This window comes from Macaca mulatta, chromosome 19 (genome assembly GCF_049350105.2).
Source record: "Macaca mulatta isolate MMU2019108-1 chromosome 19, T2T-MMU8v2.0, whole genome shotgun sequence".
Classification (NCBI taxonomy): domain Eukaryota; kingdom Metazoa; phylum Chordata; class Mammalia; order Primates; family Cercopithecidae; genus Macaca; species Macaca mulatta.
In genome coordinates this window covers 9,063,985-9,341,904 of record NC_133424.1, presented here as the reverse complement: position 1 = coordinate 9,341,904, position 277,920 = coordinate 9,063,985, and the positions used below count along the sequence as shown (strand labels likewise).

Below are 277,920 nucleotides of genomic sequence, written 5' to 3'. Positions count from 1 at the left end.
AGACCCCCTGGAAAACCAGCCACTTCCCCTGGGACGGTAAGGCCGGTAGGCATGGGGCAAGGACAGCCGGCCAGCCCAGCGCCCGCTCACCCAGGAGCCCTGGAACCCGGCGCGGGAGAGTCACAGAGCTTGTGCCTGGCCACATAAAGTCCGTTTAAAGCAGTCCCTGCTTCTTGTCTTTTCCTTCCCTCCTGATTGGCTGAGTGGAGCAAAGGCACGGGAACCCCCTGACCAAACACAAAAGGGGGTGTGTCTGGGGTCACCCTGCCACAGTCTCACACCTCAGGGATAAAAGGGAGAAAAGGGTGGCAAGAAGCTGGTGAGCAAGGGGGGCTCCTGGTGATCAGAACCCCATGTGCTGCCAGCCAGGGCAGCCAGGCAGGACGTGTCCCTCCACAGGCAGCAGACGAGCAGCAGGAAGGCCTCCTTGCTGGGGACGCACACCTGCTTGGCCTGAGCGGATCCTGAGGGCGCTTCACGGGGGTAAAGGGTGGGGCCTACACCCAATTCTGACAGAGCCCAGATATCAGATTTGGCCTGAGCCTCTGGTAGGACTGAACATGGGTGGAAGGTGGCACACAGTTTGGTCTGTTTCAGCAGGGGAAAAAATGCCAGAGAACAAGCCCGACTGAGGCAGGGTCTGTGCCCCAGGGTGTTAACCTCATAACAGGGAGACAGGATGGCTTTCGGGAGGCTTTTCTTCATTTTTGAGACAGAGTCTCACTCTTGCCCAGGCTGGAGTGCAGTGGCGACATCTCGCTCACTGCAACCTCCGCCTCCTGGGTTCAAGCAATTCTCCTGCCTCAGCCTCCTGAGTAGCTGGGACTACAGGTGCCCTCCTCCCAGATTACAGGCACGAACCACTGCGCCTGGCCTCGGGGCGCTCTAAACAGCCAAATGCTCCATTATCAGCCCAGGGATTACAGCCCACAGGAAGGCAGTTTCCAGGGAAGAGTCTCCCCCAGTCTGTGGGCAGGCACTCACCCCTGGGGCCTCAGACAAGCAGGAGAGGGGATGAGATCCCTGTTCCTTGGACTGGAACCTCGAGTGACCCCAGCTCCCCACACCTCGGGTGGTTGCCCACACAGCACACACAAGCAGGCTGTTTTCAGGAACCGGTATTTATTATCAAAGTCATATTCGATGTCAACAAGATGCCACAACTACAAAAAAAATTGCGCACATTGCAATCTCAATGCAAACAGTCAAATGGAACCCCAGTCATTAAAAAAGTAATTCAAATTACCCCAAAAAGCAACTGAATTTTTTAAACATCTTTATACATCCAGCCAACAAATTAAAATGGTTAACAAGAAAAAATACAAATTCAGAGGTCTCGTATCGATGTTTAAAAAAGGCAACTGCTTAAGCGTTTCTATCAATTCGAACGTCAATCTCTCGGCCACTCAGCTTCATGCCGTTCATCATCCGGCAGGCTCTCTCGGCCACCTCTGGCGACTCGAACTTAACCACACCACACCCCTTGGACTTCCCATTCTCCATCTTGATGTCGGCGTACAGCACGTGGCCTGGGACAGGGAGGGAACAGACCACACTTGTCAGGCAAACCCAGAGCTCAGCCTGTCTGGGCTCCATTCAGTCCCGATTGTTAGATTTTGGTGGACAGAGTAAAAAATCCGCCTCAACGGCTTGCCCCCAAGAACCAGAGACAACCTGATATCTGGAGCACAAAGGCTCAGAATACAATGGTGGGAACCAGTGACTAGGCCCTTGGCCACACTGCCATTCTTCTGCTAACAGAGCCTGCCCCTGCCCCATGAAAAGCCTTCCTAGAGGATTCAATGCACGCCTTGACGCTTCACAAAGTTCAAAGAAGAGGGCGCCGAGTAAAGCCAGCTTTCTAGGCAGAAAGTTGGCTATATATTTTACAAAGTGTTCATTTCTGATACGCCACTGCCCCTGGTTACAAAGCCATCCGCAATCCAATGGACACGTCTGTACTGTCCAAATGAAAGCCAGCCGGTTTCACTTATTCATCTGAGCACCTGTTAAGCATCCAGATATGTGTCAACTCTGCGGAAACAGGTCAGAGCCCTAGAGGACAAAGGCTCTACTCCAGGAGTGCCAAAGGTGCTAGGGCCACAATGCCAGAGGCAGGAACTCTGCCTGAGAGGGCCCAGGGCAGGTAGGGTGGAGGGGTCCTCAGGGGAAAGTTCTTACACAGAAATTCACCAGAAAGACTTGCCAGTAATGCCTCACACAAGAGCACTGTGGGACACGTGCAGCACTTGCCGCTCAGGTTCTGGGACAGGAGGGAGATGGAGGAGGATGGGACCAAATCTTCAAGAGGCTTGTGAGTCTGGACTTCCTCTTGAAGGTACAGGGCCCCTCCAGGCATTGCAAAAGTGGGGGTTGGGGATGCTGTGATCCCACTGGCCTTTTCAGAATATCTAGCTACAACGTGGAAACTCAGGAGTGGGGAAAGAGGTAAAGAACGGGGGAAAGAGGTAAAGAACGGGGCAAAGAGGCACGTCATGACTCAACGGCTTGCCCCAAGAACCATGGAGAAGCAGCAATGGTGGTGAAATCAGAGCCACTGCTGAAACAGGAAGCGGGAGGGCAGTGCGGAAGCAGCCGCCCTGTCCTCTAGCTCAGGCCCCTCTAGCTAAAAAGAACAGAGGTGGTGCATGAGGGGTGGAGGCTCACCCTGGAGGGCAGGGAAGGAAGACAACTTGCTTTCAGCCACAGAGGGAGCCCTCCAGAAGAGTAGCAGGATGTGCCAGGAAACCAGGAGACCTTAGCCTCATCCTCACAGGAGCTGCTGTGTGCCCAGAGCCTGCAGCGCCTCCCCATGGCACCTGCTGGGCTAGGTGTTCTCTCCGAGGCCCTGAACCAGCTGTGCTAAGGGGAAAGCTACCTCCCTCGTCTGGGATGTTTTTATTTAGCGTTGCCACCTAGAAGCCAGGTGACCTGAGAAGACTGACTCATCTGTGAAATGGGGACACTACTACCTTGTTTCAAAAGCCTCAAAAAGGAAGAAAAAAGGAAATTAGGATGAAATGAGAACACAGGTGAAAAACGTGCGACACATCACAGGACACTCAACAACCTGCCTGAGCACTGGCGTGGGCAGAACAATGGCAAGGCCATGGGTCCTGAGCTGATGGAGGGGGCTGGGAGGGAGGCTTTGCTGCTGACTTGGCTGCATCACCAGTAAGCATGAGGGAGGCACCTAGAAAGCCGTTCCCAACACTTACCACACTCGTTGAATTTGTCCTTCAGCATCTTCCATGTGAAATCGAATGGGAGCTAAGGAGGAAGGAAAAAAGGGAGACTGATGTGTGATTAAACCAAATCCTAAGGCACGCCTTGCAGCTGACTCTGAGGGCTACACTAGATTTCTTACTATACCAAGAAGCTGGCTGCTCTTCAGACTGAGGCGATCAGCAGGGAACTAATAGGTCCACGTGGGACAAGACTGTGAAGTGGCACAGCCAGCTCCCTCCCTGGGGCTCAGACTGTGGGAGCACTGTGCAGGATGGGACGCTTGGGCCTGTGGTGCGCAGCCCACAGTCACTAAATAGTGGCTAAGAGTGGCTGAGCTGGGGAAAATAATTCCGTTACAGCCACTTCTTTCCCTGGATCATTGTGCAAGACACAGTGCCTCTTCAAGCCAAGCAATCAGAAACTGCAGTCTGAGCTCAGAGTCTGCTCCATATTCTAGCGCAGTGGAGAAGCCCAGGCTCTTCCAGAACCCACAGTTCTCACATTCCTTACCTGTCCCACTAGCATAAAACGTTTGGGACAGGAGCAAGGAGATGTGGTCCTCTTTGGAGGGCGCCACCTCTGACTTCATCCTGCTGATCTTTGTCTCCCCTGTCCCCTCATGCTCACCACCACCAAGAAGTTCCCCAAGAGCCACTTACATTTCTCACAAATATCTGGCAGGCCTTCCTGGCCACCCCAGGAGCATGGCCTCCAGCTCCACCAAAGGAGCCTGCAAAACTTCCTCCAAAGTTGCCACGCTCCATCTCGATGGCACGGTCAAAGCTGGCACCGCCACCGCCACCCATGGCCAGGCCCATGCGCTCAATGCCAGCGCCCAGGGCCGGGCCCATGGCGGGGCCCATGCGCTCGAGGCTGTTGGCACCCATGCGCTCCAGGCCCATGCGCTCGAGGCTGTTGGCGCCCATGCGCTCCAGGCCCATCCGCTCCAGGTTGTTGGCGCCCATGCGCTCCAGGCCGGTGGCCATGCGATCCATCACGGGGCCCATGCGCTCCAGGCCAGCCCCCATACCTGCGGGCACCATGCGCTCCATGCTCAGGCCCATGCGCTCAATGGCAGGGCCCATGCGCTCCACGCCAGAGCCCATGCGCTCAATGGTCTGGCCCACACGGTCGATGGGAGCGGCCATGCGCTCAAGGCCGAAGCCCATGCCGGCACCCATGCGCTCCACGCCTGAGCCTATGCGCTCCATCGTCTGGCCCATGCGCTCGATGCTAGATGCCATGTGGTCAAGGCCCAGCGGGCCCATGCGCTCAATGCCGGAGCCCATGCGCTCCACGGAGCCCATGCGGTCCATGACCAGGCCCATGCGCTCGATCTCGGAGCCCACGCGATCCATGCCGTGGCCCAGGCCTGCGCCCATGCGCTCCATGCCGGCACCCCCGAGGCGGTCAATGCCAGGACCCATCCTCTCAATCCCAGGGACGCTTCCTCCACCTCCACCTGAAACAGGGACACAAAACACAGGTTGGTGTCAAGAACTTAAGTATGCGTGTGTACAACACGCCAGACCACTTCAGCTCATGGGCATGGATCGGGGTAAAGGCCCACCATAATTTACCGTTAAGACACCCCTCAAATGTTGACAACAGCTACAGCTGGGTGATGGACTCATGAGGGCCTCCCAGCATTCTCTCTGCTCTATGCCACAGCTGAGATTTCCATAACACAACTTCTAAAGAACACCCCTGTATGTGTGTCTGTGAGGTGCTAGTGTCTGTGACAAGCTTTGTGAACCATGGATGTCAATTCCTGAGACCTCTGAGGTTTCTCCATCAGCAGACACTGAGAAATGCTCCAGGGGGAGGCAAGGACACCCCCCACTCAGAAGGCCACCCAGGGTAATGAACAGGAGTTACGTGGAGACAAGTCCAAGTTACTCCCACCTTCCCCTCCCACCCTATCCCTCTCGGATGCTCTGCTGGGGGCCACTCTGGCTGCGTTTCCTCAGCGCTTCCAGGGAACAGAGAAGGATTTTCGGCCACACCATCAAGCAGAGGTCAAAAAACACACACCGAGAGATCCTCTGTGTACAAATGCACACAACTGGCCACTTCTGGGGACCTTATTATTACGGAAACCAAATGATCTGCTGGCTTTGGAAAGAAGATGTTGATGGAACTGCAGAGTGGGCTCTGGTGGCAGCTGGGGGTCAGCCAGCAGAACAAAGGGACTCCCCACCCGTAGTGCTTGCAACTCTGGAAAGCAAGGGTCTGGCTCCATCAGCAAGGCCACCCCTTTCCACATGCCGAGCTTGGGGCTCCTCCCCGAAACCCTGTCGTTTGCCTCTGAGAGTGGCCATCAGCCCAGAGCCAGCCTGTGACTGACCCAAGCAGCCTAGTCAAAAATTCCAATTCAAGAGGAAACTCAGCAGTTTCTCTAATTGGCTCTACAACTGACCACAGACAAGTCTCTCTGTTGCTCCGTGCCTGCTTCCTTAGCTGCAGAGCAGCACACTGAGAGACAAAAAGCAGGCCCAACTTTAAGAATGTGTGACTTTCAGAGGGGAGACGTCTCAGAACTTCCCCACAGTATAAGGAACCTAGCGAGAATGGGCACTTTGCCCAAAGGCATCAGAAATGAGGTGGGGCGGCTGGATGTGGTGGCTCATGCCTGTAATCCCAGCACTTTGGGAGGCTGAGGCGGGCGGAACAAGGTGAGGAGTTCGAGACCAGCCTGGCCAACATGGTGAAACCCAATCTCTACTAAAACTGCAAAAATTAGCTGGGCATGGTGGCGAGCGCCTTAGTCCCAGCTAGTCAGAAGGCTGAGGCAGGAGAATCACTTGAACCCGGGAGACGGAGGTTAGAGTGAGCTGAGATCGTGCCACTGCACTCTAGCCTGGGCGACAGGGTGAGACTCCGTCTCCAAAAAAAAAAAAAAAAAAAAAAAAAAGAAATGAGGCAGGGCAACTCCCAATGCCAACAGAAGCAAAAGACTGGGAAGAAATGGTGTCGGTGTGGAGCTCCAGAGCCAGCCCAACACAGATGTCAGGAGGTGAGATGCCAAGACACTCAGAGGGAAAATCAGGCTGAAAAAGTACATTCGGGCCGGGTGTGGCGGCTCACATCTGTCATCCCAGCACTCTGGAGGTGTGCAGTTCAACTGAGGCCAGGAGTTTGAGATAAGCCTGGATAACATGTCAAAATGCCATCTCTACAAAAAATCAAAAAATCAGCCAAGCCAAGTGGCATGCGCCTGTAGTCCCAGCTACTTGGGAGGCTAAAGTGGGAGAATCGCTTAGGCCTGGGAAGTCAAGGCTGCAGTGAGCCGAGATTGCGCCACGGCACTCCAGCCTGGGCGACAGAGCGAAACTCTGTCTCCAAAAATACTCAAAAAGTACATTTTGTTCTCAGTATTCATAAAACTGTGTATGAAAGAAAGATTCAGAACAAAATGTTTCCAGCAGTCATCACTGGGCGATGGGGCTTCAGACCATACTTTCTTCATATTTTCCTATTGAGTACCTGTATCTATTTCCTGTTGAGTACATTATATGTTGGGTGGTGTACTTTCAGTCTTATCAAGTCTAAGGAAAAAATACTTACTTTCAGGAATTTATAATGTGGAAAACAAAACCCCCAAATGAGAGGTACTCTAACAGTGAGGATGGCCGGCCTGTACACAGCACATGTGGAAGCACTCTCACATGCATTCGCTCTCCACGGCATCCCCGAGGAATCCCCCATTTTACAAATGAGTGCTACGAGAAACAGAGAGGTTCGGTGACTTGCCAAAAGTCACACAGCTAGAAAGAAGCAGAGCTGCTCCCACCCCGGGCAGTCTGTGTCAGAGCCCGCACTTCTCACCACTAAGCTCTACGGTCCCCCGTGATAACGGCCTGTTCTAAAATAACAAAACATCAAACTAAGCGGTTCCTACCTCCTCCCTGCTTTGCAATGATCTCTCCTCTCTTCAGTGCATTACTTAGGATTTCTAAGGAAATCAGGAAGAAAAAAAAATTAGCCAAATTTCTCTATGGCAATACAAATGTGCTCATTACAGATTCCAGAGTAGAAATACTAATAACAATGACAAGAAAAAGAAAAAGGGAAAGGGGTTTGAGAAACACACGCACAGACAAGATCATTTTACAGAGAACTAGGAGAGTCCTTGATGCTGGGTTCCGATGCCAAGACCCCATGCAGCTCCAGAGTCTGAGGCCCAGCGTGCGGGGTCACCTGCGAATGCGCCCACCAGAGACAGGAGCCAGTGCATTCATGAACCGAGAGCCAGAGCAAGAAGGGGGCCATCGGGTCTTGCTCAGCGGCAGTTTTCTACAGTTGGTCCAGGTTCTCAGAACTGAGGCTTCCTTGCCTCAACTGAGCTGGAAACTAAGCCCCCACCCCCACCCCAGCCAACTTCTTGTTCCGAAGACCGCCCAGCAGCACCCACTTGGAGCCCACATTTATCCACCCAGAGGCACCTCTCGTTATCATAGAGCAAATTAAAGCTGCAGCTCCACGGACAGCCTCGATGCTAACGAATGAGCTCTGCGTGAAAATCCTTGAACATGCCAGTCCTGCCTGAAATGAGCTGGGTGTGCTGTGACTAGGCAACAGATAAGGTTTCAGGAAAATACCTAAATGCACCCCCCGCCAAGTGTCCCAAACACAGTGCTGCTGCTCACTTGCCCACGGCTCACCCACACCTCCTTAAGGTTTGTCTGATGCTATCATAGCATTACCTTTCCAAGCTTCTGGTCCGTCTTTTGCTATGTAGAAGACACTTGTACCCACCCACTCTGGTCTCAAAGTATATGCTCAGCAACTCGGACATGAGCCACGAGGCACATTTCACTTTATGACCATGGCCACAAAGCCATTAAAACCTGTCCCCCCGCCGGGCGCGGTGGCTCAAGCCTGTAATCCCAGCACTTTGGGAGGCCGAGGCGGGTGGATCACGAGGTCAGGAGATCGAGACTATCCTGGCTAACATGGTGAAACCCCGTCTCTACTAAAAATACAAAAAACTAGCCGGGCGTGGTGGCGGGCGCCTGTAGTCTCAGCTACTTGGGAGGCTGAGGCGGGAGAATGGCGTGAACCCGGGAGGCGGAGCTTGCAGTGAGCCGAGATCACGCCACTGCACTCCAGCCTGGGAGACACAGCGAGACTCCGTCTCAAAAAAAAAAAAAAAAAAAAAAAAACCTGTCCCCCCACCGTGCAGTGGCTGATGCCTGTAATCCCAGCACTTTGGGAGGCCAAAGCGGGTGGATCACCTGAGGTCAGGATCAGCCTGGCCAACATGGTGACACCACGTCTCTATTAAAAATACAAAAATTAGCCAGGCATCATGGCGGGTGCCTGTAATCCCAGCTACTCAGGAGGCTGAGGTGGGAGAATTACTTGAACCCCTGTGGTGGAGGTTGCATGAGCTGAGATCGCACCACTGCACTCCAGCATGGGCAACAGAGTGAGACTCTGTCTCAAGAAAAAAACAAACAAACAAAAAACCCAAACAACAACAGAAAAAGCGCCTGTCCCCCACACAGCTGCTTCTTATATCCCAACTAACTGCCGTGGGACGAGGCGGGAAAGTTCACCAAGAGACACAGACTTCAGTCTACCAGCAGGTACAGCTCATTCTCCCGGGATGCCTGCGATCCTGCCCAGACTGCCTAAGCCGAGGCTGGCTTTACAGCACCTAGACCAAACTTGTCCAACATGTCTTACTTTGCTGTTGTTCTGTTTTGGGGTTTTTGGCAGCCTGAAACCATGGTTTTTAAGTTTCTGTCTCTAGTGATAAGCGGAAAAGAGGGATGAGGAAGGGGCTTTACTGACCCAAACAGAAACCAACTGAGAAACCATGACTGTATTCTCCCATGCACATCCCTGACCTAGATCAAGCTTTCAACTAACACACCTGCAAGACACCTGCAAAAGCTTTCAACCAGCACGCCACTGATTTGAAGAGAATGGCGGAATTCTCCCATCGGCATTCACAGGCCTCCCTGCACTGACCACAGCTGCAGCCTGTTCTGCCCATGCTCCTCCCCTGCCTCACATAGACCTGCACCTTCAACCTCTGCACCCGATGCCACCAGCCGCTCTATCTGCATACACTTGCTGCCTGTGCCAAGCCTGCTCGGCCCCCTAGCAGAACCAGTGCTCTGAGCAGCAGCAGCTAGAGTAGCGTCTGGCAACCCATGTCTCCACCAGCGTCCTCACTAGGCCACTTGGATGCACAGACCTCTGGCGCTGTCCGAAGCCACCCTTAGTATCGCCTCAGCTGCACCTCATCCTTGAAGGTCAAAGACCACAGACCCATCCAATTTTTTTTTTTTTTTTTTTTTTTTTTGAGACAGAGTCTCGCTCTGTCACCCAGGCTGGAGTGCAGTGGCCGCATCTCAGCTCACTGCAAGCTCCGCCTCTCGGGTCTATGCCATTCTCCTGCCTCAGCCTCCCGAGTAGCTGGGACTATAGGCGCCCGCCACCTCACCCGGCTAGTTTTTTGTATTTTTTTAGTAGAGACGGGGTTTCACCGTATTAGCCAGGCTGGTCTCGATCTCCTGACCTTGTGATCCGCCCGTCTCGGCCTCCCAAAGTGCTGGGATTACAGGCTTGAGCCACCGCGCCCGGCCCCCATCCAAATTTTTTGAAGCAAAAAGCCCATCCTCTAATACAGAAGTGCGTGTGCACGGCGAGAGGTATGTCTGCACAGAAAGACTTCTCTGCTGACAACAGCAGTGGCTGCATCTACATAATGGGGTTTGGGTCACAACCTTCTCATCTTTTACAAGGTTCTTTTTTTTTTTTTTTTTTGAGACAGGGTCTCACTCTCAACCCAAGCTCCTAAGCTGGATGCAGTGGTGTGATCATGCTTCACTGCAGTCTTGACCTCCTGGGCTCAAGTCATCCTCCCACCTCAGTTTCCCAGGCAACTAGGACAGGTGTGCGGCACCATGCCCGGCTAATTTTGTTTATTTTTTGTAGAAAGGAGGTCTCACTATGTTGCCCTGGCTGGTCTTGAACCCCTGAGCTCAAGTGATCCTCCTGCCTCAGCCTCCCAATGTGTTGGGATAACAGGTGTGAGCCACTACACCCAGCCTTACAATGTCTTTTAAAACAAAGGTCCTAGCTTCTCTGGGGAAAGGCCCACCACAGTGGTCACTTGCTTGAGAAGGCCTTTCATGATTCCTACCGCTGGCCACTTCTTTCCTTGTGTGTTCATCTCATACAGGCTGAAATGGGGATCACACTTTTCATGCTGCGAGGTCCTTGAAGAATCTTTCCCTCCCATGCTGAGAGGGCCTTGAAGAATCTAGTTATTATTAATCTCACTCCTGAGAAATGTCAGGTGCGATGTAATGAACACCTTGAGTCCCTATCTTTCAATAAAATAAGCAACTCCATTAGAGATGTGGCAGTAGGAGCACATTATGAATTAACAAGGACTGGCTGCCAATGGTGGGCTTAACATTCCCAGTCTGAATTAACCCAAGTGACCTCATGGTTCAGCATGGTCCTCACGGGTGCTATCTGCTGGACAGCAGAGCCCAGGAGTCAGTGGCGGGGGTGGGAGGGCAGGGCGACAGAACCCTGCAGCCCTGCAGTGGCATCCTCATGGAGCTCTGCTGCTCTCCTTCCATCCTGCCACCTCTCTGCAAGAAGGCAGCACCCCACTCCAGATGAGCATGCCACAGGCTGGCATCAGCATGTTGGCAAGGGCCTCACAACTCATCTTGTTGGCTGTCAACAGGGCCCCAGAGCTCAGGGAGCACTGTGAACTCCAATTTACACCCACAAAGGGTAGCATTTTTATTGTCAAATACTGCCTCACAACAGTCAGTTTTTGACATTTAACAATCTCTCTCTTTTTTTTTTTTTTTTTGAGACGGAGTCTTGCTCTGTCGCCCAGGCTGGAGTGCAGTGGCCGGATCTCAGCTCACTGCAAGCTCCGCCTCCCGGGTTCATGCCATTCTCCTGCCTCAGCCTCCGGAGTAGCTGGGAGTACAGGCGCCCGCCACCTCACCCGGCTAGTTTTTTTGTATTTTTTAGTAGAGACGGGGTCTCACCGTGTTAGCCAGGATGGTCTCGATCTCCTGACCTCGTGATCCACCCATCTCGGCCTCCCAAAGTGCTGGGATTACAGGTTTGAGCCACTGCGCCCGGCCCTCTTTTTTTTTTTTTTCAACGTTAATCTCAAAGTGCTGGGATTACAGGCGTGAGCCACCGTGCTTGGCCAACATTTAACGATCTTTTGATTTACATTTTTATAGCCACTCTATCAAGATTTGACTCATGCTGAGTGTGGGCCCTGGGAACCTGCATGACCAGCAGTCTGATGGGAGCACCCATGACCATAATGGCTACACTCTAGTCATGAACTAACATTTCATTAAACCCAAACGTCTGCTTCAATTCTTCCTCCAGTGTGATGAACAGTTTCCTTGCAGTGCCCAAGGGCTCTAGAGCTCATCCCACCCAAACCGAAGAACGCCAATCAAGTGGGAGGGAGTCTCTGTTCTCAGCTGCAGAGGGCACGGGGAGCACTCTGAGTGCCATATCTCAGAACATCTAAGAACAGTCTAGGAACACACACTCCATTTGTGGTTCTCCAGAGAATCGGCACTTGGAATCCTTTGCCACTGCCTACCCCAGGCTCTGAATCCTGATTGCGAGATTACACCTGCCAGTTCACCACCAACTGTGTTACACAGCTCAGCACAGCTCCCAGGCCAACCCATCCTGGTTTCCATCTACTTCTAAACTGCACCACTCTGCTCCTCACAGCAACAACTCAAAATTCCCTTTTAATGACTAATCTGTTCTTTTTTAAAAAAAAAAAAAAGAGAGAGAGAGAAATGCAGTTTTGCCATGTTGCCTAGGCTGATCTTGAACTCCTGAGCTCAAGCAATCTTCTTACCCCGACCTCCCAAAGTGTTGGGATTATAGGCGTCAGCCAGCACACCCAGACTAATCTGCTCTGAGTAACATTTTACCAAGCCAGATGTATGAAACTTTTTTTAAAAATTAAAATTCCAGCTGGCCGCGGTGGTTCACGCCTGTAATCCCAACACTTTGGGAGGCCAAGGCGGGCGGATCACGAGGTCAGGAGATCGAGACCATCCTGGCTAACACAGTGAAACCCCGTCTCTACTAAAAATACAAAACATTAGCCGGGCGTGGTGGCGGGGGCCTGTAGTCCCAGCTACTCGGGAGGCTGAAGCAGGAGTATGGCGTGAACCCAGGAGGCAGAGCTTGCATTGAGCCGAGATAATGCCACTGCACTCCAGCCTGGAAGACAAGAGTGAGACTCCGTCTCAAAGAAAAAAAAACAAACAACAACAAAAAAAATAAATAAAATAAATAAATAAATAAAATCCCAAGCACACACAAGTTACAGGCAAGCTTGAATGTACGCTGGAAACAGAGACCTTTGTTGCTTTATTACTAACTAATGGTGACGACTTTCCTACATCCTTTTACTAGCTTCTAGAACAAGGCACCCATGAAGAGGGCAACACACATCATGCCCCACTGCTCCCTGTGCACTGGAAGGGCCTGATCACCGGGGACAGCCGCCTTTCAAGCCTGACAGTGATGTCTGTCCTTGTACCATTTTCACATTCTCTGTTATGACAGACCCGCAAAGGAAGGTTTATACCCAAATTCCTAATGACTTCCCATTCCAAGAAAGTTTCTGTGTAAAAAAGCAGCAGCTTTCCTGTGGTGAAGGGGAAGGTCAAAGAGTCACCAACACATAGAGGATTTCAAAAAGGAAGATTTCCAATTTATCATGCACACTCTGTAGCCCTGCTGGTGCCGTGGGCTAAGTGCTGTGCTGGAGGCACTTCTAGAAGGCAGGATTCCCACGTGATGAAGTGCCAGGCTCTGGAGCCAGACAGCCTGGGTTCACATGCAGGCACCACCGTTTACCAGTCACGTGACTTAGGCATGTCACTCTCTGTGCCTCAGTTTTGGATGAAACGGGGATACCAGTATGTACGTATCATGTGGTTCTCACAAGGAATAAATGCAATACTACATTGTTATTATATTATCATTATATTTCTGTCAAAAAGTTGGGGGTGGGGGCCGAGCATGGTGGCTCACGCCTGTAATCCCACCACTTTGGGAGGCTGAGGTGGGCGGATCACCTGAAGTCAGGAGTTCGAGGCCAGCCTGGCCAACATGGTGAAACTCCGTTTCTACTAAACATATAAAAATTAGCCAGGCGTGGTGGCGTACACCTGTAACCCCAGCTACTCAGGAGGCTGGGGCAGGAGAATCACTTGAACCTGGGAGGTGGAGCTTGCAGTGTAAGCCAAGATCGCACCATTGCACTCTAGTCTGGGCAAAAGAGTGAGACCCTGTCTCATTAAAAATAAAAGAAAAAAAAAAGAAAAGAAAAGTTGGTGAAGGATTTGAATTACACTAAACCAGAATTTGCATAATGCAAATACTAAATTAAAAGAGCCTGTAGACAAGGCTCTTTTTTTATTAACACCTCTATGGACAACTTGCAGCTGGGACAGATGACCAAGAACTACCCCTTCCAGCGCTCCTAGAGACAGACAAACTTGATCACAAACTTTAAAGAATCCCTCATACTCAAGAGACCATAACCACAAACATGTACATGCTTTTTAACACTGTACTCGAATATTACTGCAGAGCTTGGGAACACAGGACAGCTCAAAGACTAGCGACCAAGTGAAGTAAGTCGACTATTATGTCTAGTTCTTGAAATATTTAAGGCAATTCAAAAGACATTTGATTCGGCTGAAAAGCAGAAGTGAGAAATCACTTATTCAGTGGGTCTGTAGCCTAAGGTCACCTGAGAGGCAACAGCCGACAAAGGGTGGGTGAAAGCAGGAAGAAAACACGATGCTTACCATTTATCCTGCCCATGTTCATCCCAGATCCAAATCGACCCATGTTTTCCATACCACCACCAAAGGGCCCCTCCATTCCTGCAAGAGATGTTCACATTTCAGCATCACCCAACAAGACTGCTTAGACTGAGCAGGGAAAGAAAAATTCTATCACGTTTCAACTGGGGTATCTTCTGCCAAGAACTTATCTATCAAGTTTAAGGGCTTCTGAAAAACAAAAAAATGCTAGCACCCTTGTTTAAAAATCACCACCTTCAAAAAGCTGCTCTGATCCAACCCCCTCAATGAACAGACAAGCAAAAAGAGGCACAGAGATGGAGTGGTCTGCCCAAGGTCACAGAGCTAGTTAGTGAGACAGCCAGAACCAAAAGCCAAGACACCCGCTGGAAGGATGGACAGGCAGGAGGAAGTCATTTCTAGACTCAAACTGAAACCAAAGAGAATTTCATGCAGGGTTTAAACAAGAAAGAAAAGAGGAAAGAGAGAAAACCATGCCTAAAAGTGATTATGCTTGTACTTCATTTTAAATTTCTTACCTCCCATCTTATTTATTCCAAATCCTATGCCTTCCATTCCCATTCCTTAAAAAGAAAAAGTCAATGCAAACTAAAATTATGTCAAAGCAGTAAATAACATTTGAACTTAAAAAGCATAATTCCAAACCAGCAAAAGAACTCAAAAGAAAATCCCTGATGACAAGTATATTTTATATATTTTAATTAGCAAGAAAAAAAGCCCCTACCATTTCAACTGTCAAGTATCATATAGCTGGGCCGGGCGCAGTGGCTCAAGCCTATAATCCCAGCACTTTGGGAGGCCAAGATGGGCGGATCACGAGGTCAGGAGATCGAGACCATCCTGGCTAACACGGTGAACCCCGTCTCTACTAAAAAAAAAAAAATACAAAAAACTAGCCGGGCGAGGTGGCAGGCACCTGTAGTCCCAGCTACTCGGGAGGCTGAGGCAGGAGAATGGCGTAAACCCGGGAGGCGGAGCTTGCAGTGAGCTGAGATCCAGCCACTGCACTCCAGCCTGGGCGACAGAGCGAGACTCCCACTCAAAAAAATATATATATAGCTAAAAAAAAAAAATTTTTTTTTTTTTAGACACAGTATTGCCACCCAGGCTGGAATGCAATGGCACAATCTTGGCTCACTGCAACCTCCACCTCCCAGGTTCAAGCAATTCTTCTGCCTCACCCTCCCGACTAGCTGAGATTACAGGCGCCTGCCACCACGCCTAGCTAATTTTTTTCTATGGGATCTACACAGTTTAATGACCCAGTCGGGCAGGGTTTTTTTTTTTTTTTTTTTTGAGACAGGGTCTCCTGTCACTGAGGCTGGAATGTAGTGGCATGGTCATAGCTCCCTGCAGCCTCATGTGATCCTCTTGCCTAAGCCTCCCAAGTAGCTGGAACTACAGGTGTACGCCACCACATCTGGCTATTTTTTTTTTTTTTTTTTTTGAGACGGAGTCTCGCTCTGTCGCCCAGGCTGGAGTGCTGTGGCTGGATCTCAGCTCACTGCAAGCTCCGCCTCCCGGGTTCACGCCATTCTCCTGCCTCAGCCTCCCGTGTAGCTGGGACTACAAGCGCCCGCCACCTCGCCCGGCTAGTTTTTTGTATTTTTTAGTAGAGACGGGGTTTCACCGGGTTAGCCAGGATGGTCTCGATCTCCTGACCTTGTGATCCGCCCGTCTCGGCCTCCCAAAGTGCTGGAATTACAGGCTTGAGCCACCGCGCCCGGCCGCTAATTTTTTTTATATTTTGTAGAGGTTGAGTCTCACTATGTTGCCTAGACTAGTCTCAAACTCTTGGCCTCCAAATTGCTGGGATTACAGGCGTGAGCCACCACACCACACCACACACACACACAGGCCTCAAGCTAGGCAGTATTAAACATGAAATGGAAACAATTGTAAGACACATTCTACGGAACATAAACTTTTTAGAAAATTTTAGGGAACAGAAATAGATTTTTAAAAAGTCCCTGTTAAAGGTAAAATCTTCAAAATAAAAACCAGTTCCTAAAAACACCAAGACTTCCTCCCCAACCCCCAGTCTTTCTGTTTAGATGTCAGACGTGGGGTGTGTGTGTTTTGGGTCAGGGGGAAACGTTAGAGCCATTTGAAGTCGTGGCCCAGAACTTAAGTCAGCCCCAGGGTGACCCTGGAAGAATCTAGCGATATGCAACACTGACAATGGTGGGATAGAGGGGCTTCCAAATTCCAATTTCAAAGGATTCTAACAAAGACCAAAGTCTGAAGTCATTAAAATGAAATACTCCTTAATAGAATCAAAATACATCATTATACAGAAATGAAAATGCTAAACAGCAAAGCCTGAGTTTATTCTACACATTGAAGCTTTCATGCAGTTGCTTTTTTTTTTCTGAGACAGAGTCTCGCTCTGTTGCCAGGCTGAATTGCAGTCATGTCATCTCAGCTCACTGCAATCTCCACCTCCCGGGTTCAAGTGATTCTCCTGCCTCAGCCTCCCGAGTAGCTGGGATTACAGGTGCAAGCCACCACGCCCGGCTAATTTTTGTATTTTTAGTAGAGATGGAGTTTTGCCATGTGGGCCAAGCTGGTCTCAAATTCCTGACCTCGGGTGCTGGGATCCCTGTCTTCTTTTTTTTTTTTTTTGAGACGGAGTCTCGCTCTGTCACCCAGGCTGCAGTGCAGTGGCCGGATCTCAGCTCACTGCAAGCTCCGCCTCCCGGGTTCACGCCATTCTCCTGCCTCAGCCTCCCGAGTAGCTGGGACTACAGGCGCCCGCCACCTCGCCCGGCTAGTTTTTTGTATTTTTTAATAGAGACGGGGTTTCACCGTGTTAGCCAGGATGGTCTCCATCTCCTGACGTCGTGATCCACCCGTCTCGGCCTCCCAAAGTGCTGGGATTACAGGCTTGAGCCACCGCGCCCGGCGGATCCCTGTCTTCTTAAAGACAACACTGTCCACCATGTTTCCTGTGACGGCCACATTGTCACAGAGTGAGGCCCTCTCCACCGTTTTTCTTTGAGACGGAGTCTCGCTCTGTCACCCAGGCTGGAGTGCAGTGGCGCGATTTTGGCTCACTGCAGCCTCCGCCTCCTGGGTTCAAGCAATTCTCCTGCCTCAGCCTCTCAAGTAGCTGGGACTACAGGCGTATGCCATCACACCCAGCTAATTTTTGTATTTGTAGTAGATGGGGTTTCACCATGTTGGCCAGGATGGTCTCAAATCCTGACCTTGTGATCTGCCTACCTCGGCCTCCCAAAGTGCTGGGATTACAGGCATGAGCCAGCGCGCCTGGCCTCTCCACCTTTTTTGCATCTATCAATGCCCCTAGCTCTCTAGCAGCAGCTGTGCAAACACCAGGAGGGCCCACGGGGTCTTGGTAAGACACTTTTCAGGGTACTGCAGCAGTGCTATGGTCTTGTGGTCAGGAGACCTGCAGCCTGTCACTAACTGACAGTGTGACCTTGAGCAAGAGCAACTCTCTGGCTTGCCTCCTCTTATCAAATGGCACAACTATTTCAGCTTAGAAGGTTGTCGTGAGGTTACAATGAAAAAGTATAATGACTTTAAACAAGGATTCAACTTGATAAAAATACAAAATACTGCCTTTATTAAAAATGAGGCAGAGATGAATAGGAGGGAATTTTGTCCCAGTTAACTATTTATTCCATTTAAACTACTCAAAGTCCAGTTGCCCCAATAATTAATAATTTTCACTTCCCCAAAACCCCAAGCAAGGTGCACTATCATTCTCACCTGCGGGACCTATGTTTCCCATTCCGATGCCTTTATTCAGGTGATTGGCATCAATGGGTTGCCCTCCTGGTCCTAACCCCATGCCAATACCACCAAGGCCATCTGGAAGGAAAAGAGAAAGAAGTTTAGTTTTCCCCTATTTAGCAAACCTTGACCCTCAAAGGAAAAGAGTCTTTGTTTAGTGAGTTGCAGCTATCCACTCCAGCCTACCCACCCCCACCCACCAGTGACCCCAGGGCCCAATGCAAAATTCAACATCAGCACATTTGGAAACAGAACCTTGTTCTGGCGTTTGGGATATGTGTGTATACAACAAAGGCGGCTGAAAACCAACACAGGGGAAAGTTAACAACCCCCACACTAAGATTCTTGAGAGCCTATTTGTTTCACTAACCCATGGACTGAGAACTGATCAAAAAAGGTGACTCAAGACATCAGGTGGCAAGCAGCACAAATGTGCCCAATCCCTAGTAGCCCAAAGGACGTTTCTCATGAAAAAACACGTTACAAACCAGCCAATCAACATCCTGGATGTACGCTACTCTCTGAATCTGGGTGGTTTTAGTAACAATGAACCTAATGTATGTATTCAAAGAACCTATCTTCCTTCCCCCAAAGCTTCCTAACCCACAACTGGATACCCAGCCCACACTCAACTCCATGCTCTACCAACACAAACAGGGACACAGAAATACAGGCTGGTCTCTGGAAACAGCCAAAAGAGCTGACACTTGCAATATTTGGGGTAACCACCATCTGAGGCTTAAACTACAACCAGGTAAGGTTTCAAAAATTATAACAAGGCCAGGCGCGATGGCTCACGAGGCCTGAAATCCCAGCACCTTGGGAGGCCAAGGCAGGTGGATCACCTGAGGTCAGGAGTTCGAGACCATCCTGGCCAACATGGCGAAACCCCATCTCTACTAAAAATACAAAAATTAGCCTGGCATGGTGGCGCACACCCATAATCGCAGCTACTCGGGAGGCTGACAGGAGAATCACTAGAACCCAGGAAATGGAGGTTGCAGCGAGCCAAGACCACGCCACTGCACTCCAGCCTGGGTGACAGAGTGAAACTCCATCAAAAAGAAAGAAAGAAAAAGAAAAAGGAAGGAAGGAAGGAAAGAAAGGAAAGAAAGAAAACAAAATTCATTTAAAAAGTAAATAAAACCTGCCACTACTTCCCAGGCGTTTAACCTGATTAACATTCCATCTTTAACTGCACAGCAACAGCAGCAAGAGATCACCAAGGTTACTTACTCCTCAAAACACTGAAGGCTTTGAAGTCAAGCCTCTGAAATGGCTGGGAGACCAAGAGCCATGGCTCCCTGGAGCAGTGTGCTCCACCTCCTGATCCAAAACAAGAGTCAACAACAGCCACTACCACGGTCCAGGGTGACCGCTGCTCAGATGAGCACACAGACAATTTATTTGGGAAATGAGTATGTTATGTCCAGGAAATGTAATCCTTCTCTAACTAATGTTGACTTTCAACAAACGAGCCTTCTCATGAAGCCACAGATTTCCCTTCAAGATACATCTGTCATGCTGCCTTAATGCTACGCTGCAAAGGTGCTCTGGCCTGGGCTCCCATCCAACTCAGTAAGTGAGTAGGGCCCTCAGCTTGAGCTGCTGCTCCAGACCAGGCCCCCTCAACCCACCTGGTGGAGGTCCCCGCAGCACAGCACACACAGGCCTCTCACCCTCACCCATCTTCCTTCTCCAGGAGGGCTTTACCTGTGCCAGTGACTCCCTGAAATGTCCCACTGCTGTCTGCACTCAGGTTCTGGCTTCCCGTCTCCGGCTTACGTAGGACTCTGCACTAATATTTGCCACTTCTACCTACGTGGTGGCCCATCAACTAGCCTTCCCTGTCACAAGACAGATTTTTCACCTGGGTGTCACAAATAGCCGATCCCTTTCCCCTCTGCATAGAAATTATTTGTTCAAGACCCTTCACATACCATAAAACTCACTCAAAGTATTCAGTGGTTTTTAGTATATTGAGATAGGCAACTATCACTACCATTTAATTCCAGAATATTTTCATCACCCAAAAAAGAAATCCAACCTTATTAGCAGTCCCGTCCCCACTTACTCCTTCCTGGCCACAGGCAACCACTAATCTACTTTCTGCCTTTATGCATTTATCTATGTGGAGCATTTCCTGTAGATGAAATCAAGGTTCATCCACACCGCAGCATGTGTCTGTCATCCTGCTGCAAACAACTGTGTACGAATTTCTGTGTAGATGTCTAGTGTGCACTGCTAGTGCACATGGGACTAACCAATATCTTCTGAATTAGAGTGCAGCCTGGTTTTTATTCCCTTCACAGGTTCTGATTCTTCCCTCCCCAGGACACTTTCAAAATGCCTAACCACATCCTCTACATTTTGGTATTACAATCCTAGGATTAACACGAGGTAATCCTAACAATATCCTCAAATTGTGAATCTCTGCTCATTTCTCGCCCTGAAAAATCTATAGAAAAGAATTGGCCAAGAGAACTGAGGGCTAACCTGGCACAGGTTCAAGTGAAACTTTATGGTAATTTTCTGTTTCTTAGTATAACTCAAATTCAAACTCTCAGCCCTAATCACTGAAACACTTACGGGGAAGTTGTTGTGGACGCTCAGGAGGGAAGAAATCTCCTTTTGGTAAGGCCCTCTCATCCTGAAAGAGAAAGAAAACGAATAAATCTCAGTATCCAGTGCAGCAGTGTTTGCCACAGCCGAAGACTGAAATGGCCCCCCATCAAGAGAGGACTGGCTAAACACATTATCCACACCATGGAGTAATATGCAAGGGTGGAAAGGTATGTGCAGCGTGCTTCCTATTTTATGTCAAGGTGAAGGATCAAAAGACATATGGATATTATCGTGGGGGATAATGGGGACCTGGGCAAGAAGTCCAAGTAGGACTCACACTATCTTCACGCTATCTTTTCATATTTTTTGACTTTTGAGTCATATGAATCTATCATCTATTCAAAAAACTTAACTATTCTATTTACAGTAATGAAAAAATTGCTTTATAGTTTCTTTTATCTTTTTCCTGAATTTGAGCCCCGACTAGATTGCCCCCAGCATGTTCCAGTCATGCCTGTAGTAATTATTATCTTTGGCACAGCCACGGCAGAGCAAATGTTTATTAAGACTGAAATGCTCCAACAGACCTTTAAGAGCTGTCTGAATCAATGACTTAATTATGTTCACAAAAGATTTGATGCTAACCAAACATTATACTGTAATACTCTGAAAAACTGGAACCCCACATATGTAACTATTCTTTGAAACAGATCACTTGCTCAACCAGGATACCCAGGTGACTACCTGTATGTGCCATGAACAGTCAACTGTGCAAAAGGAAAAATATCTAATGCAGTCAAGAGTTGCCATGAGCAAAATGTTTTGTTTTTTTTTTTTTTGAGACTGAATCTCACTCTGTTGCCCAGGCTGGAGTGCAGTGGCACGATCTTGGCTCACTGCAACCTCCTCCTCCCAGATTCAAGTTGATTCTCCTGCCTCAGCCTCCCAAGTAGCTGGGACTACAGGTGCGTGCCACCACGCCCAGCTAATTTTTGTATTTTCAGTAGAGACGGAGTTCCACCATGTTAGTCAGGCTGGTCTCAAACTCCTGACCTCATGATCCGCCCGCCTCAGCCTCCCAAAGTGCTGGGATTACAGGCATGAACCACCATGCCCGACCAGCAAAATGTTATTTCTCTCACAAATTCACTCAACATACTGCACCTTATTTAACTTAGACTAATCCATAAATATTTTATAGTGGATATGTGTACATTCTTATTAATTCCATGTTTTTGCTAGCCTTGAGTATATCACACAGAAAGATCCTACTGACTTACCATCTTGACGTGCATTGGTCTATCAAATAGCAGTTGGCCATTGAACATAGCTGGTATTACAATTAAGGCTATTTCTTGCAATTCTAAAAATGTGCACAAGAGAAATACAAAAAAAAAAAAAAGAGAGAGAGAAAGAAAGAAAAATACTCCAACTGCTACCAGTTCCTCTAAGTGATGAATTTATGAGCAATTTCAATTCTTCATTATACTTTCAACAATAAACATAAAAGGAACAATAAATAAAGACGGCGGGAGGACAAGACAACTTCTGCTTATTCCTCAGGTGTGAAGCTTCATTTGTAACCTTATAATTTCACCAAACCATCCTCTTAAGCAGTGGCATCAAGGTTCTCTGAATGTGGCCAATGGGCCAGGCATCTACCACTATCTAAACTGAAGGACCATGCTTTCTGGGTAAGACATGCCAAGACGGTCTCGTCTGAGTTGCATGAATGTGCTCCTGTGGGGTACTCTCCATGGGATTAAAACTCTAGGCTAAGCCTAGGGTCAAGGAGAAGTGTCCTCTTCCAAAATGATGTCTACTCACTGGAGAGAGTGAGTAATCCTATAGGGATGTATTACACATGAAATAACAACCCAGTTTCTCTCTAGTGGTGCATTCTTTGGGCTTCCTCCTTCAAACCTAGACTCTTCTGAAAACAGTAGAAAGACCACTCATGGGCATACGCCCATGTTCTAACCATCCCCTCTATCCACACTGTATTGAATCAACTCCACCCCCAAAGAACCTTTTTTTTTTTTTTTTTTTTTTTTGAGACTGAGTCTCACTCTATCACCCAGGCTGGTGGTGTGCAGTGGCCCGATCTTGGCTCACTGCAACCTCCACCTCCCGGGTTCAAGCGATTCTTGTGCCTCAGCCTCCTGAGTAGCTGGGATTACAGGCATCCACCACTGCACCCAGCTAATTTTTGTATTTTTAGTAGAGGTAGGGTTTCACCATGTTGGCCAGGCTGGTCTCGAACTCCTGACCTCAAGTGATCTGCCCGCCTCGGTCTCCCAAAGTGCTGGGATTACAGGTTTGAGCCACCATGCCCGGTCCGGCCCAGAGAACCTTTTAATTCCACAGTAATGCATTCTCCCTAGTCACATAAAAAACATTAATACACAGTCACCTCTTCCTCACACAAACCTACATTACTAACACAGCAATTTAGGTCAAATTGTTCACAAGTTGAATTCCTGCAGAAGGATACATATAGCTTGCACAGCTTCAATGGACTGTTCAAAAGTTACAGTGCCTATTCCACGACTTTTTCCATCTTTATCTTCAAGAATGTCTGCTCGGACCACCACACCAGCCATACTAAATACTTCCTTCAGTTTCTTCCAGCCAACTTTATAATCCAGCTAATCGAGAAAGAACGGGGTAAAAACCTCAATGTAAACGTCTTAAGAAACACATTTTTACTATGTGAATGAGACATGCTTTGGTTGGAAAAAGTATTAGGAAATAATGTCACAAAAACTAATCAACTGCAATGGAAATTTTAAAATAGGATTATAAAGCCTGGCCTTCACTGTAAATAAACTGTACTTAAATATATGGTTTCTTTTCTCAGAAACTTAAGTCACCTCATACTTCAAATTAATACTCATTTTCTGAACATTTTTAAAAAATTGTTTCCCTGATAAGCTTTACCATACCCCACCCCACCCAAGCTACTTTCTGCTAAAAATATCTCCCCTTGCAATGGTGGAGGTATCATTCACCCCAGACACAATAAGAGGAAGGTGTCAGTGCACTTCTGCTCGTACACTCTTACTCTGCACCAAAACTGCACAAATAAACCAACGGAGAATGCAGACTCGGTTACTGCTTGTGGAAACACCTGCAAAACTCAGGAATCACAGCCCCAATGAGACCATGGTCAAGCTTGTGACTTAGGAATGCAGACAAAGTCTACCTATACGGCTGATTTTTAAAGAAATCAAGAACACAACCCTTCTTTATATTTTTCTTCTCAAATGTCAGAATTACTTTTATAACATACTGACAAGGTCATTTCATAAAGTTATTTTCTACTTTAGATGATGGTTCTGTTTACTTACATTTGCTACAAATACTGTGCTTCCAAGTCTTCCAGCCTGTAATGCATGGATAATCTCATTTGGGATGTTGGGATTATTTAGGATACTGGGTGGGATAGTAATCATTCCTGGGCCACCTGGTCCCATACCCATCCCACCAGTCGTAGCCATCACCTTTTGCATTGCTCTCCTGGCATGTTCACCATCAGGATCCTAAAACAAGCACAAATGGTGTTACGTTTGACCCAGTGACAACGCAAACCATGCTTGCACAGTAAATGATATTCTCAAGACTTAGAAACTGAAAGGTTGTTTGGAAAGCATCTCTCAAATCTATTAACAAGAAAGTCAAATGAACTCAACTACCAGCTTAGAAGAGTCCAGCTAAAGGAACAGGAAAGGAAGAAAAGGCATGAAATATAGCACTAAAAACATAGCTCTCAACTGAACTAAGTAAAAAAGAAAAGCAGGGTAGGGAAGGAAACATGATTAGCTGATATATGTAGAACTGCCAGACTGAAATTAGAGCTTCGTGGGCTTGGTATAGCTGAATCTTACTAATTCATCAGTGGGGCTTTGTAATTTCTGCAAACCCCGTCAATGGCTTCCAGAAGTTTGAGAAACAGTTCTAGACCACACAAGCGCCCCCATCCTTCAAGTCCTTCAGGTGTTGGAGGCATGTGTGTGAGGGCTGCACAGTGAAACAACATCTGGGAAGGTCTGTGAAGCTCTGTACTGACTCTCTTCTTCAACTCTCTGTCCTGTCATTTACCACCATCAGCACTAAAAAAGACACCATAACATGTGAGAGACCTTAGACCCTACGACGCTTCACTCTCAATCTACTCATCTTCCTCCCCAAGAGAAGAGGTGAAAAGAAATCAAGAGGGATGTTTTTTTTGAGGCGGAGCTTTGCTCTTGTTGCCCAGGCTGGAGTTCAATGGCGCAATCTCGGCTCACTGCAACCTCCGCCTCCTGGGTTCCAGCGATTCTCCTGCCTCAGCCTCCCAAGTAGATGGATTACAGGCACCCACCACCACGCCCAGCTAATTTTTTGTATTTTTAGTAGAGACAGTGTTTCACCATGTTGGTCAGACTGGTCTCGAACTCATGACCTCAGATGATCCACCCAGCTCGGTCTCCCAAAGTGCTGGGGATTACAGGCGTGAGCCACTGCGCCCGGCCAAGAGGAATTTAATCAACAAAAAACCTTCTTCCTCGAGGAATATATTTGATTCAGATGAGATGTGAAAGCAGGTTTGAGGAATAACAAACTCACTTTATTTTTTATTTTTTAGACAGGGTCTCACTCTGTCACCCAGGCTGGAGTGCAATGGTGTGATTTCAGCTCACTGCAACCTCCATATCCTGGGCTCAAACGATCCTCCTGCCTCAGCCTCCCAAGTAGCTAGGACTACAGGCATGCGCCACCATGCCTGGCGAATTTTTGTATCTTTTGTAGAGATGAGGTTTCACCATGTTGCCCAGGCTGGAACAAACTCACTTTAAAAAAAAGAAACAAGATGGGCCAACAAGAAGGTTTAGACGGAGTAAAACTTAATGGCACAAACCCACGGGCTCACAGTTTAAGAGTCCCTGAGACAACGAGGCCTCAGACAAATCACAGATGTTAGACAGCGGTCAGCAGCCACCCAGGATCTGCTTGGCCACCACCCCAAAGTCCTTGCAGGGAATGGCCGCTGTAGGCTGTGACCAACACTCTTCATTAGAAACAACAGGCTGGCACTTGCTTTGTAAAATGCCGTCTGGAACCATGACCGTCTTTCCCTGTTCCAAAGTGGGATCACTCAACAATTACACACAGTATTCACAGTGTTAAGAGCTTACTTCTTTGACTTTCAGTGGTCTTCCACTCAGACTATGCTTGTTTAGGACTTCCGCAGCTTTTTTCATGCTCTCTTCCATCTTGAATTCAACAACACTATAGAGTTAAAAGGAAACGAGTCGAGTGAAACCAGTCCTACAAGTTAGAAGGCTCAAATACCAGTAAGTAACTAGACGATACTTACGCACATCCCTTTGGAGGAAGCCAGAGACCAGTCAGAAGAGCAAGGAAGGGGAAAAAGAAGAGAAAAAACAGTAAATACCAATGACAGTTACAAACCAATTAAAAATATGATTTATGTCACAAAGTCTTTTAAAATGAACCCTTCTAAGGGGAAGCTGACAGAAGTGCCTCGCCTCGCCTTCCTTGTTAAAAGCTGGGCTCCTTAATATCTCCTTCTCCTACGCATTACCAGCATTGCACTAGAGCTGCTGACGTTTAATAAGCAGACCTAAATTCAGGGTCTCCAAGAAATCACACCAACTTTAGATCTGCTTTCCTCTGTACTCAATCGAGTCCTTACCATATTCCTCCTAAATCCATCCCTTCCATAAGTTAAGCTCAACCTTTTGATTATTCTAAGCCATTCTATTGCACGACAGAAAATAGTTTATGTTCTCTTTAAACTAGGCCAATTTTGAACATTCAGGTTTTTAATATTTGGTTTACAATTTACTGGCACAAAGGCAACTTTTCGGAATCTTTGGTTCACACAACTTTCAAATTCAGCAAACAACCAAGAGTAACATTTTCTAGACAAGAACACACGTTTTACATTAATTATACCACCGCTAAAATTCCATGCATAATTCACACACAGCCAATTCCTCTGTTAACAAAGAGACAATGCTGCTATTGGTCCCCAGTTATCCAAATTGGGCATCCAAACAGAATACCAAAAAGCTCTTTGGCCAGCCATTTGGAAAAGCGGGACTCCCGTTTGCAAATCCCCTCCCACCCCACTCAAATGTTTGGCAAAATCAAACATAGCTACTGTAACATGAGCACTCACTGCCTTCCTGATTTCATTCGATTCCACGCCACCATACAGTTACATTTTTCATGTAGTAAATCCACAGAAGAAATTCTCTCAGACACTTACCCTTGACTTTCCTTCAGCGTCCATTAAGAGCTCCACGTATGTTACCTCACCAACTACAAATCAGTTTCCAGACGACACATAAACCAAGGGAGAAAAGCCAAGAAAACAATGGGAATTTAGAACAATCATCAGCAACCTTGTATGGAGCCTCTGCCTTATAAGAAAGCCCAGAAACACTCCATATTCTCTAAACCACCGAACTAGGCATTACAAGTGTGCAGTAAAAGTAGGTGAAAACACGTTAACAATATGTCCTTGATTTTCCTCCCACCACAAACAAGCTATTCCACAGATTTCCATATCAATTTCCCTGTCTGGAAGACTCATTCATGACTAGAGGCAATCCAAATCTATAGGAAAGAAGTCTGCATGATTTACTTTTCTGGGGAAGGGAGGAAGTTTTACACATACACTCTCATTGGTGGCAAGTAGGTGAAATGCATACAAATTGCGATGCCATCGGGCTGAGCTCACATGCTATAAATACAAGGACGCACGTATGCGAAGGTATAAGCTCACAGGCACACACGGACGCAGGGCCAGCTTCACGGGTGAGCAACCCGTGCAATCGTACAGAGCCCCGCACTCGGGCCCCCTGAGCTTGGTTCAAGGCTGTTATTGCTGCTATGACATTCTTAGTTTTTTTAACAAGACGGCCCTTGTTTTCGTTTTGTGTTGGGCCCCACAAATTTTATAGCTGGTCCTGCACACAACAGTAGGCTCCGCATCTGTAGAGGCAGAATGTTTGAATATAATAAGATCACAAAACCAGAGCAGCATCTGGATTCTCTTCAGTGAATTAGGCCAGGCTTCATTCTTGCTGCTTTCTAAACCTCCCCATTAAAGGACACAAATAAATTCAAATTTAGGGCTCAGATTTTGTATTTAAACAGTTAAATAGACTCACATGATTCTAATCTACACAAAAGGGAAAACAAAGCATTTCGAAAGTTTCTGCAGATTTTCCTCAAGGTTTGGATTGCCAATTCATGACCACCATGACCAGATGTTAGAATCCATCAAGACAACCACCAAAATGGCTGCTGAACTTGAAGATGGCACACAGAAAACAAATGTGAAGTGTTACCCTGGAGAAAACTATCTCTAACCAGACTCTCCAAAGTCAAAAAATGGGCTTTTGTTGTCCTCTGGATCGGTTTGGTTTAGCAGTAAAAGGGTAAAAATAACCTGCTTAACGGCCTCAACAAGTCCTGCCTATTCCAACTCTTTTGTTCAAAGGACATTAAAATTATGAGGCTACAGGAAGAAAAAATTTTAATGAAAAACAAGATAAAACTACTTTACAAAAAATTTAAAGATCTGAAGGACATATTTATTAATGGCTCTGCACACTGGTTGAATGCAAGAAAGCCAAGTGTTCAAAGTTTACATGTAGAGCCTCACCCTCTTTGTCCTCTCCTGAAATGTTTCAGAACTAAACACACACTTTGCACAAAACAGGAGAGAGAATCATCAGTGCAAAGAAATGAAGAAGGAAATAGGAGGGATCAGTACAATTTACTTTTGGAGTATGCACTCCTGTGGGGCAAACTGAAAAATGATCACAGCCAAGGGACAGCTGTACAAGGCAGCTTTATTTAACCCTTAAAAACCAAAGCAGTTCCAAAAATGCGGCCGCCCTGAGGCCATGTTAAAAGCCATTTGTTTCAAGAGCAGCAGCCATTCAAGGACCACCAACCCTTGTCTCCACTTTGATGAAAATGCCACATAATGTCAAAATAGTGACTGAAGAGGCCCCAAGTTTATTCCCTACCAGCTATGACTACCACCTAGTAACCTTTAAAAAAATAAAAGACTCACAATAATTAATTCAAGAGAGCTGCAACCATGTGGTCGAAATTCAAATCCTGTTGCATGGGAAGTTTCTAGTCTGTGTCCATAAGACATGTGATCAAAAAGCTGTAAGTGCAACCCAGAAACCAAGCAAATCCAAACCAAACTTTTTCCCATGGCCATAACCACTTTAACAAAAAGAGAGGTTTAGAAATTAGGACTTTTTCCACGTAACAGTCTAGTCTAGTAATAACACACCTGACTTCAATCCTTTGTATTAAAAATTTGCTTAAAACGTTCTCCCTCTTTTTACCTCAAATGGTATCATTGTTTAGCAGTCACCCAAGGGTCCAGCATGAGTAGTGCTGTTCCCGAGATCATCAGTAATGATTATGCTCCTCACAAACTCATAAAATTCCAACCTCTACTCTGAGAGACCACCAATTAAGTGTTAAGGGATCTGCAACAGCTGCTAATTCATACTTTCCTACAGGAAAATGGAGCCTTTAAAAGACCACCTCCCTTCTGGTTCTACAATAGCAAAGCAAAGATTTGTCTCATGTAGTCAGCGCAACTATCAACAAGAATGGGAGGGCAAAATTTGCCAAGTAAACACAGTCTGGTCACATTCCATGAAGTGAAGTTTAACGAGCAAACCATCCAGAGCAGATCACACAGTCAGGACTCAGGGGCAGAGGTGACAGCTTGGCAGTAGCAGTAGTCTTACAGAAACGGCACTCGCAGTTATTAATAAAAAATATGGTTGCTCCTCTCCCTGCGTAAACAGGGATGGATTTCACGGAATCCTAAGAGTAGGCTGCTAAGACAAATTCTACTGCAGCCCAAAACATCAAAATATCGAAATGAAAAAACACATTAAAAAATCTAACACCAAATGTTATCTACCTCTATTTAATATGCTCTAAGAAATCATTTTTGACCAACATTTAAGTGAATTATTAAAAACACTGCCTCATTCTTAAAACACAGTAGGAGGATAAGCAGATAAGCAACCCAAAAAGAACTGAGGTGGTCCGTTGCAGCTACTGTGACCTCACTCTCCTGCACAAACCTTTAGCAAAGTGAGTATTTGTTTTTGTGTTCCCATTTACTGTTCAAGTCTGAAAAAAAAAAAAAAAGAGGGAATGCAGAGGCCGAAGCTTCACTGAAGAGAATTCATATGTGATAAGGCCTATAATTTTTTTTTTTCTTTTTAAACAGGGGTTGGCAGGGCTTGCAAGTCAGGCATGTTGTCAAACATTCTTCCGTTCATAACGGTCAATTCTCAGGCTGCCACTCTATCGGGGGAGCGGAGTGCACAGAACACATGCACACTCTTTAATACAAAGACACCTTGAAACATGTCAAAATAATTATTCTACACAACGACTTGGCTTACGGACATGTTAGGAAATGACAGAGCCCATGCTCCTCCTTAATTGCGTGGCAACAACAGAACGGTATTGCTTCCCTAACACTAGAGACCACACAGGGTAAGCCAGACAGGCTGCACTGCTGGGGCTCAACGTAAGTATTCACACATATGAATGCTTTAGCATAACAGGCCTTTCTAAAATCCAGGCTGTGGCCGGGCCTGTAATCCTAGCACTTTGGGAGGCCAAGGCAAGAGGATTACCTGGGGTCAGGAGTTCAAGACCAGCCTGGCCAACATGGTGAAACCCAGTCTCTACTAAAAATACAAAAATTAATTAAAAATACAAAAAAAATACAAAAATTGTGGTGGTAGGTGCCTATAATCCCAGCTACTTGGCAGGCTGGCACAGGAGAATCGCTTGAACCCAGGGGACGGAGGTTGCAGTGAGCCGAGATCACGCCACTTCATTCCATCCTGGGAGAAAGAGCAAGACTCCATCTCAAAAACAAAATAAATAAAATGCAGGCTGCATTTCCAACAAAGGAAAATATGAAGGAGCAAGTAGACTGGGTAGGGATTTCATTTAAACTGAAAATACGGGTCTGCCTAATAGACCCACAACGCAAATTATCTCCAGGAGCCAAGATGGAGGCTTTCTACTGGACTACACTTGCCCTCCGGGCCTTAGTTTTCTGTCAGCTGCAATTTGAAATTTACTTAACGTGGTGCATTAAATACTAACAGAAGGATTAAGTGCTTAAAAGAAATCTTTGCTTACACAAGTTAAACTGACTGCTGCTAAACTTGGGATTGACTGAGGGTAAACTACATCCCCGACCTTCCTTCCTCAACCTGGGCTCTGTTTACTCATTGCAGGTGCAGCTCAGTCCTGCTCTGGTGGCACTGCCCCACCTGGGTGCTGCTGGCTGCCTGGTGAGGCCAGGAGAAGCAGCCCAGCAAGGAGCTTCCACCACTCACACAGGACTTGATGGTCTCAAACAAATGTAGCACAACACTAAGTTTAAAAGCCTAAGATCGCCTTTTCTCACAGAAATCTTATTTTTTCCACCCAGTCCTTATGGTCAATCACTTTAAGTGCATATCCCTGGCCGGGCGCGGTGGCTCAAGCCTGTAATCCCAGCACTTTGAGAGGCCGAGGCGGGCGGATCACAAGGTCAGGAGATCGAGACCACAGTGAAACCCCGTCTCTACTAAAAATACAAAAAAAAATTAGCCGGGCGCGGTGGCGGGCGCCTGTAGTCCCAGCTACTCAGGAGGCTGAGGCAGGAGAATGGCGGGAACCCGGGAGGTGGAGCTTGCAGTGAGCCGAGATCGCGCCACTGCACTCCAGCCTGGGCAACAGCATGAGACTCCGTCTCAAAAAAAAAAAAAAAAAAAAAAAAAAAAAAAAAAAAAAAAAGCCTGTACTCTCAGCACTTTGGGAGGCCGAGGCGGGTGGATCACGAGGTCAGGAGATCGAGACCATCCTGGCTAACATGGTGAAACCCCGTCTCTACTAAAAATACAAAAAACTAGCCGGGCGAGGTGGCGGGCGCCTGTAGTCCCAGCTACTCGGAGGCTGAGGCAGGAGAATGGCGTGAACCCGTGAGGCGGAGCTTGCAGTGAGCCGAGATCGCGCCACTGCGCTCCAGCCTGGGTGACACAGGGAGACTCCCTCTCAAAAAAAAAAAAAAAAAAAAAAGTGCATATCCCTTTACCTGTCAGGATACAAACTGGGGAGCTGTAGCCTGTTAAGTCACTTTCAAAGGCATAAATGACCAGTTCACTTCCTATGTGGATTTTTAATAGGAAATCCTAGAATGCTGCTAAATGCTAAAACTAAAGCTGGAGAATATGCAGCTGGTATGAAAGATGGCAAAAGGATCAAGAGGGAGGGAGGAACATGTGAGACAATCTCCCCCAGGAGTATCCTTAGAAAAAAAAGCTCCCCTCTTGGCCTCTCAAAGCTAGCTACTTTAGTTCCGAGAGGCTGCAATTAGACAGTGCTACAACAACAGAAAATTTCAGTTGAGGACAACTAATTCTAGTTCTGTTCTACTCATTTCCTGAAACAAGGCTAAGATTCATCAGACCTTAAAATGTAGACTGATAAAGAGTACTTAGATTACGACAGCCCAAATCTCTGTGTTTTGGAATTATTTTGAGACTAATACTTTTAGGGTTGTAAGTGCCTCTATCTGCTAGTTCTTCCTGAGTATAGTCTTCAAAACACTTAGAACTTATCGGCAACAGATTTCAAGTAAATATTTCAGATGTAAACTAACCACTTAAACATTTTTTGTATACCAAAACGGGAATAAAAATGTCTTTTTAAAAGCACATAAGAAGAAGAGTATTTCTTAAGGACTCATATGTATGTAAACACAGTAAATTTCTTTAGACCTCACATACTGAATATAAACATTACCATAAAAAGATTACCTTTCTCTTATGAGTCACTTTACCCACAATCCTATACTGCTAATAATTTAATTAAACAGCAAAGTAATTAATTTAACCACTACAGGGGAGCTCTAAACAAGAACATTTTAAGGCTCATTAAAAATAACTGATTTACTGCACACCTGTAATTCTAAATTACACCACCAAAAATACACTGAGAGGGCTGAGCCCGGGCATTCGTAGCAGTATGCCAGGGGAATATGAGAACCAGTTTGGAAGTATCCAAATCAACCACCAGGCTGGCTCCACACTTAAGAGTGCAAAATAGTGAATTGAGGTGAACTGCTTCTACATCCAGAAACACCATGGCTGCTGCTGCTACTACCAGCTTGAAGGTTTCCCAAACCGAATTACTGAATGGTAAAGCAGTAAAAATGTCACCTACTTTATCCAGCATGTCCCAAAACTGGTTCACACACTCCTAAAAATGAAAAAATAATTTGGCCTGCAATCTCTTACAAAATTCTAACAATTACATTTTCAAAGCCACATTCCTGGTTCTTGGAACTACTATACCTTATTATCAATGGAAATAGCAATTCAGCGGTTCAACCAAATCACGAGAACACAAATTTGGAGGTTATTCCAAAAGCTAATTCGAATGAGGCCCAACTGTACTGTACAGAAATTCTAAGCTTCTATTGAAGCAGCAGTCCCAAAAACCAAGAACACTGCATCTGGGATGCAGCATGACACGCCCTCAGACAAAAAGAAGAAACTGCACTCTTGCCCTAGGAGCAATGGCAGGAATGATTTGGCCGATCAAGGCAGGCACATCAATCTCACACCAAAACATTTTTCCATCTGTGTTATCTGGAGAAATACCACGTGGGAGCAGCACGCGTGACTGTCTGGAGAGGTTCACAGTGCCTAGTGCTTCTTGCATGTCATGGTCAAAATAAGTGATGGGACAATGATGGCAGTGCCATTCATAATTTCAAAACCCAATGCAGGGAGCACCAGTACACATACCAAAATGGCCTATCCACGGGGCATCTCTGTCACTGAAATGTTAAATCATTTGACAAATCAAGCTCACATCTCTTTTCATAATGAATGCTCCAGAAAACCAATACCTTTCAGTCATGCAAAGACTCCATGAAGGGTTGTTTGAGTCTAGGTCGGGGTGGGGGCCTCAAGGCAATATACAAATTGTTCTCTATCACGGTGTTGTCTAAACCAGGGCTGAGCAGTCTCTTTAGTCCTAAGTGCCACCAGCAGGGCCAAGAATCAGTAAAGAAAGGAAGACGACAGCAGCACAGGAGGGAAGGAGGAGAGAGAGAGAGGACACCGCAGTGTGCACGGGGGTGAGGATCACAGAGGCAGGCCTCCTCGGGCCTCCTGGTGGCAACAGAGCTTGGTTGCTTCCTCTGCCCTCGGCTGGAAGGTGGATACCTAGGCTATGACAATCCACATCCTAAGGCACCGCGTTACAAAGCAGATACCTTATTTTGAGCTCTCCAATGGCCAACCTACTCTTTTTTTCCCAGAGGGGAAAAAGCCTAATAGTTAAAATACAGGCTAATGTTTTATAGTTTGGAATCTGAGGAGCAAAAGGTCCAGCTACCAAATTTTGATCCCAGGAAGACATCCACAAAATTTTAAACAAGCTATCTTCCCGTGAAACTTAAAAAGCTTAAAAAAAAGAAAGAAAAAAGAAAAAAAAAAAAGAAAAAAGAAAAAAATAAAGAAAAGGAAAGAAAGGAAAAATCTCTCCCACCTAATGTGCAAAATTCAAAAAATTTCAACACAAAAAGGCTCCCCGGAAGCCTAATCGAAGCCTTATTAACCATACTAAACCAGTAAAATCAACTGTAGGCCAAAGGACCATATAAACCATCCTGTTTGACACACAGGGGCATGACCACAAAACAAAACAAACAAAAAAAAAAAACACAAAACAAAACAAAAAAAACTGAGGTGGGGTAAGGGGGCTTCACGCTTAAGCCTGGAAAGAACATGCTCTACCCAGAGCCGCTTCCACTGACCAAAAATAACCAAGGAATTAGCCACAGAAAAGATGACACACCAACCTTCTCACCCTACTCAATCACCAGTACCATTACCTTTTTCTTTAACCAGGTCTTTAAGTGACTGCCATTTCACGTCAAAAGGTATGTTTGTAATGAAGGCTCTGTATCTTTTAGTTGGATTGGCATATGGCTCAAAGCGATTGCCTCCTCTTTTTATGTTTTTCTCCTTCCTCTTCTCATTCTGAGCAGGTCGTTCTCCTTCACTGAATTCAAAAGAGAGAAAAAAAGGTAAAGGGTTTATATGTCAGCACAATGTGAAAGACAATTATTTGATTTGCCAGGTTTACAATTCCACACAAAGTTACATATGACACAAGACTAGTACTGGACAGATGGGGTGGTTCACACCTGCAATCCTAGCACTTTGGGAGCCAAGAACGGGGGATCATTTAAGGCCAGGAGTTCAAGACTAGCCTGGGCAACACAGCAAGACCCTGTCTCTACACAAAATACATATATATAAAACTTAGCCAGGTGTGGTGGCGCATTTGCACTCCCGGCTAGTAGGGAGGGTGAGATGGGTGGATCACTTAAACTCAGGAGTTCCAGGCACCAGCAAGCTATGATCATCCTACTGTACTCCAGCCTAGGGCAACAGAGCGAGACCCTGTCTCAAAAAAAGCAAAGACAAGACTAATGTTGATTTTGAATTAAGACATTCAAACTAAAGGCTCCATGGGGCAAAAAGCATTCCCAAGGAAAAGTACACTTTCCTGGGCTTACGAAATACTCCTATGGAGAGTAACAGAGACAACGCTGAGGCCAACTCCCTGACCAAAGTGTGTTAATTCCAAGACAGAAACAGGAAAAGAGAAGGATGATTTCCAAGACTTCATGGAATGGAAATATGAGGTAGTACACACAGGCCCAACCAATTTTAGCTTCACAAATAAGTGTCTCTCATGGTGTTTAAAAAAAAAAAAAGAGGGGAAAGCATAAAATGATGCAGCCACCATGGAAAACAGTTAGGTGGTCACTCAAAATTAAACACAGAATTACTGTGACCCAGCAATTCCACTGCTAGGTATATACCCAAAAGAATTAAAAGTAGGGACTCATACACGTATGCCAATGTTCATAGCAGCACTATTCATACAAGCCAAAAGGTAGAAACCCAAGGGTCTACCAAAAGATGAATGGAATAAACATGGAATATCCATGCAACGGGATGGATTTTTCAGCCACAAAAAGGAAGGCAATCCTAACAAAGGCTACAACATGCATGAACCTTGAGAGCATTATGCTCAGTGAAATAAGCCAGTCACTGAAGGCCAAATATTGTACAATTCCACTTATTAGATACCTATGATAAGCAAATCCGTACACAGAAAGTAGAACAGAGGTTACCCGGGCCTAGGGGGAGGTAGAAATGGGAAGTTATTCAACACTGAGCACAGAATTTCATTTGGGATGAGAATAAAAGTTCTAGGAATGGGCAGAGGTGAATGCTGCAAAACACCATACTTCACTGCACACTTAAGATGGTTAAAATGGTCTATTTTATGTATATTTTAAGCACTTTTTAAAAATCCAAAAAGGTGGGAAAGAAACCACTCCCTATACAACCCTACTACTTTGAAGCGGGAAACTCGAGTCGGAGCAACTCTGGGAGGAGGAAGACAGCATGCAAACAATCCTGCCTCTGGCAAAGAAGGGTGGCTCCTTTTCTGGCAAGGCCTTCCCCCGTCGCACTCTTTACCTTTGTGTGTTAGGAGCCACCACACTGTAACACCAACCATCTCTAGGTAGCAGCCATCAGACTTGGAAGCCCGGGCACTGGTTGCCAGGGCTCTTCCCTCAGCTGCCAGCTCAAGCGCAATCCCTCTGACTACAGGGAGGCACAGATTAGAGCTGACCAGGAACAAGGGAGGAGCTAGAAGCCACCTCAAGTTTCTTAAGCAACTGAGCCTTGCACTTTTCTGCTTCCTGAGCCCTGTGTCCCGCCAGTGAGAATCCAGTGACTACCAGACCACAGGCTCTACTACAGAATTTGTGATCCATGATAAAACTGGAAACAAAAAAAAGCCAAGACTACAGCATTAACGATTTAAAAAAGTATCTTTAACTGAAGGACCGATCTTTATTCTGGGATATAAATTTCTTCCATGGCAGAAAGTTAGTGTTTAAACACCAGATAGTAGCTGGAGAAGCTACTATTTTAAAATGTTATTTACTTGAGGCCAGCCACGGTGGTTCCCACCTATAATCCCAGCACTCTGGAAGGCTGAGGTAGGCGGATCACTCAAGGTCAGGAGTTCAAGACCAGCCTGGCCAACATGATGAAACCCCATCTCTACTAAAAATACAAAAATTAGCTGGGCGTGGTAGTACATGTCTGCAGTCCCGGCTCTCAGGAGGCTGAGGCAAGAGAATCGCTTGAACCTGGGGGACGGAGGTTGCAGTGAGCCGAGATCGCGCCATTGCACTCCAGCCTGAGTGACAGACAGAATGAGACTCCGTCTCAAAACAAACAAACAAAAAAAAGGATTCACTGGAGACCAGGTGTGGTGGTTCACACCTATAATCCCAGCACTTTGGGAGGTCAAAGCAGGAGAATCTTACTTAAGCCCAGGAGTTCGACACAGTAAGACCCTGTCTTTATTTTTTAAAATAATAATAATTAATCTGAGTGTGGTGTCGTGTACCTGCAGTCCCAGCTACTCAGGAGGCTGAGCTGGGAGGATGGCTCGAGTCCAGGGGGTCAAGGTTGCAGTGAACTATGACTGCACCACTGCACTCCAGCCTCGTTGACAAAGCAAGACTCTGTCTCAAAATTAGTAATGTATTTACTTGGAAAAACTTTAAAAGTCAGAAACTTTGTGTAGTCCCCAAACACAAGAGTGCCAAGCGGTATCCCAGCAAACGTATCACTGGTGTGAGCTACACCCAACTTGACACAAGGTAAAACCAAGGAAAGCAGCTTTCTCTGTGATCTCAACTACACCAGTACACAATCAATAGGTTTCCCTTCCCACGGGCTGGCAGATAAGGTGATGTTATGGCAGCTCCAATCCCTAGATGCCTAGAACGCAACCTACCTGAGTACACAAAACTGGCTTCACACCACAAAGCAGGCCCCACAGGAGAACTACAACTGTTACCCAGGCCACTTGTCTACTCCAAAAGAAAAGTCCTTCACCAAAGTCTGCCAAACAAACTATCTGCCAAATCATCTCCTACTCTTTCCTGGAAAATGATGATGAAAGTGTTAGAAAAACTCATAAAACATAACACAATCTACACATCATGGTCCACCAGAGGATTCACAGATGGAAATGAATTTTAATATTGTTACTTTTGAAGTCCCAAATACTTTAAGATTTACAATAAAAAAACATTCTGACACAGAGTCCATGATGAATATTTCCAGTCTGTTTTCACCAGACTGCTTAAACTCACCTATAAGCTACCAAATGTATAAATAACTAATTATAGCCAAAGCAGGTAACAAAGTGTCTAACCTATATTCCACAGGTGCATACTATGGCTACCAATCAACTACCCAATGTAACCACAGAAGCTAAGCATTTGGTTTGGGGTTAATCCACGTCACATGACTCACCATTGAGAAAGCGGCTCTCACAATGCTTAATGGGCACAGCACCTCTGCAAACAAATCCTTCCCTGGCTAATCATTCCCTCTGAGAGGTTTCCTCAGTAAAGAGGTTAGAACTATCTCTTGTCATTTCCAGCTTTTAAAAAATTGACCCTTTTGGAAATCTACCACCACCAACTCAATTCTTGATAGACTCGTAGAAAATGACCCTCAAAGAAATATCATTCAAGACACATATTCAAGCAGACTGGCCACGGTGGCTCATGCCTGTAGTCCCAGCAGTTTGGGAGGCTGAGGTGAGTTGAGTGCTTGAATCCAGGAGTCTGAAACCAGCCTGGGTAACATGGCAAAACCGTGTCCCTACAAAAAAATACAAAAAATTAGCCAGGCATGTTGATGCACGACTGTGCCCAGCAATGCAGAAAGAAGACAGCCTGGCTCCAGGAGGTCAAGGGTACAGTGAGCCAAGACTGCACCACTCACTACACTCCAGCCTGGGTAACAGAGGGAGACCCTGTCTCAGCAAGGAAAGGGGAAGAGAAGGGGAGGGGAGGGGAGAGACATATTCAAGTTTAGATTATGTCATGGTATAAAAGTGATGTCCTGAAAAGCTCTTTTTTTAACATGTCCAATCCTATTTTCTCATTATCTTCAGGATAAAATTAGGGGAATATTCTTCTCTAGTCCATGTATATGTATACATAAAAACTTAACTCTGCAAGTCTTTTTAACTTTTGGCTGGGCGCGGTGGCTCCCACCTGTAATCCCAGCACTTTGGGAGGCTGAGGCGGGCAGACCACCTGAGGTCAGAAGTTCAAGACCAGCCTGGCCAACATGGTAGAAACCTGTCTCTACTAAAAATACAAAAATTAGGCCAGGCATGGTGGCTCACGTCTGTAATCCCAGCAATTTGGGAGACCGAGGCAGATGGATTATCTTAGGTCAGGAGTTTGAGACCAGCCTGGCCAACATGATCAAACCCTGTCTCTACTAAAAATACAAAAATTAGCTGGGCGTGGTAGCAGGCGCCTGTAATCCCAGCTACTCGGGAGGCTGAGGCAGGAGAATCACTTGAACCCAGGAAGCGGAGAGTGAAATGAGCTGAGATTGTGCCAATGGACTCCAGCCTAGGCGACAAGAGTGAAACTCCGTCTCAAAAACAAAACAAAAACAAAAATTAGCCGGGCATGGTGGTAGGCGCCTGTAATCCCAGCTACTCGCTACTTGGGAGGCCAAGGCAGGAGAATCACTTGAAAGGGAGGCAGAGGTTGCAGTGAGCCAAGATCACGCCACTGCACTCCAGCCTGGGCAACAAGAACAAAACTCCATCTCAAAAAATAAAAAATATATTAAAAATACAGTTAATGCCTGTAATCCCAGCACTTTGGGAGGCCAAGGTGGGTGGATTGCTTGAGCTCAGGAGTTCAAGAACAGCCTGGGCAACATGGTATAACCCCATCTCTACAAAATATTAGCTAGGCATGGTACCATCTGCCTGTAGTCCTATTTACTCAGAAGGCTGAGGTGGAAGGATCGCTTGAGCCCAGGAGCTGAAGTACACTGGCTCTGGCTGGCTTGTTTTAAAGCCTGAACAGCAGAGGGCTAGGAGTGAATCAGTGATCAGTACACTGCACTCCAGCCTGAGGGACAAGAGTGAAACTCCATCTCAAAAAAAAAACCAAACAACTAATAAAAAGATTGTGCCTCTAACCTGCAAAAGACTACCAAGTAGTGACTGCCTACACTCTCTTAACGTCTTCATGCCGTTCCCATGCATAACACTCACTACTTTTGAAGTTTCTAAATCAAGGGTCGAGTGCAGTTTGAAACGGCAATCCCAATACCCTGAAATTGTGATCACATCTCCTGAGGGACAAGGATCCCTCTGCCCGCGTGAGAACCATCCCTTATATAAAGTGACTCATCACAGAAATCCCATTAGTCCTGTGCTGCTCTAATGCATGTAAGGTGTGGAGAGCACTATTCACAGCACCATCCCAGCTCCAAGGCCACCACTGAGCTACCCACATGACTCAAGCTCTTTCCGTCTCTAGTGCTTTACCAGCAAAACCAGCACAACCTGTATGCATGGTAGCTCAGAGGGACACTGTGACAATCAACAAAGAATGGCATTACAAAAAGCAGCTTATCTAGGGAAGTAGTACTGCATGTCGCTAAGAGCTAGGGTCACCCTGTCGTCACTAGGCCTCGGTCCTATGGAGGTTACCACCTACATGCTTACAGCTTTAAAAGAGACTCTTGGCCGGGCACGGTGGCTCAAGCCTGTAATCCCAGCACTTTGGGAGGCCGAGACGGGCGGATCACAAGGTCAGGAGATGAGACCACCCTGGCTGACACGGTGAAACCCCGTCTCTACTTTAAAAAAATACAAAAAACTAGCCGGGCGAGGTGGCAGGCGCCTGTAGTCCCAGCTACTCGGGAGGCTGAAGCAGGAGAATGGCGTGAACCCGGGAGGCGGAGCTTGCAGTGAGCTGAGATCCGGCCACTGCACTCCAGCCTGGGCGGCAGAGCGAGACTCCGTCTCAAAAAAAAAAAAAAAAAAAAAAGAGACTCTTGGCACACAGTAACTGAGGCAATGATGTATTTTTCTACCAATAATTTTATCGAGAAGGGTAGAGAGGCGGACTGATTTACTCCTAGCCTTCTACTGTTCAGCTTTTAAAACAAGCCAACCAGAGCCAAAGCTGAGAAAACCTAGGCATTACAATCATTATAAACTACCAAAGGGACAATTTAGCTTTTAACCCTAGGACTGCAAAATATGGTAATGGGGAAGCCCACTGGAGAACCACCCCTCCCAAAAAAACAAGCAAGCTAATCTTCGCAGGCTAGTATCTCTTTCCCTAACCAGAAAAAAATCAAAGAGCAGAGTGAAAGCAAAGACCTGGCAGCATGCATTCAAATAATCCAAAACCCTGTCTTCTAATCTTGAGCTCACAATCTGACATGCCTCCAAAGTCCTTTTCACCGAATAAACAATCACTTTTTTAAGTACAGCAAACACTCAAATGCATTGTATAGAGAATCTGATTTAAATAAAACAATTCAAATGACTGTTTACTGAGTGGTTACCAAGGTAGTATTATGAAAGCAGCAAGCTGCCTGGGAGTCAGGATGGCCTCCCCTGGAGTCTTTAGATCAAGTTCCTGAACCTGGATTTAACTGTTTAAAACAAAGTTTTCTTGATTGTAAAAACAGAGTCAACCCTAACAGTACCTCCTCGGGAATCTAACCCTAAATACATATTTTTATTTTTAAAAATAACCAATCCATCTGTGTCTGATTCACCCACAAAACTGCTCAGGAAGGGGCTGGACATGGTGGCTCACGCCTGTAATCCCAGCACTTTGGGAGGCCAAGGTGGGCGGATCACGAAGTTAGGAGATCAAGACCATCCTGGCTAACAGGGTGGAATTCTGTCTCTACTAAAAAAATACAAAAAAATTAGCCAGGCGTGGTGGTGGGCACCTGTAGTCCCAGCTACTCGGGAGGCTGAGGCAGGAGAATGGTGTGAACCCAGGAGGTGGAGCTTGCAGTGAACTGAAATAGCGCCACTGCACTCCAGCCCGGGCGACAGAGCGAGACTCTGTCTCAAAAAAAAATAATAATAATAATAATAATAAATAAAATAAAATAATAAAAATAAAAATTAAGAAGGGGAGCAAGCTAAGTCACTGAATTTATTTATGATACAACATTTAAATTTTTTTAAAAAACCTATACATTCCCCTAAAATGAACTTTTTTTTTTCCTGACTATACCCTAACGCTGAATCTTGACTGACTTTAAATGCAACAGATTTCTCATCAAAATTAAGCAAATCCTCTTCTCACACCCAGGAGAGAAGGAACTGCAAAACAAGATTTCCAACCTGGGTTCCCAGATGGAGCTTGCTAGCTCACTGCATTTTTGGTGCATACTCCACTCCTGGTAGAGACTGAAGTCCAAAGAATCAAGTTTCTATTTTCCTCCTGTCTCTCAAAGGCTTTCAAGATAAAAATCTAAATTCACTGCCCATTAGCTGGCCACCAGTGCTCCAACCTTAAAACGCTACAGCAACTTCAGTGTTTCGTTTTGTTTTGGTAGAGACAGGGTTTCACCATGTTGCCCAGGCTGGTCTTGAACTCCTGAGCTCAAATAGTCCTCTCACCTCAGCCTCCCAAAGTGCTGGGATTACAGGTGTGAGTGTGAGCCACTACACGCAGCACAACTTCAGTTCTTAATAAAGCATATACTCAAATCTCTGCTCTTTGGATACTCTCTTCTCTGCCTCTCCCCAACCATCTTCTACACCACTTTCACACGTCTTCCTGTCATGGAGGAACAGGTCCCTGCCGCCAGCAGGTGGCAGGGGTCACCTCCTCCATTCTTTCTACCAAGCAACTCCACTAACTTCTATCACAGCATAATTACCTTACTACAGATACGTTAATGGCCTCTCCACTCTGCATGGAGTGCAGACGTATAGGCTTCTAAAGAGCTTTCCTTGTTAAGACTTGTAATGAAAAAAAAAAAAAAAAGTTTTCCACAGGCTCTATCAAAAATATCCAAGTGTTGCCAGCTTCCTAAACTATCCTCTGTGAAGCCAGTACTACACTTTGAGACTATGAGGCTCTTTCTCACAAGGGCTATTTTATTCTACAACTTGCAGGTTCCAATAGTCCACATGTATTTGTAAAATGACTCAGTCACAAAATGACTATTTGAAAATGGAAGGGGAAAATGGAAAATTTGAAATGCACCCCAGATGCTATAATCTATTAATTTACCCTCTCACCTAGCAAGGTTCTACCAGCAATCCTTCCTGCATACGGTAAATTTATCTTAAAGCCCTCCAAATATCACCCTCAGAAACCCCACCAGCTTCCGTAGATAGATGCTGAAAAAGTCAAAATTAACACATTCCTTCCCAGAGTTTTAAATAGTAAAATGCTGAGAACAGAGGAAGCTTTTCTCTTCATTTCTAAGAGCCAGTAACCATGGTATTTTACTTCTTCCTACCTAAGGAGGGAAAGAATCTAGAATTTTCTCCAGATTTATTATCTAACAATATAGCTAGCACTTAGGGAACGCACTTAACGTAAACGCTCAACTACGCAGGGCACAGCAGCTCACGCCTGTAATTTCAGCACTTTGGAAGGCCTAGGCAGGAGGATGGCTTGAGCTCAGGGGTTTCAGACCAGCCTGGGCAACACCCGGAGACTCCGACTCTTCAAAAAATAAAAAAATTAGCCGGGCATAGTGGTGCTGAGCCTGTGATCCCAGCTACTTGGGAGGCTGAGATGGAAAGATCGCTTGAGCCCAGGAGTTCGAGGCTGCAGTGACCTGTGATCGTGCCACTGCATCCCAGCTTGGGCAACAGAGGGAGACTCTTTCTCAAAGAAAAAAATTAAATATATAAGTGCTCAACCACATTCACTTTTAATCTCCATAAACTAAGTTTCACACATTACAATATGAGGAGAGCAAAATCACAGACAGAAAGGAAAAACGGAGGGAGTATTTAATGGCCACACTTTGTTTCCGATGATGAAAAAGTTCTTGACATCAAGTAGTAACTGTTACAGCATACTGGGTCAGTGCACCCATTATCCCTGAATTGTAAGCTTAAAAATGGTTAAAATGGCAAACTCTACGTTATGTCTATTTTATTACAATGAAATAAATGTCTGGGAAATTCAATGTGTACCCAGGCTTCTCCCTTCCCGGCCGCTGATCTTGGAGCCAAAACCTCTCTCTCTCGCTCGTGTCTGTAATCAGAATGAATGAGTTTCACCGGGGCACAGGTCGATGCTTCCCCCCTTTAAAGAAACTTTTAAAAGCCAAGAAGTGAAACAGCACCGAGCAGGACTCGAAAAGCTGATGGAGCCTGGAAGGAAATGAACCCGCCTCATGACAGAACAGCTTCCCCAGAAACACGGGAAAAAGGGGATTCCTTCCTCGACTTCGTGTCTGCTTCTGAGGGTGAAGGTTGAGCAGCAGATCCCATCTCTCCACTAATACCTGCGGCGCACCCGGGGAAGAGCGGGAAACAGCGAGGGACTTGAGCCAGGGCCAGAGCGTGGGGCGAGGGGGCTGTGCCGAGGAAGGCACTTCCCGCGGAGCGGGATCGGCGCGCGGGGACTGAGGGGCGGGGCAGGAGGGGAGCCCCCCGACCCGGCCTCGCGGCCCTTCCTGACGCCTCCCCCGCTCGGTTACCGTTGACTGGGGGTGACTGCGCGCGAGACCCCGGGTGCGCACCCCCTCTTCTCCCCCCACGTTACGGATCGGAAAACAGACCCCGGGAGGAGAGGGGATTGGGGGGTGAAACCCAGCTTCCGAGGTTACCCTCCCAGGGAGCGGTCGGGCCGGCCTCGGAGGCTCTCCCGTCCGGGCCCGCGCCATCAACCACCATGCGCAGCGGCTGGGCCTGAGGCCTCGGCGACGGGGTTGGCCCCGGCCTGGAGGGACTGAAGGAGCCGAGGCTCAAGGCCCGGGATAGGGGACGATTCTGGAGGCTCCCCCGGCTCCCCGCTCACGGCCCGAGACGCCGCCACCCTGGGCAAGCGGTATGGGAACAGCCGGGACCGAGGCCGCGCCGGGGCTAGGCCGCCAACAGACCTAACGGAGCCGCCGGCCGCGGAGAGGAACCCTTACTCCGGGCAAGGGACCATGAGATACTTACCCCTTAGGGCCCGGAGCCCCGTTGCCGCTCGGCACGCCGGGCGCGCCGCTCTCTTCCTCCATTTTGATCTCCGTCGCCGCCACCTCGGCCGCCGCTTCGACCCCTGCCGCCATTTTCTCCGCGTCTGGGCTTTGTGTGAGCGAACGGGCTGCACCGCGCTGCGCCTGCGCGCCCACGTGACCCAACGCGACCAGTAGCACTTGCGCGCGCCGCTGCCGGCTGCCTCCTTGGGCCCACCCGCCCCGGGCCACGCCCCCGCCGCGCGCAGGCGCAGACAGGCAGCTGTTGATCCCTTCACTCTCAAGATACACTCGCGTTAGGCATTGACGGGTTGTGCCGGGCGCGCGTCCTCGGAGTCCGATAGAGGAAACATCTCCCCACGCCACCGCCCACACACACACCTAGACCTAGTCACAACCAGAGCTGGAGCAGAGGGGAAGCAATGATCCTGTCTAGGGATTCCTGGAAGTTTTAGATCAAGCTTGTCCAACCCGCGGTCCGGCACACGATTCGTAAACTTTCTTAAAACATTGTGTCCAGCCGGGCGCGGTGGCTCAAGCCTGTAATCCCAGCACTTTGGGAGGCCGAGACGGGCGGATCACGAGGTCAGGAGTTCGAGACCATCCTGGCTAACACGGTGAAACCCCGTCTCTACTAAAAAATACAAAAAACTAGCCGGGCGAGGTGGCGGGCGCCTGTAGTCCCGGCTACTCGGGAGGCTGAGGCAGGAGAATGGCGTAAAAACCCGGGAGGCAGAGCTTGCAGTGAGCTGAGATCCGGCCACTGCACTCCAGCCTGGGCGACACAGCGAGACTCCGTCTCAAAAAAAAAAAAAAAAAAAAAAAAAAAAAAAAAAAAAAAAAAAAAAAAAAAAAAAAAAACATTGTGTCTTTTGTGTGATTTATTTTATTTTATTTTTGTAACGCAATTGCGCGGTTTTCCAGCGCGAGCTTTGTAGGCAACAACGGAACGGCATGGAATAATATCAGAGTATTATCCGTAATTCGCATTATAATTGTAAACAGTTCGGCCAGAAGAAATGGAAAACTGTTAAAATTCACTAATAATGGGGCCAGGCGCGGTGGCTCACGCCTGTTATCCCAGCACTTTGGGATTGGGAGGCCCAGGCGGCGGATCACCTGAGGTCAGGAGTTCCACACCAGCCTGGCCAACATGGTGAAACCCTGTCTCTACTAAAAATACAAAAATTAGCTGGACGTGGTGGCGGGCGCCTGTAATCTCAGCTACTCGGGAGGCTGAAGCAGGAGAATCGCTTGAACCCAGGAGGCGGAGGTCGCAGTGAGCTGAGATCATGCCACTGCACTGCAGCCTGGCAGATAGACTGAGACTCCATCTCAAAAAACAAAAAGATAACTACTGAGTACTGGGCTTAATACCCAGTACTAAGTGATGAAATAATGTGTACAACAAACCCCCATGACAAGTGTTTACCTATTTAACAAACCTTCACATTTACCCCCAAACCTAAAAGTCAGAAACACAAAATTTAAAAAAACATTAATGGCCGGGCGTGTCGGCTCACGCCTGTAATCCTACCACTTTGGGAGGCCAAGGTGGGCAGATCACTAGGTCAGGTGATCAAGACAATCCTGGCCAACATGGTGAAACCCTGTCTCTACTAAAAATGCAAAAATTAGCTGGGCGTGGTGGCGGGCGCCCGTAATCCCAGCTGCTGGGGAGCCTGAGGCAGGAGAATCGCTTGAACCCATGAGGAAGAGGTTGCAGTGAGTCGAGATCACACCACTGAACTCCAGCCTGGTAACAGAGCAAGACTCCATCTCAAAAAAAAATAAAAATAAAAAATAAGCATAAAGAGCAAGAGGATTCTGTTGCAATGTTGCATACAATGAATTGTGACAGAATTCAGGGTGTATTCTGTACTAGGCATAATGCCGTATGGTCTTATTTTTGTGTGCATGTGTGGTTTCAGTTTTGTGGTGCTGTGCAGCCTCCAATGTGCCATCTTCCAAGTGCAGACAGTTGAATTGGCGCCATCAGATGTTATGTGTGCTTGTGGCAACTCGGGCAGTAAGATGCAGCGATTATCTTTTTTTTTTTTTGAGACGGAGTTTCGTACTTGTTGCCCAGGCTGGAGTGCAATGGCGCAATCTCGGCTCACTGCAACCTCTGCCTACTGGGTTCAAGCGATTCTCCTGTCTCAGCCTCCTGAGTAGCTGGGATTACAGGTTCATGCCACCACGCCCGGCTAACTTTTGTATTTTTAGTAGAGACAAGGTTTCATCATATTGGTCAGGCTGGTCTCAAACCCCTGACCTCATGATCCACCCACCTCAGCCTCCCAAAGTGCTGGGATTATAGGCGTAAGCCACCGCGCCCAGCCTTCAATGCAGCGATTATCAATAATACTTTTTTTTTTTTTTTTTGGATACAGTCTTGCTCGGCTCACTGCAACCTCCACCTCCTGGTTTCAGGCGATTCTTCTGCATCAGCCTTCCAAGTAGCTGGGATTACAGGCGCACACTATGACGCCTAAGTTTTGTATTTTTTAGTAGAGATGGGGTTTCGCCATGTTGGCTAAGCTAGCCTCGAACTCCTGACCTCAGGTGATCTGCCCACCTCAGCCTCCCAAAGTGCTGGGATTACAGACATGAGTCACTGCACCTGGCCTACCAATAATATTTCAATCTACCTTTGTAAATGATAGCTGACTGCAACCTTGAACTCCTGAGCTCAAGCGATCCTCCCCTGTTTAGCCTGTCAAGTAACTGGGACTGCAAGTGCACGCCACTGCATTTGGCTAATTTTTTATTTTTATTTTTTGGTACAGATAGGATCTTGCCGTTTTGCCCAGGATGGTCTTGAACTCCTGAGCTCGAGCGATCCTACAGCCTTGGCCTCCCACAGTGCTGGGATTACAAGCGTGAGCCACTGTGCTGGTCCTTAAAGGATTATTAAAGACAGGTTAACAGCAAACTAAAACTCTTCTCTATGAAAGTATTGGAATAGATTTGCAAAGAAAACAGTTTTCCTTCTCTCTCTGATTCTCTCTCTTTTTGTAGAGACAGGGTCTCGCTATGTTGGCCAGGCTGGTCTCTAACTCCCTGCCTTCAAGCAATCCTTTTGCCTTGGCCTCCCAAAGTGCTGGGATTTCAGCCATGAGTCACCCCACTGGTCTCTCTTCTTCCTAGCATGTCCTGAGGCATCTGTACATCAACTCCTGGGGCAACAAACACCAAAGTTGGCCTGAGGAAGGATGGGTGTCAGGCTGTACGGAGTTTAGTTGCAGGGGCAGGGAAGGCCCCCTAAGGGGCAGCAGCGCTCATGCGCACAGGTGTGATGCTCTGTTTTTGCAGACCACTGGCACATCAGTCACCCCATGCGTAGCAGGCTCTGCCCATTTCTCTGGCCACCTGCCCCTCAATCACACTGCTCCAGCCCTGGGGTTCCTCCCTGCTGCTCTTCCTACAGGCTAAGCAGTTTCCAGCCTCTGAGCCTTTGTGCTTAGCTGTTTCCTCCACTCCCATGGCCACACAGCCTTCTCCTTGCCCTTCCAGTCTGGGCAGAAAGTTTTTCTTCCTTTGTGAGCAAGCTACATACCAGGCAGGGATTCATATGGAAAACTGACTTTGAGCAATCAGCCCCTCCACTCTGAGGCTCAGTTTGCCTAACTGCAAATATGGATAATAAGAAATGCACCAGGCTGGGCACGGTGGCTCACGCCTGTAATCCTAGCAGTTTGAGAGTCAGGTGGATCATTTGAGGTCAGGAGTTCAATACCAGCCTGGTCAATATGGTGAAACCCCATCTCTACTAAAAATACAGAAATTAGCCAGGCATGATGGTGGGTGCCTGTAGTCCCAGCTACTCAGGAGACTGAGACAGGAGAATTGCTTGAACCCGGGAAGCGGAGGTTGCAGAGAGTAGAGATAGCGCCACTGTGCTCTAGCCTGGGCAACAGAGTGAGACTCCATCAGAAAGAAAGAGAGAGAGAGAGAGGGAGGGAGGGAGGGAGGGAGGGGGAGAGAGGGAGAGAGAGAGAGGGAGGGAGGGAGGGAGGGAGGGGGAGAGAGGGAGGGAGAGGGGGAGAGAGAGAGAGAGAGAGAGAGAGAGAGAGACACCAGAACTCACCTTTCAGGACTGCCCTGAGCTTTGAAAGCAGACAGATGCCAAGTGCCTTTAAATGTAGAAGAATCAGCAGGCAGAAAGCACTCAAGAAGTAGGTGCTGTTATTAGAATAACTGCATTCTGGGCCAGGCACCGTGGCTCACTGTAATCCCAGCACTTTAGGGAGGCGAGGTGGGTGGATCACCTGAGGTCAGGAGTTTGAGACCAGCCTGGCCAACAGGATGAGACCTCATCTCTACTAAAAATACAAAACTTAGTTGCCTGTGGTCCCAGCTACTTGGGAGGCTGAGGCAGGAGACAATCGCTTGAACCCGGGAGGCGGAGGTGCAGTGAGCCAAGATTACACCACTGCACTCCAGCCTGGGTGATAGAGTTAAGACTCTATCTCAAAAAAAAAAAAAAAAAAAAAAAAACAAGGCTGGGCGCGGTGGCTCAAGCCTGTAATCCCAGCACTTTGGGAGGCCGAGACGGGCGGATCACAAGGTCAGGAGATCGAGACCATCCTGGCTAACACGGTGAAACCCTGTCTCTACTAAAAAATAGAAAAAACTAGCCAGGTGAGGTGGTGGGCGCCTGTAGTCCCAGCTACTCGGGAGGCTGAGGCAGGAGAATGGTGGGAACCCGTGAGGCGGAGCTTGCAGTGAGCCAAGATTGCGCCACTGCACTCCAGCCTGGGTGACAGAGCGAGACTCCGTCTCAAAAAAAAAAAACAAAAAACAAAAAACACACACATTCTGCATCTTTCCTGAGTCTTCCTCCAAAAGGAGTCCTGGGGTCACCCCAGCTCCACTTCCTACAGCTCTGGGACCTTACATTAAGGCTTCCCTGCCCTGTGCCTCAGTCTTCTCACCTATAAAATGGAGGTAATAGCCAGGCGCGGTGGCTCAAGCCTGTAATCCCAGCACTTTGGGAGGCCGAGACAGGCGGATCTCAAGGTCAGGAGATCGAGACCATCCTGGCTAACACGGTGAAACCCCATCTCCACTAAAAAAATACAAAAAACTAGCCGGGCGAAGTGGCGGGCGCCTGTAGTCCCAGCTACTCGGGAGGCTGAGGCAGTGGAATGGCGTAAACCCAGGAGGCGGAGCTTGCAGTGAGCTGAGATCCGGCCACTGCACTCCAGCCTAGGCGACAGAGCAAGACTCCGTCTCAAAAAAAATAAAAAAAATAAAAAATAAATAAAATGGAGGTAATAACTACTTCTTCCCTAACAAGTGACAGTCAGAGGAGGGAAAGACTCAGAACTATGCCTCATCTATAGTGACCCTAAGTCAGTGTGGATATTGTCACCATTTAAACACAAATTGTTTGTTTGCCTTAGAGACAGGGTCTTGCTCTGTTGCCCAGGCTGGAGAGCAGAGGCATAATCATAGCTCACTGCAGCCTGGAACTCCTGGATTCAAGGGACCCTCCCACCTCAGCCTCCTGAGTAACTGTGACCACAGGTGCATGCCACCATGCGCAGTTAATTATTTATTTATTTAGTCAAGACAGGATCTCACTATGTTGCCCAGGCTGGTCTCAAACTCCTAGACTCAACTGATCCTCCTGCTGAAGCCTCCCAAAATGCTGGGGTTACAGGCATCGGCCACCAGGCCTGGCCCATGCTGGGCTCTCTACACTTACTAAAAACTAATAGTGGCTAGGCACAGTGGTGCATGCCTGTCGTCCCAGCTGCTGGGGAGGCTGAGACAGGAAGATTGCCCGACCCCAGGAGGTTGAGGCTGGAGTGAGCCATGATTGTGCCACTGCACTCCAATCTGGGCGGCAGAGCAAGACCCCATCTCAAAAAAAGAAAAAAAGAGGCCAGCATGGTCTCTGGACTGGTAGAGGCAAAGTAAGAGGAAATTGTTCTTATGTCTACTTTATTTTTCTATTTTTTATTTTTTGAGACAGAGTTTCACAACGTCACCCAGTCTGAAATACAGTGGTGCAACTGATCTCAGCTCACTGCCACCTCTGCCTCCAGGTTCAAGCGATTCTCCAGTCTCAGCCTCCAGAGTAGCTGGGATTTCAGGCACCTGCCACCACACCCTGATAATTTTTTTTTGTATTTTTAGTAGAGACAGGGTTTTGCCATGTTGGCCAGGCTGGTCTCGAACTCCTAATCTCAGGTGATCCACCCATCTCGGCCTCTCAAAGTGTGATTACAGGTGTGAGCCACCATGCCCAGCCGTTATGTATATTTTAAAAATCATTTCTTTTTTTTTTTTTTTTTTTTTTTTTGAGACGGAGTCTTGCTCTGTGCCCCAGGCTGGAGTGCAGTGGCGCGATCTCGGCTCACTGAAAGCTCCGCCTCCCGGGTTCACGCCATTCTCCTGCCTCAGCCTCCCGAGTAGCTGGGACTACAGGCGCCCGCCACCTCGCCCGGCTAATTTTCTTGTATTTTTTAGTAGAGACGGGGTTTCACCGTGTTAGCCAGGATGGTCTCGATCTCCTGACCTCGTGATCCGCCCGTCTCGGCCTCCCAAAGTGCTGGGATTACAGGCTTGAGCCACCGCGCCCGGCCAAAAATCATTTCTTTTATAACCCTGCTACCTGATTTTCACTTGAAGACCGAGACTTTGCTTCTTCCCATGGGCTTCAGGACAGATCCCTCAAAACAAGCCAGTGGTTTTTTTTGTTTCTGTTTTTTTTGAGACAGAGTCTTGCTCTCTTACCCAGGCTAGAGTGCAATGACGATCTTGGTTCACTGTAACCTCTGCTTCCCAGGTTCAAGCAATTCTCCTGCCTCAGCCTCCCGAGTAGCTGGGACTACAGGCATCTGCCATCACGCCTGGCTAATTTTTGTATTTTTAGTAGAGACGAGATTTCACCATATTGGCCAGGCTGGTCTCGAACTCCTGACCTTGTGATCTGCCCGCCTCAGCCTCCCAAAGTGCTGAGATTACAGGTGTGAGCCACTGCGCCTGGCCAACCAGTGTTTTTGGTTTTTTTGGGTTTTTTTTTTTGGTTTTGTTTTGTTTTTGTTTTTGAGATAGAGTCTCTCTCCGTCACCAGGCTGGAGTGCAGTGGTGCCATCTCGGCCCACTGTCACCTCTACCTCCTAGATGCAAGCAATTCTCCTGCCTCAGCTTCCTGAGTAGCTGGGATTTCAGGCACGCACCACCACGCCCAGGTAGTTTTTATATTTTTAGTAGAGACAGGGTTTCACCATGTTGGCCAGGATGGTCTCAATCTTTTGACTTCGTGATCCACCCGCCTCAGCCTCCCAAAGTGCTGGGATTACAGGTGTTAGCCACCGCGCCCAGCCGGCCACCAACGTTACTTTTTTACCTCTACATGGTCCCTCCCTGGGAGGTCTCCTTTGAGAAACGTAACTGACAAGTCCATTTTGTCCAGCCAGGGCTCCTTTTATTCATTCAGGGGTGGGTTTTTGAAACGCAGTGCAACTTTTATATAAAGTCGAGGGTGCCAGGAAAGTGGGCCTGCCAGGTGCAGAGAAGCGCAAGAAGCTTGCTGGAATGTTCCAGCTTTAAGGGCGCCCTTGATACACCGGCCACAGCTGCTGGCCCAGAAGGTGCCATGTGGGCCTCAGAATGAGATCAGTGTGCCTGCTCCGTCCAGAGCTCAGGACCGTGTCCACCTGTCCTCGATATGAACAACAGTGTGCAAAAAAAAAAAAAACAAACAACCCTGATAATATCTTCACACAGGATCACAGACTAGGCTCCGCATGGTGTCTCTTGGCCTAAGAAGCGTTCAGGCCGTGCGGGAAGTGTTAGGCAGTTTCCATCCTTCCACAGGACAGGGTATTGCCAGCTACCTCTGGCCTCTCTGCTGCAGGGCCCGGACAGCCCAGCGTTCATACTGGCGTCTCCTCTGCCACCTTCTTCAGGAGTCCAGCCGCCAGCGGAGAATGCTGGGGGCCCTCGGAGCTGTCCGCTTCCCGGATCTTCAGGCGAACTTTCTGGTTGGTCTTTCTCCACTCGGAGTACAGCTGGCAGTGGTAGCGGAAGGAGACCTGCGGGGCAGTCCTGCAGTGAGCGGGGGCGCTGAGAAGGACTCCACCCGCAAAGGAGGCAAAGCAAGTTGCCGTGGCACCCGCGTTGGCCCAAACCACGGCTGGGGCTCATGCTTCCAGAAGCAGAGCTGGCTTACGAACATTCCTCCCGCAAAGTGCACACACACAGACCCATTCACCATCCTGGTGACACCCACCAGCTTTCAGAGTCCTGCAAAGACAAGATACACCGCACACACACCAGCAGGAAGCAAAGGGGAGCTCCTTCCCTGCCTCTCAGTGGGAAGGAAGTGAAACAGCCTCTTGGGAGGCATTAAATGTCAATCGGTCAGGCCCGGCGCGGTGGCTCACGCCTGTAATCCCAGTAGTTTGGAAGACGGGGCGCGGGGGAAGATCACTTGAGCTCACGAGTTCAAGATCAGCCTGGGCAACATGGAGAAACCCTGTCTCTACTAAAAACTCTGACTCTACTAAAAATACAAAAATTGGCCGGGCGCGGTGGCTCAAGCCTGTAATCCCAGCACTTTGGGAGGCCGAGGCGGGTGGATCACGAGGTCAGGAGATCGAGACCATCCCTGGCTAACATGGTGAAAGCCCGTCTCTACTAAAAATACAAAAAACTAGCCGGGCGTGGTGGCGGACGCCTGTAGTCCCAGCTACTCGGAGGCTGAGGCAGGAGAATGGCGTGAACCCGGGAGGCGGAGCTTGCAGTGAGCCGAGATCACGCCACTGCACCCCAGCCTGGGCGACACAGCGAGACTCCGTCTCAAAAAACAAACAAACAAACAAAAACAAACAAACAAAAAAAACAAAAATTAGCTCGGCGAGGTGGCCTGTAGTCCCAGCTACTTGGGAGGATGAGGCAGGAGAATCGCTTGAGCCTGGGAGATACGGGCTGCAGTGAGCCGAAATCGCGCCACTGCACTCCAGCCTGGGTGACAGAGTGAGACCCTGTCTCAAAAAAAAATTGTTTTAATGTAAATCAGTCACATAATTGCCAAAACATGCAAGCAAAAAAGATGTCACTCAATAGGTGAATGAATAAATAATCAGTGGTGCTTCCAGATAATGAGATATTATTCAGTGCTAAAAAGAAACTAAGCTGGGAAAGGTAGCTCATGCCTGTAATCCCAGCACTTTGGGAAGTCAAGGCCAGGGGATAACTTGAGCCCAGGAGTTCGAGGTCAGCCTAGGCAACATAGCAAGACCTTGTTTCTAAAAAATATTTTAGAATCAGCCAGATGTGGTGGCCCAGGTCTATGGTCCCAGTTACTTAGGGGGCTGAGGTAGGAGAATCATTTGAGCCCTAGTGGTTGACACTGCAGTGAGCTGTGCTCACGCCACTGCAATCCAACAGAGTGAGATCCTGTCTCAAAAAGAAAAAAAAAAAAAATGCTGGGCACCCTGGCTCAAGCCTATAATCCCAGCACTTTGGGAGGCCAAGGTGGGTAGATCACCTGAGGTCGAGAATTCGAGACCAGCCTGACCAATATGGATAAATTCCATATCTACTAAAAATACAAAGTTAGCTGGGCGTGGTGGCGGGTGCCTGTAATTCCAGCTACTCAGGAGGCTGAGGCAAGAGAATAGCTTGAACCCGGCAGGGAGGGGTACGAAGGCTGCAGTAAGCTGAGATCAGGCCACTTCACTCTAGTCTGGGTGAAAGAGTGAGACTCTGCCTCAGAAAAAAAGCCCTTAAGTCACAAAAATAATTTTAACTGCATATCACTAAATGAAATAAACCAACCTGAAGATGCTACATACTGAATGACTCCAACTATAGGACATTCTGGAAAAGGCTAAACTATGGAGACAGTAAAAAGATCAGCAGTGAACAGGGGTTGGGGAAAAGGAGAATGGCATGAATAGAGAGAGCACAGAGGATTTTTAGGGCCATGAAACTACTCTGTCTGATATTATAATGGTGAATATGGCCAGGCGCAGTGGCTCACGCCTGTTATCCCAGCACTTGGGAGGGCCAAGGTGGGCAGATCACGAGGTCAAGAGATCGAGACCATCCTGGCCAGCACGGTGAAACCCCATCTCTACTAAGAATGCAAAAATTAGCTGGGCGTGATGGCACATGTCTGTAGTCTCAGCTACTTGGGAGGCTGAGGCAGGAGAATCACTTGAACCCAGGAGGCGGAAGTTGCAGTGAGCCGAGATCGCACCACTGCACTCCAGCCTGGCATAGAGTGAGACTCTGTCTCAAAAAAACAAAACAAAACAAAAAAATAGTGAATACATGTCATTATACATTCATTAAAACGTATAAATGTCCAACAATAAGAGTCAGCTCCCAGCCTGGGCAACATGGCAAAACTCTGTCTCCACCAAAAAAATACAAAAATTAGTCAGGCGTGATGCACACACCTGCAATACTAGCTACTCAGGAAGCTGAGGTGGGAGGATCAATTGAGCCTGGGAGGTTGAGGCTGCAGTGAGCCATGACCACACCACACTGCACTGCAGTCTGGGTGACAAAGCACGATCCTATCCCCTCCCCGCCACACACACACACACACACACAAAGGCCAGGTGCGATGGCTCACACCTGTAATCCCAAAACTTTGGGAAGCCAAGGTTTGAGCCTGGGAGTTTAAGACCAGCTTCGACAACATAGCAAAATCCTGTCTCTACAAAAAATACAAAAATTAGCCAGGTGTGGTAGTGGACACCTGTGGTCTTGGTTACTCGGGGGGCTGAGGTGGGAGGATCGCTTGAGCCCAGGAGGCAGAGGTTGCAGTGAGCGGAGATCACACCACTGCACTCCAGTCTGGGAGACAGGGCGAGATAACCACTGCAAAACAAACAAATGAAAAAAGTGAATCCTAATGTGAACTATGGTTTTAAAGGGATAATGAAGGTTCACTGATTCTAACAAATGCCCTACTTGGGTACACGATGTTAACAGTGAGGGAGGCTGTGCAGGTTGTGTGTGTATGGAGCAGGGTGATATACAGGAACTCTCTGTACTTTCTGCTAGATTTTGCTGTGAACTGAAAATTACTCTAAAAATTAGTCTATTAAAAAATTTAAAAGTGGCCAGGCACGGTGGCTCACACCTGTAATCCCAGCATTTTGGGAGGCAGAGGCAGGCCGATCACGAGGTCAAGAGATCAAGACCATCCCGGCCAACATGGTGAAACCCTGTCTCTACTAAAAATTTAAAAATTATCTGGGCGTGGTGGCGCACAACTGTAGTCCCAGCTACTCAGGAGGCTGAGACAGGAGACTTGCTTGAACCTGAGAGCCAGAGGTTGCAGTAAGCCAAGATCGCGTCACTGCCCTCCAGCCTGGTGACAGAGTGAGACTTCGTCTCAAAAAAAAAAAAAAAAAAAAAAAAGTTACCTGGTGCAATGGCTCATGCCTATAATCCCAGCACTTTGGGAGACTAAGGTGGGCAGATCACCTGAGTCCAGGAGTTCGAGACCAGCCTGGCCAACGTGGTGAAAACTCATCTCTACTAAAAATACAAAAATTAGCCAGATATGGTGGCAAATGCCTTAATCCCAGCTACTCAGGAGGCTGAGGCACGAGGATTGCTTGAACCGGGGAGTCGGAGGTTGCAGTAAGCCAAGATCGTGCCATTGCACTCCAGCCTGGGCAACAGAGTGAGATTCCGGCTCAATCAATCAATCGATCAATCAATAAATGTCAGTGGTTCACATCCTTTGACCAAGCAAGTTCCCAAGAAAGATTTGCATGGACAGTGCCCAAAGCACTGTTCATAATGGAAAAAAAAAAGGAAGAAGTAGAAATAAAACCACATACACATTGGAAAAAATCCCAGTGCCTGTCAAAAGTGATTGGTTAAATAAATATGGTACACCCATACAATGAATATCTGCTGGGTGGCTGCCTCGTTGTGTGTGTGTGTGTGTGTGTGTGTGTTTTTTTTTTTTTTTTTTGAGACGGAGTCTCGCTCTGTCGCCCAGGCTGGAGTGCAGTGGCCAGATCTCAGCTCACTGCGAGCTCCGCCTCCCGGGTTCACGCCATTCTCCTGCCTCAGCCTCCCGAGTAGCTGGGACTACAGGCGCCCACCACCTCGCCCGGCTATTTTTTTGTATTTTTTTTAGTAGAGACGGGGTTTCACCGTGTTAGCCAGGATGGTCTCGATCTCCTGACCTCGTGATCCACCCGTCTCGGCCTCCCAAAGTGCTGGGATTACAGGCTTGAGCCACCGCGCCCGGCAGTGTGTGTGTGTTTTTGTTTTTTGAGATGGAGTCTCACTCTGTCACCCAGGCTGGAGTGCAGTGGCCGGATCTCGGCTCACTGCAAGCTCCGCCTCCCGGGTTTACGCCATTCTCCTGCCTCAGTCTCCCGAGTAGCTGGGACTACAGGTACCCACCACCACGCCCAGCTAATTTTTTTGTATTTTTTAGTAGAGACGGGGTTTCACCGTGTTAGCCAGGATGGTCTTGATCTCCTGACCTCGTGATCTGCCCGTCTCGGCCTCTCAAAGTGCTGGGATTACAGGCTTGAGCCACCATACCCAGCCTGTTTTTTTTTTTTAAAGAACACCAGCAAAATGAAAACAAGCAGATACTAAAACAGTAGCTGTGATTTCATCCAGTTTACATATTTTAAAATATGCTGGTAGGGGCCGGGCACGGTGGCTCATGCCTGTAATCTCAGCACTTTGGGAGGCCAAGGTAGGCGGATCACCTGAGGTCAAGAGTTCAAGACCAGCCTGGCCAACATGGCGAAACCCCGTCTCTTTACTAAAAATACAAAAATTGGCCGGGCGTGGTGGCATGTGCCTGTAATCCTAGCTACTCAGGAGGCTGAGACAGGAGAATCGCTTGAGCCGAGGAGGCGGAGGTGGCAGTGAGCCAGGATTGCGCCACTGCACTCGGCACTCTAGCCTGCATGACAGAGCAAGACCCCGTCTCAAAAAAAAAAAAAAAGAAAATGCTGGTAGGTGCACTGAAAAATACTTTGTGAGGCAGAGACTCCCCTACAGCTGGACAATAGTGGTTATGTCTGAGGGGTGAGACTGTGGGAAACTTCTGCCTCTAAGCAATGGTTCTGCTGCCTACCAGAGGCCTAGAACAACACCTCACACCCCCGTCATTCTGTCTGTCTCTGTCTCTCATTCAGGCTTTTTTTCTCTTTTTTTTTTTTGTCTTTTTCTGTGAGACAGAATCTTATTCTGTCACTCAGGCACCCAGGCTGGAGTGCAGTGGCGTGATCTTGGCTCACTGTAACCTCTACCTCCCGAATTCAAGTGATTCTTGTGCCTCAGCCTCCCGAGAAGCTAGGATTACTGGCATGTGCCACCACACCTGGCTAATTTTTTATTTATTTATTTTTTTGAGATGGAGTCTTGCTCTGTTGCCCAGGCTGGAGTGCAACGGTGCAATTTCAGCTCACTGCAACCTCTCCCTCCCAGGTTCAAGCCATTCTCCTGCCTCAGCCTCTTGAGTAGCTGAGATTATAGGTGCGTGCCACCACACCCAGTTAATTTTGTATTTTTAGTAGAGACAGGGTTTCACCACGTTGGTCAGGCTGGTCTCGAACTCCTGACCTCGTGATCCACCCACCTCAGCCTCCCAAAGTGCTGGGATTACAGGTGTGAGCCACCACACCTGGCCAATTTTTTGTATTTTTAGTAGAAACGGGGTTTCACCATGTTGCTCAGGCTAGTCTTGAACTCCTGACCTCAAGTGATATGCCCGCCTCAGCCTCCCAAAGTGCTGGGATTACGGTGTAAACCACTGCATCCAGCCTTTTTTTTCCTTTTTCTTTTACTAATATTATTATTTTCTTTGAGACAAGGTCTGGCTGTATCACTCAGGCTGAAGTTCAGTGGTACAATCTCAGCTCACTGCATCCTCTGCCTCCAGTGCTCAAGCGATCCTACCACCTCAGCCTCCAGAGTAGCTGAGACTGCAGGCATGCACCACCATGGCCGACAAACTTTTGTATTTTTTGTAGAGATGGGGTTTTGTCACTTTGCCCAGGCTGGTCTCGAACTCGTGAGCTCAAGCAATCTGCCTGCCTCAGCCTCCCAAAGTGCTGGGATTACAGGTGTGAGCCTCCGCACTTGACTCTATTATTATTATTTTATTATTTATTTATTTATTTTTAAACGGAGTCTAACTCTGTCACCAGGCTGGCGTGCAGTGGCTTGATCTCAGCTCACCACAACCTCTGCCTCCTGGGTTCAAGCGATTCTCCTGCCTCAGCCTCCTGAACAGCTGGGACTACAGGCGCGCGCCACCACACCCAGCTAATTTTTATATTTTTAGTGGACATGGGGTTTCACCACGTTGGCCAGGATGGTCTCGATCTCCTGACCTCATGATCCGCCCGCCTCGGCCTCCCAAAGTGCTGGGATTACAGGCGTGAGCCACTGCGCCTGGCCTACCACTAATTTTTACATTTTTTGTAGAGATGGACATCTTGCTTTGTCGCCTCATCCTGGTCTTGAACCTCCTTGCTTCAAGCAATCTTCCTGCCTCGGCCTCCCAGTGTGCTAGGATTGCAGGTGTTAACAGCCACTGGGCCTGGTTTCACTCAATGTTTTCATTTCAGTTCCTCTCTCTCTTCCCCTTCAATTTCTTTTTCTTTTCTTTCCTTTTTTTTTTTTTTTTTTTTTTTTTAAAGACAGAATCTCACTCTGTTGCCCAGGCTGGAGTACAGTGGCACAATCTCGGCTCATTGCAACCTCTGGCTTCTGGGTTCAAGCAGTGCTCCTATCTCAGCCTCCCTAGTGGCTGGGATGACAGGTGCATGCCACCACACCAGACTAATTTTTTGTATTCTTAGTAGAGATGGGGTTTCACCATTGTTGGCCAGGATGGTCTCAAACTCCTGACCTCAAGGAATACGCCCACCTCAGCCTCCCAAAGCATGGGGATTACAGGCATGAGCCACTGCACCAGGCTTTCCCCTTTCAATTTCTTTGTTTTTTTTTTTTGTTTGTTTGTTTGTTTTGAGACAGAGTCTTGCTCTGTCGCACAGGCTGGAGTACACTGGCGCAATCTCAGCTCGCTGCAACCTCTGCCACTCAGGTTCAAGTGATTCTCCTGACTTAGCCTCCCGACTAGCTGGGATTACAGGCACCCACCACCACGCACAGCTAAATTTGTGTACTTTTAGCAGAGGCAAGATTTCACCATGTTGGCCAGGCTGGTCTGGAACTCCTCGGCTCAGGTAATCCACCTGCCTTGGCCTCCCAAAGTGCTGGGATTATAGGAGTGAGCCACTGTGCCTGGGATTTCCCTTTCAATTTCTTTCTTTCTTTTCTTTTCTTTTTTTTTTTTTTTTTTTTTTTGAGACGAAGTTTCGCTCATTACACAGGCTAGAGTGCAATGGCACGATCTCGCCTTACAGCAACTTCCGCCTCCTGGGTTCAAACAATTATCCTGCCTCAGCCTCCCGAGTAGCTGGGATTACAGGCATGCACCACCACACCTGGCTAATTTTGTATTTTTAGTAGAGACGGGGTTTCTCCATGTTGGTCAGGCTGGTCTCGAACTCCTGACCTCAGGTGATCCACCTGCCTTGGCCTCCCAAAGTGCTGGGATTAGAGGGGTGAGCCACTGTGCCCAGCCTCAATTTCTTAATCTACATCTATTTTCCCATTTATTTGTTCTCCCCCAATCTCTCTCTCAGGCATTTGCTCCTCTCTGCCCCGCTCCTAATCTTGGGGGTTCATGGATGGGGGTTCCTGCACTCAGGTCAAGGTTTACACCTAGCTCAGGGATTCCCTAGACCTTTGTCACATTTGGAATCTGAAGCTCCCAGAGAGGCAGGGTGACCTCAGAAGCACTCTTCCACCCAGGGCCATAGACAGAGGCAGCCAGGGAGCCCCGTACCCCACAAGCCAGGGGTCAAATCCCTGGCCCTGCTGCTCCCAGCGGCAGAGCTCCAGATGCACGCTGCAAAGCCGCGGCCACTCACCAGCGTCCAGAGGACATAGATGGTGAAAAGGGCGATGGTGAGGGCAATGAGACCCACGGCCTCCAGCTGGCTGTGGAGCCGGAGGTGGTCCTGGGCCCCGCGCAGACACAACCAGCCCGAGATGGCGGCCAGCGGCGTGATGAACAGGAAACACACCATGTCGCAGCACAGCGTCCGCTTCTCGGTCCGCGGCCCCGGGTCCTTCAGCCACTGCAGGGGAGAGGACGGGGAAAAGGGGGCAGAGGAGGGGCTGCTGAGGGGGAGGGGTCAGGACCTCCAGGTCTAGGCCTCCCTCTCTCCTTTCCTTCTTTCTTTTATTTTTTTGAGACGGATTCTTGCTCTGTCGCCCAGGATGGAGTGCAGTGGCGCGATCTCGGCTCACTGCAACCTCCACCTTCCGGGGTTAAGCAATTCTCCTGTCTCAGCTGCCGGAGTAGCTGGGATTACAGGCAAGAGCCACCATGCACGGCTAATTTTGTATGTATATATATATTTTTGAGACAGAGTCTCGCTCTGTCGGCCAGGCTGGAGTGCAGTGGCATGATCTCGGCTCACTGCAACCTCGACATCCCAGGTTCAAGGGATTCTCCCACCTCAGCCTCCGGAGTAGCTGGGATTATAGGCAAGCACCACCACGCCCGGCTAATTTTGTATTTTTAGTAGAGATGGGGTTTCACCATATTGGTCAGGCCGATCTCGAACTTGTGTCCTTGTGATTTGCCCACCTCAGCCTTCTAAAATTCTGGGACTACAGGTGTGAGCCACCACGCCTGGCCCTTTCCTTCTTTCAAACATTTATTGAGCTCATGAGGAGCCAGGGCCTGCCAGGTGCTGGGCACTTTTACTCCCATTTTACAGATGGGGAAACTGAGGCACAGAGGAATTAACTCAAGTGACCAAACTCACACAGCTACATAGTCCACAAAGCTGGGGCTGCAACCTGGGAAGTCTTGCTCCAGGACTGAAGCGTCCTTGGCTACTAATCTACTATGCTTGGCCTTCCCCAGATGACGGGCCAAAAGAAATGGGCTTTAAAGAAAAAAAAAAAGCCCTGGCACAGTGGCTCATATGTCTGTAATCCCAGCACTTTGGGAGGCCAAAGTGGGCAGATCACTTGAGGCCAGGAGTTCGAGACCAGCCTGGCCAATATGGAGAAACCCCGTCTCTACTAAAAATACAAAATTAGCCGGGAATGGTGGCACGCACCTATAATCCTAGCTACTCGGGAGGCTGAGGCAGAAGAATCGTTTGAACCTGGGAGGTGGAGGTTGCAGTGAGCCGAGATCACATGCTGTACTCCAGCCTGGGTGACAGAGTAAGACTATGTCTCAAAATAATAATAATAAATTCTTTAATTTTTTTATAGAGACAGGGTCTCACTGTGTTGCCCAGGCTGGTCTTGAACTCCTGGCCTCAAGTGATCTTCCCACCTTGGCTTCCCAAAGTGCTGGGATTACAGGCGTGAGTCACCGCACCCAGCCAAGAAATGGGCTTAATTCATGAAATTCTGGTGGATGAGACAGAAGGGGCCCCTGCCCTCCCATGCTGGCAGTGGAGGTATGAAATGGGTGAATGGTCACACAGGGCAAGACCTTGCCAAGGAAGTGACATTGAAGAGAACGAAATGAACAGAAGGAACCATGTGAAGAATGGGGGAGATGGGCCTCTAGGCTGCAGGGGCGGCAGATGCAAAGGCCCTGGGGTAGGGGGAGGCGGCCTAGACAAGATGTGTGGGGAGTGGGCCGTGTGGCTGTAGCATGAAGACCAAAGTGGGTGTGGGCGGGTGTGTGAAGGGACTGGACCTCCCTCCCACTTTTCTCCCTATACCCTGACTCCCAGGTGGGCCAGGGGTTTTCTAGGTTTTTTTTTTTGAGACAGAGTTTGCTCTTCTTGCCCAGGCTGGAGTGCAGTGGCCGGATCTCAGCTCACTGCAAGCTCCGCCTCCTGGGTTTACGCCATTCTCCTGCCTCAGCCTCCCGAGTAGCTGGGATTACAGGTGCCCGCCAACTCACCCGGCTAGTTTTTTGTATTTGCAATCTTGGCTCACTGCCACCTCCGCCTCCTGGGTTCGAGCTGGGATGACAGGTCCCCACTACCACGCCGAGTAATTTTTGTATTTTTAGTAGAGACGGTGTTTTACCACATTGGCCAGGCTGGTCTCGAACTCCTGACCTCAGGTGATCTACCCTCCTCTACCTCCCAAAGTGCTGGGATTGTGAGCTACCATGTCCAGCTTTGGGTTTTTTTTTTTGTTTTGTTTTGTTTGAGATAGAATCTCACGCTGTTGCCCAGGCTGGAGTGCAGTGGCGCTATCTCAACTCACTGCAAACTCTGCCTACCAGGTTGAAGTGATTCTCCTGCCTCAGCCTCCCGAGTAGCTGGGATTACAGGCATGCACCCCCCCACCCAGCTTTTTTCTTGTTGTTTGAGACAGAGTTTTGCTCTGTCACTCAGGCTGGAGTGCAGTGGCTTAGCCTCAGCTCACTGCAACCTCCACCTCCCGGGTTCAAGTAATTCTCCTGCCACAGCCTCCCTAGTAGATAGGATTACAGGCTCCCACTACCACACCTGGCTAATTTTGTATATTTAGTAGAGACAGGGTTTTGCCATGTTGGCCAGGCTGGTCTTGAACTCCTGACCTCAGGTGATCCACCCACCTTGGCCTCCCAAAGTGCTAGGATTACAGGTGTGAGCCACTGTGCCTGGACTTTTTCCTTTTTTTCTTTTTTTTTCTTTTTTTGTATTTTTAGTGGAGACGGGGTTTCACCATGTTGGTGAGGCTGGTCTCGAACTCCTGACCTCAAGTGATCTGCCTGCCTTGGCCTCCCAAAGTGCTGGGATTACAGGCATGAGCCACTGCATCCAGCAGCTTGTTACTTTTCATCTCTCAGGCCTCAGCTAGTGGGGTTCACCTCCTGCTGAGGCCTTGCTTGACACCCCAAGTTGCCCCACCCACTGTGACATGTTTTTCCCTTATCGCACTATTGCTCCCAGAAACCAGTTGCTTCGTTGATTTTTTTTTTTTTTTTCCTGTAACCTCATATCAGAAGCGATGCTTCAAAGTCCAAATTAAAGTTACTGGACTTTAATCTCCATGAGTGCCCGGCCCTATGTGTCTGGCTGGTGGCTGGGTCCCCAGTGCCTAACAGAGTGCTGGGCATGCTGGAGGTGCTCGGGAAATCTCTGCTAATGAAGGACATACGCTGGGCACAGTGGCTCATGCCTGTAATCCCAGCACTTTGGGAGGCCGCGGTGGGTGGATCACATGAGGTCAGGAGTTTGAGACCAGCCTGGCTAACATGGTGAACTCCATCCCTACTAAAAATACAAAAAATTAGCTGGGCGGTGGCACACGCCTGTAATCCCAGCTACTCGGGAGGCTGAAGCAGAAGAATCGCTTGAACCTGGGAGGCGGAGGTTGCAGTGAGCCGAGATCGTGCCACGGCACTCTAGCCTGGACAACAAGAGTGACGCTCTGCCTCAAAAAAAAAAAAAAAAAAAAAAAAAAAGGTAGAGGAAGGAGAAGAAGGAAGAGAAAGACTGACTCCCAAACCCCGGGCCTCGTTTCCGACACACCGTCAGCAGACCCACCCGGTGGACAGAAATGGTAAGGGGGTCTGCCCTGGGGAGACCACCAGATTGCCCAGGGCAGCTCCTGCCTTTGCCCCCATGTCTGCCCTCTCCCCGCTGCCCACCACAGTCTCACACTCTCAAGGGTACCTCTGTGAGCGGTCGAGGCCGTTTCTCCACTGCAAACTCCGTGTGGCACAGCTCGCAGTAGCTGGTGTTAGATGAGGAAAGCCACTTCTCCAGACAGCTCTTGTGCACAGCACCCAGAGTGCCGGTGCAGCCACACGGGGACAGCAAGCACTCCCCATTTGCTCCCTCGTGGCAGATCCGGCAGAAGGGACCGTCACTGGACACGGAGATAGGACCCGTGAGCAATGATTGCGCTTTCTGTCTATACCTGCTTCACTACCCACTGGATCACAAGCTCACCCTTACCCCATGCTGCCCCTTGGTGAACTCCTACTCATCCTTCAATGCCCAGCTCCAAATGTCCTTCCCTTTGGGGAGGAGATGCAGAGAAGGTAACCTTGCGAAGCCTTCCCAGACTCCCACAGGTGCAGTGATGTGTTCCCTTCCCAGGACACCTGTAGCACCCTCTCAGACCCAACATGGGCATCTGTTATACCCGCCCCCCAATGTCCTCTCCAAATTTTCCTAAAATACCCACCCTGATTATCCTGCACAACTTCCCCACCCTCAACTCTTTTTTTTTTTTTTTGAGATGGAGGCTCGCTCTGTTGCCCAGGCTGGAGTGCAGTGGCACAATCTCGGCTCACTGCAAGCTCTGCCTCCCGGGTTCATGCCATTTTCCTGCCTCAGTCTCCCGAGTAGCTGGGACTACAGGCGCCTGCCACCATGCCTGGCTAATTGTGTTTTTGTATTTTAAGTAGAGACAGGGTTTCACCATGTTAGCCAGGATGGTCTCCATCTCCTGACCTTGTGATCCGCCTGCCTTGGCCTCCCAAAGTGCTGGGATTATAGGCGTGAGCCACCACACCCGGTCCCCCACCCTCAACTCTTAATCCTCAAAGACCGGCTGGGTGAGGTGGCTCATTCCTGTAATCCCAGTACTTTGGGAGGCCAAGGCGGGCGGATCACGATGTCAGGAGTTCAAGACCAGCCTGTCCAACACTGTGAAATCCCATCTCGACTAAAAATACAAAAATTAGCCAGGCATGGTGGTAGGTGCCTGTAATCCCAGCTACTGGGGAGAATGAGGCAGGAGAATCACTTCAGCCTGTAAGGCAGAGGTTGCAGTGAGCCAAGAATACGCCACTGCACTCCAGCCTGGGCGACAGAGCAAGGCTCCGCCTCAAAAAAAAAAAAAAAAAAAAATTCCTCAAGAACTAGTGCAGAGCAGACAACACTCCTGATGACCTCGGGCCTCAGGCTGGACCGGTCAGAACACCAGGCCAGGCGCAGTAGCTTATGCCTGTAATTCTAGCACTTTGGAAGGCTGAAGCAGGAGGATCACTTGAGCCGAGGAGTTCAAGGCCAGTGTGGGCAACATAGTGAGATCTCAACTGTATAAAAAAAACATTTTTTTTTTTTTTTGAAATGGAGTGTCTCTCTGTCACCAGGCTGGAGTGCAATGGTGTGATATCAGCTCACTGCAACCTCCCCCTCCCAGGTTCAAGTGATTCTCCTGCCTCAGACTCCCAAGTAGCTGAGACTACAGGTACGTGCCACCACGCCCAGCTAATTTTTTTTTTTTTTTTTTTTTTTATTTGATAGAGACAGGGTTTCACCATGTTGGCCAGGCTGGTCTCAATCTCCTGACTTTGTGATCTGTCCGCCTCGGCCTCCCAAAGTGCTGGGATTATAGGTGTGAGCCACCGCGCCGGGCCCCAAAATTTTTTTTAAAGACTGAGCTTGGCTGGCCGGGCGCGGTGGCTCACGCCTGTAATCCCAGCACTTTGGGAGGCCGAGGCGGGCGGATCACAAGGTCAGGAGATCGAGACCACGGTGAAACCCTGTCTCTACTAAAAATACAAAAAAAAAAATTAGCCGGGCGCGGTGGCGGGCGCCTGTAGTCCCAGCTACTCAGGAGGCTGAGGCAGGAGAATGGCGTAAACCCAGGAGGCGGAGCTTGCAGTGAGCCGAGATCGCGCCACTGCACTCCAGCCTGGGCGACAGAGCGAGACTCGGTCTCAAAAAAAAAAAAAAAAAAAGGCCGGGCGCGGTGGCTCAAGCCTGTAATCCCAGCACTTTGGGAGGCCGAGGCGGGCGGATCACAAGGTCAGGAGATCGAGACCACAGTGAAACCCCGTCTCTACTAAAAATACAAAAAAAAAAAAATTAGCCGGGCGCGGTGGCGGGCGCCTGTAGTCCCAGCTACTCAGGAGGCTGAGGCAGGAGAATGGCGGGAACCCGGGAGGCGGAGCTTGCAGTGAGCCGAGATCGCGCCACTGCACTCCAGCCTGGGCAACAGCGTGAGACTCCGTCTCAAAAAAAAAAAAAAAAAAAAAGACTGAGCTTGGCAAGATGGTGCATGTCTGTGGTCCCAGCTACCTGGGAGGATGAGGCGGGAAGATTACTTGTGCCCAGGAGTTCAAAGCTCCAATGACCCATGATTGTACCACTGCGCTCCAGCTTGGACAACAGAGTGAGAACATTTGAATAAAAGCAAAAGAAAATAGAACAGCACGCACCCCTGCTCACGGCGACCAACTCAGGCTTGTGTGATACCATCAGAGTCACCAACAATCTATTCCTAAAATTCTTTGTTTCCCTGTAAACTCCAGAACTGTAGGCCACAAGGCTGACGTAAGCCTGGAGCTCCTGGCAGCTGCCTAGTCTCTGTGTGGAACCTGTGAGCGATGCCAGCACAGAGGAGAGCAGAGCCGAGAGACAGGGAAAGGTAGATTCAAAAGGACATCTTTGGAGGCTCCCGGATCTAACCATACCTGAAGCCCATGCTACCTGAGAAACCTGTGTGTCCAGAAAGAAGTGCTCACCTGCTCCTCTGCCCTTGTGAGGGGGAAACAGAAATAAAAAGCATCTGCGGAAAGCTGCCTCGGAAAAGTCTCCAGCCCTGGCCCAATCTCTGGGGATGCTGGGTCCTTCCCAGGGCAGCTCAGGAGGCAGGAGGCGTGGCCCAGAGGCCATCCAGCCATGAGTCACTGTTTCCCAAACATTTCTGGCCAGAAGGCAGACTGTGAGGTCGCACCAAGAAGAGCTATTTTCCAGACAATGCTGATTTCCTCTCGGAGAGACTGTATTCTTTTCTTTTCTTTTTTTTTTTTTTTTTTTGAGTCACCCAGGCTAGAGTACAATGGTGCGATCTCAGCTCACTACAACCTCTGCCTCCAGGGTTCAAGCTATCCTCCTGCCTCAGCCTCCTGAGTACCTGGGACAACTGGCATGTGCCACCATGCTTGGCTAATGTTTGTATTTTTAATAGAGACGGGGTTTCACCATGTTGGTCACACTGGTCTTGAACCCCTGACCTCAAATGATCCACCTGCCTCAGCCTCCCAAAGTGTTGGGATTACAGGCGTAAGCCACCACGCCAGGCCTTCTTTTCTTTTTTGAGAAAAGGTCTGGCTCTGTTGCCCAGGTTGGAGTGCAGTGGTGCGATCACAGCTCACTGCAGCCTCGAACTCCATGGCTCAAGCAATCCTCCTGCCTCAGTCTCTCAAGTAGCTGGGACTACAGGCGGCACCACCCCACACAGCTAACATTTTTTAACTTTTTCTACAGAGGGGGGGTCTCACTATGTTGACCAGGCTGGTCTTGAACTCCTGGGCTCAAGCGATCCTTCAGCCTTGGACTTCCAAAGTGCTGGAACTACAGGCGTAAGCTACTGTGCCTGCCTGGAAATGACTGTTTTCTATCCTTTTCTCAGATTCTCATGCTGCCGGGTGGGGTCGGGCTGCTTCAAAAAGAGCCCAACAGGCTGTTCATGGCTGCTTTCTCAACAGTTCTGTCCCTGGACTGCTATTTCCTCCTGCAATGGCAAAAGGGCATGCCTGCCTCCCTCCTTTCTGAACCTATACCCTGATCCCACCCTCCCCCCATACACACACAAACAAAGTTAACAAAAAAGGAACCCCTCCTCCGGAAACCAACTCAGGGAAACACAAGGGACGAGAATCTTGAGGAAGAACCACGTCAGTTTGGAGCTCGTTCTGGGAAACCCTGAAAAAGTGTGGGAGAGCCAATTCAGAGAAGAGGCCAGGCACAGTGGCTCACGCCTGTAATCGCAGCACTTTGGGAGGCTGAGGCAGGTGGATCATCTGAGGTCAGGAGACCAGCCTGACCGACATGGTGAAATCCTGTCTCTACTAAAAAAAAAAATACAAAAATTAGTCAGGCTTGGTTGCGGGGGGCCTGTAATCCCAGCTACTTGGGAGGCTGAGGCAGGAGAATCGCTTGAACCCAGGAGGCAGAGATTGCAGTGAGCTGAGATCACGTCACTGCACTCCAGCATGGGTGACAAAGTGAGACACTGTCTCCAAAAAAACAAAACAAAACAAATTCAGAGAAGAGAGGAAAAAAGCCTCAATATTTGTTGAGCGCTTACTATGTACCAGGTACTATTCTAAGAGCAACATCTGGATTTATCTGTCTCATTCTGTAAGGAAGGTGCTTTTTTTTTTTTTGAGATGGAGTTTCGCTCTGTCGCCCAGGCTGGAGTGCAGTGGCGCAATCTCGGCTCACTGCAAGCTCCGCCTCTCAGGTTCACGCCACTCTCCCGCCTTAGCCTCCCGAGTATCTTGGACTACAGGCGCCCGCCACCACGCCCGTCTGATCTTTTGTATTTTTAGTAGAGACAGGGTTTCACCGTGTTAGCCAGGATGGTCTCGATCTCCTGACCTTGTGATCTGCCCACCTTGACCTCCCAAAGTGCTGGGATTACAGGCGTGAGCCACTGTGCCCAGCCCTTTTTTTTTTTTCTGAGCTAGAGTCTCACCCTGTCACCCAGGCTGGAGTGCAGTGATGTGATCACGGTTCACTGCAGCCCCGACCTCCCAGGCTCAAGTAATTCTCCAACCTCAGCCTCCTGAGTAGCTGGGACTATAGGTGTGTGCCACCACTCTTGGCTAATTTTTTGTATTTTTTTGGTAGAGATGGGGTCTCCCTATATTGCCCAGGCTGATCTCAAACTCCTGGGCTCAAGTGATCCATCTGCCTCAGCCTCCCAGAGTGCTGGGATTTTGCAGGCAGGAGCCACCATGCCTGGCCATCAGGTGCTATTTTTGCCTCCATATGAGAAAATGGAGGCTGAGAGGAGTGAACTCATTTCTGCAAACTTGCACAGTCAGGAATCCATGCAGCTGGGACTGGGACCCAGGAAGTCTGACTCCAGGGCAGAGTACCCTAGGTGGCTGTGCTGTGTGCACTGCCCGCCTCAGATGCTGCGCTAAGAAAATGGGCTTTGCTCATGACATTTTGGCAGGGATATAATGCAAAAGATACAGATTAGAAGGAAATGGGGGCCGGGTACAGTGGCTCACCATGTCTACTAAAAATACAAAAAGTAGCAGTGGCTCACTCCTGTAATCCCAGCTACACAGGAGACTGAGGCAGGAGAATCCCTTGAACCCGGGAGGCAGAGGTTGCAGTGATCTGAGGTTGTGCCACTGCATTCCAGCCTGGGTGACAGAGTGAGACTCTGCCTTAAAAAAAACAAAAAAAAAAAAAAAGAAGGGGCCAGGTACAGTGGCTCACACCTGTAATCCAAGCACTTTGGGAGGCTGAGGTGGGTGGATCACAAGGTCAAAAGATCGAGATCAGCCTGGCCAACATGGTGAAACCCCATCTCTACTAAAAATACAAAAATTAGCTGGGTGCTGGATGTGGTGGCATGTACCTGTAGAACCAGCTACTCAGGAGGCTGAGGCAGGAGAATTGCTTGAACCCGGGAGGCGGAGGTTGCAGGGAGCCAAGATCACGCCACTGTACTCCAGCCTGAGTGACAGAGCGAGACTCTTTCTCAAAAAAAAAAAAAAAAGCTGGGCGTGGTGGCTCACGCCTGTAATCCCAGCACTTTGGGAGGCCGAGGTGGGTGGATCACCTGAGGCCAGGAGTTCGAGATCAGCCTGACCAACATGGAGAAACCCCGTCTCTACTAAAAATACAAAAAAATTAGCCGGGCGTGGTAGCACATGCCTATAATCCCAGCTACTACGGAGGCTGAGGCAGGAGAATTGTTTGAACCTGGGAGGCAGAGGTTGCGGTGAGCCGAGATCGTGCCATTGCACTCCAGCCTGGGCAACAAGAGTGAAACTCCGTCTCAAAAAAAAAAAAAAAAAAAAAAAAATTTTAAAAAGAAGTTGGGCACAGTGGCTCATACCTGTAATCCCAGCACTTTGGGAGGCTGAGGCGGGCAGATCACCTGAGGTCAGGAGTTTGCGATCAGCCTGGCCAACATGGTGAAACCCCGTCTCTGCTAGAAGTACAAAAATTAGCCAGGCGTGGTGGTGGGTGCCTGTAATCCCAGCTACTCAGGTGGCTGAGGCAGGAGAATGGCTTGAACCTGGGAGGCAGAGGTTGCAGTGAGCTAAGATTGCGCCACTGCATTCCAGCCTGGGCAACAAAATGAGACTCTATTTCAAAAAAGAAGAGAGAGATACAGTGGTGAACTAACTTGTCCCAGGTCACTCTGGGAGAGACGGAGGTGTCCACTCAGTGTCGGGGCCCAGGCACTGAGCCCACAGCCTACACTCCTGACCACCCCCTAGACTGCCTCCCAAAAGTGTGTTACTTGCCAACATTTGACCTTCAGATTTCACATAATAATCTGGAATTTCAGCTTTTCCTAAAGAACCAGACCTGGCCAAAGCTAGGCCTCTGTTTCCACAAGGCAATAACTGTTCGTGTCTCTTTCTCTGTTTACCCACTTGGCCCTCTGTCGATGGTTGGACTTCTGACCGCAGGCTGGGAGAAGGTCACTGGGCCCAGAGAGAAGAGGCAGTAAAGGCCAGGACATCCACGCGGTCGCCACTCACCTCGGTGTGTCCAAGGCACGGATGACGGTGGAGAGGAGCCGGCCATCCCTCGAAGTCACCTGTGCCACATACTGGGGCGGTCCGAGGCCCGTAGCCTCCACGACCTTGGAGAAGGCAGGGCTGCCAGAGCAGTCACACAGGGAGCCAGGGAGGTGGCAGCAGTCACCCGTCGTCATGGCCACAGGGAGCCTTGTATCCTCAGGGCCTGAGGCCCATGGTCCCAGGAGCCTGGGAACAGACCAGTGCGGAGGTTAGGGGCAAGGTTAGTGAGCCTGATGGACTAAGGTTTGAGTCTCTTGTCAAGGCTGTAGGGACCACTAGAAAATTTACGTCTCTGAGCCTTAGTTTGCATGATCTGTAAAGTGGGCCTCTGTGGGGCCAGTAAGGATTTAAGGAGACGATGAGTGTAACTCAGCACAAGGCTGGTGTACAGCAGGAGCTTGGGTTGTGTTATTTCTCGCACTCCTAAGAAAAGCTAGGCTTCCCTGGCCAGGCGCGGTGGCTGGTGCCTCTAATCCCCGCACTTTGGGAGGCTGAGGAGGATGGATCACAAGGTCAAGAGATCGAGACCATCATGGCCAACATGGTGAAACCCCGTCTCTACTAAAAATACCAAAAAAAAAAAAAAAAAAAAGAAAAAAGAAAAAGAAAAGCTAGGCTTCCCATTCTGGCTAACACGGTGAAACCCCGTTTCTACTAAAAATACAAAAAATTGGCCGGGTGCGGTGGCTCAAACCTGTAATCTCAGCACTTTGGGAGGGCGAGACGGGCGGATCACGAGGTCAGGAGATCGAGACCATCCTGGCTAACACGGTGAAACCCCGTCTCTACTAAAAAATACAAAAAACTAGCCGGGCGAGGTGGTGGGCGCCTGTAGTCCCAGCTACTCGGGAGGCTGAGGCAGGAGAATCGCTTGAAACCAGGAGGGAGAAGTTGCAGTGAGCCAAGATCGTGCCACTGCACTCCAGCCTGGGCGACAGAGCAAGACTCTGTCTCAAAAAAAAAAAACAAACAAACAGGAAAGCTAGGCCTGGCCAGGTGTGGTGGCTCACGTCTATAATCCCAGTGCTTTGGAAGCCAAGGCAGGAGGATTTTTTGAGCCCCAGGAGTTTGAGACCAGCCTTGGCAACACATCAAGACTCTACCTCTGTAAAAACAAGAAAATTAGGCCAGGAGCAGTGGTTCACACCTGCAATCCCAGCACTTTGGATTCAAGACAATCTGCCTGCCTGGGATTGCCTGAGCTCAGGAGTTTGAGACCAGCCTAGGTGACATGGTGAAACCCTGGCTCTACAAAACAAAACCAAAAATATTGGCCAGGCGTGGTAGCACAGGCCTATAGTCCCAGCCACTTGTGAGGCTGAGGTGGGAAGATGACCTGAGCCAGGAGTTTGAGGCTGCAGTGAGCTATGATGGTGCCCACTGCACTCCAGCCTGTGCCACAGAGTGAGACCCTGTCTCTAAAAAAGAGAAGACAAGAAAAGCTAGGCCTGCTCTTACCCTCAAAGCCTCCAGGGCCAGGACTACCTTTCAACTAATACCACCTTTCCACCTTTCCAGATACGGTATCAGAACCAGTTCTTTTTTTTTTTTTTTTGAGACGGAGTCTCGCTGTGTTGCCCAGGCTGGAGTACAGTGGCACGATCTCAGCTCACTGCAACCGCCACTTCTTGGGTTCAAGCGATTCTCCTGCCTCAGCCCCCGAAGTAGCTGGGATTACAGACGTGCACCACTACGCCTGGCTAATTTTTGTATTTTTATTTATATTTGTTTTTTTTGGTTTTTTTTTTTGAGATGGAGTTTCCCTCGTCGCCCAGGCTGGAGTACAATGGTGCGATCTCCGCTCACTGCAACCTCCACCTTCCGGATTCAAGCGATTCTCCTGCCTCAGCCTTCCAAGTACCTGGGATTACAGGGGCCCACCACCACGCCCAGCTAATTATTTTTATTTTTATTGTATTTTATTTATTTTTTTTGAGATAGAGTCCAGCTCTGTCGCCCAGGCTGAAGTGCAATGGTACGATCTTGGCTCACTGCAACCTCCGCCTCCCAGACTCAAACGATTCTCCTACTTCAGCATCCTGAGTAGCTGAGACTACAGGCACACGCCACCGCGCCCAGCTAATTTTTGTATTTTTAGTAGAGATGGGGTTTCACCATTTTGGCCAGGGTGGTTTTGATCTCTTGACCTTGTGATCCCCCTGCCTCGGCCTCCTAAAGTGCTGGGATTACATGCGTGAGCCACCATGCCCGGCCTATTTTTTTGTATTTTTAGTAGAGAGAGGGTTTCACCATGTTGGCCAGGCTGGGCTCGAACTCCTAACCTCAGGTGATCCACCTGCCTCAGCCTCCCAGACTGCTGGGATTACAGGCATGAGCCACCACGTCCAGCTAATTTTTGTAGTTTTAGTAGAGATGGGGTTTCACCATGTTGGCCAGACTGGTCTCAAACTCCTGACCACCGGTGATCCATCTGCCTCGGCCTCCTAAAGTGCTGGGATTACAGGTGTCAGCCACTGTCCCCAGCCCAGCCGAGAATGCCACTGAAGGAACAAGAGCCCTTTCTGGAGACCTCCTTGAAGCCAATACAGGTGCCCTGGAGCCAAGGATCTCTGTCCCTAGCTTGTCCAAACCCCAAGAGTTACAATGTTCAGAGCCCCTGCATCTCCTAAAGTGTTCAGAAAGTCCAAGCAAGAGAGGCAATCAGGTACTCACTGAAGTACTCCCACCCCCACCCCAAGTCAGCTTTTAAACTGTCAATCAAAATCCAAGCCCCAGAGCAGGGGAAGTTGTTCATACCTGTAATCCCAGCACTTTGGAAGGTCCAAGCAGGACGATCACTTGAGGCCAGGAGTTTGAGACGAGCTAGGGCAACATAGAGAGACCCTGTCTCTCTGAAGGTTTTTTTTTTTTAATTAGCCAGCCATGGTGGTGAAAGCCTGTAGTCCCAGCTACTTGGGAGGCTGAGGAGGGAGCCTCAACTTCTTGAGCCCAGGAGTTCAAGACTGTAGTGAGCTATGATCACACCACTGTACTCCAGCCGGGTGACAGAGCGAGACCCAGTCTCCAGTCTCTAAAACAAAAGCAAGCAAAAAAAAAAAAAAAAAAAAAAATCTGAGCCCCAAAGTGGGAAGGTGAAGGAATGGGGGAGCAATTACTAACTCTTGGGCTAGGACAGTTCACCGCTGGATAAATGCCCTCTAAAAAGCTCAGCCCGCAGCCTTCCTGGCCTCACATGTTCTCCAGAGCATCACAGTCCGGCCTCTGCAGGCCAGATAAGCAAGTATTACCCAAAGGCAGGGGCCCAAGAGGAAGACTGCACGCCTGAGATAACACCCATAGGGCAGTGGCCGGGCCTGACACAGGGTGCCTGCTTCTGTCCCTCCCAAGTCCCTGCAACCAGAACCTTCAGCTCAGAGGCCAAAGGGGAAGCGGCTGGGCTCTTTACGGGAAGGCGGGCAGAGGCGTCCTTTCCTCCAGCCCAGCCCCTCTGAGGATAGGTCTTTACAATTTCCTTTTTTTTCTTTTTTTTTTTTTTTTTTTTTTTTTGAGACGGAGTCTCGCTCTGTCGCCCAGGCTGGAGTGCAGTGGCGCGATCTTGGCTCACTGCAAGCTCCGCCTCCCGGGTTCACGCCATTCTCCTGCCTCAGCCTCCCGAGTAGCTGGGACTACAGGCGCCCACAACCGCGCCCGGCTAATTTTTTGTATTTTTAGTAGAGACGGGGTTTCACCGTGGTCTCGATCTCCTGACCTTGTGATCCGCCCGCCTCGGCCTCCCAAAGTGCTGGGATTACAGGCGTGAGCCACCGCGCCCGGCCTCCTTTTTTTTCTTTTAAGACAGGGTCTTGGCCGGGCGCGGTGGCTCACACATGTAATCCCAGCACTTTGGGACACCGAGGTGGGCGGGTCACCTGAGGTCAGGAGTTCAAGACGAGCCTGACCACGTGGAGAAAACCCGTCTCTATTAAAAATACAAAAATATTAGCCAGGCATATTGGCGCATGCCTGTAATTCCAGCTACTTGGGAGGCTGAGGCTGGAGAATCGCTTGAACCTGGGAGGCATAGGTTGCGGTGAGCCAAGATCGCGCCATTGCACTCCAGCCTGGGCAACAAGAATGAAACTCCATCTCAAAAAAAAAAAAAAGACAGGGTCTTGGCCGGGCGTGGTGGCTTACGCCTGTAATCCCAGCACTTTGGGAGGTCAAGGTGGGTGGATCACCTAAGTCAGGAGCTCGAGACCAGCCTGGCTAACATGGCAAAACCCCGTCTCTACTAGAAGTACAAAAATTACTCAGGCACGGTGGCGGGCGCCTGCAATCCCAGCTACCTGGGAGACTGAGGCAGGAGAATCGCTTAAACCTCAGAGACGGAGTTTGCAGTGAGCTGAGATCATGCCACTGCACTCCAGCGTGGGTGACAGCGAGACTTCATCCCAAAAAAAAAAAAAAAAAAAAAAGACAGGGTCTCACTCTGTTACCCAGGCTAGAATGCAGCGGTGTGATCTCAGCTTACTGCAACCTCAGCCTCCTGGGTTCAAGCAATTCTCCTGCTTCAGCCTCTCGAGTAGCTGGGGCTACAGCTGTGTGTCACCACACCTAGCTAATTTTTGTATTTTTAGTAGAGACAGGGTTTCACCATGTTGGCCAAGCTGGTCTCTAACTGCTGACCTCAAGTGATCTCTCTGCCTCGGCCTCTCAAAGTGCTGGGATTACAGGCTTGAGCCACCACCCCTGGCCTGGTCTTTACATTTCTGTAGATAACCATATATCACAGGAACTATCCCAGCTCCTGTATAGGATGTTCTAATGTTTCTTCTATCAGGGAGAAAACAAAACAAAACAAACAAACAAAACAGGTAAATCTGCTAATGCAAGGCCTGCGAACCACCAAAATTATACCAGCAGCTTCTATCTATCAAGAACTGGAGGCCAGGCGCAGTGGCTCAAGCCTGTAATCCCAGCACTTTGGAAGGCCGAGGCGGGCGGATCACGAGGTCAGGAGATCGAGACCATCCTGGCTAACACAGTGAAACCCCGTCTCTACTACAAAATACAAAAAAAAACCTAGCCGGGTGAGGTGGTGGGCGCCTGTAGTCCCAGCTACTCAGGAGGCTGAAGCAGGAGAATGGCGTAAGCCCAGGAGGCGGAGCTTGCAGTGAGCTGAGATCCAGCCACTGCACTCCAGCCTGGGCTACAGAGCGAGACTCCGTCTCAAAAAAAAAAAAAAAAAGAACTGGATACTGTGCCAAGCAAGCTCCATACATAGTCATCATCTCACTGAACTCGAAACAGTTGTTATAAGTGTCTCCTTCAAAGGTCACCTTCCTGGAGAAGCCTTCTCGACTATGCTGTCTGGGGCCGGACGCATTGGCTCATGCTTGTAATTCCCACACTTTGGGAGGCTGAGGTGGGAGGATAGTATGAGCCCAGGAGTTTGAGAGAAGCCTGGGCAACATAACAAGACCTCGCCTCTACAAGAAATACAAAAATGAGCCGGGTGTGGTGGTGTGCGCCTGTAATCCCAGCTACTCAGGAGGCTGAGGTGGGAGAATCATTTGAGCCCAGAAGGTTGAGGCTGCGGTGAGCCATGATTGCACGACTGCACTCCAGCCTGGGCCACAGAGCAAGACCCTGTCTCAATCAATCAAGCGCCACTGGGGTCCACTTGATTCCCCTCCTGGCATGTGTCCCTGTCTGAAACATTCTACTTATTCATCTACGTATTTAGCCATGTCTGTTGTTCCACCCTGCAGTGAATTCTATAAAAAAGGGACCTTGTCAGATTGCCTCCTGCTGTCCCCAGCATGTGGCCCTGGCCCTGTGTCTAGCCCAGAGCTGCTGCATTTCTAGTTGCTACTGCAGTCATTTCTCTTTTTCTTTTTTTATTTTTTGAGACAGAGTCTCGCTCTGTCGCCTAGGCTGGAGTATAGTGGCCGATCTCAGCTCACTGCAATCTCCATCTCCTGGATTCAAGGGATTCTCCTGCCTCAGCCTCCCGAGTAGCTGGGATTACATGCACCCACCACCATACCTGGCTAACTTTTGTATTTTCAGTAGAGACGGGGTTTCACCATGTTGGCCACGTTAGTCTCAAACTCCTGACCTCGTGATCCACCCACTTCAGCCTCCTAAAGTGCTGGGATTACAGGTATGAGTCACCGCGCCTGGCCTATTTCTTTTCTCTCTTCTGTTGTTTGTTTGTTTGTTTGTTTTGAGGCAGGGTCTCACTCTGTCACCCAAAAGGCTGGAAGGCAGTGTAGTAATCCTCCCACCTCAGCCTCCTAAGTAGCTCTGCACACCACCACATCCAGTTAATTTTTGTATTTTTTTGTAGAGATGGTGTTTTGCCAAGTTGCCTAGGCTGGTCCTGAACTCCTGGCCTCCAGTGATCTGCCCGCCTTGGCCTCTCAAAGTGTTGGGATTACAGGCATGAGCCACCATGCACGGCCTGGATATAGATCTCATTGAGTCTTCACAACAAACCAATAACTACACCCTGTGATGGGGGAAGAGGCCGATGCTCAGAGAGAGGCATCTACCTTTCCAAGGTCACACAGCTGGGAAGGGGTGGTGTCAGAACTTGAACTTAAAACAGTCCAGGGAGTGGGTCTGGACCTCAAGAGACCTGGGTTCTTTAACTCCTGGCCCTCCTGGCTCTGCCACCAATGCTGAGTGTCCTGGTTCAAGTCATTTTGCTTCTCTGGGCTTCATTCTAATGATGGAGCTGGTGGAATCTGTCTGTGGAGGGGGTCTCCTGAGAAGGAGCCTCCAGGCTGAATTCATCAAGTAAAGCTCACCCTTAGCTAGGCTTGTTTAGGGTGGCACTGAGGCCCCCCAGTCTTTTCCATACCTGCCCAGGCTCCTTTTCCTAAAGGTAGGAAACAGAGAGCAGAGGAATCAGAGGGCCCTAAAACTCCCTACAGTGTGATCTCAGGCAGCTGTTTTACTCTCTCAGCCTCAGTATTCTCATCCACAAAATGAGTGTTATAGGCCGGGCGAAGGGCTCATGCCTATAATCCCAGCACTTTGCGCACTTTGGGAGCTCAAGGATGGTGGATCACTTGAGGCCAGGAGTTCAAGACCAGCCCAGTCAACATGGTGAAACCACCTCATTTCTGCTAAAACGACAAAAACTGGCCAGGCATGGTGGCGGGCGCCTGTAATCCCAACTACTCGAGAGGCTGAGGTGAGAGAATCGCTTGAACCTGGGAGGCAGAGATTGCAATGAGCCGAGATCGTGTCACTGCATTCCAGTCTGGGCAAGAGAGGGAGACTCCATCTAAAAAAAAAAAGAAGGGGTGTCATAATATATAGTTCATAAATTAGTAAAAATTAAGAAATTAATTATTAGCTCCTATTATAATTACTATCATCAGCTTACAGAGCTGTTGATGAGAGGCCACACAGTCAACCCCTGGCACACACAGTAAGTGCTCAATAAAAGCTCACTATTGGCCGGGCACGGTGGCTCATGCCTGTAATCCCAGCACTTTGGGAAGCCGAGGCGGGTGGATCACGAGGTCAGGATATCGAGACCATCCTGGTTAACACTATCTCTACTAAATATATATATATATAATATATATATATATAAAATTAGCTGGGCATGGTGGCGGGCGCCTGTAGTCCCAGCTACTCGGGAGGCTGAGGCACGAGAATGGCGTGAACCCGGGAGGCATGAACCCGGGAGGCAGAGCTTGCAGTGAGTGGGAGATCACGCCACTGCACTCCAGCCTGGACGACAGAGTGAGACTCCGTCTCAAAAAAAAAAAAAAATTAATATTTTTTAGGGTAAATGTGGAGGTTGTCATTGCATTCATTCCTCTTCCCTTACCATAGAGAGGCTCCTGTGTGTCCTTCAGTTCCTTTAGGCACTGCATGAGAAACGAGGTTCCAATCCCACCTCTACTCCTTATGTGCTGTGTGGCCCTGGGCAAGACACTTAACCTGTCTAAGCCTGGACTCTCTCATCTGTATAACAGGGGACATTTCTAGTGCTTCCATCTACTCAGTATGGTTTCAAAAGAACTGAATGAGCTCAATATGCCCATTTGATTACGCTGTTTTGAGTACCCATATAGCACAGGGTATCCTGTTTGAGCATCTTTGTGCAAAGTGGCTGGCTCATTATATTATAACTTACTATTTTGCAAGTAGAGAGGCTCTGAGAAGGAGGTTGGGGAAGGGCATTGGCCACTTCGTAGTTACCTACTGTGTGTCAGGCGCTTTCTGCACCAGCCACCTCCTGAGTCCTCCCAGAAGCCCCATCAGGTTGGCAATGGGATGACCCAGTTTCACAGGTGGGGAAACCGAGGCTCGGAGAGGCGCCTACTGTGTACCGGACCCCGGGGACCTCCCACCGGCCTTGACACGGGAACTGGGGTCCCCGCGTCCCTGAGAAGGCTGTGGTCAAGGGATCGAGCCCAGCCGTCCCGCCCGGGTGCCGAGCTCCGGCCTCGAACCCGGGGCTGGCCCGCGGACTGGCGTCCTCTGACCCCACCTGCAGGCCCATGCCTACCTGATACGCGGCCGGGCCGGGCGGCCGCGCAGGCCCCTCCGTTCGCCCCGGCCCGGGTCCCGGCCCGGCCCGGCCCGTCGGCGCCACTAGCTCCGCTCCGGCCGGCACCTGCGTCCGGGCACCGCCCGCCGAGCCGACAGCGCCGCGGGCCAATAGCGACCGCCTCTCGCTCTCACTCGCCAATCGCCACGCACGTCCCGCCCTGAGAGGCGGGGCCGGAGGCGACAGGGACGCCGTGGGCCGCACAGGCCCCGCTGCGCCGCAGCTGCTGACTCCGCCCCTGCCGAGTCTTGGCTCCGCCCCCCAGCTCCGGCTCCGCCCCCAGCACTGGTCCCGCCCTAGCCCAGCCCAGGCACCAGGGGTGCTGCTGCGCCACCTGCAGACCGCCATCGTCGTCTAATAAAACCGCTGCAGAATTCAACTTTTTTTTTTTTTTTTTTTTGAGACTAGCCGGTCGCAGTGGCTCAAGCTTGTAATCCCAGCACTTTGGGAGGCCGAGACGGAAGGATCGCTTGAGCCCAGAAGTTGGGGACCAGCCTGGGCAACATAGTGAGATCCTGTCTCTACAAAAAATTTAAAAGTTAGACGAGCGTGGTGGTGCGGGCCTGTAGTCCCAGATGCTCTGGAGGCTGAGGCAAGAGGTTCACTTGAGCCCAGGAGTTCGAGGCCAGCGTGGGCAACATAGTAAACTCACCCACCCCCATCTCTAAGACAGATCCATTTTTTTAAAAATACTGCACTATGTCCGGGAGCGGTGGCTCACGCCTGTAATCCCAGCACTTGGATCATTTGAGGTCAGGAGTTTGAGACCAGCCCGGCCAACATGGTGAAACCCCATCTGTACTAAAAATACAAATAATTGGCTGGGTTTGGTTGTGGGCACCAGTAATACCAGCTACTCAGGAGGCTGAGGCAGGAGAATTGCTTGAATCTGCAAGGCGGAGGTTGCAGTGAGCAGAGATCTTGCCACTGCATTCTAGCCTGGGTGACACAGCCAGACTCTGTCTCCAAAAAAAAAAAAAGTTTCCAATAAAGTCCCTTAAAAATCCAAAATCCAGGCCAGGCACAGTGACTCATGTCTGTAATCCCAGCTCTTCGGGAGCCCAAGGCAGAAAGGTCTCTTGGGTCCAGGAGTCTGAGACCTCATCTCTACAAAATAAAAGAAAAATATTGGCCGGGCGCGGTGGCTCAAGCCTGTAATCCCAGCACTTTGGGAGGCCGAGACGGGCGGATCACGAGGTCAGGAGATCGAGACCATCCTGGTTAACACGGTGAAACCCCGTCTCTACTAAAAATACAAGAAAATTAGCTGGGCGAGGTGGCGGGCGCCTGTAGTCCCAGCTACTCGGGAGGCTGAGGCAGGAGAATGGCGTGAACCCGGGGAGGCGGAGCTTGCAGTGAGCCGAGATCACGCCACTGCACTCCAGCCTGGGCAACAGCGTGAGACTCCGTCTCAAAAAAAAAAAAAAAAAAAAAAAAAAAAAAAAAAATATTAGCCAGGCGTGGTGGCATCCTCCTGTGGTCCCAGCTACTTGGGAGGCTGAGGTGAGAGGATCAGTTGAGCCCAGGAGTTCCGGGCTGCAGTGAGCCATTACCTCACCACTGCATTCCAGCCTGGGCAACAGAGCAAGATCCTGTGTCAAAAAAACAAAAAAATCCCTAATCCATCCCGGGATCAAGTGTTGTATTTTGTTGTTATGACTCTAATTTAGTCTCTCTTTCTGGAACATTTTATCAATCTTACCTTCTCTCCATGACGTCAATATTTTTCAAAAATTCCAGGCTAGTAATTTTGAAGAAAGTCCTTCCATTGCTATTTGTCTAACACTTCCTCATGATTTTGCATTTGTGGCAGGAAACAGACGTGACATTGCGTTTTCAGGATGCATACAATGTTGATTTTGTCCACTACCGATTATGCTAACTTGGTTCAAATGGTGTCTGCCAGTTTCTCCAGTGTGAGTTAGTGTGTTACACTTTGGTTTTTTGTTGTTGTTTTTAATATTTTATTTAATTTTAATTTTTTTTTTTTTTTTTTTGAGACAGGGTCTCACTCTGTCACCCAGGCTGGAGTGCAATGGCATGGTCTCAGCTCACTGCAACCTCTGCCTCCCCAGTTTAAGCCATTCTCCTGTCTCAGCCTCCCCAGTAGCTGGGATTACAGGCACACGCCATCACGCCCAGCTAATTTTTGTGTTTTTAGTAGAGACAGGTTTCACTAGGTTGATCAGGCTGGTCTCGAACTCCTGACTTCAAATGATCTGCCTGCCTTGGCCTCCCAAAGTGCTGGGATTACAGGCGTGAGCCACTGTGCCCGACCAGGTTTTTTCTTTTTTTTTTTGCGATGGAGTCTCACTCTGTGGCCCAGGATGGAGTGTAGTGACCCAATCTTGGCTCACTGCAACCTCCGCCACCGGTTCAAGTGATTTTCCTACCTCAGCCTCCTGAGTAGCAGTGATTACAGGCCCGCGCCACCATGTCCGGCTAATTTGTGTATTTTTAGTAAAGATGGGGTTTCACCATGTTGGCCAGGCTAGTCTCAAATTCCTATCTCAGGCAATCCACCCGCCTCAGCCTCCCAGAGTGCTGGGATTACAGGCATGAGCCACTTTCCACTTTTGTTAATAAGTGCTTTCTGGGGAGATACTTCAAAAGTAATTAAATAGCCTGTTCCTCAACACATTCAGTTCCCAAGAACTTAATATCAGTTGATGACCCTTGCCTGAGTCAGTTATTACCATAATGGCAACCAAATGGTGATTTTCTTTTTTTTTATTTTTTTATTTTATTTTATTTTTTTTGAGACGGAGTCTCGCTCTGTCGCCCAGGCTGGAGTGCAGTGGCCGGATCTCAGCTCACTGCAAGCTCCGCCTCCCGGGTTCACGCCATTCTCCTGCCTCAGCCTCCCGAGTATCCGGGACTACAGGCGCCTGCCACCGCGCCCGGCTAGTTTTTTGTATATTTTTAGTAGAGACGGGGTTTCACCATGTTAGCCAGGATGGTCTCGATCTCCTGACCTTGTGATCCGCCCGTCTCGGCCTCCCAAAGTGCAGGGATTACAGGCTTGAGCCACCACGCCCGGCCGATTTTCTTTTTTTTTTTTTTTTTCTTTCTTTCTTTTTTTTTTTTTTTTGAGACGGAGCCTTGCTCTGTCGCCCAGGCTGGAGTGCAATGGTGCAATCTCGACTCACTGCAAGCTCCACCTCCCGGGTTCACGCCATTCTCCTGCCTCAGCCTCCCGAGTAGCTGGGACTACAGGCGCCCGCTGCCACGCCCGGCTAATTTTTTGTATTCTTTAGTAGAGACGGTGTTTCACCATGTTAGCCAGGATGGTCTTGATCTCCTGACCTCGTGATCTGCCCACCTTGGCCTCCCAAAGTACTGAGATTACAGGTGTGAGCCACCGTGCCCCGCCAATTTTTTATTTTATTTTATTTTGAAATGGAGTCTCCCTCTATTGCCCAGGCTAGAGTGCAGTGGTGCAACCTTGGCTTACTGCAACCTCCGTCTCCTGGTTTCAAGCAATTCTCCTGCCTTAGCCTCCTAAGTAGCTGGGACTATAGGTGTGCGCCACCGTGCCCAGCTAGTTTTTTTGTACTTTTAGTGGAGACGGAGTTTCACCATATTGGCCAGGTTGGTCTCAAACTCCTGACCTCGTGATCCACCCCCACCGAAGCCTCCCAAAGTGCTGGGATTAAAGATGTGAGCCACCATGCCCAGCCTTAATTTTTAAATAATAAATATAGACGGGGCTTGTTATGTGACCCAGGCTAGTTTTGAGCTCCTGGGCTCAAATGATCCTCCTGCCTCAACCTCACAAAGTGGTAGGATTACAGGCGTGAGCCACTGTGCCTGGCAGATAATTTCATTTATTTATTTATTTATCTTTTTTTTTTTTAGATGACCTTTCGCCCTGTTGCCCAGGCTGGAGTGCAATGGAATGATCTTGACTCGCTGCAATTTCCACCCCCCAGGTTGAAGCAATTCTCCTGCCTCAGTCTCCTGAGTAGCTGGGATTACAGTCGTATGCCACCATGCCCGTCTAGAATTTGCATTTTTAATAGAGACAGGGTTTCACCATGTTGGCCAGGATGGTCTGGAATTCCTGATCCCAGCACTTTGGGAGGCCAAAGTGGGCGGATTACTTGAGGTCAGGAGTTTGAGACCAGCCTAACCAATATGGTGAAACCCCATCTATACTAAATATACAAAAATTAGCTGGGCATGATGGTGTGCACCTGTAGTCCCAGCTACTCAGGAGGCTGAGACAGGAGAATTGCTTGAACCTGGGAGGCAGAGGTTTCAGGGAGCCAAGATTGTGCCACTGCACTCCAGCCTGGGTGACAGAGCCACTCTGTCTCAAATAAATAAATACACAAAAAAGAAATGAAAAAAAGGGCCGGGCGCGGTGGCTCAAGCCTGTAATCCCAGCACTTTGGGAGGCCGAGGCGGGCGGATCACGAGGTCAGGAGATCGAGACCATCCTGGCTAACACGGTGAAACCCCGTCTCTACTAAAAATACAAAAAGAAATTAGCCGGGCGTGGTGGCGGGCGCCTGTTAGTCCCAGCTACTCCGGAGGCTGAGGCAGGAGAATGGCGTGAACCCGGGAGGCGGAGCTTGCAGTGAGCCGAGATCGCGCCACTGCACTCCAGTCTGGGCGACAGAGCTAGACTCTGTCTCAAAAAAAAAAAAAAAAGAAAAAAAGAAGGCTGGGCACGGTGTCTCACACCTGTAATCCCAGCACTTTGGGAGGCCAAGGCGGATGTATCACATGAGGCCAGTAGTTTGAGACCAGCCTGGCCAATGTGGTAAAATCCCATCTCTACTAAAAACACAAAAATTAGCTGAGCATGGTGGCACACTCCTGTAATCCCAGCTACTTGGGAGGCTGAGGCATGAGGATCACTTAAACCTAGGAGGTGGAGGTTGCAGTGAGCCGAGACAGAATGAGATTGACTAAAAAAAAAAAAAAAAGACCTGTCTCAAAGGAAAAAAAAAACCTGGTTGGGCGGCGCGGTGGCTCACGCCTGTAATCTCAGCACTTTGGGAGGCCAAGGAGGGCGCATCACGAGGTCAAGAGATGGAGATCATCCTGGCCAACATAGTGAAACCCCGTCTCTACTAAAAATACAAAAATTTAGTCTGGCATGGTGGCACGCACCTGTAGTCCCAGCTACTGGGGGAAGCTGAGGCAGGAGAATCGCTTGAACCTGGGAGGCAGAGGTTGCAGCGAGCCAAGATCTCACCACTGCACTCCAGCCCGGTGACAGAGCAAGACTTCATCTCAAACAAAGAAAAAAAAATGTATTCCAGAAATAAGAGAAGGAATTTGCACACCACCATTTTGTAACCACTAATGGATTATGAAGCTTGGTAATGCTCATTAGCAGCTGCTAATGCCACAAAAGAGGGAAATATGAATGCAATGTGTCTTCTAACGTATGTACACGACACTAGCTAGGCAGCGCTCAATCCAGTCCTGACTCTAATCAAACCTTTAGGTCTTTTTTTTTTTTTTTTTTTTTTGAGACAGGGTCTTACTCAGTTGCCCACACTGAAGTGCAGTGTTGTTATCTCTGGTCACTCCAGCCTCCGCCTCCCAGGTTCAAGTGATCCTCCTGCTTCAGCCTCTGGAGTAGCTGGGATTACAGGCATCTGCCACCACGCCCAGCTAATTTTTGTATTTTTATTAGAGACGGGGTTTTGCCCTGTTGGCCAGGCTGGTCTCGAACTCCTGACCTCAAATGATCTGCCTGCGTCAGCCTCCCAAAGTGCTGGGATTACAGGCGTGAGCCACTGCACCCAGCCCATAATAAAACATTTCTTAAAAGTTGGTATACGCCGGGCGCGGTGGCTCACGCCTGTAATCCCAGCACTTTGGGAGGCCGAGACGGGCGGATCACGAGGTCAGGAGATCGAGACCATCCTGGCTGACACGGTGAAACCCCGTCTCTACTAAAAAATACAAAAAACTAGCCGGGCGAGGTGGCGGGCGCCTGTAATCCCAGCTACTCGGGAGGCTGAGGCAGGAGAATAGCGTGAACCCGGGAGGCGGAGCTTGCAGTGAGCTGAGATCCGGCCACTGCACTCCAGCCTGGGCGGCAGAGCGAGACTCCGTCTCAAAAAAAAAAAAAAAAAAAAAGTTGGTATACTTCTTCCCCGTCTCCATTCATTCATTCATTCATTCACCATGACAGTGTCTCCCTCTGTTGCCCAGGCTGGAGTGCAGAGGTGTGATCACAGCTCACTGCAGCCTCTACCTCCCTGACTCAACTGATCTTCCCATCTCCGCCTCCCAAGTAGGTGTGTGCCACCATGCCTGGCTAATTTTTGTATTTTTCGTAGAAACGTGGTTTCATCATGTTGCCCAGGCTGGTCTTGCATTGCCGGGCTCATGCAATCTGCCTGCCTTGGTCTCCCAAAGTGCAGTAATTACAGACATGAGCCATGCTCTCAGTGTTTCTTTATTATTTTTTTAGAGACTGAGTCTTGCTATGTTGCCCTGGTTGGACTGTTAACTCTTGGGTTCAAGTGATCCTTCTCTCTCTCTTTTTCATTGGCAGTTTCTACTAGAAATTCTCCTGTTGCCCAGGCGCGGTGGCTCACACCTGTAATCCCAGCACTTTCGGAGCCCAAGGTGGGCAGATCATGAGGTCAGGAGATAGAGACCATTCTGGCTAACACATTGAAACCCCGTCTCTACCAAAAAAAAAAATCAGCCAGGTGTGGTGGCATGCGCCTATAATCCCAGCTACTCAGGAGACTGAAGCAGGAGAATTGCTTAAACTCAGGAGGCGGAGATTGCAGTGAGCGGAAATCAAGCCACTGCACTCCAGCCTGGGCAACAGAGCAAGGCTCTGTCTCAAAAGAAAAAAAAAAAAAAAAAAATTCTTCTGTCTCACACCCAGAGTAGCTGGGACTACAGGTCACACCACTGTGCCCGACCGTCTTCCCAGACTTTTATCTAGGCCTTTTATCCACTTCTTAGAGTTTTCTGGCTCACAGCTGGTACACAATAAATTCTGGGAAAAGCCTCATAACTTAGCGGTGACACACACAGTTCTGGGTTTGAAACCTGTTTGCATCTTACGAATTGTGGGACCTTAGGGGAATCACTTAACTTCTGTAAAAGGGGCCAGTATATTATGCCCATCTCCTTGGGTTGTTGCAAATAACAAATAATGATGTGTGAAAGATTTAACACGGTCCCTAAGAAAAGTACATGTAGAATTGCCATATGAGTTGGGCACGTAAACTTAGAATTGCCATATGGGCCAGGCATAGTGGCTCATGCCTGTAATCCCAACATTTTGAGAGGCTGAGGTGGGCAGATTGCTTGGGCCCAGGAGTTCAAGACCAGCCTGGCAACATAGTGAAACCCCGCCTCTACAAAAAAATACAAAAATTAGTGAGGCGTCCTGGCATGTGCCTGTAGTTCTAGCTACTTGGGAGGCTGAGGTGGGAGGATGGCTTGAGCCTGGGAGGTGGAGGTTGCAGTGAGCCGAGATCATGCTACTGCACTCCAGCCTGGGTGACAGAGGGAGACCCCGTCTAAAAAAAAAAAAAAAAAAAAAAGGCCAGGCGCGGTGGCTCATGCCTGTAATCCCCGCCCTTTGGGAGGCTGAGGTGGGCAGATCACCTGAGGTCAGGAGTTCGAGACCAGCCTGACCAAGATGGAGGAGCCCTGTCTCCACTAAAAATACAGAATTAGCTGGGCATGGTGGCACGTGCCTGTCATCCCAGCTACTCGGGAGGCTGAGGCAGGAGAATCACTTGAACCCGGGAGGCAGAGGTTGCGGTGAGCCAAGATTGCGCCATTGCACTTCCAGCCTGGGCAACAAAGAGTGAAACTCCGTCTCAAAAAAAAAAAAAGAAAAAAAAGGTAAGTTTTATGTTATGTATATGTTACCATAATAATAAAAGATTTAAGAACAGAGTCTGGCAGAGTGAGCATGATGTGCTTATTAAATCACTGAAATCAGAGTAATTAAACTGGCATTGCTGGCCTCTGACTCTTAAGAGGACATGGAGTACATCAGTCAGTCCCCACCTCAAGCCTAGCAGATAGTGGAGGCTGGAGAAATATTTGTTGATCTTTTGACTGCTTGAAATTCAAGGTGCTAAGGCCAGGCACGGTAGCTCACGCCTATAATCTCAGCACTTTGGGAGGCCGAGGCGGGTAGATCATCTGAGGTTAGGAGTTCGAGACCAGCCTGGCCAACATGGCGAAACTCCATCTCTACTAAAAATACAAAAATAAGCCAGGTGTGGTGGCGCGTGCCTATAATCCCAGCTACTCCAGAAGCTGAGGCAGGAGAATCCCTTGAACCTGGGAGGCTGAGGTTGCCGTGAGCCGAGATCACGCTGCTGCACTCCAGCCTAGGTGACAGAGCAAGACTCTGTCTCAAAACAAACAAACAAACAGGGCCAGGCACGGTGGCTCACGCCTGTAATCCCAGCACTTTGGGAGCCCGAGGCGGGCGGATTACCTGAGGTTGGGAATAAATACAAAAAATTAGCTGGGCATGGTAGCACATGCCTGCAATCTCAGCTACTCAGGAGGCTGAGGCAGGAGAATCGCTTGAACCCACGAGGTGGAGGTTATGGTGAGCCAAGATCGTGCCATTGCACTCCAGCCTGGGTAACAAGAGCAAAACTCGGTCTCAACAAACAAACAAACAAAAACTCAAGGTGCTTTCTTGCTTAGCACCCAATGCCTCTGTCCACCACATGACCCACCCTGCCCAAACCCAGGGGAATCCATGTCCCTGGGGTCTGTTTGAATGGGCCCTGGAGCCCAGGGTGCCTCCCCTCCAATTCTGCCAGTCAGCTCTGTGCCAGGCTGCTCCCTGGGCCTGGAACGCACACCTTGGCTCACTCCAGCTCCCGGGTCTAAACAGCTCCCAGCGGCCTGGAGCTCTGGGAAAAGGTGTCTGCAATCCCCTCTCCCTCCAGGCAGGGCAGCCAGAGTCTAGAATCAAGAGGGAATGGTGCTCTCCTCTCTCATGGGTCCCCAGGGTCTCCAGAGTGTGGGTAGCCTCTTCAGCTAGAGGCTGGAGCTTTTGGACAGCTGCTGGCAGCTCACCCTGGTCCCAAGTTCACTGCGGGGTGAGGCGGAGGGAGACGCTGGATCCTGGGAAGAGGAACTCCGTGCCACACACTTTGCTGCCCCTGGCATTTCCCCACTGGGCCCTCCTCCAGTGTCAGTCTAGGGTGGAGACAGCTGGCATCACCAACATCCACTGGGCAAGTCACCCTCGTCAGGACCCCAGGGAAGGGGCGGCCCTGGCAGGAGAAAGTGATGAATCCTGGCCACTGCCCTTGGCTCCTGTCCCCACCAGGGGGCGCCCGCAGGCCTGGGGTCCTGGGACATGGGAGTTTAAGGTCAAAAACAAGCGGCAGCCTTCCCTCCTTCCCTGGCACAGGGGCAGCTTGGCGAGGGCCCACCCAACCACGCTGGGCCCATGGGGCTTCCACGCTGCCCTTGGCAGGTGCTGGGGTCCTCTCGCTCCGTGTGGGGTGGGCCGGGCAGATTGGGGGGTCCGGCCTGCATTGGGGAACGTGCAGCGAGAGAGGCTTCGGCCCAGGAGCTGGCGCCTGGCGGAAAGAAAGACGACAGAGGCGCAGCGGCAGGTTTCTGTACAGGAAGTCAGATTATACATTTCAATGATGGGCAGGGTGACGGGAACGGGGCAACAGTGCAGGGGCCACAGGGAGAAGAAGAGATCGAGAGCTGGGGTTTGGCGTAAATCTTACAAAGTGTATAAAGAATCTGTGTTTCTCTACATTAACAAAAACCAAAGGCTACAAGAGCGGTTGTATATACAAAACACGGAAATATTGCTTCACTTGCAAACAGGTTCCAGACCAGATGGGGAGACGAGACAGAGGAGGGGGACAGGGAGGGCCGAGAGGGCGGGCGCGCTGCGTGCAGGAGAGGGGAGTGGGGAGAGGAGAGGGGACAGGGGAGGTGGGGACGGGCTTCTCCCTGCATCGATCAACAGGCAGAGGTGGAGAGGCCTGTGCGAGCTGCTGTGCGCTGAGGAGCGGGTGGGCGCTAAGAGCCCGGGGGGTCCGCCTGCCCCGGTCCCCACTGCCTGGTTCTTCGGGCTTTGGCCCAGAGCAGGGTTCTGGGTGGGGACAACGGGCTGGTTGGGCCACCCAGCCACAGAGGGAGGGAGGCAATCGCTCCCTGGAGTCGGCCGAGGAAAAGGGGAGAAGGCGGCGCCGTCCGCCCGTCCTCCTCACCTCTGGCCAGCCCGGTCCATCCTGCCGTCCCCCCCGCAACCCCGCCAAGATGTCGGCGGGGACCCGAGTTTCATGGGTGCAGCAAACCGGGGCTTCTAGCTTTTCCCCGGGCAGGACGGGGGTAGCACTGGCTCCTGTCCTTCCTGGGCCCCGGCCCGGCCGTGCAGAGCTCACTGGGAGGGCTGGAGCGAGCCGGCCACAGAGGGACAGCAGGGAGGGGCCGGAGGACACCGTGGCGGGGGCGGGCGGAGGACGTGCACGCACGCTGGGCGGAGGCGCGGGGGTCACAGGTTCTGGCAGCACTGCAGCTTGTTGGGCTTCTGTCCGTCCGTGGTGGGCGGCACGCTGATGTCCACCACGTTGTTCCCCGGGGACTCGTCGTGGGCAGCGCGGTCTGCAATCTGTTTCTGAGACACGATGCGGTAGATCTCTGCGAAGGGGATACAGGGGGACGTGGGGTGAGCCAGCATGTGCCCTGCCTGCCGAGGGGGACCCCTCCCTGCAGGACTCCAGAACCCCTCTTCAGACCCCCACGGGGGCCCCCATCACATCAGGTAACAAGGACAGGGGCTGCACACCCAGTCAGGGCAGGACCCACATCTGGTCACAGCCAGCCCAGGCCGCTGGCTCCCTAAGATCAGAAGGGCCCTCCTCCCTCAGAGGTAAACTCCCAGAAGCCAAAAGGCTCCAGGTGCCTGAGGCTACCCACCTCCCCGCAGCGCCAAGAGTTAAGGCAGGGCCCGTCCCCAGGAACTGGGGCCAGGGGGTCTCTGTGTCCCAGTGCCAGCAAGGGTAGACCTGGTCTAGCCCTTGCTGGCGCACTGGTTAACAAGCAAAGGTTAGGCGCACTAGTAGAAAAAAAGTCAAACAAACAGGCCACGTGCATTGGCTCACACCTGTAATCCCAGCACTCTGGGAGGCTGAGGCAGGTGGATCACTTGAGCCCAGGAGTTGGAGACCACCAGCCTGGCCACCATGGTGAAATCCCGTCTGTACTGAAAATTACAAAAATGAGCCAAGCCTGTGGCATGCACCTGTAATCCCTGCTACTCGGGAGGCTGAGGCAGGAGAATCGTTTGAACCTGGGAGGTAGAGGTTGCAATAAGCTGAGATTGAGCCACTGCACTCCAGCCTGGGCAAAAGAGCAAGACTCCACCCCGCCCCGTCAGAAAAAAAAAAAAAAGAAAGAAAAAAATCAAAAAACGAACAAAACAAGTGAAGGTTCAGAGGCCGTGTTCCACCCTGCCTGGCTGGTACCCTCCCCACACCCAGCCGGCCCCCAGCCACCTGTGAGGATGTTCTTGAACGCTTCCTCTACGTTGGTGGAATCCAAGGCTGAGGTCTCGATGAAGGACAAGTTGTTCTTTTCTGGAACAAAGAATACTGCCTAGGTGAGTGGGGTGGTGGGGTGACAGGCTCCCACATGCTCTCAGGGACCCCAGCCACCCACCTGGCCCAACCCAGGGCCACTCCTCAGGGAAGGGAGGCCAGGGCTGTGGCCGGGGCTCCAACACTGTGCCTTCCAGACACCTCTCTGGAGCCCGTGTCTCCATCCGCTCACCTGCGAAGGCGCGGGCCTCGTCAGTGGGCACGGCCCGCAGATGGCGCAGGTCACTCTTGTTGCCCACCAGCATGATGACAATGTTGCTGTCTGCGTGGTCCCGAAGCTCCTTCAGCCAGCGCTCCACGTTCTCATAGGTCAGGTGCTTGGCGATGTCATACACCAGCAGGGCGCCCACTGCGCCTCGGTAGTACCTGCGGGATCAGGGGCCCGTGAGCCTCTCTGGAGGACGACTGTGGGCAGTGGCGGCCTCACAGGATAACAGCACATGTCACGCCCAGGGTGGGTCGCCCAGGGCCGAGCCAAGGGGCAGCCATTGTGGCCTCAAGGGAAGGGTGTGTATCTGGAGGCCCCAGCGCTGCTCCCTGGATCCAGCTCTGAAATGGGGGGGCCTGAGGAGGGAGTTTGGGGTCTGGAGATAGAAGATACCATGAGGTCATCAAAAAAAGGGAAGGGGTTGGGCGTGGTGGTTCACGCCTGTAATCCCAGCACTTTGGGAGGCTGAGGTGGGTGGATCACTTGAGGCTGGGAGTTTCAGACCAGCCTGGGCAACATGGTGAAACCCCGTCTCTACTAGAAAAATACAAAAATTAGCTGGGTGTGGTGGCATGTGCCTGTAATCCCAGCTACTCAGGAGGCTGAGGGGGAGGATCACTTGAGCCTGGAAGGTCGAGCTTTCAGTAAGTCAAGATCACGCCACTGCACTCCAGCCAGGGGGACAGAACGAGACCCTTTTCAAAAAAAAAAAAAGTGGGGGATAGGGAGAAGGAAACAGCAGCAGTGCAGAGAAAAGGCCACTGCCTACCATGCTGGGCCAGGCTCAGCCCACTGAGACAGACATCCACTCTCAGCACTTTGGGAGGCTGAGGTGGCTGAGGTGGGAGGATCGCTTGAACCCAGGAGGAGTTCAAGGCTGCAGTGAGCTATGATCACACTACTGCACGCCAACCTGGGCAACAGAGCAAGACTTTGTCTTTAAAAGTAAATAAATAAATAGGCCGGGCGTTGTGGCTCAAGAGGTCAGGAGTTCAAGACCAGCCTGGCCAAGATGGTGAAACCCTGTCTCTACTAAAAATACAAAAATTAGCCAGATGTGGTGGCAGGCACCTGTAATCCCAGCTACTTGGGAGGCTGAGGCAGGAGAATCACTTGAGCCCTGGGGGACGGAGGTTGCAGTGAGCCAAGATCGTGACACTGCACTCCAGCCTGGGTGACAGAGTGAGACTCTATCTCAAAAAAATAAAATCAATCAATAAATAAAATAAAATAAGCCAGGCATGCTGGCATACACCTGTAGCCCCAGCTACTCAGGTGGCTGAGGCAAGAGAATCGCTTGAGCCTGGCAGGTCGAGGGGCAGTGAGCTGCAATTGTGGCACTGCACTCCAGCCTGGGTGACAGAGCAAGACCCTGTCTGTCTCCAAAAAAGAGGTGGCAACAGCCAGGCATGGTGGCTCACACCTGTAATCCCAGCACTTTGGGAGGCTGAGGCGGGCGGATCACCTGAGGTCAGGAGTTTGAGACCAGCTTGACCAATATGGAGAAACCCTGTCTCTACTAAAAATACAAAATTAGCCTGGTGCAGTGGCACGTGCCTATAATTCCAGCTACTCAGGAGGCTGAGGCAGGAGAATCGCTTGAACCCAGGAGGCGGAGGTTGCAGTGAGCTGAGATTGCACCAGTGCACTCCAGCCTGGGCGACAAGAGCGAAACTCCATCTCAAAAAAAAAAAAAAAAAAACAGGAGGTGACAGACCAGATGCACCTGAGGGATGAAGGGGATGGGAGGGAGCGCAGAGGATCTAAACACAATGGTGGTAGGAATGACTGGGGGGCTTGGGAGGGGTCCAGAAAAAGGCAGCTGAGTGGGTCCTGATGGCTGGGAAGCCTTTGCAGGGAAGGAGGGCCAGGCCTGGGTGGGAGGATAGAAGGGGTGTGGGCCCCAGTGAGCAGGGTTGCTGAGGGAGGAGGAAGGCTGGGAAGCTGGCTGGCCAGGGGCAGCGGCAAGGCGGAGTGGCCCGAGCCAAGTCCTCACTGCACTTGGTACCCAGAGAACCCAGAGATACCCTGGCGTGGCCAAGGCTGGACGATGGTCTGCCTGAGGGCCCCACGGCGCATGGCTCAGGTGTTCTTCCAGCCTCACTCCCTGCTCTTGGGAGCACGCTCTCCCCTTCTCCTGCCCAACTCCTACACATCCTTCCAAGCCCACGCGCCGCATGCCCACGCCCCCGAATCTCAGCGTCCCTGCCCAGGCTGCCGACACGCACGCGGAGGTGATGGCGCGGTAGCGCTCCTGGCCGGCGGTGTCCCAGATCTGCGCCTTGATGGTCTTGCCGTCCACCTGGATGCTGCGGGTGGCGAACTCCACGCCGATGGTGCTCTTGCTCTCCAGGTTGAACTCGTTGCGGGTGAAGCGCGACAGCAGGTTGCTCTTGCCCACGCCCGAGTCCCCGATGAGCACCACTGGGCGGGGAGGCGAGGTTCTGTGAGTCCCCATGCTCCACCCACGACCGCCCCCACAACCTTCCTGCCGGTTCCCTGGGTGCTGCACCACCGCAGCTGCCAACGGTGTGGAGGAGTCGGAGATGCCTGGAGCCCGGAGCCTGCAGGCACCGTGCTAAGTGGTGCAGAAGTGAAGGGCGGCTCCTGCCTTCCAGAAACAGCCACTGCGGATAGCACAACGCCCGCCTGTCTCTGGTCCTCAGAGCAGGGCTTTCCCAGCTGGGGCATGGGGACCCAGGCAGCCAGGTAGGCAGAGCAGCTCGAGATCCACCAACCCTGAGTCTCCACCTGCAGCCTGGTGGCTGGGCAGCCAGACACAGCTTGAGAGGGCTCCTGAGCGGGGTGACCTTGGGCAAATCACGTCATCTCTGGACTTTTTCCAAATGTGTGAACAGGGAGGCAGTCACAGGAGGAGGAAGTAAGAGCAGGCATGGCCAGGCATGGTGGCTCCGCCTGTAATCCCAGTGCTTTGAGAGGCCGAGGTGGGTGGATCACTTGAGGTCAGGAGTTCAAGACCAGCCTGGCCAACATGGTGAAATCCACCTCTATAAAAAATACAAAAATTAGCCGGGCACAGTGGCTCACGCCTGAAATCCCAGCACTTTGAAAGGCCGAGGCGGGCGGATCACGAGGTCAGGAGATCGAAACCATCCTGGCTAACATGGTGAAACCTCATCTCTACTAAAAATACAATAAAATTAGCTGGGCATAGTAGCAGGCGCCTGTAGTCCCAGCTACTTGGGAGGCTGAGGCAGGAGAATGGGGTGAACCCAGGAGGCGGAGCTTGCAGTGAGCCAAGATCATGCCACTGCACTCCAGCCTGGGTGACAGAGCGAGACTCCATCTCAAAAAAAAGAAAATTAGCCGGGCGTGGTGGCTACTGTAGCCCCAGTTACTCAGGAGGCTGAGGCAGGAGACTGGCTTTAGCCCTGGAGGTGGAGGTTACAGTGAGCCGAGATCGCATCAGTGCACTCCAGCCTGGGCAACAGAGATTCTGTCTCCCTCCACAAAAAGAGCAGACATTGCACAGGAAGGGACATGAGTGGGCAGCTGTCACGGTTGTTGTGGTTTCTGGTCAGGGCATGGGAAGGGTCACTGCTCCAGGTATGTAAGTGACAGGACATGAGGAGCTACCCCCACCTCAACTCCCACCTCTCCTGGTGCAGCAAACCCACATCCAGCTTCGGCACAGAGGGCTGAGTGGGGAACAGGAATATGACCTGAGGACGCAGCCTGGAGGAAAGAGCCTGCAGCCACCTCCCACCACCCCCGTCCCCAGGGTCAGGTCCCCTGCTGAGCTGCAGGGAGCTCCAGCCAAGGCCAAGTCCTCATTCAAGGGGCAGTCTGCGTGGCAGTCCACGCGTGTGCACAGCTCTTCACAAGGCTCCATCACAGGTATGCATTGTCCCAGGAGGTGGGTGCGCAGCAGAGCAGCTTGGCGAGATGCAAACCCTGGCCCAGAAAGGAGTCAGTGCAGCATGGACAGGAGGGAGATGAGGGTTTGTGGGCAACACCACCCAGGGACAGGGGGCCTGAGCCCAGTCGACACGGGGTGTGCAGCAGGCCTGTCTCATGCTGGCCAAGGGGCATGAGGAACGCGTCCCTGAGCAGAGCAGGTGCCGGCTGGTCAGGCCAGGGGTGAGCCGCCCTGTAAAGCGTTTCCTGTCTCAGCCACGGAAGCACTGTCCCTACGGGCCCAGCCGCCCCAGGCTCTGGGGTGGGGCCTGGGTGGTCTGTCCCCAGACCAGAACATTCCATGCGGGGGAGATCGGTGTGTGTGCGTGCACTTGAATACAGCCAACCAGACGCCCCAGCCAGAAGCCCCGGGGACCCCCAAACGTGGGCCTTGGGCCCTGGCACCTGAAGGTGAGTTGGCTCAGTGGCTTGGTCACCCCTGATCCCAAGCAGTTGGGGGGCATCCACTGAGGATGAGACTTCCCTGTCCGGGCAGAGATGGGCATGGCTGCTCCTCCTGAGCTCGGGGAGGTGCAGGCAGCCAGGCTGAGTCCTGGCTGACACAGAGGTCCACCGGCCCCACCCGGAACCCCTGCCACATTGAGGGAGCAGGCCCTGGAGCTCACCAGGCAGCCCTCCTCTGCCCTTCCCCTGGCCACACTGTGGGGCTGTACCTACACGCTTGGAATTCTCTCCCTAGAAAACATTCTCTCCTGACCCCACTGCCTGCCCCGGGCACTGCCCGATTCTCTCGTCTCCGGACTCCAAACCCGCTGGAAGGTATCGTCTACACTCACTCATTCCACCTCCTGTCCCCCAGTCCTAGAACTCAAACCAAGCATGCTTTCGCCTCCACAGTCAGAGTCAGCCTCAGCCACCCCCACACCCCCGGGCCCATGCAGCAGGCACTCAGCAAGCTCTCCCTCCTTCCCTGCCTTCAGGGGCTCCACACCCCGACTCCCCTCCTCACAGTCACTCCCACTCAGTCTCCCACTCCACTTTCGAACCTCAGGGAGCCTCAGGACAGGCACCTCTGTCCTCACCCAGTCCCCAGGTGACCCCATCCAGGCTCATGGCTGTAAACACCCGCCATGGGCTGGTAACTCCTATATTACCTCTCTCCCTAGAAGCCCAGACTGGCGTGCCCATTGTCTCCTTCCTGTCTCCTCTGGGGCGCCAGTCCCCTCACACCCAGTAGAGCAGAGCTGAGCTCCCACTCACTCCCTAAGCCTGCTCACCCACCCCTCACCTACCCTCCTTATCTTGGTTAACTGGGGCTTGGTCCTACTAGGCACTCATGCCAAAACCTGGAGTCATTCTCGACTCCTTCCTTGCTCTCGCATCTCAGAGTCAATCCTTCAGCACATCCAGAACAGATCCAAGAGAAGGGAGGATGAGGGGTGCATCCCGCCATGTCTCCCTGGGCAATTCCATTCCAGACTCTCAGACCCTGGAAGGTATTGTCTGTGGGGTCCCTGTGTTCACCCTCATCACCAACCAAAAGGCTGGCCTCCTGCAGCAGCCACCAGAGGGCACCCGTGAGTGCTGAGCCGGGGCACCTCTCTCCCCCTGCAAACAAGCCTCCGTGGCTCCCACCTCCCGCAGGGGAAAAGCCCCAATCCTCCCCACTGCCCACAGGCCCTCCCCTCCTCCCTCTCGCCCCCTGGTTCACTCTGCTCCAGCCACACAGGCCTCCATGCTGTTTCCCCAACACGCCAGGTGCGATCCTGCCTCGGGGCCTTTGCACCGGCTGCTCTTTCTGCCAGAAACGCTCTTCTCCAGGCACCAACCTGCTCCCTCCCTTATCCCCTTTGTGTGACCCCTTAAATGCCACTTGGCCAAGAAGGCCCTCCCTGCTATGCTAGTAAAACCCTACTCTCTGAGTTACCCTTTTCCCTGGCCCAGCTCTTCCTCCATCACTCTTGCCACTCTCTCACCTGTCAGGTGGCATTTATTTTTTGCCAGTCTGCCCCAAGGGCAGGAATCAGGTCCTGGCACAGTGCCTGGCACACAATAAACACCCAAGAAAATGTCTGTCAAATGGCCGGGTGCGGTGGCTCACGCCCGTAATCCTAGCACTTTGGGAGGCTGAGGCGGGGGGATCATGAGGTCAGGAGATCGAGACCATCCTGGCTAATATGGTGAAACTCCGTCTCTACTGAAAAATACAAAACATTAGCCGGGCGTGGTGGCGGGCGCCTGTAGTCCCAGCTACTCGGGAGGCTGAGGCAGGAGAATGGCGTGAACCCGGGAGGCGGAGCTTGCAGTGAGGTGAGATAGCGCCACTGCACTCCAGCCTGGGCGACAGAGCGAGACTCCGTCTCAAAAAAAAAAATAAAGAAAAAAAAAGAGGCCGGGCGCGGTGGCTCACGCCTGTAATCCCAGCACTTTGGGAGGCCGAGGTGGGCGGATCACAAGGTCAGGAGATCGAGACCATGGTGAAACCCCGTCTCTACTAACAATAGAAAAAATTAGCCGGGCGCAGGGGCGGGCGCCTGTAGTCCCAGCTACTCAGGAGGCTGAGGCAGGAGAATGGCGTGAACCCGGGAGGCGGAGCTTGCAGTGAGCCGAGATTGCGCCACTGCACTCCATCCTGGGCGACAGAGCGAGACTCCGTCTCAAAAAAAAAAAAAAAAAAAGAAAAAAAAAGAAAAAAAAAGAAAAAGGAAATGTCTGTCAAATGAACAAACAAAACGCCAAAGAGGCTGGCTGAACCTCCTGGGCCCACCCCCTGCCGCATACCTGGAGGATGCCAGGTCACCACCCTTGGGCCACAGGTGAGGAGGGCAGGATCAGGCCGCCCCCTACAATCCCACCTGGTACCCTCTCTGGTTGGCTGCTTGGAAGGCAAGAATAAAAAGAACACGAAGAATATTTGATGAGTCTGTGCTAACAAAGCTCTTGGTGTGCATTACTTCACAGAAGCCTCATGTAGCCCACTTTTACAGATGAGGAAACTGAGGCTCGGATGGGGAACGGGGTGTGGGACAGAGCAGGATCCTGAAGCCATGCATGTTTGTGGGCTCGCCCCCACCTCCCAACGGTGCCCCCCAAGGGTCTTGTCTGGAGCCACCGCCTGGGAAGTGAGCCAGGCAGGATTTGAACTCAGGTCTTCCGCATCCACAGTCCAAGTTCTTCCTTCCCAACTTACTGCCACACTCGCTGTCCCACCCCAAACCCCAATACGTGGCTCGGGAGTCATGATTCTGCCTTATGGGGTGGGCATTGAGGCTCTGGGCACCCCAGCTCCTACCGCGTGGGGCAGCCTGTCCACCTGGGGCAGCCGGCAAACTCCTACTCATCCTTCAAGACCCCTTGGTTCAGACCTCTCTTCTCCCCAAAGACTGCTGCTTGGACTGGCCTGCAAGACCTAAGACAACAGGGCCAGTATTCTCTCACATCTCCATGGGTGCTCAGCACAGGGCTACCCAGTGGACTTCAGAGAAAGATGGAAAGATGGCCGGGTACAGTGGCTCACACCTGTAATCACAGCACTTGGGGAGGCCGAGGCAGGCGGATCATTTGAGGTCAGGAGTTCAAGACCAACCTGACTAACATGGTAAAACTCCGTCTCTACGAAAAATACAAAAATTAGCCGGGTGTGATGGTGAGCATCTCTAGTCCCAGCTACTTGGGAGGCTGAGGCAGGAGAATCATTTGAACCCGGGAGGCGGAGGTTGCAGTGAGCCAGGATCGTGCCACTGCACTCCAACCTGGGCAACAACAGCGAGACTCCATCTCAAAAAAAAAAAAAGAGAGAAAGACGGCAAGAGGTGGAGTGAATGTGGGTATGTGGTCCAAGGCCTCCGGACCAAACCAGTAGGGATGAGAATGGGCTCCCAGGCCACCGCGGACCAGGCTGGACTCACTGTGAGGACCCCCATCCACACCACCAATCTTAACCTCCTTTCCACGGCAGCTACAGAAACCTGATCAAGGCCAGGGAGGTCTGCTCAGTTCTCACGTCCTCAGGAAACAAGATAGGAAACTCAGGACCTGCCTGGGTATTCCCCTGACACTCTCACTTCCTTCCCAGCCTTGCCCCAGCTGTACCGCCTTGGGGGCTCCTCAGCCTCATCAGTTTTTTGTTTGTTTGTTTGTTGTTGTTTTTTTGAGACAGAATCTCCCTTACCCAGGCTGCAGTGCACTGACGCGATCTCAGCTCACTGTAATCTCTGCCTCCCGGGTTCAAGTGATTCTCTTGCCTCAGCCTCCTGAGTAGTTGGGATTACAGGCATGCACCACCATGCCCAGCTAATTTTTGTATTTTTGGGGTTTTGCCATGTTGGCCAGGCTGGTCTTGAACTACTGACCTCAAGTGATCTGCCCACCTCGGCCTCCCAAAGTGCTGGGATTCCAGGCGTGAGCCACGGCACCTGGTCCCATCAGTTTTGCCCCAGGCTGCCAACACTCAAGCACCTTGGCCAGGCTGGGTCCCCAGTGCTTTGCTTGCCTCAGCTGATCACATTCTCAGGGCTGCCCCAGGGACAGATGTAAATATCATTCTCCCTGAACAGCTGGGAACACTCAATCTGGAGTGACCAAGTCAGAGCAAAGGACAAACGGCCACTGAACAGGTAAATGGCAGGCCAGGTACAGTGGCTCACGCCTGTAATCCCAGCACTTTGGGAGGCCGAGGCAGGTGGATCACTTGAGCTCAGGAGTTCGAGACCAGCCTGACCAACATGGCGAAACCCCGTCTCTACTAAAAATACAAAAATCAGCCCAGCATGGTGGCGGGCACCTGTAGTCTCAGCTACTCAGGAGGCTGAGGCAGGAGAATCGTTTGAGCCAGGGAGGCAGAGGTTGCAGTGAGCTGAGACTAAGCCACTGCATTCCAGCCTGGACGACAAAACAGGTGAATGGCAGAGAGGCTGAGCTGCCCAGCCAGTCCCTGGCACTGGGTGCCCGATGCAGAGGTGGCCAGTGGGGCAGCGGCGGGGCTGGTCCAGGATGCAGGCTGGGAATGAACATGTCATTGTCTAGGACACAAGCAATCTGTTGTCTTGGGGAAATAAAGAGCCCTTGAGGACACAGCTCCCAGCATTTCCACAGAAGTTGGTCGCTTCCCTGGCTGGGAAGCGACCCCCCTACCCCAGACACGCCACTTGGCTGACAGAGCAGGCAAGCCCAGTTGGCAAAAACAAAGAGCTGGCACCTCTGAGAAGTGCTGGGTGCCCTGGCCTGCCCCGTAACAGTGTGGTGGCCCTGGGGGCCCAGACCCTAGTGCTCAGGCAGATGGAGAGGCCCTTCAGGGGAATGGGCCCCAATTCCAGGCAGAGCCTGCTGGAGCCAAGCAGCGCCCCACTCCTCCCCTGAAAGCCAGTCCTAAGCATCCGAGGGGCTGGGGGCCACTCTTGTCTCAGCTCTTCTCTGGGGAGGTGTCCAGAGCTACGGCACTGGAGGGGCCCCTATTCTAAACGGGGAAAATGGTATGCTTGGGTCCCCAAACAGCAACCGGAACAGCAGGCCCACCGTGGGGGTCTGCCCAGGCTTGAGGGCTGGGAGCTGCCTCTGGAGCCTCAGCAGAGAAAGGGAAGCACCAGGCAAGCCCATTCCCTGGGGACAGGAGCCACCCTGTCCTTGGGCAGGGGAGGGGTGGACAAGACCCAGAGGACAGGGCCTGGGGAAGCTGCGGCCCGTTTCCCCCACGACCCATGTCCTCCAGGGCCTCTAGGGTAGGGGAAGGGCTCAGAGAGGGCCTCAGTGGCCCTTGGGGACACAGCTACACCCATGGTGGACCCCACAGTCCCGAGTCCATCAGAAAAGAAATCAGGGGTCCTGCGGCAATTAGTGGCAGGCTATGAAAATGGCCCATGGCTAAAGCAGAAAATGTCAGGAGGATAAATGTGAGGCTCTATAATTAGGTACAAATCAACAGTGTCGTTCCTGGGGGAAGGAAAGAACATTCACAGAGGAAAACAAACAGCACACAGGGCATCACCCGGGGGATCTGCTGGCCTCGGCCGCTGAGGTCAAGGGAGCCAGTGCGTGATGTGGCCACCAAAAAAAAAAAAAAAAAACAAGGCAGAGGCCAGGTGTGGTGGCTCATGCCTGTAATCCCAGCACTTTGGGAGGCCGAGACAGGTGGATCACCTGAGATCAGGAGTTCGAGACCAGCCTGGCCAACATGGTGAAACCCCGTCTCTACTAAGAATACAAAAATTAGCCAGGCATGGTGGTGGGTGCCTGTAATCCCAGCTACTCGGGAGGCTGAGGCAGGAGAATCGTTTGAACCCGGGAGGCGGAGGTGGCAGTGAGCCAAGATTGCGCCACTGCACTCCAGCCTGGGTGACTAGAGTGAAATTCTGTCTCAAAAAAAAAAAAAAAAAAAGAAAAGAAAGAAAGGAAACAGAAAAAGAAAGACAAATATTGAAAAAGAATAGAGGAGGTCTTCTGATGAGGCACAGCTGTGAAGGTGAGACGGCAGATGACCAGTTTGGGAAAGGCTGACCTTGTGCGTTAGATTTTTGCTACCAACTGGCTTGAGAAGGTCAGCAGGGCACCTGCTTAGACTCAGTAAAAGGAGGCCAGTGTGGGGAGGGCAGCAGGGCAGGCCCCCCCCCCCACACTGCCCGCCCGCCTGCCAAATGGCAGCTGCCGCAGGAGCTAGATCAGTGTTTCCAGGAGGCAGTCTCTGCAGACGGGTCCCGGGACCACACAGCCTCTCCGTTGCTCCTGACCCAGTAACTGTTCTGCTGGGAATGTACTTCAAGGAAATAACCCAAAGGGCAAAATCATGACTTGGGCAAACACTCGGAGCTGGGGTCATTTAAAACAGCAAAAGGGCGAAAATAACAAGCAGGGGATAACCACAGAAACCTGGACAGGGCACGTGGGGAGCAACACTCCCTGCCCTGGCAGTGCCACATCTGGGTGGGTGCCCAGCCAGGACCTGAGAGCAGCTGCCTCAGGAAGGGCTGAGTGGAGATGGCACCCGCCCAGCAGAACCCAAAGTTTGGTCCCCCTGTCTCCAGATGGCCCCTTAGAATCCCAGTCCCCAAAACCCTTCCAAAGCTTCCTCCTGCCATGAGGGCGAGACCTGGGGCCTGGCACCTGCCAGCCACAGAGCCTCACCCACCAGTGATATTATCAACCTGTGTGCAGTTGCCAGAGCCCTCAGTGCCGCAGGACGACTTCAGAGTCTTGCAGAGACACTTCCTCTCCCTCTCCACCGAAGGCTTTCGCCTCACGGACAGCTCAGGTGGGGAGACCTCTGCCCATTCCCCACAACCACAAGACGCTGGATGAGACCAGACGCAAGGCCCAGCTAGGCCTGGTGCAAGTCACAGAGCACGCTCGGAGGAACGGCTCAGCGAGGCGAGGATACCAACAGCTGATGTGGGACGCAGGCCCTTATAGAGCAGGCTGCAGGGTGAAGGCACCCTGGATCCAGGGGTTAACCCTCAAGGGCTGCCATTGTCAGCCAGGGAGCCCAGCAACCAGGGCAGACGACTAGGCGAAAGTCTAGCTGGGCATAGAAGGCTCAGCTGAGAAACAAGGGACTCCAGCTTCTTCCAGCAGACCGGGCAATGGCTGCCTGATCTGACTAGGCTTTATTTGATGTTCCTAGAGCCCCCTCAGTCTCTCGGGCGGGGAAGACCCTCCAACAGGCTGGCTGGGGCCCCGGCCATCAGTGCGCACGTTGGAAGAAGGTGGTCTAACAACCCCAAGTCCTAGATGCTGGCCACAAGCCCCTTAAGACACGCTTCCTAAGTGGTAAAGCCCACAGGTGGCCTGCGCTCAATCGGGCTCCAACACTTTATAAACTGTGTCTTTGTCACTCTGGGCTTCAGTTTCCCAATGTGTAAAAAGAGAGGCTGGTTAATATCAACCTCAAAGGGCTGCAGTGAGGATTTAAGTTCGTTTGCGTAAAGTGCTCAGAAAAGTGCAGGTACTGGCTTAGCGCCGTTGAGAGTGCTAAGTGAAGAGATGGAATTCTTGCTGCACACACGGATACCTTTCCACTCAATCCCAGCTCTGCACCCCAATCCAAGACTCCCACCACCACACACCTCACCCCCAGGCCCTCATCTCGGCCCAGCCCCCATTGTCTGCCCCGCCTATCCCGGGCCCCACCCCCAAACATGCTGACCCAATCAGGACTGGCCTCGTGAGCCCCGCCCCCACTTACCAGGCCCAACCCACCTATTCGTCACACCCATCAGCCTTAGCCCGCCTCTAAAACCCCGCCCCCATTCCGAACCACGCTTTCAGCCCAGCCCGGCCCGCCAAATCCTGGGAAGGCTCCACCCCCTCCGGAGGCCCCGCCCTAACGGCCTCTCCCACCGCTCCGGGCCCCACCCCCGCTAGGCCCCAGCCCCGCCCCAGCGCATCCTGGGTCCCCCAGGTCTCTCCGGGCCTCTGGCTCCGCATGGCCGCGAATCCTAGCTCGAAGCTGATGGAGCCCGGTCGGCCCCGGCCTTCCCGGCTGCCTGACCCGCCGGGCCCCAAGCCCCGGGCTCCGGACTGGGCCCAGCGGCCTGAAGCGCGGCCTTGGCCCGTCTGCCCGCCGCCTCGCCGCAACGCCCTAGCCCGTCTGTGCCCCACCGGCCGCACCTTTGAATAGGTAGTCGTACTCGTCGTCCCGGGTCCCCATTGTCCTGGCGCTTCCGGCGGGATCGGCAACTCCGCAGCCCCACCACAAACACTCGACGGGGGCGGAGCCGGCGCCGCGCAGAACGGCCGTTGAATGGCCTATCAGCGGCGGGTGGGGTAGCGACTGGCACCTAGCGGAGCCAATCAGAGATGGAAGTAGTGCTCTGAGGGTGGGCGCCGCTTGGTATCCACCCTCCTCGCCCTCGGTGTCCTGGAGAAAGGCGGAAGGAATGCGGACCTTTTTGAAGTGACGGTCGCGACAGCCTATTAGAGGCGAGCTTAAGAGGGCGGGGCGGAAGGCTGCAGGAATGAAGTGGAATGACAGACCAACTAACCAATGAGAGGCTGGATTGAGAACCTAGCCGACTATCAGAGGACCTGTCCGGGAAGGGAAATGGGGGTACGTCCAGGTGATGCTAAGATTCTTAACGTCCCGATGACGTCATAGGTCAGCGAGCGCTGCCCTGGCTTCGCCCCCCCAATCCCATAAATGATCATTTCCGGGGACCTCAGCGCTGGGTCCCCTTTGTCGGTTGTAGTTTCCATCTCTATTTTGGGACTCACTGGGTTATCCTTCTATGCCTCAGTTTTCTCCTCTGTAAACTGAAGAAACCCACCTCATGGAATCTTTTGAAAATAACCAGATCAGCTGGACGCGGTGGCTCACGCCTGTAATCCCAGGACTTTGAGAGGCCGAGGCGGGCGGATCACTAAGTCAGGAGTTCGAGACCAGCCTGACAAATATGGTGAAACCCTGTCTCTACTAAAAATACAAAAATTAGCCGAGCGTGGTGGCTTGCACCAAGAGTGAATCAACCGTCCACTTTCTGCTTTTCTTTGTTTAATAAATACTTACAAATCCTTATTGGGCACCGATGCTCTCCAACAGGACCTCCTACCCCTACCCCTCTTTATCCAATATTTTACCACATAGGTAAAATATAGGTAATATAGAAAATAAAACACATACTGCCGTATTGTCAGGTAGTGATAGGATTTATCACTACCTGACAATACAATATGTGTTTGTTTTATTTTATGTATTTAGGGCGTACAGCGTGCTGTTTTGATATACATGTACCCAGTGAAATAATTATGACAGTTTTTTGTTTTGTTTTGTTTTTTTGAGAAGGAGTTTTGCTTTTGTTGCCCAGGCTGAAGTGCAATGGTGAGATCTCGGCTCACCGCAGCCTCTGCCTCCTGGGTTCAAGCGATTCTCATGCCTCAGCCTCCTGATTAGCTGGGATTACAGGCATGCGCTACGGTGCCTGTCGAATTTTTTTGTATTTTTAGTAGAGACGGGGTTTCTCCATGTTGGTCAGGCTGATTTCGAACTCCCGACCTCAGGTGATTCGCCCACCTTGGCCTCCCAAAGTGCTGGGATTACAGGTGTGAGCCACGACGCCCAGCCAATTATGACAGTTAAGCAATTAACCTATCCATTGCCTTCCATAATTAACTGTGTGTGTAGTGAGAGTATCTACAATCTACTTTCTTGGCAAATTTTCAATATACAATGCAATATTACTAACACAAAGTATACATTACTTTTTGTTTGTTTTGGCTGGCTGCGGGGGCTCATGCCTGTAAACATGTCCTTTGAGGAGGATGAGGTGGGAGGATCACTTGAGGCCAGGAGCTAGAGACCAACCTGGGCAATGTGTCAAAACCCAGTCTCTAGAAAAAAAAAAAAAAAAGGAAAAAAAAGAAAAGAACAACAACAACAACAAAAATTAGCCAGGTGTGGTGCTTCATGGCAGGGTCCCAGATACTTGGGAGGCCAAGGCGGGAGGATCATTCGAGCCTGGGAGGTTGAGGCTGCAGTGAGCCATGATCAGCCCACTGCACTCCAGCTTGGCAACAGAGCAAGACCCTGTCTCAAAAATTTTTTTAAAAAGCCTTGCTTTCCTGAACCATTGATCTGCTGGTTGTTTTCCTCTGTCAACAGCATATCAGCCTCATGACGTCAGGGACTCTGTCTGTCCCCATCATTGCGGTAAATTCCTCAGTGCTGAATAAATATGTTTATTTATTCAGTGGTGAATAAGCCTAGAGCCAATGTACTAGAGTTATTAGAGCAGACACTATTAGGGCTTCTTGAATCTCATTCCCAGGGTGTTCATTGGGCATCTGTCAAAAAAAACATTACGGCCAGGCATGGTGGCTCACGCCTATAATCCCAGCACGTTGGGAGGCTGAGGCGGGCAGATCACTTGAGGTCAGGAGTTTAAGACCAGCCTGGCCAACATGGTGAAACCTCATCTCTCCCATCTCTACTGAAAATCCAAAAACTTAGCTTGGCGTGGTGGCGGGCGCCTGTAGTCCCAGCTACTTGGGAGGCTAAGGCAGGAGAATGGTGTGAACCCGGGAGGCGAAGCTTGCAGTGAGCCGAGATTGCGCCACTGCACTCCAACCACCTGGGTGGCAGAGCGAGACTCCATCTCAAAAAAAAAAAAAAAAGATCTTAATTGATTTTATTTGCAATTCTACAATCGGGCAACACTTCATTTAACAAAATGAAAATAGTTTTCCCATGAGCTGAGCGGGTAGGTTGGTTTTACAGGCAGAAAAAGGGCCAAGGAAAGCAGAAACAGAAAATAAAATGTGGAGGCCGGGCATGGTGGCTCATGCCGGTAATCCCATCACTTTGGGAGGCTGAGGCAAGCGGATCACCTGAGGTCAGGAGTTCGAGACCAGCTTGACCAACATATGAAAGCCTGTCTCTACTAAAAATACAAAAACATTAGCCAGGCGTGGTGGCGGATGCCTGTAATCCCAGCTACTCAGGAGGTTGAGGCAGGAGAATCACTTGAACCAGGGAGGCGGAGGTTGTAGTGAGCCAAGATCACGCCATTGCACTCCAGCCTGGGCAAGAATTGCAAAACTCAAACTAAAAAAACAAAAAAAAGAAAAGAAAAGAAAATGTGGATTGGTCATTTTAAACTTTCCTCTTTTTTTTTGGAATCTGAGTCTTGCTCTGTCACGCAGGCTGGAGTGCAGTGGTGCAATCATAGCTCACTGCAACCTCAACTTCCTGGGATAAAGCAATCTTCCCACCTCAGCCTCCTGAGAAGCTAGGATCACAGGTGTGTGCCACTATGCCCAGCTATTTTTTTTTTTTTTTTTCAGAGACAGGGTCTTGCCATGTTGCCCAGGCTGGATTTGAACTCCTGAACTCAAGCAAGCCTCCTGCCTTGGCCTCCCAAAGTTCTGGGATTACTGGCATGAGCCACCACCACACTCAGCCCAAAGTTACTTTTCTTGTAAAGGTTAAAGCAGAGAGAACGTCCTTATCATGCTGGCTAAAACTGACCTGGTGGGAGATTTGGCTATCCTCTCTCTGTCTCCTGATTTTGTAGGTCAGATAAACAACTTAGTTTCGTTTTGGTCTCGTAGGACTTCAGCATGAGTGACTCGATTTTGGTTTATTTTGTTGGGCCTGGTGCAGGAAGTCAGTCCCAAACAATAGCTTCCTGTAAGTTTTGTATAACACATTCTGTGTCTAGAATTAGTAGGTTCTTGGTATGGCTGACTTCAAGAACGAAGCCACGGACCCTCACGGTGAGTGTTACAGTTTGTTTTTTGTTTGTCTGTTTGTTTTTAAGACGGAGTCTTTTTCTGTCGCCCAGGCTGGAGTGTGGTGGCACAATCTCTGCTCACTGCAAGCTCTGCCTCCTGGGTTCACACTATTCTCCTGCCCAGGTAGCTGGGACTACAGGCGCCCGCCACCATGCCCAGCTAATTTGTCATATTTTTTAGTAGAGATGGGGTTTCACGGTGTTAGCCAGCATGGTCTCGATCTCCTGACTTCATGATCCGCCCACCTTGGCCTCCCAAAGTGCTGGGATTACAGGTGTGAGCCACTGCGCCCAGCCAAGTGTTATAGTTCTTAAAGATGGCATGTCTGGAGTTTGTTCCTTCTGATGTTCGGACGTGTCTGGAGTTTTTTCCTTCTGGTGGGTTTGTGGTCTTGCTGACTTCAGGAGTGAAACTGCAGACCTCTGTGGTGAGCGCTATAGCTCATAAAGGTGGCGTGTACCCAGAGTGAACAGCAGCAAGATTTATTGCAAAGAGCAAGAGAACAAAGCCTCCACACTGTAGAAGGACACCCCCGACACCCCCCCCCCCCCATTTAACTGCTGCTGGCTAAGGTGGCCTGCTTTTATTCCCTTATTTGGCCCCACCCACATCCTGCTGATTGGTCCATTTTACAGAGTGCTGATTGGTCCATTTTGACAGTGCTGATTGGTCCGTTTTGACAGAGTGCTGATTGGTGCATTTACAATCCTTTAGCTAGACAGAAAAGTTCTCCAAGTCCTCACCCGACACAGAAGCCCAGGTGGCTTCACTTCTCAATCCCCCCTCTAACCAGGACACCCCAACTGCTGTTGGGAATTTGGCCGATGACCACTCTAGCTACTTTCTGCTGGAAGAAGGGGCCCTGCAGGCCGTTGTAGTGCCCTCCAGAGGGGAACTCTTTAGGCCAGTGGAAGGGCCAGCGGGTGGGTCCAGGGGTCCTCAGTAGAAGTTGTTGGTTGAACTCATTTGGTGTTCCATTTGTAAGACCATCTGTAGCTTGATGGCCTTGATTCTGAGGAAACAAATTTGACAAGAAGGTTAAAAATACAGGGCCCAAAGTCAAGTAACAGCAAGACGGCTGCCACAGGACCTAGAAAGGGGAGAAGCCACGTTGCTCAACTCCAGAGGTGGGTATTAGAGTTTGAAAGGCGTTGTCTGATTTCAGAAGCCTTTTCCTGTAAACGCCGGGTGGCATCTCGTACTATCCCTGACTGGTTAGTGTAAAAACAACACTCTTTCCCTAAGAAGGTGCAGAGTCCTCCTTTCTCAGCAGTGAGGAGGTCCAGGCCTCAGCGGTTTTGGAAAGTTGCTGCTGCCAAAGAGTCTATTTGGGATTGTAGAGTAAGGATAGATTTCGTTATTTCTTACAAACTGTCTGAAATCCTTTGAGAGTGTGCGGTACTAGGATAATGAAGTAGATAAACTGGCTATTCTGGTTCCTGTAGCAGTAGCCATTCCTAACCCTATACGTAGGGCTATTAGTTGTATGGCCCTGCACTGATGGACTTGAGCTTTGAGGGACACAGATTGGGTCTGATTTCCATAAGATTAGAAGATTAGGATAATACATGTTACACTGTTAACTTTTGTTGAAAACGTGTTTACTTTTGTTGAAAACCTTGTAAGTTTGGAATTTCAATTATTCTTTGCTATTAGTAAGACCTGTTCAGTCCGTATTAACTTACAATTGATATAGATGGCTCCTTCCTGATTCTGTAAGTACTTTAAGATTTGGCTGAGTGCAAACAACTCGCTCAGGCAGGTTTGAGCAGACCAATTATTACGCAATTTTCCTAACTCTGCTTCTACCAGAGTTTCCTTATCACTTACTGAATACCCATTTTGTCTTTTTCCCTTAATTGCCTGGGAGGAACCATCTATCATCCTGTCCTGAAGGGAGTTCCTCCTAGATCTGGTCGGACCTTTGTATGGTAATTAATTAAGATTTACATCCCCTGTTAGGAAACCTGGTGGGTTAAGCATTTTTGATAGGAAGTCTATGGGTTGTCAGTGGCCTCAGTGTTTCTGGCTATGCCCTTGTTTACACTAACAACAAGGTAGTATTGGAGTGTTATAGGGTTACAGAGAAGACCTTCAACTATCAATTATGGGTTTTGTTTTGTTTTTTTTTTTGGAGACGGAGTCTTGCTCTGTCACCCAGGCTGGAGTGCAGTGGCACGATCTCGGCTCATTGCAAGGTCCGCCTCCCGGGTTCACGCCATTCACCTGCCTCAGCCTCCCGAGTAGCTGGGACTACAGGTGCCTGCCACCAGGCCTGGCTAATTTTTTGTATTTTTAGTAGAGACAGGGTTTCACCGTATTAGCCAGGATGGTCTGGATCTCCTGACCTGGTGATCCGCCCGCCTCGGCCTCCCAAAGTTCTGGGATTACAGGCGTGAGCCACCACACCCGGCCTAATTATGGGTTCTAAATTGACCCTGGCTTTTAAAGGAATAGAGTACACTATTTTTTCTTTACTACCGCTATCTCTTTTACTCTTTGACTTCTTCTTTGTCTCTGTCTCCTCCTCTCTCTGTCTCCTTTTTGTCTCTGTTTCTTCCTCTCTCTTTCTCTAACTTCCTGTCTCTTTCTCTTTTTCCTTTCTGCTGGTCTTTCCCTGCCTCTGGTAGCTGCTTATGCTGCTGTTCTCCCCTCTCCTTCCCCTTTTTGATGGCTTTGGCAGTGTAAGACTGTCACCTCCTTGGGTTTTTGCACTGTGTGCAATAACTCCATGGTTTCCTTGTGGTATTTAATGGGGGTTCCCCCAGAGGTTCGGAACTCCCTTTCTTTCCATATTGCAGCATGGGCATGTAGGATTAGATAAGCATACTTGCTATCTGTAAACACATTTATTCCCTTTCCCAGTTCTAAGGCTCGAGTTAAGTGCCACTAGTTCTGCTAACTGGATGCTGGTCCCTGGGGGAAGAGGCTTACTTTGAAGTATGGTTACATCACTAACTATGGCATAAACTGGCCTTCGTATCCCATTCTCCACAAATGAACTTCCATCGGAATATAGGTTAAGGTCAGGATTAGCTAAGGGGACTTCCAAGAGATCGTGTTGGGCAGCATAATTCTGGACTACAATTTGTTGGCAGTCATGCTTGATTGGTTCCCCATCATCTGGGAGAAAAGTGGCAGGGCTAAGGGCCACACACGTGCGTATTTGAAGCACTGGTCCCTCAAGGAGTAGCACCTAAGTATCTAAGTAGTATCTAAGTAGGCGATTGTCCGATATACATAAACTTTCTTTGGCACCTAGTATATCATTTACATCATGAGTAGTCCAGACAGTGAGATCCTTTCCTTGTATTATTTCGATAGCCTCTGACCCTAAGACAGTCACCGCCGCAACTATCTGTAAACAGTGAGGCCAGCCATTTGCTACTACATAGGTTTTTCTTACTTAGGTATGCCACTGGTTGTGGGGTTATCCCACAAGTGTGAGTAAGGACTCCAAGAGCTATCCCTGCTCTCTCTGTGACGTTTTGTCCTGTGGGAAGGCTTAAAGCTGGAGCTTGTACTAGGGCCTGCTTTAAGGTTTTGAAGGCTCTTTCTGCCCCTGGTTCCCATTCTACTAGATGAGTATTTGCCCTCCGGGTCTCCTTGATTAGAGTATAGAGGGGCCTGGCTATCTCACTATATCCAGGGATCCACAGTCGGCAAAAGCCGGTGATTCCAAGGAACCCCTGCAACTGTTTTAATGTCTTAGGGCGAGGATAAACCAGTATAGGCTGTATTTGTTCTTTGCTGAGGGCCCTGGTTCCTCTGGCTAAGATTAGGCCTAGATATTTGACCTGCTGTTGGCAAAGCTGGACTTTCGACCTAGACGCCTTGTACCCTTGATTAGCTAGAAAGTTCAAGAGATCTAGAGTAGCCTGCTAGCATGAGGCTTCTGAACTGGTAGCCAAAAGTAAATCCTCCACATACTGAAGGACCAGAGTACCTGGACTTGAGAAGTGGCCTAGATCTTAGGCTGGTGCCTGACCAAACAGATGAGGGCTATCCCTAAACCCTTGGGGCAAGACCATCCACGTAAGTTGGGATGTGTGGTCTGTGGGATCCTCAAAGGCAAAGAGAAACTGGGAGTCAGAGTGCAGGGGAATACAGGAGAAGGCATCCTTGAGGTCCAGAGCAGTGAACCATTCTGCTTCCTCTGGTATTTGAGAGAGCAGGGTATATGGGTTGGGTACAACTGGATATAGAGGAATTACTGCCTTACTGACGAGTCTAAGATCTTGCACTAGTCTGTACTGACTGTTTGGTTTTTGTACTCCTAGAATTGGGGTGTTGCAGGGACTGCTGCATTTCCTTTCTAAGCCTTGAGCTTTTAAATGTTTAACAGTATCCTGTAATCCTTTATGAGCTTCAGGCCTTAAGGGATATTGCCTTTGATAAGGAAAATTGGTGGGATCTTTTAGCCTGATTTGGACTGGGCGGGCATTTTTTGCCCTTCCAGATTGTCCTTCCAATGCTCAGACTTCAGGGTTGATTCCCTCCTCAAGTAGGGGACAATAAATGGGTAACTTGTTCCCCATATTCATGTAGATAATAGCTGGAGCTAATATATCCCTCCCTAATAAGGTTGTGGGACTTTCAGGGATAACAAGAAAGGCATGTGAAAAGAGCAAAGTCTCCCAATTACAACTGAGGAGGTGGGAGCAATACGTGTTTACAGGCTGTCCCAGGATTCCTCAGACGGTAACAGACCTTGAGGACAGCTGTCCAGGACAGGAGATTCACACTGAGAAGGCTGCACCAGTGTCCAGGAGGAAGTCAATTTCCTGGCCCTCAATAATTATACATACCCGGGACTCAGTGAGAGTGATGACATGAGCTGGCACTTGCCCTGGGCACCCTCAGTCCTGTTGTTGGATCATCTGGTTGGGGGCTTCTGTCCCAGAAAACCTTTGTCCTCTGGGGCAGTGCACCTTCCAGTGATTGCCTTGGCATAGCAAACATGGACGAGGGGGCGGCTTGTTTCTCATTGGACAACCTTTTTTAAAGTGTCCTTGTAAATCACACTGATAACAAGCCCTACCGGGTGATTGGCCTGCTCCATTTTCTGTCCTCTCTGAACCACCAAGGTTTGTTTGTCTGAGGGCCATGACTAAGGCTGTGGCCTTTCTCTGACCTCGCTTTTCCTTTTGGGCCTGTTCCTCTTGGTCCCTATTATAGAACAGCAAGGTTGTCAGGTTTAATAATGCCTCCAAATTTTGTTCAGGGCCCAGGGCTCACTTTTGCAGCTTTCTCCTGATATCTGCGACTGATTGGGTAGTAAACTTATCTTTTAGGATCAATGGACCCTCGAGTGATTCAGGTGACAGGGGAGTATATTTTCTTTTCTTTTCTTTTTTTTTTTTGAGATGGTGTCTTGCTCTGTCACCCAGGCTGGAGTGCAGTGGCACAATCTCGGCTCACTGCAAGCTCTGCTTCCAGGGTTCACGCCATTCTCCTGCCTCAGCCTCCTGAGTTGCTGGGATTACAGGCGCCCACCACCACTCCTGGCTAATTTTTTGTATTTTTAATAGAGGCGGGGTTTCACCATGTTAGCCAGGATGGTCTCAATCTCCTGACCTCGTGATTCGCCCGCCTTGGCCTCCCAAAGTCCTGGGATTACAGGCGTGAGCCACTGCACCTGGCTGACAGGGGAGTAAATTTTCTTTTTTTTTTTTTTTTTTTTTTTTTTTTTTGAGAAGGAGTCTCGCTCTGTCGCCCAGCCCAGGCTGGAGTGCAGTGGCGCGATCTCGGCTCACTGCAAGCTCCGCCTCCCGGGTTCACGCCATTCTCCTGCCTCAGCCTCCCGAGTAGCTGGGACTACAGGCGCCCACAACTGCGCCCGGCTAATTTTTTGTATTTTTAGTAGAGACGGGGTTTCACCGTGGTCTCGATCTCCTGACCTTGTGATCCGCCCGCCTCGGCCTCCCAAAGTGCTGGGATTACAGGCGTGAGCCACCGCGCCCGGCGGGAGTAAATTTTCTTAAGGCCTTCTGTAGCCGCTCAAGGAAGGCAGAAGGATTTTCTTTTTTTTTTTTTTTTTTTTTTGAGACGGAGTCTCACTCTGTCACCCGGGCTGGAGTACAGTGGCCGGATCTCAGCTCACTGCAAGCTCCGCCTCCCGGGTTCACGCCATTCTCCTGCCTCAGTCTCCCAAGTAGCTGGGACTACAGGCGCCCACAACCGCGCCCGGCTAATTTTTTGTATTTTTAGTAGAGACGGGGTTTCACCGTGGTCTCGATCTCCTGACCTTGTGATCCGCCCGCCTCGGCCTCCCAAAGTGCTGGGATTACAGGCGTGAGCCACCGCGCCCGGCGGGAATAAATTTTCTTAAGGCCTTCTGTAACCGCTCAAGGAAGGCAGAAGGATTTTCTTTTTTTTTTTTTTTTTTTGAGACAGAGTCTCACTCTGTCACCCGGGCTGGAGTACAGTGGCCGGATCTCAGCTCACTGCAAGCTCTGCCTCCCGGGTTCACGCCATTCTCCTGCCTCAGTCTCCCGAGTAGCTGGGACTACAGGTGCCCGCCACCACGCCCGGCTAATTTTTTGTATTTTTAGTAGAGACGGGGTTTCACCGTGTTAGCCCAGATGGTCTTGATCTCCTGACCTCGTGATCCGCCCGTCTCGGCCTCCCAAAGTGCTGGGATTACAGGCTTGAGCCACCGCGGCCGGCCGGCAGAAGGATTTTCTTCCTTTCCCTGAGTTACGGTGGACATCATTGAATAAATTCGTAGGCTTTTTCCTAATTCTCCTTAGTCCTTCTAGAACACAGGTCACAGATGTTTACGACTCCAGTCCCCATGATCCGAGTTGAGGTCCCAGTGAGGATCCATACTGGGGACAGCTTGCTGACCAGTAGGGAATTTGTCCCTTTCTTTGGCTGTCATTCTGTCATTTACTTGACTAAGATACCAGGTATCTCCAAACTCTTGGGCTGCAGCTAAAGCCGCATTCTTTTCATTAAAGGCCAGGGTTTGATCTAACAATAGCATGACATCTCTCCAAGTGAGATCAAAGGTTTTCCCTAGACCCTGTAGGACATCTGTGTACCTATCAGGATCATCTGAAAACTTCCCCAGGTCTGCCTTGATCTGCTTTAAATCAGAGAGGGAGAAGGGGACATGTACCCGGGTTGGGCCAAATTCCCTCCCCCTACAGCTTGAAGGAGACATAACCGATAGCCCGGGTGGGTTTTGTGGTCCTTTGGAGATTTCTTTGCTTGCTTCCTTCTGGGCAGGGGAGATTAGAGGAGGCTTATCATTAATACGGGAGCTGTAGGGAGGCTAGGATTTGGGGGTAAGCTGAAAGGTCCTCCTGTGGGATGTAAATTGCAGGCTTTGCATAGTTGTGTGTTCTCCTTCAGTGAAAAGAAAGCTTGGACATAACGTTTCACTCCATTTGCCTTTCCTCTTACAGAAAAGGTCAAGCTGCAGGATAGTATTGTAATTTTTACTTCCCTCAGGTGTCCATTTTTCCCCGTCAGAGAGAGAATATTGGGCCCAGTCAATAGTGCAGAAAAAAAATGAGCTGCCTCTTTTTCAGGGTTTGCGGGTCAAATTGGTCCCAATGGCTTAGGATGCATTTCAAGGGTGAGCCTGTTGAAGCCTGAGTGTTTCCCATCTGAAAGACAAAACTGCCCACGGTTTTGGTTTGTTTTGTTTCTTCCGCTGCTCAAGAACCCACAACAGTCCCTGGACCCTGCTGATGGGAATAACTGCGCTCACCGACGCAGCGGCAGAAACACTAGTTTTCCTCCTAGACCACAGGAGGACCGAGGAAGGTCAGATTTAGTGGCCCTTACGGACACATTCTCAAAAGCCTGCACCGTTGTCTGTCCTCCTAGACCACAAAGAGTACTGAGAAAAATTGGATTTAGCGGCCCTTACCGATGCATTCTCAAAAACCTGTTAGAGTCCTAAGCATTCTCCTTTTAGTACTGGGACTTTACCCGTGTCCTATAAAGATGTTATGCCCCAAAAATGAAGTGGAGGATCCTACCCTGAGGGAGGGAAGGGATCTCCAGGGTTGGAAGAGTGACACCTTTTGTCCTCACTTATACAAATAGGAAGGATACAATTTCTGAGGATACAATTTCCCCATATCCTAGCTTCAGGAATAGCTTTTGTTAGGCCTGCTTGTCTGAGGAGGGATCCTAAAATTCCAGATAGTCCCCCCACGACGGGGCTTTGGGCAAAAATTACGTCTTTCTGATTGGTGAGCCCAGGTGCCTAAAGAAGGTAACAGAGTCCTGAAATTTATACAGGAAATCATTCTTATAGGAGAAACTAGAAAAGCACCAGAGACATTCTTATAGGAGAAACTAGAAAAGCACTAGAAGCAAGACTAGCCTCGGGAGGCCGGGCGCAGTGGCTCAAGCCTGTGATCCCAGCACTTTGGGAGGGCGAGACAGGCGGATCACGAGGTCAGGAGATCAAGACCATCCTGGCTAACCCGGTGAAACCCCATCTCTACTAAAAAACACAAAAAACTAGCCGGGCGAGGTGGCAGGCGCCTGTAGTCCCAGCTACTCAGGAGGCTGAGGCAGGAGAATGGCATGAACTCGGGAGGCGGAGCTTGCAGTGAGCTGAGATCTGGCCACTGCACTCCAGCCTGGGCGACAGAGCGAGACTCCGTCTCAAAAAAAAAAAAAAAAAAAAAAGACTAGCCTCGGAGAAGAGAGGCAAGAGGAAGTTTGTCTGACAGGCATTAGGACCCAGGAGGCAAGGGTCAGGATAGATAGGATAGATGGGCGAGTCTCGCTTGGGTGACATGACTTTGAGAGTTCCACTCATGGCCGCAGGGTCAACCAACTTGTCGGGACCCTGGAGCTGAATGGCTTTCCTCTCTGTTGACCTTCGACTCATCCCAGGAGTACAGGAAAAGTGGAAGCTGGTTCCAGGCAAACCAACGCTCCCAACTCCGAAAAGTTGGGGTTTGTTAGAGAGCCCTTTCCCAGAAAGCCTGACACCTGTGTCTTTAGTCCAGCAGACACGTTAGTCGCTTTTAACTGGCCACCAGGTGCCCGGTATTTAGCCCCCGAATTCTAAGGAAAAATATGACAGAATACCAAGCAAAAGGGGTCCGATGGCACTCACCACTTGGCAATAGGCTATAGTCTCACCGCTTGGCGATAGGCAATAGTCCCTTTGTGGTCAGCAAAATGTGTCCAGAATTGGTGGGTTCTTGGTCTCGCTGACTTCGAGAATGAAGCCACAGACCCTCGTGGTGATTGTTACAGTTCTTAAATATGGTGTGTCTGGAGTTTTTTCCTTCCAATGTTCAGACATGTTTGGAGTTTCTTCCTTCTGGTGGGTTCGTGGTCTCGCTGACTTCAGGAGTGAAGCTGCAGACCTTTGCGATGAGTGTTACAGCTCACAAAGGTGGCACGGACCCAAAGAGTGAGCAGCAGCAAGATTTATTGCAAAGAGCGAAAAAACAAAGCTGCCACAGTGTGGAAGGGAACCCAAGTTGGTTTCCGCTTCTGGCCTGGGTGGCCTGCTTTTATTCACTTATTTGGCCCCACCCACATCCTGCTGATTAGTGCATTTTATACTGAGCTGATTGGTCCATTTGACAGAATGCTGATTGGTCCATTTGACAGAGTGCTGATTGGTGCGTTTACAAACCTTTAGCTAGATACAGAGTGCTGATTGGTGCATTTACAATCCTTTAGCTAGACAGAAAATTATCCAAGTCCCCTACTCGATTAGCTAGACACAGAGTGCTGATAGTTGCATTTACAAACCTTTAGCTAGACACAGAGCACTGATTGGTGCATTTACAATCCTTTAGCTAGACACAGAGTGCTGATTGGTGCGTTTACAATCCTTTAGCAAGACAGAAAAGTTCTCCAAGTCCCCACCTGACCCAGAAGCCCAGCCGGCTTCACCTCTCAAGCCCATACACAAATTTGACTCCTTCCCCATATCCATTCCCCCTGTCGTGTCTCCATCCTTCCTTCCCTCCCTCCCATCAAACCCAGAGGTCATGGATTTCTCTCTCCTCATCTCCTCTGTGCCTCCCTCCGTCTATCACCCTCAATTGCCTTATTCTGTCTCTCCTCCCTCTGAAATTTCTCTTGATTCTTTTTTTTTTTTTTTTTTTTGAGGCAGGGTCTTACTCTGTTGCCCAGGCTGGATTGCAGTGGCACGATCTCAGCTCACTGCACCCTCTGCCTCCCGAATTCAAGCAATTCTCTGCCTCAGCCTCTCGAGTTGCTGGGATTACAGGCACCCACCACTATGCCTGGCTAATTTTTTTGTATTTTTAGTAGAGATGGGATTTCACCATCTTGGCCAGGCTGGTCTTGAACTCCTGGCCTCATGATCCACCCGCCTTGGCCTCCCAAAGTGCTGGGATTACAGACATGAGCCACTATGCCTGGCCTTTTTAAAAATTTATCATAGAGATGAGGTCTTGCTGTGTTTCCTAGGCTGGTCTCAAACTCCAAGATCCTCCAGCCTCAGCTTCCCAAAGAGCTGGGATTACAGTCACGAGCCACTGGACCCAGCCTGTGTTGAATATTAATGCCTTGTTAATTCTTTGCCACCCTCTCCCCACACCATGAGGCCAGGAAGGGGTGGTGGAGTGGAGGGGTGGAGTGTCAAAACCATCCCCATTTTCCAAATGCAGGAACTGGGGCCAGTGAGCTCCTGTGGCCCGGGAGAGGGATATGATTTAGAGCTGCAGCTCTGGAGTTTAACGGGTCCAGGTTCACATCTGGGTTTCCTGGCCCCTTGTTAGTTTCCTGCCGTGGTGGATTTTTTTTGTTTTCCTTTTTGAGACAGAGTCTCGCTCTGTCACCCAGGCTGGAGTGCAGTGGTGCGATCTCAGCTCACTGCAACCTCCGTCTCTCAGGTTCAAGCGATTCTCCTGCCTCAGCCTCCCGAATAGCTGGGACTACAGGCACGTGCCACCACGCCCGGCTAATTTTTTGTATGTTTAGTAGAGACGGGGTTTCACGGTGTCAGCCAGAATGGTCTTGATCTCCTGACCTTGTGATCTACCCACCTCGGCCTCCCAAAGAGCTGGGAATGCAGGCTTGAGCCACCGCACCCAGCTGGTGGTTTTTTCCTTTCTGTTGTTCCCCAGGTTGGAGGGGCAGGAAAAGCTTTGGGGTCAAGGTGGCTGCTGGAAAAAGGATGATGTTGAAGAGATGAGCCCATTGTTGGCAGAGCCTGGAAATGAAGAGGGTATAGCTAGAGGAACCCCCTCTCCTGCAGGCTGGTCTCACCACTAGCTCCAGTGACAGTGGGCTCAGAGGAAATCCTCTCAGCCTGCTCAGAACAGGACACAGGCAAATAAGGAACCTGGAGAGGGCAGCCTCCAGCCTCCCTGGCCTGGCAGCTGTAGGACCTACCTCTACAAAGCTAAAAAGTTTGTCACCTATACCCAACCACAGCCCCAGGGAAACCGCCGTGTCCTCAGCACCTGCCAGGAAGGGTGAAGACCAGGAAATCAGAGCTAAGTTTTTTCTTCTAGCACAAGAACCGCCACCTCCTCCCCAAGAGACATCTAGAAGGAATATCTGGAGGGAGATACTGGGGCAAAAATAGATCAACAGGCCAGGTGCGGTGGCTTGCACCTGTAATCCCACCACTTTGGGAGGCCAAGGCAGGCAGACCACCTGAGGTCAGAAGTTCGAGACCGGCCTGGCCAAGCCCGTCTCTACTAAAAATACAAAAATTAGCCAGACACAGTGGCAGGTGCCTGTAATCCTAGCAACTTGAGAGGCTGAGGCAGGAGAATCGCTTGAACCCTGAAGGTGGAGGTTGCAGTAAGCCGAGATCGCACTACTGCACTCCAGCCTGGGTGGCAGAGCGAGACTCTATCTCAAAAAAAAAAAAAAGATTAACAGTAGCTGGGGTTCAGGAAATGGACAGATGCTGTTTTCCTCAAATACAAGTCCTAGATATAGGGCATCCAATTATTACTATTTTTATTTCATTTCATATTTATTTATTTGTTTATTAGACAGAGTCTCACTCTGTTGCCTGGGCTGGAGTGCAGTGGTGCCATCTCGGCTCACTGCAACCTCCACCTCCTGGATTCAAGCTATTCTCCGGCCTCGGCCTCCCGAGTAGCTGGGATTATAGGTGCGCACCACTAGTAGGCCCAGCTGATTTTTGTATTTTTGGTAGAAATGAGGTTTCACCACATTGGCCAGGCTGGTCTCCAACTCCCGACCTCAGGTGATCGCCCTTGTTGGCCTCCCGAAGTGTCAGTATTACAGGCGTGAGCCAAGGCCCTATTGGTTTTTTTTTTGTTTTTTTTTTTTTGAGATCAAGCCTTGCTCTGTCACCCAGGCTGGAGTGCAGTGGCATGATCTCTGCTCACTGCAACCTCCGCCTCCTGAGTTCAAACGATTCTCCTGCCTCAGCCTCCTGAGTAGCTGGGATTACAGGCACCCGCCACTACACCTGGCTAATTTTTGTATTTTTAGTAGAGATGGGGTTTTACCATGTTCGTCAGGCGGGTCTGGAACTCCCGACCTCAGGTGATCCACCCGCCTCAACCTCCCAAAGTACTGGGATTACAGGCGTGAGCCACTGTGTCCGGCCCTCATCTTATTTTTTTCTTAAACAAAACCCAGATGTAGAATTAGAGCCTTTAGGGCTGGGTGCAGTGGCGCTCACACCTTTAATCCCAGCACTTTGGGAAGCCAAGGCAGGAAGATCCCTTGAGCCTCGGTGTTTGAGACCAGCCTGGACAACAGAGTGAGACCCTACCTCTATGAAAAAAATTTCTTTTTTTTTGAGATGGATTCTTGCTCTGTTGCCCAGGCTGGAGTGCAGTGGCGCAATCTCAGCTTATTTGCAGCCTTGGCCTCCTTGGCTCAAGTGATTCTTCTGCATCAGCCTCCGGAGTAGCTGGGACTACAGACGTGTACAGACGTGCGCCATCACACCCGGGTAATTTTTGTATTTTTTGTAGAGACGGGGTTTCACCATGTTGGCCAGGCTGGTCTCGAACTCCTGACCTCAAGCAATCTGCCCACCTCGGCCTCACAAAGGGCTGGGATTACAGGCACAAGACACTGTGCCTGGCCCTGGGAACATGTTTACATGGACTTTGTTCACTTTTTAAAACAAACTGAGGGTAAGTTACTAGACGTGTGAACTAAAAAAAAAAAAAAAAAAAAAAAAATTGGAAAGAAAAAAAAGAAAACAAACTGAAAACAAAGAACGAAGTGTTCTGAGGTTGCTTTTATTCCAAGAACTCTGTAAGCTCCGCCCAGATATGACTGGTGCCTACTTGTGTCCCCAGGGGACCTACACACAACAGCACCCGCACCAGGAGGGCGTTCTTGACTCACGTGAGCCCTGGTCCCCCAGTCAGTCAATGTGACTGAGTCCGCCACTGAGGCCAGCCTGGCCGGCCTCAAGTAGTCCCTCTGAGTCCCCAGCTCCCCGGCCAGCAAGGAGTGAAGCTCCATGCCCCTTGGTCCACGCCTCCAGAGTCTGAGCATATCCTGTAGCCTCGATCTCAGGAGGCAATGCATGTAGCCCCCCTGCACTCAGAAAGGGGGCTTCTCCAGCCATGGTCTTCTTCTCCGTCCACAAGCTTCCAGATAGCCCCTCCTCGGAGCCCCTGCCCGGGCAGGGAGTGGCCACATCCTCGGGCAGAGCCAAGAGTCACCGTCCTTCGTGGGCCTGGGACCAGGCCCAACCAGGAGGCTAGGAGGCTGCCTCTGCCGCCGTGGGCTGGATCAACATGGTGGTGGCCTGCAGCGGGTAGTAGCGGCCCCGCCAGGTCTTCCAGAAGATTCCTTTCTTAAGCTCCTGCCGCTGCTGTGGGATGGAGCGGAAGTACTGGCCATTGAGGTTGGAATGGCTGCAGGTGCCAAACCACCAGCCTCCTGCCGGGGTCAGGGGAGAGGAAACATGGTCAGGTCTTTGAGCCACCAATGGGGCTGAAAGGAGATGGGGATAGGGTTGAGGATGAGGCAGGTTGGGGACCATGATTGGGCTTGGGACTTTACCTTTTTTTTTTTTTTTGAGATTGGGTCTCACTCTGTCACTCAGGCTTGAGTGCAGTGGTGCAGTCTCAGCTCACTGCAGCCTTGACCTCCTAGGCTCAAGAGATCCTCCCAACTCAGCCTCCCAAGTAGATGGGACCACAGGCTGCACCCTCATGCCCAGCTAGATTTTTGTATTTTTAGTTGAGATGGGATTTCGCCACGTTGCTCAAACTGGTCTCCTGAGCTCGAGTGATTCACTCGCTTCAGCCTCCCAAAGTGCTGGGAGTACAAGTGTGAGCCACTGTGCCTCACTAATTTTTTTTTTCTTTTTTTTTTTTTTGAGACGAAGTCTCACTCTGTTGCCTAAGCTGGAGTGCAGTGGCGTGATCTCGGCTCACTGCAACCACCACCTCCCAGGTTAAAGTGATTCTGCTGCCTCAGCCTCCCAAGTAGCTGGGACTACAGGCACGTGCCACCACGCCCGGCTAATTTTTGTATTTTTAGTAGAGGGGTTCACTATGTTGGCCTGGCTGGTCTTGAACTCCTGACCTCGTGATCCGCCTGCCTTGGCCTCCCAAAGTGCTGGGATTACAGGCGTGAGCCACCACACCCAGACAACTTTTGTATTTTTTTTGTAGAGACAGGGTCTCCCTCTATTACCCGGGCTGCTGTCAAACCCCTGGGCTCAAGTGATCCTCCCTCTTTGGTCTCCCAAATACCTGGGATTACAGGCGTGAAGCCACCACACCCAGCCTCAGCCTTTACTCAAGCCCAGTGGTTGAGGCTGCAATGAGCTATGATCACACCACTGCACTCCATCCTGGGTGACAGAGTGAGACCCTGTTTAAAAAAAAAAAAAAAAAAAAAGATTCCTGTGCAGTGGGCACCATTATAAAGATGCTTGTGGCCGGGCAAGGTGGCTCATGCCCGTAATCCCAACACATTGGGAGGCCAAGGCAGGCAGATCACTTGACGTCAGGAGTTCAGGACCACTCTGGCCAACATGGTGAAACCCCTTCTCTACTAAAAATACAAAACAATTGCCTGGTGGCAGGTGCCTGTAATCCCAGCTACTCAGGAGGCGGAGGCAAGAGAATCACTTGAACCCAGGAGGCAGAGACTGCAGTGAGCCGAGATCACGTCACTTGCACTCCAGCCTGGGCGACAGAGTGGGACTCCGTCTCAAAAAATAAATGAGGCCGGGCGCGGTGGCTCAAGCCTGTAATCCCAGCACTTTGGGAGGCCGAGGCGGGCGGATCACGAGGTCAGGAGATCGAGACCATCCTGGCGAACACGGTGAAACCCCGTCTCTACTAAAAATACAAAAAACTAGCCAGGCGAGGTGGCGGGCGCCTGAAGTCCCAGCTACTCGGGAGGCTGAGGCAGGAGAATGGCGTAAACCTGGGAGGCGGAGCTTGCAGTGAGCTGAGATCCGGCCACTGCACTCCAGCCCGGGCAACAGAGTGACACTCCGTCTCAAAAAAATAAAAATAAAATTTAAAAATGAGTAGGCCAGGCACGGTGGCTCACGTCTGTAATCCCAGCACTTTGGGAGGCCGATGCGGGTGGATCACGAGGTCAGGAGATCGAGACCATCTTGGCTAACACAGTGAAACCCCGTCTCTACTAAAAATATAAAAAAAATTAGATGCGCCGGGCGCGGTGGCTCACGCCTGTAATCCCAGCACTTTGGGAGGCCGAGGCGGGCGGATCACAAGGTCAGGAGATCGAGACCACGGTGAAACCCCGTCTCTACTAAAAATACAAAAAATTAGCCGGGCGCGGTTGTGGGCGCCTGTAGTCCCAGCTACTCAGGAGGCTGAGGCAGGAGAATGGCGTGAACCCGGGAGGCGGAACTTGCAGTGAGCCGAGATCGCGCCACTGCACTCCAGCCTGGGCGACAGAGCGAGACTCCGTCTCAAAAAAAAAAAAAAAAAAAAAATTAGATGGGCCTGGTGGCGGGTGCCTGTAGTCCCAGCTACTCAGGAGGCTGAGGCAGGAGAATGGAGTGAACCCAGGAGGCGGAGCTTGCAGTGAGCCAAGATCATGCCACTGCACTCCAGCCTGGGTGACAGAGTGAGACTCCATCTCAATAAATAAATACATGAATAAGTAAATAAAAGTAAAAGTGGTCAAGACTCTTTTCAGGATGGGAAAACTGAGGCCAGATAGGCTAAGTTAGTGGCCTAATCACACACACAGCATGTAAGGAAGAGGTGGGGGCAGGAAACAGATGCAATTTGGGGTTGAAGGCAGGACAGAGCAGCAGAAAGATAAGGAGGGAAGCTACTGGCTGGATGTGGCATGGCAGAGCCTGCTCACCAGAGAGGCTCTTGGCGCAGTTCTTGTCCCTGCGGAGGTCGTGATCCTGGTCCCAAGTGGAGAAGGGTACGGAGAGGCCGCTAGGCGGGACGGTGGTGGCACCCAACTGGCTGGCCACGGGCTCGGTGAGCTGCAGGCTGTAAGCCGTGTCCTCGCCACCCAGGTGCACAGAGAACTGCAGCGACTCGGCGTTGCCATCCCAGTCCTGCAGCTGCACGGCCAGGCGGCTGTTGCGGTCCCCTGTGATGCTATGCACCTTCTCCAGGCCCAGCCAGAACTCGCCTGGAGTGGGAGAGGCCACTCAGTGAGGCAAGGCCACTTCTGAGGGTCCCTCTTCCTCCCCTGCCTCTGTACCCGCTAGAAACACCCACCTTGGGGATCCCCAAACCCCGCCTTGTAGGCTTCCCAGGGCCGGTTGAAGTCCACAGAGCCATCGTGGCGCCTCTGAATTACTGTCCAGCCTCCATCTGCCCAGAAAGGTACAAGGTCACCAGGAAGTCCCTCCTCACAGAGGACCCCACTCCCTCATCTGGCTCCCAAGCACCAAACCCCCTCCAAACCCAGGAAGCCAGCAGCTCCCTCACTCATCCCTGGAGGACTCGAGGAGGGTGGGTCAGAGGAAGGAATATTATGGGCTGGCTTTGGGAAGATCTTTGTCCCAAGAACCCAGCAGGGACTGAGCGTGGGAAGGAGTGGGCAGTGGAAATCTGCAAAGCCTCTCTGGGCCAGCTGAACTGGGTCTTCCTCTGCAGTTCTCAACCACAAAACCCCGTGTTGTAATCTCTTGTAATGGAAAGGATTTCTTCTCAATGGAAAAAAAAGCTGTTGTTTTTTTTTTTGTTTTTTTTTTGTTTTTTTTTTTTGAGACGGAGTCTTGCTCTGTCGCCCAGGCTGGAGTGCAGTGGCCGGATCTCGGCTCACTGCAAGCTCCGCCTCCCGGGTTCACGCCATTCTCCTGCCTCAGCCTCCCGAGTAGCTGGGACTACAGGCGCCTGCCACCTCGCCCGGCTAGTTTTTTGTATTTTTTAGTAGAGACGGGGTTTCACCGTGTTAGCCAGGATGGTCTTGATCTCCTGACCTCGTGATCCGCCCATCTCGGCCTCCCAAAGTGCTGGGATTACAGGCTTGAGCCACCGTGCCCGGCCCTTTTTTTTTTTTTTTTAAAAGATGGAGTCTCACTCTATTATTGCCCAGGCTGGATCGCAGTGCCACAATCTCAGCTCACTGCAACCTCTGCCTTCAGGGCTCAAGTGATTCTTGTGTTTCAGCCCCACAAGCAGCTGGAATCACAGGGACCTGCCACCATGCCCAGCTAATGTTTTGGATGTTGGTAGAAACGGGGTTTCACCATGTTGACCAGTCTGGTCTTGAACTCCTGACCTCAAGTGATTTGCCCGCCTCAGCCTCCCAAAGTGCGTGCTGGGATTATAGGTGTAAGTCACCGCGCACTGTGCTCAGCCATTTTTTTTTTTTTTTTTAAAGAAACGAGGTTTTGTTGTGTTGCCCAGGTTGGAGTGCGGTGGCTATTCACAAGTGTGATCACAGCTCACTGCAGCCTTTAATTCCTGGGCTCAAGCAACCCTCCTGCCTTGGCCTCCTGAGTAGCTGCGACTACAGGCGTGTGCCACCATGCCCAGCAACGGCTGAATTTTATTTTATTTTATTTTATTTTCTCTCTTTTTTATTTTTTTGGTGGGGGGACAGAGTCTCGCTCTGTCGCCCAGGCTGGAGTGTGGTGGCGTGATCTCGGCTCACTGCAACCTCCGCCTCCCCAGTTCAAGTGATTCTCCTGCCTTGGCTTCCTGAGTAGCTGGGATAACAGGCACATGCCACCATGCCTGGTTAATTTTTGTATTTTTAGTGGAGACGGGGTTTCACCATGTTGGTCAGGCTGGTCTCGAACTCCTGACCTTGTGATATGGCCACCTCAGCCTCCCAAAGTGCTGGGATTACAGGTATGAGCCACTGCGCCTGGCCTTTTTACTTTCACAAAATTTTTTGTAAAGATGAGCTTTCGCTATGTTGTCCAGGCTGGTCTCAAACTTCTGGACTCAAGTCATCCTCCCGCCTCGGCCTCCCAAAGTGGGATTACAGGTGTGAGCCACTACATCCAGACAAGGGCTGCACTTTAAAGAAAAGAGGCTGGGCGCAGTGGCTAATGCCTGTAATCCCAGCATTTTGGGAGGCCGAGGTTGGCAAATCATTTGAGGTCAGGAGTTTGAGACCACCCAGACCAACATGGTGAAACCCCGTATCTACTAAACATACAAAAATTAGCTGGGTGTTGTTGCTGGCACCTGTAGTCTCAGCTACTGGGGAGGCTGAGGCAGGAGAATCTCTTAAGCCTGGGAGGCAGAGGAGCTGAGATCGTGCCATTGCACTCCAGCCTGGGCAACAAGAGTGAAACTCCGTCTCAAAAAAAAAAAAAAAAAAAAAACCAGCCTGGGCAACATAGCAAGATCCTGCCTATAATTATTATTATTTTTTTTTCAATTTAAAGAAAGACAACAGGGCCTACGGGGAGAGGGGCCCCTGGTGGGCTAGCACACCCTACCTGAGGTCATCTTGCAGTTCACCAAAAATGGCGGAGACCCCTGAGGCTGGATCTCAAATAGTCCACTCTGCCTCTCCCCATCTTCAAACAGCTCCTGGCAATCCCTGGGCAGCCCTGCAGGGAGATAAAGTGGAGAGTTGAAACAGGAGAGCAGCCCCTGGGGTTCTCAGGAGCCAGGCATGTCTGGGGTCTGAGCTGTGGATGACCAGGGAAGTAAAAGGCAAATCTGATCTCATGACCACCCCTCTGCCATCTGCCTAACCTCTTCCATGGCTCCCTGTGTCCTTCCTCAGCATGGTCCACAAGGCACCTGGAGGACCAGCCCCTGTGCCCATCTTCCTCCTGCCATGCTGTACCCACACCCTCTCTGGCACACAGGCCTTCTTCCCACCCTTGTACCACACACCCTTCTGCCATAGGGACTTTGCACATGCTGTTCCCCCTGCTTGGGACTCTCTTTTTTTTTTTTTTTGAGACGGAGTCTCGCTCTGTCACCAGTCTGGAGTGCAGTGGCATGATCTTGGCTCACTGCAACCTCCGCCTCCTGGGTCCAAGTGATTCTCCTGCCTCAGCCTCCGGAGCAGCTGGGACTACAGGCACGTGCCACCACCACCACGTCCGACTAATTTTTGTATTATTAGTAGAGATGGGGGTTTCACTATGTTGGCCAGGCTGGTCTCTATCTCCCGACCTCGTGATTCGCCAGCCTCAGCCTCCCAAAGTGCTGGGATTACAGGTGTGAACCACTGCGCCCGGCGGGACTCTTTCCTTGTCTCTCTGATTCCCAGCTTCTGGAAGGATACCTTGCCTTGCCTTGCCTCACTCCCAGACCTGGCCAGACCTCCCCAAATGGGAATTGAGCAAGGACTTCCACTTCTGGACACTGGGGTCATCTAGTGGTCTCTCCTCTGACTGCATGGAGGCTCCATGAGGCTGGGGACAAGGAGCAGCTCTGCCCACATCCTGGCACCAGCATCCACGCAGGCCCCAGCGCATAGCAGCTGCTCAGTAAAGACTTGATGAATGGGCCGGGCGCAGTGGCTCATGCCTGTAATCCCAGCACTTTGGGAGGCGGGTGGATTGGTCAGGAGTTCGAGACCAGCCTGGTCAACATGGCCAAACCCCATCTCTAGTAAAACATACAAAAATTAGCTGGGTGTGATGGTGGACGCCTGTAATCCCAGCTCCTTGGGAGGCTGAGGCAGGAGAATCGCTTGAACCCGGGAGGCGGAGGTTGCAGTGAACTGAGATCAAGCCATTGCACTCCATCCTGAGTGACAGAGTGAGCCTCTGTCTCAAAAAAAAAAAAAAAAAAAAAAAGACTCGGTGAATGAATAAAAATTAGCTGGGCGTGGTAGTGGTAGGTGCCTGTAATCCCAGCTACTTGGGAGGCTGAGGCAGGAGAATCACCTGAACCCAGGGGGAGGCCGAGGTTGCAGTGAGCTGAGATTGCATCACTGCACTCCAGCCTGGGCAACAGAGCGAGACTCTGTCTCAAAAAACAAACAAAAAAGACTTGATAAATGAATGAATGAATGAATGAGGCAGCAGGTCCAGAGCAAGGAGGAAGAACTGTGTTGACCAGGAGAATCTCAGAGGCTCTGCCTGGGGATCCCAGCTCCTAGAGGGAGAGGAGGCAGGGTTGAGGAGAGAAAGAGGGAGGGAGGAGGGGAGGATGGCCTTGAGCACGTCTGGAGGCTCAGAGGCTCCAGACTGGAAGGAACCGCCCCCCAGCCCAGCTGGAAAAGTAGGGGAAAGGTCGAAATGAGTCTGCATGGTGGGGGTGGGGGCGGGCCCAGTGTGACGAGGAAGACGCTTTCCGGCCCCTCAGGCATCTCCCCTTTCCCCTACTTTCCTCCTATCCAGTAAGGATGGGCACGTGGCCAAATCACCAGTGTGGCTTCCATGAATGCCAGCTGTTTGCCTTCCCAGCTCTGAACTTTCTCCTACTTGGCAGGCCTGAGCCAAGAGTCTGGGAGTCCCGAACCCACAGAACCCCTGCCCCCTTCCACTGCATTTCCCAGCCAGGACTTGTGCCTTCCCCCGTCACCCTCCAGAAGCCCCTCATCTTGGGATGGTGGCTTTGGGAGGGTGGACAGGACCCTGACCACGCTGAGGTGCCAGCCTGGCAGGGTTGGGGGTGGGCAGCACGAGGTGGGGAAGGAGCAGGAGCTTGGAGAGGAGAGAACCCTCAGGTCTACAGTGCTAGAAGCCTGCCACTGACCCTAGGGTGTGAGAGGGGGATCCAAACTTTCACCTAGTTGGCTGTGGACAGCCACAGATGCAGGGAAGGACGAGGACCACAGGGAAACTGTGTGGGGCCGTGAGAACCGCGAGTCTGCGTCGGACACACGTGGACATGCTGTGGTTCGAGATGAACAGAGATTTGGGAGTAAAGCACCAATGAACGGAGATTTGGGAGTAAAGCAGCTACAACTTGTGGTGGCAGCAAAAGCCCACTTTCTGCTGCGGGGAGGGGTCTGGCGGGGGCGGGGAGAGAGGAGGAGAACAAGAGAGGGAGGAGGAAGAGGGGTCAGGGACCTGGAGCATTGGATTTGTAAGATGCAAGAGTGTGTGTTTCTGGCCTGGGAGCTGGGGGTTCCCAACCCTGATTCCCACATACCCCAAGACGCCATGGAGGGCCCAAATCTATGAACACTCCTACCTAGCACCGCCTGTTCCATGACACCCTCCCCTAGAAGTTTCTAACCTTCAGGATGGCACCCCAAACCCCATTTCTACCTTCTCCAGCACCCCTGCAGCTCAAGTCCCTCAAGATCTCTTTCTCCACCTCTGTTCCAATCAGTGACCAGCAGGGCTTCAGGGACAGCCCACTGGCTTGCAGGGGAGAAGGGTTGGATGGCCTGGCTGGGTCAGGTCAGGGCTGGGGAAGGAGGTGATGCCATCAGCTCTGACCGGGAGACTGGTGAGCCCACAGGGAATCCAGGCCAGGACATCTTCTCCTTAAGGTGGACCTGACAAGGAGAGGACCAGCAATGGCAAGTGGCGGGATGGGGGTAGCCACTGGAGGGCATCGAGGGCCAGACACTCACGGTGCAGGCGGCTGGCATTGTGAGCCGAGTCAACTGGCTGGGCCATCTCGGGCCGCCTCTTTCTTCGGGCAGGCTTGGCCACCTCATGGTCTAGGTGCTTGGGGTCCAGGAGGCCAACCTAGGATGGAATGGGAGGAGGGTATCAGGCCTTGCCTGGCCCCACGTCCCCACCCACAGGTCCTGTGCTCACCACCACCCTCCCCACCTGGGGTCCCAGCTATCAGAGGGACCTTTTCTCCCTTGACCCTAGGGTTACCTGGCTTTGCAGACGCTGAATTCGCAGGTGCTGCTTCTCCAGGTGCCGCTGCTGCTGGGCCACCTTGTGGAAGAGTTGCTGGATCCTGCTGTTCTGAGCCTTGAGTTGTGTCTGGGGAGGGGTGAAAACCTTGGTGAGGACCCAGCTTGCCTTCCCCAACTTCTTCATTCATCCACTCATCCATCCTTCCAAATCTCCATCCGCTGAGGCCAGGCAAGGGAGTCTATCTTTTTTTTTTTTTTTTCCAAAGGCAGGGTCTCATTCTGTCACCCAGGCTGGACTGCAGTGGTGCTGTCACAGCTCACTGCAGCCTCCAACTCCTGGGGTCAAGTGATCCTCCTGTTTCAGCCTCCCGAGTAGCTGGGACTACAGTCATGCAGCTCTATGCCTGCCTTTTTTTTATTTTTTCAGACAGACTCTCTGTCACCCAGGTTGGAGGGCAGTGGCACAATCTTGGCTCACTGCAACCTCTGCCTCTCAGATTCAAGTGATTCTTGTGCCTCAGCCTCCCAAGTAGCTGAGATTACAGGTGCCTGCCACCACGCCTGGCTAATTTTTGTATTTATATTTGTATTTTATTTTATTTATTATTATTATTTGAGACTGAGTCTAGCTCTGTCACCCAGGCTGGAGTGCAATGGCAAGATCCCGGCTCACTGCAACCTCTACCTCCTGGGTTCAAGCGATTCTCCTGCCTCAGCCTCCTGAGTCGCTGGGATTACAGGCGCTCACCACCACACCCAACTAATTTTTGTATTTTTAGTAGAGATGGGGTTTCACTGTGTTGGTCAGGCTGGTCTTGAACTCCTGACCTCAGGTGATCAGCCCGCCTCGGCCTCCCAAAATGCTGGGATTACAAGCGTGAGCCACCGCGCCTGGCCTTATTTTTATTTAATTACTATTATATTTTTGAGAAGAAGTCTTGCTCTGTTGCCTGAAGGCTGAAGTGCAGTGGTGCGATCTTGGCTCACTGCAACCTCCGCCTCCCGGGTTCAAGAGATTTTTCTGCCTCAGCCTCCCAGGTAGCTGGGATTACAGGCATGCGCCATCATGCCCGGCTAATTGTTTGTATTTTTAGTAGAGATGAGGTTTCTCCACGGTGGCCAGGCTAGTCTCGACAGCAGTTGGAGGCTCCGTGAGCCACCGCGCCCAGTCATTTTTTAATTTTATTTATTTATTCTTTTTTTGTGAAGAGACGGGGGTCTCGCTATTTTGCTTTAGGTGGTCTTGAACTCCTAGCCTTGAGCGAACCTCCCTCCCCGGCTTCCTAAAAGGGAGCCCATCCCTTGAGGCAGGGGAATCACAGGGAGCCACAGTTGTGCACCCTCCCCCCACTCCTGTCCATACCCTTCCAAGCAAGGAGAGCCAGTAGGGGCGCGGAGAACCAGCCCCGGGGGCACATACCTGCAGGCTGTGAAGGACCTCAGGGTCCACCCGGCTCTCAGGGGCTAACGGGAGGGCGGTGGACCCCTCGGTTCCCTGGCAGGCAGACCCGCAAGCGCTGAGGCGCCGCTCCAGCGCGTTCAGCTGACTGCGGGTGCGCTCCGCGTGTTCGCGCAGCCCCTGGCCTAGCTGCAGGAGTCCGTGCGCCAGGACATTCATCTCGTCCCAGGACGCGAAGCGCGGAGACTTGGACTGCACCGGGCCGCCCTGAGCTCTCAGCAGCACGGCCGTGGCGACGCAGAGCATCAGGGCTGCTCCGGCCGTCGGAGCACCGCGCATCCTCTCACGTAGCCTGGGAGCGGGGATGCGGGGACTCTCGGGGACGCTGGAGTTCCAGGTGCGAGGGTTGGAGACGCGGAGGACCAAGGGGATACCCGCTTGGTTGCAGAAGGCGCTGGAAAGAATCGGATCACAGGGGTGGATCTGCTTAGCTCTGTTTCTCCCCGCTGCGCTCGAGGACCGTGTTTATAAGTTGGGTGTGGAGTGGGCGGAGGAGCCTTGGAGGCGGGGTGCGGGGAGTGGCGGGGGCAGGGCCTGTGGCCGGGGGAGGGGTCCTGTCCTCTGGAGGCCTGGTAGTCTGCGGGCTGGGGGATGCCCTGGGGGTGCAAAACTCTGGCTCTCCCGCCCCCGCTCCAGGCTCAGGCAGGCCTTCCTCTGCTAACCGTAGGAGAGGTGACTCTTCTTTCCCCCACGGTGCCCGTCTCTAGGCTGTGGAATTCCAAGCCCCCTATTCGGCCCCTGCCTTGCCCAGTGGCGGAGAGGGCGCACACTGTAGCTGAGACTGGAAGGCAGAAGCAGGGGTAGAGGGCCGGGCGCGGTGGCTCACCCCTGTAAATCCCAACACTTTGGGAGGCCAAAGTGGGCGGATCACCTGAGGTCAAGATTTCCAGACCAGCCTGGCCAACGTGGTGAAACCCAGTCACTACTAAAAATACAAAAAAAATTAGCCCGACATGGTGGTGCGCGCATGTAATCCCAGCTACTCGGGAGGCTGAGGCAAGAGAATTGCTTGAATCCGGGGAGGTGGAGGTTGCAGTGCGCCGAGATCGCGTCATTGCACTCCAGCCTGGGCGACAGAGCCAGACTACGTTTCAAAATAATAATAATAATAATAAATAAAAATAAATAAAGAAAGGGAGGGAGGGAGGAAGGAAAGAGAGAGACAGAAAGAGAGAGAGAAAGGGAAAGAAAGAGAAAAAGAAGAAAGAAAAAGAAAGAGAAAGAAAGAAAAAGAAGGGAAGGAGGGAGGGAGGGAGGGAAGGAAAGGAAGGAAGGAAGGAAGGGAGGAAGGAAGGAAGGAAGGAAGGAGAGAAGAGAAAAGAGACTGGGACCGGTGGCTCACGCCTGTAATCCCAGCACTTTGGGAGGCCGAGGTGGGCAGATCACGAGGTCAGGAGATCGAGACCATCCTGGCTAACACGGTGAAACCCCGTCTCTACTAAAAATACAAAAAATTAGCCAGGTGTTGTGGTGGGCGCTTGTAGTCCCAGCTACTCGGGAGGCTGAGGCAGAAGAATGGCGTAAACCCGGGAAGCGGAGCTTGCAGTGAGCCGAGATTTGGCCACTGCACTCCAGCCTGGGGCAACAGAGTGAGACTCCGTCTCAAAAAAAAAAAAAAAAAAAAAAGAAAGAAAGAAAAGAAAAGAAAAAAAAAGAGCTGAGTTCAGTAGAGTGGGCGGGAAGCCCGAAACTCACCAAAAGTCCTCGCCTTCCTCGGCTTCGTGAGACCTCCATCCCAAGACCAGGAGAGACTTCTCTGGGCTCGCATGTTCCTTCCCGTGAAAGGATTCATCATCGCAGCTGTGTTTATGAGATTCCTTGACTTCCATTTCTCCCCTGAATCCGAAATGATGAGTGCCTTAGCGGCAGACTTGAATCAGGGCCTCACCCCCAATGGCTTACCCTCTACGGCCAGGGTCTTCAGTGTCTTGATCTTTGCCTGTAATAAAGCAGGAACTTAGAGAACAGAAAGAGGAGACACAAGGAAAGGAGGAAGCCAGGGCGGTGGCCCATGCCTGTGGTCCCAGCTACTTGGGAGGCTGAGGCAGGAGGCTCACTTGAGCCCAGGAGGCAGAGGCTGCAATGAGCCACAATGGTGCCACTGCACTCCAGCCTGGGCAACAGAGTGAGATCTTGTCTCTAAAAAAGCAATAAAATAAAAGTTTGTGGCCAGATGCGGTGGCTCACACCTGTAATCCCAGCACTTTGGGAGGCCGAGGCAATCGGATCACCTGAGGTCAGGAGTTTGAGACCAGTCTGGCCAACATGGTGAAACCCCGTCTCTACTAAAAAGAAAAAATTAGCCAGGTGTGGTGGCACGTGCTTATAGCTACTCGGGAGACTGTGTCAGGAGAATCGCTTGAACTCAGGAGGCGGAGGTTGCAGTGAGCTGAGATTGCGCCACAGCGCTCCAGCCTGGGTGACAGAGTGAGACTCCGTGTCACCAAAAAAGAAAAGTTTGAGACCTGGAAGACCTTCCTCTTTCTCTCCCTCATTCATTCATTCACTCACGCACTGAATGAAGGTGCTGCTGCCCTCTCAGCCTAGCCCCTGTATGTTTGAAGTTCCCAGGCAGGTAGAGATACCGCAACACTCTGAGCCTGGGGTAGGGATAGAGTTGGGACAAAGGAAGTACTGAGTGAGGCTAAAGGGCTGGACCACATTCATTCCACAAGGCTAAGTATGCATTCAAACTTGCACCGATCTCCTCTGCCCCTTCCCTACCAGTTCCCCTATATCCTGTCAAGAAGGGGAGGCTGGCACAGAAAACCAGCCTGCCAGGAAGAACCCAGGGCAGGTTGGCTCAGAGCACTGGCAAGGAGAAGGGCATTGACTCAGCAGGGCTCCGAGCCAGCTCATTCTCTGGAATCTGAAACTGCACACCCAAGGGCTGACGTGCAGGCTGCCACTCATACACTTGGCCCTGTCAGCTGGGCCAGATGCCAGGACAGCATATCCCTCCCAGCAGCAGTGGACGGGAAAGGGAGGGAGGAAAACCCCAGTGAGGAGTAGGTTCAGATGGTCACCGTCTGGCCTGTCCACCCCCAAGCCCCCCAGCCTCTCTCTGAGTAAGGGCATAGCTATCCCAGGCTATCCCAGAATGCAAGCTCCTCCTCTTCCCCAGCTTCTTAAACTGAGAGAACTGATCAATTACTTTCCCAACCCGATGACCTTTTCATGATCTGATTTTCAGGGACTTCTTTGGAGCCATGTGTCCCACAGCACAAAACACATCACAGACCCAGGGTCTTAAGGGCACCTGCTGTGAGCAGTCTACAAAAGAGTCTACCCTGTAGCCTTGAGTTGGCTCTAGATTTTATTCTAAAAACTGCTCTTTATTTTTTATTTTATTTATTTATTTTTTCGAGATGGAGTTTCCCTCTTGTCACCCAGGCTGGAGTGCAATGGCGCAATCTCCGCTCCCTGCAACTTCCACCTCCTGGGTTCAAGCGATTCTCCAGCCTAGTGTCCCGAGTAGCTGCGACTACAGGTGTGCACCACCACGCCTGGATAATTTTTTTGTATTTTTACTACAAACGGTGTTTCACTGTGTTGGCTATGCTGGTCTCAAATTCCTGACCTCAGGTGATCCACCTACCTTGGCCTCCCAACGTGCTGGGATTACAGGTGTGAGCCACTGTGCCTGGCCTGGCCTGGCCTTTTTTTTTTTTAGACAGAGGCTCACTGTCACCCAGGCTGGAGTGCAGTGGTGCAAACTCGGGTCATTGCAACCTCTGCCTTCCAGGATCAAGTGATTCTTGTGCTTCAGCCTCCCAAGTAGCTGGGACTACAGGCACCCACCACCACACCAGCTAATTTTTTGTATTTCAGTAGAGGGGGTGGGGTTTCACCATGTTGCCCAGGCTGGTCTCAAACTCCTAAGCTTAGGCTATCCACCACCTCAGCCTCCCAAAGTGCTAGGATTACAGGCATGAGCCACCACGCCCGGCCCTATTTTATGGTTTTTTTTGAGATGGCTTTCACTCACCCAGGCTGGACTGCAGTGTCACGATCACAGCTCACCACAACCTCAACCTCCCAGACTCAAGTGATCCTCCCACCTCAGCCTCCCAAGTAGCTGGGACTAAAGGCTTGTGCCACTAGACCTGCCTAATTTCTGTAGATTTTGTAGAGACAGGATTTTGCCATGTTGCCCAGGCTGGTCTCGAACTCCTGAGCTCAAGGGATTCGCTCGCCTTGGCCTCCCAAAGTGCTGGGATTACAGGTATGAGTCACTGTGCCTGACCAAAAACTGAGCTTTAGAATGTGGCCTTTAACCCAGCAAAGACAAGGTCATCCTGATCAATTGTTCTTTGAGTATACTATACACATACTGTGCTGGGGCGATCACGGTGGGCAAGACTAGGTCTCCAATCCCAACGTGTGGGCTACTTTGGCCAACACAGTTAAAAATTGTTAAAATGATCAATTTTATATGATGTGTATTTCTTTTTTTCTTTTTCTTTCTTTTGTTTTTGTTTTTGTTTTTTTGAGACGGAGTCTCACTCTGTCGCCAAGGCTGGAGTGCGGTGGCGAAATCTCTGTTCACTGCGACCTCCACCTCCTGGGTTCAAACGATTCTCCTGCCTCAGCCTCCCGAGTAGCTGGGATTACAGGTGCCCACCACCACCTGGCTAATTTTTGTATTTTAGTAGAGGCGGGGTTTTGCCATGTTGTCCAGGCTGCTCTCGAACTCCTGACCTCAGGTGATCCACCCACTTTGGCCTCCCAAAGTGCTGGGATTACAGGTATGAGCCATCGTGCCTGGTCTGTTATGTGCATTTCACTACAAATGTAGATGCCATTAAGCTGGGCAAGGTGGTTCATGCTTGTAATCCCCGTACTTTGGGAGGCCAAGGTGGGAGGGCTGCTTGAGCCCAGGAGTTCAAGATTGGGTAACATGGCAAGACCCTGTCTGTACAAAAAATTTTAAAAATTAGCTGGGGCCAGGCTGGGCGCAGTGGCTCACTCCTGTAATCCCAGCACTTTGGGAGGCCGAAGTGGGCGGATCATGAGGTCAGAAGTTCGAGACCAGCCTGACCAACATGGTGAAACCTCATCTCTACTAAAAATGTAAAAATTAGCCAGGCGTGGAGGCACACGCCTGTAATCCCAGTTACTCTGGAGGCTGGGGCAGGAGAATCGCTTAAACCTGGGAGGCAGAGGATAGAGTCACTGCACTCCAGCCTGGGCGACAGGGCAATACTCCATCTCAAAAAAAAAAAAAAAAAAAAAAGCCGGGCGCGGTGGCTCAAGCCTGTAATCCCAGCACTTTGGGAGGCCGAGACGGGCGGATCACGAGGTCAGGAGATCAAGACCATCCTGGCTAACACGGTGAAACCCCGTCTCTACTAAAACATACAAAAAACTAGCCGGGCGAGGTGGCGGGCGCCTGTAGTCCCAGCTACTCGGGAGGCTGAGGCAGGAGAATAGCGTAAACCCGGGAGGCGGAGCTTGCAGTGAGCTGAGATCCAGCCACTGCACTCCAGTCTGGGCGACAGAGCGAGACTCCGTCTCAAAAAAAAAAAAAAAAAAAAAAAAAAAAAAAGCTAGGGCCCAGCACGGTGGCTCACACCTGTAATCCTAGCACTTTGGGAGGCTAAGGTGGGTGGATCACTTGAGTCCAGGAGTTTGAGACCAGCCTGACAAGCATGGTGAAACCCCTTCTCTACTAAAAATACAAAAATTAGCAGGCATGGTGGTGTGTGGCTGTAATCTCAGCTACTTGGGAGGCTGAGGTAGGAGAATCTCTTGAACCCAGGAGGTGGAGGCTGCAGTGAGCAGAGATCATACCACTGCACTCCAGCCTGGGTGACAGAGCAAGACTCTGTCTCAAAAAAAAAAAAAAAAAAAGCAATAGCTAGGTGTGGTGGCACATTCCTTTAGTACCAGCTACTTGGGAGGCTGAGGCGGGAGGATCGTTTGAACCTGGGAAGTCAAGGCTCAAAGCTACAGTGAGCCAAGATTGCACCCCTGCACTCTAGCCTAGGCAACAGAGCAAGACCTTGTATCCAAAAAAACACACATAGAGACATAAAATATAAATATATACAATACATACAGAAAGACATACATATGCAATACATATAAACATATATATACATATATGGAGAAAGCCACACTTACATACAGAGAGACACATATATACAACATACACGAACAGGCTGGGCAGGGTGGCTCACACCTGTATTCCTGACACTTTGGGAGACTGAGGTAGAAGGATTACTTAAAGCCAGGGATTTCAGACCAGCCTGGGTAACAAAGTGAGACCCCGTCCCTACAAAAAATAAAAAATTAGGGCTGAGCGCGGCGGCTCATGCCTGTAATCCCAGCACTTTGGGAGGCCAAGGCAGGTGGATCACCTGAGGTCAGGAGTTCAAGACCAGCCTGGCTGACATGGTGAAACCCCATTTCTACTGAAAATACAAAAAAAAAAAAAAAAAAATTAGCCGGACGTGGTGGCATCTGTAATCTCAGCTACTTGGGAGGCTGAGGCAGGAGAATCTCTTTTTTTTTTTTTTGAGACGGACTCTCGCTGTGTCTCCCAGACTGGAGTGCAGTGGCACAATCTCGGCTCACTGCAAGCTCCACCTCCCAGGTTCACGCCATTCTCCTGCCTCAGCCTCCCGAGTAGCTGGGACTACAGACGCCCGCCACCACGCCCGGCTAATTTTTTGTATTTTTAGTAGAGATGGAGTTTCACCGTGTTAGCCAGGATGGTCTCAATCTCCTGACCTCGCGATCCACCCGCCTCGGCCTCCCAAAGTGCTGGGATTACAGGCGTGAGCCACCACGCCCAGCCTGAGAATCTCTTGAACCGGGGAGGCAGAGGTTGCAGTGAGCCAAGATTGTGCCATTGTACTCCAGCCTGGGTGACAAGAGCGAAACTCCGTCTCAAAATAAATAAATAAATATACAAATAAATAAATAATTAGCCAGGTGTGGTGGTGCCTACCTGTACTCCCACACCTACTCGAGGAGGTTGATGCAAAAGGACAACTTAAGCCCAGGAGTTGGAAGCTGCAGTGAGCTATGATCGTACCACTGCACTCCAGTTTGGGCATCAGAGTGAGATTCTTGTCTCCAAAAAAAAAAAGAGGCCAGGTACAGTGGCTCAGGCCTGTAATCCCAGCTCCTCAGGAGGCTGAGGGAGGAGAATCACTTGAACCTGGAAGGCAGAGGTGGCAGTGAGCTGAGACTGCGCCATTGAACTCCAGCCTGGGTGACAGAGCAAGACTCCATCTCAAACAAACAAACAAAACAAGAAACAAAACAACAACACCACACACACACACGTATACGTAATACATAAGTGCATAGATAAAATACACTCGCATAGAGACGTATGCATATATATTTATATAATACACTCATGGAGGGTGAGATAATACACACTTTTTTGTACATCTTCTTTTTCTGACCCACTTAAGAATATATTGCACACATAATGTGTGCCTTTTGCCCTTTACTAAGAAAAAAAACAAAGTGTTTATATAACTGTAGTACAGCTAACAATTTCAGGAAATCTGACCCTGACATAGTACTGTTATCTAATCTATGGTCCATATTCCAGTTGCATCAATTGTGTCAAGCATGACCTAAACAGCTGTGGTTTGTGTTTCTGTTTGTTTTATTTTGGAGACAGGGTCTCACTCTGTCATTTCAGGCTGGAGTGCAGCCGTGTGATTATAACTCACTGCAGCCTCCAACTCCTGGGCTCAAGTGATCCTCCTGCTGTAGCCTCCTGAGCAGCTGGGACTACAGGCACATGCCACCACATCAGGCTAATTTTGGTATTTTTTTGTAGAGACAGGGTTTTGTTACATTGCCCAGGCTGGTCTTGAACTTGAGCTCCTGAACTCGAGCGGTCCTCTGACTCCGGCATCCCAAAGAGCTGGGATTACAGGCATGAGCCACTGTGCCTGGAAATAGCTGATTTTGTTTTGTTTTGTTTTGTTTTGAGACGGAGTCTCGCTCTGTCGCCTAGGCTGGAGTGCAGTGGCCGGATCTCAGCTCACTGCAAGCTCCGCCTCCCGGGTTCACGCCATTCTCCTGCCTCAGCCTCCCGAGTAGCTGGGACTACAGGCGCCCGCCACCTCGCCCGGCTAGTTTTTTGTATTTTTTAGTAGAGACGGGGTTTCACTGTGTTCGCCAGGATGGTCTCGATCTCCTGACCTCGTGATCCACCCGTCTCGGCCTCCCAAAGTGCTGGGATTACAGGCTTGTGCCACCACGCCCGGCCCTATTTTGTTTTTTTAAACAAACAAACAACAACAACAAAAAAAAAACCACAATGAAGTCTCCCTTTGTTGCCCAGGCTGGAATGCAGTGGCATGATCTCAGCTCACCACAACCTCAGCCTCCTGGGTTCAAGCGATTCTCCTGCCTCAGCCTCCTGAGTAGCTGTGAATACAGGCACACACCACCATGCCCAGCTAATTTGCGTATTTTTAGTAGAGACAGGGTTTCACTATGTTGGTCAGGCTGGTCTTGAACTCTGACCTCATGATCCGCCTGGATACACTGTAAAGTGCTAGGATTACAGGCATGAGCCACCACACAGCATCACAGCCATGTTTTTTAATGAGCAGGACCCCATCCAGAATCATCCACTGCATTTATTGTCATGTCCCTTTGGTCCTTTTTTTGTTTTTCTCTGAGACAAGGTCATTGTTATCTTGCCCAGGCTGTTCTCAAACCTCCTGGGCTCAAGCAGTCTTCCTGCCTCAGCCTACTGAGTAACTGGGAATACAGGTGCATTCCCTATACCTGGCAGGGCCCTGATATTTTTTGAAACACGGTTTCGCTTTGTCACCAAGGCTGGAATGCAGTGGTGAGATCACAGCTCACTGCAGCCTTAACCTCCTGGGCTCAAGTGATCCTCCTGTCTCAACCTCCTGAGTAGCTGGGACAACAGGCATAAGCCACTATGCCTGGCCAAACACTGATATTTTTGAGTTATTTGTAGCACGTCCTCCACTTTGCATTTGTCTGATGCTGATGTTTCTTTCCCATAAGGTGCCTGTTAGGTATTTTTGGCAGTGATACTGTGTTCTTCTCAGTGTATGATATCAGGAGGCACATGATATCTGTTTGCTCATTGGCACCATGAATGGTGATCATTTTAACTAAATAAGTTGATTCCTAGATGATCAATGCTGTAATGGGGTAAGCACACAGGCCTGGAAGAGCATAGAAAAGACGTCAATCCCATCAGGTAAGGATTCCTGGAGCAGGGGTCCTAAGACTGAGAGATGCTTGACAGAGTCCTAGACAAAGTGTACAATAAATAGATGACTCAGGTTCAAGGAAGAGCATGAAAAATTCTTTCTGGTTTGAGACATGCAGGATTCTTCTCAGACAAGCCCACAAGGTTGTTAGGACTATGTAATGGCACATTGTGTCCAGTGACTGGCCTCTACCACCCCCAGAAGCTAACCACAGTGTTTCCTGCCACACTGTACTCACATCCAGGTCACCAAGAAAGGTCAACCCAAGAGCAGGACCTCAAACACTCAGGACAGAAAGGATGACTCAGAATCTGGGCTGGTGCTCAGAAGGGAGTGGGGTTGCCTTTCTTCCCTCCCCCATTAGCCTTTCCCCATAGTTCCTTCCAGTCTGGGAACTTGTACATTGCAGAGCAAACAGCTGTGAAGTCACTAAGGAAATAATAACTGTAGCAGTGTACATTTATTTAGCACCACCTTTACACCATCAGACACTTGCGTAATCCATTTTATCTCAACCTCAAGTTGGCCCCAGAAAGGAGATAAATTGAGCTTCTGAGACCTGCAGGAATTTGGACAAGTCACGCAGCTCAGAAGGGTCAAGATTTGAATCTAGGCCAGGCGTGGTGGCTCATGTCTGTAATTCCAGCAATTTGGGAGGCTGAGGTGGGCAGATTACCTGAGATCAGGAGTTTGAGACCAGCCAGGCCAACCTGGTGAAACCTTGTCTCTACTAAAAATATAAAATATTAGCTGAGTGTTGTGGTGAGCACTACCTCCCAGCTACTTGGGAGGCTGAGGCAGGAGAATCGCTCTAATCTAGGAGTCAGAGGCTGCAATGAGCCAAGATAGCACAACTGCACTCTAGCCTGGGCAACAGAGCCAGACTCCATCTCAAAAAAGAAAAAAAAAAAAAAAAAAGATTTGAACCTAGTTCTCTTTAGTTCCAAACCTTTGAATCTCTCTCTTTTAATACGGTGGCGGGGGAAGGCACGTGTGGTGGTGGTGGGATGTCTCGCTGTGTTGCCAAGGCTGGATTGGAACTACTGGGCCCAAGAAATCCTCCCATCTCAGCCTGCTCACTAGCTGGAATTACAGGTGCCCAAAACTGTGCCCTCTTTTATTTTATTTTATTTTTTATTTATTTATGTTTTTTTTTGAGACGGAGTCTCGTTCTGTCGCCCCTGCTGGAGTGCAGTGGCGCGATCTCGGCTCACTGCCAGCTCCGCCTCCCGGGTTCACGCTATTCTTCTGCCTCAGCCTCCCAAGTAGCTGGGACTACAGGTGCCCACCACCACACCCGGCTAATTTTTTGTATTTTTAATAGAGACAGGGTTTCACCGTGTTAGCCAAGATGGTCTTGATCTCCTGACCTCGTGATCTGCCCACCTTGGCCTCCCAAAGTACTGGGATTACAGTCATGAGCCACCTCACCCAGCCGATGTTTTAAAGCTCGTCATTGTTTTGTAATTTACGATTTATTTATTTTATTTTTTATTTATTTATTTTTTTGAGACAGCATCTTTCTCTGTCACCCAGGCTGGAGTGCAGTGGGGCGATCTCAGCTTACTGCTACCTCTGCCTCCCGGCTTCAAGGGATTCTTATGCCTCAGCCGCCTGAGTAGCTGGGATTACAGGTGCTGGCCACCATGCCCGGCTAATTTTTGTATTTTTAGTAGATACAGGGTTTCACCATGTTGATCTTGAACTCCTGACCTCCAGTGATCCACCCGCCTCGGACTTCCAAAGTGTTGGGATTATAGACGTGAGCCATCGCGCCCGGCCTATTTTTATTTTTGAGAAATTATTTTTGCAACAATAAGAAAAAGCTAGAGATAGACTCCCCCTGCCGCCCTGAAAATTCCTTCTCTATATATACTGGGTTTGACAACGGCGGACCCCGGGGGGTTACCCTAGATAGCACCGCCCTCTGGTGGCGAAACCGAGAGCAGCCGTTCAGGCCGCTCTGACGCGTTCCTTTCCGGCTGATCCCAGGCTCCGGAGAGGGAGCCCAAAGCCGCCGCTGGCAGCTCGTGAAGACTCAGTAAGTCAAGGGGGAAGTGGAGATGATAACGATCATGATGATTTTTGACACAGAGCCTCGCTCTGTCGCCCAGGCTGGAGTACAGTGGCTCGACCTCGGCTCACTGCAACCTACACCTCCTGGGTTCAAGGGATTCTCCTGCCTCTGCCTCCCAAGTAGCTGGGCCTACAGAGGGGCGCCACCACACCCGATTAACTTTAGTATTTTTAGTAGAGACGAGGTTTCACCATGTTGGCCAGGCTGGTCTCAAACTCCTGACCTCAAGTGATCCACCCGCCTCAGCCTCCCAAATTGCTGGGATTATAGGCATGAGCTACTTCACCTGGGTTGAGACAGTCTTGCTCTTGGCCCAGGCTGGAGTGCAGTGGTGTGATCATAGCTTACTGTAGCCTCAAATTCCTGGGCTCAATCAATTCTCCCGTCTCAGGATCCTGAGTAGCTGGGACTATAGGAACATGCTACCATGCCCAGCTAATTTTTAAAAATTTCTGCCGGGCGTGGTGGCTCACGCCTGTAATCCCAGCACGTTGGGAGGTCAAGGCGGGTGGGTCACGAGGTCAGGAGATCGAGACCGTCCTGGCTAATATGGTGAAACCCCATCTCTACTAAAAATACAAAAAATTAGCCAGGCATGATGGCAGGTACCTGTAATCCCAGCTACTGGAGAGGCTGAGGCTGAAGAATTGCTTGAACTCGGGAGGCGGAGGTTGCAGTGAGCTGAGATTGCGCCACTGTACTCCACCCTGAGCGACAGAGCGAGACTCTGTCTCAAAAAAAAAAAAACAAACATGTTCAGAGACAGGCGCAGTCTCTGGGCAGTTGGGCATTCCAGATGGGGGCAGGGGTGCCTTGGAGTTTCCAGGAGGCCCTCAAAATGGCAAAGGAGCTGAAAGTGGCTCCCAAGGGGTTCACATGCATTCTGGAGTGGCTGGGAACCTCCTTCTCCCTTTCTCTTTTCTTTTCTGACTCAAGCCTCAGCCTGGGACAGGGTGGGACAGAGAAGGGTCACATTTTCTACCATGAACACCCAAGGTATTAAGAATGGGGGGGAGGACGGAAGTTATTTAAGAGGTCTAAAAGCATCTTCCCTCACCCATGCAAGCAAAAATCCTTTTCTTTCTTCCTCTCTTTCTTTCTCTCTCTCTCTGTTTTTACTTTTTCTTTTTCTTTTTTTGAGACGGAGTCTCGCTCTACCGCCCAGGCTGGAGTGCAGTGGCGCAATCTCGGCTTTGCAACCTCCACCTCCCGGGTTCAAGCAATTCTCCTGCCTTAGCCTCCCTAGTAGCTGGGACTACAGGCATGTGCCACCACACCCAGTTAATTTTTGTATTTTTAGTAGAGATGGGGTTTCACCATGTTGGCCAGGCTGGTCTTGAATTCCTGACCTCAGGTGATCCACCTGCCTCCGCCTCCTAAAGTGCTGGGATTACAGGCATGAGCCACCGCCCCTGGCCACTTTCTGCATTTTTAAGCATGTGCAGCAAAAATTCAGCACTTTTTCTGGGCCACTGACTTTGTGTCCAGCCCCACTGCTTGGCCTGGGCACACCTGCCAACTCCACATTGGAATGGTACACACTGTTTCTACAAAGTGACGTCTTTCAGCTACTTCGTGGCTTTTTGTATATACATACCCTTGATGGCCTGGGCAGTTTCATGAGTGTTCTCAAAGTGGACACGAAGATTTGAACCTCTTGATTTGCATGATTTTGTGGGGTTCTCTGGGTCAAGTGAATAGCGAACCATTTTCCCAGATCACCTCAGGCCGCTTAGGGAAAGAGTATGCATTTGTTTTATGTGGTTTCTTGAATCTGGCTGTGTGTATGCATCTATGGATGCTTTATTTTACAATTTCATATATATATATATATATATTTTTTTTTTTTTTTTTTTTTTGAGACAGAGTTTCGCTCTTGCTGCCCAGGCTTGAGCGCGATGGCGCAATCTTGGCTCACCACAACCTCTGCCTCCCAGGTTCAAGTGATTCTCCTGCCTCAGCCTCCCGAGTAGCTGGCATTACAGGCGTGCACCACCATGCCTGGCTAATTTTGTATTTTTAGTAGAGATGGGGTTTCTCCATATTGGTCAGGCTGGTCTTGAACTCCCGACGTCAGGTGATCTGCCTGCCTCGGCCTCCCAAAGTGCTGGGATTACAGGCGTGAGCTACCGGGCCCGGCCACAATAAAAATATTTTAGAACCGGGTGCAGTGGCTCATGCCTGAAAACTCAGCACTTTGGCAGGCCGAGGCAGGTGGATAATGAGGTCAGGAGATTGAGACCATCCTGGCTAACGCCAGGTGAAACCCCATCTCTACTAAAAATACAAAAATTAGCCGGGTGTGGTGGTGGGTGCCTGTAGTCCCAGCTACTCAGGCGGCTGAGGCAGGAGAATGGCGTGAACCTGGGAGGTGGAACTTGCAGTGAACCGAGATTGTGCCACTGCACTCCAGCCTTGGCAACAGAGTGAGACTCCGTCTCAAAAAAAAAAAAGTTTATTTTTTTTTTAAACATTCCAATGGAGGCTCATGCCTGTTATCCCAGTATTTAGGAAGTTGAGGCAGGAGAATCAGTTGAACCCAGGAATTTGCGACCAGCCTGGGCAACATAGAGAGACCCTGTCCCTACAAAAAATGAAAAACCTGCTGGACATGGTAGCACGTGCCTGTAGTCCCATCTACTCAGGAGGCTGAGGTGGGAGGATTGCTTGAGCCTGGGAGTTCAAGGCTGCAGTGAACCGTGGTCTTGCCACAGCACTCCATCCTGGGCAACAGAGTAAAACTCTGTCTCAAAGGAATGAAGAAAAAAATTCTAATGGAGTTTCTGTGGAGAAACTCAACAGAATTCCACAGTTTTAACTGAAAGAATCAACCAATTAAAATAGCCAAGGTTTTTTTTTTTTTTAAGTATCGTATATTAAATACATTTAAAAAATATTACTATATTCTGGCCAGGTGCTATGGCTCACACCTGTGATCCCAGCACTTTGTGAGGCCAAGGCAGGTGGATTACTTGAGCCAAGGAGTTGAAGACCAGCCTGGGCAAAGTAGTAAAAGCCCGTCTCTACTAAAAAAAATTAGCTGGGCGTGGTGTCACACACTTGTAATCCCAGCTACTTGGGAGGCTGAGGCAGGAGGATCACTTTAACCCAGGAGGCGGAGTTTGTAGTGAGCTGAGATATTGTGCCACTGCACTCTAGCCTGGGCAACAGAATGAGACCCTGTCTCAAAAAAGTAAAAAAAGCATTATTTCAGCAAACATTTATTAAGCATCTACTGTGTGCTAGGGTCACTGGATAAAGCGGTTACCAAAACCAGTTTCCTATTCCCATGGTGCTGACACTTAATTTAGAGACGGAGTCTCACTCTGTCGCCCAGCCTGGAGTACAGTGGCACAACTGTAACCTCTGCCTCCCAGGTTCAAGTGATTCTCCTGCCTCAGCCACCCAAGGAGCTGGGATTACAGGCGTGTGCCACCATGTCCGATTAATTTTTTGTATTTTCTTTCTTTTTTTTTTTTTTTTGTAGAGACAGAGTCTCACTCTGTTGCCCAGGCTGGTCTTGAACTCCTGGGCTCAAATGATCCTCCCACCTCAGCTTCAGGAAGTGCTAGGATTACAGGCATGAGCCACCACACCCGGCCTTGGTGCGTATACTTTAGTGAGATAGCAAGCAGATAAACCAGTAAATAACCAGCCAGGCATGGTGGCTCACACCTGTAATCCCAGCACTTTGGGAGGCTGAGGCAGGCAGGTCACCTGAGGTCAGGAGTTCCAGACCAGCTTGGGCAATATGGTGAAACCCTGTCTCTACTAAAAATACAAAAATTAGCTGGGCGTGGTGGTGTGCGCCTGTAATCCCAGCTACTCAGAAGACTGAGGCAGGAGAATCGCTTGAACCCTGAGAGGCAGAGGTTGCAGTGAGCCGAGATTGCGCCACTGCACTCCAGCCTGGGACAGAGCAAGACTCTTGTCTCAAAAAAAGAAAATTAAATTAAAAAATAAACCAAATAAATAACTGAGTGTTTTGTTTTTGTCTTTTTGTTTTGTTTTGTTTTGAGAACTAGGTCTTGCTATGTTGCCCAGGCTGGTCTCAATTCCTGGCTCAAGCTATCCTCCCATCTATGCCTCCCTAAATACTGGGATTACAGGCGTGAGTCACTGTACCTGGCAATAACAGAGTCTGCTTTTGTTTTTCAGATAGTAAAAGTAGCTATTAGGTTAATAAAATAGAGTGATGAGAAAAATACTAAGTGGGGAGGGGCTGTGTCAGGCATTTAGCAGGCAGCAACACAAAAGCTGAACCTCAGAAAGTAGTGAAGGCCGGGCGCGGTGGCTCACACCTGTAATCCCAACACTTTGGGAGGTTGAGGCAGGCGGATCACTTGAGGTCAGGAGTTCCAGGCCAGCATAGCCAACATGGTGAAACCCCATCTCTACTAAAAATACAAACATTAGCTGGGCGTGGTGGTGTGTGTCTGTAATCCCAGCTACTTGGGAGGCTGAGGCAGGAGAATAGCTTGAACCCGGGAGACAGAGGTTGCAGTGAGTGCCACTGCACTCCAGCCTGGGACTCCGTCTCAAAAAACAAAAACAAAACAAAACAAAACAAAAAACAGTAGGGGAGCCTCAAAAAGTACCTGCGTGTACAGGTGCAAGGAAAAGCACTTCAGATAGGTGGAACCTCATGTGCAGAGGCCCTGCGATGGGGAAGATCCGGGTCCTGGTACTTCACCCAGGCACTGCAAAATAAATGCCAGTTACAGAAATCCCACTGGGTTACTCTTCTACTCATAGTTCTCCCATGGCTCCCTCGGGCTTGTGGATCAAATCCAAGCTCCTTGGCCCGGCGCTGGGCAGGGACTTGACCTCTGCTGGGGCAGAAATGCCACCAGCCCGCGCTCGGCGACCGTCACTCCAGGTCCCGCCCCCAGTCACGCCCTACATTCCAGGCCCCGCCTGCCTGTCCCACCCCACCGTCCCATTGGATAGCGTGGAGGGCCTCAGGGGCTGGTTGGCTGGCATGGCCGTCAGTTAGGGCGAGGGCCTTGATAATCAGTCCCCGGAGTTCGAGGGGGCGGGCTCGGGTGCGGGCGCGGCTGGGGCTGCGGCTTCAGGTAAATCGCCAGCTTGCGGGGACACGGATGGGGGATCCCTGGGAGGTTGGATTCGGGGACGCACCGGGACCCGGCGCTACGCTGCGTTTCCAGCCCCACTGCGGACTCTGCCCGCTGCGACGGGGCGGGCGCCGTGTCCTCGGGCCGGGACCCCTCCCACATTGGGAGACCCAGGTGGGTAGCGAGCAGAGTGGGGGGCTCTGGAGGCGTGGGCTCGCCCCCCTCTCGCCCTTCGGGAGCTCACTGAGGGGCTTGTTCGCTTCCTAATACCACAACCGGCTCTGGGACCCTTTCCCGGGGCGGCTTGGGGACCCCATCCAGCCCCTCGCGCTGGGCTGGGTGTGGGAGCGTGACACGGAAACGGTGTTTTGGGGAGGGACGCACGGCCCCCGGACCCGCAGACAATGGGTAGCGGATGGGACCGCCCGGCGGCGCTTCCTGTAGGAAACTGCTCTGTCTCTGTGCCGCTAGGAAGACCTGGGGGTGGACGGGTGATGATGACTTTAGCACCCCCCTTCCTGCCGTCACCAACCCCCCCCCCACCCACCTCAAGAGTCTGAGAGTCCCAGCAAACATCAGGGGCTGCCAGTACTCAGGGCCTCCTGGAAGGCGCCCTCTCCCCAGGACTGGGATCCTCACTGGCCTGCCGTGGCCCCCACCACTCCGGTTTGGTGATCACAGCTCTACGTCCCAAAATAGTCCCTGGGGCGGGAGAGGGGGCGTATGGCGTCGGCTCTGACGGCCTAATGAGGGGGTCTCAGGCAGAGAATCCGGATCTAGCCGTGACAGCCAGGGCAGGGAGCGGAGGAGAGGGAAGGCAGCTCCACGCCCCACTCCAGTCCACCCCCAATCAGGGACACCCACAGAGTCTGACACAGGTGTAGGCTGGGAGGGACAAGCTCCCTAAGGCTCCCTGCTCTTGCTGGTAAGGGGAAGGGGCTGTTTCTAGAAAGCATTCAAGTCCAGCCTTGGTGGTTCATGACTGTAATCCCAGCACTTGGGGAGGTCGAGTAGGGCTGATCTCTCGAGGTCAGGAGTTTGAGACCAGACTGACCAACATGATGAAACCCCGTCTCTACTAAAAATTCAAACATTAGCCGGGTGTGGTGGCAGGTGCCTGTAATCCCAGCTACTCAGGAGGCTAAGGCAGGAGAGTCGCTTGAACCCTGGGCTCGGAGGTTGCAGTGAGCCGAGATCCCACCACTGCACTCCAGCCTGGGTGACAGAGACTCCGTCTCAAAAATAAAAATAAAAAAAAGAAAGCATTCAAGTGTAGTGGCCAAAGCAAGGACTCTGGAAGACCTGCCTGGGTTTAAATCCTGCCTCTCCCTGTTTATGACAGGACACAGGTAGAACACTAAACTGTTCTGTGTCTCAGTTTCTCCATCTGTACAATAGGGAAAGGGACAATGGTCATAGGAAATCCAACCTCAGTGGATTTAGCTAGGATTTTAAAAAAATAAGTCAAAATCAGGTGCAGTAGCTCACGCCTATAATCCCAGCACTCTGGGAGGCTGAACTGGGGAGATTGCCTGAGCCCAGGAGTTGGAGGCCAGCCTGGGCAACATAGCAAGACACCTGTATCTACAAAAAATAAAATTAGGCCGGGCATGGCTCACACCTGGTTTGAGACCAGCCTGGCCAACATGGTGAAACTCTGTCTCTACTAAAAATACAAAAATTAGCCAGGCATGGTGGTGCACACCTGTAGTCTCAGCTACTTGGGAGGCTGAGGCAGGAGAATCACCTGAACCTGGGAGGCGGAGGTTGCAGTGAGCCGAGATCGCACCACTGCACTCCAGCCTGGGCGACAGAGCATGACTCCATCTAAAACAAACAAACAAAAAATTTAAAATATTAGCCTGAATTAGCCAGGTGTAGAGGTCCATTACTGTAGTCTCAGCTATTTGGGAGGCTGAGGCGGGAGGATCACTTGAGCTCAGGGGTTCAAGGCCACGGTGAGCTATGATGGAGCCACTGACTCCAGCCTGGGTGACACAGCGAGTGAGACCTTGCCTCTTAAAAAAAAAAAAAGTAAATATCCATAAATTCCTTAGACTAGAGGCTGGCCCATAGTAAATGTCAAAAGTGTTGTTATTATTTGATATTCTGGAGGAATCCATTCCTTTCTTAGCCCAGCCTCTGGATCCAACTGCTTCAGCTAGTTTAGGTCTTAGGAATGACCCACAGCTGTCTTCTGAGATCCCAGGGCCTGGGATTTGGGTGTGACCAGGTCACCGGAGGAGGACGCTGACCCCATTGCGTCATACAGCCAGCTGTGTGAGAAGCAGACCCAGACCCCCCAACCCTTGATCTGGACTCTTTCCACAACCCAGTTCTTCCCTGGCAATTTCCTGAAAGCAAGTGATGAACGGCATTGGCTGTCCTCTGCGATGACCCACTGGCCTGTTGACTCACCCCTTGCAGCCGGTGTGAAGGGACGGGAAACAGCTGCTTGGGGACTGGAAAGGGCCCCCTGCCTGGCCTTGGAGTGGGAAGGGAGGGGTCACGGACCTCGGCCAGACAGAAGTGGGAGGTGGGGTGAGGGTTTCCCCAGCAGCGGAGTAGGGTAATGAGTCAGGAGGGCTGGTGGGTGCTCAATGCTTGGTAGTATCAGGCACACAGGTGGTCACCAGGGATTCGAGAAGCCAGAAGGCGTGGCTGGGAGTGTTGCCATGTGGTTAGCCCAGATGGGCAGTGGCCCAGGGACAGGATGAACTGGGTCTGGCAGACGCCTGTCAGTGGAGGACTGGACAGGTAAGGGGCAGTGAGAAGCTGTGGCAGGGACCTGCTGGCAAGGGGTCCGCAGAAGATGGGCAGAGCCCAATCTGAGGGTGCTTCCCACAGGCAACTGATTTAATTGTTCTGTGCCTCAGTTTCTCCATCTGCAAAATATGAATAATAATACTACTTTGCAGTATGCAAAGTGTTGTATGGGGGATATGTGTGTGTGTGTATATATATATATATATATATATATATATATATATATATAGACTTTTTTTTTTTTTTTTTTGAGACGGAGTCTGGCTCTGTCCCCTAGGCTGGAGAGCAATTGCACGATCTCAGCTCACTGCAACCTCTGCCTCCCGGGTTCAAGCGATTCCTCTGCCTCAGCCTCCTGAGTAGCTGGGATTACAGGCATGCACCATTGTGTCCAGCTATGGGGATTACATGTCATCAGGCAGGACACACCATAGGCACTTTCCCCTCCCCGAAGGTTTTCCATATGGGCTTTCCAAAGCCCATCTTTCCCACTCTGTGCTCCCGTTCTTTACTTTTCTTTCTTTTTTCATTTTCTTTTCTTTTCTTTTCTTTTTGAGACAAGGTCTTGCTCTGTCACCCAGGCTGGAATGCAGTGGCATGATCATAGCTCACTGCAGCCTGCATCTCCTGGACTCAAGAGATACTCCTGCCTCAGCTTCTTGAGTAGCTGGGACTACAGGTGCATGCCAACACATCCAGGAAATGTGTGTGTTTTTTGTAGAGATGGGGTTTTGCCATTTCTTTTATTTATTTATTTATTTATTTATTTATTTATTTATTTATTTATTTTGAGACACAGCTTTGCTCTGTTGCCCAGGCTGGAGTGCAATGACTCGATCTCAGCTCACCACAACCTCTGCCTCTAAGGTTCAAACGATTCTTCTGCCTCAGCCTCCCGGGTAGCTGGGATTACAGGCGTGCACCACCACGCCCAGCTAATTTTGTATTTTTAGTAGAGATGAGTCTTCTCTATGTTGGCCAGGCTGCTCTTGAACTCCTGACCTCAGGTGATCCACCCACCTCGATCTCCCAAAATGCTGACATTACAGGCATGAGCCACTGTGCTGGTGGTTTCGCTATTTAAAAAAAAAAAAAGTAGAGATAGCGGCCAGACACGGTGGCTCATGCCTGTAATCCCAGCACTTTGGGAGGCCGAGGTGGGTGGATCACCTGAGGTCAGGAGTTCGAGACCAGCCTGACCAACATGATGAAACCCTGTATCTACTAAAAATACAAAAAATTAGCCGGGTGTAGTAGCAGTGGCTGTAATCCCAGCTACTTGGGAGGCTGAGGCAGAAGAATCACTTGAACCTGGGAGGTGGAGGTTGTAGTGAGCTGAGATCGAGCTATTGCACTCCAGCCTGGGCAACAAGAGGGAAATTCTGTCTCAAAAAAAAAAAAAAAAAGAAAAGAAAAGAAAAAAGAGATAGGGTCTCACTATGTTGCCCAGGTGGGTCTTGACTCCTAGGCTCAAGCGATCCTTCTGCTTTGGCTTTCCAGAGTGCTGAGATTTCACCCTGTGCTTTTTGAACCAAAGTTCTGGATTCAATGTTTGTCTTTGTTAAATATCACATTATTATATGTGGCCCAATCTTCCTCACTCTCTTACAGCCTCCATCGTGTCATCTAAACAGTCACGTTCCCAGACAGCCTCATGAATAATACAGCTCTGACAACCCAGGTGTTTGTGTTTGCATTACAAACTTACGAGCCAAGGATCAAGCCTGTGACACTCCACTAGCGACATTCCAGGGAGACAAGTATCTGTTGATTTGGATCTTTGGTGCATCCAGCCCGCAATTCCCCATCATTCCTGCAAGAGTTTCACAACTGACCTTGGTAAAACTTTAGATGGACAATTACATCTTTTTTTTTTTTTTTTTTTTGAGACGGAATCTTGCTCTGTTGCCAGGCTGGAGTGTAGTGGCGCGATCTTAGCTCACTGCAACCTCCGCCTCCTGGGTTCAAGCGATTCTCCTGCCTCGGCCTCCTGAGTAGATGGGACTTCAGATGCACGCCACCACACCTGGCTAACTTCTGTATCTTTAGTAGAGACAGGGTTTCACCATGTTGGCCAGGCTGGTCTTGAACTCCTGACTTCGGGTGATCCGCCCCTCTCGGCCTCCCAGAGCGCTGGGATTACAGGCATAAGCCAGGGTACCTGGTTCCAGATGAGTTTTTAATGATCCTGTGAAGGGCTTCCAGCTCTGGTCTTCCTTTCCTAAAGGCTCATACCACTACATAGAGCATCCATTTCTAATTTTCCCCAGAGATTATCAGAAAACTCAGCAGGTCTGGAACGCCTTCCCGACTCCCAGCTACCCTTGTTTTCTTGGTCATCTTCTTCTTTTTGCTTGATGTCTTTCCTGCTTCCTCCTGCCCAGCAGGCTGATGTCTGACACCTGGGGATCATTCATTCCATCCAAAGTTTCAAGGTCAGCTAGGCACGGTGGCTCATGCTTGTAATCCCAGTACTTTGGGAGGCCGAGGCAGGCGGATAGCTTGAGGTCAGGAGTTCGACACCAGCCTGGCCAACATGGTGAAACCTCATCTTTACTAAAAATACAAAAATTAGCCAGGCGTGGTGGTGGGCGTCTGTAATCCTAACCACTCAGGAGGCTGAGGCAGGAGAATCACTTGAACCCGGGAGGTGGAGGCTGCAATGAGCCGAGACTGCAGCATTGCACACCAGCCTGGGTGACAGAGCGAGACTCTGTCTCAAAAAAAAAAAAAAAAAAAAAAAAAAGTTTCAAGGTCTCTTGTGGGAAGAGGAAAGATAGGGCATGTGTGGAGGGAGGTTGGTGGGTGGAGGAGAGCTCTTGGGTCCTGTTTACTTAGACTCAAAGGCAGGCCCCAGAGGCTCCAGCCAGAGGGACAGCACCCAGCCCCACCCTCACCCCTTTTGCAGGGTGCCTCTGACAGCTGCTGCAGGAAACATGGCCAAGTTTGCCCTGCATCAGAACCTGCCTGGTGAGTGTGCAAAAAGAGATATGTGTGTGCGCGCATGCACAGAGAAATGCTTGATGCCTGTGTGTGTGGACACAGCCCTCCAGTGGCCAGAGGGTCCTCTCCAATGTCATGAGCCTGCTTTAAACCACCTATGGTATCAATCACGGCCGGGTGCGGTGGCTCATGCCTGTAATCCCAGCACTTTGGGAGGCCTTGGTGGGGGGATCACTTGAGATCAGGAGTTCAAGACCAGCCTGGGCAACATGGTAAAACCCTGTCTCTACTAAAAATACAAAAATTAGCCAGGCATGGTGGCGCGTGCCTGTAGTCCCAGCTACTCGGGAGGCTGAGGCAGGAGAATTCCTTGAACCTGAGAGGCAGAGGTTGCAATGAGCCGAGATGGCACTACAGCACTCCAGTCTAGGCAACAGAGCGAGACTCCGTCTCAAACAAAGAAAAAATCAAAACAAAAAAACTCCCACCTATGGCACAAATCACAAGTGGACTACAACCCCCCTCCCCAGGTAGCCCTCAAACCAGGAAAGTGTGGCCCCTGTGCCTCCATTCCTCTTCCCCCTGCCTTCCTTTACTCTGCTCGGGACACCCTGGTCTCCAGCTGGCTGTGACTCCAGCTGGCCCTCCTCCCTCCTACCCCAGGGTATTTCCATGGGCTGTTTTCTTCTAGAAACCTTTTCCCAGCTGCTTCCTCCTCATCCTGCAGGGCTTCCCCTGGGCCAACCTTTTTTTTTTTTTTTTTTTTTTTTTTTTGAGACAGGGTCTCACTCTGTCACCCAGTTTGGAGTGCAGTGGTGCGATCTCGGCTCACTGCAACCTCTGCCTCCCCGGCTCAAGTGATCCTCCCACCTCAGCCTCCTGAGTAGCTGAGACTACAGACGCTCACCATTATGCACAGCTATTTCTTTTTCTTTCTTTTTTTTTTTTTTGGAGATGAGGTCTCACTTTGTTGCCCAGGTTTGTCTCAAACTCCTAAGCTCTAGCGATCCACCCGCCTCGGCCTCCCAAAATGTTGAGATTACAGGCGTAAGCCACCATGTCGGGCCCGGGCTCCTTTTGTTGTTTTTTTTTTTTTTTAATTTATTTTGAGAGGGTCTCCTCTGTCGCCCAGGCTGGAGTGCAGTGGTGGGATCTCCGCTCACCGCAAACTCCGCCTACCAGAATCAAGTGATACTCCTGCTTCAGCTTCCGGAGTAGCTGGGATTATAGGCGCGCGCCACTACCGCCCAGCTAATTTTCTTATTTTTAGCCCAGACTGGGTTTCACCATGTTGGCCAGGCTGGTCTGGAACCCCTGACCTCAGGTGATCCGCCTGTGTCGGCCTCCCAAAATGCTGCGACTACAGGCGCGAACCACCACGCCGGGCCAGGGCTCCCCTCCACAGGAAAGTCCCCTACACGGGAAAGCTTCCCTGGCAACCAGAGGCTAAGTAGCGCCTCCTCCGTTTATTCCATTATTATTATCATTGCCTTAGGTATGGTTTAGAAGGATGCTTATCTGCTTTCTACAGGAGGACAGGGATGTTTGTCTAGCTCACTGCTTTGTCCCCAGGGCCTAGAAACGTGCTTAGCATACAGTAGGCGCTCATTAAACGTGCGATTGAGTGAAAACTTGGGTACAGATAGGTGTGAAGCGTGGGCATGGGTGGGGGACACGCTCGGTTTGTTTAGTATCTCCCGGGTCTCCCTGTTCTGATGCCCCTTCCCCGTGCCCCCGTCGTGCCTCCAGACCTGGGCGGCCCCCGCCTGTGCCCGGTCCCCGCCACCGGGGGCGCCCGCAGCCCGAGCTCGCCCTACTTGGTGGAGACGCCCTATGGCTTCCACCTGGACCTGGACTTCCTCAAGTACATAGAGGAGCTGGAGCGTGGCCCCGCCGCCCGCCGCGTCCCTGGACCCCTGCCCGCGCGCCGTCCCCGCGCGCCCCGGCCCGGCCTCGCGGGCGCACGTAGCCCAGGCGCCTGGACATCCAGCGAGTCCCTGGCCAGTGACGACGGTGGAGCACCGGGCGTACTCTCCCCGGGCGCGCCCTCCGAGCCCCTGATGTCGCCGCGCGCGCCCGTGCGCAACCCGCGCGTCGAGCACACGCTTCGGGAGACCAGCCGACGGCTGGAGCTGGCGCAGGCACACGAGCGCGCGCCCAGCCCCGGCCGCGGGGTCCCTCGCAGCCCACGAGTGTCCGGCCGCAGCAGCCCCGCCCCTAACCTTGCCCCTGCCTCGCCCGGCCCTGCCCAACTGCAGCTGGTACGCGAGCAGATGGCCGCGGCGCTGAGGCGCCTGCGCGAGCTCGAGGACCAGGCGCGAGCGCTGCCCGAGCTGCAGGAGCAGGTGCGCACGCTGCGTGCTGAGAAGGCGCGGCTGCTGGCCGGGCGCGCGCAGTCCGAGCCAGACTGGGAGGCTGAGACGCGCCCGGACAAGCTCGCCCAGCTGCGGCGGCTTACCGAGCGCCTGGCCACCTCCGAGCGTGGCGTCCGTGCCAAGGCCAGCCCCCGGGCTGACGGCCCAGACGGCCTGGCTGCAGGGCGCAGCGAGGGCGCGCTCCAGGTCCTCGACGGGGCGGTCGGGAGTCTCGATGGGACACCCCAGACCCGGGAGGTGGCTGTCGAGGCCGTGCGCGAGACCCGAGAAACGGGTGCCCAGGCCGTGCCGGAGACCCGGGAGGCCGGCGTGGAGGCTGCCCCCGAGACCGTTGAGGCAGATGCATGGGTGACCGAGGCGCTGCTGGGGCTGCCCGCGGTCGCCGAGCGTGAGCTGGAGCTGCTGCGAGCCAGCCTGGAGCACCAGCGCGGGGTGAGTGAACTTCTGCGGGGCCGGCTGCGGGAGCTGGAGGAGGCCCGCGAGGCTGCGGAGGAGGCAGAGGTGGGGGCCCAGCTGCACGAGGCCACCACCCAGACCCTGTGGAGTTGTGCCGAAAAGGCCGCGCAGACCGAGTCCCCGGCGGAGGTGCCCTCCCTGATTCAGGAGAGCTCGCCCGGATCCACGGACAGAGACAGGGCCGTGGCGCCCGCGGGTGAGTCCCAACCCCGTCGCTGGGCCCTGGCTTGCTGGGCGCCGGACTCGAACTCAGTGCCCTCATCTCATCCCCGCCAGGCATCCTCAAATCCATCATGAAGAAGAGAGACGGCACCGCTGGTGCCCAACCCAGCTCCGGACCCAAGAACCTGCAGTTTGTTGGGGTCCTCAACGGAGAGTGAGCGCCTTTCCCCTCCCGTGGCATCTTCTGCCGGGACATAGACTGGGGTTGGAACCCCAGCTCTGCCCCTCTGCTGGCAGCGTGGTCTGGGAAATCCTCAGTTTCCTCATCTATAAAATGGGAACGTCCACACCCACGTCGCAGGTCTCCAGAACCAGCCCACAGGGTAGGTTTAGCAGACGCCTCCCACCCTGCCCCCAGGTACGAGAGCTCCTCCAGCGAGGACGCCAGCGACAGCGATGGCGACAGCGACAACGGTGGCGCCGAGCCCCCGGGTAGCTCCTCAGGCTCCGGGGATGACAGCGGCGGGGAATCCGACTCGGGCACCCCTGGCCCTCCCAGCGGCGGGGACATCCGGGACCCTGAGCCCGAGGCGGAGGCAGAGCCTCAGCTGGTGGCACAGGGGAGGTGAGCGGCGCTCGCTAGGAGTTTGGAGAGGAGGCAGCTGCTCCCCTCCTGGTCGGCGCTGCCTCCGATCCATCCTGAGCCTTTCCTGGCGTTCTCTGCAGGTGTGAGTTGAGCCCGCGTCTAAGGGAGGCGTGCGCAGCGCTGCAGCGGCAGCTGAGCCGGCCCCGCGGAGTAGCCCGCGACGGCGTGAGTGCCCCGGGAGCCCAGCACCAGGGAGTGGCGCGGGTGCCTCCAAGAACCTCTGACACCCACTTAGGGGAGCGCACCGGGTTCCATCCCTTCCCGCCAGGCATCTGGCCTTATCCCGGGTTCTCCGAAGGGATCTCCTTCCCAGGACAGCACCGATCTTTCCTTGGTTTCCCCAAAGAGGCCCGGCCCCGGCCCCACTCCCGGACTCCCCAGGGGCAAGCGCTCATTGCCTTTCCCCATTCCAGTTTCTCCCGCAAAATCTTCCCTAGAAGGAAAGGACCCCCTCCCCGCATGTTTGCCCTCCCATAGGGGTGTGGCCCCGACGCTCCATCTGGGTCCGCATGGCTCCCCACCGGGGCGAGGAGTGACCTTCCTTCCCTGCCTGGAAACGCCAAAGGGGTCTCTTCCCAGTACCCCCTCCAACTCCCCCAACATCGCTGACGTCATCTTCGCCCCTATCCCGGCAGGGTGCAGTGCGCCTCGTGGCCCAGGAGTGGTTTCGAGTGTCCAGCCAGCGGCGCTCTCAGGCGGAGCCCGTGGCCAGGATGCTGGAAGGGGTGAGGCACCTGGGACCCGAGCTGCTGGCGCACGTGGTGAACCTGACGGATGGCAACGGAAACACGGCCCTCCACTACAGTGTGTCCCACGGGAATCTGGCCATCGCAAGCCTGCTCCTGAATACGGGTCAGAGCTAAGGGAGGGTGGGTGGGACACGAGGAAATAGGGGAGGAGAGGGCAGGGGGCCGACCTAGGCTCAAAGACTCTGGAGATGAAAGCAGAGAATGGCTGCCAGCACAGGGCACCACTCCTCCTCGAGTTATGTTATGTTATGTTATGTTATGTTATGTTATGTTATGTTATGTTTATGTTATGTTATGTTATTTTTGAGAGGGAGTCTCAAACTGTCACCAGGCTGGAGCGCAGTGGCGCCATCTCGGCCCATTGCAACCTCTGCCTCCCAGGTACAAGCGATTCTCCTGCCTCAGCCTCCCGAGTAGCTGGGACTACAGACGTGCGCCACCACGCCCAGCTAATTTTTGTATTTTTAGTGGAGATGGGGTTTCACCATGTTGACCAGGATGGTATTGATCTCCTGACCTCATGATCTGCCTGCCTCAGCCTCCCAAAGTGCTGGGATTACAGGTGTGAGTGACTGCACCCAGTCAATCTCCTCAGGTTTTAAACCTCTTCCTGTCTGGGTTCTGAAAGGCATTCTGCCCTCTGGGCCAGGCACAGTGGCTCATGCCTGTAATCCCAGCACTTTGGGAGGCTGAGGTGGGCAGATCACTTGAGGTCAGGAGTTCGAGACCAGCGTGGCCAACATGGCAAAACCCCATCTCTACTAAAAATACAAAAATTAGTTGGGTGTGGTGGCACATGCCTGTAATTCCAGCTAATCAGGAGGTTGAGGGAGGAGAATAGCTTGAACCTGGGAGGCAGAGGTTGCAGTGAGCTGAGATTGTGCTACTGCACTCCAGCCTGTGCGACAGAGTGAGACTCAGTCTCAAAAACAAAAACAAAACAAAACAAAACAAAAAAAACTTGCAGAGCGTGGTGGTGGGAACCTGTAATCCCAGTTATTAGGGAGGCTGAGGTGCAGGGATCACTTGAACCCAGGAGGCGGAGGTTGCAGTAAGCCAAGAGTGAACACCACTGCACTTCAGCCTGGGCCGCAAAGCAAGACTCCGTCTGGAAAAAAAAAAAAAAAAAAGGAAAAGAGACCTTTTGGCCCCACCATACCTCTAGTTCTGCCCTGAGGCTCCTCCCACTTTGCAGCTGGAGGGAATAAACAGCTCTGGGCTTAGGTAAACCTCAGTTTAGGGGCATTATTTAATCTTACTCGTGAAATGGGGTTGGCAAGGCCTCCCTCCCTGGGTAGCTATGATAATACGGGTGGTAGGAGATCAGTAAATGGCCACCATGTGCTCTGTCCCTGAATCTCCAGCCGGAGCACTCACGGAGTTCCTGAGCCCCAGTGTCTAGCCTGGAGGGGAGGAACTCACCAGGCGGGGCTCTGACTCCTTCCTGGGATGGGACACTCTGCCCCACCCACCTCCAGCTGCTTGCCCCAATAAACTGGGCACAAAGGGTCTGGTGGGCGGTAAACAAACTGCTGTCCACCAGGAGCCCCCTCCCTCCAGGTGCCCTCCTGCAGGTTCAGAAACCTCTGAGTCAGCCTTTGGGCACCTCTGGCACTAACTGCAGGCTGAGGTGGGTCCCACTGCCTGCCACGAACCCCCTAAACACACAGATCCCTCCCATCCCTGCAGTCTTTATGACCTAGGAAAGGATACAGCTGCTCTGGAAGCTGGGCCATTGTCGGAGACAGGGGACACTGAATGAATCTAAATGAATTTCTTGGGCATCTCATGCCTTAAAGGGGGCTGTGGCTGTGGCAGGGGAGTTGGCATCGTTGGTCACCACAAGAGGCCTCAGGCTCCTTGGCCCCCTTATCTCCTGCATTTGAATCCTTACTTGTTTTGTTGTTGTTGTTTATTTTTTTTTGAGATGGAGTCTCGCTCTGTTGCCCAGGCTGGAGTGCAGTGGCACGATCTCTCTGCTCACTGCAACCTCCGCCTTCCGGTTTCAAGCGATTCTCCTCCCTCAGCCTCCCAAGCAGCTGGGACTACAGGCGCCCACCACCATGCCCAGCTAATTTTTGTACTTTCAGTAGAGACAGGGTTTCAACATGTTGGCCAGGCTGGTCTCAAACTCCTGACCTCAACTGATCAGCCTGCCTCGGCCTCCCAAAGTGCTGGTATTACAAGCGTTAGCCACTGTGCCCGGCCCTGTTTGTTTGTTTGAACAGAGTCTCGCTCTGTTGCCCAGGCTGGAGTGCAGTGGTGCAATCTCAGCTCACTGCAACCTTCACCTCCCAGGTTCAAGTGATTCTTGTGTCTCAGCCTCCTGAGTAGCTGGGATTATGGGCGCGCATACCACACCCGGCTTTTTTTTTTTTTTTTTGAGATGGAGTTTCGCTTTTGTTGCCCAGGCTACAATGCAATGGCACAATCTTGGCTCACTGCAACCTCTGCCTTCCAGATTCAAGCTGTTCTCCTGCCTCAGGCTCCCAAGTAGCTGGGATTACGGGCATGCACCACCACACCCAGCTAATTTTGTATTTTTAGTAGAGATGGGGTTTCTCCATGTTGGTTAGGCTGGTCTCGAACTCCCGACCTCAGATGATTTGCCCGCCTTGGCCTCCCAAAGTGCTGGGATTACAGGTGTGAGCTACCGCACCCGGCCAATTTTTATATTTTTAGTACAGACGGGTTTCACCATGTTGCCAGGCTGGTCTTGAACTCCTGACCTCAAGTGATCCTCCTGCCTAGGCCTCCCAATGTGCTGGTATTACAGGTGTGAACCAGTGTGCCCAGCCTCTAATTCCCATTTGGCTCGGCCTCTCCAGACCCTCTCCTGGTTCTCACCCATCTCCGCTCTGCCTATACTTGCTTGCTGTCATATACACTAATGCCCCTGCATTCAGGAGCTGTTTCCTCTTTCATGCCCTGGAATCCAGGGCCTGGAGGTACCTGGGTGTGCCCTTTGTTCTTGCTCTCCACTTCCAGACCTTTACCCCTCTTCCTTCTCAAACCCTACCTTGGAGCATCTTGTCACTAACTAGACCCCTCCCCACTCTGCCTCTCCGGCTTCTACCTCTGACCTCAAGTAGCTCCTTGTTTCTTTTTTTTTTTTTTTTTTTTTTGAGACGGAGTCTCGCTCTGTAGCCCAGGCTGGAGTGCAGTGGCCGGATCTCAGCCCACTGCAAGCTCCGCCTCCCGGGTTCACGCCATTCTCCGGCCTCAGCCTCCCGAGTAGCTGGGACTACAGGCGCCCGCCACCTCGCCCGGCTAGTTTTTTGTATTTCTTAGTAGAGACGGGGTTTCACCGTGTTAGCCAGGATGGTCTCGATCTCCTGACCTCGTGATCCGCCCGTCTCGGCCTCCCAAAGTGCTGGGATTACAGGCTTGAGCCACCGCGCCCGGCCGCTCCTTGTTTCTTGAACCTTAGCTCCTGGCCAGTTCTCCCTCTCTCCCTCCAGCCTAATCCCTGCTGCAAAGCAGGTCCACTGTGCACTGGTTACCCCTTCAGCCCATTGCACCTTGGAATGTGCTTTTCCTACCTGCCCGAGTCTGGTAAGGTAGAATACTCATTCACATAACGAGTTACACGAAGCAGGTTCCTTATTTACAGATAGGCAGCAAGGGACAGCAGAAGCCTAAGACTGACAGTGAGCAATCCCCCAAAGCTCAGGAAGGCTGCCCAAGATGGATGGCATCTGGTCTGCAGGTGCCCCACTTGCACTGCAGGTGGAAAGCGGCCCATTCTAGGTTTATACCCTGGGGAACAGGAATTGCTGGGCTAACGCATTAAAGGACAACCTGTTTCTAGATGGGGACAGGAACAGAGCCTAGGCTGTTCCAGCCAGTTCCTCCTTATCTCAAGATTGCATTTCCAGAGCATTGAGACGGAGTTTCGCTCTTGTTGCCCAGGCTACAGTGCAATGGCACAATCTTGGCTCACTGCAACCTCTGCCTCCCAGATTCTCCCGCCTCAGCCTCCTGAGTAGCTGGGATTATAGGCATGATTTTTTTTTTTTTTTCCTTTTTTGAGACGGAGTCTCGCTCTGTCGCCCAGGCTGGAGTGCAGTGGCCGGATCTCAGCTCACTGCAAACTCTGCCTCCCGGGTTTACGCCATTCTCCTGCGTCAGCCTCCCGAGTAGCTGGGACTACAGGTGCCCGCCACCTTGCCCGGCTAGTTTTTTGTATTTTTTTAGTAGAGATGGGGTTTCACTGTGTTCGCCAGGATGGTCTCGGCCTCCCAAAGTGCTGGGATTACAGGCTTGAGCCACCGCGCCTGGCCAATTTTGTATTTTTAGTAGAGACAGAGTTTCTCCATGTTGGTCAGGCTCCACATAGGTTAAAGCATTCTATAGTCGTTTTTGTTTTTTTGAGGCCGAGTCTCGCTCTGTTGCCAGGCTGGAGTGCAGTGGCGTGATCTCGGCTCACTGCAACCTCCATCTCCCGGGTTCAAGTGATTCTCCTGCCTCAGCCTCCCGAGTAGCTGGGACTATAGGCGCCCGCCACCACGCCCGGCTAATTTGTATTTTTAGTAGAGATGGGGTTTTACCATGTTGGCCAGAATGGTCTCGATCTCTTGACCTCATGATCTGTCCGCCTCAGCCTCCCAAAGTGCTGGGATTACAGGAGTGAGCCACCGTGCCCAGCCTATAGTTATTATTGAGAACTACAAGTGAGAAAGTGGGGAGAACTGTGGTGCGCTTGTCAATTTCTTTTTTTTTTTTTTTCCTTTTTTGAGACGGAGTCTTGCTCTGTTGCCCAGGCTAGAGTGCATTGGTGTGATCTCAGCTCACTGCAACCTCTGCCTCATGGGTTCAAGTGATTCTCCTGCCTCAGCCTCCTGAGTAGCTGGGATTACTGGCAAGTGCCATCATGCCTGGCGAATTTTTGTATTTTCAGTAGAGACGGGGTTTCACCATGTTGGCCAGGCTGATCTTGAACTCCTGACATCAGGTGATCTGCCTGCCTCAGCCTCCCAAAGTACTGGGATTACAGGAGTGAGTACCCCACCCGGCCGACACTTGTCAATTTCAGTATCCTCCCCCATGATCCCTCCAACCTCCTGACTGCTCTCCTTCCTTGACCTTGACTCTGCCCCACATCAGCTTTACAGGTATAACATCAGCCCCAGACCTTGATGTCACTAATAGTTGTGCCCCTTACAGAAACCCAGCTCCCCACTTCCCGACCCTCACCTCCCAGCTTCTGGGCTCACAGGCTCCCATTCCCCAAGTCCAGTCATCCTTGGACCTTATGGAGACAGTTACCCCCTGTGCCCTCGCTGTTTCACAGCCCCCACCCCTTGTCTCTTTGCTTCTGTCATCCTCCTTCAGCCTGTCATGAACTCTTCTCCATACCCCTCTCTCACCTGACCCTACGTGCCTGCCTGACAGACCCACAGCAAACCGTCAAGTGTGTGTTGAATAAATGCCTGCTCCCCCAGAACTTTCAGGAACGTGTAGTTTTTTTTTTTTTTTTTTTTTTTTTTTTTGAGACGGAGTCTTGCTCTGTCGCCCAGGCTGGGGTGCAGTGGCCGGATCTCAGCTCACTGCAAGCTCCACCTCCCGGGTTTACGCCATTCTCCTGCCTCAGCCTCCTGAGTAGCTGGGACTACAGGCGCCCGCCACCTCGCCCGGCTAGTTTTTTGTATTTTTTTTTAGTAGAGATGGGGTTTCACCGTGTTAGCCAGGATGGTCTCGATCTCCTGACCTCGTGATTCACCCGTCTCGGCCTCCCAAAGTGCTGGGATTACAGGCTTGAGCCACCGCGCCCGGCTGAACGTGTAGTTTTGAGTGTGTGTGTGTGGTGGGGGTGGTGAGCCAAGAGTGTAGAGAGAGGATTATCAAGTACAAACACAAATGATTTCAAATGGTAGTAAGGGCCATAGCAGAAGACAACCAGGGGATGAAGTCAACAAAGAGGGTGATTCCTTTTAAATTTTTTTTTAGGTATGGGGTTTCACCATGTTGCTCAGGCTGGTCTCCAACTCCCAGGCCCAAGTGATCCTCCCACCTCAGTCTCCCAAGTAGCGGGGATTACAGGCATTGTCCACCACACCTGGCTAATTTTTGTATTTTTAGTAGAGATGAAGTCTCGCTGTGTTGCCCAGGCTGTTCTTGAACTCCAGAGCTCAAGTGATCCTCCTGCCTCAGCCTCCAATGTTCTGGAATTCCAGGCGTAAGCCACTGTGCCTGGCCAGGATGATTCTTTAGTTAAGCAAGGCCAAGGGTAGCTGCAAGAGAAAAGGGAGAGGGAGCAGGAAGATGGGTGGGTCCCTTGGCTAGCCTGCAGGGACTGCACTCTGGTTATTTCTGTGTGCTCCCCCCTTACCACCTGACGTCTTACACTGGTGTCTTAGTGGAAGGCATGGACACCCACACAGCATGCCACCCCAACAGGGAACATCCCCCAACCCCTTTTTACAGACAGCTTTGTTCCGAGGCTGAGGTGCAGTGGCGTGATACAGCCTCAACCTCCCAGACTCAAGCGATCCTTCCACCTCAGCCTCCTGAGTATTTGGGACCACAGGCATGAACCACCACACCCAGCTAATTTTTTTTTTTCGGGGGGGGGGAATGGAGTCTCGCTCTGTCGCCAGGCTGGAGTGCGGTGGTGTGATATCAGCTCACTGCAACCTCCGCCTCCCGTGTTCAAGCAATTCTCCTGCCTCAGCCTCTCGAGTAGCTGGGACTACAGGTGCACACCACCGACGCCCGGCTAATTTTTTGTATTTTTAGTAGAGACGGTGTTTCACCATGTTGACTCTTTATCTCTTGGCCTCGTGATCTGCCCGCCTCGGCCTTCCAAAGTGCTGGGATTACAGGCATGAGCCACTGTGTCCGGCCAAATTTTTTAAGAGATGGGGGTCTTACTATATTGCTCAGGCTGGCCTCAGACTCCTGGCCTCAAGCGATCTTCCTGCCTTGGCCTCCTTAACCATTGGGTGTACAGTCGTGAGCCACCATGCCTGGCCGCCATTTTTGCTGTCATTTGACTTAACTCTTTACTCCCCAGTCCCTCATCTCAGCTCTCCTTCCTCACTAGGGTATCCATCTCATGACTCCGACCCCGCTCCTTTCCCCAGTCTCCTCACTATATGCCCCTCCTGCCCATTCATTTCCTTAAACTACTTCAATTCTCAGAGCCTTCAGAATGGCAGGAGACAGGGATTAAAACAGCCACTCCAGGAAATGTCATCCAAACAGGCACTGGGAGGAACAGGGGCCAGGATGGTAACAGAACTGATCCCAGAGGAAACTGAGCTCACATTTGTATTTCATTCAGGACAGGCAGCGTTGACCAGGCTGTTTTGCTTCCTAGGGCTGCCATCACAGTATCACTGTGACCTGCTTCAAACAACAGGTGGCCAGAAGTTTGAAATCAAGGTGTTGGCAGTTTTTTTGTTTTTTTGTTTTTTGAGACAGGGTGTCACTCTGTCGCCCAGGTTGGAGTGCAGTAGTGTGATCTTGGCTCACTGCAGCCTCCGCTCCCCAGGTTCAAGTGATTCTCTTGCCTCAGCCTCCCGAGTAGCTGGGATTACAGGTGCCCACCACCACTGCCCTGGCAACGAAATTCATTTTAAATTGTTGCTCCTGGCCAGGCGTGGTGGCTCATGCCTGTAATCCCAGCATTTTGGGAAGCCGAGGCAGGTGAACCACGAGGTCAGGAGTTTGAGACCAGCTTGACCAACATGGTGAAACCCTCTCTACTAAAAATACAAAAATTAGCTGGGTGTGGTGGCGTGTGCCTACTCAGGAGGCCAAGGCAGAAGAACCGCTTGAACCTGGGAGGCAGAGGTTGCAGTGAGCTGAGATTGTGCCACTGCACTCCAGTCTGGGCGACAGAGCCAGACTCCGTCTCTAAATAAATAAAATAGTTGCTCCTGGTTGCTGTGTGGAACCTGAAGTTGATTCAGGGTCAAGGGTGGAGGCTGGCACTGTTCTTTAGGGGAGCAACGATGGTGGCTTGGCGGGCGGTGGCCATGAAAATAAACATATCCTTTTATTATTTAGTCAACAAATGTTTAACTGAGCATGTACTATGTGCCAGGTATCATTCTAAGTATTGAGGGATACAGCTGCAAACAAAACCAAGTCCCTGCCTGATTTGAAATAGGGAGATCTGGGCCAGTGGCTCATGCCTGTAATTCCAGTACTTTGGAAGGCCACGGTGGGTGGATCACTTGAGGTCAGGAGTTAGAGACCAGCCTGGCCAACATGGTGAAACCCTGTCTCTACTAAAAAATACAAAAATTAGCCAGGCGTGGTGGCACATGCTGTAGTTCCAGCTACTCGGGGGGCGGAGGTTGCAGTGAGCTGAGATCGCACCGCTGCACTCCAGCCTGGGTGACAGAACGAAACTTACGTCTCCAAAAAAAAAAAAAAAAAAAAAAAGATGAAATAGGAAGGTCCTTCACTGAATAGATATTTGAGCAACACCCTCATGAGGCAGGAACCACGTGGCTATTGTGGGGAGAACGTTGAAGAGACCACCCCATATGCAGGTGCCGTGCCCAAGGCTTGCAGGTAGCTGAGTGGATCAAGTCGTGCCGCGGTGTTGGCATCTCCGTGGACAGCCCCCTTTTCTCTCCCAGGGGTCTGCGAGGTCAACCGCCAGAACCGAGCCGGCTACTCAGCCCTCATGCTGGCTGCACTTACCTCTGTGGGGCGGGAGGAGGAGGACATGGCCGTGGTCCAGAGACTCTTCTGCATGGGCGACGTCAATGCCAAGGCCAGTCAGGTGCGTGGACGCCCCCACTGTGGCTCTCAGCCAGCAGTCACTTCCACTTTGGGAGTCAACCTGTCTGTGACCTTCCTTCCCTGAGCCTACCCCAGCCTGTCCCCTCTTCTTCCCCACTCCCCAGACGGGGCAGACAGCCCTCATGCTGGCCATCAGCCATGGCCGACAGGACATGGTGGCATCCCTGCTGGCGTGTGGAGCTGACGTGAATGCGCAGGATGCAGATGGGGCCACCGCGCTGATGTGCGCCAGCGAGTATGGGCGCCTGGACACCGTGCGGCTGCTGCTCGCCCAGCCAGGCTGCGATCCTGCCATCCTGGACAATGTAAGACCCCACAATGGGGCTGGCATCTTGGGGGGTGCCCATGGCTTGGCTCAGGGATCTGACTGTCCCTAACGTTCAACAGGAGGGCACCAGTGCCCTGGCCATCGCCTTGGAGGCTGAGCAGGATGAGGTGGCCGCTTTGCTACATGCCCACCTGAGCTCGGGCCAGCCCGAAACCCAGGTGAGCACAGCTCTGGAGAAACCAGCCTTCCCAGCTGCAAATTCAGTCTGCAGAGGATAGTAAATATGCCCCAGGCCTCCCTTTCTGCTCCCCAAAAGTGGCACCAGGGGTGCAGAACCAGTGTCTAGATTCTCCTATGTGGCTTTTTTTTTGGAGACAGGGTCTCACTCTGTAACCCAGGTTGGGGTGTAGTGGCGTGATCAGAGCTCACTGCAGCCTCAAACTCCTGAGTTCAAGGGATCCTTCTGCCTCAGCATCAAGTGCTGGGATTACAGGTGTGAAACCAGAGCGCCTGGCAGGGGCTGGGATTTGATGTGAAAGCAGCAAAACCCCAGTGAGGTTGACACTACCCCAGGTCATGAGACTGAGGCCTCAAAGGGGGAAGCAACTTAAGGTCACAGAGACCTAGCTAAGACCTTTCATGCATGCCTGGGCTCCTGCTACCTACTGCCAGGGAGGCTCTTATCAAAGGAAAAAGGGGCCCAGTGCGGTGGCTCACGCCTGCAATCCCAGCACTCTGGGAGGCCGAGGCGGGTGGATCATGAGGTTAGGAGATTGAGACCATCCTGGCTAACAAGGTGAGACCCCATCTCTACTAAAAATACAAAAATTAGCTGGGCATGGTGGCGCGTGCCTATAATCCCAGCTACTTGGGAGGCTGAGGCAGGAAAATCACTTGAACCTAGGAGGTGGAGGTTGCAGTGAGCCGAGACTGCACCACTGCACTCCAGCCTGGCAACAGAGCGAGACTCTGTCTCAAAAAAACAAAACAAACAAACAAAACAAAACAAAGGCAGGGCGCAGTGGCTCAAGCCTGTAATCCCAGCACTTTGGGAGGCCAAGACAGGCGGATCACGAGGTCAGGAGATCAAGACCATCCTGGCTAACACAGTGAAACCCCGTCTCTACTAAAAAAAAATACAAAAAACTAGCCGGGCGAGGTGGCGGGCACCTGTAGTCCCAGCTACTCGGGAGGCTGAGGCAGGAGAATGGCGTAAACCCAGGAGGCAGAGCTTGCAGTGAGCTGAGATCCGGCCACTGCACTCCAGCCTAGGCGACAGAGCGAGACTCCATCTCAAAAAAAAAGAAGAAAAAAAGGAAAAAGGAGACCTTTGGCATCAGGCAGGGGAAGCGGGTCTAGAGCTTCAGAACTGGAGATGGGGTGAGTTTGCAGAACACATTGGCCCCCAGCACCACTATACTCTGATGGCAAGTGCCAGGATGTTTCAGCACTTTCATAATCAAAGTATCAGCCCACCCATCCCGTACAGGTTGACCCCAATTTACCATGGCTCCACTAACAATTTTTTATTTAGTTATTTTTCAGACGGAGTCTTGCTCTGTCACCCAGGCTGGAGTGCAGTGGGGCGACTGTAGCTCACTGCAACCTCCACCTCCGGGGTTCAAGCGATTCTTCTGCCTCAGCCTCTCATGTAGCTGGGACTACTGGCACGTGCCACTATGCCCAGATAATTTTTTTCTTTTCCTTTGGAGACAAGAGTCTCGCTCTGTCACCCAGGCTGGAGTGCAGTGGCACAATCGCAGTTCACTGCAACCTCCACCTCCCAGGTTCAAGTGGTTCTTGTGCCTCAGCCTCCTGAGTAGCTGGGATTACAGGCATGTGCCACCATGCCCAGCTCATTTTTGTTTTTTTTTTTTTTTTTTGAGACAGTTGCTTTGTTGCCCAGGCAAGAGTGCAATGGCACAATCTCGGCTCACTGCAACCTCCACCTCCCAGGTTCCAGAAATTCTCCTGCCTCAGCCTCCCAAGTAGCTGGGATTACAGGTGTGAGCCATTGTGCCTGGTACCACTTACAATTTTTTGACTTCATGATAGTGTGAAAGCGATGTGTACTTAGCAGAAACCACACTTTGGCAGAGTATTCAATAAATTACATGAGACATTCGACACTTCATTAAAACAGGCTTTGTGTTAAACGTGTTTCCCCAACTATAGGCTAAGGCGTTCTGAACAGGCTAAAGATGGACCATGCTAAACTGTGGTGTTTGGTAGATTAGGTATATTAAATACATTTCAACTTGCAATACTTTCAACCTATGATGTACTCACCGGGATGTAACCCATTGTAAATTGAGGAACACCTATACTTGCCTCACTGGAAGAGATGTGGGAGGAAGGTCAAGCGCCTCTTCCAGGTCAGAAGGGGCACAGGTAGGATACAAACCAGGCAGCCTGGCTCCACTAGGTGAGGCTGGTGCTGAATCCCACGTTTCCTGCCTTAAGGAGATTGCAGCAGGCCCCCCTCTTTTCCCCTCTCTCCAGAGCGAGTCACCCCCTGGCTCCCAGACAGCCACACCTGGTGAAGGAGAATGCAGCGACAATGGAGAGAACCCCCAGGTTCAGTGAGCTGCCCCGTCTGGCTCACTACACCTAGCTGTGGGGAGATCTCCTCCTCAGTCAGCTCAGTGTTTGGCGCACAGAATGGTCCAGGGTCCTCTGCTCAGAGGCTAACACTGGCCGAAGAGAAAGGCAATTTCAGTTGGGGTGACTGTGACAGGAAGGGGCTCACCCTGGCCCCACCAAAATGAGGTGGGGACCAAGGAGTGATATAGCCCTGTTTCACCCACTCTCTGAAACTTCTTTGCTAATAAAACATTCCTACTACGCTTGTGTTTTGTTCGGGGTAGAGGGTGCACATATACAAATACGACCCCCCCACCTCAAAAAAGAAAAGCTTCGTTTGGCAAGACCCCACGGCCAGGATGTCCTGAGTGAGGAGGATCGGTGACCACCTGGGAACCACTCAAGAAAACTAGAGAAACCCTAGTCGCATAACCCAGACAAGAACCCAAGTTAACTTGAAACACAAACGCTTTATTTAAAGGAGCATCTCAATTCCGCGTGGCGGGCAAAAAATAAAGGAGCAGATTGTGACACACCAATCCCATCGGCCAAGTGGTCGAACCCAACATCCAAGACCCTGTAAACAGAACCAAACATGAGATGCTGACAGGCCCTGCAGCAATTGGCAAACTCCCGCCTCCCTCTGGTCAGTCTCTGTAGACTGTGCTTCCCAAACCCTCTCACCCTGGGCTTAACGAAGCCTCCCTACCACCAACCAAGGGTTTATCAAAGGGGTGTCCTCTGCACCCACCAGCGAGCAGGCAAGCTCAGCGCAACCTCCGGGCTTCTCGCTCTGACTCCAACAGGGTGAGCACGTCGCCCTCGCGCACGGGGCCTTTCACATTGCGGATGATAGAGCGGCTCGTGTCGTCCATGAATTCCACGCGCACCTACGGGTCCCCACCAGGGAGGGGAGGAAGAAGTTAGGGCGAGCCGCGGAAAGGCACCGCGAAGTGGGAAGGAGATACGAATTCAGAGAACGTGTAGGGCCCAAAACACAGATCGTTAAAGGGAACCATCAGAACCCTGGGATGAAATGAGCATCGGTTCCCGGATTCCGGCTGGCAGGGATTAGGACAGGGTAGCGGTTTAGGTCCCCGGCAGTCGGCCAAATGCCCCCACCCGATTACCTGCGTGCACTGTCCCTGAGAGCCGGTCCTGCCCAGGACCTTAGTGACCTGGAGGAAAGAAGCTGGGTTCAGACCTGGCCCGTTCGGCTCCTCCACTCCCTTCCCCTGCCCCCAAATTCGGGCCCCCACCTCACCCTGGCGAGCTTGATAGGCTGCACACGGCTGGTGTCCATGATGGCGGCACAGCGGCTGTCTGGCGGAGAGAAGTCACGTGCTTCGTCGAGAGACTTTATAGGACATCCTAGCCCCGCCTACTCCTGTCTCGCGAGACCACACCGCGTCTTTCCCAGCAGCCCCTGCGGTGGAGACGTCACTGGCGGCGCCCTTCAGCATTTCGGACGGAAGATGGCGTCCGCCACCCGTCTCATCCAGCGGCTGCGGAACTGGGCGTCTGGGGTGCGCGGGGCGGACAAGGCCGTACCATGGGGGGCTTCGGGCTCCGTGTTTCTGGACCCGCTCCTGCTCCTCACCTCCCTCCTAAACCGGGACCCTTCGCTGTCCCCGAATCTCCCTAGGAACCCCCAACTCGTGACCCCTTTAGCCCGGGACCCTCTCCTCTCCTGGGAACCACTCAGGCCTGGGATTTCCCCAGTCCCCGACCTTCTTAGCTTTGGATCTTGTGGGCCCGGACCCCGGCTTTCCTCTTCACCTGCAGGACCCACATCCCTTTCCCCGAGTGTTCATCCCCTGCCTTCCCTCAAAATGCGCATCCCCGGGCCATCCCTGGTCTCTCGCCCTGTCCTTTCCTTTCTATTGGGGTGCCTTGCAGGCCGACCTCCCCTTTCCTCTTCCCACAGCAAGACCTGCAGGGGAAGCTGCAGCTGCGCTACCAGGAGATCTCCAAGCGGTGAGCAGGCCCCGCTCGCTGCCCAGCCTCTGGCTCTGTCCTTTCTCCACCAAAAACAAAATCTATGTTCCTTTAGACCCCTGAAACGCAGGACTGATATCCTGCCACCAGTCCCCTGCCAGGCTGTGGAGGCAGAGGTTTGCCTTTAACCTTGCTGAACTCCGGAGACAGCCCTCCTGGAACAGCGAGGCCGGGCGTGCATTCTGAGTGGGAATCAGGCTAGATTTGCAGTGCTCAGTGTGACCATGTTAGTCAGTGTTATCCCCAAGCTACAGATGAAAAAAGAGGTCCAGAGAAGCTAAATCATTTGCCTGAAGTCACTCAGAAGCTAGAAAGTGGCAGCGGGGACTTGAACCCAGAAGTGTCCTGATTTCAGACTCATTTATATTAAAATATTAGTTGATATTTACAAGCCCCTGTCATGTATGACCTCAGCCTTGGGTTTAACTTTGTGAACCAGGAAAGTTCTTATCCACATTCCTTTCATGGACACCACATCCTAGGGAGAAGCTTAGTAGGGAAACAAACACAGCAGATAGTATTGTTCTGGAATACTTTGAAAACAAAACAAAATGAGTGGAAGCTGGAGGGTGGCCACGTAAAGTCAGATGATTGGGAAAGATCTTTCTTCGGGAATGACAGTTAAGTCGCCTGAATGATGGGAAGGACCCATTCAAAGAATAATTATTAAAAAAGCATTCTGGCCGGGCACGGTGGCTCATGCCTATGATCCCAGCACTTTGGGAGGCCGAGGCAGGCAGATCACGAGGTCAGGAGTTTGAGATCAGCCTGGCCAACGCAGTGAAACATAGTGAAACCCCCTCTTCGGGAAAAATACAAAAGTTAGCCGGACATGGTGGCGAGCACCGGTAGTCGCAGCTACTTGGGAGGTTGAGGCAGGAGAATCGCTTGAACCTGGGAGGTGGAGGTTGCAGTGAGCTGAGAACGCACTACTGCACTCCAGCCTGGGCGACAGAACAAAACTCTGCCTCAAAAAAATTACAAAAAAAAAAAAAAAAAAAAGAAAAGAAAAAACATTCTGAGCAGAGGGAACAGGAAGGGCTAAGACTGTCAGGCTGGACAGAGCCTGAGTAGGAAGGAGGCCAGTATGGATGGAACCCATTGAGGGAAAGGGATAATGGTATAGTCTGTGAAGTCAAAGGGATAGGCAGAGGTAAGGCAGTCATTGAGGATTATAATGAAAGGAAGAAAAATAGCATTAAAATAACCAAATTTATGTGAATGCCTACATGTTGTGACTAATTCCAAATATTAGAAGTATCAAATTTTTTTTGTTTTCAACTTTAATGTTAACTTTTGGGGTACATTTGCAGTTTCGTTACAAAGGTAAACATGTGCCATGGTAGTTTGCTGCAAAAATCAACTTATCACTTAGGTATTAAGCCCGGCATCCATTAGCTATTCTTCCTGATGCTGTCCCCGCCGCCCCCACAATCCCCCAGTTGGTTTTCTATCAGGGTAGTTGTGGGCCAGTTGAGGAAATGGCTTTGTGAAAGTTTTGACTTTTTTAGGATGACGGCGCCCTCTAGTGATTCATCTGGATGTTTGTTTTTGTTTTTTGAGATTGAGTCTCTGTCACCCAGGCTGGAGTGCAGCGGCACAATCATAGCTCACTGCAGCCTCGAACTCCCAGGCATAAGTGATCCTCCTGTTCCAGCCTTCCAAGTAACTGGGACTACAGTCACATGTTACCGTACCTGGCTAATTTTTAAAATTTTTTATAGAGAAAGTCTTATCATGTTGCCCAATCTGGTCTTAAACTCCTGGCCTCTGGCCAGGCACAGTGGCTCATGCTTGTAATCCCAGCACTTTGGGAGGCTGAGGCAGGCGGATCACAAGGTCAGGAGTTTGAGAACAGCCTGGCCAACATAGTGAAACCCTGTCTCTATTAAAAATACAAAAATTAAGCTGGGCGCGGTGGCTCACGCCTGTAATCCCAGCACTTTGGGAGGCCGAGGCGGGCGGATCACGAGGTCAGGAGATCGAGATCATGCTGACTAACACAGTGAAACCCCGTCTCTACTAAAAACACAAAAAATTAGCCAGGCGTGGTGGCGGGCGCCTGTAGTCCCAGCTACTCGGGAGGCTGAGGCAGGAGAATGGCGTGAACCCAGGAGGCGGAGCTTGCAGTGAGCCGAGATCGTGCCACTGCACTCCAGCCTGGGTGACAGAGCAAGACTCCGTCTCAAAAAAAAAAACAAAAATTAGCTGACATGGTGGCGCTCGCCTGTAGTCCCAACTACTTGGGAGGCTGAGGCAGGAGAATCGCTTGAACTTGGGAGGCAGAGGTTGCAGTGAGCCGAGATCGCACCACTGTACTCCAGCCTGGCGACAGAGCAAGACTCCATCTCAAAACAAAAAAACAAAACAAAACAAAAAAAACCACCCCTGGCCTCAAGCAATCCTTCCACCTTGGCCTCCCAAGGTATGAACCACCACATCCAGCCTCCTTAAGCAAAGTCTTTCACGTAATATATTGCTTTTAATATTAAACATTTTTTACTTTATGTTTCTTATTTTTAAAAAATACAATGATTGGTGGCTCACGCCTGTAATCCCAACACTTTGGGAGGCCAAGGTGAGAGAGGATAACTTAAGGCCAGGAATTCGACATCAACCTGGGCAACATAGCAAGACCCCCAACTCCACAAACACAATAGAAAAATTAGCCAGATGTGGTAGTGTGTACTTGTAGTTCCAGCTACTTGAGAAAAATGAGCTGGATGTGGTGGTGTGCACCTGTAGTTCCAGCTGCTTGAGAGGCTGAGGTGGGAGCATTGCTTGAGCCCAGGAGATTGAGGCTGCACTGAGCTATGATCACGCCTCAAGCAATCATATGATTGCATATATCATCCAGGCTGCAGTGCGTATGATCACTGCCTCAGAAAAAAATTTAATTCTGGCAAAACAGTTCCCAGACAAAAAAGTAATTTAGAAACATGGCTAAGTAGAAACAGATCAATTTACGGTTTTTGCTCTTCTCTGCCCCCTCTCTCTGGAAAGCCCCTCTTTTGTTTTGAGCTTTTTTTTTTGTTTTTGAGATGGAGTCTTACTCTGTCGCCCAGGCTGGAGTGTAGTGGGGTGATCTCAGCTCACTGCAACCTCTGCCTGCTACCACCATGCTTGGCTAATTTTTGTATTTTAGTAGCGATGGGGGTTTGCAATGTTGGCCAGGCTGGTTTCGAACTCCTTACCTCAAGTGATCCACCCACCTTGGCCTCCCAAAGTGCTGGGATTACAGGCATGAGCCACCGTGCCCATCCTTGTTTTGAGCATTTCTTTTGTTTTGTTTTTTGTTTTTGAGACGGAGTCTCGCTCTGTCGCCCAGGCTGGAGTGCAGTGGCCGGATCTCAGCTCACTGCAAGCTCTGCCTCCCAGGTTTACGCCATTCTCCTGCCTCAGCCTCCCTAGTAGCTGGGACTACAGGCGCCTGCCACCTCGCCCGGCTAGTTTTTTTGTATTTTTTAGTAGAGACGGGGTTTCACCGTGTTAGTCAGGATGGTCTCGATCTCCTGACCTCGTGATCCGCCCACCTCGGCCTCCCAAAGTGCTGGGATTACAGGCTTGAGCCACCGCGCCCGGCTTGAGCATTTCTTTTAAGGCCTCAGGCTTCCAGGTAAATCCAGCCCAGGGTTTAGTTCAACCCAAGACCGAGCTCTGTTCACCCCTCTCTGGGCTCCAGAGAGGAGTTGCCTGGCCACATGGTGGCAGGAAATGCAGAGATCTGGACAGGTTCCAAGGCCAAGGTGTTCTTTGAGTAATGGGCCTTGATCCTAGCAGGGTTCTTCAGAGACTTCCTGAGATAACAGGAAACGCAGGGCGTCCAGAGCCTGGCCTTAGGGGAAAGAGCCACTCAGAGTGGGCTAAATCAGGTGAGGCTGGCTGCCAAGCCCAGCCGTGGGGTGGGGGGCGTGGGAACATGTCCTGGGCCTTGGGAACCTCAGAAAAGGTCCTCTGTACCCATCACATTCGGGACTGGTGGGGTCCCTGGCATCGTCACATCCAGAGCAGGGGCTGCCATCTGCTTCTGGCCCCAGGACCCCTCCCCAGGCATATGTCCCTGCCAGTGTACCAAGGGACACCCCCAGCCTGTGGCCTATCCCAGTGGCTGGCTGTAGATCCTACATTTTGTGACCGAAGTGACAGGGACCCACAGCAGGGCCATGACAGTGACTGTCCCTTTGCTTCAATGCTGCTGTTTTTTCCCCTCAGAACTCAGCCTCCTCCCAAGCTCCCTGTGGGTCCTAACCACAAGCTCTCCAATAATTACTATTGCACTCGCGATGGCCGCCGGGAATCTGTGCCCCCTTCCGTCATCATGTCCTCGCAGAAGGCGCTGGTGCCAGGCAAGCCAGCAGAGAGGTGAGGATCTCCACCGTTAGCTCACCACAGCCCCCACGGCCCCCTCCTGCAACCCACTCTCTTTCCCCAACTTGTGGGAAGGGTGCTTGTCAAGATCCTACTCAGTAAGCATCAATTGCATCAGGAACGGTGCTGCTGGGAGCTTTTTGTCCGAGAGCTCATTTGCTTGTTTTTAGAGACAGAGTCTTGCTCTGTCGCCCAGGATGAAGTGCAATGACGCGATCATTGCTCACTGCAGCCTTGAACTCCTGGGCTGAAGTGATCCTCCCCTCCTTCCTTGGCCTCCCCAGTAATTGGTATTACAGATTAATACCACCTTGCTGGGTTAATTTTTTTTTTGAGACAGAGTCTCACTCGGTTGCCCAGGCTGGAGTGCAGTGGCGTGATCTTGGCTCACTGCAGCCTCCGCTTCCCAGGTTCAAGTGATTCTCCTGCCTCAGCCTCCCGAGTAGCTGGGATTACAGGTGCCCACCACCACGCCCAGCTAATTTTTGTATTTTCAGTGGAGATGGGGTTTCACCATCTTGGCCAGCCTGGTCTTGAACTCCTGACCTCATGATCCACCCAGTTCAGCCTCCGAAAGTGCTGGGATTAAAGGCGTGAGCCACCGTGCCTGGCCTGTTTTTTTTGTTTTTTGTTTTTTTTTTTGAGACAGAGTCTTGCCATGTTGCCCAGGCTGGAGTGCAGTGGCATGATCTCGGCTCACTGCAAGCTCTGCCTCCCAGGTTGACGCCATTCTCCTGCCTCATCCTCTCATGTAGCTGGGACTACAGTTGCCCACCACCACGCCTGGCTAAGTTTTTATATTTTTAGTAGAGATGGGATTTCACCATGTTAGCCAGGATGGTCTCGATCTCCTGACCTCGTGATCCGCCTGCCTTGGCCTCCCAAAGTACTGGAATTACAAGTGTGAGCCACTGTACCCGGCCTTCATGCTGGGTTAATTTTTAAATGTTTTGTAGAGATGGGGTCGTGCTCTGTTGCCCAGGCTGTTCTCAAACTCCTGGGCTCAAGCGATCCTCCTGCCTTGGCCTCCCGAGTAGCTGGGACTACAGGTGAGAGTCACCATGCTCAGGAAGAGCTCATTTAGTCCAACCCAGTGGAGGGTAGAAGTTAGCACCTCAGCCAGGACTGGGCATCCTACAAAACATGAAGTTCCGGGGTCCCTCCAAGGGCCCTGTGAAAAGCTGAGACATTACTGTTTATGTAACTATGAATTCTTATTTTATTTATTTATTTTGTGTTTTTTTTTTTTTTTTTTTTGAGACGGAGTCTTGCTCTGTCGCCCAGGCTGGAGTGCAGTGGCTGGATCTCAGCTCACTGCAAGCTCCGCCTCCTGGGTTTACGCCATTCTCCTGCCTCAGCCTCCCGAGTAGCTGGGACTACAGGCGCCCGCCACCTCGCCCGGCTAGTTTTTTGTATTTTTAGTAGAGACGGGGTTTCACCATGTTAGCCAGGATGGTCTCAATCTCCTGACTTTGTGATCCGCCCGTCTCGGCCTCCCAAAGTGCTGGGATTACAGGCTTGAGCCACCGCGCCCAGCCTATTTTATTTATTTATTTTGAAACAGTGTCACACTCTTGTTGCACAGGCTGGAATGCGGTGGTGCGATTTTGGCTCGCTGCAACCTCCACCTCCTAGGATCAAGCAATTCTCCTGCCTCAGCCTCCCAAGTAGCTGGGATTACAGGCGCGTGCCACCATGCCAGGCTAATTTTGTATTTTTAGTAGAGTTGGGGTTTCACCATGTTGGTCAGCTGGTCTTGAACTCCTGACCTCATGTGATCTCCTGGTCTTGGCCTCCCAAAGTGCTGGAATTACAGGCGTTAGCCACCGCGCCTGGCCATGTACTATTCTCAGAGAGGGAGTTGTATAACCCTTGGATTCCTCTCCAAAACTAGTTTGGTCCCTGGTTTCAGGTGCCTTCTCTTAATTAAATGGGGACTCTAATAGTATCTACTTCAGAAAGCTGTTATGAGGGTTAGTCCTCATAATTAATATTTGTAAACTCTTAGAAGGGAGCCTGGCACAGAGTCAGTGTCCTGCCTACCTCCTAATAACTCCACCAGTTAGATGGTGATGGCCCCTCTTGCAGAAGAGGAAATCGGCCGGGCACGGTGGCTCAAGCCTGTAATCCCAGCACTTTGGGAGGCCGAGACGGGCGGATCACGAGGTCAGGAGATCGAGACCATCCTGGCTAACACGGTGAAACCCCGTCTCTACTAAAAAATACAAAAAACTAGCCGGGCGAAGTGGCGGGCGCCTGTAGTCCCAGCTACTTGGGAGGCTGAGGCAGGAGAATGGCGTGAACCCGGGAGGCGGAGCTTGCAGTGAGCTGAGATCCGGCCACTGCACTCCAGCCTGGGCGACAGAGCATGACTCCGTCTCAAAAAAAAAAAAGAAGAAGAGGAAATCGAGGCTCACAGAAACCAAGTGACTGGCCTGGGTCACACAGGCAGCGGTAAGCAGAAGCAGGATTTCTTTTTTTTTTTTTTTTTTGAGACAGAGTCTCGTGCTGTCGCCGAGGCTGGAGTGCAGTGGCACGATCTCAGCTCACTGCAAGCTCCGCCACCTGGGTTCACGCCATTCTCCTGCCTCAGCCTCCCGAGTAGCTGGGATACAGGCACCCTCTGCCGCATCCGGCTAATTTTTTATTTTTAGTAGAGATGGGGTTTTACCATGGAATCGATCTCCTGACCTTGTGATCCGCCCGCCTCAGCCTCCCAAAGTGCTGGGATTACAGGTGTGAGCCACCACGCCCGGCAGCAGAAGCAGGATTTCAAACCAGTTTGCCTGGATTCCCACTGGGGTCTGGGTTCTACAGACGACTCACGGTGTGGGCAGTCTCCGCCTTCTTGAGCCTTGGTTTCTTCCTGTGTAAAACAGGGATGCTAGACTTGCAGTGTGCTGAGATCTGAGAGGTGATGAGGCCAGGCAGGGCCTGCTCGGTACTTAGAACTCTGTGAATAGGCCAGGCGCGGTGGTGTGTGCCTGTAATCCCAGTGATTCGGGAAGCTGAGGTGTGAGGATTGCTTGAGTTCTAGACCTGTTTGAGTAACACAGCGAGACCCTGTCTCATTAAAAAATTTTTAGGCTGGGTATGGTAGCTCACGCCTATAATCCCAGCACTTTGGGAGGCCGAGGTGAGCAGAACACTAGGGGTCAGGAGATCAAGACCAGCCTGGCCAACGTGGCGAAACCCTGCTTCTACTGAAATACAAAAGTTAGGGGCGCTGTGGCTCTTGCTTGTAATCCCAGCACTTTGGGAGGCCGAGGTGGGTGTATTGTTTGAGCCCAGAAGTTCAAGACCAGCCTGAGCAGCACGGTGAAACCCCATCTCTACAAAAAAATACAAAAATTAGCCGGGTGTGGTGGCGTGTGCCCGTAGTCCCAGCTACTTGAAGGGCTGAGGCAGAAGGATCTCTTGAACCTGCGAGGTCAAAGAAGCTTCATTAAGCTGAGATCGCACCAGTGCACTCCAGCCTGGGTGACAAAGTGAGACCCTGTCTCATAAATAATAAGCAAGAAAGAAAATACAAAAATTAGCCGGGAGTGATGGTGCACACCTGTAATCCCAGCTACTTGGGAGGCTGAAGCAAGAGAATCACTCAAGCTTGGGAGGCGGAGGTTGCAGTGAACTGAGATTGTGCCACTGCATACCAGCCTGGGCGATAGAGCAAGACCGTGTCTCAAAAAGCAAGAATTCTGAATAGTCAGTGGAGTGGTCCTTGTTGTCACCTGATTCACTGGAGTCCAGCAGCAGAGTGTGGCAAACTACCTTGTTCCCACGCAGCCCCTTGCCATACCCCCAGAGATGTCTGCATTTCCCAGGGAGGCCACTTCCGCCTCTTCCACTTCCTTGAGGCTCCTGGGGGGTCCTGTGCCTCCACCCCTGGGGCACCTCCTCCATCTCCTGCTTCGTTTCTTGCTTAGGCTGTGAGGTGAGTCTCTCCAGCCCTAGGCCCCACAGGCTCAGGTGGGTGGGGTGAGAGGGGAGGGTGCTGGTCTTGGACTTGTCAGCACAGGGTCTCCTGGGGGCTCCCTTTTGGCCAGCTCTGGGCCAGAGATGCGTTTTGCAGTTGCCATTTGCGTATGGATCCTCAGCCCCACCAGCCTGAGTCTTCCTGAGGGCGGTGCCTCATCTTCCTGGCTCTGTGCCCACACCGTTGCACCTGCCATGCAGATCTTGCCCAGTCCCTGAGGCCAGTGTCACTTGATTGCTTGGCCCTTTTGCCAGCAACCTGTTTTGAGGGGCAGCAGGAATGGGGGTGGGGGCCTTGTATACACTGGAGACCAGAAGTGGGAAGGGAGGAGCCCAGCTCTCCACAGTGGGTTCTGGGCCTGGGGGCCACGGCAGGGGGTTCACCCAGGGCTCGAGGGAGAGAGGGGGCTTGCCAGCTCCCACCTGGCGTCGGCTGACCCTCTGAGGGGCCGCGTTGGAGGGGCTGGCATTCTGGAACCCCCTGCTGTCTGTCCTGCTGTCTGTCTTGCAGTCTGTCCTGCTGTCCGCCCTGCAGGTCCAGAAAGTCCCTGTGGGTGTGTTTGTACTGGGGCAGGTGTGGGCGCCCTCAGATCTTTCCACACTGTTCTTTGGAAACCCTCACTGAAGTCTTTCCCTCCTCCAGCTCTGCTGTAGCAGCCACTGAGAAGAAGGCGGTGACTCCAGCTCCTCCCATAAAGAGGTGGGAGCTGTCCTCGGACCAGCCTTACCTGTGACACCGCGCCCTCAGGGCCACCTGACTACTTTGCCTCCTTGGTTTCCCTCCAGGGAGAATGTGACCTAATTTATGACGAATACATAGAGCGCGGGTATCACTTCTAGTTTTACTTTAAAAAATAAAAAAATAGAGACAGAGTCTCACCGTGTTTCCTAGGCTGAGCTTGAACTCCTGGCATCAAGCGATCCTCCTGCCTTGACCTCCCAAAGTGCTGGGATTACTGGCATGAGCCACCGCGCCCAGCCCTGATTTTATTTTTATTTTTTAGACCTTCCTGCTGAGGCCCCTACTTGACCTTGGTCACCCTGCAGCTCAGCGGGGAAGGCAAAGGACGGTGAGGGCTGCTCACAGGAAGGCAGACCTAGGGCAGATCAGGAAAGGCCTCCTTGAGCCCGAAACCATTGTGCTGGGGCTGTGGGATGGGAATGAGTTCGCTCCAGAAGGAAGGCAGCTGGTTCCTGGGGAGGAGACAGAAATCTGGCTGCAGGAGCCAGAGTTTTGTGCTTGTCGCCCAGGCTGGAGTGCAATGGTGTGATCTCGGGTCACTGCAACCTCTGCCTCCTGGGCTCAAGCAATTCTCCTGCCTCATCCTCCCGAGTAGCTGGGACTACAGGTGTGCACCACCATAACTGGCTAATTTTTTTTTTTTTTTTGTAGAGATGGCCAGGCTGGTCTCAAATTCCTGACCTCAGGTGATCCACCCGCCTTCACCTCTCAAAGTGCTGGGATTACAGGTGTGAGCCACCACACCTGGCCTCTGATTTTAAGCAATACCCAGCTAACTTGGATTTTGGGGTGAAGTCAGTGCCGAGTCTCCCAACTCTGTTGGCACTCCAGGGGTGGGAGAGACGCTGTCTCTGGGTGCAGAGACCCTGGAGACAGAACTGCCCTTTCCCCCAAAGGCCAGGCTCTGACCTTGAGAGTGGTGGGGATGGGTGATCCTTGTGGGAGGTTGGACTCCAGGAGCACTGGCTGTTGAGGAGCATTGATCGTGAAGACCAGTCGGGTGGGGTAAGGGGTATATGTGTGGGTGCTCAGTAGTCCAGCTACAGACTTCTCACTTTCATCTTTTTTTTTTTTTTTTTTTTTTTTTTTTTGAGACAGAGTTTTGCTCTTGTTGCCCAGGCTGGAGTGCAATGGCATGATCACGGCTCACTGTAACCTCCGTCTCCTGGGTTCAAGTGATTCTTCTGCCTCAGCCTCCCAAGTAGCTGGGATTACAGGCGCCTGCTACCAAGCCCAGCTAATCTTTTGTATTTTTAGTAGAGACGGTGTTTCACCATGTTGGCCAGGCTGGTCTTGAACTCCTGACCTCAGGTGATCCACCTGCCTCGGCCTCCCAAAGTGCTGAGATTACAGGTGTGAACCACCGCGCCTGGCCTTCCATCTCTTTTTTAAATTTCTGTTTGAGACAGAGTCTTGCTCTGTCACCTAGGTTGAGTGCAGTGGTGTGATCTTGGCTCACTGCAACCTCCATCTCCTGGGTTCAAGTGATTCTCTTGCTTTAGCCTCCCAAGTAGCTGGGACTTCGGGTGTGTGCAACCATGCCCAGCTAATTTTTGTATTTTTAGTAGAGACAGGGCTTCGCCATGTTGGCCAGGCTGGTCTCAAACTCCTGACCTCAAGTGATCTGCCCGCCTCTGCCTCCCAAAGTGTTGGGATTACAGGCATGAACCACCACGCCCGGCCTAACTTCCATCTCTTGAGGGCTCCCCCAGCCGCTTCTCACATGAACCTTCCTCAGCACCTTCCACTGAGGCTGCTGCTTGACCTTGGTCACCCTGCAGCTCAACGGGGAAGGCAAAGGACAGTGAGGGCTGCTCACAGCAAACCTAGGGCAGATCAGGAAAGGCCTCCCTGAGCCAGAAACCATTACGCTGGGACTGTGGGATGAGAATGAGTTCGCCCCAGAAGGAAGGCAGCTGGTTCCTGGGGAGGAGACAGAAATCTGCAAAGGGAGGGTGGCCAAGTCTGGCCGCAGGAGCCACCCAGTGACCCTAAGCAGGGGAGCGTCATGGCTTCCCCAGGGCACAGCCCCGCCCCTTCAGCAGCTAGAAAAGATCAGCTGTGGATCGAGAGGGTGCTGAGCCGGCCCTGCCCTCTGGAAGGGGAAAGGCCACGGCTGCAGGCAGCAGGTACAAGTGTCCCAGAGTGGGTCCTACAAAGGCTAACAGCCCAAGGCTTCCTGGAGGAGGAGGCATTCTGCTTGGGGCAAAAGGATGAATCACATTCAGAAAGGTCAGGAGGGAGAGTAAGACCAGGCAGGGTGTGCAGAGGCCACAAGGAGGGCAAGACCCTAGGCAAGGCATGCCACTAACGGCGTCTGAACCAAGTTTTATGAACACGACTTTTTTTTTTTTTGAGATGAAGTCTTTGTCACCAAGGCTGGAGTTCAATGATGTGGTCTCAGCTCACTGCTTCCTGAATAGCTGGGACTACAAGTTAGAGCCACCATGTCCAGCTAATTTTCTTTTTTCTTGAGGCGGGCGGGGACTTGCTGTGTTGCCCAGGCTGATCTCCAACTCCTGGGCTCAAGAGATATGCCCACCTCTGCTTCCCAAAGTGCTGGGATTACACGCGTGACCCATCGCGCCCGGCCTTTATTATTTAATTAAATTAATTAATTGATTTCCTTTCCTTTTTTTCCCCCAAGCAACCCGACTCCGAGAATGGACGTTTCATTTATTCATTTACTCACCAAATTACTAAGAGCCTACTGTGAGTGAGGCACTATGTGTCAGGCCCTGAGAATAAAGCAGTGAGCAATAGAAGATCCCTGCCTTCCAGTAGCTGGCATTCTATGGGGACTCGGGCAATAAACCAGAATAAGTAAATAAAATAAATTAACTGTCGGCGCCACAAAAGCAGTGAGATGTGGGAGGAAATGGGGAGTGCCTGAGGGGCGTGGCTGCCATATTAAAGAGGATCACGAGGCAGTAACGTTTGCAGCAGTCCTCACATGGAACGGGAAATAATGCAAATGAACACCAGCAAATTCCTTTCCATCCCCAGAAGTTTCTGACTTCAAGCGGCCTCCATACCTTTCGACTGATCTCGTCACTGGGGAAAGTGGGGGACGGGCCTGTAATTCTCTTTTTCCTCCTATTCTGACATTTACGGTACTCGTAGCCGCGGGCGCAGCGGGACTCGGGGGCTTGGGCCCCGCCTCCGCCCCGCGCGTGCGCGTGCGCAGGGATAAGAGCGAGGTCCGGACGGCGCGTGGCCGGCGCAGCTGTGGGGACAGCTCGACCAGCGGTTGGATGGCGCGGGGTGGAGCGCAGCGAACAGGGGCTCTAGGCTTGGCGCTGCGGCTGCTGCTCGGCCTCGGACTAGGCCTGGAGGTCGCCGCCATCCCGCTTTCCACCCGGACCTCTGCCCAGGCCTCAGGTGAGTGACCCCCGGCAGAGCAGGCTCCCACCTTTCGTGAGGATTCGCGCCGCCCCCGCGCTCCGACAACGCCTCGCCATTGGTTGCACCGCACGTCCGTCCATGACACTCCCCCAGCACGTGGACTTGGACTTAATCGCTTGCGGGAAGGCGCGGGCTGGAGCTAGGGAGACCCCATGCTGGGGGAGGGGGAGAGGGTGCCTCCACCTGCCTTTAACGGTTTTGCCCCGGCACTGTGCACCCTCTCCACACCTGCTCTGCTCTGTCGTGCCCCATTGTCACCTCCAAGCCGCCCTTCATGCCAGCGTGGTCAGGAAAGCTCTTAGCAGGTTCAGATTGTCCGACCGCTAATCACGCAGGGCGGGTCACCTGGTGCCTCTCGCACCTTTGCCTTGCAAACCCTCGCGCCCAGGCCTTGTGACCGTTCCGCGACCGTCTCTCCTTTGTCCTCCATCATTGGAGAACGCGAGGTCTCTCCCCCCATGCTACTCCAGGCCCTCGCAGAGACTGGGGTCACAAGTTCAGTATACCCCCGTGGGCATGTTCGCCCTGGCCTAAGTGGTATTGGTGGTGGCCAGTAGGGACGGGCTCCCTCTCTGATACTCCTAGAGGCAGCTGGGAGGGTTGAAGTCGCTTCCCTGTGCACACAGGCACTCCCAACTTGCAGCTCTGGGCTCAAGCTCACACACTTTCCCAGCTCCTTTGTGCATTCTGCACTTTCTAGGTCCCTGGACTCATCCCAAAGTCCCTGACATTCACGCTAAATGTTCCTGGTTTTTTTTTTTTTTTTTTTTTTTTTTTTTTTTAAAGGAGGCAGGGTTCACGTTAACCAAGTACAAAAGTTTTTTTGTTGTTTTTTTGTTTTTTGTTTTTTTTTTGAGACGGAGTCTCGCTCTGTTGCCCAGGCTGGAGTGCAGTGGCGCAATCTCCACTCACTGCAAGCTCCGCCCGCCGGGTTCATGCCATTCTCCTGCCTCAGCCTCCCGAGTAGCTGGGACTACAGGCACCACCACCATGCCCGGCTAATTTTTGTATTTTTAGTAGAGATGGGGTTTCACCATGTTGGCCAGGCTGGTCTCGAACTCCTGACCTCAAGTGTTCCGCCTGCCTCAGCCTCCCAAAGTGCTGGGATTACAGGACAAAACTCTATACACAGTCTCTTTGTCCTCAGGATGTTGAGGTAGGGATTCCCAGCATACCCCTTTTACATGTGAGAAAACTGAGGCCAGGAGGGAAAGTCACTGGTCACTCTAACTCCTGTCAGGCTTACCACCCTCTGAGGCGGGGACTGCTGTGCTCTGCTGTCCACTTTGCAGAGGGACACACACTCCAGCAGGCCAGTGAAGGGAGGCCAGAGGTGTCAGGGCTGTGGAAGTCTGGGCCTGGGTGGAGAGCCACACCTGGAGGCTGCCAGACCCCTTGGGGGCAGGGAAGGAAGCTGGCTCTGGTTTGTCCACAGCTCTTCTGGGCTCCACAGAGCTCAGGGACCGTGTGGCAAGCAGGTGCAATTGGGCCTGATGGCCGGGGAGGGGCTGACTGTGGGCAGTGGGGGGTTGGAGGCTCATGGCTGGTGGGTAAAGGTGGAAGAGGTTAAACGCCCTGGCAGAGTGAAGCCAAGCCAGGTGGCAGAATTGCCACCTCTCCTGGCCGCACCCAGGAGGAAGCCTTGAAGGCCACTCCCTTCCTCTGTTCCTTGACCCAGGTTCCAGGCCCCTCTGTGCCTCTCCAGGTCGGCAAACAGCTAAGCTTCCCTGCTCAGAATCTAGGACAGCCTGGATCTTCTCTGGACCCAGCTTGAACCCTTATGTGACCTGTGTCCACTTATGATCAGGCACTGCCCTGGGTTTAGGCAGCCAGGTCACAGCCCTGACCTCCACAGACTGTCCAGTCTGTGGGTGGACAGGCATGACCAGGGCTTTGAGGACAGTTGTCAGACGTGGGAGGCAGTGCTTCCTAGGTCTCTGAGAGGGACTTGAGAACCGTCCCAGGAAATCAGCTGAGATCTGAAAATTGAGGGGAAAACACAGGGTGTAGAGAGGAGAGCAGGAAGGGCAGCTCTCTGGTGTCCTAATGGACCTTGGGGCCTGGGGCTCTGGTGAGGAGCTGACACATTTAGGATGGGGAAAGTGATAGGTCTGGGAGGAATTCAGGAGGCGAGGCAACAGGACTTGGTGACTGAGCAGGTTTTCTACCCAGTGCCTCAGTTTCCCTTTTGCTACCTAGAGGAGATACACCCTCCCTGCTAACCTGAGCCCGTGAGCTTGACCCAGGGCATGTGGAAAAATGGTCTGTCCCCCAGTCTCTTTAACCACTGAGTTTAGAGGTCTCCTGGGTAGATCATCTCGCTGTAAGGAGCCTGGTGAAAACTCTGGGATCAGTGAGACCTGAGTTCGAACCCCAACTCCACCACCAGCTCTTTTTTTTTTTTTTTTGTGGCGATGGAGTCTTGCTCTGTGGCCCAGGCTGGAGTGCAGCGGTATGATTTCGGCTCGTTGCAACCTGTATCTCCCAGGTTTAAGCAGTTCTCATGCTTCAGCCTCCCGAGTAGCTGGCATTACAGTGCACGCACCACCACGCCCAGCTAATTTTTGTATTTTTAATAGAGATGGGGTTTCACCATGTAGGCCAGGCTGGTCTCAGTGACCTCAAGTGATCCACCTGCTTCGGCCTCCCAAAGTGCTGAGATTACAGGCATGAGCCACCGCACCCAGCCTCTGCCACCAGCTCTGTAGCCTCCTCTTAGTTCCTTTCTCTGTAACCTGGGGAGTGCAGTAGCACCTGCCCGGTGGGGCTCTTGGTGAGCCCAGGAACTGCCACACTCTGAACCGCACTTGTACTAGGGGCTCAGTAACAAGCAGCCGCCAGTGTGGTTCCTACATCCCAGGACTTCACCCGTCTCCTGCGAGTCACAGCCAGTGGCTGCTGTGCTCTTGGAGGAGGGTCCAGCCTCCAGCTTCCCAGGCTTCATTTGCATCCCTCTCGCAGGCCCCAGCTCAGGCTCGTGCCCACCCACCAAGTTCCAGTGCCGCACCAGTGGCTTATGCGTGCCCCTCACCTGGCGCTGTGACAGGGACTTCGACTGCAGCGATGGCAGCGATGAGGAGGAGTGCAGTGAGTGGCCACGCCCCAGGGCGGGCTTACAGGGGGTGGGCCTGAGGGTGGGCTGTTAGGGGCCAGGCACACGGAGGTGGAGCTTGTGGGAGAGGCAGGGCCACAGGGATGGATGCGACTTGAGTCTGTGGGTCATAAGAAGAAGCAGGGTCTAAGATGAGCTTGAGCTGGGCACAGTGGCTCATGCCTGCAATCCCAGCACTTTGGGAGGCTAGGGTGGGAGGATCGATCACTTGATCCTGGGAGGTTGAGGCTGCAGTGAGCTAGGATTGTGCCAGTGCACTCCAGCCTGGGCAACAGAGTAAGACTCTGTCTCAGGAAAAAAAAGAAAGAAAAAAAAAAAAAAAAAAGAAAAAGGAAAGAAAGGAAGAAAGAAGGAAAGAGGGAGGGAGGGAAGGAAGAGAGGGAGGGAGCCAGGTGCAGTGACTCACACGTGTAATCCCAGTATTTTGGGAGGCCGAGGCAGGCGGATCACTTGAGGTCAGGAGTTCGAGACCAGCCTGGCCAACACAGTGAAACCATCTCTACTAAAAATACAAAAGTTAGCCAGATGTGGTGCAGGCCTCTGTAATCCCAGCTAGTCAGGAGGCTGAGGCAGGAGAATCACTTGACCCTGGGAGGTGGAGGTTGCAGTGAGCTGAGATTGCGCCACTGCACTGCAGCCTGGGTGGTAAAGGGAGACTCCATCTCAAAAAAAAAAAAAAAAAAGAGGCCGGGCGCGGTGGCTCAAGCCTGTAATTCCAGCACTTTGGGAGGCTGAGACGGGCGGATCACGAGGTCAGGAGATCAAGACCATCCTGGCTAACCTGGTGAAACCCCATCTCTACTAAAAAATACAAAAAACTAGCCGGGCAAGGTGGCGAGTGCCTGTAGTCCCAGCTACTTGGGAGGCTGAGACAGGAGAATGGCGTAAACCCGGGAGGCGGAGCTTGCAGTGAGCTGAGATCCGGCCACTGCACTCCAGCTTGGGCGACAGAGCGAGACTCCGTCTCAAAAGAAACAAACAAACAAACAAAAAGAATAAAGTGGGCTTGTAGGAAGGTAGAGCTAGTGGGGTCTTGGGGGAAGAACTTGCAGGGAGGCCTGTCCTTAGAGGGTGGAGTTAACAGTTGCAGGGGGCGGAGCCTTAGGAAGGGAGCATTTTTTGGGCTCAGCTGTTCCTAGAGGGTGGGGCTTGCAGGGGACGGGGTTGCAGGGAGTACCTGGGCCTTCTTGGGTGGACATTTGGGACCTGACCAACCCTGTGCCCCAGGGATTGAGCCGTGTACCCAGAACGGGCAATGCCCACCGCCCCCTGGCCTCCCCTGCCCCTGCACGGGCGTCAGTGACTGCTCCGGGAGAACCGACAAGAAACTGCGCAACTGCAGCCGCCCGGCCTGCCCAGCAGGCGAGCTCCGTTGCACGCTGAGCGATGACTGCATTCCACTCACGTGGCGCTGCGACGGCCACCCAGACTGTCCTGACTCCAGCGATGAGCTCGGCTGTGGTACGCACCTGCGGGGGTGGGGTGGACTGGTGGGTAGATGGGCACACCCGCTGCCTGCTGGGGCGTGGCCAGGCTGGGGGCGTGGACACATGCCTTTGCCTGTGCCTGCATCCCTGTAGGAGGGGCAAGACATCATTAGGGGCCGGGCGCAGTGGCTCATGCCTGTAATCCCAGCACTCTGGGAGGCCAAGGCGGGCAGATCATTTGAGGTCAGGATTTCGAGACCAGCCTGTCCAACATTGCGACACCCTGTCTCTACTAAAAATACAAAAAATTTATATGGGCGTGGTGGCACCACACCTGTAATCCAAGCTACTCAGGAGGCTGAGGCAGGAGAATCACTTGAATCTGGGAGGCGGAGGTTGCAGTGAGCTGAGATTGTGCTACTGCACACCAGTATGGGTGACAGCGAAACTCCATCTCAAAAAAAAAAAAAAAAAAAAGGCCGGGCGCGGTGGCTCACACCTGTAATCCCAGCACTTTGGGAGGCCGAGGCAGGTGGATCACCTGAGGTGAGGTGTTTGAGACCACTCTGGCCAACATGACGAACTCCCATCTTTGCCAAAAATACAAGTTAACCAGATGTGGTGGCACGTGCCTGTAATCCCAGCTACTGGGGAGGCTGAGACAGGAGAATCGTTTGAACTCAGGAGGCAGAGGTTGCAGTGAGCAGATACCGTACCGCTGCACTCCAGCCTGGGTGACAGAGCCAGACTCCTTCTCCAAACAAAACAAAACAAAACAAAAAGACATGATTACAGGCAGCAGTCAACTTCACCCAGCCTGCGTTGGTTGGAGGATAAACCCCAAGGGTTCCGCTGGGCACCTGGCCCCCTCATGCCTTCAGTGCTCTCTCCTCAGCTACTGAACGCCTGGGCTTATTGCAGGAACCAACGAGACCCTCCTGAAAGGGGATGCCACAACCACGGGGCCCCCTGTGACCCCGGAGAGTGTCACCTCTGTCGAGAATGTCACGTCCTCCTCTGCCGGGAACCAGTCTGGAAGCCCAGGTGTCTATGGGGTTATTGCAGCTGCTGGTAAGATGGACTTACCCTCCCACACTCGGGGCTTAGAGCTCCGGGGATTCAGGGGAGGCGGGTGGGGAGGGATGAGCTGCAGAACTCCTATCCCCGTGTGTGCCGAGCTTGGTGGGTGTGGGGGCTCTTGCCTTCCCCCTTCCTATACCTCTGTCCATCTGTTCCCCACAGCGGTGCTCAGTGCAAGCCTGGTCGCCGTCACCCTCCTCCTTTTGTCCTGGCTCCGAGCCCAGGAGCGCCTCCGCCCGCTGGGGCTACTGGTGGCCATGAAGGAGTCCCTGCTGCTGTCAGAACGGAAGACCTCGCTGCCCTGAGGACAAGCACTTGCCAGCACCGTCACCCAGCCCTGGGCACAGCCGGGCAGGAGGAGAGCAGTGATGCGGATGGGTACGCAGGCACACCAGCCCTCAGAGACCTGAGTTCTTCTGGCCACGTGGAACCTCGAACCCGAGCTCCTGCAGAAGTGGCCCTGGAGACTGACGGTCCCTGGACACTCCCTATGGAGACCCGGGGAGCCAGGATGGGGAACATGCTACAGCCAGAACTGAGGGGCTGGCCCCAGGCAGCTCCCAGGGGGTGGAACAGCCCCGTGCTTGAGACACTCCTGCTGCCCTGTCTGAGGGTGGCGATTAAAGTTGCTTCACATCCTCCGCCTGCCTCTGAGTCTCTGTCTCTCTCGGCCTGGGCGGCCTGGGCAGCCTGGGGTCTCTGCTGCAGCCCCTCCTCCATGAGAGCCCAGCCCAGAGAAGGTGGGATGTGGAGACCCAGCCCTGGGTGCAGCTACTGTGCTTCTTGCTTTTTGGGAGCAGGAGCAGCAAGGCTGGGGTGGGGAGTCTGCGTTAACATCAGGATTCTTGGAAGAAGAGCAGAGCTTGGGCAGTGCCTTCCCATTGCCAGGTCTGGGGACCCCCACCCACTGTGGCTTCCTCCTCAGTGCAGTGGAAGCCAGGTATCCTGGGATGGTCTCGGACTCACCCTGTTTTAATTATTATTATTATTTTTATTTATTTATTTATTTATTTTGAGACGGAGTCTCGCTCTGTCGCCCAGGCTGGAGTGCAGTGGCGCGATCTCGGCTCACTGCAAGCTCCGCCTCCCAGGTTTACGCCATTCTCCTGCCTCAGCCTCCCGAGTAGCTGGGACTACGGGCGCCCGCCACCTCGCCCGGCTAGTTTTTTGTATTTTTAGTAGAGACGGGGTTTCACCATGTTAGCCAGGATGGTCTCGATCTCCTGACCTTGTGATCCGCCCGTCTCGGCCTCCCAAAGTGCTGGGATTACAGGCTTGAGCCACCGCGCCCGGCCTTCGGGGGGGGGCCTTGATCAACAGTGGAGGATTCTGGGGTCCAACGCCTTCCCTCGGCTCTGGGGACAGGGACCCAGGTCTCTTAACAGAGCCCCCCAGTTCAGCCTGCCAGGTGCTCCCCATGCTGGCGCAAGCCATTCTGTCACAAACCATGGTGGCTTTCTTCCAGTTGGTAGGAAAAAGCTATACCAGAGTAGGATTTTGTTTTTAGGCTTTTCTCCTTTATTTTATTTTATGTTTTTAGAGACAGGGTCTCACTCTGTTGCGCAGGTTGGAGCAGTGGTGTGATCACAGCTCACGGCAGCCTTGAACTCCTGGGATCAAGAGATCCTCCTGGGCTGGGCGCAGTGGCTCACGCCTGTAATCCCAGCACTTTGGGAGGCAGAGGTGGGCAGATCGCCAGAAGTAAGGAGTTCGAGACCAGCCTAGCCAACATGGTGAAACCCCATCTCTACTTTTGTATTTTTCTAAAATAGAAAAATTAGCTGGCTGTGGTGGCAGGCGCCTGTAATCCCAGCTACTTGGGAGGCTGAGGCAAGAGAATTGCTTAAACCTGGGAGACAGAGGTCACAGTGTGCAGAGATCCTGCCATTGCACTCCAGCCTGGGTGACGAGAGGGAGACTCCATCTCAAAAAAAAAAAAAAAAAAAAAAATTCCTCCTGCCTCAGTCTCCCGAGTTTTGGGATTACAGGCACATGTATCACACCCAGCTAATTTTTTAATTTTTGTAAAGTCAGGGTCTGGCTATGTTGCTCAGACTGGCCTCCAACTCCTGACCTCAAGGAATCCTCCCACCTCGGCCTCCCACAGCGTCGGGATTACAGGTGTGAGTCACTGCATCCAACCAGGTTTTTCCTCTAACGTTTTCTCCGTCATGAGTCAGCCTCGGCAGATAACAGGGTATGTTGGGGATGTGTGTGCCCGGCTGTGAGGCTGGTCGCATGCCACCTAAGTGGACCTCTAGGCTCTGGACCTTCCTGACTGTCATGCATTCTTGTTCTCAGTGCAGCAAACCACCCCGTGCCCGCTGGCTCCAAACACCTATTGTCGCATCCTCTCGCCTAGCTCTGGGCTGACTAGGCTCACCGGGGGCTTATTTGTTCCATGCGATGGTGGCTGCCATCGTCTGGGGGCCGGCTGGCTGGATGTCCCATCCAGAAGATCTGTCATGTCTGGGACAGCTGACCTCTCCATGTGGCCTCTCCACGTGGACTCCCGAGCAAGGTGGCCACAATCCTCCCGCAGTGACTTGGGGTTTCCCCAACGCACAAAGCAGAGAGACTGCTGGGTCAGTGTCACTGCTGCCATATTCTGTGGGTTCACTGGAGTCCAGGTCAGCCCAGATCCTGTGTGCTTGTGTGTGTGTGTGTGTGTGTGTGTGTGAGGGGAACAACATAAGGACCTGAACACCCTTTTGAAACTGTCTCAAAAAATTATTTATTTATTTATTTATTTTTGAGATGGAGCTTCGCTCTGTCTCCCAGGCTGGAGTGCAAGTGCAAGGTGCAATCTCGGTTCCCTGCAACATCTGCCTCCCGGGTTCAAGCCATCCTCCCATCTCAGCCTCCTGAGTACGTGGGACTACAGGCCTGCACTACCATGCCAGGCTAATTTTTTGTATTTGTAGTAGAGACAGGGTTTCACCATGTTGGCCAGAATGGTCTCGAACTCCTGACCTCAGGCAATCTGCTCACCTCAGCCTCCCAAAGTGCTGGGATTACAGGCGTGAGCCACTGTGCTTGGCCAAAAAACCTTTTTTAATTTTAATTTTTCTTTTCTTTCTTTTTTAAGTCTTCCATCCTCCCCCACACCTTTTTTTTTTTTTTTTTTTTTTTTTGAGGCGGAGTTTTACTCTTGTTGCCCAGGCTGGAGTGCAATGGCGCGATCTCAGCTCACAGCAAACTTCGCCTCCTGTGTTCAAGTGATTCTCCTGCCTCAGCCTCCTGAGTACCTGGGATTACAGGCATGCGCCATCGCGCCTGGCTAATTTTTTGTGTTTTTAGTAGAGACGGGGCTTTTTGCATGTTGGTTAGGCTGGTCTCGAGCTCCCGACCTCAGGTGATTCACCCGCCTTGGCCTCCAAAAGTGCAGGGAATTACAGGTGTGAGCCACCATGCCTGCTCCCCTCCCCCCTTGCCTTTTTTTTTTTTTTTTTAGAGCTGAGGTCTTTCTATGTTGCCCAGGCTGGTCTCAAACTCCTCAGCTGAAGTGATCCTCCCATCCTAGCCTCCCAAAGCCCTGGGATCACAGGTGTGAGCCATGGTGTCCGCTGTTACTGACTCTTAAGGGGATTGTTTGAGACTAATGAGTCCTTTCTCTGCGGGTTGCCATTTACACCAATAGAACAAGACCAGGTTCAGTAAAGCAAGATAGAAACTTTAGTCGTCAATCAATGAATGGAGAAAGGGAGGAACTCCCGTTCAAAGTGCCTTCTGCCTGCAGGTGTGATGAGAGGGAGTTTTAAAGTTTCCTAGGGTGTGCAGGTGCAGACTGGGGGCGGGGATTCCTGGAAAGAGGTAGGGCTTTCTAGGGGGAGCTGAAGTGTTCAGCCTTTCTTTTCTTTTGTACCTGGCATTATATGTGCTTAGCAAAGTGTGCCTCTCCCCACTGCTGACTTTTTTTTTTTTTTTTTTTTTTTTTAGACAGAGTCTCACTCAGTCACCCAGGCTGGAGTGCAGTGGGGCGATCTCAGCTCACTGCCACCTCTGCCTCCCAGGTTCAAGCGATTCTCCTGCCTCAGCCTCCTGAGTAGCTAGGATTACAGGTGTGCACCACCACGCCCGGCTAATTTTTGTATTTTTAGTAGAGACAGGGTTTTACCATGTTGGCCAGGCTGGTCTCAAACTCCTGACCTCGTGATCTGCCCACCTTGGCCTCCTGAAGTGCTGGGATTACAGGCCAAGAGAGGGTCTTACCATGTTGCCCAGGCTGGTCTTGAACTCTTTGGCTTAAGCAATCCTCCCTCCTTAGACTCTCAAAATGCTGGGATGACAGCTGGAAGCCACTATGCCCTGGCTGTGATTTTACGATGCCCGTGGAGTGAGGATTCAGGCAGATGGAGCACTGCTGAGGTCAGCGCTCATCCTGTGGTTCAGTTGTGGTTAATGGCATCCGGACTTCATTCCTGCAAGCTAGCACAGCTGTGAGCAGAGGTTAATTTCTCTCTTTTTGAGACGGAGTCTCTCCCTGTTGCCCAGACTGGAGTACAACGGCATGATCTCGGCTCACTGCAACCTCTGCCTCCCGGGTTCAAGCAATTCTCCTGCCTCAGCCTCCTGAATAGCTAGGATTACAGGCACCCGCCACCGTGCCCGGATACTTTTTTGTATCTTTAGAAGAGACCAGGTTTCACCACGTTGGCCAGGCTGGTCTCGAGTTCCTGACCTTGTGATCCACCTGCCCCAGCCTCCCAAAGTGCTGGGATTACAGGCATGAGCCACTGCACCCGGCCAGAGCAGAGATTAATTTCACAGGTTCTGAGGCTCCCTAAAAGAATGGATGTTATAGTCTGGGCGTGGTGGTTCACGCCTGTAATCTCAGCACTTTGGGAGGCTGAGGTGTGGGGGATCACTTGAAGTCAGGAGTTCGAGACCAGCCACCCTCCTCACACGCCCAAAGTGCTTGGATGACAGCTGGGAGCCAGTGCACCCTGGCTGTGGAGATTTTTTTTTTTTTTTTTTGAGATGGAGTCTCCCTCTGTCGCCCAGGCTGGAGTGCAGTGGCCGGATCTCAGCTCACTGCAAGCTCCACCTCCTGGGTTCACGCCATTCTCCTGCCTCAGCCTCCCGAGTAGCTGGGACTACAGGCGCCCATCACCACGCCTGGCTAGTTTTTTGCATTTTTTTAGTAGAGACAGGGTTTCACCGTGTTAGCCAGGATGGTCTTGATCTCCTGACCTTGTGATCCATCCGTCTCGGCCTCCCAAAGTGCTGGGATTACAGGCTTGAGCCACCACGCCCGGCCAGCTGTGGAGATTTTACGATGCCCGTGGAGTGAGAAATCAGGCCTATGGAGCACTGCTGAGGTCAGCTCTCATCTTGTGGCTCATTTGTGGTTATTGGCACTTGGCCTTTGTGTCTGCAAGCCAGTACAGCTGTGAACAGTGGTTAATTTCACAAGTTCTGAACTCTCTAAAATTGGACGTTATGCTGCCGTGACATTGTCACCTCCTGGGGTCACACCTTTGTCTCAGCCACACCCTCTACCAGATCTCTGTCACGCCACTTTCCAGAACAGGTAAATCTGTAGAGACAGAAAGTAGAGGCATAGGAATTTCTATGTTGAAGTCCTGATCCTGTCACAGTGTGACTGTATTTGAATACAGGGTCTTTTTTTTTTTTTTTTTTTTTTTTTTGAGAGGGAGTCTCACTCTGTCGCCCAGGCTGGAGTGCAGTGGCACGATCTTGGCTCACTGCAACCTCTACCTCCCAGGTTCAAGTGATTCTCCGGCCTCAGCCTCCCAAGTAGCTGGGATTACAGGCGTGTGCCACCACGTCTAACTAATTTTTGTATTTTTAGTAGAGATAGTTTCACTATGTTGGCCAGGCTAGTCTTGAATTATTGACCTCAGGTGATCCACCCGCCTCGTCCTCCCAAAGTGCTGGGATTATAAGCGTGAGCCACTCCACTAGGCTGGGTACAGGGTCTTTAAGGGGTGATTAAGTCCAGGTGTGGTGGCTCACACTTCTCATCCTAGAACTTCAGGAGGCCGAGGTGGGTGGATAGCATGAGGCCAGCAGTTTGCAGCAGTTTGGAACCAGCCTGGGCAACGCAGGGATATCCTGTCTCTACTAAAAATACAAAAAATTAGCTGGGCGTGGTGGTGAGCACTTGAATCCCAGCTACTCAGGAGGCTGAGGCACAAGAAATACTTGAGAACAGGAAGCGGAGGCTGCAGTGAGCCAAAATCCCACCACTGCACTCCATCCTGGGCAACAGAGAGTCTGTTTCGCAAAAAAAAAAGAAGGCTGGGTGTGGTGGCTCATGCCTGTAATCCCAGCACTTTGGGAGGCCAAGGCGGGCGGATCACCTGAGGTCAAGAATTCAAGACTGGCCTGGCCAACATAGTGAAACTATGCTGAGATTGCGCTGAGATTGCGCCATTGCACTCCAGCCTGGGCAACAAGAGAGAAACTCCGTCTCAAAAAAAAAAAAAGAAAAAGAAAAAGAAAAAAAATTTTTACATTAGTGGGACGTGGTGGTGTGCACCTGTGACAGCTACTCAGGAGGCTGAGGTGGGAAGATTGCTTGATTCCAGGAGGCTGCAGTGAGCTGTGATAGCGCCACTACACTCCAGCCTGGGAGACAGAGTGAGACCCTGTCTCAAAAAAAAAAAAAAAAAAAAAAAAAAAGAGGTGGTTTAGTTAAAACAAAAAAATGAAGCTGCTACATCAGGTCCTCATCCAATCTGCCTGGTGTCCTTACAAGAAGAAAAAATATGGACACAAAGAAATACAAATGATGCACACAGAGAAAAGAGCACGTGAGGGCACACAGGAGGCAGCTGTCTGCAAGCCAAAGCAAGAGGGCTCAAGAGAAACCAGTCCTGGGCCAGGTGCGGTGGCTCATGCCTGTAATCCCAGCACTTTGGGAGGCCAAGGGGGGTGGATCACTTGAGGTCAGGAGTTCAAGAGCATCCTGGAAACTTGGCAAAACCCCATCTCTACTAAAAATACAAAAATTAGCCAGGTGTGGTGGCAGGTGCCTGTAATCCCAGCTACTCGGGAGGCTGAGGCATGAGAATTGCTTGAACCTGGGACTACTCCGGAAGCTGAGGCACGAGAATTGCTTGAATCTGGGAGGCGGAGGTTGCAGTGAGCCTAGATTGCGCCACTGCGCTCCAGCCTAGGTAGCAGAGCAAGACTTCATTTCAAAAACAAACAAAAAAAACCAGAAACCAACCCTGATGACATCTTAATCTTGGACGTCAGCCTCCAGAAATGTAAGTTTCTGTTTTTAACCCACCCAAGCTGTGGTATTTTGTTATGGCAGTCCTAGCGAACTGAAGCTAGTATAACTCAGAAGTTCTCTTTTCTTTTCTTCTTCTTTCTTTCTTTTTTTTAGAGACAGGGTCTTGCTCTGTCTCCCAGGCTGGAGTGCAGTGGTACAATTATAGAATTATAGCTCACTGTAGCCTCAACCTTCCAGGTTCAAGGGATCTTCCCTACAGGTCTACACCACTGTGCCCAGCTAATTTAAAACAAAAAAAAGATTGTTTCATATAGATGGGGTCTGGCCATGTTGACCAGACTGGCAAAAGCTGGTTTAAAAAGATACTTGTTGGCCGGGCGCAGTGGCTCACGCCTGTAATCCCAGCACTTTGGGAGGCTGAGACGGGCAGATCACGAGGTCAGGAGATTGAGACCATCCTGGCTAACACAGTGAAACCCCGTCTCTACTAAAAAATACAAAAAAAAAACTAGCCAGGCGAGGTGGCGGGTGCCTATAGTCCCAGCTACTCAGGAGGCTGAGGTAGGAGAATGGCGTAAACCCATGAGGTGGAGCTTGCAGTGAGCTGAGATCCGGCCACTGCACTCCAGCCTGGGTGACAGTGCGAGACTCTGTCTTAAAAATGTGTATATATATATATATATATATATATACTGTTGATGGTCAGGTGCAGCGACTCACGCCTGGTATCCAAGCACTTTGGGAGGCTGAGGCATGAGGATTGTTAGAGCGCAGGTGTTGGAGATCAGCCTGGGGAATATAGTGAGATCTCATCTCTACTACAAAATGAAAAAATATTAGCTGGGCATGGTGGCACATATCTGTAGTTTCTGTAGTTCTGGCTATTTAGGAGCCTGGGAGATTGAGGCTACAGTGAGCTATGATCCACTGCACTCCAGCCTGGGCAAGGCAGCAAGATCCTGTCTCTAAAAACAGCAACAATAAAATGTATTTGTTGAATGCTACTGTGTATCAGTGCTGTTCCTGGTTCTAGCCATGAACAAACTAGCCCTGAAAAAATAGGGCCAGGCCTGATGGCTCACGTTCATAATCTCAGGACTTTGGGAGATCAAGGCAGGTGGATCCCCTGAGGGCTGGAGTTGGAGACCAGTCTGGCCAACGTGGCAAAATCCCGTCTCTACTAAAGACATAAAAATTAGCAGCTGGGTGAACTAGTTCATGCCCGTAGTCCCAGCACTTTGGGAGGCTAAGGTGGGCAGATCACCTGAGGTCAGGAGTTGTAGACCAGCCTGACCAACATGGTGAAACCCTATCTCTACTAAAACTACAAAAATTAGCTGGGCGTGGTGGCAGGTGCCTGTAATCTACTTGAGAGACTGATGCTGGAGAATCGCTTGAACCCAGGAGGTGGAGGTTGTAGTGAGATGAGATCTCGTCATTGTACTCTAGCCTGGGCAACAAGAGCGAAACTTTAATTTAAAAAAAAAAAAAAAAAATTTAGCTGGATGTGGTAGCGCATGCCTGTAATCCCAGCTACTCAGGAGGCTGAGGCAGAAGAATCGCTTGAACCGGGGAGGGAGAGGCTGCAGTGAGCTGAGATCCGCCAATGCACTCCAGCCTGGGTGACAGCAAGATCCTGTCTCCAAAAAAAAAAAAAAAAAAAAAAAAAAGCCGGGCATGGTGGTTCACCCCTATAGTCCCAGCACTTTCAGAGGTTGAGACCAACCTGGCCAACATGGTGAAACCCTGTCTCTACTAAAAACACAAAATTAGCCAGGCATGGTGGTGCAGGCCTGTAATTCCAGCTGCTTGGGAGGCTGAGGCAGGAGAATTGCTTGAACCTGGGAGGCAGAGGCTGCAGTGAGTCGAGATCATGCCATTGTACTCATGCCATTGTACTCCAGCCAGGGCAACAGAGCGAGACTCCGTCTCAAAAGAAAACAGAAGAGCTGGGCGTGGTGGCTCATGCCTGTAATCCCAGCACTTTGGGAGGCTGAGGCGGGTGGATCACCTGAGGTCAGGAGTTCAAGACCAGCCTGACCAACATAGTGAAACCCCGTGTCTACTGAAAATACAAAAAATTAGCCAGGCGTAGTGGCGCGTGCCTGTAATCCCAGTTACTAGGAAGGCTGAGGCAGGAGAACCGTTTGAACCTGGGAGGCGGAGGTTGCAGTGAGCCGAGATCTCACCATCGCACTCCAGCCTGGGCAACAAGAGCAAAACTGTCTCAAAAAAAAAAAAAAAAAAAAAAGGGAAGGTGTTTCTGGCTGCAGTGGGGAGAAGGGAGACCAGGGGGGGACAACGGCACTAATCCCCAGAAGTCAGGAAGGGGCTGGACCTAGCTGGCAAGTGCAGGTGGGAGTAATGGATTCTGGGTCTGTTTTGAAGGAAAAGGTAATGGGGGCTGCAGGATTGGCGGACGCATTGGATGCAGGTGGGAGGAGGCGCGGATGCCTCACAACTGTCAGAGTAGAGCCTCGAAAGATGGTGCTAACCGCGAGAGGGAGGACGATGGGAGAAGGCTTTGGATGGGAGACCCCTAGGAGTCCAGATTGGGACCTGCAACATTGGAGCGGCCTGCGAGGCCCCCTTGTGGCAGAGGCCGAGAAGGCACGGGACCCTAGGGTTTGGGCTGGAATGATAAATTGTCCCACTTGGGTGTCTGTGGGCTGGAGAGGAGTGAATGCAGCCAAACCCTAGATGTTTTGAAAAGAGATGGAAGGTCCGGCGCAGTGGCTCACGCCTGTAATCCCAACACTTTGGGAGGCCGAGGCGGGCAGATCCCTTGAGATCAGGAGTTCAAGACCAATCTGGCCAACATGGTGAAACCCAGTCTCTACTAAAAATGCAAAATTTAGCCGGATGTGGTGGTGGGTACCTGTAATCCCAGCTTCCCAGCTACACGGGTGGCTGAGGCAGGAGAATCGCTTGAACCCAGGAGGTGAAGGTTGCAGTGAGCAGAGATCGCACCACTGCACTCCAACCTGGGCAACAGCAATACTCTGTCTTTAAAAAAAAAAAAAAAAAAGGAAAAGAGATGGAAGCTGGGCATGCTGGCTCACATGTTTAATCCTAACTAATTGGGAGGCTGAGATGGGAGGATTGCTTGAGTCCCAGAGGTCAAGGCTGGAGTGAGCTATTATTGCACCACTGTACTCCAGTCAGGGCAACAGAGTGAGACTCTGCTGTACCTTAAAGAAAAAAAAAAGGAAAAAGAGAGGGCTGGGCATGATGGCTCATGCCTGTAATCCCAGAACTTTGAGAGGCCAAGGTGGATGGATGACTTAAGCCCAGAAATTTGAGATCACCCTGGGCAACATAGTGAGACCCATCTCTACAAGAAATACAAAAATTATTTGGGTGTGGTGGTGCCTGCCTGTAGACCCAGCTACTCAGGAGGCTGAACAAAAATTAGCCAGGTGTGGTGGTGGGCACCTGTAATCCTGGCTACTCGGGTCGCTGAGGCAGGAGGATTGCTTGAAGCTAGGAAGCGGAGGTTGTGGTGAGCCGAGATCACGCCACTGCACTCCAGCCTGAGCAACAAGAGGAGACCTCTACCTCAAAAAAAAAAAAAGGGCCAGGCACAGCATGGTGGCTCACACCTGTAATCCCAGCACTTTGAGAGGCCGAGGCAGGCAAATCACGAGGTCAGAAGTTCTAGACCAGCCTGGCCAACATGGTGAAACCCCATCTCTACTAAAAATACAGAAAATTAGCTAGGTATGGTGGCTGGTGCCTCCCAGCTACTTGGGAGGCTGAGGCAGAAGATCGCTTGAACCCGGGAGGAGGAGGTTGCAGTGAGCTGAGATCGTGCCACTGTGTTCCAGCCTGGGTGACAGAGTGAGACTCCATCTCAGAAAACAAAACAAGAAAAACAGGTTAACAGGAGAAGGATACAGATTTACTTAACAGAAGTTTTGCATAGAATAGGAGCCCTCAGAAGAAAATGAATTTGAGAGGTCAAGGCAGGAGGATCCCTTGAGGCCAGGAGTTAAAGACCAGCCTAGGCAACATAGCAAGACCCTGTCTCTACCAAAAATACAAAAATTAGCAGAATGGCTGGGCGCGGTGGCTCAAGCCTGTAATCCCAGCACTTTGGGAGGCCGAGACGGGTGGATCACGAGGTCAGGAGATGGAGACCATCCTGGCTAACATGGTGAAACCCCGTCTCTACTAAAAAATACAAAAAACTAGCCGGGGGGGGGGTGGCAGGTGCCTGTAGTCCCAGCTACTCGGGAGGCTGAGGCAGAAGAATGGCGTGAACCCGGGAGGCGGAGCTTGCAGTGAGCTGAGATCCGGCCACTGCACTCCAGCCTGGGCAACAGAGCGAGACTCTGTCTCAAAAAAAAAAAAAAAAAAAGCAGAGTATAGTGGCATGTGCCTGTAGTCCCAGCAACTCAGGAGGCTGAGGCAGGCAGTGCAGGTTGTGGTAAGTTGAGATCTAGTCACTGCACTCCAGCATGGGTGACAGACAAATACCCTATCTTTCTTTCTCTCTCTCAAAGAAAAAAAGAAGGGGCCAGGCATGGTGGTTCACACCTGTAATCCCAGCACTTTGGGAAGCTGAGGCAGGTGGATCACTTGAGGTCAGGAGTTCGAGACCAGCCTGGCCAACATGACGAAACCCTGTCTCTACTAAAAATACAAAAATTGGCCAGGCGTGGTGGCACGAGCCTGTGGTCCCAGCTACTTGGGAGGCTGAGGCAGGAGAATTGCTTGAACCCGAGTGGCAGAGGTTGCAGTGAGCTGAGATCGTGCCACTGTGTTCCAGCCTGGGTGACGGAGAGAGAGACTGTCTCAAAATAAATAAGTAAATAAAAATTTTTAAAAATTCAAAAAGGGAATGAAGACTGAAAGAAGCATTTAGAATCAGTTACTTATGTACTGAATTGAGCAAAGAATAGTAAGTTGTGAAGAAGCAACAAAATTATGTGAGAGGCTTAAAAATATAAGTTATCAAAGGCTATTCATAATTCAGTGCCAAGTTCCCATCCTTGATGATAAGATGTGTAGGGAGAACATCTTTCACTTGGGAAATTTCAGGTCTTGGTTTTAAGAAAGGGCGTGGGCTGGGCGCAGGGCCTTACGCTTATAACCCCAGCACTTTGGGAGGCCGAGGCAGGCGGATCACCTAACGTCAGGAGTTCGAGACCAACCTGGCCAATATGGTGAAAACTTGTCTCTACTAAAAATACAAAAATCAGCCGGACATGGTGGCACACGCCTATAATCCCAGCTACTCGGGAGGCTGAGACAGGAGAATCACTTGAACCTGGGAGGCATAGGTTACAGGGAGTCCAGATCATACCATTGCACTCCAGCCTGGGTGACAGAGCAAGAGTCTCAAAAACAAATAAAAAAAAAAAAAACGCCGAGCGCAGTGGCTCATGACTGTAATCCCAGCACTTTGGGAGGCCAAGGCGGGCGGATCACCTGAGGTCAAGAATTCAAGACTGGCCTGGCCAACATAGTGAAACTATGCTGAGATTGCGCTGAGATTGCACCATTGCACTCCAGCCTGGGCAACAAGAGAGAAACTCCGTCTCAAAAAAAAGAAAAAAATTTTTACATTAGCGGGACGTGGTGGTGTGCACCTGTGGCAGCTACTCAGGAGGCTGAGGTGGGAAGATTGCTTAAATCCAGGAGGCTGCAGTGAGCTGTGATAGCGCCACTACACTCCAGCCTGGGAGACAGAGTGAGACCATGTCTCAAAAAAAAGGTGGTTTAGTTAAAACAAAAAAATGAAGCTGTTACATCAGGTCCTCATCCAATCTGCCTGGTGTCCTTACAAGAAGAAAAAATATGGACACAAAGAAATACAAATGATGCACACAGAGAAAAGAGCATGTGAGGGCACCCAGGTGGCAGCCGTCTGCAAGCCAAAGCAAGAGGGCTCAAGAGAAACCAGTCCTGGGCCAGGTGCGGTGGCTCATGCCTGTAATCCCAGCACTTTGGGAGGCCAAGGGGGGCGGATCACTTGAGGTCAGGAGATCAAGAGCATCCTGGAAACATGGCAAAACCCCATCTCTACTAAAAATACAAAAATTAGCCAGGTGTGGTGGCGGGCGCCTGTAATCCCAGTTACTCGGGAGGCTGAGGCATGAGAATTGCTTGAACCTGGGACTACTCCGGAAGCTGAGGCACGAGAATTGCTTGAATCTGGGAGGCGGAGGTTGCAGTGAGCCTAGATTGCGCCACTGCGCTCCAGCCTAGGTAGCAGAGCAAGACTTCGTTTCACAAACAAACAAAAAACCAGAAACCAACCCTGATGACATCTTAATCTTGGACGTCAGCCTCCAGAAATGTAAGTTTCTGTTTTTAACCCACCCAAGCTGTGGTATTTTGTTATGGCAGTCCTAGCGAGCTGAAGCTAGTATGATAACTCAGAAGTTCTCTTTTCTTTTCTTCTTCTTTTTTTTAGAGACAGGGTCTTGCTCTGTCTCCCAGGCTGGAGTGCAGTGGTACAATTATAGAATTATAGCTCACTGTAGCCTCAACCCTCTAGGCTCAAGGGATCTTCCCCCCTCAGCCTCCTGATTAGCTGGGACTACAGGTCTATACCACTGTGCCCAGCTAATTTAAAACAAAAAAAAATTGTTTCATATAGATGGGGTCTGGCCATGTTGACCAGACTGGCAAAAGCTGTTTTAAAAAGATATTTGTTGGCCGGGCGTGGTGGCTCAAGTCTGTAATCCCAGCACTTTGAGAGGCCGAGACGGGCGGATCACGAGGTCAGGATATTGAGACCATCCTGGCTAACGCGGTGAAACCCCATCTCTACTAAAAAAAAAAAATACAAAAAAACTAGCTGGGCGAGGTGGCGGGTCCCTGTAGTCCCAGCTACTCAGGAGGCTGAGGCAGGAGAATGGCATAACCCCGGGAGGCGGAGCTTGCAGTGAGCTGAGATCCAGCCACTGCACTCCAGCCTGGGTGACAGAGCGAGACTCTGTCTCAAAAAAAAAAAAAAAAAAAAAAAATTGTTGATGGTCAGGTGCAGCGACTCACGCCTGGTATCCAAGCACTTTGGGAGGCTGAGGCATGAGGATTGTTAGAGCACAGGTGTTGGAGATCAGCCTGGGGAATATAGTGAGATCTCATCTCTACTACAAAATGAAAACATATTAGCTGGGCATGGTGGTACATATCTGTAGTTTCTGTAGTTCTGGCTATTTAGGAGGCTGAGGTGGGAGGATTGCTTGAGCCTGGGAGATTGAGGCTACAGTGAGCTATGATCACCCACTGCACTCCAGCCTGGGCAAGGCAGCAAGATCCTGTCTCTAAAAACAGCAACAATAAAATATATTTGTTGAATGCTACTATGTATCACTCCTGGTTCTAGCCATGAACAAACTAACCCTGAAAAAATAGGGCCAGGCCTGATGGCTCACGTTCATAATCTCAGGACTTTGGGAGATCAAGGCAGGTGGATCCCCTGAGGGCTGGAGTTGGAGACCAGTCTGGCCAACGTGGCAAAATCCCGTCTCTACTAAAAACCTAAAAATTAGCAGCTGGGCGAACTGGTTCATGCCCGTAGTCCCAGCACTTTGGGAGGCTAAGGTGGGCAGATCACCTGAGGTCAGGAGTTGTAGACCAGCCTGACCAACATGGTGAAACCCTATCTCTACTAAAACTACAAAAATTAGCCGGGCGTGGTGGCAGGTGCCTGTAATCTCAGCTACTTGAGAGACTGATGCTGGAGAATCGCTTGAACCCAGAAGGTGGAGGTTGCAGTGAGCTGAGATCTCGTCATTGTACTCTAGCCTGGGCAACAAGAGGGAAACTAAAAAAAAAAAAAAAAAAGAGCCAGGCGTGGTGGTTCACCCCTGTAATCCCAGCACTTTCAGAGGTCGAGACCAACCTAGCCAACATGGTGAAACCCTGTCTCTACTAAAAACACAAAATTAGCCAGGCATGGTGGTGCAGGCCTGTAATTCCAGCTGCTTGGGAGGCTGAGGCAGGAGAATCACTTGAACCTGGAAGGCAGAGGCTGCAGTGAGCCGAAATCATGCCATTGTACTCCAGCCAGGGCAACAGAGCGAGACTCCGTCTCAAAAGAAAACAAGAGTTGGGCGTGGTGGCTCACGCCTGTAATCCCAGTACTTTGGGAGGCTGAGGTGGATAGATCACCTGAGGTCAGAAGTTCAAGACCAGCCTGACCAACATAGTGAAACCCCGTCTCGCCGGGCGCGGTGGCTCAAGCCTGTAATCCCAGCACTTTGGGAGGCTGAGACGGGCGGATCACAAGGTCAGGAGATCGAGACCATCCTGGCTAACACGGTGAAACCCCGTCTCTACTAAAAAATACAAAAAACTAGCCGGGTGAAGTGGCGGGCGCCTGTGGTCCCAGCTACTCCGGAGGCTGAGGCAGGAGAATGGCCTAAACCCGGGAGGCGGAGCTTGCAGTGAGCTGAGATCCGGCCACTGCACTCCAGCCTGGGCGACAGAGCCAGACTCAGTCTCAAAAAAAAAAAAAAAAAAAAAAAAAAAAAAAAAAAAAAAAAAAAAAGAAACCCCGTCTCTACTAAAAATACAAAAAATTAGCCGGGCGTAGTGGCGCGTGCCTGTAATCCCAGTTACTAGGGAGGCTGAGGCAGGAGAACCATTTGAACCCGGGAGGCGGAGGTTGCAGTGAGCCGAGATCTCACCATCGCACTCCAGCCTGGGCAACAAGAGCAAAACTCTGTCGCGGAAAGAAAAATGAAGTGGTGTTTCTGGCTGCAGTGGGGAGAACGGAGCCTGCAGGGAGCAGGGAGACCAAGGAGGGGACAACTGTACTGATCCCCAGAAGTCAGGAAGGGGCTGGACCTAGCTGGCAAGTGCAGGTGGGAGTAATGGATTCTGGGTCTGTTTTGAAGGAAAAGGTGATGGGGGCTGCAGGACTGGCGGACGCATTGGATGCAGGTGGGAGGAGGCGCGGATGCCTCAGAACTGTCAGAGCAGAGCCTTCAAAGATGGTGCTAATCGCGAGAGGGAGGACGATGGGACAAGGCTTGGATGGGAGACCCCTAGGGGTCCAGATTGGGACCTGCAACACTGGAGCGGCCTGCGAGGCCCCCTTGTGGCAGAAGCCAAGAAGGCACGGGACCCTAGGGTTTGGGCTGGAATGATACATTGTCCCAGTTGGGCGTCTGTGGGCTGGAGAGGAGTGAATGCAGCCAAACCCTTGATGTTTTGAAAAGAGATGGAAGGTCGGGTGCAGTGGCTCACGCCTGTAATCTCAACACTTTGGGAGGCCGAGGCGGGCAGATCCCTTGAGATCAGGAGTTCAAGACCAATCTGGCCAACATGGTGAAACCCAGTCTCTACTAAAAATGCAAAATTTAGCCGGATGTGGTGGTGGGTACCTGTAATCCCAGCTTCCCAGCTACACGGGTGGCTGAGGCAGGAGAATCGCTTGAACCCAGGAGGTGAAGGTTGCAGTGAGCAGAGATCGCACCACTGCACTCCAACCTGGGCAACAGCAATACTCTGTCTTAAAAAAAAAAAAAAAAGATGGAAGCTGGGCATGCTGGCTCACATGTTTAATCCTAACTAATTGGGAGGCCGAGATGGGAGGATTGCTTGAGTCCCAGAGGTCAAGGCTGGAGTGAGCTATTATTGCACCACTGTACTCCAGTCAGGGCAATAGAGTAAGACTCATTGTATCTTAAAGAAAAAAAAAAAAGGAAAAAAAGGAAAAAAAGAGGGCTGGGCGTGATGGCTCATGCCTGTAATCCCAGAACTTTGAGAGGCCAAGGTGGGTCAAAGTGGGTGGATGACTTAAGCCCAGAAATTTGAGATCAGCCTGGGCAACATAGTGAGACCCCATCTCTACAAGAAATACAAAAATTATTTGGGTGTGGTGGTGCCTGCCTGTAGTCCCAGCTACTCAGGAGGCTGAACTAGGAGGACTGTTTGAGGCCAGGAGATTGAGGCTGCAGTGAGCCCTGATCTTGCCACTGCACTCCAACCTGGGCGACAGAGCAAGATACCATGTCGCGGAAAAAAAAGAAAATAAAAAGCTTGTAGATGAAAAATTAGCCGGGCGCGGTGGCGGGCGCCTGTAGTCCCAGCTACTCAGGAGGCTGAGGCAGGAGAATGGCGGGAACCCGGGAGGCGGAACTTGCAGTGAGCCGAGATCGCGCCACTGCACTCCAGCCTGGGCGACAGAGTGGGACTCCGTCTCAAAAAAAAAAAAAAAAAAAAAAAAAAAAAAAAAAAAAACTTGTAGGTGAAAGTTCATAGCAGCAGAACAGGTCGCAAAATTTCACCTCTGTTCTCTTAGGATCCCTCTAGGCTTGAGAATTATTAAGTTGACATAAAATTGCTTAACAGGCAGGGCGTGGTGGCTCACGCCTGTATTCCCAGCACTTTGGGAGGTTGAGGCAGCCGGATCACTTGAGGTTGGGAGTTCGAGACCAGCCTGATCAACATGGAGAAACCCTGTCTCTACTAAAAATACAAAAATTAGCCAGGTGTGGTGGCGGGCACCTGTTATCCCGGCTACTCGAGAGGCTGAGGCAGGAGAATTGCTTAAACCCAGGAAGCGGAGGTTGCGGTGAGCCAAGATCACGCCACTGCATTCCAACCTGGGCAACAAGAGGAAACCTCCACCTCAAAAAAAAAAAAAAAAAAAAAAAAGGCCAGGCATGGCATGGTGGCTCGCACCTGTAATCCCAGCACTTGGGGAGGCCGAGGCAGGCGAATCACGAGGTCAGAAATTCGAGACCAGTCTGGCCAACATGGTGAAACCCCATCTCTACTAAAAATACAGAAAATTAGCTAGGTATGGTGGCTGCTGCCTGTAATCCCAGCTACTTGGGAGGCTGAGGCAGAAGAATCGCTTGAACCCGGGAGGCGGAGGTTGCAATGAGCTGAGATTGTGCCACTGTGTTCCAGCCTGGGTGACAGAGTGAGACTCCATCTCAGAAAATAAAACAAGAAAAACAGGTTAACAGGAGAAGGATACAGATTTACTTAACAGAAGTTTTGCATGGAATAGGAGCCCTCAGAAGAAAATGAATTTGAGAGGTCAAGGCAGGAGGATCCCTTGAGGCCAGGAGTTCAAGACTAGCCTAGGCAACATAGCAAGACCCTGTCTCTACCAAAAATACAAAAATTAGCAGAGTATGGTGGCATGTGCCTGTAGTCCCAGCAACTCAGGAGGCTGAGGCAGGCAGTGCAGGTTGTAGTAAGTTGAGATCTAGTCACTACACTCCAGCCTGGGTGACAGACAAATACCCTATCTTTCTTTCTCTCTCTCAGAGAAAAAAAGAAGGGGCCAGGCATGATGGTTTACACCTGTAATCCCAGCACTTTGGGAAGCTGAGGCAGGTGGATCACTTGAGGTCAGGAGTTCGAGACCAGCCTGGCCAACATGGCGAAACCCTGTCTCTACTAAAAATACAAAAATTGGCCAGGCGTGGTGGCACGAGCCTGTGGTCCCAGCTACTTGGGAGGCTGAGGCAGGAGAATTGCTTGAACCCGAGAGGCAGAGGTTGCAGTGAGCTGAGATCGCGCCACTGTGTTCCAGCCTGGGTGACGGAGAGAGAGACTGTCTCAAAATAAATGAGTAAATAAAAATTTTTAAAAATTCAAAAAGGGAATGAAGACCCAAAGAAGCATTTAGAGTCAGTTACTTATGTACTGAATTGAGCAAAGAATAGTAAGTTGTGAAGAAGCAACAAAATTATGTGAGAGGCTTAAAAAGATAAGTTATTTTATCAAAGGCTATTCATAATTCAGTGCCAAGTTCCCATCCTTGATGATAAGATGTGTAGGGAGAACATCTTTCACTTGGGAAATTTCAGGTCTTGGTTTTAAGAAAGGGCGTGGGCTGGGCGCAGGGCCTTACGCTTATAACCCCAGCACTTTGGGAGGCCGAGGCGGGCGGATCACCTAACGTCAGGAGTTCGAGACCAACCTGGCCAATAGGGTGAAAACTTGTCTCTACTAAAAATACAAAAATCAGCCGGACATGGTGGCACACGCCTATAATCCCAGCTACTCGGGAGGCTGAGACAGGAGAATCACTTGAACCTGGGAGGCATAGGTTACAGGGAGCCCAGATCATACCATTGCACTCCAGCCTGGGTGACAGAGCAAGAGTCTCAAAAACAAATAAACAAACAAAAAAAAAAACGCCGGGCACATTGGCTCATGCCTGTAATCCCAGCACTTTGGGAGGCCAAGGTGGGCAGATCACCTGTGGCTGGGAGTTCGAGAGCAGCCTGACCAACATGAAGTAACCCTGTCTCTATTAAAAATACAAAATCAGCTGGGCATGGTAGCTCATGCCTGCAATCCCAGCTACTCAGGAGGCTGAGGCAGAAGAATGGCTTGAACCCGGGAGGCAGAGGTTATGGAAGGCCTGACATCAGTCAAGCGCCCCCGCTCTCGCAGCCATCCGGAGGCCTAACCGTCTCCCTGCGATGCTGTGCTTCAGTGGTCACGCTCCTAGTCCGCTTTCATGTCCCATCCTGTACACCTGGCTCCGCCTTCTAGATAACATGCCATTGCACTCCAGCCTGGGTGGCAGAGGGATATTTTGTCTCAGAAAACAAAAAACAAAAAAAGAGCCTGCAGATCAGAGTGATCGTTTTGCATGTGTTGTTTTGCAAATGCCTTTGACTTAACTGGTTTGTAGGCCAGACTGGCGCATTTTGGGGGGCGTGCCCTAAAGTGTGTCACACCATGATTGACAGCCACCAAAAGGTGGAAACAAATCGCATGTCCATCAGTGCGTGAAGACATCAACAAAATGTGCTCTGTCCATACAATGGAATATTATTCAGCCATAAAAAAAAAAAAATGAAGTGGGCCGGGTGTGGTGGCTCACGCCTGTATTCCCAGCGCTTTAGGGGGCAGAGGTAGGCGGATCACCTGAGGTCAGGAGACCAAGAACAGCCTGGCCAACATGGTGAAACCCCGTCTCTACTAAAAATACAAAAAGTAGGTGGGCGACGTGGTGTGCACCTGTAATCCCAGCTACTCGGGAGGCTGAGGCAGGAGAATTGCTTGAACCCGGGAGGCGGAGGTTGCAGTGAGCCGAGATCGTGCCACTGCACTCCAGCCTGGGCCATAGAGCGAGCCTCTGTCTCAAAAAAAAAAAAAAAAAAAAAGTTATGCCGTGTGAATTTCACCTTAATGATAAAAACAAAGGAGGGAAAATGCATCAACTTATTTGTGTGCTGATAGAAATGCTCCAGGGGTAGGGGGAGCATTGTTGGGGTAGGTGCTTGTCTAGGCCAAGGAAGGCGTGGAGGAGTTGGTGGAGAAGGGGGACTGGTTTTGCTGTATCCAGGGCAAATTGATTCTCACAGGGCAAGAGGAAGAGCCACTGCGTCTGGGTCCCAATGCAGGTCTGCAGGTTGATGGAGGGCGGTGGCTCTAGAAGGTCTCTCCCGCTGATTTCTATTTTCTCAGAGATATCACCTGGTCTGCGACAAAGATTGGTAAACAGGGGGATGATGTCGGTACTAAGAGGAAATAACAGGCTGGGCGCGGTGGCTGACGTCTGTAATCCCAGCACTTTGGGAGGCCGAGGCCATAGGATCACTTGATCACAGGAGCTCGAGACCAGCCTGACCAACATGGTGAAACCCTGTCTCTACTAAAAATACAAAAATTAGCCAGGCGTGGTGGCGTGTGCCTGTAATCCCAGTTTCTTGGGAGGCTGAGACAGGAGGAGGGCTTGAACCCGGGAAGCGGGTGTTGCAGTGAGCTGAGATCGGCCATTGCACTCCAGCTTGGGAGACAGAATGGGACTCTGTCTCGGAAAAAAAAAAAAAAAAAAAAGGGAATAATAGCAGGGGGAGTTCCTACTAATGCTTGTTTTTCCAAGTTCCAGAAAGAACACAGCGACAGACGGCAAGTTGCCACTAGGTGGCGCTCGCTCCCCATGCCCGACACCCAATCAGCCTCTGACTTAACTCCAGGCTCATTGACAACGTGCTTATCTGACAGTTCGCCTGGGTCTTCATGCATTTTACTTTGGCTTCGACCCTTTCTCTGTTTCTGATCGAGTGAGCTTCAGCATTTTTTTTCCTGTTAAATATACATATAAATACATAAGTAAAACAAAAACTATGTACTATGTACCTAAAAATAACATAAAATTAACCACTTTAACAATTTTAAAGTGGACTTCAGAAGTATTCAGTACTTTTAAATTGTTGTGGACTCATCACCACCACTCATCTCTAGAACTATTTTTGTTTCTTGTTTTTTGTTTTCGAGACAGAGTCTCGCTCTGTTACCCAGGCTGGAGTGCAGTGCTGCTATGATCTCGGCTCATTGCAACCTCTGCCTCCTGGGTTTGAGTGATTCTCCTGCCTTAGCCTCCCAAGTAGCTGGGATTACAGGCACGTGCCACCAAGCCCAGCTAATTTTTTGTATCTTTAGAGTAGAGATGGGGTTTCACTATGTTGGCTAGGCTGGTCTTGAACTCCTGACCTTGCGATCTCCCTGCCTCAGCCTCTCAAAATGATGGGATTACAGGCATGAGCCACCTCACCCGGACAAGAAACCTTTCTTGTTTGTTGAGATGGGATCTCGTTATGTTGCCCAGGCTGGTCTCAAACTCTTGGCCTCAAGTCATCCACCCGCCTCGGCCTCCCAAAGGGCTGAGATGATAGGAGGCCAGACACCGTGGCCACGGTGTCTGGCCTCCTCTTTTTTTTTTTTTTTTTTTTTGAGACGGAGTCATGCTCTGTCACCCAGCCTGGAGTGCTGGAGCGCAGTGGTGTGATCTTGGCTCACTGCAACCTCCACCTCCCAGGTTCAAGCAATTCTTTTGTCTCAGCCTCGCAAGTAGCTGGGACAACGGGTGCATGCCACCAAGCCGGGCTAATTTTTGTATTTTTAGTAGAGATTAGAGATGGGGTTTCACCATATTGGTCAGGCTGGTCTCAAACTCCTGACCTCAGGTGATCCACTGGTCTCAGCCTCTCAAAGTGCTGGGATTACAGGCATGAGCCGTGGTGCCCGGCCACATCTGTTTTTATCAAAGTTAAATTCACATAACATAAAATTAACCATTGTGAAGTGAACGGTTCAGTGGAATTCAGTACATTCACAGTGCAGTGCAACCATATCTATCTACTGCCAGAATATTTTCATGACCCCAAAAGGAAGCCCTGTACTCATTTTGGTGACTCACACAAGTAATCCTACTGCTTGGGAGGCTGAGGTGGGAGGATGGTTTGAGGCTGGGAGATTCAGATCATCCTGGACAACAGAACAAGGCCTCATCTCTACCCAAAATAAAAAAATTAGCTGGGTGTGGTTGTGTGCGCCTGTCGTCCTAGCTACTGAGAAGACTGAGGCGGGAGGATTGCTTGAGCCCGGGTGTTGGAGGCTGCATTGATCTGTGATCGCGCCACTGCACTCCAGCCTGGGCAACACAGCGAAACCCTGTCTCTAAAAACAAAAAAAATTAAAAATAAAAGAAATTGGATATTCTCCCCTTTTCTCTCTCTTTTTTTTTTTTTTTTTTTTTCCTTTCTCTCTTCTTGGTATCAGCCTGAATTGGATGAGAAATAACTGTTACTTGAAATGTTGGTAAAACTTGATTGGGGCCAGGTGCGGTGGCTCAGGCCTGTAATCCCAGCACTTTGGAGGCCCAGGCGGGCGGATCATGAGGTCAGGAGATGGAGACCATTCTGGCTAACATGGTGAAACCCCATCTCTACTAAAAATACAAAAAAATTAACCAGGTGTGGTGGTGGACGCCTGTAGTTCCAGCTACTCGGGAGGCTGAGGCAGGAGAATGGCGTGAACCCGGGAGGCGGAGTTTGCAGTGAGCCGAGATGGCGCCACTACACTCCAGCCTGGGTGACAGAGTGAGACTCCATCTCAAAAAAACACAAACAAAAACAACTTGATTGGAAAATCCTCTGGGTTTTGTCCTTTAGGGGAACGTAGTTTATTTCTTCCCTTCCTCTTCCCCTCCCTTCCTCTCTTCCTCTCATTTTTTCTTTCTTTCAACAGGGTCTCCCTCTGTCACCCAGGCTATCATGGCTTGCTGTAGCCTTGACCTCCTGGGTTCAAGCGATCCTCCAGCCTCAGCCTGTGAAGTAGTGGGTACTACAGGCATGCACCACTATATCTAGCTAATTAAAAAAATTTTTTTTATAGAGACCAGGTTTTGCCATGTTGTCCAGATGGGTCTCAAACTCCCGGGTTCAAGTGATCTGTCTACCTCAGCCTCCCAAAGTGTTGGGATCACAGGCATGAGCCACATTGTGTGCTCCCTCCCCCAGGTTATTTCAATTTCATTAATATTTATGGGTTTAGTAAAGTTTTTTGGTGCCTCTTGGTGCAATGTTTGCATTTTCTATTTTTCCATAAAGGTATTATTTTCATCTTCATTTTCTTTTTTTTTTGAGACGGAGTTTCGCTCATGTTGCCCAGAATGGAGTGCAATGGCGTGATCTCAGCTCACTGCAACCTCCGCCTCCTGGGTTCCAGTGATTCTCCTGCCTCAGCCTCCCAAGTAGCTGGGATTACAGGCAGGCACCATCAGGCCCGGCTAATTTTTGTATTTTTAGTAGAGATGGGGTTTTGCCATGTTGGCCAGGCTGATCTCGAACCCCTGGGCTCAAGCAATCCACCTGCCTTAGCCTCCCAAAGTGCTGGGATTGCAGGCGTGAGCCACTGTGCCTGGTATATACCCACTTTTAATCGTATGCAGATTAAGGGGCGGTTTATGTAGAAATTTTTAGGGCAGGGGTACTAATCATTGGGGCATTGCCATGGAAAGAGGCAGGCTGGGCGCGGTGGCTCAAGCCGGTAATCCCAGCACTTTGGGAGGCCGAGATGGGTGGATCATGAGGTCAGGAGATCAAGACCATCCTGGCTAACACGGTGAAACCCCGTCTCTACTAAAAAAATACAAAAAACTAGCCGGGCATGGTGGCGGGCGCCTGTAGTCCCAGCTACTCGGGAGGCTGAGGCAGGAGAATGGCGTGAACCCGGGAGGCGGAGCTTGCAGTGAGCCGAGATCACGCCACTGCACTCCAGCCTGGGCGACAGAGTGAGACACCATCTCAAAAAAAAAGAAAAAAAAAAAAAGGCAGTAATTCCTGGATGTCAGCATGGTAATGTGAAATTGACATGGCACACTGGTGGGCATGTGTTATTGAAAGCTGCTTCCCCCTCCCTTTTTCTTCACCTGTTTTAGCTAGTCCTCAATCTGGTCTGGTGTCTGAGCCCTACCTCTGAAGTCAAATCCTATCTTCTACCTCACTAGGACTTGCCTAGGAGTTGCAGTGATGGTAGTCTAGACTGCCTTCCAAGTTTACTTAGAGACCCAGAGCCCTTTAGCCCATGGTGGGTGGCAAAGTTTGCAGGAACTCAAATTCCACTGGGATCCATGATTTCCCTCTTGTTAGGGCTGGTTTAAATGCCCCCTCTGTAGGTACCAGCCCTACAGGGCCTGTGGGTTTTTCTCCTCGTGTGTGGAGACGAGAGATTGTAGAAATAAAGACACAAGGCAAAGAGATAGAAGAAAAGACAGCCAGGCCAGGGGGACCACTACCATCAAGACGCGGAGACCGGTAGTGGCCCCGAATGCCAGGCTGCGCTGTTATTTATTGAATACAAGGCAAGGGGGCAGGGAAAGAGTGTGAGCCATCTCCAATGAGGTCATGTGAGCCACGTGTCCACTGGACAGGGGGCCCTTCCCTGTTTGGTAGCTGAGGTGGAGAGAGAGAGAAGGGACAGTTTATGTCATTATTTCTTATATGTATATCTTGGAGACATCAACGGCTTAATACTTTCACTAATTCTGCTACTGCAGTTTATCTAGAAGGCAGAGCCAGGTGTACAGGATGGAACATGAAAGTGGACTAGGAGTGTGACCACTGAAGCACAGCGTCACAGGGAGACGTTTAGGCCTCTGGATGGCTGCGGTGCGGCTTGACTGATGTCAGCCACCACAAGAGGTGGTGGAGCAGAGTCTTCTCTGACTCCCCCAGGGAAAGGGAGACTCCCTTTCCTGGTCTGCTACGTAACGAGTGCCTTCCCCAGGCACTGACGCTACCCCTAGACCAAGGTCTGCTAAGTAACGCTAGACCAGGGTCTGCTAAGTAACGGGTGCCTTCCCAGGCACTGGCATTACCGCTAGACCATGGAGCCCTCTAGTGGCGGTGTCTGGGAGTAACAGAGGGCTCACACTCTTGTCTCCTGGTCACTTCTCACCGTGTCCCTTCAGCTCCTATCTCTGGCCTGGTTTTTCCTAGGTTATAATTGTAGAACAAAGACTATTAAAATATTGAAATAAAGAGTAATGGCTGGGCACAGTGGCTCACACCTGTATTCCCAGCACTTTTTGGGAGGCCGAGACGGGCAGATCATGAGGTCAGGAGATTGAGACTATCCTGGATAACATGGTGAAACCCCGTCTCTACTAAAATACAAAAAAAATTAGCCGGGCATGGTGGTGGGCACCTGTAGTCCCAGCTACTCGGGAGGCTGAGGCAGGAGAATGGCATGAACCCAGGAGGCAGAGCTTGCAGGGAGCTGAGATCCAGCCACTGCACTCCAGCCTGGGCAACTGAATGAGACTCCGTCTCAAAAAAAAAAAAAAAAAAAAAAAAAGAGTAATGCTACAAACTTATGATTAATAATATTTATATGTAGTCATATCTATATTTTCAGTGTAACTATTTTTATTTTATATATATTTTTTGTTATACTGGAACAACTTGTGCCCTCAGTCTCTTGCCTTGGCACCTGGGCGGCTTGCCGCCCACACCCTCTATGGGTGGGCATCAACTGAGTTTGGTCGGGTTTTTCTTTCTGTTCTAACAGGGCAGCGCTGACTTCCATGCCTCACAATTGCTGCACCCTCCCTCTCCCCAACACACAGAAGCACTCTCCATACCATGCTCTCGGGGGTGGAGGAGAGGTGGCGTTAGAGATTCAGGACTGTTTTTTCTACCTCTTCAGTGCGTCTTTCAGTGATACAAAGTTAAAACTGGGTACTGGGAGTGCTCAACTGATTTTTGGTTTATTTTATTTTTTTGGAGACAGAGTCTCGCTCTGTCGCCCAGGCTGGAGTGCAGTGGCGCAATCTCAGCTCACTGCAACCTCTGCCTCCCAGGTTCCAAGTAATTCTTCTGCCTCAGCCTCCTGAGTAGCTGGAACTACAGGTGTGAGCCACTGCGCCCGGCTGGGATTTTTGGTTCTTGGAAAAGTGCTTTTTTGTGTGTAGTTGTTAAATTGGTGTCCTTGTTGGAGGGATGGGTGGTGGAGCCTTCTACGTCCTGGGCTTTTTATATAGATATGTCATAGACAAATAATGGACAGTTTTATTCTCGTTCTAATATTTATATCTTTTTGTTTGTTTTATTGTGTTATCTAGAACTCCCAGAATAATTTTGAATAAGGGTGGCCATAGCAGCTATTATCTTTTTTCTTACCTTAAGGGTTATGTGCTCAACAAATACAACATTAAATGTAACATTTGACATGTATGATGCTTTATTTTTGTTTTTTAGTGTTGGGGCCTTCCACTATTGCTCAGGTTGGAGTGCAATGGCAAGATCACAGCTCACTGCAGCCTTGAACTCCTGGTTCAAGTGATCCTCCTGCCTTGACCTCCTGAGTAGCTGGGACTACAGGCACATACCACCATGCCTAATTTTCAAATTTTGTGTAGAGATGGGGGTCTTGCCTTGTTGCCAGGCTGATCTTGAACTCCCGGGCTCAAGTGATCCTCTGTCTTGGTCTCCAAAAGTACTGGGATTACAGGTATGAGCTACCACACCTGGCCTATCTTTTTTTTTTTTTTCTCTGACTTCTTTTACTTTTCTTGATTAATCTTGCCAGATATTTGTCTATTAGTCATTCAAATAACTTTTAGGTTTGATGATCCTTTCTAATTTTCACACTTATCCTGTGTTTTTTCTTCTGCTGAGCTTATTTTACTGCTCTTTAAAACTTTCTTAAATGCTTAACTAATTATTTTTGAGCTTTTTCTCCTTCCTTTTCTTTTCTTTTTTCTCTTTTCTTTTCTTTTCTTTCTTGAGATAGAGTCTCGCCCTATTGCTCAGGCTGGAGTGCAATGGCATGATCTCGCCTTACTGCAACCTCCGCCTCCCGGGTTCGAGCGATTCTCCTGCCTCAGCCTCCTGAGTAGCTGGGATTACAGGCGCCCACCACCACTGCTGGCTAATTTTTTTTTTTGGTATCTTTAGTAGAGATGGCATTTTACCATGATGGCCAGGCTGGTCTCAAACTCCTGACCTCATGATCCACCCCCCTTGGCTTCCCAAAGTGCTGGGATTACAGGCGTGAGCCACCGTGCCTGGCTGCTTTTTTTTTTTTTTTCTCTCTTTTCTAATATAAGCCTATAAGGCTACAAATTTCCGTCAAAGGTTTGCTTAAGCTACACTCCACAAGCATTGACATGTAATATTTTTGCTATTCATCTATTTTTTATGTTTTTGAGACAGAGTCTTGCTCTGTCACCAGGCTGTAGTGCAGTGGCGCGATCTCGGCTCTCTGCCACCTTCGTCTCCTGGGTTGGAGTGACTCTCATGCCTCAGCCTCCTGAGTAGCTGGGATTACAGGGATGCGCCACCACACCCAGCTATTTTTTGTAGTTTTAGTAGAGATGGGGTTTTATCATGTTGGCCAGGATGGTCTCGATCTCCTGACCGCATGATCCACACACCTCGGCCTCCCAAAGTGCTGGGATTACAGGCATGAGCCACCGCGCCCGGCCTTTGCTATTCATCTATAACAGTGTCTTTTATAATCTTCGTTATGGGCTTTCTTTCAACCCATGAGGTTTTTGTTGTTTGTTTTTTTGGGGGGAATGGGAATGATTGGATAGGGAAACACCAGATAAATGGCATAATTATAATCCTTGCTTCATGAAACAGTATAGTTGATTTATACAAATCCCTTTCTTCATGCATTTATTAAGATGAAATTTACATAGCACATGAATCATTTTAAACTGAACAGTTCAGTGGCATTTAGTGCATTTGCAAAGTTGTACAACCACGACTTTAGTTCCAAAACATTTTCACCACTGCAAAATAAAACTCTGTACCCATTAAACAGTTTCTTCCTGTGCCTTCACCCTGCAGCCCCCAGCAACTATAAATATACATTTTATTTTTATAGGTTTACCTCTTCTGGATATTTCATATAGGTGGAATCATAAAATGTGTGAACTTTCTGTCTGGCTTCTTATACTGTTACATAATGCTTTCAGGGTTCATTTACATGTAGCACTATTTGTCAGTGCTGTATTCCTTTTCGTGGCTGAGTAGTATTCCACTGTATGGATGGACAATTTGTTTATACAATTTGTTATTGGACATATGGGATGTTTCTATGGCTTTTTTTTTTTTTTTTTTTTTTCCAGACAGGGTCTCACTCTGTTGCTCAGGCTGGAGTACAGTGGCATGATCATAGCCCACAGTAATCTTGTACTCCTGGGCTCAGGCAATCCTCCCACTCATCTTCCTGAAGTAGCTGGGAGTATACGTGCATGCCACCACACCCTGCTGATTTTTCTATTTTTTGCAGAGACTATGTCTCACTATGTTGTCCAGGCTGGTCTCGAACTCCTGGGCTCAAGCAGTCCTCCCGCTTGGACCTCCCAAAGTGTTGGGATTACAGCAGGGAACCATTGTAACAAGTTGTTTCTACCTTTATTGTGACTAGTGCTGCTATGAACATTCATGTGTAAATACTTGAGTACCTGCTTCCATTTCTTTTGGGTCTATTCCTAGGAGTGGAATTGCTGGATTATATAGTAATTCTGTTTAACTTCTTGAGGAACCACCAAACGATTTTCCACAGTGACTATTTTACATTTCCACCAGCAATGAACACAGTTGTTTCATTTTTTTCCACATCCTTGTCAACACTTATTTTTTTTTTTGAGACAGAGTTTCGCTCTTGTTACCCAGGCTGGAGTGCAGTGGTGTGATCTTGGCTCACTGCAATCTCTGCCTCCCAGGTTCAAGCGATTCTCCTGCCTCAGTCTCCTGAGTACCTGGGATTACAGGCATGCACCACCATGCCCGGCTAATTTTGTATTTTTAGGAGAGATGTGGTGTCTCCATGTTGGTCAGGCTGGTCTCGAACTCAGTACCTCAGGTGATCCACCCACCTCGGCCTCCCAAAGTTCTGGGATTATAGGCACGAGCCACTGCAGCTGGTCAACACTTCTTTTATTATACCCACTCTTGTGGATGTAAAGTGGTTTTGATTTGCATTTTGCTAACAACTAATGATGTTGAATATCTTTTCATGTGCTTGTTGGCCATTTCTTTTTGGGAATTTTTTTCTTTTTCTTTTTTAGACAGAGTCTTGCTCTTGTTGCCCAGGCTGAAGTGCAGTGGCGCGATCTCGGCTCACTGCAACCTCTGCCTCCCGGGTTCAAGCGATTCTTCTGCCTGAGCCTCCCGAGTAGCTGGGGCTACAGGCACATGCCACTATGCCGGGCTAGTTTTTGTATTTTTAGTAGAGATGGGGTTTCACCATGTTGGCCTCGAACTCGTGACGTCGTGATCCACCTGCCTCAGCCTCCCAAAGTGCTGGGATTATAAGTGTGAGTCACCACACTCAGCCAAGAAATTTCTATTCAAGTCCTTTGTCTGTTTTTTTCTTTTTCTTGTGGAGACAGGAGTCTTGCTATATTTCCCAGGCTGGTCTTGAATTCCTGGACTCAATTGATCCTCTTGCCTAAGCCCCCAAAGTGCTGGGATTACAGGGGTGAGCCACCACACCTGGTCTCTTTGCCCATTTTTTTTGAGATGGAGTCTGGCTCTGCTGCCCAGGCTGGAGTGCAGTGGCATGATCTTGACTTACTGCAACCTCCGTCTCCCAGGTTCAAGTGATTCTCCCACCTCAGCCTCCCGAGTAGCTGGGATTACAGGCGCCCCCTACCACGCTGGCTACTTTTTGTATTTTTGGTAGAGATAGGGTTTCGCCATGTTGGCCAGGCTGGTCTCTGACTCCTGACCTCAGGTGACCTGCCTGCCTTGGCCTCCAAAGTGCTAGGATTACAGACATGAGCTACCATGCCCGGCCACCCATTTTTTAAATTAGGATTTTTTTTGTTGTTGAGTTGTAAGACATATATATATATATATATATATACATATATATATATATATACATATATATATATACATATATATATATATACATATATATATATATATATATATATATATATATATATATATCCTGGATTCTAGAACTTCTTCAGATATATATCGTATGCAAATATTTTCTTTCATTTTGTAGCTTGTCATGTCCCTTTAAAAATTGTATTTAATAATGTGTGTGTCACTTCACTTCAAAAACTTCACCTCTCTCACACCTGTAATCCCAGCACTTTGGGAGGCCGAAGCAGGTGGATCACCTGAGGTCAGGAGTTCGAGACCAGCCTGACCAATATGACAGAACCACCTCTCTAGCTGGGCGCAGTGGCACGCACCTGTAGTCCCAGCTACTCAGGAGGCTGAAGCAGGAGAATCACTTGAACCCGGGAGGTGGAGCTTGCAGTGAGCCGAGATGGCACCAATGCATTCCAGCCTGGGTGACAGAGAGAGACTCCGTCTCAAAAAACAAACAAAACTTCACTTCAAAAACTAGAACAGTGATAGTAATTGATACCTATCTGAATCCCACACCCTTACCTTCCCAGATCAAAGGTAATTTACTAATTTGAACTTTGTGTTTATATTTTATTATAGTTCTACAAGCTAGGTATTCATGCCTATACATTATATCATTTGGGTTGTTTTTGAGCTTTATAAAAGATCTATTGTACACAGGGCTGAATGGTTTTCCAGTGTTGGTAACGATTTATACTCCCCCGATAATGTATGTGAGACTACTGACCCCCCACATTCTCCCCAACACTTTGTTGTCCACTTTCTTTTTTTTTTTTTTTTTTTGAGGCGGAGTTTCGCTCTGTCTCCCAGGCTGGAGTGCAGTGGCCGGATCTCAGCTCACTGCAAGCTCCGCCTCCCGGGTTTACGCCATTCTCCTGCCTCAGCCTCCCGAGTAGCTGGGACTACAGGCGCCCGCCACCTCGCCCGGCTAGTTTTTTTTATATTTTTTAGTAGAGACGGGGTTTCACCATGTTAGCCAGGATGGTCTCGATCTTCTGACCTCGTGATCCGCCTGTCTCGGCCTCCCAAAGTGCTGGGATTACAGGCTTGAGCCACCGCGCCCGGCCTCCACTTTCTTTTTCTGTTTTTGTTTGCTTGTTTTGAGACGGAGTTTCGCTCTGTCACCCAGGCTGGAGTGCAGTTGAGCAGAGATCTCAGCTCACTGCAAGCTCCGCCTCCCGGGTTTACGCCATTCTCCTGCCTCAGCCTCCTGAGTAACTGGGACTACAGGCGCCTGTCACCACGCCCAGCTAATTTTTTGTATTTTAGTAGAGATGGGGTTTTACTGTGTTAGGATGGTCTCGATCTCGTGACCTCGTGATTCACCCGCCTCGGCCTCCCAAAGTGCTGGGATTACAGGCGTGAGTCACCGCACCCAGATTTTGTTTTGTTTTGAGATGGAGTGTCGCCCTGTTGACCAGGCTGGAGTGCAGTGGCGCGATCTTGGCTCACTGCAACCTCTACCTCCCGGGTTCAAGCGATTCTCCTGCCTCAGCCTCCCAGGTAATTGTGATTACAGGTGTGCATCACCCTGCCCAGCTAGTTTTTGTATTTTTAGTAGAGATGGGGTTTTACCATGTTGCCCAGGCTGGTCTTGAACTCCTGACCTCAAGTGATCTGCCTGCCTCAGCCTCCCAAGTGACGGGATTCCAGGTGTGAGCCACCAGGCCTGGCCTCCGTTTCTTTATTTTTGGAGCTCTTGAAGAGACAGTGACCTCCCCCAGGCTAACCCTTGGGAAGCCTGTGGGATTTTACCCCACTCCCTCCACTATCCCAAGGGAGGCTCCAGTGACCACGAAGATGGGAAATCTACTGGACTTAAGGACTTCGGAGACAGGCCTGGTCCACGACCTCCGTGTGAGCTTGGGCAAAGGACGTGACCTTTCAGAGCTAGTCTGTAAGTCTTTGAGGGGCTGACCAAGGGTACCCTAAGTGTGGAGGGAGGGGTTTGTTTGAGTCTCTGGCTGGCGAGTCAGGGGCTCATCTGGGAACAGCATGGGGAGGGGTTGGTCTCTGGGCTCTGTTCCTATCTGGGGCCCCTGGGGCCCTGCATCCTTGGGTGGCAGTGAGTATCCCGTCAGTGGGGTATGTAAGTACAGAGGCCTGGCTCCCTCGGGAGTCTCTGGGGATGAAGAAGGAGCTTTGATAGGGACCCAAGTTCTCAGGCAGAAAATTTGGCTCTGTTTATGTTTTAATCGGACCCTTTTCAGGCTGGGGCTCCCCCCAGTCCCCAGGCTACAGCCTGGAGGTGTCTCTGGCCAGCCACAACATCCAGCTGCTGGCTCTCGGCTCTGTCCATTTGCCCAGAGGGAAGAAGGGCGGGTGGGCAGAAGGAAGGGGCTGGAGACAGATCATCAACCCTCCCGGCCCACCCCGGGTGGGGCCCTCCCTGTCTCCGGAAAGGTGGCCCAGGGCCCGCCAGTCCAGTCACCCCAGAAATATCCAAGGTGTTGGGGGCAGCCTTTTACGGCCAGCCCTGCCTGGCTATGTGGCCGTTGTGTGCCTAGTTAGACGCCCGGCCACCCGGCTCCGAAGGCCATCAGTGGGGGCTGGCCTCGGCCCTCGAGCTGCCCCGTTCTTTAGCTGCAGAGGTTCCTGGGCTCCCGCCGCCGCCTCCTCCTCACTGGAGTCTGATTCTTCCACATCACTACGAATGTCCTTCTCCATCTGGGGAACAGAGAGAAGGATGGAGCTGGGAGCAAGGAGGTAGGAGGAGCTTGGGGCTGGGGCCCCCGGGGAGGTCCAGCCATACCTGACCCTTCTTTATGAAGCTACAGAGCATGCGCAGAATGAGGCAAGACCAAAACACGTGCAGCAGCTGCAGCAGCATCAGGAGCCCGTTGCAGAAGTAGTAGCCGAAGAAAGGGCCCCTGTTGCCGAGGGACTCGTAGTATGTGGTGTAAAGGATCCTACAGCGGGAGGGAGAGGAGGAGGCCGGGACTTGACCAGCTGCTGTAGCCCCTAGTCCTAGGAATTTCTAACTGGCATGGCCTTCCCTGCTCTATAACCTTCTATGGCTCCCTAGTGCCCCCCACCCCATCATACCTACACTTTTTTTTTTTTTTTTTTGAGACGGAGTCTCGCTCTGTCGCCCAGGCTGGAGTGCAGTGGCACGATCTGGACTCACTGCAAGCTCCACTTCCTGGGTTCACGCCATTCTCCTGCCCCAACCTCCCGAGTAGCTGGGACTACAGGAACCCGCCACCACGCCCGGTCTAATTTTTTTGTATTTTTAGTAGAGACGGGGTTTCACTGTGTTAGCCAGGATGGTCTTGATCTCCTGACCTCGTGATCCGCCCGCCTCGGCCTCCCAAAGTGCTGGGATTACAGGCTTGAGCCACCGCGCCCGGCCCATACCTACACTTGAGCTGGGTACGCGAGACCCCCTCTCGCTTGTACTAAATGAGCAGAGCACACATAAGCTCCCTGACTGGCCGTTCATGAACCCCACCCAGGCGGGTACTTATGATCCCAGCTGCTTTCCTGGGTGGGACTCTGACACCTTCTCTCTGCTCCTCAGACCCCCATCACCTCCCCCTCATCAGCAGGTGACTGCCTACTCACCTCAGGGGGGAGGGGCTTCATGTCTCGGGAAGGCAAGCGGTGGGGACTCATCTCCCAAGGAGTATAAAAAGGGAGGGGCCTCACCTCCAGGAAGGCAGAGAGGGTGGGGCCTCATCTCCCAGGGAGCCAGACAGGGGCGGGGCTTTGTCTCCCAGGGAGGCTGGGAGGGGCGGGGCTTCATTTTCATTGTGCAACCCAAGCCAGTAGGAAAGAATGTTCCCCAGCACCGCTCCTCCCCTCAAACAACTCCTTGCTTGTTGCCTGGGACACTGTGCTGGAGCCCAACTCCCACCACACCCTCTCTCTTCTCAAACTCAGCTCTGGTTCTTTTGTTGTTTTGAGGCGGAATCTCACTCTGTCCCCCAAGGCTGGAGTGCAGTAGCGCGATCTCAGCTCTCTGCAACCTCCGCTTCCCGGGTTCCAGCGATTCTCCTGCCTCAGCCGCTCAAGTAGCTGGGATTATAGGCGCCTGCCACCACGCCCGGGTAATTTTTGTATTTTTAATAGGTTGTTTTTGCCATGTTGGCCAGGCTGGTCTCGAACTCCTGACCTCAAGTGATCTGTCCGCCTCAGCCTCCCAAAGTGCTGGGATTAGAGGTGTGAGCCACCACACCTGGCCTTCCTGCTGGTTCCTTTATCATCAGTGCCAACCCCGCTGTTATTTCACACAAGAAAGGAAAAACCAAAAAACTCACTCTTGACTGTACTCTGCCCCTCTGGGTACCAACTTTTTTCTTTTCCCTGTAGGCTTATTTATTTTTCTTTGGAACTCCTTCAAGGTACTGGCTGGGCTGGGTACGGTGGCTAATGCCTATAATCCCAGCACTTTGGAGGTGGAGGTGGGTGGACCACGAGGTCAGGAGTTCGAGCTCAGCCTGGCCAACATGGTGAAACCCCTATCTCTAAAACAAAAACAAACAAAAAAAAATTAGCCAAGTGTGGTGGTGCCTGCCTGTAATTCCAGCTACTCAGGAGGCTGAGGCAGGAGAATCGCTTGAACCCGGGAGGCAGAGGTTGTGGTGAGCCGAGATCACACCATTACATTCCAGTCTGGGTGACAGAGCCAGACTCCATCGCAAAAAAAAAAAGAGTACTGGCTGTAGCTGCTGTGTTTCTCCTACCCAGTAATCAGCTGTAGGGTTACCAGCGACCTTGCCTTCCTCACTCCACAGTGTTCAGCCCTGCATCGCCACCAACCAGTACAACAGGTTGCCAGCGGCCTTCCCTCCTCCCTGGGCCCCTTCCCTCTCTGGCTCCCCCCACCCCACCATCTCCCCATCTCAGTCACTTCTGCCTAATCTCCTCAGGCCTTGAACCCAAGACAGGTGGGAGCCATGGAGGGTTGTAGCCAGACGAGGGATATGATCTGACTCATAAGCTCCATGGGCCCTGTTCTTCCTCTCGACCTGCAAACATCAGGGAACCCGAGGACTGAGCTTCTCTGTCCACACCTGGTCCCTAGGTGATGCTATCCAGGCTGTTGGCTGAAAATACCAGCCATGCACTGGCAACTCCTACATTACCTTTCCCCAGAAGCCCGGACTGGCATGCCCACTGCCTTCTCCATGTCTCCTCTGAGGCCACAGACCCCTCAAACCCAGCAGGGCTGAGCTCCTGCTGCCTCAAGCAGTTCCTTCTGTGACTGTTCCTATCTCCTGATCCCAGAGGCATCCCCTTGAGTCTGCTCACTTATCTCGCCTACCCTGGGTCCTCTCGCTCCTGCCCACACATCCCATGTTTCCCCTGCAGCTGCTAGAGGGCATCCAGAACACCTAGGTCAGATCGAATCCCTCCTCTGCTTATAACCTCCGTGACTCCCATCTCCCTCGGGGTCAAAGCCAAAGTCTTCCCCACAGCCCTCAAGGACCTGCACGGCCTACCCCTTTCCCTCCCTGCCCTCCCCCTCATCCACTCTGCTCCAGCCACACAGGCCTCCTTGCTGCTGTTCCTCTAACCTGCCAGGCATGGTCTTGCCTCAGGGCATTTGCACATGCTGTTCTGACTGGAATGGTCTTCCCCTCTGATCAACGTGGTTCTGTCCCTTACCTCCCTCCCACCTCTCTATACAAACGCTGCCAGCCAGGCATTCCCTGCCACTCTAATTCCATCTACCCACCCCTCCCATACTTCCTGCTCCCTTCCCGATATATATATATATTTTTAATTTATGTAGTGATGGAGTCTTGCTCTGTCACCCAGGCTTGAGTGCAGTGGTGTGATCTCGGCTCACTGCAACCTCCGCCTCCTGGGTTCAAGTGATTCTCCTGCCTCAGCCTCCTGAGTAGCTGGGATTACAGGTGCCTGCCACTACGCCCAGTATTAACTTGTGTTTTTAGTAGAGATGGGGTTTCTCTATGTTGGCCAGGGTGGTCTCGAACTCCTGACCTCAGGTGATCCAGCCACCTCGGACTCCCAAAGTGCTGGGATTACAGGTGTGAGCCATCACACCTGGCCAATTTATTTTATTTTTTTAAGATGAAGTCTCCCTCTGTCACCCAGGCTAGAGTGTAGTGATACAATCTCAATCCACTGTAGCCTCTGCGTCCTGGGTTTAAGTGATCCTCCTGCCTCAGCCTCCTGAGTAGCTGGGATTACAGGCATGCACCATCACGTTTGGCTAATTTTTGTATTTTTAGTAGAGAAAGGGTTTCATCATGTTGGCCAGGCTGGTCTTGAACTCCTGACCTCAAGTGATCTGCCCTCCTCAGCCTCCCAAAGTGCTGGGATTACAGGTGTGAGCTACCATGCCTGGCCCTCCAACTTTATTGTTAGTAAATCTCTCCTTTGCATGCTGTGTAGTTCACCTGGCTGCCTCATTTACCATCCACTCCACCCATGAAGTGTCTGCTCACGAGGGACAGGGATCTTTGAACTGTGGCCTCTGCTGTGTTCCCAGCACACTCAAGAGACCCCATAAATATTTGCTGGGCAGACTTTGGTGCGCTGGCAACCCTGACCCATCCTCCCATTCCATGGTCCAGGCACGCTGAGTAATTCTAATTCTCTGTCTCACCTTTGCACCTTTGCATATGCTGTGCCCTGTGCCTGGCATGCCCTTCCCTGCCTTCTCCTGGAACTCTCCCAGCCGAGATCCCCGGCTCCTTAGGGCAGGGTACCAATGGTGAGGCAGTCCTGGAATCTCAGACATGCCCTCCCACCTCCCTGACCCCCATGGGAGGGCTGACTCACTGGGTAGGGAAGAGGACCAGTCGGGTGTAGAAGAAGACCAAGGAGAAGATGAGGAAGAGAGCGTCACACACGTGCTGATACTGCGTGTAGTTGACCATCTTACAGGCCTGAGAAGGGCAGCACGGAGAAATGGGCTCAGGACCAGGAGCCTGGCCTCAAGGAGAAGGTGCTATGGGATGGGAACAGGTGAGTTGGGGTGGGGCCTTGATTCCAGGAACTACCTACATTTCCAGGAAAGGTAAAGAGTGTGAATATAGGCCGGGCACGGTGGCTCACGCCTGTAATCCCAGCACTTTGGGAGGCCGAGGTGGCGGATCACCTGAGGTCAAGAGTTCGAGACCAGCCTGGCCAACATGGTGAAATCCCATCTCTACTAAAAATACAAAAATTAGCTGGGCGTGGTGGCGGGCACCTGTAATCCCAGCTACTTGGGAAGCTGAGGCAGGAGGATCGCTTGAACCTGGGAGGCAGAGGTTGTAGTGAGCAGAGATTGCACCGTTGCACTCCACTCTGGGAGACAGTGCAAGACTCCATCTCAAAAAAAAAAAAAGTGAATACATGCATGCATGCACGCACATGTGTATAGCTGTATCCTCCAAGAAGGGAGGCTGAGAGGGGCGGGGCTTTATCTCCCAGGAAGACAGAGGGGGCAGGACCTCATCTCCCAAGGAAGCTGTGAAGGTGGGGGGGGGCGCCTCTGCCCAAGGAAGCTAGGAGGGGTGGGGCTTCATCACCCAGGAAGATAGAGGGGGTGGGGTCTTATCAGCCTGGAAGACAGAGGGGACAGGGCCTTATTACCCGAGGAGGCCAGGAGGGTGGGCTCCATTTCCCAGGAAGGTTGGGAGGAATGGGACCTCATCTCTAGGGGCACTTGGGAGGGCTGGGTACAGCAGCTGGGAAGGGTCAGGCAGGGGCCAGGCCCACCTCCAGCAGGTAGTCGGCGGAATCGTGTAACAGCAGCACCAGAGAGCCGATGCGCAGCAGGTTGGCGCTGTAGGAGAAGGTCATCAGGATGACCACCACGAAGTGATGTATCACCTGCTCCTTGAAATCCTGCAGGAGACAGTGGGTCCCAGTGGGGATGAGGCTTGATGCTGGAAGGTGCCCCACCCTATGGGCCAAGAAGTGCATCCTTTCAAGGGGTTTGTGTGGCTTCTGGGCCCATGGCCTCTATACCTCCTGCAAGAGGCACCAGGGAGCTCTCAAGGTACGGCTGTGCGGCTGCCCTACCACCCAGCTCCCTATCCGGAGATGGGGTCTTCCAGACTCTTGTGTGGCCTCACCTTGCGCTTGACATCAAAGGGCAGCCTGATTAGCAGTGAGAGGTAGAAAGCCAGCTCCAAGAGGTACCACCAGTACAGGGATGGCTTCAGGGTCTACAGCAGGGCAAGACAAGGTTAGCTGTGGGGAGCGAAGGCTCCAGTCGGGCAGGGGTATGGCTCAGGGCCCACTCCCTTTGCTCAAAACCAGGATACTTGAATCCCAATGAGTGAGCTCCCCATCCCTGGAGGTAATCAAGGGCAGTGGTTTGGTGGAAGCAGCTGCTTGGAGTTTCCTAGTCCCTCTCTATTCCCCAGAGGAATGAAAGACACAGAGTAGGACTCGGTGGGGAATGATGGTGGTGTCAGGGCTCGGGTCCCATGTCCATGGCTGCAGCAACTGTCATCATCACCCTGGCCTCCAAGCATTTGCGTGTGCGCAATATTCTCATTCATTCCCCCTCCCCCCCCCCGTCTTCTCTCCCAGCTCGCTCTCCTCTCTCTCCCTCTCCCCCCTCTGCCACTCACCTGGTTTGGGTAATTTTCCCAGCACATTACTGGGGCCCACAGCCACGATTCCTGCAGGGAAACGGGTGTCAGGCTGTGCGGAGGTGAGAATCCAGCTTCCCACCGTGGGGCTGTGGCCTCTTTGGGGGCTCTTTCCATGGTCTCATAGATGCTGCCTTCACCCAGCCCTGCTTTTTCCTGCCTCTCAATCTCCACTGGGGAGCTCATTCACTGCAGAACCCTAAACTTCTGGTGCATGGCAGATCCTAAGTACCTGTTGCGTGAATTCACCACCACCTGGCCCAGCTCGCTCTCTCCTCAGCTGCACTTTTTCCTCTCTGGCTGCACCCCTCCACACACTCCCTCCCACCAGATCTGGGCCTGGGGCATAGGAGGCATTTCTGGGACAGGAGGACGGGGCAGGCGAGCAGTCAGCCACACTTAGGTACACTCACGTGGTACAGGACTGAGAGACCACCCACGAAGGAGGACAGGTAGAAAAGAAATCTCCAGCTGTGGATGGGGAGGGAGCTGTGAAAACAGGAGACACCCCCCTGCTGCCTTGCACCCCAGAAGTCCCATCCAGCCCCATCCTGGGCTTACCTGGCCTCACAGAACTTCTTGGTCAGCTGCGGTCGATCCTGCTTCCGGCGTCTCCGGAACCATCGCTGGGTCTGCCGCAGTGTGAGGCCACACCGGGCGGCCAGGAGGGACAGCTGGGGCTGGGGGGGGTGATGGGGACAAGGGTCACAGATGAGTCCTCATTTCCCAGGGACGCTAGCAGGGCGGGGCTCATTTCCCAAGGAATCGGGGATGAAGAGTGGAAAGTGGGGGCTTCCCTCATGTCCCCAGACAGGACTTGGCTCTGCCGTCTCCTCCACTGCAGCCCCACGTCTTGCCTACAAGGTGACCATGTCTATATGGAGAGGCAGTGTTGGAGGTCGTAGTGTTGGGGGTCCCAGCGTGGGGGCCTGCAGAATACTTGGGCCTTCACGGAAGCAAATGCTGTTCATAGGGCAGGCAGGTCGCTGATGGGGATGGAATTAAGAGAGAGGCTGGTGTGCATTCTCCTCTACCCCCAGCTAGGCTTCCCTGCGTCCCTCCAGAATGGTCACTTCCCACCTCCAACCTAGGCAGGCAGTTGAGACCTTGCCCCAGCCTCAAGCCCTACCTGAAGAGGGAAATTGACAAGTAGAGGGGGAGTCACGTGGCTTCTAGCTCTGTGGAAACCGCCTTGTTGCCCCCAGGGCATGTGGTTTTCACCATTCCCCACCCCACTCAGGATGCATCCACGTCTCCACAGTGCAGAGCCTGTCCAGCTGGCAGCCACACCAGAGATGGGAATGGAGGGAGGGTCACAGGACTGCTTCTGTTACTCCATCTCCTACCAGCTCAGATCTTCCATTCCTCCCCCAGAATAGGAGAGCATGCAACTACTTTCACTGTCCTACAATCTGTCCATTGTGCAACTATGCCCACTGAGGCCCAGGGAGGCTGGGAGGGGCGGGGCCCCATCTCCCAGGGAGGCTGGGAGGGGGTGGGTCCTCATTTCCCAGGGAGGCTGGAGGGGCGGGGCTCCATCTCCCAGGGAGGCTGGGAGGGCGTGGGTCCTCATTTCCCAGGGAGGCTGGAGGGGCGGGGCGCCATCTTCCAGGGAGGCTGGGAGGGGCGGGGCCCCATCTCCCAGGGAGGCTGGGAGGGGGTGGGTCCTCATTTCCCAGGGAGGCTGGAGGGGCGGGGCTCCATCTCCCAGGGAGGCTGGGAGGGCGTGGGTCCTCATTTCCCAGGGAGGCTGGAGGGGCGGGGCGCCATCTTCCAGGGAGGCTGGGAGGGGCGGGGCCTCCATCTTCCAGGGAGGCTGGAAGGAGCGGGACCCCATCTTCCAGGGAGGTTGCAGGGGTGGGGCCCATTTCCCAGGGAGGCTGGAGGGGTGGGGCCCATTTCCCAGTAAGACTGGTATGGATGGGGCTCCATCTCAGGGAGGCTGGAGGGGGTGGGTCCTCATTTCCCAGGGAGGCTGGAGGGGCGGGGCGCCATCTCCCAGGGAGGCTGGAGGGGCAGGCCTCCATCTTCCAGGGAGGCTGGAAGGAGCGGGACCCCATCTTCAAGGGAGGTTGGAGGGGTGGGGCCCAATCTCCCAGGGAGGCTGGAGGGGCGGGGCTCTATCTCCCAGGGATGCTGGGAGGGGTGGGGCCCATTTCCTAGTAAGACTGGTATGGATGGGGCTCCATCTCTCAGGGAGGCTGGAGGGGGTGGGTCCTCATTTCCCAGGGAGGCTAGCGGGGCAGGGCTCATTTCCCAAGGAATCGGGGATGAAGAGTGGAAAGTGGGGGCATTGCGGGGGTGTCTGAAGCTACCTTGGCTTCTTCTGCCTCAACAAATGGGCCACACACCACCCGCAGGCGCCACCCCCAGGGCAGTAGTGCCGGTCGCAGGGCACGGGGGGTGGGGGGGGCGGGCTCTCACCTCCTTGGGCCTGTGCCCTTCCGTGAGGAAGTGTTTCTCCAGCGTGGCATTGGGCTTCACCTGCCTCCTGGTCTGATCCCTCACACCCAGCCACTGGCTCAGGGGCAGGCCAATGAATCTGGTGCAAGGGAGACACAGCCCATCGGCCCAGGTGAAGAGACAGGACTGACTGCATGTGCGGGGGCAGACATGCTATCAGTGGGTAAACCAAGTCTCAGAGGGGCACAGAGGGCACAGCCGGCACATGGCAGGGTGTGTAAGACTTGGGGTCTGTCTTCTCCATCTGCTCAGAGGGTTTGGAGGCCCAGAGTCAGAAAGGCTCGTGAGGCAGGACTCGATTTTCCACTTATTCCTGGCCTCATCCCCTGGGGCCCTGGAGGGGTAGCCTGGCTGCTGCGTTAGACCAAACATAAGAAAGGCAGCTGGCTCACGTGAGGTCAGAAGTTTGAGACCAGTGTAACCAATATGGTGAAACCTTGTCTCTACTAAAAATACAAAATCATCTGGGTGTGGTGGCGTGTGCCTGTAATCCCAGCTATGCGGGAGGCTGAGGCAGGAGAATTAATTGAACCTGGAGGTGGAGGTTGCAGTGAGCCAGGATGGCGTCACAGCCTGGGCGACAGAGCGAGTCTCCATCTCAAAAAAAAAAAAAAAAAAAAAAGGCACTTGGACCTGTGATGTGTCTGCTGGGTGAGGGTGTGCAGACCAGCTCTTGGGGGTACACAGGTACCCTTGCCCAATTCCAAACCAGGGATAAGAGTCTCTTCACTGCCTGTCTCACTGTGGCCTGGGTCCTGGCCTGACCCCCCGCCAGGCTAAGGGCTCCCCACGGGCAGGGGCAGGGGTAGGGGCAGGGGCTGTTCCCACTCCAAACCCCTCCTCCCAGCATCCCCCTTCCAGGGTAAAGACTTGGAGATCAGGGACCCTGGTCAACCAACATATTGCCCACAAGAGGGCGCGCCAACACCACAGATGGGGACCAAATTTTATATCCACCATCCATCCCAACGTCATCCCTCATTTGGGGAAAGGCTCAGAGCCGCCTAGCAAGGAACTCATTGCAGACTAAATCATGATGCGGAGAGAAAGGGCAGATGCTTAATGAGCGCTTATCTGCTAAGCATGGGGCCAAGTCCATGTTATACACTGGCTCACCTAACCCTAACTTAGTCCCCATTGTCGTAATGGGTAAACTGAGGCTCAGAGATATGCCCGACGTGACACTGTGGGCAGGCGGAAGACCTGAAATTTGAACTCAGGATTCTGGTTTTTGTTTTAAGAGGCAGGGTCTCCTTTTGGAGGTGGAGGGTGGGAGGATCGCTTGAACTCAAGAGTTCAAGACCAGCCTGAGTAACATGGTGAGACCTCATCTGTACTAAAAAAAAGTTAGCTGAGTTGTGGTGTCACTTGCCTGTAATCCCAGCACTTTGGGAGGCCAAGGCAGGCAGATCACCTGATGTCAGGAGTTTGAGACCACCCTGGCCAACATGGCAAAACCCTGTTTCTACTAAAAATACAAAAATTAGGTATGGTGGCACATGCCTGTAATCCCAGTTACTTGTGAGGCTGAGGTCAGAGAATCGCTTGAACCCGGGAGGCAGAGGTTGCAGTGAACTGAGATTGTGCCACTGCACTCCAGCCAAGGTGAAAGAGCTCTGTCTCAAAAAAAATTAGCCAGGCGTGGTGGCACATGCCTGTAGTCCCAGCTACTGGTGGGGCTGAGGCTTTTTCTTTTGAGATGGAGTTTCCCTCTTGTCGCCCAGGCTGCAGTGCAGTAGCATGAATGATCTCGGCTCAATCCAACCTCTGTCTCCTGGGTTCAAGCAATCCTCCTGCCTCAGCCTCCTGGGTAGCTGGGACTACAGGTGTGCACCACCACACCCAGCTAATTTTTTGTACTTTTAGTAGAGACAGGGTTTCACCATGCTGGTTGGGCTGGTCTCGAACTTCTGACCTTGTGATCTGCCTGCTCTGGCCTCCTGAAGTGTTGGGATTATAGATGTGAGCCACTGTACCCAGCCTAATTTTCGTATATATATATATATATTTTTTTTTTTGAGATGGAGTCTCGGTCTGTCACCCAGGCTGGAGTGCAGTGGCTGGATCTCAGCTCCCTGCAAGCTCTGCTTCCCGGGTTTACGCCATTCTCCTGCCTCAGCCTCCCAAGTAGTTGGGACTACAGGCGCCCGCCACCTCGCCTGGCCAGTTTTTTGTATTTTTTTTTTTTTTTTTTTTTTAGTAGAGATGGGGTTTCACCGTGTTAGCCAGGATGGTCTCCATCTCCTGACCTCGTGATCCGCCCATCTCAGCCTCCCAAAGTGCTGGGATTACAGGCTTGAGCCACTGCACCCGGCCTGTATTTTTTTTTAATCGAGACAAGGTTTCACCACGTTGCCCAGTCTGGTCTTGAACTCCTGGACTCAAGCGATCCACCCGCCTCAGCCTCCCAAATTGCTGACATTACGGGCATCAGCTACCACGCCTGGCCTAGATTCAATTTTTTTTTTTTTAAAGGGCTAAAACCCCTGCATTTGAAACTGGAAAACCCTCCGCCCACCCCACTGTCCTTCACAGAGGCCCTGGGATGCCTTTGGGATGAGATACACCCCCAGCTCACATTTGCCGTTTTTTTTAAGGTGGAGTCTCACTCTGTTGCCCAGGCTGAAGTGCAGTGGCACGATCTTGGCTCACTGCAACCTCCGCCTCCCAGGTTCAGGCGATTCTCCTGCCTCAGCCTCCTGAGGAGTTGGGATTACAGGTGTGTGCTCAGCTAATTTTTGTATTTTTAGCACAGACGGGGTTTCACCATGTTGGCCAGGCTGGTCTTGAACTCCTGACTTGAAGTGATCCGCCCGCCTCAGCCTCTCAAAGTGTTGGGATTACAGGCGTGAGCCACGGTGCCCGGCCTCCCATCCCTGTTTTATGAAGATGCTGGCACACCCAGCCCTGAACTGCAGGCAGTGTTCCTATAAACCAGCAATCAGAGGCCAGAATTGTGGGTGTTGGGGGCTAGGGGCAGGCTGGAGCTGGGAAAAGCACTTTGGTGCAAAGCCAGCTTCCACTCGGGACATGCTGCAATGGCAAATTGCACACAGGGCACGAGCACATACTGGCGTGACTGTGGGGGCGATGGGTTGCGGCAGGGCAGACACTCACCTCTCAAAGGCGAGGCGCATGGCCAGGAGGACCAGTGCCAGGGGTAGGGCTGCCAGCATGTCCTGGGGGTGGGGGTAGACACGGCCATCCCGGTCTTCCAGCTCTGCCCATGTGACATTGGGTGGTAACCAGAACCTGTGCTGCCAAAGCCACTCGTTGAAACTGGACAGCATTCTGTGGACACAGGTTCCAGTTAGCTGGGAGGTCTGCAAGCAGAATGGGTGGGGCAAGTGGGGCGTGAGGCTGGAGCCTCACAACTCCTACTTGGGCCGTTATCAGCGCAGCTGACAACCAGGAGGCGGGACTGGAAGATGGAACTCCCCTTGCCTAGGACTTTGGAACTATCCTCTGGCTCCAGAAGAGTGGGGCTTTAGCCACCACTCCATTCTCATCACCCCTGCCCTCCCTTGCCTGGTCAGTGTTAAAGGCAGAGTTGGGCTGTGTGTCCTCAGGCAAATGACTTGACCCCTCAGAACCTCAAGTTCATCTGTAAAACACAGTAGTAGGCCGGGCGCAGTTGCTCACACCTGTAATCCCAGCACTTTGGGAGGCCAAGGCAGGTGGGTCACGAGGCCAGGAGTTCAAGACCAGCCTGACCAATGTGGCGAAACCCTGTCTCTACTAAAAATACAAAAATGAGCTGGGCGTGGTGGCGGGCACCTGTAGTCCCAGCTACTCAGGAGGCTGAGGCAGGAGAATGGCTTGAACCCGGGAGGCGGAGGTTGCAGTGAGCCAAGATCGTGCCATTGCACTCCAGCCTGGGTGACAGAGCGAGACTCCGTCTCAAAAATAAAACAGAGACAGTAATACCCAGGCTTCTCAACCTACAGTGCTTGGCCTACTGATTTTTAACAAGAGTAATAACACAGCCCAAAAATAATAGTTATTATTCTGCACTTAACTGATGCCAAGATGGTAGCCAGAAGTCAAGGGAGTGGTGGTTGGGCACCATGGCTCATGCCTGTAATCCCAGCCCTGTGGGAGGCTGAGGTGGGCAGATCCCTTGAGGTCAGGAGTTTGAGACCAGCCTGGCCAACATGGCAAAACTCCATCTTTACTAAAAATGCAAAAATTAGCCAGACATGGTGGCAGGCGCCTATAATCCCAGTTACTCGGGAGGCAGGAGAATCACTTGAAACTGGGAGGAGGAGGTTGCAGTGAGCCGAGATCATGCCACTGCACTCCAGCCTGGGCAACAGAGCAAAACTCTGTCTCAAAAAAAAACAAAAACAAACAAAAAAAAACTTGAGTCCTCAAATGTCCAGGAAGGTTTCTTTCCACTGCAGGAAGCTGCCTCTGAAGCAGCCCCCAAAGATGAAGGATTTAAAGAAATCCAGAGGCTGGGCATGGTGGCTCACTCCCAGCACTTTGGGAGGCCGAGGCAGGTGGATCACGAGGTCAGGAGTTCAAGACCAGCCTGGCCAACACGGTGAAACCCTGTCTCTATGAAAAATACAAAAGTTAGCCAGGCATAGTGGTGTGCACTTGTAGTCCCAGCTACTCGGGAGGCTGAGGCAGAGAACTGCTTGAACTTGGGAGGCGGAGGTTGCAGTGAGCCGAGATCGCGCCATTGCACTCCCGCCTAGGTGGCAGAGCAGGACTGTCTCAAAAAAAAAAAAAAAAAAATCATCCAGAGTTCCTTTCCTGGCCATCTTTGGAAGGTAGACTCCCCTCTAGATGGGAATTTCAGGGGTCTCGCTTGCTGTCCCAGAGCCCACAAAGCAAGTGGGTAAGAGAGCCTATCGCATGACTGAGCTTGCCGGATAACGGAGTGGCAGTCAAGGTGGGGCAGCTCTAGCCAGCATGTCCCAGCCTGCCTGAGGAGCCCAAAGAGCTGCTCCCTTTCCTGAGATCTTGAGCCGAGGGTCCGGCCTACCACAGTGGTTCCCACTCAAAAGTTTGTTCATTCATTCATTTATCTGTCCACCCACCCATCCATCAATCTGTTCATCAAAACATCTGTCCATCCACCCATCATCCACCTATCCACTCATCCATCTATCCACTATCCATCCATCTGTCCACCCACCCATTCATCGTCCATCCATCCACCTACCCATTCATCCATCCATCCATCCCTCTGTCCACCCATCCAAACATCTGTCCATCCAACCGTCATCTATCCACCTACCCATTCATCCATCCACCCGTCCACCCATCCAAACATCTGTCCACCTACCCGTTCATCCATCCGTTCACCCATCCAAACCACCCATCATCCATCCACCCACCCAAACATCTGTCCATCATCTATCCACCCAATTTTCCATCCACCGATCCAAAAATCTGTCTATCTACCCATCTATCTGTCCACCCATCTAAACATCTGTCTATCCACTCATCACTCACCTGTGTATCCTTCCACCCACCTATTCTTCTGTCCCTCTATTCTTCCATCTACCCTTCTATCCATCCATTTATCCATCTGTCCTTGCATCTATGCATCTGTCCGTCCGTCCACCCACCCACCCAGGCAAGAGATGTTCTCCAACTGACTTGTACGTGCCAGGTCAGGGCTGGGCCTTGGCGACACAGCAGGGGAACAATGCCAACACATTCCTGCCCAGTTCATAGACCAACAGAGAAGGCAGCCAATAAACAAGTAAACAGATTCACAAATGAATGAAATATGAAAGTGTAACGGGGCCGAGTAGAAAACAGAGTGGCATGATTTTAAATGTGATCAAGAAGAGGCTCTCTAAGGAGGCACCATCTGAGCTGGGATTTAAAGATGAAGAGGTCAGGCCAGGCCCGGTGGCTCATGCCTGTAATCCCACACTTTGGGAGGCTGAAGCAGGTGGATCACCTGAGGTCAGGAGTTCAAGACCAGCCTGGCCCACATGGTGAAACCTCGTCTCCATTAAAAATACAAAAATAATTAGCCAGGCGTGGTGGTACGTGCCTGTAACCCCAGCTACTTGGGAGGCTGAGGCAGAGGAATCACTTGAACCTGGGAGGCAGAGGTTGCAGCGAGTCGAGATCATGTCACTGCACTCCAGACTGGGCGACAAAGTGAGACTCCATCTCGGAAAAAACAAAAAACAAAAAACCAAAGATGAGGAGGTCAGGCCAGGCACAGTGGCTCATACCTGTAATCCCAACACTTTGTGAGGTCGAGGCAGGTGAATTGCTTGAGCCCAGGAGTTCAAGACCAGACTGGGCAACATAGCGAGACTCTGTCTCTACAAAAAATTTAAAAAGCAGTCAGGTGTGGTGGCATCTGTAGTCAGGTATCTGTAGTTCTAGCTCTTCAGGAGGCTGAGGTGGGAGTCCGACTCGAGCCCAGGAGTTCGAGGCTGCAGGGAGCTATAATCACACCACTGTACTCCAACCTGGAGGACAAAGCAAGACCCTGCGTTTGGGAAAAACAAAAAAAAGAAGAGAAGGTTGTGGGTTTGCACACAAGAAAGTGGGGCTAGGGGAGAGGTTTTCTAGATAAATACCCAGCAGGTGCAAGGGCTCTGAGGCAGGACCTTGCCTGGCATTGTCGGAGGAACAGCGAGGAGGCCCGTGTGGCTGGTACAGAGTGAGCGAGGGGGGAGAGAGGGAGGAGAGGAGGGCAGGTAGGTGATGAGGGGCAGCACAGAGCCTGCAAGGCATGGGGGCCACAGGGAAGAATCTGGATTATTTCCCCCAACATTTTATTTTGAGATGAAGTCTCACTCTGCTGCCCAGTCTGGAGTGCAGTGGCGTGATCTCAGCTCACTGCAACCTCCACCTTGCAGGTTCAAGCAATTCTTGTGCCTCAGCCTCCCAAGTAGCTGGGATTACACCACCACACCTGGCTAATTTTTGTATTTTTAGTAGAGATGGGGTTTCGTTATGTCGGCCAGGCTGGTCTCAAACTCCTGACCTCAAGTAATCTGCCTGCCTCAGCCTCCCAAAGTGCTGGGATTACAGGCACGAGCCACCACGCCTGGCCTTCCCCCAACATTTTATAACAAACATTTCAAACCTACGGAAAAGTTGAAAGAATTTTACAGTGAATACCTGTATTCCCACCACTACATTCTCCCCTTTGCATTCCGTTCTATTTATTCCATCACCCATCTGCCTCTGCCTGTCCATCCCTCTACCCACCCATCAGTCTATCTGGTTATTCCCGACGTATTTCAAAGTAGGCAGCTGACCTCAGGCCACATCACCCCTACACATGTCAGCACACAGATCATTAACTAGCGTTCAATATTTGCTTATGGGTTTTTCCTTTCAAGGTAAAATGTACCCAAGTGAAATGCAGGCTTTTTGTTTTAGACAGGGTCTCACTCTGTGACCCAGGCTGGAGTGCAGAGACCATGGCTCCCTGAAGCCTTGACCTCCTGGACTCAGGTGGTCTTTTCATGTCAACCCCCGCACTGCCAGGACCATAGGCACGCACCACCATGACTGGCTAATTTTTAAAATTTTTGTGTAAAGAGAGGGTCTCCCTATGTTGCCCAGGCTGGTCTCAAACTCCTGGCCAAGCGATCCTCCCACCTTGGCCTCCTGAAGTGTTGGGATTACAGGCATGAGCCACTGCACCTGGCCTGCACACATCTTAAGGGTATAGTCACTGAGTTTGTACAAAACTATATACCTGGCTAATCCAATCTCCCATCACAAATATTCCCTCTAGAAACTTCCTTCTCGCCTCTTCCCAGTCAACCTCCACCACTGTCCTGTCACCCAAAGGTAACACCCATTCCATTCCAATTTTTTTTTGTTGTTGAGACAGGGTCTCACTCTGTGGCCCAGGCTGGAGTAGAGTGGTGCAATCACAGCTTACCGCAGACTTGACCTCCTGGGCTCAAGCAATCCTCCCCGCTCAGCCTCCCAAATTGCTGGGATTATAGGCATGAGCCACCTTGCCCTGACCCCCACTACCTTTTCTTTTGTCACCATAGCTTAGTTTTGTCAGTTCTTCATGGCAACCTTGCCATGTTACGAAATAAAAACAGGCTGAGCACGGTGGCTCACGCCTGTAATCCCAGCACTTCAGGAGGCCAAGGTGGGTGGATCACTTGAGATCAGGAGTTTGAGACCAGCCTGGCCAGCATGGTGAAACCCCATCTCTACTAAAAATACAAAAATTAGCCAGGCATGGTGGCGGGCGCCTGTAATCCCAGCTACTCAGGAGGCTGAGACAGGAGAATCGCTTGAACCCGGGAGGCGGAGGCTGCAGTGAGCCAAGATCATGCCATTGCACTCCAGCCTGGGTGACAGAGCAAGACTCCGTCTCAAAAATAAAATAAATAAAAATAAAAATACCATAACCCCAGTGTTTAGGAGGCTGAGACAGGAGGATTGCTTGAGCCCAGGGGTTTGAGACCAGTCTGGACATCACAGTGAAACTCTGTCTCTACAAAAAATATAAAAATTAGCCAGGCATGGTGGCATGTGGCCATAATCCCAGCTACTCATGAGGCAGAGGCAGGAGGATCGCTTAAAGCCCAGGAGTTCAGGGCTGCAATGAGCTGTGATCATGCCACCTTACTCCAGCCTGAATGACAGAGTGATACCTGTCTCCAAAAACAGAGTAAATAAAAAATAAAAATATACAAATAAAATAATAGACCCAGGTGCAGTGGCTCATGCCTGTAATTCCAGCACTTTGGGAGACTGAGGCAGAAGAACTGCTTGAAGACAAGAGTTCAAGACCAGCCTGGGGGGCAGCCGGTCGTGGTGGCTCACCCCTGTAATCCCAGCACTTTGGGAGGCTGAGGTGGGCAAACTGCTTTCCAGGGTGAGACTGCACCATTTTACACTCCCACCAGGTGAATGTGGGGGTTCCACTGCCGTTGGTTCTATTTTGAATAATGCAGGGATCCTCACGGTGTTGGTTGCCATGCAGGGCGTAGCATTTTGGAGGCCAGAAGAGGGTACTCTGGTGTGCGCCGGTGAGATGAGGTAGAGATAAGGGGATAGATTCCAGAGACATTTTAGAGGTGGGCCCCCCCAAGAGCCAAACGCTTTCCAAAGTGGAGCCAGAGAAGGGTTGGGAGAGGAAATTGTCAAGGTATCGGTCAAAGGATATGAAATTTTCAGTTAGCAGGAGTAGTAAGTCCAAGAGATCTACTGTATACGATGATGATTTTAGTTAATAACGTAGTATATACGGGAAAATTGCTAAGAGACTACATTTTCTGCGGGGAGGGAATCTCACTCTGTCATCCAGTCTGGAACACAGTGGCACAATCACAGCTCATTGCAGCCTCAATCTCCGGGGCTCAAGCCATCTTCCTGCCTCAGCCTCCTCAGTAGCTGGGACTACAGGCTCCAGCCACCATACCCAGCCATTTCCTGCCTTTTCTGGCTTTAGAGGCTGCCTGCATCCTCTGGCTCCTGGTCCCTTTCTCAATCTTCAGGGCCAGCAATGGCTCATTGGGTCTTTCTCCCATCTCGTCATTCTGACAATGTGTCTCCTGCCTCCATCTCCTTCATTTTAGTCCCCTTGTGATGACACTGGGTTCACCCAGATAATCTCCCCTCTCCAAGTCAGCTGATTACCAATCTTAATTCCATCTTCAGCCTCAACCCACTTGGCCACTGAAGCTGTCAGCCTTCCAATCTGAAGAACTGGATGAACCAGAATGGGTGAGCTGATTTCAGGACAGGAGTCAGGCTAAGTGTCAGACAACACAAATTGTGGGTGCAGGGGTGGGCAGCTAAAACGTTCCTGTGGGCATGTGGAAGAGGCAGGAGCTACTCAGGTTTGGGGCACAGGCCTGCGGCGGGTGAGGCCTGGGTAGGACTTGTCAGTGAGTGGCTGCTGTCGAAATCCATGAAGATAGATGGAATCCTCTATCTATCAGCAAGGGGTCAACAAGACCCTGTTTTGGGGGAAAAAAAAGGAAGAGAGTGCACATGAAAGGGCAGGCTGAGTACTATGCCATGGGGCACCTGACATTTAAGCATCAATGAAGTATTAGGAGCAACTGCTAGCATTGGATACTCTGGCTGGAGAGGGGCACTAGAAGTCAGTGGCCCAACAAGCAGTCAAGGGTGTGGGATAACCGCTAGTCTAGACCTACAATGAGGCCCAAGCATCCCAGAGTAGACACATGAACAGCTGGGTAGATGTGGGGACTTCAGCCCAGGTGGTTGATTTCTCAAGAAAAAGAAACCATCTTCACTAGCAGACAAGGTTGGCTTGATCCTATGTGCCCATGGGGGCTCAAGGACTCATGGCCAGCTGGCACTCCTGGTCCCAACTGTACTCAGCCTCACAGCCAGAGCCATGACCACTGCAGGGTATTTGCAATCCCCCCCACCTTTTTTTTTTGAGACAGGGTCTCACTTTATCACCCAGACTGGAGTGCAGTGGCCTGATCATAGCTCACTTCAGCCTCAAACTCCTGGGTTCAAGCCATCCTCCCACCTCAGCCTTCTGAGTCACTGGTGCAGCCTTCTCAGAGACCCTGCTAACTTTCTGACAGACCCCCAGGTGCAGATGGAATGGGGCTAGGTGTCCCCGGAAGGCCCAGGCATCCAGACCCCCAGCTCCATGTTTTCCCCTCACCCAAGGGTCTTGGATGCATCCTTGCACACCTTGGTGCATTCAAGTCATGATAAGCATAGGAGGGAGAACCACAGGAGCAATGGCTTCTCACAATCTCAAGCCTCACCTCTGCTGATGTGCCCAGCTTCAATGCCCACCAGTTCACTAGCTGATACTCTGCTCCCACCAGACCATATAATTTCACACATCATAGCCTTTACAAATACTGGCCTCTGCCTAGAATACTCATTTAGTATTTGGGTGCTGAAGACAGAAAATGGTGGGGAAAACAAGCAACATCTCTGCCCTGAAGGGCTTAAACACTTTCTTTCTCTGTTTGGCAAACTCGTATGCATCCTTCAAAACCCAGCTCAGTTGTCACCTCCTCCTGAAAGCAGCCCCTGATTGCCTTGCTTTGGATCCTGTTAAAGCACCCTCCCCCAACCCTGTTTTATTCACTGTGATGTCAGGAGCTGGCCAGTGTTTTTGCAGGGAGGGTTGGAGAAGGAAGCATAACCAGTTCTCAACTCCACTGTCCTCTGCTGAATCATGCCCATCCCTTCCTCAGTGGAACAGAAAGGGGAACAGATGCATTTTCTAAACCAAGGAGCTCTCCAAGGAAGCTTCAGACCTGATATGCCCTGATTGCAGAGGTCTGGCCCCAGTGGTCCTACTCTCTCACTAACCTCACCAACCTGTCTCTGTCTGTTCCCTTCCCTCTTCTCCCTCTTAAAGCATAAATAAAAGATGCTGTGGTTTGAGAAAAGAACAGGGTCTGGAGTCCAGCAGACTGGCTGGAGTCCTGGCTGCAATGCTTCAAAGCCCCGGGAGCCTCAATTTCGTCACCTGTTGGTGGGACAGGTGCCCTCCCTGAAGGGTGGTTAAGCAGCTCAGAGACCTTGCACCTGGGGCAATGAGGCAGAGTCTGGCATATGGGAGGGTCTCAGGTATGGCTGTAACCGGGCACCTCAGGCCAGCAAGGTTCAACTTCTCCTCCTGAGGGAAGGGAGGAAATGAGGTTGAGGGATGTGTTCCTCAATTTCTAGCTTTTCTCTTTTGGATCCAGTTCTTCTGTTCATTCCCTGTCATCCTCTGTCTTCCTGGGCCTCAGTTGTCCCATCTGAAAAATGGGTACAGCTAGATTGCCTCTTTGTTCTATCAGGCTATTGTGAGGCTCAGGGCAGGCAGGCAGTTTATAAACACTCCATGCTGATATCACAACGGATCTGATTCCTGATTCCTGCCTCACTCGTTTACCAGCCATGAAACATGGCCTGTCTGTACCTCAGTTTCATCTGTAAAATGGAACAAACAATCGTCCCTCTTCCACATGGACTGGTTGCGAATGGCACCTGAGGTAGAATGAACACCTAGTAAAATTTAGAGGACCGGGTGCAGTGGCTCACACCCAGCACTTTGAGAGGCCGAAGTGGGAGGATTGCCTAAGGTCAGGAGCTGGAGACCAGCCAGGGCAACATAGCGAGATCCCATCTTTACAAAAAATTTAAAAATTAGGTGGGCATAGTGGCATACACCTGTAATCCTGGCTACTCAGGAGGCTGAGGTGAGAGGACTGGTTGAGCCCATGAGTTTGAGGCTGCAGGGAGCTGTGATCACACCACTGCACTCTAGCTTGGGCAACAGAGCAGATCCTGTTTTGGAAAAAAACAAACCCCAAAAAACAGCTTAGAGACCGTGATGGTTACCAGTAGACAGGAGGCAGGGGCAGGATGGGGAGTGGTCTGCAAGGAAGGGGTGCTGGCCTGTGGAGGCTTCTAGATGGTTCTTCCAAGCCCTTAGGACGGTTTCTAGCATCTGAGGTGTCTAAGGCTGCTGGAAGCTTTCCTTTCCTCTGCCACCTTCCCTTAAATCTGCAGCTGATGTGCTTGGGCTGGGCTGGACGACAGCAGCTTCGGGGTCATCTGCAGAGCCACCGCGTGGGTGGCAGGGCCAGTGTGACTGGCTCGAGTCTCTCTTCTCCCCTCACCCCACCCGCCCCCAAGCCTGGCTGCTGTTTGAAACCTCCCTGGCCCCACTCCCAGCTCGGCCCCTGCCACCTGGGAACCAAACTGATAATCCTTCTTAGTGGCTAAAAATAGCCCTGGATTGGGGGAAAGAAAGAGAATGGGGCTTTGTACTGACACGGGAGGTGGGTTGGGGGGAATGAGCAGAGGATCCCGGCCCCCCTCCAGCGGTCTGAGTGAGAAGGACTGGTCCCCACGGCTTCCCAGAATCCCCAAGGACTCCGAGACTGCTCAGCAGATCAGAGCTATGCACATAGGTTTGTGTTGTTTTGCTTTCAATCTAGCTGGAAATACAGGACTATGTCCCGGGTTGTGAAAAAGGCAATTAATTCAGACCCCAGATGTCTGGGCCTCCCAGAGATGAAAACACACACACACACACACACACACGCATATATTGACTCACTCACCCGCCCCTGCTGCCTGGCCTGCTGCCTGGGGTCACCTGATTCCTGCGGCCAGAGGCTCAGATGGGAGCACGTGACGTTCTGGAAGGAAGGGGGCTGTTTGCAGATAACCACAGCCTGCCTCTGCACCAGGTCCTGGCTGTCCCTTCCAGATGGCCCTGTCTCTTCTACTCTGAGCCTCTATGAGCAGCGGCCTCACACAGGGTGCTAGTGACCAGAGATGCCACCGGTTGAGGTACCACTCCCCGCAAAGACTCCAAGGTGGACCTCTAGTCCAAGGTTCCGCCTTACCTGAGCCCCTTATTTCTGGACACATTCTTGCCCTCTACATTCTGGCCCTGCTGCCTCCCCAGCTTAATCCACAGCAACTGCTGCTTGCTGGGCTTCCAACTCACCAAGCTCACTTGTACCATGTTTGCACCCCAGACAGTCACATACATGTCTGACTGTGTCATCATTCATATCTCAGCTCAAATGTCACCTCCTCCAAGAAGTCTTCTCAGACTACCACCAGAGAGGCCACCATATTATTCTGTCTCCTGATCCTGTGTAGTTCCTTCAACCCTCTTGTCCCAGTTGATCTGTTTCATTGGGGTGCCTTCTTCACCCCAAGGCATAAGTTTCATGAAAGAAAGTGGTTTGAGTCACAGCTGTATTCTCAGAGCTTCAGATAGGGCTGGACACATTAGATGCCAACTAAATGTTTGCTACATGGATGAATGAGTAGAATAGACAGATGGACAGGTGGGAGGGTGCAAGGACATTAGCTCAGGTGGTCAAACTCTCTAGAAAAATAACCCACCCCTAACAGGCATGGTTGGATTGATCTCCATAAACATTCCCATAAAGGAAACTTGGGAACTGGGAAGCCCGAGGCTCAAAGCAAGAGGTGACTGGATACAGATCACAGGTCACTCAGTCAACAAGGGGCAGGGTCAAGGCTAGAAGCTCCCCTGGGTGACGAGGGGCTTGCTTTGCCCCCACAGTGGGCTCAGGGTTCATAGAATCCTGTGGAGGCTTCCCCAGGCCTACCTCTGCTGATTAAAGTTTCCCCAAAAAGCAAGCTTCTCCTTCTATTTGCCCTCTGAGCTCTCAGGGTACTAGGCGCTCAGCATGAAATTTTTCTTTTTTTTTTTTGAGATGGAGTTTCGCTTTTGTTGCCCAGGCTGGAGTGCAGTGGCGCGATCTCGGCTCACTGCAACCTCTGCCTCCCGGGTTCAAGCGATTCTTTTGCCTCAGTCACCCGAATAACTAGGATTACAGGCGTTTGCCATCACACCTGGATCATTTTTGTATTTTTAGCAGAGTCAGGGTTTCACCATGCTGGCCAGGCTGGTTTTGAACTCCTGACCTCAGGTGATCCATCTACAGCAGCCTCCCAAAGTGCTGGGATTACAGGTGTGAGCCACCATGCCTGGCCACAATTTTTCTTTCTTAAAGAGATAGGGCCTCGTTCTGTTGCCCAGACTGGAGTGCAGTGGCACCACTGCAGCTCACTGCAGCCTTGAACTCTTGGACTTAAGTGATCCTCCCGCCTCAGCCTTCCAAACAGCTGGGACTACAGGAGCATGCCACCACACCCAGCTCCTTTTCATTAGTTTTTTATAGAGATAGGGTCTCGGTATGCTGCCCAGGCTGGTCTTGCACTCCTGGTCTCGAGCCATTCTCCCACTACAGCTTCCTAAGGTGCTAGGATTACAGACACAAGCCACCACACCCAGCCTCCGCATGCAATTTCTTAACATCTATGCCCCTGGCAGCTCAGGAGCCTTGGTAAACTGGGCCATGTCCCCTGGGTATCCTCAGCCTCCTCCCCTATTCCACCTTCTTGGAACCATTCCCTGGCAACCATCTCTCCTATCAGCCCCCTCAAAAGCTACAACCAATACTGGACCATGAGGATCCCCCAGCAGGTGCCCGCCCAACTCTGGCCTAGTGCTGGCTGCGGGAAAGAAGAGGGGCCTCCACCTCCTCACCCTTCTGGAATTATCTCTCTTCTGCAGCTCTATTCAAGCTCTGGTTATCTCAGCCCCATGCCATCCAGATGCTATGATTCCCAAGACCAGCCCAAGCCCCCAGGCCTCTGCATCAGTGCTCTTTTTCCGACACGCCTCCACCCTCTTCCCTGGGCCGGTTCACACTTGCCTCTCAAGTCCTGCATCAGATTAAAATCCCTATTTAAGAGGCCTCCCCTGCTCTTCCTATGTTAGGCAGAGCCCCCTCCCCAGCCAATCCCCTCCCTCCCCTAGGGCTTTCTTCGGAGCCAGCCGTGGCTCCCTGGAGGTTGGAGTACTCAAGTTGGCCTCTAAGTCTCTCCCCAATAAGTGACGGTCAGGCCAGGGTGAGACCTCCAGGGGCCCCCAGCATCCCACAGCAAGTAGGGGAGGTCCATCAGGGAGGCCTCAAAGGCCGAGGGAGGAGAGAGGATCTGATCTCTGGGGGTTGGAGGGAAAGAATGAACAGTCCCCAGCCCCAAAGGTGGAGTAGTGGGGCAGGGGTAGTGGTGGGGGATTAGCATCTGATTGTTACTCAGAGACAGGATTAAGTATACGTGTGGGAGTGTGAGGGAAGCCCACTTGGGCTATTACTGGTTAAAAAAAAAAAAAAAAAGGAAAAATAAAAACAGCATTATGGAAGTATAATCAATAGGCAAGAAGCTGTACGTGTTTAAAGTGTGAGATCCAACACTTTTTTTTTTTGAGATGGAGTCTCGCTCTGTCACCCAGGCTGGAGTGCAGTGGCGTGATCTAGGTTCACTGCAAGCTCCACCTCCAGGTTCAAGCAATTCTCCTGCCTCAGCCTCCCACGTAGCTGGGATTACAGGCACGTACCACCATGCCCAGCTAATTTTGTGTTTTTAGTAGAGATGAGGCTTCTCTACGTTGGCCAGCCTGCTCTTGAACTCCTGACCTCAGGTGATCTGCCCGCCTCCGCCTCCCAAAGTGCTGAGATTACAGGCATGAGCCACGGCACCCAGGAGATCCAACACATTTTGACATAGGTACACACCCATGAAATCAGCCTCTCAATCAAGATAATGAACAGGACGCTGGAGGCTGGGTGAGCTATACCTAGTCCAGCAGCCTTTACCAGGTCCAAGGTAACAGGATTTTTATCTATAACCGTCTCTATGTTCCTGGGGCAGATAACTGTGAGAGAACTAACAGCAAGGTGCCTTGCAAGCTAAGAAATAAACCGATTTATTTATTTTTCCCTTTTCCTTTTTTTTTTTTTTTTTGAGACAGAGTCTCGCTCTGTTGCCCAGGCTGGAGCACAGTGGCGTGATCTCGGCTCACTGCAACCTCCACCTCTCGGGTTCAAGAGATTCTACTGCCTCAGCCACCCTGAGTAGCTGGAATTACAGGTCCATGCCACGATGCCCAGCTAATTTTTGTATTTTTAGTAGAGACGGGGTTTTGCTATGTTGGCCAGGCTGGTCTCAAACTCCTGGCCTCGAGTGATCCACCCGCCTTAGCTTCCCAAAGTGCTGGGATTACAGGCATGAGCCACTGCATCCAGCCCTGTTTTTTCTTTTTTTAAAAGACAGCATCTGGCTCTGTTGCTCAGGCTGGAGTGCAGTGGTGAGATTGCGGCTTATTGCTACCTCTGCCTCTTGGCCTAAGTGATCCTCCCATCTCAGCCTCCCAAGTAGCTAGGACTATACAGGTGGATGCCACCATGCCCAGCTAATTTTTGTACTGTTTTGTAGAGGTGGGATTTCACCATGTTGCCCAGGCTGGGCTCAAGCGATACTCTTGCCTTGGCCTCCCAAAGTGCTGGGATTACAGGCATGAATCACTGCGCCCAGCCATAAGCAGAAATTTGACCCAAACACTTGGGAAAGTTGAAGAAACACCTAGCAGATACAGAGTTCCCTCTCCAAAGAAAACCTTACTAATGCATATGTCATGTTAGGAAACGTCTTTCTCGATCTGAACTAACAAAACTGTGGTACACCAAACAACAAGTTATGAAATAGGACACGTAAAACCTTTTCTTTTTTTTTTTTTTTTTTTTTTTGAGACGGAGTCTCGCGGTGTCGCCCAGGCTGGAGTGCAGTGGCCGGATCTCAGCTCACTGCAAGCTCTGCCTCCCGGGTTTTTACGCCATTCTCCTGCCTCAGCCTCCCGAGTAGCCGGGACTACAGGCGCCCGCCACCTCGCCCGGCTAGTTTTTTGTATTTTTTAGTAGAGACGGGGTTTCACCGTGTTAGCCAGGATGGTCTCGAACTCCTGACCTCGTGATCCGCCCGTCTCGGCCTCCCAAAGTGCTGGGATTACAGGCTTGAGCCACCGCGCCCAGCCACGTAAAACCTTTTCAACTAGAAGGTATTTAGTTTTGTTTTTTTTTCTTGGGATAGGGTCTTGCTCTGTTGCCCAGGCTGGACTACAGTGGCATGATCACAGCTCACTGCAGCCTCAACCCCCCAGGCTCAGGTGATCCTCCCACCTCAGTCTCCTGAGTATCTGGAACCACAGACACATGCCACCAGCCTGCCTAATTTTAAAATTCTTTATAGAGATGGCGGGGAGGGTCTCACTATGTTGCCTGGGCTAGTCTCAAACTCCTAGGTTCAAGCAGTCCTCCCGCCTCGGCTTCCCAAAGTGCTGGGATTATAGGCATGAGCCACCACAGCCAGCCTGAACTAGAAGATTTATTTTTTATTTTTTTTTTGACAGGGTTTCTCCATGATGGCCAGGCTGGTCTCGAACTCCTGACCTCAGGTGATCCACCTCCCTCGGCCTCCCAAAGTGCTGGGATTATAGGCATTAGCCACCATGCCTGGCCTGAACTAGAAGTTTTAAAACAGCAAATGGGGGAAAAAAAGCAAAGATGGCCAGGCGCGGTGGCTCACGCCTGTAATCCCAGCACATTGGGAGGCTGAGGCAGGTGGATCACCTGAGGTCAGGAGTTTGAGACTAGCCTGACCACATGGTGAAACCTCGTCTCTATTAGGCCGGGTGTGGTGGCTCACACCTGTAATCCCAGCACTTTGGGAGGCCGAGGGGGGCAGATCACGAGGTCAGGAGATTGAGACCATCCCAGCAAACATGGTGAAACCCCGTCTCTACTAAAAATATAAAAATTAGCCAGGCATGGTGCTATGTGCCTGTAATCCCAGCTACTCGGGAGACTGAGGCAGGAGAATCGCTTCAGCCTGGGAGGCGGAGGTTGCAGTGAGCCGAGATCGCACCATTGCACTCCAGCCTGGGCAACAAGAGCGAAACGCTGTCTCAAAAACAAAACAAAACAAAACAAAACAAAACAAACAAAAAAACAAAACAAAAGGAAGAAAAAGAGGAGGAAGATACAACATGGATAAACCTTGAGGACATTATGTTGAATGAAATAAACCCGTCACAAGAGGACAAATCCTGTATGATTCCACTTATACAAGGTCTCCAGAGTAATCCCATTCACAGACAGAAAGTAGAATGGGACCAGGTGCGGTGGCTCACACCTGTAATCCCAGCACTATGAGATGCCGAGGTGGGTGGATCACCTGAGGTCAGGAGTTTGAGACCAGCCTGGCCAACATGGTGAAACCCCGTCTCTACTAAAAATACAAAAATTAGCCGGGCATGGTGGCGGGCACCTGTGGTCCCAGCTACTCGGGAAGCTGAGGCAGGACAATGGATTGAACCCAGGAGGCAGAGGTTCCAGTGAGCTGAGACTGCACCACTGCACTCCAGCCTAGGCAACAGAGCAAGACTCTGTCTCAAAAAAAACAAAAACAAAACCTATCTGAAAGCTCTAATGCTGCAATATCCAGGATGGTAGCCACTAGCTATATGTGCCCATTTAAATTTAAATACATTAAAATTAGTTAGGTTGGTCTCTGTGGCTCACGCCTGTAATCCCAGCACTCTGGGAGGCTGAGGCGGGCAGATCACCTGAGGTCAGGAGTTCGAGACCAGCCTGGCCAACATGGTGAAAGCCCCTCTCTACTAAAATACAAAAAATTAGCTGGGCATGGTGGTACGTGCCTGTAATCCCAGCTACTCGGGAGGCTGAGGCAGGAGAATCACTTGAACCTGGGAGGCGGAAGTTGCAGTGAGCTGAGATCGCACCACTGCACTCCAGCCTGGGTGACAGAGCAAGACTCTGCCTGAATAAAATAAAATAAAATAAAATTAGCCGGGTGTGGTGGCTTTTGCTTGTAATCCCAGGCTGAAGTTGGAAGATTGCTTGAGGCCAGGAATTTGAGACCAGGCTGGACAACATAGACAGACCCCCATCTCTTAAAAAAAAAATAAAAATAGGCCGGGCGCGGTGGCTCAAGCCTGTAATCCCAGCACTTTGGGAGGCCGAGACGGGCGGATCACGAGGTCAGGAGATCGAGACCATCCTGGCTGACATGGTGAAACCCCGTCTCTACTAAAAAATACAAAAAACTAGCCAGGCGAGGTGGCGGGCGCCTGTAGTCCCAGCTACTCGGGAGGCTGAGGCAGGAGAATGGCGTGAACCCAGGAGGCGGAGCTTGCAGTGAGCTGAGATCCAGCCACTGCACTCCAGCCTGGGCGGCAGAGCGAGACTCCGTCTCAAAAAAAAACAAAAAAGAAAAAAAATAAATAAATAAAAATAAAATAAAAATATTCAGGCTGGCTGCGGTGGCTCATGTCTGTAACCCCAGCACTTTGGGAGGTCAAGGTGGAAGGATCACATGAGCCCAGGAGTTTAAGACCAGCCTGGACAACACAGTGAAACCTTACTTCCACTTTAAAAAAAAAAAAAAATTCAGCAAGGCCTGGTGGTGTCTGCCTGTAGTCCTAGCTACTCAGGAGGCTGAGGTGGAAGGATGACAAGCCTGGGAGATCTAGCCTGCAGGGAGCTGTGATCACATCACCACACTCTTTAACCTGGGCAACAGAGTGAGACCCTGTCTCAAAAAAAAAGGTTTAAATAAAAAGGTTTTAATAAATATGTTGCCCTAACAACATTTGTATGCTCAATAGCCACATGTAGCCAGTGGCTACCACTTTGGACAGTACAGATATGGAACATTTCCATCGTTGTAGAAAGTTCTAGGCCAGGTATGTTGGCTCACGCCTGTTATCCCAGCACTTTGGGAGGCCGAGGTGGGCGGATCACCTGAGGTCGGGAATTTGAGACCAGCCTGACCAACATGGAGAAACCATCTTTACTAAAAATACAAAAAAATTAGCCGGGCGTGGTGGCACATGCCTGTGATTCCAGCTACTAGGGAGGCTGAGGCAGGAGAATTGCTTGAACCTGGGAGGCACAGGTTACGGTGAGCCAAGATCGTGCCATTGCACTCCAGCCTCGGCAACAAGAGGGAAAATCCGTCTCAAAAAAAAAAAGAAGAAAGAAAAGAAAAGAAAAATTCTACCGGAGGCTGGGTGTGGTGGCTCATGCCTATAATCCCAGCACTTTAGGAGGCTGAAGTGGGCGGATCATGAGGTCAGGAGATCGAGACCATCCTGGGTAACATGGTGAAACCCCGTCTCTACTAAAAATACAAAAAATTAGCTGGGCGTGGTGGTGGCACCTGTAGTCCCAGCTACTCAGGAGGCTGAGGCAGGAGACTCACTTGAACCCAGAAGGCGGAGGTTGCAGTGAGCCAAGATTGTGCCACTGTACTCCAGCCTGGGCGACAGAGCAAGATTCTGTCTCAAAAAAAAAAAAAAAAAAAAAAAAGAAAAAAGAAAAAAGAAATAAAATTCTACTGGACAGTATCACTCTAGAGAGAAAACACAAGTAGCAGTTGGAAGGGAATCTATAAATGGAAGAAAGAAATGGCACTGGGTGAATTTCTCATTTGGATTGCTATTCATTGGAGATAAAAACTGGCTTAAAGGCCGGGTGCGGTGGCTCACGCCTGTAATCCCAGCACTTTGGGAGGCCGAGGCGGGCGGATCACAAGGTCAGGAGATTGAGAACACGGTGAAACCCCGTCTCTACTAAAAATACAAAAAATTAGCCGGGCGCGGTTGTGGGCGCCTGTAGTCCCAGCTACTCGGGAGGCTGAGGCAGGAGAATGGCGTGAACCCGGGAGGCGGAGCTTGCAGTGAGCTGGGATCCGGCCACTGCACTCCAGCCTGGGCGACAGAGCGAGACTCCGTCTCAAACAAACAAACAAACAAACAAACAAACAAAAAAACTGGCTTAAAGATTAAGAGGATAGGGCTGGGTGTGGTGGCTCATGCCTATAATTCCACTGCTTCGGGAGGCTGAGGTGGGAGGATTACTTGAGGCTAGGAGTTTGAGACTAGCTTTGGCAACATAGTGAGACCCTGTCTCTACCAAAAAAAAAAAAAAAAAAAAAAGAAAAAGCTGGGTTAAGTGGTACATGCCTGTAGTCCCAGCTACTCAGGAGGCTGAGGTAGGAGGATCCTTGGAGCCCAGAAGCTATGATTGCACCACTGCACCCCAGCCTGGGGGAGCAAGAGAGACTCTCTCTTTAAAAAAAAAAAAAAAAAAAAAAAAAAAAAAAAAAAAAAAAAAAAAAAGAAAGAAAGAAAGAGAAAGAAAGAAAGAAAGGAAGGAAGGAAGGAAGGAAGAAAGAAAGAAAAGAGCCAGAGCCCCATATTCTACATTAAAAGTCTGAGTACATCTCTTGCTGACCCTTAGCCCATGGATATTGGACGTACTCCAAATAGCCCTGCTGAGGCTAACAGAACCAGGCCAAGATTTCATCCACTACCCACCACAGAAGAAACAGACTTTAGAGTCTGAGTCCAGCCAGGTTAACTGCCTGATAAAAAATAAATGTTAAAAAAATCAATGCTCTTCAAAGGAACATAACAGAATCCAGAGACTCTGCAACATATCTTCCACAATGTCCAGAACTCAATCCAAAATTACTTGACATCTCACAAAATAGGAAAACATGACCCATGCTCAGGAAAGAAGTTAAAGGAGACTGGCCCTGAAGTAACCCAGATGTTGGCTTTGAGGCAGCTATTATGTCTGTAACTCCAGCACTTTGAGAGGCCAAGGTGGGTGGATCATGAGAGCTCAGGAGTTCAAGACCAGTTGAGCAACATGGTGAAACACTGTCGCTACAAAAAATACAAAAATTAGCTGAGCATGGTGGCATAAGCCAGTAGTCCCAGCTACCTGGGGGGCTGAGGCAGGAGGATCACTTGAGCCCAAGAGGTTGAGGCTGCAGTGAGCTGTGATTGATTGCACTACTGCATTCCAGCCTGGGCAACAGAGTGAGACCCTGTCTCAAAAACAAACAAACAAAACAAAACAAAAAACAAATGGAAATTCTAAAACTTAAAAATGTAGACTATCTGAAATTTTAAAATTCACTGTGTGGGCTTGATAGCAGATTGGAGATGACAAAAGAAAGTGTTAACAAATTTAAAGACAGATTGACAGCAAATATCCAAACTGAAGAACAGAGAAGAAAAAAGTTTAAGTAAAAATGGATAGTGGTAATGGTTGCACAACACTTTGAATGTACTTAATACTACTAAGTTGCATACCTTTTTTTTTTTTTTTTTTTTTTTGTTGAGACAGAGTCTTGCTTTGTCACCCAGCCTGGAGTGCAGTGGCCGGATCTCAGCTCACTGCAAGCTCCGCCTCCCGGGTTCACGCCATTCTCCTGCCTCAGCCTCCTGAGTAGCTGGGACTACAGGCGCCCGCCACCTCGCCCGGCTAGGTTTTTTGTATTTTTTAGTAGAGACGGGGTTTCACCGTGTTAGCCAGGATGGTCTCGATCTCCTGACCTCGTGATCCGCCCGTCTCGGCCTCCCAAAGTGCTGGGATTACAGGCTTGAGCCACCGCGCCCGGCCCTAAGTTGCATACTTAAACATGGTTAAAATGGTTAATTTTATATTACATATATTTTACCTCAATTTAGAAAGTGTATAGACCCTTGGTATTTTCTGGATGATATCAAAAGGTCTAACTTATGGCTGGGCATGGTGGCTCCCACCTGTAATCCCAGCACTTTAGGAGGCTGAAGTGGGCAGATCACTTGAGGCCAGGAGTTTGAGACCAGTCTGGCCAATATGGTGAAAATACATAATTAGCCAGACTTGGTGGCATGTGCCATCGAGGGGGAGGAGGAGGAGGGGGAGGAGGAGGAAGGGGAGTGGGAGGAGGAGGAAGGGGAGCGGGAGGAGGAGGAGGGGAAGGAGGAGGAGGGGGAGGAGGAGGGGGGAGGGGGGGAGGGGGGAGGGGGGAGGGGGGGAGGAGGGGGGGGGAGGAGGGGGGGGAGGGGGAGGAGGGGGAGGAGGAGGGGGGAGGGGGAGGGGGAGGAGGAGGGGGGAGGAGGAGGAGGAGGAGGAGGGGGAGGAGGAGGGGGAGGAGGAGGGGGAGGAGGGGGAGGAGGGGGAGGAGGGGGAGGAGGGGGAGGCGGAGGGGGAGGAGGGGGAGGAGGGGGAGGCGGAGGGGGAGGAGGGGGAGGAGGGGGAGGAGGGGGGAGGGGGAGGAGGGGGAGGAGGAGGGGGAGGAGGAGGGGGAGGAGGGGGAGGAGGGGGAGGGGAGGAGGGGGAGGAGGGGGAGGGGAGGAGGGGGAGGGGAGGAGGGGGAGGGGAGGAGGAGGAGGGGGAGGGGAGGGGGGAGGGGAGGAGTAAGAGGGAAAGGAGGGGGAGGAGGATGGGGGGATGAGAAAAGGAAGGAGGAGGAGGAGGAGGAGGAGGAGGAGGAGGAGGAGGAGGAGGGGGAGGAGGGGGGGAGGAGGGGGAGGAGGGGGAGGAGGGGGAGGAGGGGGAGGAGGGGGAGGAGGGGGAGGAGGGGGAGGAGGGGGAGGAGGGGGAGGAGGGGGAGGAGGGGGAGGGGGAGGGGGAGGGGGAGGGGGAGGGGGAGGGGGAGGGGGGAGGGGGAGGGGAGGGGGAGGGGAGGCGGGGGAGGCGGGGGAGGCGGGGGAGGCGGGGGAGGCGGGGGAGGCGGGGGAGGCGGGGGAGGGGAGGGAGGAGGGGGAGGAGGGGGAGGGGAGGGAGGAGGGGAGGAGGGGAGGGAGGAGGGGGAGGAAGAAAGTAGAAAATAAAGAAGAGGAAGGCTATAAGGGTACAGTCCACATTCACGAAAGTTGTTATACTAGGGAGCTGGTCGGGGTTGGGATGAGAGCCAGTGAACCTGTCTTGTGTTTTACTGATCATAGCTCACCGCAGCCTCCACTTCCCGAGTTCAGGTGATCCTCCCAGCTCAGCTCCCCAGGTAGCTGGGGTTACAGGTGTGCACCACCTCGCCCGGCTACTGTTTTAATTTTTTGTAGAGATGGGGTTTCACCATGTTGCCAGGCTGGTCTCAAACTCTTAGACTCAGGCGATTTGCCTGCCTCAGCCTCCCAAAGTACTGGGGTTACAGGCATGAGCCACCACAGTCTCGCTCTGTTGCCCAGGCTGGAGTGCAGTGACGCAATCTTGGCTCATGGCAAGCTTCGCCTCCTAGGTTCACGCTTTCTCCTGTCTCAGCCTCGTGAGTAGCTAGGACTACAGGAGTCGGCCACCATGTCTGGCTAATTTTTTGTATTTTTAGTAGAGACGTGATTTCACTGCATTATCCAGGATGGTCTTGATCTCCTGACTGCGTGATCCACCTGCCTTGGCCTCCCGAAGTGCTAGGATTACAGGCGTGAGCCAGCATGCCTGGCCTATAAGGAGTGGGTTTAAGGGTGACTTCTTAAAAATATATTTTTTTTCAGATGGAGTTTTGCTCTTGTTGCCCAGGCTAGAGTGCAATGGTGGGATCTCAGCTCATTACAACCTCCGCCTCCTGAGTTCAAGCAATTCTCCTGCCTCAGTCTGCTGAGTAGCTGGGATTACAGGCACCCACCACCATGCCCAGCTAATTTTTTGTATTTTTAGCAGAGATGGGGTTTCGCCATGCTGGCCAGGCTGGTCTCGAACTACTGGCCTCAGGTGATCCACCCGCCTAGGCCTCCCAAAGTGCTGGGATTACAGGTGTGATCCACCGTGACTGGCTGACTTATTAAAATTTTTTAAAAATTGTGGTAAAATACTCATAATGTTTACCATTAATTGTGCTTAATTATACAGTTCAGTGGCATTAAATATTTCACATAGTTGTGTAACCATAACCACCATCCATCTCCAGAATTCTTTCAGGTTGCAAAACTGAAACTGGCCGGGCACGGCGGCTCACACCTGTAATCCCAGCACTTTGGGAGGCCAAGGTGGATGGATCATGAGGTCAAGAGATCAAGACCATCCTGGCCAACATGGTGAAACCCCGTCTCTACTAAAAATACAAAAATTGGCTGGGCGTGGTGGCACGCACCTGTAATCCCAGCTACTCTGGAGGCTGAGGCAGGAGAATCGCTTGAACCCGGGAGGCAGAGATTACAGTAAGCTGAGATCATGACACTACACTCCAGCCCAGTAACAGTGAGACTCCATCTCAAAACAACAACAACAAAAAACCCTGAAACTCCATGCCCAATAATCAATAATTCGCTGTTCCCTCTCCTCTGGCATCCACCGTTCTACTTTCTCTCTCTCTATGAATCTGGTGACGCTAGGGGCCTCATATAAGTGGAATCACACAGTATTTGCCCTTTTGTGACTGGCTTATTTCACTTACCATAATGTCCTCAAGGGTCATCCATATGATATGTTTCACTCTTCCCTTTTAAGGCTGAATCAGGCTGGGTGCAGTGGCTCGCGCCTGTAATCCCAGCACTTTGGGAGGCTGAGGCTGGTGGATCATTTGAAGTCAGGAGTTCGAGACCAGCCTGGGCAACATGGTGAAACCCAGTCTCCACTAAAAATGCAAAACTTAGCTGGGTGGGGTGGCTCACGCCTGTAAGTCCCAGATGCTTGGAAGGCTGAGGCATGAGAATTGCTTGAGCCAAGATCAAGGCGGAGGTTGCAGTGAGCTGAGATCGTGCCACTGCACTCCAGCCTGAATGACAGAGTGAGACTCTGTCTCAAGGAAAAAGAAAAAAAGGCCGAATCATATTCCAGTGTATGTATATATTAAGAATGACTTTTTAAATAGAAAATTATAGTACAAGGAAATGAAAATGTTTCCATTGAAGGTATGGTTGATACAGGAGACGGGCTCAGAGGGGCATTTTTTGGTAGGGAATGAGCCGCTTACCCCCACCTCACTACTTAAGAAACCAATTCTCTTTTTTTTTTTTTTGAGACAAAGTTTCGCTCTTGTTGCCCAGGTTGGAGTGCAATGGCGCAATCTTGGCTCACTGCAACCTCAGCCTCGAGGGTTTAAGTGATTCTCCTGCCTCAGCCTCCTGAGTCGCTGGGATTACAGGCGCCTGCCACCACGCCCAGTTAATTTTGTATTTTTAGTAGAGACGGGGTTTCACCATGTTGGCCAGGCTGGTCTCAAACTCTTGATCTCAGGCAATCCGCCTGCCTCGGCCTCCCAAAGTGCTAGGATTACAGGCACGAGCCACTGCACCCGGTCTGGTTTTGAACTCTGTAGCTCAATCTGCCCACCTCGGCCTTCCAAAGTGCTGGGATTACAGGCATGAGCCACCACACCGGGCCAAGAAACCAATTCTCCATCAAGATCAGCCCCTTTGGTGATGTCCCTGCCCATCTTCCAGGGTGGAGATAATTGTGAAATCTGGGTTGATGGCATCCTTCCTTCCCTCAACCTGCTTTAACATCTGCCCCTCCTTCTCCCACCAGCTGTTGCCCCTGGGCCCCTGTGCTGCTCCCTGGTGACAGCATACATGGAGGCAGATTCACATAGGGCCAAGCAGGTGCAAAGCCAGACTGCTCTGTGGGAGAGCAGGCTTTTGCCCACACCCACACCTGGATTATCCTAAGGCACCAGCGGCCAATAGCGCTGGTACCATCCCAGGCATTATCCATCAGATGCTTACCCAGGAACAAGCCCTTACCTCCCTGCATTGGAAATATCAGCCACACCCTGAGGAAGATACTGTTACCTTTTTTTTTTTTTTTTTTTTTTAAGACAGTCTTGCTCTGTCACCCAGGCTGGAGTGGAGTGCAGTGGTGTGATTTCGGCGCACTGCAACCTCCACCTCCCGGGTTCAAGCGATTCTCCCGCCTTGGCCTCCCAAGTTGCTGGGATTATAAGCATGTGCCACCACACCTGGCTAATTTTTGCATTTTTTCATAGAGACGGGGTTTCACCATGTTGGCCAGGCTGGTCTGGAACTCCTGAACTTAAGTGATCCACCCACCTCGGCCTCCCAAAGTGCTGGGATTATGGGCGTGAGTCACCATGCCCGGTCACCATTCTCATTTCACAGATAAACAAACTGAGTCTTGGAGAGATGCCGGATCACCTACACAGGGTCACATAGCTGACAAATGGCCAGGCAATACTTTGACCCCAGTTCTGTGGCACCGGGCATTCCAGACGGACATGGGCCCAGAGACACTCAGCTCATCAGCAGTAGCCTCAGAATTATTTAAACACGGCTGGGTGCGGTGACTCATGCCTGTAATCCCAGCACTTTGGGAGGCCGAGATGGGCGGATCACCTGAGGTTAGGAGTTCGAGACCAGCCTGGTCAACATGGTGAAACCCTGTCTTTACTAAAAATACAAGAATTAGCTGGGCATGGTGGCGGGTGCCTGTAATCCCAGCTACTTGAGAAGCCGAGGCAGGAGAATCGCTTGAACCCAGGAGGCGGAGGTTGCAGTGAGCCGAGATCGCTCCATTGCACTCCAGACTGGGGACAAGAGTGAGACTTGTCTCAAAAAAAAAAAAAAAAAAAAGATTACTGGAAAACAGGACTTGCCTTCATGCTTCTATTCAATGTCCACTGCCACCTCTCTGTCCCCACCCAACTACTCCAGTCTTTGGCTTTTGGCCATCAGTCACAGCCTCCCATGGCCAATCCCAAGTGGTCAATTCCTCTAAGCATGAAACTGGGACCCTTGTAGCATCTCCTCCCCTTGTCCGTCCCTCCTTTGCAGAATCATGACCTCCTGCTTCCCCTCCTCTCGGCCATTTTCTCTAATTTGTGCCGGATTTTCTCCCTAAACTATGCCAGTCCTGGATCCCCTCACACCATCCACTCTCCCCGGGAAATTCACCTGCCTGGAAGCTGCGGTCAGCACGTCCATGCTGTCAGTTTCCAGATTTCTGCTGCTCCCAGGTCGCCATCCCGCCAAAGTCAAACCCGCTTCCCCCAACACCTCCCATCTGCGTGCTGCCCACACACGTCAGGACTGAAGTCATCTCCCACAGAGCCTGCTTTCCTCCTCCCCTGGCTTCTTGGCCAAGATGTCACCCTCCACCCAGTCTTCAGGGACAAAATTCTGAGAGTCATCTCTGACTCCATCTCACACCCTCTTGGCACTCAACTCCTCACTAAGCCCTGGGATTGCATCCGTCTTTCCCATGATGGTCCCTCCTCTGACCAATTTCCACGGCTCCCATTTCTTGATTGAATCATGGTAGCCGCCTCCCCACTCAGCACCCAGAGGTCTTTCTTCTTGCCTGCAAATCAGACCTGCCGTTTCAAATCCTGTAAGTGCTCCCACTGGCCTGGCACTGTGCTCCCCAGCAAATGGACCTTGGCAAATGCCATTTCCCTACCAGTAATGCCCCCCCTTCAGCCTGTCAAATTCTTCCCAGCTCTTCACGACCCTGTTCAACAGACAGTTCCTCTAGGAGGGCCTACCAATCGCCCCTGAGCTGGATCAGGGGACACTCCCCTCCTGGGTTCTCCTACCTCATCTTTCTCAGGGGAACAGTGTGGAGTCTCGCTGTGTCGCCCAGGCTGGAGTGCAGTGACACAATCTCTGCTCACTGCAATCTCCACCTCCCAGGTCAAGCGATTCTCCTGAGTAACTGGGATTACAGGCGCGTGCCACCACGCCCGGCTAATTAGGCTGGTCTCGAACCCTTGACCTTGTGATCTGCCCGCCTCGGCCTCCCAAAGTGCTGGGATTACAGGAGTGAGCCATCATGCCTGGCCTTTTTTTTTTGTTTGTTTTGTTTTTTTTAAAGACGGAGTCTTGCTCTGTCGCCTAGGCTGGAGGTGCAGTGGTGTGATGTTAGCTCACTGCACCCTCCACCTCCCAGGTTCAAGCGATTCTCCTGCCTCAGCCTCCCAAGTATCTGGGACTACAGGCATGCACCATGATGCCTGTCTAATTTTTTTTGTATTTTTAGTAGAGACAGGGCTTCACCATCTTGGTCAGGCTGATCTCGAACTCCTGATTTCAAATGATCCACCTGCCTCAACCTTCCAAAATGCTGGGATTACAGGAATAAGCCACTGTGCCCAGCCATGGACAACTGTTTTTTGTGTTTTTGTTTTTGAGACAGGGTCTTGCTTTGTTGCCCAGGCTAAAGTGCAGTGGCATGATCAAAGTTCACTGCAGTTTTGACTTCCCAGGCTCAAGTGATCCTCCCACCTCAACTTTCTGAGTAGCTGGGATTACCACGCCCAGCTAATTTTTTTTTTTTTTTTTTTTTTTTAAAGACAGCCTGTTGCCCAGGCTGGAGCACAATGGTGAGATCTTGGTTCACTGCAACCTCCGCCTCCCAGGTTCAAGTGATTCTCCTGCCTCAGCCTCCCGAGTAGATTGGATTACAGGCGTGTGCCACCATGCCCGGCTAATTTTGTATATTTTTAGTAGAGACAGGGTTTCACCATGTTGGTCAGGTTGGTCTCGAACTCCTGAGCTCAAGAGATCCACCCACCTCAGCCTCCCAAAGTGCCAGGATTACAGGCATGAGCCACTGTGCCTGGCCCGGCCAATTTAAAATAATAATTAAAAAAAAAATTATAGAGACGAGGTCTCACTATGTTTCCCAGGCTGGTCTCAAACTCCTGGGTTCAAGTGATCCTGCTGCCTCAGCCTCCCAAAGTGCTAGGATTCCAGGTACATGCCGCCATGCCCAGCTAATTTTTTTTTTTTTTTGGTACAGACAGGGTTTCCCTATGTTTCCCAGGCTGGTCTCAAACACCTGGCCTCAAGTGATCCTCCCACTCCCGGCCTCCCAAAGTGCTAGGACTATAGATGTGAGCCACTGCACCCAGCCAGGGACAACTATCTTTCCCCACATCCTGGTGATGGGGACCTCTCCATTTTCCCAGCACCTGACACACGACGGGTGGCAGGGAACTGTCTACTGACTGCACAAATGAATAAAAGGCTCAACTGAGACTGGGGCACCCAGGATCCCAGAGAACAACCGAGCTCCAGTTTCAGGTTTTTCCACGACCCTCTTGGCCACTTTTCCCCCATCCCTCTTCCACCTGTGCTATGAGGCACTCACTGCTCTCCTTCCAAAGACTCATGCTGGCCAGCCACAGTGGCTCACGCGTGTAATCTCAGCACTTTGGGAGGCTGAGGCAGGTGGATCACCTAAGGTCAGGAGTTTGAGACCTGCCTGGCCAACATGGCGAAACCCCGTCTCTACTAAAAATACAAAATTAGCTGGGTGTGGTGGCGCATGCCTGTAATCCCAGCTACTCAGGAGGCTGAAGCAGGAGAATCGTTGAAACTGGGAGGCAGAGGTTGCGGTGAGCCGAGATCGCACCAATGCACTCCAGCATGGGCAATGAGAGCGAAACTCCATCTCCAAAAAAAAAAAAAAAAAAAAAAACGTTCATGCTGGCTAGGCACAGTGAGTCACACCTGTAATCCCAGTACTTCTTGGAGGGTGAGGCAAGAGGATCACTTGAGCCCAGCAGTTCCAGACCAGCCTGGGCAAGATAGTGAGACCCCGTCCCTAAAAAACAAACAAACAAGTTAAAAATTAGCTGGGCATGGTACTACACGCCTGCAGTCCCAGCTCCTCAGGAGGACCTCTTTCAGCCCAGGAGGTCAAGGCTGCAGTGAGCTACGATTGCACCGCTGCACTCCAGCCTGAGTGACAGAACAAGACCCTATGTATAAAAATAAAATTTTAGGCCAGGCACAGTGGCTCATGCCTGTAATCCCAGCACTTTGGGAAGCCGAGGCAGGCTGATTACCTGAGGTCAGGAGTTCAAGACCAGCCTGGCCAACATGGTGAAACCCCATCTCTACAAAAAAATACAAAAACTAGCTGGGCATGATGGCAGGTGCCTGTAATCCCAGCTACTCAGGAGGATGAGGCAGGAGAATCGCTTGAACCCGGGAGGCCGAGGTTGCAGTGAGCTGAGATTACACCACTGCACTCCAGCCTGGGGGACAGAGCGAGACTCCATCTCAAAAAAAAAAAAAAAAAAGAAAAAAGAAAAAGAAAAAATGTAAATATAAAATAAAATGTTAGGCTGGGTGTGGTGGCTTATGCCTGTAATCCCAGCACTTTGGTAGGTTGAGGAGGGCGGATCACTTGAGGTCATGAGTTTGACCTCAACGTGGTGAAGCCCTGTCTCTACTAATACAAAAAAATTAGTTAGGCATGGTAATCCCAGCTACTCGGGAGGCCAAGGCAGGAGAATCGCTTGATCCTGGGAAGTGGAGGCTGCAGTGAGCCAAGATCGTGCCACTGCACTCCAGCGTGGGTGACAGAGCAAGATTCCGTCTCAGAAAAATAAATAAGAAAAAAAATGTGTAAAAGGCTCACATTGTTTGTTTACCGAAATACATTTATTTTCAGAAGACGCTTTCTCTCCCTCCGTCTCCCCCGAAAGAGCAAGCCAGCATTGGCATCATGTACAGAGGCTAGCCATGAAAACAAATACAACAAAACAAAGCAAAGTGCAGTCTTGGCCAGTTCCTGATGCTGGCAAGGCTGCCAGCCCTGGCCTTGGGCACTCCAGATTCTAGGGGATGTTAGCAAGTATCTGTTACCATGCCTTGAAGGACACAGCAGCAGAACCAGGTGCAGTGGCTCACACCTGTAATTCCGATACTTTGGGAGGCTGGGACGAGAGGATTGCTTGAGCCTAGCAGTTCAAGACCAACCTGAGCAACACGGCGAGACCCTGTCTGTTTAAAAAAAACCAAACAAACACAGGCCAAGTGCGGTGGTTCATGCCTGTAATCCCAGCACTTTGGGAGGCTGAGGCGGGCGGATCACGAGGTCAGGAGATCGAGACCATCCTAACAGGGTGAAACTCCATCTTTACTAAAAAAAAAAATACACAAAAATTAGCCGGGAGTGGTGGCGGGCGCCTGTAGTCCCAGCTACTCGGGAGGCTGAGGCAGGAGAATGGCGTGAACCTGGGAGGCGGAGCTTGCAGTGAGCCGAGGTTGCACCACTGCTCTCCAGTCCAGGCGACAGAGTGAGACTCCGTCTCAAAAAACAAAAACAAAAACAAAAACAAAAACAGCAGCAGCAGTAACGGAAGCCCTCAGCCTTGATGCCATGGGAAGGTGGCAGAGATTTCAGGAGGGAGCGATTCTAGGAGCTCTCCTGGCAATGCGGGTTGCCCTTGGAGGCTGTCCCGTCCCTGGAGGTCACTCAGAGGCTGGTTGGCCTCTTGCAGGTGATGGTGGCCAGAGTGGGGAAGCTGGGTCAGAACAGGTAGAGAGGCTCAGCCGGACGCGTTGGCTCATGCCCATAATCCCAGCACTTTGGGAGGCTGAGGCAGGCAGATCACCTGAGGCCAGGAGTTCCATATCAGCCTGGCCAACATGGTGAAACCCCAGATCTACTAAAAATACAAAAATTAGTGGGGCATGGTGGTACATGCCTGTAATCCCAGCTGCTCAGGAGGCTGAGGCAAGAGAATCACTTGAACCCGGGAGGCGGAGGTTGTAGTGAGCCGAGATCGCACCACTGCATTCCAGCCTGGGTAACAGAGCATGACTCTGTCTCCAAAAAAGAAGAGAGAGAGATACGGAGGCTGATGGTGGAGGAGGTGGCAGAGAGAGGAGCCTGGGGGAGGGGTGCTGAGGTCTGGGTAGGGTGTCTTCAAGGGGTGAGTATGGCAGGTTGGAATGAGTATCTGGGGTAGATCTGGAAACTGCCTGCTTGGGCAGGAATACGGAGACACACAGCCTAGGGGTGGGAGGGGGTGAGGAGAGTCAGGTGGGCAAATTCCAGGCGTGGAATTCTAAGACGGTACCATCTGAGAGGGGGTAAAACAACAGGGTGAGGGCAGGAGCCGTGGAGCTCCAGGGTCCCCAGGCATCCACTTAACAAACTTTTTTTTTTTTTTCCCCCCCAGAGACAGGATTCCACTCTGTTGCCCAGGCTGGAGTGCAGTGGCGTGATCATCACTCACTGCAGCCTCGAACTCTTGGGTTCAAATGATTCCCCTGCGTCAGCCTCCCAAGTAGCTGAGACTACAGGTGCCCAGGCCACTACACCCAGCTAATTTTTTTTTTGAGACAGAATTTTGCTCTTGTTGCCCAGGCTGGAGTGCAATGGCAGATCTTGGTTCATTGCAACCTCCGCCTCCCGGGTTCAAGCGATTTTTCTGCCTTAGCCTCCTGAGTAGCTGCAGTTACAGGCATGTGCCACCACACCTGGCTAATTTTTTTGTATTTTTAGTACAGATGGGATTTCACCGTGTTGGTCAGGCTGGTCTCAAACTCCTGACCTCAGGTGATCCACCCGCCTTGGCCTCCCAAAGTGCTGGGATTATAGGCACAAGCCACTGTGCCCAGCCGTCACCCAGCTAATTAAAAAAAAAATTTTTTTTATAGAGATAGGGTCTCACTATGTTGCCCAGCCTGGTCTCGAACTCCTGGACTCAAGCCTTTCTTGAGCCTCAGCCTCTCAAAGTGTTGGGATGACAGATGCAAGCCACTGTGTCCGGCCTCCAGGCATCCATCTGAACCTATATGGGCCTGCAGTCCTGCCCGGATCTCAGAGGAGCTGGGGGCAGTGGGTTGAGATATTAGCAATCTGTGGACCTCAGAGCCTGCTCCTATCCTGCAGGGTGGCTCAGGCAGCTGGAGTCCTCTGTGAAATCAATTCGCCATCTTTTTTTGCGGCAGATGAAGTCTTGCTCTGTCACCCAGGCTGGAGCGTAATGGCACGAACTAGGCTCACTGCAACCTCCACCTCCTGGATTCAAGTGATTCTCCTGCCTCAGCCTCCCAAGTCGCTGGGACCACAGGCACCTGCCACCACGCCCAGCTAATTTTTGTATTTTTAGTAGAGATGGGGTTTTACCATGTTGGCCAGGCTGGTCTCGAACTCCTGGCCTCAAGTGATCCTCCTGCCTCAGTCTCCCAAAGTTCTGGGATTACAGGCATGAGCCACCACACCTGGCCTCAAGTCACCATCTTGATACCCGTCCATCTAGTGAAGAAAGAAGCCACAGAGACCCCCACAGAGCACACGTCTTCCGTCAGCCCTCTGGGTTGGATGGGTTAGCACAGAGAAAGGCCTCCAGTGGGGAGGCAGAGGCTACCTACGGTCCCTTTAAGGGCCAGAGATGTTTGTGTAACTGGAGGCAAAGCGCTTCCTCTTCAGATGATGGTCCAGGACCGCCCCTCCACTGGGATACACACAGACGGAGTCCATCCCACTCTCAGCAGTGGCTCTGAGTACAAGCCTATCCCTTCTCCATCTCAAGATCTCCTGGGAGGCTCCCTGTGGCTCCTGACCTGGCATTTGAGGCCTTTGTGACCTGGTCAAGCCCACCGCCCTGTTCTGGCCTCGCTGTTTGCCCTCCCACAGCCACCTTGACTCTGAGGTTCTCAGCCTAGGGTCTCCACGGGCGGATTCCCAGAGTCTGCTTCAGTTTTAGGAATGTCGCTCCGATGCCATTCCCAGATGCCAGGTCTTTGCCTGGGCCGCTCCCTCTAAGTCACTGTTCAGCATTCCGTTATCTGATGCCTGGCATGGTTAAACCTTCAAGGGGGCAGCTTACCTGTGGCTGCCTCCAGGAAGTCTCGAAGACTCCCAGCCTGGGTCAAGAGCCTCTCCTTGGTCATGTGCAGTGGCTCATGCCTGTAATCCCAGTGCTTTGGGAGGCCAAAGCGGGTAGATCACCTGAGGTCAGGAGTTTAAGACCAGCGTGGCCAACATGGCGAAACCTCATCTTTAGTAATAATACAAGAATTAGGTGGGTGTGGTGGCACGTGCCTGTAATCCAGTTACTTGGGAGGCTGAGGGAGTAGAATCACTTGAACCTGGAAGGCAAAGGTTGCGATGAGCCAAGATAGTACCACTGCACACTCCAACCTGGGTGACAGAGTGAGATTCTGTCTCAAAATAAAAATAAAAACAAAAAAGAAAGGCCAAATGCAGATCCCAGCACTTTGGGAGGATGAGGCGGGCAGATGACTTGAGACCAGGAGTTCAAGACCAGTCTGGCCAGCATGGCAAAACCCCATCTCTACAAAAGAATACAAAAATTAGCCAGTCGCGGTGGCTCACGCCTGTAATCTCAGCACTTTGGGAGGCCGAGGTGGGCGGATCATGAGGTCAGGAGATCGAGACCATCCTGGCTAACACAGTGAAACCTCGTCTCTACCAAAAATAGAAAAAAATTAGCCAGGCATGGTGGCGGGCGCCTGTAGTCCCAGCAGCTCGGGAGGCTGAGGCAGGAGAATGGCATGAACCTGGGAGGCAGAGCTTGCAGTGAGTTGAGATCATGCCACTGCACTCCAGCCTGGGCGACAGAGCAAGAGTCTGTCTCGAAAAAGAAAAAAAAAAAAATACAAAAATTAGCCAGGCGTGGTAGCAGACACCTGTAATCCCAGCTACTCATGAAGCTGACACAGGAGAATCGCTTGAACCCAGGAGGTGGAGATTGCAGCGAACTGAGATTGCGCCACTGTACTCCAGCCTGAGCGACAGAGCGAGACTCTGTCTTGGGGGAAAAAAAAAAAAAAGGCCAGGCCGAGGCGGGCAGATCGCCATGTCAGGAGATCAAGACCATCCTGGTTAACATGCTGAAACCCCATTTCTATTAAAAATACATAAAAAAAAAAAAAAAAAAAAGGCCAGGCGTGGTGGCTCACGCCTGTAATCCCAGCACTCTGAGAAACCGAGGCAGGTGGATCACGAGGTTAGGAGATCAAGACCATCCTGGCTAACACAGTGAAACCCCGTCTCTACTAAAAAATACAAAAAATTAGCCGGCATGGTGGTGGGCACCTGTAGTTCCAGCTAATCAGGAGGCTGAGTCAGGAGAATGGCGTGAACCCGGGAGGCGGAGCTTGCAGTGAGCCGAGATTGCACCACTGCACTCCAGCCTGGGCGACAGACAGAGCGAGACTCTGTCTCAAAAAAAAAAAAAAAAAAAAAAAGCCTCTCCTTGCCTTCAGTGTCTCTGATTGCTTTCCTTGCACCCTGGTTAATCTGCCTCGTAACTGACAGGGACACGTCTGTCTTCCCGCTGAATGAGGGGTTTCCAGGAGGGCAGTAAACAAGTCCAATTGCTGTCTCAGCCCATCACTCACTCCCACTCAGGCCCCAGCCCTAATGTCACCTTTTCAGAGGGGCCCTGACTACCCAAAATAAAGTAACGTCTCCTTGCTCTTCATCACATTTCTGTTGCACAGGCTGGATTGTAGTGGTGTGATCTTGGCTCACTCACTACAACCTCTGCCTCCCTGGTTCAAGCAATTCTCCTGCCTCAGCCTCCTGAGTAGCTGGGACTACAGGTGTGCACTGCTGTACCTGGCTAATTTTTGTATTTTTAGCAGACAGGGTTTCGCCATGTTGGCCACGCTGGTCTCGAACTCTTGACCTCAGGCGATCCACCCACCTCGGCCTCCCAAAGTGCTGGGATTACAGGTGTGAGCCACTGCGCCTGGCCCTGTTGCTTGGCTTTTGCTGTTTGTCTTCTAGGCCCCTGATGAGGCTGCCATCCCTGCATCCCTAGGGCTCCCGTCACCTATCTGAGAACGTCCTGGCTCCTCCATCCAGCTCTGGCTGCTTGCCCACTGGCTGCTGCCACTGCTGCCGCTTCCGCTTCCTCCTCCTCCCTCTTCTCCCTCTCCTCCCCACTGCCCTTCATCGCCTCTGCTTCCATACGCTCATCAGTATACTTCCCTGGCTACTTCCATCTCCCAGTTCAGCTGAGCCCCATTGCGTGGAGGCGAAAGGGAGAAGCATTGGCCACTGAGTGGTCCTCCTCTCCTTCCTCCTGCCAGCTTCCTCAGCCTTCAAGGTTCGAGCACCCTAGCACAGGTGACCACTGCACACACAGGATGACAAAGTAACCATGCAAAAGCAGTAGGGTCCCATAACCTTTCACCCCTTGAGCAAGGACTCTCCAGGGTCTGCTGTGGTTACACTGGGGATCCCCAAGGACCTTCAGCCTCTTCATCTGCTCCTCTCTCTACTCTGACTCCTTGCTCAGTTTGCTCCAGCCACCCTGGCCTCATTGCCGTTCCTCCAACACACCAGGCATGTTCCAGCCTCAGGGCCTTTGCACCTGCTGGGCCTTCCGCCTGGAGCACTCTTCCTCCAGATGTCGAGCTGCTCCTTCAAGCCTCATCCTTGTCCCCATCACCTTCTCCCTGCAGGGACATCAGCTCTGTAAGGCTTCCTGTGGCTGACTGTCCCCCACGCCTCCCATTGCAGACACTTCCTAAGTCTGTGCTGAATGAACAAATGAGAGACAGACAGATGGACAGACGGACGGACAGGGGTGGGAGGAAGGCGGGGCCAGGCACAGGGCAGAAGTGGTCCCCTGGGCATGGCTGGTAGGAAATGATCACTCTTCAGACACAGTGTTGTGGGACCCTGGACTAAAATCCGCCTCTAGGAGTCCGGGAGGAGGTAGGAAAGGAAAGCTGAACTGAGTTCCAGGCAGTTTAGTGTGTGTATGTGTGTGTGACAGCATCCTACTAACAAAGGTATAGAGTCCAGACTTAGGGAGGGGAAAGTCTCTTTTATGCTACTCTGTTTTTTGTTTGTTTGTTTGTTTTTGAAACAGTGTCTTGCTCTGTCACCCAGGCTGGAGTGCAGTAGTGCGATCTTGGCTCACTGTAACCTCAGGCTCCTGGGTTCAAGCAATTCTCCTGTCTCAACCTCCCAAGTAGCTGGGATTACAGGAACATGCCACCACACAGGGCTAATTTTTATATTTTTAGTAGAGATGGGATTTCACTATGTTGACCAGGCTGGTCTCGAACTCCTAACCTTAGGTGATCTGCCCGCCTTGGCCTCTCAAAGTCCTGGGATTACAGGCGTGAGCCACTGCGCCGGGCCTCTCTATGCTACTCTGGTCAGAGCCATGATGGGTCTGAGGGGCCTACTCAAGGATGGCAAAGAAAAGCCTGTGCCTGGCCAGGTGCGGTGGCTCATGCCTATAATCCTAGTGCTTTGGGAGGTTGAGGCTGGAGGCTTGCTTGAGGCCAGGAGTTCAAGACCAGCCCAGGCAACATAGTGAGACCCCCGTTCGTCTGTACAAAAAAATTTTTAATGATTAGCTAGGCATGGTGGTGCATGCCTGTGGTCCCAGCTCTCAGGAGGCTGAGGTAGGAGGATGACTTGAGCTCAGGAGGTCGAGGCTGCAGTGAGTTATGATCATACCACTACACTCCAGCCTGAGGGACAGAGCAAGACTCTGCCTTTGAAAGAAAGAGGCCAAGTGCAGTGGCTCATGCCTGTAATCCCAGCACTTTGGGAGGCTGAGGCATTTGAGCTCAATAGTGTGAGACCAGCCTGGGGAACTAGCGAAACTCTACAAAATCACTACAAAAATTGCAAAAATTAGCCAGGTGTGGTGGCTCATGCCTGTAGTCCCAGGCTGATTGCTTAAACTTGAGAGGTGGAGGTTGCAGTGGGCCAAGATCGTACCCCTGCACTCCAGCCTGGGCGACAGAGCCAGAACCTGTCTCAAAAAAAAAAAACAACAAAACAAAAAACAACAAAGAAAGAAAAGAGCCCGTACTGATAGGCGTGGGGAAGAAAACAGGGTTGGTAAAGAGCAGTCACAAAAGAGAGAGAGACGGGCTGGGTGCGGTGGCTCACGCCTATAATCCCAGCACTTTGGGAGCCCAAGACAGGTGGATCACCTGAGGTCAGGAGTTCGAGACCAGCCTGGCCAACATGGTGAAACTGTCTCTACTAATAATACAAACATTAGCTGGGTATGGTGGCATGCGCCTGTAATCCCAGCGACTCAGGAGGCTGAGGCAGGAGAATTGCTAGAACCTGGGAGGTAGAGGTTGCAGTGGGCCAAGATCGCACCACTGCACTCCAGCCTGAGCGACAAGAACGGAACTCCATTCCAAAAAAAAAGTAAGGTGTCTGCTACTGAATTATCAAACAGGGGTTTCAAGATCCTTTCCTCCTATGAAAGCTCCAGCTTCCTTGGCTCCCAGCTTGCCACCCACTCCTGGTTTTCCTTCTGCCCTCTTTCTGCTGTCTCCCAAGCTCCCAGCTTGCTTCAAAGCCCATCCTACGCCGTACCACCTGGGTGTCTAGTGGCATTGCAATTTCCAGATGCTGAGAACAAATTGCTGATTTGTACCTAAAGCTGCTCTGCCATGAGCAGCTGCTCCCTCCCCCGGGCCTCTCCATACCTCTCCAAGATCCAGCCAAGTCTCACCCGTCCATGCCTTTACTTGGTCTGGCCCCATCATTTCTCCCCTATCCTGGTGCAGTCCCTTCCATCCTGGTCTCCAGGCTCCTGCCTTCGACCCCTGCAGTCTGTTCCCTGAGCTCTAAATAATGCCAAATACTTATTCAAGGTTGGCAGGCTAGCTCTGCCCTTTCTCATCTCCCCTCTTCTGGATCTTACAGCCCTGGCTTTGTGGTTCTTTCATCCAAGCACCCTGGCAATTTCTCTCCTCTGCAGTTTGCTCACTGGGCTCTTGGCCTGGTTAACTCCTCCTCACCCTTAGTGACCCAGCCAACTATCACCTCCTCCAGGAGGCCTTCCCTGACTCCTCCTTAGGCTGAGTCAGGTGACTTCTCTGGACTCCCCCTGGCCCCAGGCATGACTTTTTTTTTTTTTGGAGAGTCTCACTTTGTCACTCAGGCTGGAGTGCAATGGCGCGATCTCAGCTCACTGCAAACTCCGCCTCCCAGGTTCAACAGATTCTCGGCTTCCCAAATTGCTGGGATTACAGGCGTGAGCCACTGCACCTGGCCTCTCTGTGATATTTTAATAGCCTCCAGCTGTGATATTCTCGTGATATTTTAATAGCCTGTTTAGCAAGTATTCACCACCAGCCAGGCACTGTGTTCAGCTCTTTACCTATAGGTCATGACCGCTATTATCCCATTTTACAGGTGGAGAAACTGAAGCACGAGGTGGTGAACTCAGTAGCCCAGAGGCCCTCAACTCAAAGTGGCAGGATAGGGCTTGTGGGGGGGGGTTGGGGGGGGTTGGGGGGGTTGGGGGGGGTTGGGGGTGGGGGGTGGGGGTCAGGCTTAAGCCCAGCTGATGGGAGAGGGAGAAGCTTGTGGTGCTCAGAGAAAGGGGCAGGGCAGCGAGCTCCCAAGGCACCTGCCTTTCTATGCCATCCTATGGGTGGGAGGGGGGGACCTGGGCCCACTTCTCCTGCCAACTACAGGCATCCCAGTGGCTCCTGAGCCAAGACATTCTGTGCCAGGCACTGGTCCAACCGCTTTATTCAACCTGCAGACAGCCCTGGGTCGGTAGGTGGACACTGTTGTGAATTTCTCAGAGAAGAAAATGGAAGTCCACCCATCCCGAAACTCTCACCGGGCATTAGAGCCCTCCACGGTTCCTTAGGGGTGTGGCTGCCACCAAGATCTGCCTAACCTCGGCTTTCATTGATCCATGAACACTCCCAGGCTCACATACTACTGACCCATTTTACAGATGGGTAAACTGAAGCTCAGCAACCTTTCCCTGGGGGCCCTACAGCCAGTTCAATGACCAAGGCCGCCCCCCACGCCCCACGCACCGCCCAGGCTCAAAGTACCTCTGCTGGCAGTGGGTGAGCTGGAAAAGCAGGTAAGGGAGGTCCTCACTGCCTCTTCCTCCACGCCTGGCTGGGCCTGCTGGGGCCCAGGTGCACTGAATGAGGCTTCTAGTAAGCCCTGCAGCTCCACTTCTCTGTTTATTCACAGCAGCTGCTCCTGGAAGGCAGCCCCCCCCCCCCCACCCCCATTTGAGGCTGGGGAGGCCGAGGGCTTCAAAGGCAGTTCCACAGTCCAGGAACCCTATCCCCATGGAACAGACCCAGGTCGCCCCAGTGGGGTCACTCTGGCCTCTGCGCTCAGATGCCCGAGATCTTGTCTGAGCTCAGACTGGAGTCGACGGGTGATTCCCCCATCTCATAGGTTTTACAAACCACAACAGCCTCTCCCTGCCCGCCTCCCTGTGTCCCCCAGAGCGGCTTCTCCCCAAGTCTCCCATCCCAGCAATGAAAGCCTCTTCTATATACTCCTAAGTACCCAGGAGAAACATCGGTTCCCCACGCCTCACTTGCAAACAGACAGAATTAGACGATGCTCCTCTGCCAAAGCGAATTCTCAGTTCACCCACTTCCTATCACACCTTCCAGCCGGGTCAGGCCAGCAGCCCCCTTCCAATTATCCCCATCACAGCGGCCACGGGATATTCTTAACACACAATCCGATCACGCCATGCACCTGCTGTTTCAAGCCTCCCTGGTCCCCACCGCCCTGAGAACGGGTTCCACACTCTCCTCGCCGCGTCCCAGACCCCAGCAAACCTCTCTCCACCTCCGACCCTCCCTTCTCCGCGTTTCAGCCACGCTGGCCTCTTTTCTGCTCGGCACACACTCCCGGCTGGGCCCTGCCCCACAATCTTGCTGTTTCCTGGGCCTAAAAAGCCCTCGCTGGCTGGTCCAACCAGGCCAAATGACATTATCCCCACCTGGGCACCTCCACCTCACCCCGGCCGCCTGATGCGTTAGCTCAGGATTGGAATGACGTGTTTAAGCCGTTCTCAGAAGCTGTCTACGCGGCCGGGCTGCGGGTTCCAAGGCCAGGGTCCCAGCTGCGTCCCCAGCCCTGGCACGTCGGGGGCACGGGGCGCTCCCCCGGCTCACACATCCGAATTCCCCCGCGTCACGAGGCCAAGATCGCCCCTACTCGCTCCCGCCCGTTTCGCAGCCGCGTCCTCGGACACCCGCGGCGCCCTGGCCCTCGTGGGGCAACGCGGACCGCTCGGGGAGACGGCCCAGATGGGGAGCCCCGAGGGGGACAGTCCCCGGCGGGGTGATGGGGGCTGGAGCCCAGTTGCGAGTGGGGGCCGCCTGTGACCGCCATGGCTGCGGAGGCGAGGCCGGGGCCAGCCGTGAAGGTGGCGTTCGGGGCGGTGTTCGCGGCGCGGGGCGCTCGCTTACCTGGGGGCGCAGGCGGCAGGACGCACCGAGAGCCTGCGGCGGGGCTGGGGACGGCGCGCCTGGCGGGGTACCCTGAGCAACTGCAGGCACGCAAAGCCCGCTCCAGGCAACCGGACTCTGCTCCCGGCCGGGCCTCGGCCCCCAGCAGGGGAAAAAAGGCTTGAGTGGGGGGAGGCCGGGGCGGGGCCGCGGGGGCGGGGCCTGGGCGGGGCGCGCGCCCCAGAACGGTGGGGCCTGGCGCTGGGCTGGGGCCCTGGAGAGGCGGGGCCTGGCGCGGGGCGGGGAACTTGGAGGGGCAGGGCCTTGAGCGGGCGCGGGGTCCCCCAGGCGCTTGTCCCCTTCGGCGCAACTAGGCCTCTCCCTAGCCCCTGACCCCGCCCCCATTCCCGCCCCCGCCCCCGTTCCCGCTCCGCCCATCTCTGCCCCGCGGCGCGCCTGGCCCGGGTCCAGCCTCGCGTCTCAAGCCTGCGCCTTATCTCTCCCCTTTGAACCCAGCATTGTCCGCTGCGCGCTCCGTCCGCCCTGGCTTCACCCTTGTTCGCTGTCTCCCCGGTCCCCTCCCAGGTCCCCTCTTCTGCCGGAGATGCTCTGGCTCGGCTCATCTGTCCACACCTCCACACTGCCGGGGCGCCCTGAGCCTCTGGGGCGCGCAGTTGGGTGGTGCACGGGGGCGGTCTTCTCCAGGCCTCATCGGCTACCCTGGGTACCCCGACTCTGGGGCCCTGTTGGAGGGCCAGTCCAGGGGTTCGCCCGAGGCGCGCGCGGGGGCCAACCGAGGCAGTGAGGGCATCTGGGCAAAGGCTGCGGTTTGGTGGGTGCAGGGGTCAGGCGGCAGAGCTGGAGAGATAAGATGGGAGATAGGCCGGGTGGGTGGTGGCACAGCCCTGGTTTTGGCTGAGGGCAGCAGCAGTGGGGGCTGGGTCTCCCGCTTGCCTGATAGAACCGAAAATGACCGGGTCTCAGCAGCGCAGGGATCCTGGGCGATTCCTGAATAGAGGACAGTCCCAGAGGGTTTCAGAGTCGCTGGCCCACCGCGTGTCCTCTGGGCAAGTGGCTTCGCCTTACAGAGACAATAAGCCTCTGTAAAATGGGGATAATAAATCTTTCTCTGACCCAGCTCAGCAGACCCGAGACCCATCCGGGTGAAGTTGAGGCCTCCCTGGCCATAGGGCCCCAGGCAAGCTGAGATTTTATTTTCTCACAGTAAAGGGGCGCGGGGAGCGGGCGCGGCGGGGGCGGTCAGGGAGGCAAGAGACCTCTGTTGCAAGTGTGGAAGAACCTGTCCCTCCAAGTTCAGACTCCTGGCCTTTGCACTTAGCCTTCCCTCTGCTACACTGTTTCTCTTTTCTTTTCTTTCTTTCTTTTTTCTATCTTTTTTTTTTTTTGGCAGGGGGACGAAGTCTCGCATTGTGGCCCAGGCTGGAGTGCAATGGCGCGATCTCGGCTCACTGCAACCTCCGCCTCCCAGGTTCACTTGATTCTCCTGCCTCAACCTCCCGAGTAGCTGGGATTACAGGCGCATACCACCATACAGGGCTAATTTTTTGGGGTTTTTTTGTTGTTTTTTTTTTGTTTTTTGTTTTTTTAGTAGAGACGGGGTTTCACTATGTTGGCCAGACTGGTCTCAAACTCCTGACCTCGTGATCTGCCGGCCTTGCCTCCCAAAGTGCTGGGATTACAGGCGTAAGCCAGCACGCCCGGCCTTCTCTTTTCTTTATTTTTTATTTTTATTTTTTTTTAAATCTGTTAGAGGCTGGGCGCGGTGGCTCACATCTGTAATCCCAGCACTTTGGGAGGTTGAGGCGGGTGGATCACCTGAGGTCAGGAGTTCGAGACCAGCCTGGCCAACATGGCGAAATCCTGTCTCTACTAAAAACACAAAAATCAGCTGGAAGTAGAATTGTGTGAACCCGGGAGACACAGTGAAACCGTCTCTACTAAAAATACAAAAAATTAGCCGGGCGTGGTGGTGCACACCTGTAGTCCCAGCTACTCGAGAGTCTGAGGCAGGAGAATCGCTTGAACCCAGGAGGCAGAGGTTGCAGTGAGCCAAAATTACACTGCTGCACTCCAACCTGGGTAACAGAGGGAGACTGTTTCAATAAAAAAAAAAAAATTATTTGGTAGAGGTGGGGTCTACGTTGCTCAGTGTGGTCTGGAACTCTTAGGCTCAAGTGATCCTCCTGCCTCCGCTTTCCAAGGTGCTGGGATTACAAGCGAGAGCTGCCATGCCCCAGCCTCTTTCCCTTTTCAAAAGCGTAACATCCTTCTCCCTCAGCCCTCGGTCCCCTTCTTCCTCCATTGCCTGCTCTACCCCACCCCCACCGTATTCACCTGTTTTTCTCCTCTCCTTCTCTCCAAGAGCTTGTTTGCACGCCTGGAAAAGAAAGATAATAAAGCAACTATTCTCAGTTGTTGTGATTAGGGAGCTATTGAATATCATGCGTTGCACCCTCCAGGGTGCTCAGAGCATGACTTTTGTTTGTATTAATAATAATATATGAGGCCGGGCGCGGTGGCTCAAGCCTGTAATCCCAGCACTTTGGGAGGCCGAGGCGGGCGGATCATGAGGTCAGGAGATCGAGACCATCCTGGCTGACACGGTGAAACCCCGTCTCTACTAAAAAATACAAAAAAACTAGCCGGGCGAGGTGGCGGGCGCCTGTAGTCCCAGCTACTGGGGAGGCTGAGGCAGGAGAATTGCGTGAACCCGGGAGGCGGAGCCTGCAGTGAGCTGAGATCCGGCCACTGCACTCCAGCCTGGGCGGCAGAGCGAGACTCCGTCTCAAAAAAAAAAAAAAAAAAAAAAAATAATATATGACCGGGCTTGGTGGCTCACACCTGTAATCCCAGCACTTTGGGAGGCTGAAGTGAGTGGATTGCTTGAGCTCAGGAGTTTGAGACGAGCCTCAGTAACATGGCAAGAGCCCGATCTCTACCAAAACTACAAAAATTAGCCAAGTGTGGTGGTGTGCTCCGGTAGTCCCAGCTACTCAGGAGGCTGAAGTGGGAGGATCACTTGAGCCCAGAAGTCAAGCCTGAGGTGAGCTATGATCATGCTACTGAACTCCAGCCTGGGCAACAGAGTGAGATCCTGTCTCAATTAAAAAAATAAATAAATAAAGGAGGCCGGGCGTGCTGGCTCACATCTGTAACCCCAGCACTTTGGGAGGCTGAGGCGGGCAGATCATGAGTCAGGAGTTCGAGACCAGCCTGGCCAACATGGTGAAACCCCGTGTCTACTAAAAATACAAAAAATTAGCCTGGCATGGTGGTGGCGCCTGTAATCCCAGCTACTCGGGAGGCTGAGGCAGGAGAATGGCTTGAACCCGGGAGGTAGAGGTTGCAGTGAGCCGAGATCACGCCATTATACTCCAGCCTGGGCGACAGAGTTGAGACTCCGTCTCAAAAAAAAAAAAAAAAAAAAAAAAAGACCAGTCTGGGCAACATAGTGAGACTCCCGTATCTATAAATAATAATGATAATCTAATACAGGATGCATGGTGGAATGGTGGAGTCCAAGCCCCAGGGGAGAAGGCCCAGGACTCCGGAGAAGCGGAGTAGGGGAGCTCAAAAGAGGACCCAGGCAGGCCAGGGCTGGGAAGAGAGTTCAGTTGGAAGGTAAAAGGTTGGGAAGCTGGAGGAAAACACCTGGAGTCAGCCAAGCAGGAAGGGACTCAGGCTGCACCTTCTGCAGTTGGGCAGCTTCTTGCCTGTGCCCACCTTCCACCCAATCCCTGAGCATGGCGCTCAGGCCGGACCTCAAGCTTGAGAGTGAGTGGGTGTTCAGGGCAGGCTTCCTGGAAGAGGTGATATCTGAGCCCTGAGAAATGAGCGGGTGGGGGAACTATACTGAGAGGGAGTTTCCTGGGAGGACAGCAGGGCTGGCCCAGCCACAATAAGCCCTCCTGGGTTCTCTCCAGGGAGAGGCACCAATGGACTTATTTATTTCGAGATGGAGTCTTACTCTGTCATCCAGGCTGGAGTGCAGTGGTTCGATCTCAGCTCATTGCAACCTCTGCCTCCCAGGTTCAAGTGATTCTCCTCCCTCGGCCTCTCGAGTAGCTGAGATTACAGGCACGCACCACCACGCCCGGCTAATTTTTGTATTTTTAGTGGAGACGGGGTTTCACCATGTTGGCCAGGCTGCTCTTGAACTCCTGACCTCAAGTGATCCCTCAAGGGATTATGGGCATGAGCCAACGCACCTGGCCAACAATTGGACTTAAAATTAGGAAAGAACATTGTGGGAGGCTGGGGAAGGTGTCACTCCACCATGGGCAGCTGGATGGGAGGACCTGGGGCCTGGTTCGGGGGTGATGGACAGGACGAGAGGGAGGGATTCCAGGGAGATTTAGAGGTAACATTATCAGAGCTCAGGGGATGAGGGAAGGCTAGAGCCTGGCTGGTGGCAGTGAAGGTCACCTCCTCTGCTCACCTTTCTCCAAGGCTCCCCCCTGCTCCATGCCTAAATATCCTCATCTGCCCAGAGTAGGTACTTGGCACCTGATCTCCCCCACCTGCCACCTGGCTCCCTGCCCAGCTCCCCAGGGCACTTGGCAACCCAGCTTAAGTCCAGCAGGCTAACCGGTTCTCACTGACGATAGCTCCTGCCAAGCCAGGCCCTGCACCCACCTGAGGTTCCCAGTGGCTGAGCTCAGTCACAGCCCTAGAACCCTGGGTAAGGAAAGGGCAGTGACATATCTTGTCCTGGAGCAGTGACAAGCTGGTCATTGCTGGGGCTGTGCAAAGTGATGTAAAGAGATGGACACAACCGGCCTTCTCTGTGAAGCAGGTGCACTTCAACTTCCCATTTTAGGCCAGCTGTGACGGCTCGAGCCTGTAATCCCAGCACTTTGGGAGGCGGAGGTGGGAAGATCGCTTGAGCCCAGGAGGTTTTTTTTTTTTTTTTTTTTTTTTTTTTTTGAGAGCAAGTCTTGCTCTGTTGCCCAGGCTGGAGTGCAGTGGCACGATCTCGGCTCACTGCAAGCTCTGCCTCCTGGGTTCACGCCATTCTCCTGCCTCAGCTTCCCCAGTAGGTGGGATCACAGGCGCCCGCCACCACGCCTGGCTAATTTTTGTGGTTTTAGTAGAGACAGGGTTTTCCCACGTTGGTCAGGCTGGTCTCGAACTCCTGACCCCAGTGA

The 277,920-nt window shown here is 51.5% G+C and overlaps 10 protein-coding genes and 7 long non-coding RNA genes across 95 annotated transcripts in view; 8 read left to right on the top strand and 9 right to left on the bottom strand.

Moving 5' to 3' along the window:
• The window catches only part of PRAM1 (PML-RARA regulated adaptor molecule 1), a 17,317-nt gene extending 17,155 nt beyond the window's left edge, over window positions 1-162 (top strand). For 3 of the 4 annotated variants that reach the window (XM_077979774.1, XM_077979776.1, XM_077979775.1), the window contains one exon: window positions 3-162. In XM_077979774.1, coding sequence (XP_077835900.1) covers window positions 3-40 — 38 coding nt within the window. In that variant the 3' untranslated portion in view covers window positions 41-162. The other variant, XM_077979777.1, reaches the window with a different exon arrangement.
• Window positions 163-1,105: 943 nt separating this feature from the next.
• HNRNPM (heterogeneous nuclear ribonucleoprotein M) lies at window positions 1,106-44,746 on the bottom strand. 34 transcript variants are annotated; one of them, XM_015122734.3, is made up of 17 exons: window positions 44,610-44,746; window positions 34,402-34,571; window positions 26,704-26,756; window positions 25,786-25,793; window positions 25,604-25,697; window positions 23,930-23,968; window positions 23,777-23,812; window positions 22,921-23,074; window positions 21,707-21,756; window positions 20,451-20,511; window positions 17,838-17,939; window positions 14,621-14,665; window positions 14,085-14,162; window positions 7,130-7,183; window positions 3,888-4,690; window positions 3,219-3,270; window positions 1,106-1,529 (listed from the first exon to the last, which is right to left on the bottom strand). In XM_015122734.3, the coding sequence occupies exons 1-17, from the start codon at window positions 44,720-44,722 to the stop codon at window positions 1,366-1,368; spliced, it is 2,076 nt and encodes a 691-aa protein (XP_014978220.1). In that variant the 5' UTR covers window positions 44,723-44,746; the 3' UTR covers window positions 1,106-1,365. The 34 variants fall into 34 exon arrangements, with proteins under 34 accessions (XP_014978220.1, XP_077835938.1, XP_077835937.1 ...); XM_077979812.1 differs by lacking the exon at window positions 25,786-25,793 and having other exon boundaries at window positions 26,679-26,756; XM_077979811.1 differs by lacking the exon at window positions 25,786-25,793 and having other exon boundaries at window positions 26,700-26,756.
• Window positions 44,747-52,048: 7,302 nt separating this feature from the next.
• Window positions 52,049-79,759, bottom strand: MARCHF2 (membrane associated ring-CH-type finger 2). 12 transcript variants are annotated; one of them, XM_077979885.1, is made up of 8 exons: window positions 79,633-79,759; window positions 78,320-78,393; window positions 77,146-77,489; window positions 73,914-74,187; window positions 71,115-71,342; window positions 64,312-64,507; window positions 60,592-60,801; window positions 52,049-52,680 (listed from the first exon to the last, which is right to left on the bottom strand). In XM_077979885.1, exons 5-8 carry the CDS (start codon window positions 71,288-71,290, stop codon window positions 52,522-52,524), a joined length of 741 nt encoding a protein of 246 aa, XP_077836011.1. In that variant the 5' UTR covers window positions 71,291-71,342; window positions 73,914-74,187; window positions 77,146-77,489; window positions 78,320-78,393; window positions 79,633-79,759; the 3' UTR covers window positions 52,049-52,521. The 12 variants fall into 12 exon arrangements, with proteins under 12 accessions (XP_077836011.1, XP_077836009.1, XP_077836013.1 ...); XM_077979883.1 differs by lacking the exon at window positions 77,146-77,489; XM_077979887.1 differs by lacking the exons at window positions 77,146-77,489; window positions 78,320-78,393 and having other exon boundaries at window positions 79,258-79,759.
• On the top strand, window positions 58,412-62,537 carry LOC144337067 (uncharacterized). Its single transcript, XR_013409699.1, has 3 exons — window positions 58,412-58,713; window positions 61,214-61,587; window positions 62,304-62,537. It is a non-coding gene; the product is annotated as an uncharacterized LOC144337067 (long non-coding RNA).
• A 2,959-nt stretch (window positions 79,760-82,718) lies between the features above and the next one.
• LOC144337073 (uncharacterized) lies at window positions 82,719-85,672 on the top strand. Its single transcript, XR_013409705.1, has 4 exons — window positions 82,719-83,037; window positions 83,766-83,849; window positions 84,030-84,938; window positions 85,466-85,672. It is a non-coding gene; the product is annotated as an uncharacterized LOC144337073 (long non-coding RNA).
• A 2,461-nt stretch (window positions 85,673-88,133) lies between these two features.
• On the top strand, window positions 88,134-189,996 carry CD320 (CD320 molecule). The gene is made up of 6 exons (XM_001099884.5): window positions 88,134-89,175; window positions 183,551-183,712; window positions 186,698-186,823; window positions 188,076-188,309; window positions 189,197-189,346; window positions 189,518-189,996. Exons 1-6 carry the CDS (start codon window positions 88,365-88,367, stop codon window positions 189,658-189,660), a joined length of 1,626 nt encoding a protein of 541 aa, XP_001099884.4. The 5' UTR covers window positions 88,134-88,364; the 3' UTR covers window positions 189,661-189,996.
• Window positions 89,265-104,061, bottom strand: RAB11B (RAB11B, member RAS oncogene family). Of its 2 annotated transcripts, none has more exon segments than NM_001261484.1 (5): window positions 89,265-90,312; window positions 91,170-91,250; window positions 91,444-91,637; window positions 93,708-93,903; window positions 103,957-104,061. In NM_001261484.1, coding segments are annotated over 5 exon segments (657 nt in total). In that variant the 5' UTR covers window positions 103,997-104,061; the 3' UTR covers window positions 89,265-90,166.
• Window positions 107,510-169,509, top strand: KANK3 (KN motif and ankyrin repeat domains 3). 17 transcript variants are annotated; one of them, XM_077979789.1, is made up of 13 exons: window positions 107,510-107,556; window positions 150,560-150,681; window positions 151,918-152,145; window positions 153,215-153,276; window positions 154,999-156,276; window positions 156,357-156,456; window positions 156,661-156,867; window positions 156,969-157,053; window positions 157,524-157,740; window positions 166,232-166,377; window positions 166,502-166,702; window positions 166,785-166,883; window positions 169,168-169,509. In XM_077979789.1, exons 4-13 carry the CDS (start codon window positions 153,243-153,245, stop codon window positions 169,249-169,251), a joined length of 2,451 nt encoding a protein of 816 aa, XP_077835915.1. In that variant the 5' UTR covers window positions 107,510-107,556; window positions 150,560-150,681; window positions 151,918-152,145; window positions 153,215-153,242; the 3' UTR covers window positions 169,252-169,509. The 17 variants fall into 17 exon arrangements, 16 of the variants coding, with proteins under 16 accessions (XP_077835915.1, XP_014978209.3, XP_077835907.1 ...); XM_077979788.1 differs by lacking the exon at window positions 107,510-107,556 and adding an exon at window positions 147,481-147,540; XM_077979787.1 differs by lacking the exon at window positions 107,510-107,556 and adding an exon at window positions 147,481-147,714.
• On the bottom strand, window positions 108,145-117,049 carry LOC144337061 (uncharacterized). Its single transcript, XR_013409693.1, has 2 exons — window positions 116,666-117,049; window positions 108,145-108,586 (listed from the first exon to the last, which is right to left on the bottom strand). It is a non-coding gene; the product is annotated as an uncharacterized LOC144337061 (long non-coding RNA).
• ANGPTL4 (angiopoietin like 4) lies at window positions 120,761-131,600 on the bottom strand. Of its 3 annotated transcripts, none has more exons than XR_013409687.1 (7): window positions 131,120-131,600; window positions 129,716-129,826; window positions 129,460-129,577; window positions 126,407-126,520; window positions 124,224-124,319; window positions 123,595-124,134; window positions 120,761-121,898 (listed from the first exon to the last, which is right to left on the bottom strand). XR_013409687.1 is itself a non-coding variant. In XM_028839189.2 (7 exons), exons 1-7 carry the CDS (start codon window positions 131,435-131,437, stop codon window positions 121,247-121,249), a joined length of 1,221 nt encoding a protein of 406 aa, XP_028695022.1. In that variant the 5' UTR covers window positions 131,438-131,600; the 3' UTR covers window positions 120,761-121,246. The 3 variants fall into 3 exon arrangements, 2 of the variants coding, with proteins under 2 accessions (XP_028695022.1, XP_014978213.1); XM_028839189.2 differs by having other exon boundaries at window positions 120,761-121,428; window positions 123,853-124,134; XM_015122727.3 differs by lacking the exon at window positions 126,407-126,520 and having other exon boundaries at window positions 120,761-121,428; window positions 123,853-124,134.
• Window positions 169,699-170,580, bottom strand: RPS28 (ribosomal protein S28). The gene is made up of 4 exons (NM_001193436.1): window positions 170,513-170,580; window positions 170,379-170,426; window positions 170,000-170,138; window positions 169,699-169,825 (listed from the first exon to the last, which is right to left on the bottom strand). The coding sequence occupies exons 1-3, from the start codon at window positions 170,549-170,551 to the stop codon at window positions 170,016-170,018; spliced, it is 210 nt and encodes a 69-aa protein (NP_001180365.1). The 5' UTR covers window positions 170,552-170,580; the 3' UTR covers window positions 169,699-169,825; window positions 170,000-170,015.
• On the top strand, window positions 170,707-183,096 carry NDUFA7 (NADH:ubiquinone oxidoreductase subunit A7). 3 transcript variants are annotated; one of them, XR_013409691.1, is made up of 5 exons: window positions 170,707-170,774; window positions 171,176-171,225; window positions 175,459-175,608; window positions 180,233-180,416; window positions 182,979-183,096. XR_013409691.1 is itself a non-coding variant. In XM_002801056.4 (4 exons), exons 1-4 carry the CDS (start codon window positions 170,724-170,726, stop codon window positions 180,321-180,323), a joined length of 342 nt encoding a protein of 113 aa, XP_002801102.2. In that variant the 5' UTR covers window positions 170,707-170,723; the 3' UTR covers window positions 180,324-180,463. The 3 variants fall into 3 exon arrangements, 2 of the variants coding, with proteins under 2 accessions (XP_002801102.2, XP_028695021.1); XM_002801056.4 differs by lacking the exon at window positions 182,979-183,096 and having other exon boundaries at window positions 180,233-180,463; XM_028839188.2 differs by lacking the exons at window positions 180,233-180,416; window positions 182,979-183,096 and adding an exon at window positions 179,401-179,543.
• A 27,441-nt stretch (window positions 189,997-217,437) lies between the features above and the next one.
• On the top strand, window positions 217,438-219,446 carry LOC144337066 (uncharacterized). Its single transcript, XR_013409698.1, has 2 exons — window positions 217,438-218,316; window positions 218,449-219,446. It is a non-coding gene; the product is annotated as an uncharacterized LOC144337066 (long non-coding RNA).
• A 2,418-nt stretch (window positions 219,447-221,864) lies between these two features.
• On the bottom strand, window positions 221,865-272,939 carry CERS4 (ceramide synthase 4). Of its 11 annotated transcripts, XM_077979839.1 has the most exons (13): window positions 272,774-272,939; window positions 271,382-271,538; window positions 267,882-267,997; window positions 233,833-234,006; window positions 230,677-230,794; window positions 228,814-228,932; window positions 228,666-228,723; window positions 228,232-228,282; window positions 227,728-227,820; window positions 227,369-227,497; window positions 226,445-226,551; window positions 222,444-222,600; window positions 221,865-222,358 (listed from the first exon to the last, which is right to left on the bottom strand). In XM_077979839.1, the coding sequence occupies exons 4-13, from the start codon at window positions 234,003-234,005 to the stop codon at window positions 222,176-222,178; spliced, it is 1,188 nt and encodes a 395-aa protein (XP_077835965.1). In that variant the 5' UTR covers window position 234,006; window positions 267,882-267,997; window positions 271,382-271,538; window positions 272,774-272,939; the 3' UTR covers window positions 221,865-222,175. The 11 variants fall into 11 exon arrangements, with proteins under 11 accessions (XP_077835965.1, XP_014978204.2, XP_077835969.1 ...); XM_015122718.3 differs by lacking the exon at window positions 267,882-267,997; XM_077979843.1 differs by lacking the exons at window positions 267,882-267,997; window positions 271,382-271,538; window positions 272,774-272,939 and adding exons at window positions 264,194-264,603; window positions 266,090-266,471 and having other exon boundaries at window positions 233,833-234,373.
• On the bottom strand, window positions 244,860-246,216 carry LOC144337065 (uncharacterized). The gene is made up of 2 exons (XR_013409697.1): window positions 245,717-246,216; window positions 244,860-245,555 (listed from the first exon to the last, which is right to left on the bottom strand). It is a non-coding gene; the product is annotated as an uncharacterized LOC144337065 (long non-coding RNA).
• On the top strand, window positions 247,732-249,312 carry LOC144337071 (uncharacterized). The gene is made up of 2 exons (XR_013409703.1): window positions 247,732-247,862; window positions 248,898-249,312. It is a non-coding gene; the product is annotated as an uncharacterized LOC144337071 (long non-coding RNA).
• On the bottom strand, window positions 247,733-252,035 carry LOC144337064 (uncharacterized). Its single transcript, XR_013409696.1, has 3 exons — window positions 251,864-252,035; window positions 250,939-251,548; window positions 247,733-248,233 (listed from the first exon to the last, which is right to left on the bottom strand). It is a non-coding gene; the product is annotated as an uncharacterized LOC144337064 (long non-coding RNA).
• Window positions 272,940-277,920: the final 4,981 nt, after the last annotated feature.

Excerpts from the sequence above, each read along its gene's own strand:
- CD320 (XM_001099884.5), top strand. The coding sequence starts at position 88,365 with ATGACCCACCCTGCCCAAACCCAGGGGAATCCATGTCCCTGGGGTCTG. Across the intron at positions 89,176-183,550 it reads GGGCCGGGCAGATTGGGGGG|GGCGCAGCTGTGGGGACAGC; the intron begins TCCGGCCTGCAT and ends CGGCGCGTGGCC. Across the intron at positions 188,310-189,196 it reads CAGCGATGAGCTCGGCTGTG|GAACCAACGAGACCCTCCTG; the intron begins GTACGCACCTGC and ends GGCTTATTGCAG.
- CERS4 (XM_077979835.1), bottom strand. The coding sequence starts at position 258,745 with ATGGACGTGCTGACCGCAGCTTCCAGGCAG. Across the intron at positions 228,283-228,665 it reads GTCTCTCAGTCCTGTACCAC|GAATCGTGGCTGTGGGCCCC; the intron begins GTGAGTGTACCT and ends GTTTCCCTGCAG. Across the intron at positions 227,498-227,727 it reads CCTTTGATGTCAAGCGCAAG|GATTTCAAGGAGCAGGTGAT; the intron begins GTGAGGCCACAC and ends TGTCTCCTGCAG.
- NDUFA7 (XM_002801056.4), top strand. The coding sequence starts at position 170,724 with ATGGCGTCCGCCACCCGTCTCATCCAGCGGCTGCGGAACTGGGCGTCT. Across the intron at positions 171,226-175,458 it reads TACCAGGAGATCTCCAAGCG|AACTCAGCCTCCTCCCAAGC; the intron begins GTGAGCAGGCCC and ends TTTTCCCCTCAG. Across the intron at positions 175,609-180,232 it reads CCAGGCAAGCCAGCAGAGAG|CTCTGCTGTAGCAGCCACTG; the intron begins GTGAGGATCTCC and ends TCCCTCCTCCAG.
- ANGPTL4 (XM_028839189.2), bottom strand. The coding sequence starts at position 131,437 with ATGCGCGGTGCTCCGACGGCCGGAGCAGCCCTGATGCTCTGCGTCGCC. Across the intron at positions 124,320-126,406 it reads GAACTGCAAGATGACCTCAG|ATGGAGGCTGGACAGTAATT; the intron begins GTAGGGTGTGCT and ends CTTTCTGGGCAG. Across the intron at positions 121,429-123,852 it reads CTGCGCCAAGAGCCTCTCTG|GAGGCTGGTGGTTTGGCACC; the intron begins GTGAGCAGGCTC and ends TGACCCCGGCAG.
- KANK3 (XM_077979778.1), top strand. The coding sequence starts at position 150,254 with ATGAACTGGGTCTGGCAGACGCCTGTCAGTGGAGGACTGGACAG. Across the intron at positions 153,277-154,998 it reads CCTGCATCAGAACCTGCCTG|ACCTGGGCGGCCCCCGCCTG; the intron begins GTGAGTGTGCAA and ends TCGTGCCTCCAG. Across the intron at positions 166,378-166,501 it reads TCAATGCCAAGGCCAGTCAG|ACGGGGCAGACAGCCCTCAT; the intron begins GTGCGTGGACGC and ends CCCACTCCCCAG.
- RPS28 (NM_001193436.1), bottom strand. The coding sequence starts at position 170,551 with ATGGACACCAGCCGTGTGCAGCCTATCAAGCTCGCCAGG. Across the intron at positions 170,427-170,512 it reads AGCCTATCAAGCTCGCCAGG|GTCACTAAGGTCCTGGGCAG; the intron begins GTGAGGTGGGGG and ends TCTTTCCTCCAG. Across the intron at positions 170,139-170,378 it reads CTCAGGGACAGTGCACGCAG|GTGCGCGTGGAATTCATGGA; the intron begins GTAATCGGGTGG and ends GGGGACCCGTAG.
- MARCHF2 (XM_077979887.1), bottom strand. The coding sequence starts at position 71,290 with ATGACGACGGGTGACTGCTGCCACCTCCCTGGCTCCCTGTGTGACTGC. Across the intron at positions 60,802-64,311 it reads GGCCTCGACCGCTCACAGAG|TGGCTGAAGGACCCGGGGCC; the intron begins GTACCCTTGAGA and ends TCTCCCCTGCAG. Across the intron at positions 52,681-60,591 it reads TCTATGTCCTCTGGACGCTG|GTCTCCTTCCGCTACCACTG; the intron begins GTGAGTGGCCGC and ends ACTGCCCCGCAG.
- HNRNPM (XM_015122730.3), bottom strand. The coding sequence starts at position 44,722 with ATGGCGGCAGGGGTCGAAGCGGCGGCCGAGGTGGCGGCGACGGAGATC. Across the intron at positions 26,757-34,401 it reads AGACCTGGTTAAAGAAAAAG|TTGGTGAGGTAACATACGTG; the intron begins GTAATGGTACTG and ends ACTGATTTGTAG. Across the intron at positions 20,512-21,706 it reads GACCAATGCACGTCAAGATG|GATGAGAGGGCCTTACCAAA; the intron begins GTAAGTCAGTAG and ends TTTCTCTTTCAG.
- RAB11B (XM_077976315.1), bottom strand. The coding sequence starts at position 93,937 with ATGGGGACTCACAGAACCTCGCCTCCCCGCCCAGTGGTGCTCATCGGG. Across the intron at positions 91,638-93,707 it reads TACCGCGCCATCACCTCCGC|GTACTACCGAGGCGCAGTGG; the intron begins GTGCGTGTCGGC and ends CTGATCCCGCAG. Across the intron at positions 90,313-91,169 it reads GTTCAAGAACATCCTCACAG|AGATCTACCGCATCGTGTCT; the intron begins GTGGCTGGGGGC and ends TCCCCTTCGCAG.